Source organism: Brienomyrus brachyistius, chromosome 3 (genome assembly GCF_023856365.1).
Source record: "Brienomyrus brachyistius isolate T26 chromosome 3, BBRACH_0.4, whole genome shotgun sequence".
NCBI lineage: Eukaryota > Metazoa > Chordata > Actinopteri > Osteoglossiformes > Mormyridae > Brienomyrus > Brienomyrus brachyistius.
In genome coordinates, this window is record NC_064535.1 from 16,360,443 (window position 1) to 16,600,006 (window position 239,564).

Here is a 239,564-nt window from a genome sequence, read left to right on the forward strand (position 1 = left end):
ATAAGTGCAATGTGCGAGTGGCCTGAGGTATGTGCCAACAATTTGGACAATGTGAAGCAGTACCTAAGCACTGGGTATTGTCCTTATTTAGGAACCTTATGACCTGGGGGAAGAAGCTCCACCTTGACCTTTCCGTTCTGGTCATAAGGCTGGGGAAGAGTTTGCCTGAATTCAGCAGGCAAAACAGAGAGTTTTAGTGGTGGGAGGGGTCCTTGAAGAGTTTTGTTGCTCTGGTCCTACAGCAGCTGTTGTAGATGTCTTGTAGGGAGGGTAAGGCAGATCTGGTGCAGGAATCAGCTGCTCTAACCACTCTCTGCAGGGCTTTCCGGTCCTGGGCAGAGCAGTTCCCGATCCACGAAATGATACTCATGGTCTGGATGCTCTCTATGGCAGCCGAGTAGAAGGCCTTAAGGACAGCAGGAGAAACCTTAAAGCTCCTCAGCTGCCTCAGATGGTAGAGCCGCTGACCAGAGTGCGTGTGTATGTGGATCATGTGAGGTCCTCCTGTAGGTGGACGCCGAGGTATTTGAAGGTGCTCACCCTCTCCACTGTACTGTAGCACCATTAATGTGGACCAGTGTGTAAGAGCCCCACTGCCTACTGTAGTCCACAGTCAGCTCCTTTGTTATGCTGATGTTCAGCTGGAGACTGTTATGCTGTTATCCAGGTTCTCCACTTCCTTCAAGTCAGCATTCTCACATAATTCCCCCTCTTTCCATCCACATGAGTGAGGGTAGTGTGCAGGATATGAGAGATGGCGTCCTCCGTGGATTTGTTGGTAATTTATTGGGAAACCTCTTTTTGCATGGTTTGAGGCTGCACAGATTAACAGGCTGTTCCTTTGGGAGCTCTGGCTGTCTCACAGCTTTTATAGGCTTTTATAGGGTAAAGAACCAGAACATGCTCCTGAAACCCTCCCCCCAGTCTTCTGCTCTGACAGGTTGCCGTTCCTGGCAATGGAGGCCCAGGAGAACCCCTAAGCTTCAGCTTGGAAAATTTCAGTCTCTGGGGATATATACAGTATATGGGCAAAAGTATGGGGATACCAGCTTGTCAAAAATTTCATACTAAAACTAAGGGTATTGAAATAAAAAAATATATATGTTGGTCCAGGGGGCGGCATGGTGGTGCAGTGGTTAGCACTGTTGCCTCACACCTCTGGGACCCGGGTTCGAATCTCCGCCTGGGTCACATGTGTGTGGAGTTTGCATGTTCTCCCCATGTCGTTGTGGGGTTTCCTCCGGGTAAAAAAACCGGTTTCCCCCCATAGTCCAAAAACATGCTGAGGCTAATTAGACTTGCTAAATTGCCCATAGGAATGCATGTGAGAGTGCATGGTGTGTGAGTGTGCCCTGCAATGGGCTGGCCCCCCCTCCTGGGTTGTTCCCAGCCTCGTGCCCATTGCTTCTGGGACAGGCTCCGGACCCCCCGCGACCCAATAGGATACGCAGTTTGGAAAATGGATGGATGGACAGAATGCATACTAACATAACCAAACAAATAATCTGTTAGAAGTAGACTATCAAAATACATTCGATAAAAATCACACATAAACTGTTAATACAAAATACAAACCCTAATACAAATTGTCTGTTTTTCATGGTTTGAGTCTAAAGAATATCCTACCCTAACACAGTGAGGCACCTATGGCATTGAGGACTGAAAGAAATTCTTCTCATTTTACATTTGTTTACAAAAGATTGAATCAGCTAGGTGTTTATCTGTTTTACGCTGATATCCGTCCAGAAGAGGCTTGAAGCACTTTGATGGGTGATATCCCTCATCGTCTCTCTTGAAATAGCATGCGTTGTTCTGTGTTATGTTTAGGTTCTGTCCCAGATAAGCCCAAAGCCTGGAACACGGTAGCAAAGCTACTGCAAAGTATAGGGGTTCATATCCCTGCATCACCTCATGGTAAGTGTTCACATACAAGACGATTGCCGGCCGAGGATGGATGACTGTCTGGTTCTGCACAGAGGAAATTGGATGATGTTAGAATTAATCACAAATAATCAAGAATCAATAAAGTGTAAGTTCCTTAATGCAATTCAATGAACAGCCAATGATGATAAATGATCAGACCAAAGACAGAAGTGTCTTACCTCTAATGCATACATGTTAGATATAGAATTCGTGGTTGCCTGGTAACTCTTAAATCCATCTGCAAAGAATAGTCGGAGGTCCTGTGGCATTCCCTCCTTCATGCTCATCTTTTGCAGCATGTCTGTGACATTCCTCAGGTAGTACAGATCCTACACAATGAACGTCAAGCAGAGCCCTGCTGGAAGGCTTCCATCCTGCATCCTCTGTAAAACTCAGTCTGCAGTGTGTCGGTAACAATATCGAAGTTCATTTTCCACAAATCCTCATAAAAAGGCTGGAGCCCTTTTCAGTGTCTAAGAAAGAGCATGGTTGTAAAGATTAGCACACCTTGCCTTTAGGGTTCACGAAAAATCATTACACATCAATCAAATGAAACATCATAATATACTCGTTTATCAGTACAAAAAAAACATGACTGGTAAAGAATTCAAGAAAAAAAATATTTGGAAAATAGGAAGCTTACTCACATTGTTCTGATGTCCTCTTGGCATGAGGGGATGCAATAATGCAATATATATAGTAATTTTTAAGTAATTAAAGGTATACATAAGATTTAAAATGCATTTATATAAGCGTGGAAATGTTATGGCATACATAATTACAATAATAAGTTACAAATCAAGTTTAATTTTGATTGCAGAAATTCAGCAGTAAATAAAAGGGTCATTATGAAAGGCTTGCAGGTAACGTTAACAGTATAGATTTATAGTTTGATGAAATAAGTTGTTTCAGAATTTAACAACTTCTTTGACATAGATAATTCAGACACCAAATAAATTAATTGCATGTTTTGTACAATGAGAGGAAATTGGATGCTATAGAGAAAACCCACAAAAACACAAAGGGAACATACAAGGAGACCCGGGGTAGGTAGGACTTGAACCCACAACCTAGCTACTTAGTCACCCTGTCAAAATGAAGAAGCTGCTAAGGTAGGGCTCACCAACCTTTTTGAAACTGAGAGCTACTTCATGGGTACTGAGCCATACGAAGGGCTACTAGTTTGAAACGCCCTCCTAAACTTATCTAAACTTCATGTATAATAAACCATGTTGGTGATCCCTGTGCTAAAGGTATTCATCCTTCAGTAAGGGCCTGTCTATTCCTCTGACAGCAGTAGCAGCAACGCTGTAATAATACAGAAACGTCAGTCTTATGCAGAAAAAGCTGAAGACTTCATGCTGATATCAGGTTTGTGATGTGTTAATGTGCTTTAAGTGTCTGTGATTTCATTGTCTTTCTCTCTGACTCCGGCTTTGTATTTATGCTGTGTAACAGTCACATATCCTTCATTACAAAATAACATCCTGGGACATGCAGCAACTGTTTTCCCCACATATTACAACTTCCACTTGCAATTCATTGCTACACATAAATGTCTAAATATTTCTACATTTATTATGCAAAAATAATCGTATTAAGTAGCATATAGCCATTATTTTAACCTTTTAGTGTCTATATTAGTGTAGTGTAGGGGAGTGGGTGTTGTGGAGCAGGATGGATAAGTGAACCTGGTTTCTAGTTATTAAAATGCATGTGTGAGTGTTTGCCCTGTGATGACAAGTGCATCAGTCCATTGCAGGGCACCCACTCACGAACACTGTGAGGTATATATTCATTTATTTTTTAATCAAACTTACATTTATGTACATATAGGCCTAGACTGGACATCTGGCATAACAGGCATTTTTTTATTGGGCCAATGGGTTTGTGGGCTAGAAAATTAATTGTGGAACACCCTTCCATTCCCTCCCCCTCCCCCAGCTTGGCTCAATTTATTGTAATCAAATTTATCCGGGATCCCAAAGTCTGGGGCAGATTTGTTATTCCAGTCCAGCCCTGTAAACATATATTCACTCAGCCATCCAAGATTGGAAAGCTTGACTCTGCCAAACATTAACAAATACATTTTTAGTATAGAATAAGAACAAAAACGTATTATTTATTTAAAGAATGTATAGTCAGGCCGAAACCTCCAACTTCCTCTTCTATCAGCAACATATGTGTGTCACGATCGCCGGGCGAGCAGGGAATAGGAATCAGGATGCAGGAAAGGAGAGTTGGGAATGAGGGGTTTATTCTGTATAACAAGGAGAACGAGGGACAAACAGGGCGAACGGTGTCAATGGCAGAACTAGGGATACATACTCTGACGTGGATTTAAATACACAGGACTTAATGAAACAATAAGAAACAGCTGATAACATCGGGATTTCACATGAGGTTAATGAGGGGGGCATGTACACGAGAGGATCGGACGGGCAGGGCATGACAGAACCCCCCCCCCCAAATGCGTGCACTCCGGGCGTGCCTAAGGGGAGCGAGGAACGAGACCAGGGACGATAAAGAAACCTGGGGAAACAAAAACATCAAGGAAGCACAGGTAACAGCACGGACACACAGAACAGACACAAGGAGACCAACTCAGATAAGAGATGACAAACCACAGGGAACGCAGACAGACTAAGGGGCACTAGAAATGGAAACACAGAACCCAAGGAGGGGGCCAAGGATGGGAGAACACCAGGGGAAAGACCAGCAGGAAGAACAAAGGGACCAGCAGGGAACAAAGGCACAGAAGGGCGGGGAGCAAACACAGGGGGTGCAAAGGGACTAAAAGGCACAGAGCAACGGGGAGCAAGCACAGGGGGCAAGGAGGAAAACGGTGGGGGGAAACAGGGAGCTGGAGGGAACCCTGGCTGGTGAGGGCCGGAAGCTGCAGGGGCAGCAGGCGACCGCGAGGCCGTAGTTGAAGGGACCCTCGGTGAGTGCGAGGGAGGAGCAGGAGGGAACGTCGAAGGGGGCGAGGAGGAAGGCGGAGGGACCAACAGAGGAGGCGAGGAGGAAGATGAAGGGGACACTGGTGGAGTGGAACAGGGAACAGCAGCTGTGGCAGGCGAAGGCGCAGCTGCCACCGGCCAAGGCGTAGATGACCGATGAGTCGGAGACGGGGGACCCGCAGGCAACCGATAAGGCGTCGGAGGTGGGACCACAGCATTTACATAGGCTAGTATAAAATGTCTCATATGTTAATGTGAAATCCTAATCATACAATGTGTAATCTCATCTTATTCCACAGGTACCAATAAATGTTATTCCTGAATAAAAATTCTTGACCTTTCTCTTCCAGTATAGTTTGCCTTATAATACCCACACTGCCCTCTGTTAACACAAGCACTGTTCTCAGTTCTGCATTCAGTTTGCAGTAGCAGCATGAACACCTCTCTGCCAATTTTCACATCCCTGTGCCCAGTCACGTACATTCATGCTCCAAACTATCCAGTAACAACTGTCTGTCACAATTGCTATACAAGATCATATCAGACACATACTAGTGCTAGTGCACAGAATTAGGGGATCATAAGTGCGGCTGGAAGGTGTGGCTTTGAAACTGCAATGACAAGGAAACGCTGGGTTGTTTTCTGCATTTACATTTGCTCCTACATAACATTTTAAATAAAAACTATATTTATTATCCCCAGTCCTATCCACTAAACACAGAAAGTGGTGACAGTTCATGTTTTGTATTGCTTATGTTGTAATGGGTGCAAGGAGGTAGCAGCATTCGTCAGGGCAAAGGGTTTATTCTAAATCAGTAGGAAGGAAAACAAAGGGATCGCAGGGGAGCACAGGACTGGGAAGCACTAACATGGACTAACAAGGAAGCTCAACGAGAGGCAGCTGGAGTGATTCACAGGAGACGCAGGAATGAGAGGTAAGACTAATACACATGCTGGGGAAGGAAACAGAAGGATCAGCTCAGCAAGGCATGACAGCTTAATTGTATTGCAAAACTTAAATATTGTTTTTTAGTAACAAAGCTGAAAGACTCAAACTAAATGCTCTTTTGGGAACTAGGGCTCTAACGACAACGCCCTAAGTTAAAAATCTTGGTGTAATAGAGGACCTTAACTTCAGCATCCCCATCAAATCTGCAATTAAGGTGTCATTTTATCATCTTTAAAATATGTCCATTTAACTGTATGCATTTTATTTCTTATTTTGTTTTCTGTAAAGTACTTTGAATGACTTTTGTGTTTGAACATGTGCTATACAAATTATCTTGATTGTTCTTTTGCCACAGAGTGGCATGAAGTAAAGACAATCCATGATTTTCAGGGGGAAAAAAAACAAGCAAGACACCAGAAACAATGGACCCAGGGGCAGGTCAAAAACAGAGCAGGTAGACAAACACTGGGAAACAGAGTAAAGGTAGATACTTAAAAAACATGAGGGCTTGAACAAGGGACAGATGCAGACTGACTAGTCAACCATAAAACAAGAGACTAGAGGTAACAATGAAAAGGTGAAGGTAATCAAAATAAAACATTAGGAACTAGGCTGGGATACATTGGAGACAAAGGAAACACACGTGAAACAGGACATAATTATAAAACTACATACAAACAGAGACAACTGACCCAGGAACAAAACAGGGACCCATACAAAAACACAAGAAACCATAATTAACAAGATACACAACAGAACCAAGGGCATACAACATAAAATGTCTAACAAGTTGAAGCTAGCCACCCAGGTAGAGCAGACGCATAGTTCACAGTTGCCCATTTATCCACAAGGCAGCCTATGGAGAAAGTGAACACAATAAGAATCAAGCAATGCCAAAAACACCACCTGCTAGCCAAATAAGGTTACAACATACATGTGACGTTTAGGGAGGAAGCAGCGAGGGATACAGAAATGGACAACCCGACTCCGCCACTCTGGCAATTTCACCCAGAGAATTAAGTACAGGAGTTTGCAACCCACTCCAATATAAAAGGACAGAGATTCGTAATCACCACCTGGGAGGCGTAAAGACCATGAACACTCCCTTTATTCTGCGGTCAGTTCACACTCCAAAAGGAAAAACCAAACAGGAAACAAATTACTTTAAAAATTAATCACAAATGGTGCAAATCAAATCATGTTAAAATACTCCAATCACACGAAAAAGAAACCCAAACCCAGCAGCTATAACCATGGGGGGGGGAAATGGGGGCGAACTGTCGGAAGGTACTCCAAGGGGTCACCACATCACATGGCGTAGGTGCACACACCCGGGAGGCAAAGCGACGATGCAGCGCTATATCGCCACGACCTATCCCCCAAAACAGATCCTCACCACCCAACACCAAGCCTCTCCAACAGTGCCCCACGGTTTACATACAACAAACTAAAACACATAAATACTTAATACTAATTAAACAGGAAACCCAAAAATGGAACAAAACATAAAACACCGCAGGACAAAACAGCAGCAATTGTAGAGGCTTAGTATCCCGCCAGTTGCCTGGCTCACGTCGGTCCGGGAACACTCCAAGTCGCGATCCACTACAAACACAAACACATTATTAGACATGCCCCTACTACCCAAACATTTTTATTAAAAAAGAGGAGACATACCTGACAGATTACAAGCGGTATTAAAAGGGAACCTTAAAACGGGAGCAACCGCAAGCGGCTAGATATACCGAGTCCTCGTAAACTGTAAAAAGATAAACCGAAAAGCACATTACAACCACCCATACAATCAGCAAACGACACCATCCACTGGTACCCTACCTGCAGCGTTGGAAACCCGCAACTTTAAAAAAGGAGATACTGGCGCACGGAGAGTCACGTTACCGGTTTCAGGGCCTTCCCGCACACAACCACAACCGGATCTTATATACGCACACTGGCCACAACAATTAATCAATCAATTTGATGAAATTACACCACCCAGAAAGATCGCACCCTCCAGCTCCACCTCACTACATACAGAATGGGGCAAGATGGGTAGTGATCCTGACAGTACCCTGCTCTCTATGTACGAACCCCGGTTGTGCAAGATACAGCCAAGACCACAGCAGAGACAGGGAACAGAGCTAGACCCAGAAACCAATGAAACTTGGGGACAAGACAGACTGAACTAGGACATTTAACCAGAGGGGCACCAAAACAGACAGGTGGAGCACAAGGAGCTGGGTCAGGAAACTAGATTGGGATACACTATATGGAACTGGACTCAGGGACTGGGGCCACATGGAATAATGACAGGATGCACAACAGGAGGATATCCAACGGACACGACCAGAGGGCTGAAACAGGGAATGTGACTAATTTTTTTAACGAACGGGGCATGACTAGGGACCAAAGAGCAGGACCATGGCTGATGAGACACTGGGGTTCTGGTAAACAAAGGAGGCTGGGCAGAGTGGACCGCCACGGGCTTGATCCAAGGATGACTGACTGGGCTGAGCGGTGGCATGATGGGAGCTGAATGAGGATGGAAAAGGAACGTCCAGAGTAGATACCACAGGCCCATGGGGAATCTGAGGAGGGTCTGTAGATGCTGGGGCAGTTGCCAGCAGTGGGTCTGTGGGGAGCCAATGGCATCTATGCCCTCGGTGACCTCTCTGGACACATAAAGACGAAAATATGGTAGAAGGCTGTTGACTGGCGACCATAGACGCTGGGTTGGACCCAGAGTAATGGCCATTGGATCCCACTCCAGATCTTGGAGGGGCATCCTCTAAGCCTGACTACATAGTGTTACCAGGTATGAATCTGGTGAGGCAGCTCAGGAGACAGGCGCTGGCGAGGCAGCTGGGAAATAGGTGACGGCAAACCTGGATCTGGTGAACCAGGGTCAAGTGAGACAGGCTTTGGAGGTACCATAGAAGTAAAGATAGGCGGAGCGGCTCTGGAGACCTGGTGGCCTCCCCTGGGCAGGGCTCTGGAGACATAGACTCTTCTGTGGCGAAAGCTGGAGGCTCTGGCGAGGTGTTCATCTTACTCCTCTTCTTTAAATGGGAGCTGTATGTGGCACTCATTTGAGTTGGGGACTAAGGACTCTGGTGAGGCAGTAGCATCCTCTGGGCCGGGGTTGGAAAAGTTGGGGGATCTCACCAAGTCCTGGAGATAAAGGAGACATGTCTGTAATCTATCCACCTCCTTCATGTGGTTTAATATAAAATGGAGACTGAGGACTGTCTGGGTTTCTCAATTTGTCCAAGATGATTCCTTGGAGGCTAACCTAAACACCTGGAACAGGTGACTTGAATGGAGTGGGTTCCTTTGCTGGGCCAGAAACTGGTGACGCAGGGTCCTCTACTGGACCAAGAACCGAAGCTCTCTTTCCCTTCTTCAGGAGTCCAGTGTTTAATAACATTTATTAACAAACATTATACAATCATAATGTTAGTTATCATCAACAAGTAATGTTTGTTATTATTGTGTATTAAAGCTGTTGTTGGGATGTTAAGGTATTCTTCCATTCTGCTTATGAAAGCTCTTTGTATGCATTATGAAGGTGCACTGAATGTTCTATGAGTGTATAATGAAAGCATTATGAAAGTGCAGTTATGGTAATTGTTTTAACTTATAGGTATTATTTTATAGCACCATAGTCTATAATTTTATGTGATATGTATAAATTGTAATACAATGTAATCTTACAAATTTTCTCCAGTTATGAAATAGCTTTTGTTGTATACCAAATTATCTGTGTTTGTTCATACATATGCATCACAATACTGTGTTCAGACATAATGATTAACTAAATGTCTACAGATTTTGTTTTGGAAATCTTTCTCTGTTGCATTTGCCTATTAATAAAATACTTAAAAAAAACTTAAAAACCAAAAATCTAAAATAAAACTCACAGAGTATGGGAACAAACTAGGAATTAAACAATGCCAAAACTGGGAACTGTCAGGAAAATGGGATGGCCAGCAACACCTACTGGTCAAACAGGAAAATGACATACAGAATGGGGCAAGATGGACCGCTTCTGACATCTTTATTTTATGCTTGTAATTTCCTATTATATAGCTTTTGACCAACAGATGTCCTCAGTGTTCACTTGAAGCTTTGAGTATGAACCTATTTCTGACACAGCTGGCTTGAGAACTTCGGTGCTCCAACAAGGCTTTGCCTTGCCATCACTACCTGACAATATTTGCAGCACGGCAAGCAGGGAATCGGGACATACATTCACTGGGCTGGGGATCACAAGAAAAACACACACAAAACCATGAAGGAGGTACCTCAAGCACTCAGGAAAAGGTAGTGTAGGGCAATGCTCAGTAACTAGATATCTGTCAACAATTCTCTCCACTAAGGAAACCAGTCAGGCTGGTTAAATAAGAGTGGAAATTAGACAAAAATTAAACTAAAATAGAACACAGCTGTCAGTACTTAGGTGAGAGCGACCGGGTAGGGGAGCCTGGATGATAAGAGCAATTGGGAACCATACTCACAAGAGTAAGCACTATGTAAGCATCATTTATACTGTTATTTATACTGCCCACAGCTCATGACCATAAGTGAGGGTAAGAATGCAGATGGACCAATAGATCGAGAGATTTACTTTCAGGCTCAGTTCTTTTTTGGCCACGACGAACCAGTTAAGCGCCTGCAAAACTGCAGATGTGACTCCAATCCATTTATCCAGCACTTGATCTCTTCGACCATCACCCTGAGATATTTGAACTCCTCCACTTGAGGAAGTACCTCCTCCCTGATCTGAAGAAGGCAATCCACCCGTTTCCGGCTGAGAACCATGGTCTTGGACTTAGAGGTGCTAATCCACATCCCTGCCACTTCACACTTGCCTGCAAACTGCCCCAGAGCTCGCTGGAGGTCCCCAGCAGATGAAGCAAACAGGACCACGTCATCCGCAAAAGCAGCAATGCAATCCTGAGATCACCAAACTGGACACCCTCAACACCCTGGCTATGCCTAGAAATCCTTCCATAAATATTACAAACAGGACCGGTGACAAAGGGCAGCCCTGGCGGAGCCCAACATGCACTGGGAACATATCCAACTTATTACCGGCAATGTGGACCAAGCTTCTGCTCCGTTCATACAGGGACCGAATCGCCCACAGTAGTGGGCCCCGAACCCCATACTTCCCAAGCACCCCCCTACAGAGCACCTCAGGGAACCTGGTCGTAAGTCTTCTCCAAGTCCACAAAACACATGTAGACTGGATGGACAAACTCTCAGGCTCCCTCCAGTAACCTCGCTAGGGTATAAAGTTGGTCCAGTGTTCCACAGCCAAGACGAAAAGCGAATTGTTTCTCCTGAATCTGAGATTTGACTATTGATCTCACCCTCCCCTCCAGTACTCTGGAATAGACTTTCCCAGGAAGGCTGAGAAGTGTGATCCCCCTGTAGTCGGAACACACTCTCCAGTCCCATTTCTTAAATAAGGGGACCACCACCCTCGTTACCCTCTCCCAGACTAGGGTCACCGTATGTAAGAACCCTGTAGACATATGTACAATACCAGTGAAAAATCTGCCACACCTATTGAAAATCATTGATTTTTTTATCAAGGACCATAAGCACACCTCGAGATTATGTAGTAAGCATTACCTTGTGAACAAAGAAAGAAAGGGAATGCTGTGACAGATGACTTGACCCCCCCAATCCCCCCGACCTAAACTCAATAGAGCTGGTTTGGGACGAGTTGGATCAAAGACTAAAAAAAAGGTAGCTAACTTCTGCCCAGAACTTATGGATCCTCCTGTTTTAAGAAAAAACGCCCATGGATTAAATTAGACTGTGACACAAATTTAAGGCCATACTGCCTGGCACCACGATGGTACCTATGCTCCACATTTTATAGTGTGTTGTGTTAAGAAGTCTGTTTTTGATTTTGACTTAGTCTAGCCCTGCCTTGGTCTTATCTCGGTCTCGATACACTCTGGTCCTGGCAGTGACTTGGATCTCAGATCAGGTGGTCTTGACTACATCACTGGTCTGCAATAATCTCATTTAAGCAATAGGGGATATTATAACGAGTCTAAGATTTGAGAACAGTTTGAGATGTTAAACACTTCTCTTAGTCATTGCAAAATTTGGTATGTATCAATTAATTGCCCCGAGGCCTTTTCTATAAATATATCTAAAACAGAGACAAATGCATTAAAGGATTGTGTATCCAGAGCTTTGATTGACACTTTAAACTTGAATATTGATCCATCTTCTAACTGCTTATGCAGGTTAGGGTTGCAGGGGGGTTATGGAGACTTGTCTAATGCAGTATAGAACTTAAAGATGGAATACACCCTGCACAGGATGTAAATATCAGTGCACAGACACACATGTATTAGAAGTCAATTCACAGTATTGCTGCACTAGGGGAACATGGTGGTGCAAAGGGTAGTACTGATGCCTTCCATGTCCAGGGGTTAGTATTCAAATCTTGCCTCTGACCTATGTGGACACTGTATGTCCCATAGGTTTATCCTGTAGTCTAAATATGCCTGGTGTTTCTGGAATCTCATAATTGTCCATAGTGTATGGTTGAGTATACGTGCCTGCATGTGGGTTGGAATCTCAGCCTTGAACCCTGCACTGCCTGGGATAGGCTCCAGGCTCCCTATGACCTACTCCAGATAAGCATTTGGAATACAGGTGAAAGTCAAAAGTTACATCACTAGCAGGGTGATTCATAACAAATGTATATGATAGTTTCTGAAACAAGCCAATATATTGAGACTTAAAGGTAATAATCAAAATTAATATTTATTTAATAATGAAGACCTGATCATGGTATATTTGTTGTGAAGCACTGGTGGTTTTAGACGGTTATATTTGTCTCAGCCACCCTGAAAAATAATTATTCTAAAGATATAAACAATGCGATTAACAGGAGGCCAAAAATACCATGCATACCTCAAATAATTCGCACAAATCTTAGACCCAATTGCTTAACTGCAAAATAATTAAAATCAAAGAGCACAATATAAGCCAACCAATATTTACTATGCATCTAGAATTTGTAATCCTCGGGTATTTGGATAAATACCCACTTAAAGGTTGAACCGATGCAAAATTTCCTGTGACGCGCATTCTTCGCATAACAGCAAAATACTTATAAGCCAAATGAAAAGTATAGGTATATAATTTAGCTATTCCGGCACATTCTTCATACAGAAAACATATAATTCCGGTCCTTTGTCGATTTATATTTTGAAACTTTTATCTCCAAAGTCAAACCGGAAACGAAAAACAGTACGTCAGACAAAGAATTGTGGGGCCTCCTCCGGAAATCCATATTTGGAAAGACCGCGTTAGGAATTAAAGTTGTCCCAAGAACTCCTGATTGAAAACTTCTCTTTTATGCAACAGAATATAATATTTATTGCTCAGTATGAAACGGAATTACTATATACGCATTTTTATGATAAAAATATTTCGAGGATATCTTCGTATATTAAGATTTTAAAGCTAAATACAATCAGGCGCTAGTTTGGATGCCTTGCGCGAGGCTAGTGTGCTACATTCATGCATTGCTTTGTTTTGAGAAGTTTGGACATGCTCGCATTTTGTTGATTTGAGAAGTGAAAGTGACCGGTAAGATTTTATCTGTTTATATCCTTCAAACAAGCCCATTATTTAATTACGTGATTCGTTGTTTAGTCAAATACAGGATATTCACTTAAGCGTTCGTTTAAGTAACTACCCAGGTCATTCATTCAAATGGTGTAGCGAGTTATCTTTTAGATGGAGGCAGCCGTTTGGAGGGGCTAGTCCATGAGTCCATTTTGTTTAACTGGTGTTGTTAATAGGTGCATCCAAAAACTCAGATCACTGTTAAGAAAATATAATGCATTAATTACAAATCGTGTGCATAGCTAGTCAACGAGTAAAATCAAGATCAAGGTCGTTTACTTAGTAGCAACACATTGCAAGGTATATGCTTGACTGTTAAAAATTAAAATGAAACATAACAAAGGTCTCTGTGTCGGCAAGGGTAGTCAGGATTCGACCGCTTATCTGTAGCTTAAAACTGGGTTTTCGAAGGTCGTCCCCATGTTCCTTACAAAATATTTCTATAAATAAACTGACCCTTAAGTTATTCTCTGCGTGTTCGTTTTAGTTTCATTGCACCGTAAACTGCAAGAGATGTAATTTTAAGGTCAGGTAGCGCAATATCCCCTGCCCGTGTTAGAGATGACATTGTGTGATATTCTGATGCTGTGCAATTTGTGCCGCGCTGTTGCAGCAGTGCGTGTACTTCTGTGTGTGCGTGTCGTGTGTCTGGAGGGTCTGTGCGTGAGTAGGGGATTGGCAAGGATGTCAAAGAGAGGTAAGAAGAAGGAGGAAGCAGCAGCTGCAGCAGATGGCGACAAGGACAACGGTGCCGGTAAAAATTAAAAATTTTAACCTTCAGGCTTTAACATGAAGCAGGGAAAACATAAGCGTTCTCTTTAATGATTTAGTCAGTTTGTAGCAGTGTTTGTTATTGCTGGTGATCTCAGAAACCACCATTGTGATCAAGATAAATAATTACACCATTTTGATTGTGCCAGTCATGCATGTTGTTTTATTTGGATGCAAATTTATTTATTCCAATGTGACTAATCCCACCAGCCCCACCTGCCAAGAAAGGTAAGAAGGAGAAGGAACCGGAAGCCCCTATACTGTATGAAGACCCCCCAGACAAGCTGAGCACTAAAGATGGCCGTGCAGCCAACATGAAGATCACTTCATGGAACGTGGATGGTTTGCGGGCCTGGGTCAAGAAGAAGGGTCTGGATGTGAGTTTGGGCGTGGGTTGTTCCTAGCAAGGAACTTAACATTTAAAAATATTAAAGCAAACTTCACAGGTACAATAAAATTGTTGTTTTAGAGAAAACAGTTCCATATAGTTTGATGTAGTTGTAATATAGAGTAATATAAATAGTGGGGTGCTGAGAGGCTGTGGGTTAGGACTGATCAGAAGATGAGCTGTTCTGAGCTGGTCATTCAGCAGAGTAATTTCCCTATAAACAAGGCCCTTAATCCCAGCTGCCACAGGGACTGACTTTCTCAGTTGTACAGTACCAGTCAAAAGTTTGGACACCTCTAACCATAGAAAGGTTTATTTGAACTATTTTCAACATGTTAGAATTGTTATAAAGGCATCAAAACTATAAAATAACATGTATGGAATTCTGCATGAGAACTCACAAAGTTGCTGGTTTAATCCCTGGGAAGGCAGCGTGATCCCACCATAGGGGCCTTGAGCAAGGCCATTAACCCTTCTCCTTTGCATCAGTTTCTTGAGGTGGGATACCTCCTGGGATGCCTTTCTAGCTGTCCTGAACGTTTTCCCACATATGTGAGCACTCATTGGCTGCTTTTCCTTCAAAAGCTCCTCCAAAAGCCTTTCTACTGGTGCCAGGTCACATGATGCAACACTCTCTCCTTTGTAGGCAGCTTGGCGTTTCTAAACTTGACTGGTAATGTACATTGCTTTGGATGAAAGTCTCTGCTGAATAAAAATAAATGTAAATATAATTCTCATTTGCTGCCAGTAGGTGCTTACTCATTCAATAATTCAGTTTTCATTTAGAGTTGTGTTTCATTTAGATAGTTCTTCTAAAAAACAAAACCTCATCTTGCAATTGTTTTTACATTTAACCACTTATGCAGCTAATCCAGCTAAGGTTTGACTGAACACTTAGTGGTTGTTGGTTTTCCTCTCTGGGCAGTGGGTCCGCGAGGAGTCCCCCGACGTGCTGTGCTTGCAGGAGACCAAGTGTTCAGAGAAGGCTCTTCCTCAGGATATCACCTCCATGCCTGAGTTCCCCCATAAGTACTGGGCTGGTTCTGAGGATAAGGAGGGCTACAGTGGGGTGGCCATGCTTTGCAAAACCAAGCCCCTAAACGTCACCTTTGGCATTGGTGAATACTTGACACCATTTTTCTTGCTTTTGTACCATTTCTGCTCCTGTACATCATCATGTCAAAGTTCTCTTTGCCAAGTCCTCACTTCCCTCACTGTCCTCCTCCAGGCAAAGAAGAGCATGACAAGGAAGGGAGAGTGATTACTGCGGAGTTCCCCACCTTCTATCTGGTCACAGCCTACGTGCCGAACGCTGGCAGGGGCCTTGTGCGACTTGACTACCGCAAGACCTGGGATGTGGACTTCCAGGCCTACCTGAGCGGGCTGGATGAGAAGAAACCCCTGGTGCTCTGTGGTGACCTGAACGTGGCTCACCAGGAGATCGACCTGAAGAACCCCAAGGGTAACCGCAAGAATGCTGGGTTCACAGCTGAGGAGCGTGAGGGGTTCACTCAGCTGCTGTCCGCCGGCTTTGTCGACAGCTTCCGGGAGCTGTACCCAGAGCAGGCCAATGCCTACACCTTCTGGACCTACATGATGAATTCCCGCTCCAAGAATGTGGGCTGGCGGCTGGACTACTTCGTGCTCTCCAGCAAGCTGGTGTCGGCACTGTGTGACAGCAAGATTCGTAATTCGGCGATGGGCAGTGACCACTGCCCCATCACCCTCCATCTTGCAGTGTAGCTCGCCTGCCTCTTTGGCTGGTTCGTCCCATGTTAAGGTTTGACTGAACCTTCATCTTTCATAAGCTGGAAAAGATAGGCAAACCATTTTGGCCTTATCCTGTGTAGCTTACTAGAACCTCACGCCCTTCGATGTTCTCTTTTTCCCCCTTATCCATGCTAACGGCAACCATGCTGTTTTTTGTTTCGAAAACAAATAAAACAAATGAAATTTTGTTCTGTGTTTCTGAATAAAGTTTACGTTTTTAACAAAAGCAATGTTTTGGTGCATTCTGTGTGCATGTATTTGTGCATATTCCTAGGTAGATATGAGGGGAAATCACTGTGAAGCCATAAGTAATATCCTCCTAAGACCCGAGGAAAAAGATTAATTTATTTTTTTAACATAAATTGAATGTTGGGTTGGTAGAATGCTCATTGCCATCCATGATGTCATCCTCTTAAAGCCCTAAAGGTCCTCTCTTACAAACAGGACTTAATATAGTGTTATGCATAGTATTAAAGATACGAGTAAAAACATAATGTTCTCTAAAAAGAACAAAATTGAATTGCTGGATCTCAAGAAAATATACTTTAACTAAACAGATGACATCATGTAAAAATGATACATGATCAAATAAATGATATCACTACATAAGTGTTTAATTAATGTAAGCGTGTGTATGTACCTTTGTAGCAAGTGACCCGAAAGGATATCTTGAAGCAAGTTAAGTGTGTTAGTAATTCACTTGGTATCAATCATTATAAACAAACTCTCCTATCAGTTGTATTTGTTCACATTCAATGTGCATGTGGACTTTCATGCTTCCCATCTTTACATGTACTGCTGTGGCATATTCTGCTTTTAGTCTGCCTTCCATAAATGTGGGGTTTAGTGAGTCTAAATGCACGAGAGTATGCCCTGTGATAGACTGTATAGTATAGTATATAGATAGTATAGGCTCCAAAATCGGCAGGCTATGTGGGAAAGGAAAAGAAAATCAATATTCATATTTCTGTTTCTGTGCCTAGATGAACTAGATGATTATGCTATGTGTTTATGTGTGATGGTGTGTTTTCATGGTATACCCTGAGCACTGCAGTTAGTGTGAACCAGCCCCTGTGGAAGGCTTTTAAGGCTCAAGGCAAAAGCTTTGTTTACTGCCAGGTGTACAATAGTATCATGAAAGTCTTACTTGAGTACTTGAGTGCTTCCTGAAAACCATAGTGCTAAATAAACACATGTCAATAAATACTACAGCCAACAAAAGCAAGTAATTGGAATATGACGCCACGTAGCATTTTTACATGTAATTGCACTTGGGGGGAATATATGCACCAACAAATTGAGGGGGTGGGTTTGCATTCAGTGTTTTGTACTCATGGACCACATTTACTGCATTTAACTAGCATCTTGCTGGTGAATGTGCAGTCCACTGAAAACAAACTGCGTGACTTAACGGGTGGGATGAGGTACCAGCAGGCGATAACGGGCTGCAACATTGTATGCTTGACCAAAATATACCCGACTCAGTTCTCAACTGGACTATCTTACCTGCTGAGTTGCTTTCTGTTTTCCGCAAAGATAGTATGGATGAGTCCAGCTAATCTAAAGGAGGTTGTGTGTGTATCATTGTGAACGATGACTGGTGCGACAGCAAGAATATTACAAGCCTTTCTCAATCCTGCTTGGCTGACTGAGACAGCTAACAATAAAATGCTAACCATCCTATCCTCCATGGGAGTTCTGTTCAGTCCTCTTCATTTCTGTTTATATTCCACCACATGATTAATAGGGATATTGCAGAATTTGATCTGTACAAAATTCTCAACAGTCAATTTATAATCAGTCTGTGTTATATATAGTGCCGATGACAATAATCATTATGAATATTATGAATACTACGTATGAATATTATTTTTTATCATTAGGGTTATTATTAATGCTATTATTACTGTTATCGTTTATGTTGATTTTAAATTATAATTGTGTTATGTATTCTTGATCACTGTTATTGTTATTATTTATAATATTGTTATTATAACTGTTTTTGAGGTGTAATATAGTGGTTCTTAGGATCAATGTGATGTTTTGATGCGTGTTTTATGTTGCATATTTGTAAGTGTGTTTAAAAAAAAGGAAGTACTCAGTAATCAAACTGGAAACTTGGATTTGGCCCTCATTGTGACCGGGGACTTTACCAAGGTTAATCTGAAAAGAGTAATCGCCAGACTTTTACCAGCATGTTGAATGTCCAACGAAAAGGTGAAAGAACACTTGATCACTGCTATTCGCTCCTTCCATTTGGAAGAACGGACCCCGCTTCCATTTTTCAAATATCCAAATATAAACAAAAGATGAAACGGCAAGCTCCAGTAGAGAGGAAGTTCACGCACTGGACGGCCTAATGAGAGGCACACTGGATGATGTCTACTGGAACGTTTTCTGGCGCAGTGACCAATAAATGCTGTTAAAAAAGCGGCCTTCAGGTGTATTGTCAAGCTGGTGGAGTAGATCATGCCTAAAGTTAACATTAAGATCTTTCCTAACCAGAAACCTTGGGAGGACAATACAATTCGCAATGTGTTGAACGCGCCGCTGCCTATGATGTAGGATTTAAAAGCTGCTTCATTTAAGCTACAGTTTGCGGTGAAGGAAGCAAAGATATGGTATGAGGAGAAGGTGGAAAACCAGTTTGAGCAATTGGATTCGAAACGCATGAGGCAGAGTCTTTGGACAATCACAGACTTTAAAGGGCGCCCCCACGCTGCAGCAAACATGACCACAGTGGTAATGAACAAACTGAACACCTACTATGCGCACTTTGAGGCAAACCACAACATTATTGCTAACCAACAGATCAGCGAACGGAAAACAGGGACTACGGTGACATTATTGGAAAGCAAAGCGAGAAGGGCGCTGAAGTTCTTACCAGGAAGACAGCAGGACCAGATGGTATGCCTGGACGGGTCCCGAAAGCTTGCACAGACCAAGCTAGCTGCAGTACTCATGACCATATTTAATTCATCACTTTCCCAAGCCAAAGTACCAACTTGTTTAAAAAAGACCACCATTATCCCCAAGAAATACAGCCCATCTTGTCCCAATGACTATCACCTGGCTGCACTTACTTCACCAATGAAGTAAAGGTGATTAATTGTTGTTGTTGACGCACCACGGCACAACAACGAAATGTGTCCTCTACGTTTAACCCATATGTGACATAGCAGGGGGCAGCTGATTCAGCGCCCAGGGAGCAGTTCTTTGCTCCAAATACCTCAGTAGTACTTTGTCGGTCGTGGATACAAACCAGGCATCTTTCAATTACAAGTATATTTCCCTAACCAGTAGGTCATGAAGTGCTTTATGAGACTGGTGAAAGATCACTTCTCTTTCACACTGCCTATCACACTGCACCCACTGCAATTTCCTTACTGCAAACAGATCCACAGACAATGCAGCAGCTCTTATCCTGCACACTGCTCTCAGCCACTTGGGTAACAGGAAGGGAAACTAATAAGGTCCTTGGCAAGTTCAAAGGCTTGGGACTGAGCATCAGTCTATGCACCTGGGTCTTGGACTTTCTGACAGGAAGACCCCAGGTTGTTCGAGTGGTCGGGCATCAATAGGCATCACCCTCAACACAGGAACTCCCCAGGGTTGTGTGCTGAGCCCCCTGCTGTACTCCCTTTACACATACTTTTTATCACTCCATATAATAATTGCGCATAATTTTACTAACGTTAAACACTACTCTCTGTTTCCATTGTCTGTTTTTTTTCGAGTGTTATTTCTATTGTTCTCATTTAAACGTATTCATATTTATAAAGTAGGTGAAAAACATTTCCCTACATTGTAATACAGTGCATGTGACAAATTAAATTTTAAACTGAAATACGCAAGATGTCTGCCTTTTTTAAGAGATCAGTATATTAAAATATTACAGTCTGCAGTCCAGCAGCAGAGGTTCATGGGATTCATGTCCTGTTTAAAACATAAAAATCGGCAAAAAATCCAAGATGTATTAACCTGGATGTGTGACATGTGGCACCCTTCTGGATGTCACCCGGGCCAGACATAAGCGTATGAGGCCAGCTAGGGCAGCCAAAAACAAGGAACCCCATCAATGCAAAATTTCCAAAAGTTCCCTTTATGGATATAACATAATGTGAACATTTAAATCATAGCAACGTGTCTGATAGTAGTAATTTTAGTGACAGTTCCCCCACCCCCTTCCCCCATCTAGGCTGTAATGAACTTTCCCAACTTTCAGATTTCACACTACCCAGGTTTCTTTCCACATTCAAGCCCAGTGACAGCGGCAGTGACTTTCACTGCCAAGCAAACTGCAAATAGTAGCCTAACAGAAAAATGAAATGGTGCAAAGATACAAAGCTAACATTTCTCCTCCTTTGTCTTTGATACTAATAGTAGAGAAATTGTGAAAAGGCATGGGGAGAACACAATTAAACGAACAAATCAAAAATTCAAGACTAATGTTCAGAGGTGGAATAAGGCACAGGCTATAACAGGCTGCAGCCTAGGGGCCCGGAGGAGAATGGTAGAACTCCGGCCAACTTATGACCCCTCCCCCAGGACCTGATTAGTGGAATATTTATGTTGTATTATTTTTAATTCTCTCTTGTTTCTCTTTCAACTCCAAAAGATGTGTTCAAATGGCCTGCTTTAGGGGTCCCTTAGCCATGTTACCCTAAAACCCCCATTGAACTTAATCCCCACACCTTTCCTAATGTCCTCCACCTGAACTATAGTGCCCGATAAGTGGTATGTTCTGTGATTTGTCCAGGTTCTTGGCAAATGTGCAGTCACAGAAGAATTATTCAGTTGCAAAACTCAAAGCAATACTGACTATGATAAATGGTGACAAGACAGATGTATGTATTTATGGGTTTCCCATGACCACTTATGAGCCTGGTGCCAATCTCAGGATGCCAGTGTGGTTCGGCTGTTATGAGCAGCATTTCTTCTGTATTCGTCCTCGTTTTATCTTGCTTAATGTAAAATTTAGTTTTACTTCTGCGGTTAATAGTTTTGTCTTTTAAAGATTATTTTTTTTGGTTATCCATCCATCCATTTGCCAAACCGCTTATCCTACTGGGTCGCGGGGGGTCTGGAGCCTATCCCGGAAGCAATGGGCACGAGGCAGGGAACAACCCAGGACGGGGGGCCGGCCCATCGCAGGGCACACTCACACACCATTCACTCCTATGGGCAATTTAAGAAGTCCAATTAGCCTTAGGATGTTTTTGGACTGTGGGGGGGAAACCGGAGTACCCGGAGGAAACCCCATGATGACATGGGGAGAACATGCAAACTCCACACACATGTAACCCAGGCGGAAACTCAAACCCGGGTCCCAGAGGTGTGAGGCAACAGTGCTAACCACTGCACCACCATGCCGCCCCATTTTAGCGTCATATGAAACAAAAAATTGATTATACCATAGAAGATCCTTCTGACTGTGTTGATGCTAGCATTACCTGGCCACATGATATTCAGACTGAGTACAGTAGTACAGTGCTAACCATGTGGTACAAATAGAAAAAGGACATTACTGTAGAACGCTGTAATGCAGAAATTCAGATACTCTTCTATTTGCAGAAATGTTTGGTCGCTAGATGCTATTTCCAATCCATATCAGAGAAATGAACCGTGCAGCAATGGAGACTGAGAAGACGTTTGTGAAGGTGGTTGTCACCTTCTGAAGGAGGGATTTTGCTCCGTCAATGAACTGTCCTCCATGCTTCTTGGAATGGACAAAGACCTTATAGGGAAAGCAGATGACAAATACAATGAAAACAGGCATATGGTTTCAAAGGCAAAGGTGAGCCTTGAGCAGTCAGAGTCAGCAACGAGTATTCAACTCGGAGCTATGGGTGAATATTTAACGGTTAAGAGAGGGCAGCTAGGAAATCAAAAGAAGGATCGTGAGACATGTTTTGGGAAGCTGGAAACCGAGCGCAAGGATACGAGAGATATGATGCATAAAGTTGAGCAACAGTCCTGGAATCTTCCAAAGAATCTCTCACTGGCCAACAAAGAAAAATGCAGGAAGTTGAAAATGTAATAAACACAGGAGGTGGGCTCATGGCTATCCCTGTTATTGGATGGGTGGCTGGTAAGTGCTTATAATGGTGATTAAAGCCAGAACAATGCATTTCCACATTATAGCTATGCTGCTTATCGCTCACGGTGCTATTGTCTAATAATACAAGTGAGGCAGAATCTAATTTATATAAAATAATCCAATTCAGGGAATATTTTTGCAAACAATAACAACAAGTAACCTATGTAGGGGTGTAAAACGTTGGCTGCAAAGTGATTCAATTCAATTACGATTATTGAGGGAATGATTCAATGCATCAGAAATCTTTCATTTCTATCTCAGTTTGATTAATTGATAATACTGATATCCTGAATAAAACCCAATTTTATGAAAAAAAAATTCACAAATATCACCATGGGAACTTAATTACACACTATTAATGAAATACAAAGAAAAAAGTATCTTGGAGAATTATTTTTATGGTAATGCGGAGGGAGAACAAGGAAGTGTACTTTGCGAACTCTTCTAAATCGTGAATAAATCAATGAAATCATCTCCATCACTTCAGTAGTTTTAACTTTATCTGTTGTGCTGCTAACGTTGAATATATATAAAGTTTAAATATAGGCCAGCAATATCAGCCAAGACTGACACATCGGATGAATGCTGATATCTAAAGTTTTAATATTGGTAAATATCGGCCAATACCAATATTAGGCAATATATCATGCATCTCCCATTAATATTACTGTTTAATTAGGTAACTAGTTAGCCATCTCAGAGTCTTGACCATTGCTACCTTGTACCTTAGCTTGTAAAAAGAACTACTTTTGCACTAGAAAATCCAGAAGGCTGAACCTATTGGAAGAGCATAGAGGCTGTCGAGATGTATTGGAATGGAACGGAAGACCAGCCTTCATGGAAAAGAAGGGGAAAACATCAACGTTATTTATGCCCTGAGGGAAGTGGAAAATGACCTCCAGTAGGTCTCCAGGCAGCGTACTGCCATAGCAGAGGTCTAGAGCAGCCTGACACGGGCCATGAATGTGCTGGGCAAGCTGGCAGGGAGGGCCGAAGGAGTACAGCTGCCGACCCGGCGTTCCGTCCCGCTGAATCCAGTGGTGAAAATCCTGCTGTAACTCCTGAAGGTCACAGGTGACATGGCGGCAGTCAAGCCCCTCCATGATAAGGACATGAAGGCCTTCACCAACCGGCTGCATGACAATCACACCAGACTCAAAGCTTCGCTGATGGAAATGTCTATAGGTATCTTTAGAGAAAAAATGTTATTGCTAGTTGAAAACAATGTGCCTCAGTGTATGAATTGTAACTATATTTTAAGGAATGGTATATTCATATGATTTACTTTTCATTGATACAATTACGACTATAATCTTTCTCTATATCATCCTATACCTTCAGTTTTTACCCTTAATATGCCATTTTCCTTACATTTATGTCCTTTTTGTAATTATTTTTCTGTCAGCAGCAATTTCTACAGTCCAGAGTGCTGACACAAGACATGTACTTGATAATGTAAGCAGCTTGACTTCATTAATCATTTTTTTTTTTTAAACTCCTTTTAACCTGCCTTGTAAACTCCTTTTCTGTAGTCCAAATGAGAGAGCATTGAAGTCACAGTGAGGAGGAACTGTTGCAACGCTAAACTCAAATGAAGGCCTGTCTGTACTGGCAGAAGATGCCTGTCTGTGCATGTATACAGTACTGTGCAAAAGTCTTAGGCAGTCAAAAGAAATGTTTAAATCTGGGTAGCAAGTGTACTTTGGCTTAGAACAAAAACACAATTCAACATTAGAACTGTCATGCCCGGCATGTCCGCTCCTCCTGTGTGCCACGCCCCCTGCTTACCCACGTGTGTTTCCCGGATCGTACCCAGCTGTGTCCGTTTGCTTTCAATCAGTCTTGTGTATTTAAGTCCTGGTCTCCCCAGTTTTCCTTGTCTGTTATTGATGTTTGTATGCGTGAGATGTTTCCCCGTCCGCACTTCCGAATAAACCCCCAGTTTACCCCGTTATCTGCCTGCCTGCTTGTTCCTGTTTGCTCGCCTATCCGCTTACCCGCACGATCGCCGTTCTCCCTGCATCCGATCGTAACAGAATGACAGACCATGGACTCAGGTAAGACACGGACTTAAATACACAAGACTGATTGAAAGCAAACGGACACTGCTGGGTACGATCCGGGAAACACACGTGGGTTAGCAGGGGGCGTGGCACACAGGAGGAGCGGACGAGCCGGGCATGACAAGAACATGTGTAAGAATAACACAATAAAAACTAGTTATAATTTCTTATCTTTTCTAAAAAGTTACTGATATCTAGTTGGATGGCTAGATGAACACCGCTTCAGTTCCCGAACTTCTCCTCAGGGGCACCTCAGCCATTCCATGATTTTGTTAAATTTCACGAACACCTCAAATAATTAAATGTATTGATTTAATAAGTCAGTGACAGATTGACTGGCTGGATGAGGTGTGCTAGTGGCCAAGTCAAATAATACATGGCTGCACTGGACGGTCGCTGCAAATACTAGGATGATTTTAGCAGAGGTTCTGAAACAGCTAAGCTGACACACTTTGACAGGCATAATATCATAATTTTACACCAACAGGAGGATAATCTAACCATCATTTTCTCTGTCTGCTCAAGACTTTTGCACAGTCCTGTATATTTGTACCACAAATACACAAATGTCAACATCTGCTGCAGCTCCTATACATGCTTATTCATTCTCTTCACAGTGCATTCAAAAATTAATCGCATGTAATAATGACAATGACATGACAACAATAATAACACTAGTAATAACAGCAATAACAATAGGAGTGAGACAACAGTATTATGCACGGGGGTCACCTCATGCAACAAGCATGCCTTGTTTTCTATGCTGAACCAGACTGACTTTCTTCAGTTAGTACTACATTATCAAACCAGAGACCCAGAGAAATTAGAAATTGCCTTTTACGCTTATGTTCATAAAAGTTATACTTTAGAGGTTCAAGCTCAATGATATACTTGACAGTAAAGTTGGCTAACACTACACAACTGTAGTGTCCCAATGTGTGAAACCTGATATAAGATTGGGTGTAGAATGAACACCATCGGTGCGATATAGGTACAGCGTAGCTACGTACCCTATGGCATAGCCTGACGTGTACCTCCCTAAGAATATAACTAAAAGATTTGTTAACACAGACAAGTATAAATGCTCACAATGACGTAGTCTGTATGCTTTAGCCTCGGAAAAATATCATGGATACTCCCAATCCAAATCTCAAACCTATTCAGTTACAAGAACAAAAAAATCCAAAGTGAAAGTTTTGGCTACAAAGAAGGATGGCGTCAGCTTTAACAGAGGACAACTGGTCCAAACATGACATTTATTAAATGTTTCATGGTTTTAATGTTGCTGAGTTAAAATAAATGCTTGCTTTCTCCTTGCTGTTACTGGGGGTCTGTCCTAGGTGTCTGTGTGACCGAGTTAACAAGAAAGTCACTTCTGCTTCTCTTGTCACCCCTATGCAGGAGTATTCCACATCCTCCTTTGCTGTGAGTGGGTCTCGGCTTTGACTCTCCGTAGCTTCCTCCTTTATTTATGTCGAGGGAAGTGTTAAGCAGCGATGGTAACTGTCAGATAGCACTTCCATGCAAACATGTGTTTCATGTTAGTCAGGATGCTGAAACTCACTCCAACTTCTCTGCGTCACTCTGGGGCCACTTCCTTTATTGCAGTTTTGTTTTTCTTTCATTATTCTGCAGCAATCTTTTGACAGAAGGAACTGAATACAATCTGTATGTCGAAACAAAAAATGATCGTTTGACTTTCATTGCTCCAAGGATCCAAAGCCTCACATTCAGTAATTGAGGAAAAAGCCTTTGTTTTGTACATATACACTTTCTCTCATTACATCAGCTCGTTGGCATACACTCAGGGTTGAACAAGACTGTCTTCACTGTGGTAGTATTCAAGTCTGGTCTAGTCTTGGAATTGAAAGCATTTCTATTCAACAATTTAGTCTTGAATTCTTCTTGTAATCTTGGACTTCTCTTGGACTATGGTTCATATAGGAAGAAGCAATACTGATTTATTTTTTTCACAGTGATAATATTATATATTTCTCCTCCTCTCAAAATAACAAGACACATTAATAAAAGTTCAAAGTTCTATTTTTTTTATTTGTCTCATGCAGTTGAAGTTCTACAATATGCAGTGAAACGCTTCATCTGCAGGTTCCTGAGCTCTACAACATAAAATGAGAAATTCTCAAAAAATATGCGGAACATAATATAACATATTAAATATATAACTATAGACATATCCAAAAAGAATGACAAAAGCACAAATGGCATAAAACTCTGTGTGATAGTGGGTGCAAATTTGCAAGTGGAGATGAAAAGGAGTGGGATAGATTAGAGGAGGCGAGTGTGTATATGTCCGTGCTGTGCTGGTTATCCATTTTATGTGCTGTTGTTGAGAAGTCTTATTGTTTGTGCATAAAAGCTTCTCCTGAATCGTTTAGTCCAGGCTCTGAGGCAGCAAAGGTGTCTGTCTGACCTCAGCAGTCTGAGGAGTCTGAGTAGTTTATGTATTGGGATGGGTGGAGTCTCTTATAATCCCGAGGGCCCAGATTCTGCAACTTCAGCAGTAAATGCCTATGACACAACCAATGAAAATAAAACTAAATTTATTCTTTAACTTGATTGTATTGGCCGTATACTGATGTTATTTTAATGAAATTAAACTTTATTTGCCAAGTACACAAGTGCACTGGAATGCTTGTTTTCTCATATCCCACCCTGTTCACACACATACAGTTGAGAGCAAAACTGCAGGGCCAGACCATTTATCCAGCACCCCTGGAACATTTTGGAGGGGAGTTAAGGGTCATGCTCATGGGCTCAACTGAGGTGTGACTGTTCTGCCAATATCAGATCACAGGTGCAGAGTCTTAACCCAGTGAGACACACAAAAGATGGTCCTAGAGTGAACTGCTACCTTGGAAATCCTTTCAGAACAGACAAGATGTCAGTTCGTTCAGCCATTTGTTTAGATTTTGCTACTTTAATCACCAACAGAGTTGCTTATTTTATGCTATTGCACCATATAAAATATTGTGCCCTGTTTTGAACTAATACAGAACGTCAGTTGTCCTATATTTTAATATCTGGACTGAGGGATTGTCCCTCCCCCAGCTCAGCAATGTCATTGTCAGGGGGTGGCATTCCAGTTTTTTTTTTTTTTACATTAAAAGTGGCATCCCTAATCACAAAAGCTTTATCTGCCAAACAAATTTATAGAAAAACATAGAAATCAAGTACTGCTAAATACTTATCATTGAATGGCTCATACTACATCCAATGTCTAGCGGCACAAAGAAATAAGATGTATCCCTTGACAATGTTTACGACCATGCTTAAATAATACAATTTAATTTTTAGATATTATCAGGGGTGTTCATGATAGTAAATAAGTATAAGTAAAGCCATGGTATTGAAAATGGGCTTGGTTTTTTCTGGTCTCAGTCTCAGCTCAGTCTTACCTCCCTCAAAGTCTCAGTTTTGACTCAACCCTGTCAAAGTCTTGGTCATGACTCGGACTCTAACCTTCAAAGTTTTATTCTTGGGTGGAACTTAATATCGGTGGTCTCATCCCCGTCACTAACTGTAATTACCTCAAATGCTCAGTGAGAACATCAAAGATTTGTTCAGCCAAGGGAGACAGTAAGGGGAGTCATGACTGCTTAGAAACCTTCCCATAGTAAAGAAGGCCTCTCTCTCTTGAAATGAAGAAAGCCTTTTTCTAACAATGAAGATGGCCTCTGTCCAGCAATGAAGAAGGCCTCTCTTTAGCAATGAAGATGACCATGCAAGAACAACTACATTAACATCAAGTCCAGTCATGCTTCAATGGCATAAGATTTGTGGTATTGTACATATGCAACAGAGGGGAGGGAATGTTGGTAGGAAGAGGAGTGGGAGACCTTTACACGTGATGACTGATACATCTGCCTTTCAACGACTCACCTCAGGGACTGAGATGGAGATTAGCCCACATTATAGCAGGTTGAAGATTAGGAATACAGCTCATTTATCAAGGGGGTTAAGGAAAGTGTCTATACGTAGGTAATGTACATGCATGAAATAGATCCTCTCACTCTTACTGGCTATTTACAACTGGGGGTGGGTGGAACTTGAGAATAAGGGAATCGTGTTGAAGCATTATACCCATCTTATTTCTCTTATGCTTATAATTTTGCATTCATAGAGCTCAGTGGGGGTCTCTGTGGGTAGGACTGTAGCCTCACAATATTAGGATTGTGATTTCAATTCCTGCCCCATTCTGCATGTAGTTTCCAGTTTCTATGTGGAGTTCATTTCATGTTCCCCAGCTGTGTGTGTGGATTATGCTTTTATTAGATTGCAGGGACCAAATGTTCCCCACAATGTAATAAAAACCTGTTTTTTTTAATGTTGTGGGGACCATTTTTCAGGTCCTCACAAAGATTTGTGAATACTAAAAAATGCCAAAAGTCTTGTATTTTGTTTGATTACTTATGATTAAGGTTGGGGTTGGGTAGGGGTTAATATAAGAACATAGGAACATAAGAAATTTACGAACGAGAGAAGGCTATTCAGCCCATCAAGCTCGTTTGGGGAGAACTTAACTAATAGCTCAGAGTTAAAGTCTTATCAAGCATTTGAACCCAGGGTTTTAGCTGGGCTACACTAACAGGGAGACTATTCTATACTCTAACTACACGCTGTGTAAAGAAGTGCTTCCTCAAATTCATTTAAAAATGTTCTCCCGCTAATTTCCACTTATAGCCACAAGTTCTAGTATTTACACTAATATTAAAATAGCCATTTGGCTGAACAGCATCCAGACCTGTTAGAATCTTATATACCTGGATCATGTCCCCTCAGTCTCCTTTGCTCGAGGCTAAACATTCATCTCAGCTAACCTCTCCTCATAAGACATTCCTCTAAGACCAGGAATCATTCTCGTAGCTTTATGTTGCACCCTTTCCAAGGCAGCAATGTCCTTCTTAAGGTATGGTGACCAAACCTGCACACAATATTCTAGGTGGGGTCTTACCAAGGAATTATTTAATCGTAACATCACCTCCCTTGACTTAAACTCCACACACCTAAAGATGTAACCCAACAACCTATTGGCCTTTTTTATTGCTTCCCCACACTGACGAGAGTGGGCCATGGAAGCATCAACATACACACCAAGGTCTTTCTCGTAATCAGCTACATTTATTTCAGTGGAACCCATAACATATCTGTACTTTATATTTCTGCTGCCTGCATGGATTACCATACATTTATCTATGTTAAATTTAATTTGCCAGGTATCAGCCCAGTCGCTAATTAAATCCAGATCCCGTTGTAGCTTCTCCGCTGCTAGATCAGTATCTGCTACACCACCCACCTTGGTGTCGTCTGCAAATTTAACCAGTTTACTTTAAGTATTGGTTAAGGTTGTTGTGTTAGGATTAACGTTTTCCCCATAGAAATGAGAAATGGAGAGTCCCCACAAAGATATAATTACTAACGTGTGTCTTTGTGGTAGACTGGTGAACTTATTTTGCACAAACTCAGAAATCGTATAAAACATATTGGCACCCAAGACTTAATATTTGGTAGCAGGCTTCCTGTTGCCCTAAATGTACTGGAATTTTAAACTGGTCTTCTTTTGAATACTGTTCCAGGTACATTTAGATCAGGACTCTTCACTGGCCACTTCAAAATAGTCCAACGTGTGGTTTGAAACCATTTCTGGGTGCTTTCTGAAGTGTGCTTTGGCTCTTTGTCCTGCTCGAAGACCTATGACAGAAAGCAAGCTTTTTGATGATGGGCCCTACAACGTACTCCAAGGTGCCTTGGCAATCTTTGTATTTAATGATGCAAGACAGCCAGTGCCAAACGCAGCTAAGCAACCTCCAAACATCTGCGAACCTTTTCCACGTTTGGCTGTAGGGATACTACTCTTTTCTTCCTTTTGTTTTCTGTCAACATAAAGATGATGTGCTCTAGAAAAAGGCTCGGTAACACTTAAAACACTCATGTATAATTCATTACACATACCTTCATAATGCATAATAATGAATTCTTGAAGTATTATAAACACAGCTATAATTCTTTTTAGAAAGGCAGAATATTATAGCCATATTCATTATGCATTATGAATACTCTATGAAACTTTCCAATAAGGCTCCCCTTTGCCACTTGGTAGTAATTCATTAATAAAATGAAAACTCTGTTATAATTTATATAAAATTGTCTATTAATAATTTACAAAGTGTTACCACCTAATTAATAACCAGATTATAAACCATTTATAAACCCTTTATATGGGTAGCTTTATTGTAAAGTGGCACCAAACTTTCCTCTATTATGCACTATAAAAGCTCTCATAATGCATTATATTGCTTATTCTGACCATTATATTTTTGTTTCTCACTTCCTCAGACAAGTCTCTACTTCTCCATCTTTTGCCCATGATCATGGTGTTATACTCAGACACAAAAACATAGATTTAATACGTTTCTCTCTCTGTAAACTGGTTGAATGTGTGACATTTATATCCTCAGCACCTGTAACCTGTCAGAGGTGAGTTTAAATAAAATTAAACTATGATCACCTTGAAATGCAATTATTCCTTACAACTTGCAAAACGTGGCAATAAATTTGTTAAAGACTGTGTTTTTGACTGTGTAAGTTTTTTTTGTCTTGTTACAGTGCAAATAAAGGAACTACATGTGTTAACAAAATGCTTGTTACATCAACACTTTTGTGGGATAAATGCTTCATTGAAAAAAGAAACAAATGAGATGTCAGTATTTTTGGCCACAGCTTTATATTAGTAAGGTGCAGGATGTACATGAATAGTAGAGACACAGTAGAGACTTAGTGCTTTAAACTGCAGGGAAAATTGTCTGTGTCCCATAAGCAATGGATCCAGAACGTAGTTATGAAGCGCTTTGCACGCCAAACTAATCCAGTAAGTATCGGCCAGGGTCACTCTGAGTTGTTGCATTATGAATGAAATTCATAATACATTTCATTTTAGCAGACATTAGAACTACATGTTTGAAGGTATTTTGACTTGTTTCTGAGTTGACTGCAGAGAAAACCTCATCCTGCAGCCTTGGCCACAGGCCCATAAAGAAGCCAGAGCTGGACCAGAGAAGGCTGCAGGTAAAACCTTATTGAAGGTATATTAGCAACTAATCAGCAAATACAGAGTGAATGGAGGGGTGCTTTGCTTTGAGACGGTACCTTTAAGCTGAAGATTATCCATCATTGCACCTGAGGACTTCTCAGACAAAACATGTCCATTCTGGCTGAGTGCATTCTTGCTGTGGAATTTCTAACCTTATTGCACCTGAATGCTTCCTGTAAAGGACATTCCCATTCATGATTCCTGGGGGAGCTCTGCTCCTGCCCCATTTTTACACTGAAGCATCTCCAGTTGCTTCGCCGTGGCAAAAACACGTTTTGCTTGTTTAAAATAGAACTTAAAAGGGCGATTTTGAGTTTGCTCTTTGTACATTCAAATACATTAAAAGGCACATTTCATTTTGCCCATAATAAAACTTGGCTAATAAATGATAGTTTCAAACATTATTTCAGTAGGATAATCCTATTCATATTAATGTTTCCAATTTGTAGCAGCATAACCTACTGAATGTATGGAGTGACACAGATATTCATAACCATGACCTCTGCGACATTTATGACTGTTCAGATCATAAATTAGACATGTCCCTGCATAAATACTGGCGATACAGATGAGTGGCTACCATGAGGACCCTCTTTTTATTTAGGTGTTTTCATGAAAGGGTTTTGTGGAAATGCTATTAGGAAATACAGTTATGCAGGCATGCTTGTTTTTTGGTGGATTGTGGGCTCTATGTTTGAATTTGGCCTCCATTCTGCAAGTGTGAATTTACATGTGGGTTTTCTTCAGTTACTCAGCAGGGTCTGTCAAGAACAGCAGAAAAGTAGAGCTAGGGAATGTTTTTTTCTGGCTAAAAATACTAAGCCCACTCCCTCACTTTTGCCTCAGGCTCATACACACATCGATTCCAGCTAAAACTAGAATCCCAGCTCCCCCTGAGTCTTTATACCAATGGTTTATGAGAAAAGAAAGTATAGTACAGTAATTGCCTGGGATTCCTTGTTCTCTTTTGTAGGTCAGTAGGTTAGGACATTGTGACCTTATCTGAAAATCAAAAGTTCAAATCCAGGGCTCCAAGTGAGCTAGCAACTAAATAAGTAAATGTGACCTTGAGGAAAAATATTGTTTGCTTGTGATCTAAAAAGGCTTGTGTAAAAGGTGTCCTGCGTTTTTTTTCCTAAAGTTTTTACAGTGTACGGCTAATAGTTTACAATAGATGCGTGGTACAAGGGCTACATCTGCAGCTAGGTTCAGGTCGCAATGCGCCTGTAGCTGATGTGAATAAGAAAACTCAACATTGGTGCCTTCAAAAGAATTCATCCATCCACACATATAGCACAGCGTCATGGAAGGGCATGTAGCACGGACTACAGGGACAGAGGAACACCCTGGACAGAATTCCAGGCCATCACAGGACCCACACGTAATGAGTAAGTGAGAGAGACTAGATTCCCTAAGTGCATGCCATTGAACTGCAGGGGAAAAAAAACATGCAAACATGAGTTAAAAAAAGTAAACTCCACATGTAAAAGGTAGGACTGGAATTCAAATTCCAAATCGTGGAGGTATGAGGCAATACTGTGACTGTGCCTTTAGAAGTAATCTCCCTTTTAAATTTCTAAGAGCAGTCAGTGCTTCTTTGGAGCGAGGAAGAGCAGAATGGTAGCCAAGTCTTCTCTAATTGCTTTTTGTCCCATCTGGAAAGCCCATTTGGCCAAGTCCATACATCCACATTTTGAAGCGTTGCTACAAAAGAAAACTACACAAGTGTGCAGATACAGACACTAGAGCCAGGGAAGTGATCCATAATGTAGGTGATATGAGGCCATCATACTACCTGCTTAGCCATTACGCGTATCATCTCATGTAATTTTAGACATTCTTAGTGTGTTGGAAATGCAGTGTGTATCCAGTTAAATATACAAGTTTTTGAGTGTTTGGGGCCTCATAATTGTCCTGCTACCTGGATATATTTTATCCATCCATCCATATTCCAATTGCTTATACAGAACAGGGTTGCTATACCATGTCCTCATTCATCTAGGCTGTCAGTTTGATTTCTGCCTCACTTTTGTGAAGCAGTTCTTCACCCCCTCGAGTGCCTCTGGAAATTTGGTGGAAGGATTATCTCAGATTTATAGTTAGGCCTAATGTATAATTTGCATTACAATGAGGCTGAATGATTAATCTGGTTTACACAATTTGTTTTCTCTGGGAGTGTGTTAATATTTCATGAGTATATTAAATATTCTAAATGGTGACATAGACTGCATTTTAATGGGTCCTTCATCCCTTATTTAAATTCATTCTTGATATTCTCTTGAGGCAGTTCTGAGATCTGGAATTAGACTTTTTCATATACTTTATTTTTTTGTCCTTTTAGACAAATAAAGTATTTGAAAAATCTAGAGTTATGTAATATCCAGAGTTATGTCGAAATTGTACTGTTCTACCTATCAAAACTGTGTAAAAAGACTAAGCGCTTGCGTGAGTTTACTGATCAATATCTCTATGATAAAAGTGTATGGTTGTATTCTGGATGCAATGAGCAGTAATATAGATAAGTGGAAGTAGAGGAGATGTTTCTGAACTCTTCAAAGATTGTGGAAAAAATGTATATTAAACAATATTTAACCATTAGCAATTATTACCAAGGAATACAATCCTGCACTGTGCACTGCAATTTGCTTATAGCACAAGCTGAACTTTCATCGATACAGATGTATGATGTGTGGCAGCGGCATGGTGGTGCAGTGGTTAGCACTGTTACCTCACACCTCTGGGACCCGGGTTGGAGTCTCTGCCTGGGTCACATGTGTGTGGAGTTTGCATGTTCTCCCCATGTCGTCGTGGGGTTTCCTCCGGGTACTCCGGTTTCCCCCCACAGTCCAAAAACATGCTGACGCTAATTGGAGTTGCTAAATTGTCCATAGGTGTGCATGTGAGAGTGAATGGTGTGTGAGTGTACCCTGCGATGGGCTGGCCCACCATCCTGGGTTGTTCCCTGCCTCGTGCCCATTGCTTCCGGGATAGGCTCCGGACCCCCAGCGACCCAGTAGGATAAGTGGTTTGGAAAATGGATGGATGGATGGATATATGATGTGCATGAATTTGCATATTTAAATATTTTACTTGTACATTTAGTATTTTCTTTCCATGTTTAGTTCCACGACATTTTTGAAGTAACTGTTCAAATCTATTCATTACTTTACTGTGGTGATGTTCGATTTTGGCAGCAGAAGACCCCCCAATCCCACCTTTTTACTCTTTGTGAGAATTTGCCCCTGGGGATCACTATCACTATCACTATTCTAGTTGAGTAATCTTTTACAGTGGAGTGCATGTGTTTGCATTCACATCAAGCCCGTGTACATGTGTTGCGTGAATTTCACAGCAAGAAGTATTGCCATGGAGTGGCATGGTGGTGCAGTGGTTCGCAGTGTCACCTTATGCATCAGGGACCCGGGTTCGAGTCTCTGCCAGGGTTCCGTGCGTGTGGAGTTTGCATGTTCTCCCCGTGTCCTTGTGGTGTTTCTTCTGGGTACTCTGGTTCCTCCCCCACAATCTAAAAACATGCTGAGGCTAGTTGTAGTTGGCAAACTGCCTGTAGGGGCACCCCTGTGATGAGTTGTTCCCTGCCTTGTGCCTATAGGCTCCGCGATAGGCTCTGGATCCCCTGTGACCCAGAACAGAATAAGTGGTCTCAGAAAATGGATGGATGAAAGTTCTACTACCACCTGGTCAGAAAATGAATAGCAGAACAACAGACTTTCAGGACATTGCACATCATTCACAGGTGTCAGAGACTGTTGTCTGCTGTTGTCTGCTGTCAATTTGCAAGAGATTCCTGGAGAGGTGGGATGCTGCGTAACAAATACGCATTTACGTGATAATGTAGCTCTAAGTTTTTTATTTTGAATGTTTATACAGATACTAGCCTCATTTGCTTTGCTACATTTCCCATTACGCAACTACGCATGTTATTTTGAAAGAAGTGTAGCGTGCTGGATTATATGCACAGCTGATGTTCATCAAGTCACCAGATCAATGTGTCACATCCACATCAAAGTCACATTGTGCTGGTTCTACGATGTAGTGATGTTAGTGCAGACATCGAGTGAGAGAATGATTTCAATCACTTTCATAATTAGGAGGACAATTCCAAGGAATGGGGAAGTAATCATAGTAATCATACTTTCGTAATACAAAAAACTCTTTTCTACAAATCACATGTCATATAACTGATCACAGAAAAAATAGTAGTAGAGAAACAGTCATATATCTGTCAACCATTGTAAGCATTGTAAGTACAGTCCATGACATGTCATCAAAAATGCTACATGGATATTTTAATCTAATTAGCTTGTTATCACAGATCAGTTTAGTAACATCAGTGAACGTTCCATCAAAGCCAAATCTCCAGCAAAAAGTAAATTGAAGGATAGCTTGAGTGAAATTGTGACTGATTTATTTTCTTGTACACAAATGCATTTAGTTGAACATTAGTACTAGAACACGACCACGTCCTGTATTTACACATTCTTTTTTTTTGTACAATGTATGCGGTCTTAAATAAAATAGTAAAATACACTTTAGGATAATTAAATGCATCTCATCCAATAGAAGCAAGAGGTTTATGTAACAGCAGAACCCAGGACCTGCACTGAACACTGTTGACAGGTCTAACGCTCAAGATAAAATAAATATGATCAAGCATGTAACTTCTATCAGGAGAAACTAGCACACACCACACTTAATAAAGTCTACTGGATAAGAGCTCCATACTGACAGTTTAATCATTTGTATTTGATGTTTTTATTTTGAATAACATGGGTAAGGTCACTACACTCTGCAATACCATGGCAATGTCCAGCAATAACCTCTGACTTGCATCTTGCTTTCAAGTGGGTACGCTATCATGAACATTTTTAGCTGAAATTGTGATTTATTTTATGCTATTTGCTTGTATGATTCACCTATTTTAAAGCAAATTTTCTTTGTTATATGTAAACTCAGTATCTAGTTTTCCAGCCCATGGTGATAATTGTAATATAATATACTGAGCAGAAAAGTTGCCCCATTTGTGAGTAAGTATGCTGCTGGTCTTCTGATAGGAGGATAAATAATTTAAATATCTTATTTTAATATTGTCATCTGCACTTTTAACAGGCAATATAGTATAACTTATTGTTATACTACATCCATTGCGACATGTAACTACATGTATAAAGCATTGAGTTCTGTCTGGAAAATTGTACATTTTTTCCCTCTGATCACTCTGTTACACATCAGCAGCACTATCAGGTCAATTGTGCTGCTAACTCCTGGCCACCAGGTGGCAGCAACCCATGAGGAGGAAGCTGTGAGGCTCAAAGATGTCGTTCTATGCTGTACAATAAACAAATCACTGAGAAGGTAATGATTGAGGGAACTTTAACAATATTTGTTATAAATTCCATGTTAATATGCATAATCCTAAATGTATTATTGGGAACAATCTGTGGCATGAAGTGCTCAGAAAACCATAAGAAATAATAATAATAAAAAAAAAAATAATAATAAAAGAAAACTTCAATGATTGTTCAAGCTATTACAATTTAGTATCATTTTGATGTCATTTGTACGTCATTGTCATTGTATTTCATAGAAACAACACTGGTAGTAGTGTTTGTGCATGATGTACGATTATTTTTGTTAATACTCATCAGTAAAAACAACGCAGGATGTGTGGTACTTCATCACCTTAACCAGGATCACTGATATAGATAACACTCTGAAATGTTTATTCAGTACTCATCTTCTCTTTGCATTAATTTCCTGCCATGGTTGCCTGGTTACTGTTCTTTGCACTTTAGGGCGGCAAACAGCAGCTTCACCCCAGTAGGTGGTGTGTGGTTCATTATATTTCAGAAATTATCATGTAGTGTATCTTGCAGTTCTGTATAAACTAAATTTGGGAAACAGACAGTCACAGAAATCAATTCTATATTGCATTTTGCCTTTGGACCCGTAACATGAATATCTTCAATAAATAGCAAATTGCATAAATAAGTCGAGTTTAAAAATAAGGTAATTTTCTCATAACAAGGCCATCCTATAATAAAGTAACATGAAATAAGTTTAGCATAATCTTGTCTAATCATCTATAACTATAGTACACAAATAGCTGCTGTCATCTAGACAAGATGATGGCCACAGATAATAATAACAATTAAGCCACAGAAACCAGGGGGGCTCAATTTAAAATCTATCCCACTGTTCCTTAGTGGCTATTGTTGTGTACTGCACAGGGGGGGGGGCCTCTACAGGTCAGGTGAGAGAAAGGACATACCAAAGGAAGACACTTCTAAACATGAACAAAATGTTTTTTTTTAGCTTCTTGTGAAGGTCACTTGAGTTTTAATGTATGAAAAAAGTGGTGGCAACAAGGTATCTGTTGTCTACAGATTCTCATAGTTGATGCATTTCCTCTAGAAGATTTTTACTTTGCGTTTTATTCCTGTTTGGTGCGTAATGCAACTTGTATAGGTTAAGCTCCATTTTCTGTTACAAAAAAATTGAATTGTCAATCCAATTTAATGATGTCTGCACATAATATATTTTAATTTAATACTTAATACAATGAGTTATGATCAAAATGACGTGATGGTGTCAAATGCGAAAAGACATGCAAATAAAAAAATATTGCATTGTTAGTAACATTATTTCCACTTAGGTACATTTTTAGGCTCTCATTCAGCTTGCGGTCATGTGACCACCCATGTGCTACTTCTTGCTTATAGTAACCAGGTACATAGTTACAGGACAATTACATAAAACTATGCCGTGTGTAGCGCTGACACAGAACAGGCTACCTGCTTCAAAAGTCTTAATTTGGAATTTTTAATTACATTTTTTTTAAATCTAAATCCGATACCCAGGCACGTCTAAACCACTCCACGAAGTTAATAGTACATAGTAAAGGGTATTCTGTAATATGTCATAGTTTCATAAAGCTTTTTTTTAATGTGTTTATTCCAGAACAAGAAGTATGATTAGCCTCAAAGTATCATGACAAAACCAAAGATAAATTGTTGCAAAGGAGAAGTTCTAACTTTGTGAATAGAAACATAAAAAAATAATAATTGTGCATACCAGTAGGAGATGAAATTTCTGAGTGAAAAAATTTGTAGCACACTTCATTAAAGGGGCCCAGAGCAACAGGTGAAGTTAAGGGGAGTGACATCAGCGCATACATTAATGCCTGTTTTCATACAGTACATCTGATCCATTCACAAAACTCCTTTGCCTGGCAGGGACCATATTTTGTTGGCTTAAAACAGCAAGTTCACAATAACACAGGTAAGCCGTTCTTTGGGTTTGGCTGATTCAACTTTCGAAGACTCAGAGATAAGGGCCCTACTCACAAGGCAGTAGTACAAAATGAAATCGCACTAGCACAGAATGGTGCGTGTGTGTATATATATATCATTCTCAAATGTAGTTCAGATATATAACCTTTACTCTTACTCTAGGATTGCCCTGGTAATATAAATATCTATCTTTATAGTGGAGATACATTTTATTTTCAGTCATACATAATATACATGTATCTACATGTGTTTTTACAATGTGGGGACGTGATGACCACTTGTTGTGTGATCATTTGGATGAGCCGCCTTGGAGACCTATCTTCCTAAACTGCAGGTCAAATACACAAACAACAGACTGAAGACCCTATGATGGCAGAACAATTATCTTGTTACAGAAAACACCACACACACCATGTACCTATAATCCTTAGGGCTGCATAACACAGATCAACAAACAAACATGAAACAAAATTAAATAAAAAACCTTAATACATGCAACTCTGCATTAAAGTAGTTATACACTTAGAACAGTAACATTTGTACAGTAACACTCAGTGAAATCAATACAGTTCAGAAGAATTAAACAAAATAAAGTATGCGTGCTGGTGTGTACACACACACACACACACACACACACACACACACACACACACACACACACACACACACATACCCACGCAAAATCTACAGGAAAAACCACCGTTTTGTCTCAGATTTACAGAAAATATTTACATGTAGGTTTCCTTATAAATTCCTCTCATAAGACATCTAAGTAAGGATGGACCTGGAACGTACAAAAGTCGAACGTGGAAAAAGCTGAACTGTATAATTCCATGTGTACCGAAAGATCACAATAATCAATTTAAGAAATTTAACGAGAGATTCTGGACCTTGAAGGAGGATGCAGACCAGTAGCGGCAACCCAAGTGGACTCTGAAATATGAACCAGCCTACCAATATTCCAGTCGATAATATTGAAGAATTATTTGGTCGTCAGAATTAAACTGAAGTATTTACTTAACAGGCAATGCTGATGTTGTTTATAAACATCATGACTAGAGCTAAGCATGTGGAGTTCTTCCATTTTCATTATTTTTTGTATGGAAAAGTTCTACCATCTACAGTATCAGATCCTCAAGAAAAAGGTCATGTTGAGGTCTTGGCAGTCATCTTCAACAGTAGTGATGTCTACATGCAGCTGTCGCACCCACCCACCCGCAGTTCCCCCACCCACCACCCTCCCCATTCTATTACCATAGAAAACGTGAGCAGTGCCTCAGCAAATCCTATTGGGCAAAGCCGGCCGCACAAATGTCCACATGCATTAGCGACACAATGAGAGAGCATGCACCTAATGCTACTGCTTAACTTCTCCGTCTCAGCTAGATGCTGCATCGCGTCATGTGCTCGGCTAATCGGTGGGCTACCAGGAGCAGGGCTTTGTTGTCCGGGTGCTACCAGCTCACTGGGGAACAACCGTTAGCCAAGTGGGAAATCTGAATGACACTTGCCAGGTTGACAACTTTTCATCCGTGACTGTGGGTCCTCAACAAGATCGACTCTCCCATTTTGAGATTTTTGTTTTTAAGGCAGGCAATATAAAAAGCACACATCTACACAGTCTGACAAAATATGAAGGAAAATCTCATTATGGTTGTTCCAGAGCTTTGCCATGGGTGTTAAAGTATATACATAGTATCACTGCTTTAGAATGCATGACCTTCATTATTGTGAACCAGTGCTTGTTATGCTAATTATTAGTCTGTTCTAAACCCAAGTAGTACAATTACAAGTAGCCTAAAAAAGACAAAAAACAAAACAAAAAGTCAACTAAGGAAACCCCCACATTTGTTGTCAGTGGTTCTGTCCAACAGTGGTGCAGTCCAAAGAACACTCCGTGACAACAAGACAGATCCCGGTCCAGGAAGCAAGTGGATAACAGTTGATATTGTACGTGGGTCACCCACGGTCGGGGAGAATCCGAGGCATTTCGAATAAGCTAGGTGGGAGCCGAAACAATCACACAATGTTGCTAGAACATTGCAGCAATGCTACCCTACTCTTACAGGTTTAGGACAGTCAGTTCCTTTGTGTGGCTGATGGCCTTGTGTGTTCCAGAAGCTTCCTCTTAGCAGAAGCCTATGAATGGGACGTCTGGCAGCACGTTGAGACGGCAACATTGTGGCAACATCGTGAAGACTATGAACTAACCAGGCTGCTAGCTATGGATGAGCGGAAATTCCCATATGATGCAGCCCTTTGAAAAAGACAGGTGGGTGACATGGATGTTTAAGTGATGTCACCGCAATGTTGGGGGGGGTTATGTCACACTAGTCGGCTCATAGACGCTGCCTCTGGTTGATGGGGGGGGTGGGGGCGGGGGGCGAGTCGTACAGCAATATTACGATGACGTTCAGATAACGTTCCAGTTAGGGTTGGTGAGAGGCTTCACACAACAGAGCCCTTGGAGGAGGACAGGTGGATGGAATGGATGCGTGTAGCCAGCGTCTTCTCCAGGTCCACAAGCACATTCATGTTGGTGTTTTCAGCCGGCTTTTCATACAGCAGCTGCTTGAAGGCATCTGTCTCAATCAGGACCACCATGTTCTTCATGAAGTAGCCTTCAATATAGGCAGAAAGCTCCGTGGTACTCAGGAACTGTGGAGCAGTGAGTGACACCAGAGTTTCACGACACTATGAAACAACGTGAACAAACAGCACTGCCTAAGACAGCTTAGAGTGTCATTGGCTAATGGAGTGGACATCTCACTGACTGACTCCCTAACTAAAAACAGCATCTACAGAAATGTACATTTTTTAGTACAGAGTTTCTCAGGCCTAAAGTGGCAAGTACAACATCGCCTGACAATTCCTTCAATTGCTAGTCCAGCCGCTGTACAGGCAGCCGATCTTCTTATGGATACTGGGTGGGCGGAGCTTAGCCTCACCTTGGCGTGGTTGTAAATGTCCACACAGGTTTCCGTGTTGATGTTCTTGGAACAGATGATCTCACAGTGTCGTTGCAAGGACTCCAGTTGGAAGAATTTCGCAGCGGACAGCAGCTGGGTGACAGACCATGATATGTATGAATGAAACAGGCCGATCACATTATAATCTTCAAATACTATAGAGTATTCTTCCTTTTTATTTTCTGTCAAACCATTTATATATATATATATATATATATATATATATATATATATATATGATATGTACACGATATAACCCTCTGTTAAAATGAATGTACTTTGTAATTCTTACAAAGTCATAAGCTGTACAACAATTGCCAAAACCAACCCACTAAAGCAAGACAATGCAATTAATTTGTTTAGTAATTGATTTCCCGTGAGTGATGGGCCAGTTGTCCCTCTTCGCTGGCATTACCTCAATAACCTCTGTATTTCGAATGTGGAGAGACTCTGTTCCTCCACAGTACAGGTATTGCATCACCAACTGCAAAAGAAGGAAGACATGAAGATGGATGAGGGGTGCACTTCATCATCTTCAAACGACATTACACAGGATCACCTGCTGGGGTGGTTGACCTATGTACATTGTATTCTATAATTGCAATATCTTAATGACTGCATTCAGAGGTCCATAACGTCATGAAATCACGTTGTCAAAGGACCAAGTCACTGCCTTCCCTCCACAGAGCCAAAGAGATCTCACAGACAGATATCCTAAGAACGGATGTCCTTTAACTCTTGTTTTACCTGGAATATGTTGTATTTGACATGGCTGATTTCAATGCATGTGTTCTCAGCTGCGGGTCTGTTGGAGAGGAGTGATTTAAACCTGGAAAACAGGAAAAAGTTATGATGCTTATTTACTTGGACAACACCTTCATCTGCAGTTTTGCAGATTTGTCTCATTTATTAAATCCTGATATGTACTGGAACAATCTAAAATCTTTCTAAAAGGTACAACCTCTGGACCAGATATAGGATGCAACACTATTTTATAAAATACTTAGATTTTATTTTGCTTATGGCAGTTACAATGAAATAGAGGCAATTTCTTGTTACATGTTTTATAGTAGGATAAACACAACTATATGCTCACGTGTTGAGGATGCTACCAGTTAGCCTATTAAAGATCAGACCTTTAGTGTAGACCTACCAGAAAGACTGGAGTGGCATTTTTGAAAAGGGCTGTTTTAAAATGTACTTTGCAAATATTGTAGTTTTAATTATCACATTCTGAATTTAAATGACACTTGTACCAGAGGGCATTAAGTATCTGGAAGTAGCTTTTGTGCCGCACAAAAATTCCCTTTAAATTGAGTTGCTGTGAAAATTCACCCAGGCTGGCGACTGTACCAAGGCCTGCAGTGAGGTGAGATCGTTTCGCATTAGAGTGTAATTGATTTGAGGTCCGTCCCTTTTCTGGCAAACCTCCACGCCATTTCCTAGGCATTGTACTGATTTTGTAGCATTTCATTTCTCACGAGACGCCTTGGGACGGTACCATTAATCCATCACCTTATGATGGTCAGGAGACCCTGGAAACTATGCCAAGCAGCTTAGGGCACAAGGCAGGAGTATATGCCGGAAGGGGTGCCAGTCCATAGCAGGAAACGCACATGATGGGCAATTCAGAGATGCCAGTTAGCCTCACTGCATGTCTCTGGATTGCAGGAGGGAAGTCGAGTGCCGAGTTAAAATCTGCATGATGACATTCACTCACACATGCACTCCTATGGGCAATTTAGCAACTCCAATTAGCCTCAGCATGTTTTTGGACTGTGGGGGGAAACCGGAGTACCTGGAGGAAACCCCACGATGACGTGGGGAGAACATGCAAACTCCCACGTAACCCAAGCGGAGACTCGAACCCTGGTCCCAGAGGTGTGAGGCAACAGTGCTAACCACTGCACCACCATGCCACCCCCTGTGACCAACTAAACCACCATAATACTCTGAGATTGTGCCATTATTCATGCGTCATCCACTGAATGACTTAAACTAAACTGAATGCTGAATACTTACTGTATTATGAAAACAAACTATGTTTTGCTAAGCAAATCCTGAAAAACGCGGTTCTGGAGAGTGTCACCCAATCTCAGTTTATTACCCTGACATACATCAAAGAGTCTGCAATCACACGTTTCCTTCACTCTTCCTTCTGGGGTTTACGCTCTGGTGCAGTCAGAATGAGCCTCGAACCATGAGAAATTTCCGGAAATCCCGGCCGGCACTTCGCATACTTCTTCACGTAATCAAACACAAGGCTACCCAATCACATTCCAGAAACTGCAAACTGTCCTCTGCATTCCTAAGCTTTCTCTCTACATCTCAATCCCCACAATCCTCTTATGCAGTTGCGTTTGTTTTGCAGTGCAAAAGTTATTCGCAGGCTTTTGCTCCAAAAGCTTCAGATTTCTATCCAAGTTCCATCCTGCATTACTAATCCTTATAAATTAATTTTTCAAACTTCCTTTACACAACCGTGACATTTCTGCAAACCCCTCAGGTTGAAATGCTGACCAGCACCTCAAACTCAACCACTGTAAATCTGACCAGATGATTTGCTAAATCATTGCCAGTCCGAGACCTTTTTAATGTTGCACAAACACGACTCCTCTTAGACAGCCTCGATCTAATACTAAACCATCCCAACTTGCACCTTTTATTGGCAACTTATTTCTGAGCACCATAGGGGTGAACTAGTTTGTAGTTCTTATGAAATTTTACCCACTAGTGGTTGGACGCTCTGTGGGCAGGGCTCTCATATATGAACCAAAATGATCGCAATGTATAGCGGTTATGTCACATATCAGTTGAGGCTCACGCATTTCTGTGTGCCTCCTTTCTTTTCATGAGTTCTGGAACCAGTGTCTAGAGATGCCACTGACTCACCTTGGGGAGGCGGTGAAGAGAAGGACTTTGTGGGCATAAAAGGGCTTTCCCTCGACCAGGAAAGTGACGTCAGACATCTCTTTGTTATTGAGGAAGTGGGGATCTGAAAGCAGAGATCAACTTTACAATCGCAGATGAGAAGGATGGTGAAGAGGAACGCCTCTCAAACCTCTGCCATCACATTTCATTGTTTAACCTGAAGGGTTTAAACTTCCATCCATCCAATCCATCCATCCATCCATCCATCCATAAATGCTCATCTGTTACAGGATTGCAGTCCAGTGAACCATCACAGAAGAAAATCCCATTTTAACAGTCTCAAATACACAGAAGAAAATCTCATTTTAACAGTCTCAAACACTTACGGATGATCATAAGGCAGGAAAAGTACTTTCATGTCTATCAGGCATATCAATTCTCAATGAAATTTGACTAATACATTTTATTTTCAGTTAATTCTGTTTCCACTAATATAAAAATGATGAAATACTGCAGAAACTAGACAGCCGCAGCTATTATTTTAGGCAATATCTTCAATCCATGAGACCGAAAATTATGGAATTATTGGGTAAAAGAGAAATGAAGGCCATGATTGACGTGCTTCACCCTCGGTGACATAGTTGTACCGAATCTATTCTGATCAGTGTATTTTGTACTGCCCTTGTTTTGAGGAAATACTGCAGTCCTGCAACGAGCAGTTTACCTTAGCCGTGGGTCTGAAAGGTACTCTCTCTATGCAAGCGAAGCAAGGACAAGGTTTCTTTAAATATGCATGTGCGGGAGGGCAGAGCAGGGAACTGCAGGTGACTGCAATTAAACTGGAGGAAGCTGTTCCAGCCACCCGTCGCTGCCGGTAGGTTCCTCATACCGGCACATTCCCTTTTGGTCTGCTGAGACCTGTCGGCTCCCATGACAACAAAGTCCGAGTGGTGATGTGCTTGCATTTTATTTTCCTCTAAACTGTCTTGTCACCCCTATTGCAGCTGTATAGGAACCTTACTTAAGTCTAGGGTGACATGATCCTGTTTACTGGCCCTCCAGGATTGCTCTACAGCATGTGGAGAACATTATGTGGAACTGCATCCATATGTGCCTTGGATACGTGATGTTGCAATGTATAACCATGTAAGAACACTGGGCTTAACTGTCCACTTTAACTGTGTTCCCCTCCCATCCCCAAAAAAAAAAAAAAAACCCAGTGCTCACCCAGGCGGGAGGTCTGCTTCCTCTTGATCTCTGTCAGCTTGGGGATGGGGTAAGGTCCATAGCACTGCGTGAAGATTACTGCAATCTGCTGGCTGATTACCTCATTCTGACAATGTACACACATGCACACACACAGAGACATGTTCAGGGAGACACACACAAACACGGACACAATAAAGAGACCAGTGAGAATGTGCAATGAGACACAGGCGCATGCCCGTCTCGCAGGAGAATCTCACACACCGCTAGAGGTAATCCCCAGCAAACCCACACACAGGCTGCCTCCGTCTCCCAGTAGGGTGGAGTCTCACGGCGTGATGGACGCCCGCGCTCTCGAGCCCCCGATTTACCGCCAGTCATTTCCAATCCCATCAGTCACCACCCCCGTGCTCAGGCTCCTACCGCAGTGCACAATGGCTCTGTGAGCCCCCGCGATTCCATTACAGGTAAGACACCACACAGGACATTCCCCACACTTCTTCCCGTGGATTCTGTGCATTCCACAAATCAGTCATGGAGCTGATCACTCATCTGTAGCCCCCATGTATATAAAAACTGGCTTATTTTTTGCTAATTTTTCATCTCTCGCTGTGTATAACCCCTATATACAAACATGTTTTATTTTATATAGGGCAATTAACAAAAAATCCGCCTCCTCCTAGGGTCCAACTGCTGCTCTAGGCCGAGATTCAAGCTTCCTGACGTCAAGTCGATGGCTCAGGACACTGAGCCACCTGGTGCAGACGCAGGTTTTCAGAGGTCGTCCTGCAGCCAGGCACGCAGGCGGGTGCAACCAAGCCCCGAGACCGCACTGTGATGCATGCGGAGCCGCGCGACACTGCAGGCGGACCACCCAAAACCTCCAGAACCCCAGTCCCGCCCCCCACCCGATGGCTCCATGGCAACCGTCTGAGATGCATATGGAGCCTTCACCACAGCCAGCAAGTGAACTAAAAAAAGATCCGTATCCCCACATCGAAGTCGCATATCGTTACTGATGGCAACTCACTGGGGGGGGGGGGGGGGCACCTCACGGGGCCCCACTGTGTCACGATTACTAAAGGAGGTATGAGCTGGGAGGGGCCTTTGGCACGCTGGGAGTGCTAGGAAGTGGCGATGTACACAAGGTTGCCCAGTGGAGAGGTGGAGGAGGTGTGGCCAAGTCAGGAAGAAACAAGCAGGGAAGGGAGGAGGCGATAAATGTGACAGGGGGAGGTCAGGAAGGACATCAGGGGGATTAGGGGAGTATGGAAATAATCAAAAGGAATCCTTTTGTGATGAATTTCCCAGAAACTGAGGGGGGGGAGAGACAAGGCATTTTTGTGCTCAATGGAGAAGACACCGGTCATTATTATACCGGGGGAAGACTAATGGGGACACGGGCGTGGGGGGAGAGGCTGCAGTGGAGAATATTCACCTTGCTCGCCCGCAGGATCTCGAACATCAGTGGCAGCCCGTGGGTGATGAGCTCCTCGGTGTATTCCTCCTCCTCAATGCAGGCAAACTCCTTCAGCAGGCCTTGTATCAGCGGCCGGCGGTGCTGCATGAAGCAGGTGCGCAGGGACTCCAACCAGGTGTGCAGGGTCCAGGGCACGCCTGCATGCACACGGCACACACACCGCTCAAGCTCACGCCCTGCCAGAACATCCTACTGCACGACCATGGCTTTCCCAAGTTCTAAAACACTTAAAAAAGGAATTAAATCAGTACATTTAAATTCTGCATGAGTCAGTGGGGCACAAAAATGTGGTCAAATTGAATATGGTCACATGACTGCCCTAAGTCCCAAGCTTGTTATATATAGACATGCAGCTGCTGGATGACCATAGTCCGGGTCCAAGTCAAACAAACAAAGCAGAAATAGGCATCTTCTCCAAATATTTTTGCCTTAGCATTCATTTAATAAAAGAGGATTAATTTTTTGAAATGCTGTTTCACCAATCAGCTGCAAGTGGTTTAATCCAGCCTTCTGCATTCTTAAGGGGTAATTAATCTGAGTTAATATACGTGCCATCGGCGTACAGCAAAGCGTAAAACAGATTAATTACACACTTTAGTTATATCCAGATGCGATCAGTAAAACAGCGCTGTAAATGCAGGCACGCTATAAACACCTTGTGCATGCAATGCTTGCCCAGGTGGGTTTATGCTAAGCTCAGTGAGAGACCCACACGGAGGGAGAGCTCTGCTGGCTGCAGAGGTGCGGATTTCCACAAGCCTTTCCGATGAATCCGCAGATATCAGTCATCGTATTACCGCTGACCCCTATGAGGGCCGAATCGAATCTCGTCTAGGAAAGTTGACACAGTTCCTCCGCAGAGCCTTGCCGAGCTCCACCATAATAGAGACGGATCGTTCCGCTCTGAGACCCAAGAGCGCTGAGGGTCTGGTTTTGGGAACAGGGCATGCGGCCGTCTCTCTTGAGATTACGTTCATTTTAATGGCTGTTACGAATGGCTGTCATTTTCCCTGCTTTCATCCATAAAGGTCGGCATTCCAGGCACTTTTTGGAACGAGCGACTTATCAGCCATCGCAATTCGCCGTCCCCTATTCCTGGAGTGAGCAATGGCGGCACACAGGCAACTTTGGCATTCCCTCAGGAAACACATTCCCAGCTCTGTCACGCAGCCGTAGGCGGCTGCAGGCTGAGCAGCAGGGGGCAGCAAAGAGTGCGGCAGCTTGAGGACATGGCGCCCCGATGGTTGCCAGGTGACGTCCTAGAAGAGGACATCACTCCGGCGTAACCCATCACTGAGGTGTTTAATCATACCTGCTCCAGTAAAAAAATAAGTCATGTTGGCTAAAAACATCAGAAAATCAATTTTCTTCCGTTATACTTTTTCTTTCTTTCTTTCTTTCTTTCTTTCTTTCTTTCTTTCTTTCTTTCTTTCTTTCTCTCTCTCTCTCTCTCCAGCGCCTCCACGTCACTTCAGTTCCTATATTGCACTGGATTTCGTCTTACACTGTGTTACTTTTTACTACACTGCACCTTTGCCCTATATTCGCACTGCTCTTGGCCCTATTGCCTCCCATGCACCTCTCCCCTACCCTGCAACCGTGGCACAAGGATTTCACTGTGCTCCTCCGAACACATGTGACAACCGAACTTAAAACTTGAACTTGCAACACAGTCTTGACGCAGCCTTTAGGAAAGCCTCCAGTGATGTCCTGCAGATATCTAAGATAATGTTTCATGCGTCAGGTCACCGTCACCTCATGGTTCTTCCATTTTTTTGCCCAGCATCCGATTTTTTTCAATAAGGTACGTATGATACCTTCACCCCATTACTCTGCTGAAGGTGCCGACATGCAGAAAAGTCAATGCTATTGATAAATATGGAGAGTGCTGGACAGAGAGAGACCAGCGTTTGTATTTGATGAAGCCTGAACCTTTCCCAAGGATAAAGGCACAGTGTGCGGAAGGACTGAGGCTCACCGAGGCTGCGGATGTCGATGGTGATGTCGACATGGCCGTGCTCGGCGCTGTGGTACATGGCCTCTTTTAGGGCCTTCAGCCTGGCCTTGCCGGTGCGGGCCGAGTCCAGCTGGGGCGGCTTCTTCTCACCCAGCTCTGAGCCCTCGGCCAGGATTTCCTCCAGGGACAGCACGTCGCCCTTTCCCTTGTCTGTGTATGACAGCAGCTTGCGGAAGACATTTCTGCGGGGGAAATGGGGATTGGGGACGATGAGTGATTAAAGTTAACGCATGGGATGCTGTGAGTTTAGAAGTTCTGTGAAGGGATCATTCGGCCTGGATTAGCCCTCACAGGACTAGAAAGAAAGAAAGAAAGAAAGAAAGAAAGAAAGAACGAAAGAAAGAACGAAAGAAAGAAAGAAAGAAAAACAAACCATGTACATGCCGTATGGGGGCACTATAGATGGTTTTTAATCTCCAGGCTGCAGAAAAATTGATTTACAAGAAGGAAAAACACAAGTATTATAATAATATTTTCTTTTAAAAATAAGCAATAAGTCCCATGTAAATGTAAAAACACAAGGTGAACTTGTTGACACAATAAAGTAATTGACAAAAAAGAACAGTTTAGATGCTTTTAAATAATTTCACATGGGCAGCGATTACTTCAAGATCATTCTTAGTTCATTTGCATGAGTACTAAGAACTGGTAGCTGTCTGTGTGCTGAGACTCAATATTGGGTTCCTTGTACAAGCTGGCAGTGTTGGGGGGGTCTGGGGGCTTGGTGTATGCAGCTAATGAGGAGGTTTACTTCTGACTCTCTGTTTCATATGTGTGTCTGTGCCGGTGTGTCTTTGAATGCATGAGTGTGTGTGTGAGTGTGTGTGCGCAGTTACCTGTGTCCATGTGAGGCGGCCAGACTGTAGGAGTTCATGTCCCCCTGGGGGGTTGAGGAGATGCCGTTGCGCGACATGGTGCCAATCATGGGGTCTGCGCCTCGCTCTAGCAGTAAGCTCACCAGCTCAAAGTTCCCTGCAAGGACCCCCCCCATCAGCAGTGTCAACTTCTGCTTTCCAAAACCTCACAAGACTCCGCATTCACCGTTTCCTATATGCACACTTCAGAGGTAAAACTGACTCAGGGTCAGTGCTAAAGGCTGTCGTTCTACATTATGCACCCAGGCTTTGCATTGACTGCAGGCTCTTCTTCATGAATACTATCAATCTTAAGCAGTCATAGTCACATTAAATGGCTTTACTCAATATCAACAATTAAAGCTGTATACATGCACTTCAGAGCAACAAACAGCCATTATGCTGAAAAAGAAACAGATAAAATTAGTTTACACATTCTACATTAGTAACATATTAATACATATAGCATATTGCTCATGTGTTGATATCCATGCTCTGGTAATAATTAATTTAGGGTGGCAGCATGACTTATAAGGAGTGGTTAGCACTGTTGCCACCCCCTTGAGACTGTGGGTTTGGATCCTTCTGAGACTGGAGTTTGCATGTTCTTCTGTCACACGAGTTTCCTCCCACTGATGACGAGTCCGGTGCCCGCATAGGTCCGCGTAAAGTGTGTGTGCATGTGCCCTGTGACGACATGGCACCCCATTTAGCGGATTCTCAGGCCCTGTGCATGCTGGGACATGCTCCAACCCCCCACCATGATCCTCTACTGACTAAACAGTAATAAAAGAAGGAGGGGTGTGGAGGTAGTCTGTCCCAGGCCATTCCTTGCCAAGCCCCTCCTCTCAGCGCTGCCATACCTGCTGCAGAGGCCAGCTGCAGTGGGGTTTCGGTGTAGTTCTCTGCTCCATCTTGGACAGCGCCCTCTACGTTGGCTCGGGCATCCAACAGCAGCTATCAGGGCACAAAGACATATTAGACTCATTAGGGAATTTGGAGATGTGGGGGGGGGGGGTGAGGGGTACAAGGCCCCACCCACCCCAAAGGCCTAGCTCTTAGCCATTACGACTATGACATTAATGCAGCGATGTCAGGAACATTAACCTCTACACAGCGAGTGAATGCTGAATTCATGAGGATGATTACTAAGGTCATACTGTGGCACCTGAAACCAACTTCCTGCCTCCATAGGTATCTCTGCCAGGAATGAATATGTGCTACTTTCCAAAGGTTGTTTTAATAGAGGGTGGGGCTTGAATATATCTCGCGATTGCTTGGGGTTCTGGAGTTGATCCTGGGGCCCTATCCAGACCTGCGCACTAAGCCAGATCTGGACAGAGATCCACCTTGGACCACTATGGATCTTCACAGATATGCCCAAGACCTCAGCTTTGAATTTTGTGTACCACCGAGGCAATGTCTAACTGGTTATGTGTCAAATGCCTTGTAAACCTTGTAGCAGGTGTAACTGAAATGGGATCACTATTGGGCTTTCTGCAGCCACCCAATAGTGTGTGTGCCTTCCTGAACCTATGTATGTATATGAATCCTCACCATTTTGTCTGCTATGCTTTTTTTTGGAAAAAGCAATTCATTTTAGATATCCGTCACCAATCCACTGGGACTTCAGTAGAGTCCAGAGTCTATCGACATGAATAAATGAGATAAACTGTGTCGGGGGCCACCTCAGTGAGCACTGTGAATGCAGCCCTCTGCTCTTGCTACTCAAGCGTGCGTCTCTGGTTCCAGACTTACAGTTCATGAGCTTACAATAGGGAAAGGAAGCATATTATCAGGGGATATAGTGCTCCACACACTACCATGGAAAGCTGAAGAGGTCTAGTGCAGAACACCCCTCCGCAATCATCGATTGCATTCAGTTTCCACTGGCTTATACAGTGCGAGCTTATATATATTATATATAATATAAACGTATATAAACGTATATATATATTATTTATATACTAATATATATCCAACAAGAACAATCATATCTAAACAATACTATTAAGGAGAAAATTGACATATAGTTACCATTATTATTATGATGTTACATAATAATAATAATCATTCAATGTACAGAAGTTAGTATAATTACAGGTCAAAACGTCACTACCTGAACGACAGGGACGTGTCCGTGTAACACAGCGAATGTGAGAGGAGTCCCCTGGCGCATTTCAGGATAAACTGAGGGGTACTTGTGTACTGTGTTTGGCACCTGGGAAGTCACAGGTAAGGTTCAGGAGAGAAATACAGCAATTAAAACCGCAGAAGCACGTGGAGGGAGGTGCTGGATTAGCCAGCAGGACATTTGGATGTTGAGAAATTGGGCAATGAGCTGTTTTTTTTCCCCCTCCGGACACCCCCATCTCTCTTTCTCTCTCCATTTCCCTCGTTTCCCCGGACTGCCCACAGGCGTTCGCCACGGCCGCCCCGATCGCGACACATCCTGGCTGAAGTCTCGTCATGAGGTTCTCAATGGTCACAGATACAGAAGACAAACAGACGAGAGAGCTATGATTATTAGCCGGGGGGGTGACAGATGCATGACTGTGTGCTGATTCATGAACATAGCACCATAACCTGGGGTGGGAGTGGGGGGGCACACCATCTAGAGTCAGCATGGAGACTGATTCCTTAGAAACAGTCTGATTTCCTGAGCTTTCTGATCCTGTTATACGTAAAATGCACATAAAGAACGTGTAGCATTTGTGCAATGAGATGCCTCATTTCAAATGCATTAAACGTGCAATTATGTCACATATTCACCAGGGTTATATAAGGGTTACTAATCATCTACTTGGACGTTTGCCAAGTGTGCCAAGACTTTAATACTGACACAAGTTGCAGTAGCGATGGGAGAAAGAGCCTCAAAACCCACGTGTGGGACTATGGTATGCTGCCAGATACTGCCCAGTATGATCCATTTTCCAGTTGTTAGTTAACTGGTGTTTGTTGAGCTACACCAGGCAGTGACTGATAGCTCAAGAAAGCCCCAAACGCCGTGGCTTTTGCGGCCCTGTCCACCACCCCCCCCCCACAGGCACAGAGATACTGGAAGCCAGTAGGCCGAGGGACAGACCCTTGAAGCGTGACATCACAGCTCAGGCATGCAAACCGTGGCCTGCCAGTGGGCCGGGAGGGGCCACTGGCACACCATTCACGGAGCGTGTGGTGCTACGTTCAAGAATCACCCCTCAAAACTCAACACACATTATACTTCAACACTGATGAATGGGACAGTCACAGCCAATCAATACTGTGGTTATTATTTTGCACCCTATCTGTGAGGCATTATCCACCACAGTGACTCGGTAATCCCTTTGGTATCAAGGGGGCACTTTAATTAAATAAAGTTCCGTCTATGCCTTTGAATCTATGTAAAACCAATTGTCAATGTTATTTAGTTGTATCTGTGCCAACTCCAAGTATAAACGGTTGTACATCCCATTTAAACGGTTGCCCAGAACTAATGAAATGCTGGGTACCTTGTTCAATGGCAATGTTTACATTTATCTAAGTTGGCAGGAATAGAATGCTAAACCTTGCTCTACAGAATAGAACAGAACAAGGAAAAAACCTGAATATTGATCAGTGTTCTGATGATTCATAGGAACCCATCAGCTGGTTGACTCACATGGACTGAAAGCCAAAGCCAAACACTGAACTGCGTGCCTCAGACCGCACGTGGTGACCAGCGCTTCACGTGCACAGCCTACACAGAACATGCCAACGAGGAGTGAGATGGGAGAGATGAGGGACAGTACGGGGTCTCCTTCTGTCTTACAACACGACCAGCTCAGACAAACTAGTTCCACCATGACAACAAAGCCTCAAGCCCCCCCCCCCCCAATTTCCTGGCTCCCCTGCAACACATTGCCCCAGGAGCAACTGACCTCACTGTTGATGTCGGCCCCTGCGTCCAACAGCATTTGCACCATGGCCTCATCCCCACGTACACAGGCATACATGAGCGGGGTCATGCCCTGCATGTGGAAAGGGGGCAGTAAGAGTGACAGAGAAGGGACAACAACACATCAAAATAATGTACCGTAATAAGGAAGTCTTCATTTCCGCATTTCCAAGAGCTCAAAATCTATCTATCTATCTATCTATCTATCTATCTATCTATCTATCTATCTATCTATCTATCTATCTATCTATCTATCTATCTATCCATCCATCCATCCATCCATCCATCCATCCATCCATCCATCCATCCATCCATCCATCCATCCATCCATCCATCAATGTAAATGAAGGATGCCAGGACCAGAAGTTGTTTGCTTTCATTACACGCCCACATATTAAAAAGCACCAGCTTCCTCCTATATTCAGCAAACACCAAAGCATACAAGTCCAATGTGGCAGGGACCCATAGGATGCAGGCCTTGTCTTATCTGCCCATTTCAAGTCTCAAGAACCCTTCAGGTTGTCATATGACCTGCATACACATTCTAAAATCCGCCTCTCCATGTCATACAGGCAGAAGTTGCAGAAGGTCAAACAGTAATCCCTTTATGTCTTATCTAATATGAAATGGATCTAGAAAATAAGAAGCTTGGAGAAGGAGAAGCATGAAATGAAGGAACAGCATCAGAGTGGGTCCGAGCAGAATAATCCTGACGTGCTTGGATGGAGATCATTTCCCTCCTGTCTCATGTCTGAATCCGAAACCCTTGTCTGCCTTTCTGCAGGGCGAACTTCTGGGTGGTCATAACAACAAATATGACACATGAAACAAGGAAAAAAAATACCATGTCCTTCTGGGAAAACAAAAGTTAACAAAATAAAGCCAAGCCGAGATTACAGCCAACGCTCTCACTATATTGCTTCCATATTTCCTGATTAATGTTCAAAGTATTTTAATCTTTCTAAAACTGAAACGTGTTTAGATCAGTGTTGCCAGTGGCACTCTCTAAAAGCCTTGATTTGTTTACAGACAAATCTGTGTTTAATTAAGGCAGAACTTTAGACGAAATATTTTTTAACACCATAGTGGATGGCACATTGCCTAAACTGCCAAACATCTCTGCCAACTGTGAAAAGTGGGTTTAAAAGAAAAAAAAATCAGTGAACTAACCTGTTGACAAAGACTACAAAGCTAGAAAGACAAAAGGACAATTGTCTGACCACGGCTGCTAGGAGCCAGTGATCTGATTAATCCAGTAAAGGAAGTATAGCTCAACTGAAAAAACGTGTGAATATGGGCAGTGAGAAGGACATTTTCAATCCCCAGAAGTCCCATTAAACTTCAAGTGGTGTGTGGAATCAGGAGTGGGTTGGGATGCTGTTCCCATGATCGGCCGCTGGTCCAAATCACCCGGCTGCCAGAGTGCTTTCACCACTGGGTCTGTGATCAAGGCACTTAATTTCCAGTTGCTCTGGGGATTGGCTGCTCTCGCTTTCTCAAGTGCACATTACGTTGGATAAAATCTTACGATAAATAAATGCGCATGAAGCTAGCCTCAGAGTTTTGGCCCACTATTCAGGCTGGGCTGTACCATAGATGCGCAAGCTTTTGGGTTAACATGGCCTGTAAATTCAGCATTGACAGCAATGATCTGGAACGTGCACAAGTGCTAACGGCGGGTGAATGGAGGCCCCGCCCCCTCCCGACCTGCTCGCTCATGCTGTTGATTCCGTCTGGGCCCAGCAGATTCACCGCCTGCTTGACCAGGTCTGTCCGGCCGCAGTTGAGCATACGAAAGCCCAAGTCCTGCAGGAATTTCGCCTCAGTGGAGGCAGCATCCAGTTTCCTTGAGGCACAGAAACAGTCGTCCGTCCTGCATGGAAATAAGGGCAGTTAAAATTCCAGACCTGTTCTCTTAAAAGGGGTCCAGTCTCTACCTTAAAACTGCAGAACTGTATAACACATTCTGGGAAGCAGCGTAACAGTGAACAGAATCTATTACCTGGAGGTGTCTCTGATCTGCCCTAATTGGGTCATTAATTCAGGACTGCGGAAACTGTTGTTTTATCTAAACTGACTAGCTGGACTGGGAACAGCAGAATGCCAATTTTTTAAATTATTTAAACTAACTTAATTTAATATGTAAACCCATTTTTCCTGCTTTTCCTGTTTACAAAGATAACACAAATATAATACATTATATTTCTATATACGCTACAAAGTAACCTAGAAATTGTACATGGGAAAGAAATCAGCTGATGTGGGCTTTTATTAATGTAAGTTGAGATCACTGTATCATAAGCCTATTGATGTCCTTAAATTTTCACAAACTTCACATACTGCTTTAAACAGGGCTCTGAGCATGGGATTGAAGGAATCTGTACTGCTTGCTGCATGTGCTTTTCTAAACAGGGCCGATCATGTGACTGATCACGTGACTGAGCACGGTCAAGTTGGATAGTCGTACTTCAGCTGTCGTGGCTCACAGTCAACCCCAGGGAGAAGCAGCCGTGCTGCCTGCCGTACATCGTCGCTGTCCACTGAGAAGGAGCGCCTGTGCTCCGCATGTGCCACCGCCACCCGGATCCACTCCATCAGTGGAGGCAGTACCAAGAACGGCCTGTAGGGGGAGACAGCACAACTCATCAGCCCACTGTTACTTAACTCCAGCCGCAATGGTGGTCTCAATCCTTTTTCTCTCGTTGGGTTTGCCTGCCTATTTCTTCATCTGCCTGGGAGCGAATATTTCATTTGAAAACTCAAGAGTATTTTGTTTTGAAAATTTCTGAGAATGAAGTTAAGAGGCATCAGTATAGAAACAGCAAACCAGTAAACACAACCCTGTAACCAGTGAGTTAAGTGAAGAGATTTATGCATTTCCTATTGACACGGAACTAGGAAAACGTTTAATTACTACTAATTGAACTGTTTTTAGGTTAATCTCTTACCTGTATTATTAATACTCAACGGATAGCTATAACTGTCTGTCAAGGTCAAAGGCGCCTAAAGCCAGTCTCAGGCAAGACAGGGTTACACTCTGGACAGAATGTCAGTCCAGCACAGCACACACATATAAACAAATAGGCAATTTGGAAACACTGATTAGGAAACTGCAAGAAAAAAAACATGCGGAACATACAAGCTCCCCATACAGAGAGAGGTGGCAGGTTTCGAACACCCAACCCAGGAGACGTGAGGCAACAGTGCTACCCACTGAGCCACAGTGCCAAAAGTAGCTACATCAAGCTTATGTTATATTTACTTGTTTCTGATATGCTTTGTTTCACTACCATTTGCACAGCCAGGAGTGACTCATCTCCACGCCTACGTACTCATCTTCACCATTGACAGTGACTCCATCTGCTGTTTTCAAGGTATGTTCACTATGTAGAACCACTTTCCTTGTTGTACCAATCTACAGGATACCATAGTCAGCTTATATTATATATATATATATATATATATATATATATATATATATATATATATATATATATATATATATATTTTTTTTTTAAGGAGAAATGACAGTCCCTCATCTGTTAGTGAAGGATCCAGTTGGATGCCATGTCATCCTCAGCCACAAGGAGACGCTGAGATGCAACTGGTACAGAAGTGTTTGTCCAGGGCCTCCCCTGTGACCTTGTTGCTGGCCGCCAAGTGGTAATGTCTGCCACAAGCCATTTCTGTTTTCCAAGCAAACACTCCAATGCACCACAGCCAAGCCATTGATTATAACGCAACTTTAGTTTCACCTGACTCTTGGTTTGGTCTCCATCCAATGATACACCACAAACAAAATAATATTACTATCCTGGAGCATCCTGGCAACTCCAAATTAATAGCATTTTAAAATGCAAATATTTCCCGCAGACCCGAAATTGGGTTGCTGGGCTAAACGCAATTTACTGCAGAGGAAACAAGTATTTGTAAAATAATGCTGTGGCTTTGATAGTTTGTCCAGCATCCAAACATCACCAGAAGAGGCTATGTTTCACTGGCCATTTTATATGGGTATTCTTATTCCACATTCATCAACGGTACATTATCAGTGGCCACATTCAGCTTTTCATTTCATTAAACAAGATTTTACTTATGAAAAGCATCTTAGAATTCTTAGAACTGATATATGTCCAAATATCAGAAACATTTTCACGTATAATTTTACATGCTGTATATATATTTCATTTGGTTTATGCTACAAGGTGAAAACAATGGGAAATAAATGCTTACTTTGTGAAGCTTGTAGCTAGCAGTTAAAGAGTAACAATTCACTAGTGTCTTCGGCTAATTGCGATTTTCTCATTCGCTGCTCCTCAGAAGGCAGCTGTGCCAGTACGGTGCAATGATGGACATACCTCTTTACCCAGTGCACCCAGTTAGCACCCTAGTGACTATTAGCACCTTGATAACTGAACTGAAATATCAATGTAGACCATAACTGGATAATTATCAATGCTAAATGTCTTGTAAGGCGCATATATGAAGGCTCCCCCTGTGAATGCTTAATGAATTGCACCCACCAGTTACACATCACCACTCCTAAGTTCAACAGGGAGCTTGTACTCAATAGTTCAAACCCCCATTCCAGATCCAGTGGAACCACTGCCAGAGAAACCCAACACAAAAACTGAACAAACTGCAGGGCTTTCACAGCTCCGCCTCCACTTTTAATCACCAGCCTCGGGGGTGAATGGGATACACCAGAAATTTCCAGTTCCTTTGGCATTAAGGGCCTGTCTGGAAAGGAAAATAGGTCTGCTGAGTGTCACTTCTCGACATCCTCTGCGATATGCCGCAGAATCACAGTGCTGGAGCTCCTTTCACATGTGGAAGTGTTGTTCCAGAGTAAAACTGTGAAAAAATGACCAGTCTTATGTCAGTTAGAGTTTAAAACTGAGCCTTGTTAGATGGTGCTTATAAAAACCAGCTCATTGTAGGTCAGGAAACTATATTTTGTAAATCCAACTGACTAATTTATTTCTGAGTGATTCACTGCATATGACAAAGTGGGTGTATTACTGTGTACTACAAAGATGACAATAATGCTAATGTATGAAATAATCGCATCTGTCGACAAGTTTCAGATATCACATAAATTACCTGTGTTATGACAAACTTATGGGGCGGCATGGTGATGCAGTGTTTAGCACTGTTGCCTCACACCTCTGGGACCCGGGTTTGAGTCTCCGCCTGGGTCACATGTGTGCGGAGTTTGCATGTTCTCCCCATGTCGTCGTGGGGTTTCCTCCGGGTACTCTGGTTTCCCCCCACAGTCCAAAAACATGCTGAGGCTAATTGGAGTTGCTAAATTGCCCTTAGGTGTGCATGTGTAAGTGAATGGTGCATGAGTGTGCCCTGCGATGGGCTGGCCCCCCATCCTGGGTTGTTCCCTGCCTCGTGCCCATTGCTTCCAGGATAGGCTCCGGACCCCCCGCGACCCAGTAGGATAAGCGGTTTGGAAAATGTATGGATGGAAAACAAAAGTACTCATATATATTCCAGGAAAACATTATTTGTCTTTACAGAACTTTCGGTATTTTGGCCTGTAACATAATGGTTAGCTTGATGATGATTATGGTAATTAAGCTTTATTTGATTGCTTAATCCTAATGACTAATAACAAAACTGAATGACCTTGTTTGCACTATGAACAGCAGTGAAGGGCCCAATGTTAGACGTGAGATGAGCTTGTCACGGGACACTTGTAACCACAGAATGTCACCTCCAGCCCAAAAGCGCCATGCCGTCATGCACACAACATCACAATGTCATAAGGGCCCTTGTGTTGAAACGGGTAGCGGGAGAAAGACAGTGAGACATCACTGAACACAAAGTGCTGACTGTGGAGATAGGGGAATAGAGGAGGTCTGTTTGACTTCCTAGAAAGGATCGGCCTTCCATTCCATCCGCGACAGATCAGCAAAAAGAGCATTGAACACTTCCTGGATCGCAGCTAGAAGTGAACATGGCATCAACCATGCAACAGGAGCCATTCAAGTGTCCATTCAAGCATGCCTTTAAAGAGCCAGTGGTTATTACGCACTTAGCGAGACTCCCTACTTGCCAGTCAACATCTTATTGTCTTTCTTGCTTTAGTCCAGTGTTTCTAAAAAACAGCAGAGCCGGTCTTCGAAGAGAAGCCCCACCTTACTGCTTCAGGATGGCGTAAAAGCTGCAGGGTCCCTTTTCATGCTCGAATAATAATCTCAAATAACAGCATCTTTATGGCTATATTCTTTCTACCTGAGCTCTCATCACCATGACTCCTGTCATGCTAACGACGCACATTGTGATCTCTCCTTTGAATACGTGAGACCCTTTCTGTAGATGAATCTTAACAAAAAAATCTCTGAAACTGACTGACTATTTGCTTATGGCATTGGATTGAAATACCTGCATAACATTTCACAGACTTGGCAGCTTCTGGGCATGGATGTTAAACTTTCATCGCTAATCAGGCCCTGGTTCTGAGGCCATCTGCCCATATCTGAGCAAAGATATTTGCAGTGATTCATTAATATTGGCCAAACTGAGTCACCCCTCTGATTTATGTTTTTGCATCTGGCATGATGTCCTACAGCATGGGAGACATGAGAGACTATTCTTCTTGACAGTTTACAGACTTGACAGAATGCAACAGGAGAAGAGCTTAGGTATGACGTTCCTAGCAACTACGAAAGAGGCTTTGTGGGGATTTTTTTAAAGAACAGACGCGCCCCCATTAAGGGTGGTTATTATGTCATGCGATACTCTTGTTTTAATGTTGCGAACTCTCTCTCACATACATACACATAGACAGACACACATAAAACGTACTCTATTCAAAATTACTTTGAAACTGAGAGCAGCTGTCCTTTTTGACTAATGAACAGATAAAATACCTATTTATGTGGAAGTTAAGGGAATTACAAGCCCCCCCCACACAAATCACTCACTTCAAGAAACTACGGTATTTGTTAATTACCTCCTTCCATATATCGGTGTATGAGAAATCAATGTAAAACAACAGGAAGGACAATAACTAGAGCGGCGACAGCCATGGCTTATGATTAAGACAATACATATTTTTAAATAAATTAATTACTACTGATCCATATATATGCTATATGTGTAGCATTCAGATGTCCCAGATGTCCTCTATGTGCATATGTCTATGGACTGATTCCTTTTCGACATATTATTTTTATGAATATCGATAAACATTGAAAGCGCCATCGGTAACTGAAGCTGCACATGAATACTGCTAACCACAAACCTAAACCTTAGCTTGGCAGAAGCTGGATGGACATGAGGCCGGATAACCATTACGTTGGTTGATTGACAGATGAGAAATTTCTTGCCCGCTCGACATTGAAGAAAAGGCTATTTCAGGTCAAGGCAATGCAACGTTTTCCTGTAAGTCATACTGCATGAGAGGATGTGAGAGTAGGACCGTTAGTAACTGGGGGAGACGTTCCCACCTCTCTGTTTGCAGGGTGACCTTGGAGGGCTCCACGTTGGGGTTCTCCCACTCCATCTGTGGACAGTGCATGAAGTAGCATAGGGAGTAGAGCGCTTCAGGCTCCCAGTGTACGCAGGTGGCCTTCTGGTGCAAGGGAGTCCCATTGTTGTGGGTCCGGACATGCAGGGGCTGGAGGTAGTGCATGGCCCGGGACACCAGGTCACCTGCGGGTTCGGCACAAAAGTGGATGAGGCTGTTAGGCGTCGCTCAGTCGTTAGCACATTAGCAGGCTTAGAGGCGAGACATGCTTGATTAGCTCTATACTTTAGCGGTGACTCAGTAATATTACACCACAAGCGTTTAGTCACCTGTCATGTCAATCAATAAAATCCACAGTTGCTTTGCGAATCAGTCAGCTCTGAGTGCTCTCACCCATTAGGGTAAAACACACAATCATGTGTCACTCAGCCAGATGAGGCTAAATGCTGCAGCTGTATTCAAACTCTGTCCTATTATTAAGGGCCTGATTAGTGAACAGTGAATCACACTGTTGAACTTCTGAACCTTTATAGGCAATGTCTACGTCTTCAGTGAGACCTACACAAACAATAAAAAGTATAAAAACTGAGCAACTAGCATCTTCCAACATGTACTGCAGCTTGCATGAACAAAGTTGGAGAGTCACCACAAAGACACCCTTTGACCCAGAAGTACAAGATTTCATTTTAAAACCTATTTTAAAACAACGCCGCATGTAAAAGAAAAGAATGGCATCACTTAGGTCTGGCATAATTTTAATTTATATACCTTATAGTTCACCTATATTTTAAAAAATATTTTTTTTGCCAAAATTACTGCTGATATTAAAATTATTACCAATAGTTTTAAAATGTCTTCAAGCTGTCCAAGCTGGGGAACATCGCCATAATTAATCTTCAGTCGTCATACATATAGTTTTCCATGTCACAGAGTATTGTTAGATGTGATACTCCATCGCTGACTATGACTTATGATTAAAATTCCTAATAAAGTCACTATACTCATATATACTCATTTTAATCCACCCTGAAAAGTTTCATTGTCATTTGCATTTAAATCACAGTTGAACAGCACTTAGTCGTATGCAGGTCACACAGCAGGAGTAAAATTACTGATTAAGGACGCCAACTGTTTTTTGACAGAGCTGTTGTTTGGGTACACATAATGGGTTTATAAATGTTTGTGTTTTGTATACCTGTATGTGTAATGAGTATGTAATTATTCTTTAAGGTTATTTAAGGTATAGTCTCCAGACCCCCCACAACCATTAATAGGACAAATAGTTTCAGAAAATAGATGGATGGAGGGTTATCTAAGGCAGAGGGCTAAACCTGCAAGTAGAGCTGGTGCATGTTGTTTGATAGCTATTAGATCAGCAGTGATAAAAAATAAGAAGAAAATATTGCTTTTGTTTATAAGAAAAAAATTGGTAATCGGGGCGGCACTGTTGCCTCACACCTCTGGGACCCGGGTTCGAGACAGAGTGATAATGCATGTTCTCCCCATGTTCTCCCCTTGTCGTTGTGGGGTTTCCTCCGGGTGCTCCGGTTTCCCCCCACAGTCCAAAAACGTGCTGAGGCTAATTGGAGTTGCTAAATTGCCCGTAGGTGTGCGTGTGAGAGTGAATGGTGTGTGAGTATGCCCAGCGATGGGCTGGCCCACCATCCTGGGTTGTTCCCTGCCTCGTGCCCATTGCTTCCGGGATAAGCTCCGGATCCCCCGCGACCCAGTAGGATAAGCGGTTTGGAAAATGGATGGATGGATGGATATATTACGGATGACATAACGAATTAAAAATTGTATGCATTTAATGCAGTTAATAGACTCCTCCAATAAACATCCGGGAAGCAAATCTTGCAGTTTGAGATGTTTACTAAAAGAGGCACTGTGAAACTGAACACATAATACATATATGACAACTCAAACAATACACAATAAATACTTTGCACTTACAAGCAGTTAAATTAACTAGTGACTAGCGGGATGCTAATATAACATTGTAAATCCCATTGGCTGGCATGATTCAGTGTTAATGGGTGCGTGCTTACGTGCTTTTCGGGAGATAACGCATCGGAACTTCCTTGGATACAAACGTCATACAACTTAACTCTTCAGCCAATAAGGGCAAAGTTGTGTCGTCACGGAGGCGGTTCCAGTTTGTGCAGCCGGCTGAGAGGCGCTGCACGATCTGTCTTAAGTCGTCTTGCTCTCGCAAGATTTTTGTACCATGTGACATGGTGACGTTTTGCAACATCATCTAACCATCTAACCTTGATGCATTGCATCAGGACCAGAATGCATTGCTTTAAGCCAGTGCTGTAAGCGGCTGCATGAAGTTGAATGCACCCTATGCTACCTTTTTCACAGATCGCGAACCACTTAGCTTATCAGGTAAGTATTTAAGGTAAGTAATCATACCATTTTAGATGGTGGATTATTTTTGGCCAGGGATACTTGAGGGAGTTTTTGATACATATATAAAGACAGATTTATATAGCCTTTATATAATTTAACATTTATAAGCTTTATATGGAGGCCCCAGAGTGACAAATTACAACCCCAGGAATGTGTTTTTGCTCATTCAAACCATAATTCAAATTTTATTCTGCTAATCAAGTTTTTTAAATTTCAAATCGACATTAAGAAGAGCTGCATTCTGGAGTTAATTACCAATTTTATCCAGCAAAATATTGTTAATATTTCAGTGTATAATGAGTTTTTTAAGCAATGATAATAAAGCTAATGAAAATTGTCTCTTTAAGCTCTTAAAGTGGTGTTTTCCCATCAAGGCAGATTCTTCTGAACCCTGGAGATAAATCAACAGACTAAAAATATATTTCTGTGGGAGAGTATGTGGGAAACAATGATCTTTTGGAAGAAACCACAGATAAACAGAATTGGGGAGATCTTCCCAAATCTAAGGCTGTAAACAGCACCACTTCACTTCCTGCAACACCTGCACTCACATTAACGGATCTGAAATGCTTGCATGAAAAAGAAACAGTCATTCAATTAAATTTTACATACCATATGTTTACATATTTGTTTATGTTGGCAGTAGAACTGGGAAAGCCAGCAGACAGTTTCACCCAACACCCCTCAACACACAAGCTCCACAGCTTAACAACATCTTGTTGAGATGCAGACTAAACACTAATCACAGTTACCCCCAAATTAGGATATACCCATTTGTTGTTATCCAGTCTAGCACCAATTAGTAACATTCCACCATAATTAACTGAAATACGGTGTCACAGATGGTGATGCAAAAAATATATAAAATTTTTTAATATAAAAAAAATACCATGTTGAGGTTTGGGGCATCTGCTTTGCGGATAAAATAGAATATAATAAGCAGTGATACTCCTGACCTATTCCTGTGAATATCGGCATCGTGTGTCATGCAGAAAAGGGGTATTAAAAGCTACTTAAGGTGAGTTCTCTCAAATCGTTCCCTAAGAGCTATTTCTAGGTCCCACTGGGACAAAGCAAATTAATAATCATTCCACATATGTATGCTTTGGGAGGGAGTCATTTTAGGGGAGATATCGATGCCAGAGTTCCTTTAATTCCTTTCATTATGTTAGATATCTCAAAAGATCCTCATGAAAAATGGAAAATATGGGCCTTCGTCCCAGGATATGGACGTGAAACTAAACTGACAAAAACATCCCCCTTGTTGGCAAGCTGAGATGTTTTTTTAAGCAAACATGGCTGCCTTGTTTAGACAGCTACTCACGGCCCTTGATGTAACACCTAATGGCTAATTTCTGATTTAAAATGACTACTGGAGACTAGATTCTGGGTGAATGAACAAACGAATCCAGTAGGACTGCCCTCACAGTTTCATGACCACTGACCAATTCTGTAAAGGATGGGGGCAGGCTGGCTTCTTACCTCACTACAGATACATCAAAGGGCATGTTGAGTTTGTGCTCTGGGTACTTTTCTGTTTTCACATATAATGGCTGCCCCAACAAGGAAAAAGGTGTCTCATTCAATCTGAAATCATTGCACTGCAAAAAACATAAGACCTGAACTCATTTCATATTTTAAACAAAACAAACAGGCTAATTAGAGAATAAATAATACAAATTCCAAAAAAGCTCTGAAAATTTCTGGAAAATATATAATATTAGATATGAAATTAGGTATTTTGCATTTGATGTTCAGTAAGAGCAGGCTGTGCAACTTGTGCATGTCAGGAAACAGGATCAGCTCTATGTCTGCGAGCTTCAGCTGTAACTACATCTTGAAAGTATTTTTAAACTTTTGGTTCTCAGATGTACTGCAAAAAACATGTCTCTTTCAAAAAAGAACTTCTGTTCAAGTCATAAGTTTTTAATTTCTTGACAGTGCTCAGTAAAACAAATCAAAGCAGTAAGTTTCATTGCACAACATCATGATGAAACTGAATGGTTCCTTTCAGACACACATCAAGGCATCCAGGGAAAGCATAAAGAATAATAATAGCTATAAAAATAACATCCATTTCAAGACCCCAGAGGTCAGTTTGTTAGACATTTATTATGCTGTCGCATTCCTTGACAAGCATATGGTAATACACAAATGTGAGATTTATAATACTGGATTGGCTCTTCTCTCATGAAGGATCTGCTTAGTGTACATAATTTTCTTGATCTACAGAACTGAAGGCAGACATAAATCCAGTTCAATCTCAAAAGAAATAAAATGCTATTATGACATCTGCCTTTTCTGTTCTGGTTCTCCAAGATAAAACTCATAACACTAGATCACGACCCACCCCAGAATGAAACTCCCCAAACGTCTTGAAACTTTCATCGGAGTCGGACTTAGACGACAAAACTTTGCAGTATCGATTATCTGATTTTACTCCTAGTAAATAAACTTCAATGCAGTTTCCTGCAAGACGTTTCTTAAGACATGGCTTCTTATTAATCAATGCACATTCTGAGTAGTGTACTTCCACAGAATCTGCATTTTCCCCTTCGCTGTTATTATTATGTTAAATCATACCCAACTCTTAAAATGTACATTTTATATTTCCTTCACTGGTAGAGACCAAACACTAATGTTCTGTATAGTCAACCTTTGGAAACATCCATCCATTTGCTGTAACTGCTTATCCTATTCAGGGTCGTGGGTGGTCCGGAGCTAAACTCGGAGGCTACGGGCACAAAGCAAGGAACATCCCAGAAGGGGGGTGCAATCCCATCACAGGGCACACTCAGACATCAGGTACTCTTAGTGGCAACTAGGTAACTCCACTTAACCTTAGCATGTTAGCATGCTGTTGGGCTTAGGAGAAACCAGAGTACATGGGGGATATCCTAAGACAACACATGGAGCCATGGTTGCAAACCCTAGTCCCAGAAGTGTGAGGAAACAGCGCTAACCACTGTGCCACTGTACTGCCTCCTCTTTGAAAACACTTAAAGAAAAAATACAAGCATAGCAATTCTGTCAGACCTAGTCAATATGGACCAGGGAATCATGTGAACTGTATTTATTGCCAAAGGCACTACAATGTCAACTCAAAGTCTTCTGGATTCAACCATTTAACCACATGGTTTAAAATGTGCATGAACCTGTAAGCAGCTCAGGTACCCGTGGCATTACTGCAATGCTATGGCAACAAGAGTACAGCACTGCAGTAACTGGGAGGCGTTTGTCCAACCATCTTGCAGTGCATGATCAGCCCTGCGCTCACTGGCACAGCCAATGTGGTTTAATTAAAAGCCCTAATTACACATTAATTAAATCCTCCGCATACAGACACCTCCCCTATAATTTGCCAGTTAGGAACGAATGGCAAGATAACAAAATATCCTTGAGGAGTGAGAGAAATGCAACTGCACTGGGAATTGAAGTGGCAGCCATCTTCATACTTTATTTATATCTCGCTTGTAATAACAAAAAAGGCTGGCAAGATTAACAAAGTAGATAACTGGCTCACAAGTAATCGAGCTCCTACATAAGCAAAGAGAGGATCCCTGGCCCTAGTGTCACCCATTAAAACAGAAAAAAGATTAATTTACGATATTTCATTGCATTCAACCTGCACAAACAGTAACTTACGGTAGAATGATGGCTGAGAAGGTGGACCATGTGGAGAAATAAGTATGTTTATGGAGCTATTGATTAAGCCAGTTATGTTGAGTTTCAAACCAACCTATTGCAAACACATGCATGATATGGGAGATTTTTATTGTTTCATTTTCAAAGAGCCTAATTAAGATTATCAATTTATCTCTGCATCAGGGAAGAAAATCACGTAGCTAGCAAGTTAGCAATACTCCACAGCTGTCCATACTAGTTTGCTTGTTTAAATGGAGAAACCCTGAGTGTCTGTGAGCGACTTCATCGTCTAAGAGCCAGGCCACACGAACTTCAATCTTTAACGTCAGCATCACCTGTCCCTACTAGCTACTGTCAGTGTGACCCATTTTTTATTTTTATGGCCCATGTCTGGATCACCATAAATATTCTGTTCAGTATGTCTTCTCCAGCCAATGTTTGGTTTTTAACAAGGTTTACAGCACAGTCGGTTTGGTGGGCAAGTCCAGGACACTGTGAGGTATTTTTGTACCCTTTGATGGCATCGGGTAGGGGCCTCAGGTAACTCGGGGCAGATCCCAGACATGAGGCAGGCAGTCAGAGGTTCTGGTGTAACATGAATCACCTGTCGGAGCCCTCTAGGTGTTTGAATGTGAATGTTTCACACATTTTTTTTCTACAAATGAGTGTAGTCCTTCTACAAGATGGTTACCTCTAGATATTATTCCATGCAATGATTCATATGAGTCAACACCACCTCAGCTCCATGTGTTCAAAGTACCTGAAACTCATATTCATTCTGATTCATTCTTAACCGTATGCTGCTGACACATACGTCATGAAAAATAAAACGACAACAAAACGCTGACAACACATGCCATCGACTCAATACCCCGTTAAGTGCTGAATATTTAGCCAATGACACAAATTCAGACCATTTCATGAGGGTTAAGACATGAAGAATGTGATGCGACACCAAGAACAAGAGAAGTTAAAGAAGTAATTTTAGACAGAGTATCCAGTGACGACCAAAACATAACATCAGAATGGCCACAGAAAAATCTTTATTCAGGAAGCAGGAACCTTACACAGGTTATCTAATGATACACAAGAGATATCAAAATATCCACAGAGAAGAGATTCTCATTTTTCTGACCTTTCCTATTTGTCTGTTTTTTAATATATTTCTAACCTAATTTTTTATATATATATATAATAGTCTTGTTTGTTTTTCCTAAATCCCCACAGTGGAAAATGGCAGACAAACCCAGAAATGCATACCCTTAGGAGAAGAATTCCTGTTGTGCTCTGGGGATTGCAGAATGGACCTTCAACCAGGAATCTGGCCATTCCCTGGCTGCAGATGGACCATGCGATTTCCACATGCTTCAGGTATACACTAGAGATGACCTCACAACAAGTGAATTGGTTTTCTTCTCAGATCTCATAGATCTGCCCAAGATACTTGGGTTGTAAACTGATTATTGCCAGTATGGAGAGCAACGCTATACAGAGGATAAAACATAGGTAACCTAGCAAGTCACCTTATGGCATGCTTGTCTACAGGAGGCTGAGGTTAATGGATGCTGCCAGGCAGCCCTCTGCAACTCAATGAATTAATTTCCATTAAATAATGTAAGTATCCATGCAATGAATGCAAATGATGCTTACAAGCGCGACCACTTAAGAGAGGTTTCATTTCAATATAAACTATAAAAAGTTCACCTGGCCTAAGATCTTCAAGGGCCAGAGAGCAATGCCACTATGACTCTAACTGCAGAAACCAGGAGCCTCATCTATTAAAGTGTGCGTAGAATAATTCCTAAAAGTGTGTCTCTGGTACACACAGGCAAATTGGTATTTATCACTCATGCGTATGAACAGCTGCATGAAGTGAACGTTGGTGTCACACATTCTAAATGTGACTGTGCATACGCAGCAATACTAATTTAAAGAAACCCCCTCAATGAACATCATATAGGCATATTACTTCAGCATACAGTAACACAAACGTATTGCAGAAATGAAAACCTTGAAGAGACATATATCCTCATATCCAGAGGTGGATATTTCAGGTCCAAAAAGTAAGATTGATAACTTAGTGAAAGTCTGTGAGTGTGCCGTGCGATGGGCTGGCCCCCCATCCTGGGTTGTTCCCTGCCTCGTGCCCATTGCTTCCGGGATAGGCTCCGGACCCCCCGCGACCCAGTAGGATAAGCGGTTTGGAAAATGAATGGATTTCGAAACAAACTGAATTATTTACACCTTTTTAAGACTCCTCCCTTGGGTTTCACCTCACCTCGTGTCTTGCGCTTTCATTGGGCTCACTTACTGCCAGTCACAACACTTTTCATACTACAGGATTTGGAATTGTCATCAAGTCCAAATATTTAGCCTGCTAGATATCTGATGGGTGTCTGAGATGCATTTGTGGCTTCGCTGTTCGCGTCTATAAACCAAAAGTGATCTAGTGCCGATTTGCCAGCAAATGAACACCACTCTGATATGGGGCTTTTGTTGGAGATTGCAATCAATTACTCTCTCTCCAGCACTGACATGAATTTTGGGAAGCCAATATGTTCCCAAACTATTTAAGTGATGTGGGAGGGCCTTCAGGCTCTCTAGCACTAGCTGTAACCAACTCAAAGTAACAACAATTAGCAATGTTGAAAATCTACTTGTGAATTTATGTTTCACCCATGTCAAGAAATGTATTGATTTGTTTCATAATGCATTTCAAACTGAAAATGCAGTAACTGAAAGGCACACAATGAATATGTGTGCCACTATAGCTGTTGTCCTTACTTTAAATGTAGGCCTGAAATGCTATTCAGCAAAATCTCTTTGAAAATTGCAATACATATGTAATTGGAAAAGGTATATCGATATAATATTGATTCGAGCGGTTACTGCTGATTCCCACCCATATTATTTACGATGGACCTCGGACGTAAATGCAATCGGACGTGATTCGATCAGGCATATTTCAAAGTAAGACTATATGTAATGACAGTAATATACGATTACCTTGGCCAAGGGCATTACAGTCGTCCCTCGCCACTTCGTGCTTCGACTTTCGCGGCTTCATTCTATCGCGGTTTTTTTTGTATATTCATTAAAAAATTGATCGATACAGTGAAAATGGAATCATTGGAAGCATCTTTGCTCATCGTAATTAAATGTGAAATAATAATAATGTGATATTCGTAGCGTCTAATATGTCTTATTTTCTCTTATTTTGTCTAATATATTGGGTAATAGGAGTGTAATTTTCATGACCTGCCTGTAGAATCCTCTTGTGTGCCACGCCCCCTTATTAACCACGCGTGCAGCCCCAATTCCAGCTGTTTCCTGTCAGTTTGATTCCTCCGGTGTATTTAAGTCCACGTCAGAGTCTGTAACCTAAGATTTGTCAGTGGCGTTTTGATGTTATATGTTCCTGTGTCCTGCATTTGGAGCGATTCCAAATAAACCCTTCGATCCTGATTCCTCGTCTCCCCGTTCCTGCTTCCGTGCCCAACAATCATAAGAGTAATGGTGACTAAAGGGTGTTATTTAATGTCTAATAATGTTAAAAACCGTATTTAGAAGGTCGTAAACAGGTTTTCTATGCTCCAACTACGAAAATATTAGATTTATAAATAAAGAATCCTACTTCGCGGAAATTCACTTTCGTGGTAGAATCTGGAACTGATTAACCGCGATAAATGAGGGCCGCCTGTATATGACTCTGGAATAATTCCTTGTCATGACCATTACTTACCTGTGCATACTTTGCGTGAACTTATGTAGATCATTCTATTTGTAAGTCTATAAAGGTTGATAACTTAGTGGGAGTCTGTGCGTATTCTATGTACTGATCAGTGTGCTTCAGTTACACTTCTGTGCCACTAGGGAGCTGTGCGTAAGCATGGTTGGTGTCCGGAAATATACACACATTTCGACGCACAGCAGACATTCATAAATGCAATTCTATGCATGATTTACGCGCAAAACAGTTTGCATGCACGGTTGATAAATAAGACCCCAGCTGTGGGTAGACAATACTCTGAAGGATTCAGGACTTGTTAATCGACAATTACACTGACAGAGATAATCAAAAGAGGGCAAGTGTTCTACAAAGGTGAACTTCAGTCCAAACAGCTACAGTTCTCCGGGGCTAGTCTAGAATCAGTTTAAGCTAATGCTTGGTAATCCCTTCTGTATCTCACACAGTAGGCTTACTTCTCTACCTGATTACATCCTTTTCCAATGCTGCTTATCCAGTGCAGGGTCTTGGCAAACTTGGCATCTATCCCAGGAAGCACAGAGCACAAGTTATAGGACACCCTGGATGGGAGGGCAGTCCATCACAAGGCACACATTCACACACACAATCAAGCACATTTTTTGAAGGAAAATGCAGCAGAATGATGAACCATGTGAACATGCAAACACCACAGTGGCTGAAATCAACAGGTATGTGTAAGGCCAAAGTGATGTCCTGCGTGCTAAAGAGACAGAGATGCAAAGTGGTCATAATAATGAAAATTCCCATATTGATACTGATCTATACACCTTTAACAACATCCTTTTTTATTCTGTAGATACAATTTTGGCAACAAGAATCAAGTCAATGCTTCCAACATTTGGAACCATGAAGAAAATCAGGGGTTGGATGACTATACAGGAAATTGCTCGTCCCAATAGTCTAATTACTAAATAGTCTTGCTGCTGTAGTGATTTGTATTATTCCAACTATATTTTGTTTTAAAGCCTTGCCATTGTTTGCGAACTCAGACAAGAATTTAACGAGCTCAGGGAGTTTTCATTCGATGGGACTGAATCCAAAGCGAAATGCATTAGCATTTACATGCACCTGACACACCGCAGTTGCGTGTCGATCACTCCTGCTACAGTACGCACACGTACACTTCGGGCAGCGACTAAGTGTGCTTGTAAAACACCCACAGCAAGAGTGCCGACTGTATAAACACCTAACGTTGAACAAAAACATGGAGATGAAGGCTAGGACCCTGTTTACTAAGTATCTGTGGTTCCAGTGGATTTCTAGGAACTTTCTGTTTGACGCTAGTACCCATAAAATCCAGGCCTGGAATGGGGCTGGCGACACAAAAAGGACTGTCGATACAAAAAGGACTGTCGATACAAAAAGGACTGTCGATAGCATGCAAAGGAGAATGTGAGATAGCCAGCGTGCAGCAAATCCGGGGAGACGCCGGAAAATGTGACAGCGATGCCTCTCCATGGTGTCTACTGCTCGACAGGGAGCGTGGAAACTGCAAAGCAGAGAACCTGAGATAGGCTTACAAGCAGCATATTTAAAAGGGCATTTTGAAAAATGTCTGGACCTCTATTCTGCTCTTTGAAAGAGCACAAAGGGCTATGAAAATGTACTGGTACGCCTTGCATCGATTCCCATAATGCCTTGCTGTCCCAGAGGCAATATGGGGTCAGTTAAGGAGTCTATATTCATCTTCCAACCTCTTATCCAGTAGAGAATCATGGAGAGTCTTGAGTCTATCAAGGCAGCACAGGGCACCTGGAAAGGCTCACCCAGATGGGTAACTAGCTCCAAACATTCACACACAAAGTCACACATTATTTTTGAGATGCCAGTTAGCTGTACCGGATGTATTTGGACTAGGGGAGGAAACCCATGTGAAACACGGAGAAAGTACAAACCCCAAAAAAGTTAGGATTTGAACCAGTAAACCTGGAGTAACATTTTGTGCTGTAGCATGAGACATATATGTATAGGGTGCTACTCAGAACATTGTTAGCAAAGGCGCAGACAGGAGAAGCGGCACTCACTGCTACTCCAGGCACCGTCTGCCTCCTCAGGGAACATCTCAGATGTCTTACAGTGGTCTCAGGTGTGCGCTGTGACTGGCTGTACTCTATGAATAGCACTGGGACTAGGCTGCTATCTTAAACCACAAGCTAAGGCAAAGAGGCTAAGGAGGAACAGACTGACAGCGGTCCTGCGGGTGATCGTCAGTCGTAGCCTCTCCGCGAGGAAGGAGATGAGATTGCTACGTGAGGCGTTCGCAGATGGCCAGGCTGATCTTTCATTTCTTTTTAATATTGGCTGTTATAGAGGTGTTGGTGGCTCAGTAGGTAGCATTGCTGCTTGACACGTTCATGGTCAGGTGTTTGAATCCTGCCCCTTGGTCTAAGTGTGCAGAGATTGTATGTTTGCACAGGTTATCTCCTGCAGGCGAAATGCTAGGCATGTGCATGGCTATGGGTTGGGGGAAATGGTCCACAGCCATGTGACCTAGGCTTCCTGGGACAAGGCTTCAGGCTCACCATGATCCTGTTCTGTATATAAAGAAGGTGGAAGGTGTATGAATGATTACCTAGCTGCTCATTCTCATCCATAACGACACAGAGCTAAAATTACACAGCTGATCATCTTGCTGTAGCCGTTGAGTACCATACCTAATCAAGGGTACAAAACAAAATCTCTGCTAGGTTACTCTTGACAGACACCTGACACATGTTAAATTAATAACAAAGTACATCCCAAAAATGATTTCATTTTAGGCGATGCAGCCGCTCCATGCATGGCTGTAAAAAACAAGAGCAGAAGGTAGGCGCGGAGCCCAGCTGGACAGATCAAAACTCGACACACGGGTTAAAACAAGGCAAAAGACTTAGATAGCAAAAAAAACAAACAAACATTGGAGCCTATGTGGCAAACTGCGCCCATACGTCTGAAAGACTGTCATGCCTGTCGCTTTCAAAAATAAAACTGCATTTTGATAAAAGCGATGTTAAGAAGGCTGTTTTGTTTGAGGGCTCTGTCAAAGGTTCACCAGGATCACACAGCGGCTGCCGCAGTCCCGTTTGTTCTAAGATGTCCAGGCCATGCTACACACACCACATCGGCACAGTTAGATCATGCAAAGCCGCTTATGCTGTTTACCCATTCACACAGCTGGATACACAACAGCAGCGGCTCGGATTTAAGCACAACGGAATACAGAAAAACACTGCAGAGACGTGAGCAAACAACCTATAGATGACAAACCCAAGATCTTAACCACTGTCTGCCCAGAATGTGAAAATGTGAGTCAGTTGGAGCAGAATTTGCTTAATATTCTTTAGACAAACATTAATATTAAGCACCTTATTATTCTTAATAATGTGCTTAAAATTCTTAAGCCAAACATCACAGAGAGCATGCATGAAAATGTAGTGCAATGAGCCCTATACTGACTTTGCACTAAAGGACGAAAAAGGAGATGAGATAATATGTGCTGGGGGTGGAGGAGCGATAGACTATCCAGAAAGTGGATATGTGAAGTGGAAAATGGGAAGGGACTGGAGAAGGGTCGTAAGGGGCGATGTCCTCTGACCTACCACATGGTCCCGCTCTGTGAGTGGGCGGGACATGTGCAATTTGTTCCAATCAACCCCATGCTTCCCACAGAGAAGCAGGTGTGGGAAGGAGAGAGAGGAGATGGCCTGCATTTCATTAAGCCTGGTCCCTTCACAGGGGACACTCCAGCCCTAGTGCATAGCAACACGCCCTGCCTGGAAGCCAATAGCACATATTCTAATGGTTCCATGCAGCCAATAGGAACTTGCCAGGGTCTTCTAGGCCCCACCAAGAAGGTCCCCTATGTTCAAAATGCACAGCATCCTAGACTCAAGTGTGACCCCTAAAACTTTAACTGAATTGCTGCGCGAAAAATTAAAAAATGAGACCATTCCCTGGGAACAGAATTCTTTGATGCTAGAAATCCAGCAAATGGTATAGTAGGCTTTTCTTTAAAAAAACGATTCTTCTCTAAAAATAGATCAATTATTGTCCTCAAGAAAATTTATCCGCGTCAGGAAGGCCTGGAGCCTGTCATAGACAGCACAGGGTAAAAAACCGGGATACACCCAGGATGGGATGACAAGCCATCAAAAGGGACCTACATGCAGAGACGCAGAGACCCCGATTAGCCACCAGCTAAGCACTTTAAACTGACGGAGGAAATTCCACGTATACCAAGGTGAGGCCATATTCAACCTCCCAATCAGGCAGGTGCAAGGAAACAGTGTTACCCTGCCATCACCAACATCCTTTAAGCGAATATGCTTCAAAATGTGTCTATTTCCTCAAATCCCAAAAGGCATGGCAGGATGAGACTGCGACCCCAAGACAAGAATGAATGGGGAGCCTGGCGATGTGCATATCTCAGCCGTGAAAGTTCTGTTCCTTATTTAAGACTCGCAGATAGCTGAGAGATGTTTGAATTTAGGTACCCTGTGAAGCTTCTGTGGAGATCCCTGCTGGCTAATGGTCAGCTTTTGTTGGGGAAGCTCAAGAAGAAGGTGAACACGTCTCAAAGCTTCATTCTCATGACTTATATCACCCTCCACACCTGCATGGCTGGGAAAGCCTTGAGGGAACTGAGCTCATCAGCATCACATCTAGAAGGTCAGGTGGTTCAGAACCTCTCAGGCATGGCGTCACAATAATGAAGGGGTTAGCACCGTGGGGTAACTGTATATGGGATATAGCCCTGGTATGCCCTGGACGTCTCTGCACCACTAATGAACGTGTCACGCTAACAACAAGTATCAAAGCGCAATGGATACCTGGTGCTTGAGACGTCGGCGTATGATAAACCCTGGAGCAGGAGTCTGTGCCACAAAGGGCCCCCTTTTTCATCAGATGGGAGGTGCTGGAATAAGGCCCTGCATTGTGAAAAGCCTAATTTGACTTTCATGTCTTGCTTTGTTTTGCTGAATGAGATTATATCTTTTACCATGCGTATCACATGTCTCGCCTGAAGTACACCGCACTGAATATGCCAGACATGTCTGATGCCGTGTACAAGTGTGTGGATATAATTACAAAATACCTCCACCCTGCTATACAGCAGATACACCAGTCTGTCTGATTTATGTCAGCAAGTATGCTTTTATGCATAAATATCGGAAATCCAAAGAAGAATGTTTTGTTGTTTCCAGAGTGTGGCATGGAGTTGCTGTTACCCATAAGCTTGGTTTAAGGGTATAAACATTACATTTCTGGTCATCTATGTAGCAATTCTTTCATCACAAGGGTCGACTGCATTAAAACTGTTAGAGCTTAACCACTGGTGTTCATCATAACAGCGAATCAGCTCTGTGAAACACCTCTTAGCCCCAGCTGGCATATATACCCATAAAACTCTTTTTATTCTACTTCTTTTCTTATTTCTCTTTTTAAATAGTGGGACTGTTATTTCTTGTATTTCTCCCCATTTATCTCACAGTCATGCATGCAGGAGACACAAGCTTTCACACTGTGAAACTGTCGCCAAGTCAACACAAGGCCTCAAAAGATATATATATATATCTCAAATCAATTCCCAGAGCAGGTTTCAGCTGTTCCAACACAACCAACTTTCAGCTTAACTAGTTGTTCCAATTTGTGCTGAATCCATGTTCCTAAAACGCTCTGATAGTGACACTGATAAAATTAAGGGCCACTGTTGCTTAAGTGACGGAAAACGGAAAAAAAAAACATACTGGCACATTTTCACGACGTTACAAACAAGGCTTAGTTGTATAAGGAAATCCCAGTGCTGATGTTGGGGGGGGGGGGGCATCATCTCCAAATGCCTAACTTGATAACAGATTACAAAATGTTTGGGATTATAGTGATTATAAAAATGTTGAATGAGCCACTTGCTACTTTTGAGACTGAGAAATAGGATCAGTACAGAGCTCTTCTTAAAGCTACAACCCCCACCCCACCAAGATAAACTTCTCACATATCCTAAACATTGTAATCATCCACTGGATTTAGTGATTTCATCATAGAATAGGCAATAATAACACGACCGCAAACACAAACGGCTAAATGTAATTAGCCAGAACTGCGGAGGTCTGAAAGAAAGCTCACGTTTCCTCCTCCCCACAGCCTGCCTTATTCTGGGGGATCGTTTACGTAATTATACAGTCAGGGGAGGAATTAGGCCAGTCTGCACCCATTTATACAGCCCAAATCCAAAAGTAAGGCTGAACGCTGGAGAGTTTATTTGAGAGCCTGAGAGGAAGCCGCCGACCAAACCAGATGGATCTCTTAGCTCTTTATGAAACCAAAATGGCTGCGATTCCAGCTCTCCTCCCACATACAGCAGGCGGACGGCTTTCAGCAGCGTAGTAGAGGAGGACCCAGAACCAAAAGCCTGCTGGAAAAGATAACGGCTGGGGTTCTGCTGCAGTACCCTTGAGAAGCCTCTGAAGCTAAAATTCAGCCATTCTGGAAGCGCTCAGGCTGGTCAGGGTTACAGGGGGTCTGGAGCCTGTCCCAGGCAGCAGAGGGTAGAAAGCTCCAGCAAACACCACGATCACAGAACGGAGGTGGGCTCAAACCACCACCCCTGGTGGGGTGAGACAATAGTACTACCTACTGAGCCACCAGGCCGCCCTGTAGTACATATAAACCCCAGTGCAATCTTTTTGAGTATGATATGAATATGAATAAGGATGTCATTGGCCCGGTGACCGACCAGGTAACACAATGGACAGTACAAGGGGGAACACTCTCCGGCTTGCAGTACCAGGCGACAACTGGTCACAAGTGCTAATGCTAATGGTTCATCTTATACCTTGATATACAGTAGAAGGTTTTTTTCCGAGGGGGACAGGCATGCACATTTTGGACTTTTCAGAACTCTGACCTGAATATATGCTTAAGTATAATGGATTTTTGCCAGATAATCATAAGTACATTTAAATATCTCACTGCTTCTGACCATTCATTCACCGATAGAGAAATATAGATTGGAGGCACAGACCATTTTTTCCAGTTTAGATGTCATGAATTGTGATGGGAAAATGAAAAAAGGAATGTGGAGGTCGTGCACTATTTTTAAGCGCAGCGGCAGTAATGGAAAGTGGTATGGAAGCCGACCTCAATCAGGCAGAGGGGCCAATTACCCAGAGTGCAATAGAATACAGATACCCAATCAAAACATTCCAGTGTGCCTACCTTTTTCCCTGGTCCAGGCGATATGAAAATGTTTTACATGAAATTACTATAGTTTTTTGCTGGAGAGCTGATATAATTCATATAATGCAGATATCTGGCTAAGACTCCTTAGAATTTTGTTGTTGAAAAAAATTGAAAAATAATCTCAGCCTTACTTGAGAGGAACTACAGTGAAGAATGAATTTTGTTGTAAACAGTAAGACACAACCCATTAAAGCATAACCAAGATGCTAATACGAAATGCAATACAGAAAAACAGATACAATATGATTTGTGCTTCAGATTTTAACCACAGGTATTTTGATTGGCTGCTTGATGACTGTTTCTGCACCTATAATACTCTCTGTCCGTCTGTCAAAATGCTGTCACGCCCGGTTTCACTGTCCTGCCTGCTGATCTGAGGACATGGATTAAATACGGTGTCACCTGATACTGTATTAGCTGCCTTAATATATAGGCAGGTGAGGCAAATCAGGATAGACATGACAGCACTGGGGTTAACAATGTAAAATTAGCCTAAATCAATGGCTGCACAGTCCACTCTGAAACCTCTGTGTCTCGTGGTTTGCACCCCATGGGGGGAAATACACTTTCACCCACCACCAGTAGATCCTGTTCCAATTCGTTTTTCTTATATTTATTTTCCCCTCCCTCCACCCTCCATTTTGTCCCAATTTATAAATGCTAATTCCCCATTTGTCAAATGTCCCCTTCTTCATGTGTGATACGCAGCTCGGGAGGAGTTAGCGCTATGAACCCCCTACCCCACACACACACACACACACACACACACATACACACACACACACACACACACACACACACACAGGTTTGTAATTATATCTTTGTGGGAGCTCTCCATTAATTTCTACAGGGAAAACTTTAATCACAACATGACAACCTTAGCCCCTACCCAGTGGTTAACTTAACCATAAGTAACCAAACAAAATACGTTTATTAGACATTTTCACTTTTTGACTGTGTTCATAGATCTTTGTGGGGACCTGAAAAATGGTCCCCACAGCGTCAGAAAAACAGGCTTTTATGTAATATGAACCTAATCCACAAACACACACACACACACACACACACACATACATCATCACCCCTACCCCCCCCCCCCCCCCCCCCAAAAATCACTTCAGTCTAAGGTAACGACAGGCTCAGTGGAGTATATATCACCCCACAGGCCTACTGGGCATGCAGCTGACAGTGGGAGGTACCAATGCAGGGTTATGGCAGGGGGGACTCATCCCAGCATAGCGAAAACAATCCTTGGTTCTTCGTTGCTTTATCACACAGGCGGTGAGCATATGCCTGTGGGGTGCTGCGGGGTGGCCAGGACCTGGTCTTTGTTTGTGGGGGGTGTCCCCAAAGTGTCGGCCATACTCACTGAGCTCGGCAATGCTCCCCACGCGTGTGGCCAGCAGGCACTGCTCCATGGTGCGCAGCTCCGATTGGCCGAACACGTGCGCGTCGCTGGCCTTGCCGCCCCGCTGCTGGTCCCGGTGCAGGTTGAGGCTGTCTGGCAGACTGAGGACCCCTGCAGAGGAGCAAGACACTAATCAGCGCCGTCACTTACAGCCTATGTCCATCAGTCAGGCAGTTTGCGCAGATGCTATTAATCACCGCAAAACCACACTGCTAAGAAAAATGAAATCATGCTTTATTTGCCATTTGTACAAGCTACAATCCAGGTGCATTAGAGTGTTGCTTTTCAGTTTTCACATATCCTATCATGCTCTCCTTTGAGACATGCACACATAGACATACAGTTAAGAGAGAAGCTTTGGGTCTGAGGGCAAGGTCAGGCCATTTAACCAGCTCCCCTGGAGTATTTTGTGGGGGATAAGGGCCTTGCTCAAGGGTCTAACTGACATGTCACTATTCTGCCGAGGCACAAATTGGCGACCTTTTGATCATAGATACAGAGGCTTAACCTGCTTAGCCACACATGAATAAAATATATTACGCCTAGCAATACTCTAGCGTTTATACAAATGGAATCTCTGGTCACTGACACTGGAACACTCATTACTCTGTTAGTCGGTTTAGTCAGTGCAAGTTGTTTATCAGTCTTAACTTTATTTAGAAAATCCTTTTGCCGAAACGATGGAAAGTTGTGTTATTGACTCAGCATAGCTGAAACACCTCCGCATCTCATACTGAAAGCCTAAGATCTGATGATAGACCTCCTTTGTTGTGAAAGACAGGAAGAGAGGAGAAACAGACGAGACCCCTGAGGACGGCAAGGCCGAAGCCACCTGTTACCTCTAATGAGCTCCCACCACTGAAGGACGGCACTCCCTAACTGCGTCCCCATTTGTGGAATGAAGGGGAGGGTCAAAATCAATGGGTTCCATACAGTTCTGATGACCCATGCCCCCTCACCCTCATACATTCCAGATCAGGGCTACCAGTATTTGGACTAAACATCCGCACCTCCGCCCCCAGCTTTGGAACCATCACTGCCCTCCCACACACCTCCTAACAGAACTAATTTAATCTGCCCGCCGGTGAAATACATCCCTCGATAATCAGGAGACTGACGGCCGTGGACCCGTTTCCATTTTTGCATGATTTGGTCATGTGATGCCACTGCCCCCCCGAGGTGTGAGACTTGCCGTGAAGGCTGGCCCCGCACGCAGCCCGGGAGTGAGGCGTAAACACGCAGGCTGACTCACCACGCCCCACTTCCTTACGCGCCGGGGAATGTAACACAGACACCCAGAAAAGGTCCACTTCGAGCTTTTAAGAGCTTACATGTATTTCTGTTTAGGCTTATAAACACATTTACGAAAAGACACATCAGTGAAGAGTGAAGCTTATTTTTAGATGGGGGTGGTGAAAGGTCATAACAATGTCATTCAGCCAGTAACTGGCTTGATGGGTAAAACCAGGTCCTCACACCTTCAGTGCTTGGGGTAGAAATCCTCCCCCAAGCTTATAAGATGATAACATGTCATATTTGTATTAGCTTAGCTAAACAGGAGATTTAAAATAAATGAAAACAAACTGGTTGGTACATTACTTCAGATACTGTTTTAGAGCAGCATAACCAGATTTTGGTAAATATCGTCAACTTTGCAGAATTTCAAGCAGCTGGTCATCTCTCAAACATGACTCTGTCAAAAATAATTCCTTTTTATGCCCTGAAGTCTGTTTATGCGTAATCACAGCAAATCATGCGAGGTATTCTCAGTCCTGGGTGGGATGCACCACAGCCTCAGATCTCTAGGACTGTAGGTTTTATCCCCCCCCCCCCCCCCCCACCCCCCCATCTCCGTGCAGGTAGGCTGCTTTTCCGAAAACATGTGGCAAGGCACACTGGCGTCTGTGTGCTGCCTGCGGCGTGCGTGATTGAGTGCGTGCCCAGCGATGGACTGACAGCCGCTCGGGGGTGCCCCCCCCAGCTTCACACCCCATGCTTTCTGGCCCTCTGCGTGATGAGCATCTATGAAAAATGGCTGTGTGTAACAGCACTGCTGCCATAACGTTCACTGATTGCTAACGGCCTGCTCTACAGACAGTATCTGCACACGTGGTTTTTCCCTCATTATACGGCATTGAAAGATGCTCCACTGTACTAAACTGCAGAAGACAGATTTAAATATTAACACCTCCTACGTGACCCTATGCTGCTTCTGACTATGACGCCATGGTAATGGCGAGTCTCTTGCTCCGATGCTGACGGCTGGGATGCCTGTGGTCCCCACGGCTCCGTCATGGGACCCCTGACACACAGGATAGCCACTCTGGCTCTTTCTGATCCCGCAGGATGACGATACCGGTAAAGGCAAAAGCAGCACAGTTATTTCCTCAGAACACAAGCTACAAGAAAAATGAGGATTCTTCTCAAGGTCACAGGTCCATCTCGGCTGATTCCTTCCAGCTATCAGTCCTCGGTTTGAATATGAATATGAAAAGACGGGGCACAGAGTGAAACAGGCTTACACCCCTAACACCTGGGTCATTTTGTGGTTCACTGCAGCGGATTTCTATATTCAATGCTGCCCTTTTCAAGAAAATGGCAGAAGAAAATTTAATAATTTCCTATATTTGGCTTTTTTCTCGGGGGGGGGGGGGGGGGGGCAAATTAATTAAAGAGTTCATTTTTGATTTGCCTGGACAATAAAACCCATTAAGTAAATTGGATTTTGTTTTTTTTAAACCATTGTAAGCCCCCTTAATCATTCGCTCTGCATTATTCATGATTGCCTAATCATACAATAAAAAATGAAGGGCAGATCCCCTTCAAGGCCTCCTTCTGCACCCCAATGTTCTGACTCCATCCTTCTAGGTATCAGACGGCCCATGGAATTCCACTTTATAACCACGTGAACCTTGTTCCACATCCGTCACATGTCGCACATGAGCATGAACAAGCTTCCAGAAACACATGTGGTCAACCCTGAAAGGGGGGGGGGGGGTAAACCAACTGGTAGCCAAAACCACCCTACCAGATACTTGTATGTATAAATAATGCATGCGGCATATTGACAGTTTCGGATTTGAAAGAGATGATGAGATGTATTGTACCGAATGTGGGCAGAAACGGTCTCCTGGTAGCATTTCTCCGATGCTCACCAATAACAATCGTCCTTTCGTAACCTTCTCCTGATAGCAACATTCAGGACCTGGAAGCTTCAGGGTTCAGGAAGGGCACAGAGTTGCTCTACAGTATTATGGTTAAACATCTGTAACACACCATTTTCTTCCAAGAATAACAGCTTCTCTATCTTACAACTAGCTAAGCACTGCTATAAATTATAGCGTAGCGGGCTACTACATTGAATCTCAACTTCAAGTCAGACACACAATTAAATTATCACCACGGAGTCAGTTCTTAGTTATGCCAATCTGAAATACTTCATTCAAAACAGCTCATTTTATTTAAAAGCATTGTAAATAACATATTAATACAACACACCATACCCAACAACTGAATATTAAAAACATGAAGCTTTGCTGAGGGTTAATACCAAACAGTAACAGGGTTAATCGTCAATAACGTTTATAATGCTTATTCAGTAATCACAAGATTTCCGTCTGCCTCTAGCTAAGATCGTACATCATTTTCATACACAACTCAAAGCAGCTTGCAAATTGTGAAAGATGTTATCTGGGGGAGCCTCTGAAAACAAATGAAAACTGTGAAGTTAAGCTTTCAGACAGACTGCTCAAATTTGCTTGGGGAGACGCACGCAAAGCATGATGCCTGACACGGCCACAGGGGCACGCGCATCTTCCCAATGCCTTCTGTGGAGCAATAATCCAGCAGGACGTCGACAAAATGAAAGTCCGTCCTGCAGTCTCACTCAAGACACTTAAGAAGGTAAATGCCTGCTGAAGCTGGTCATTTCACTGGGCTACACCGGGCTCTGAACAATATGAAATACAAATTGGCGTTACCCCATATTTCAGAACTATCTGCTCTTATTTGTGAGGACAGTACTTCGCAGAGGGCAGGATTCGTAATAGAGCGCACGACTAAGGATGAGCCTAACGAGAAGATCGGCCTCACTGGGGGGTGAGGATAGGCTCTAAGGACACGACTGAGGCATTTTGTAAGACATGCAGACCAACACGCTGATGGCCGAGTGATTATTAGCTCAGGAATACCAGGTGAACATTTCAGTACAACAAAGACTACTGAGGTCTATCAGCTCATATGGTACCTACCAACATGTCATGTAACTCTAATATGCAAAGATAAAAAATGTATAAAATACCTGATAGATTTGTTTGAACCTCTGTGTTAATAAAAAGAGGCTTTTATAAAATATTCTGAAATATGCAGTGATGGCAAACAAAGCTCCATTTCTTCTAGTTTTCTATTAGTATTTATGTCAAGATTCACTGATGCTTTAAGTGGATTGCCGGTTTGCTCCGTTAACTTTGAAAAGATTCTGGTCTTGGCGGATAAGGGCAATTATACCTTAAAGTCATGCACTGTTGGTCCAGACGGTGACGTTCTAAAGCACAGCTGTCAAACTCCAGTCCTGGAGGGCCGGAGCCGTGCACATTTTTTGGTTTACCCTCATTTAACACACCTGATTCCACCCCTTGTGCTAATTACCACACAGCTCTTGAGCCGAATCATTTGAGGTGGAAAAGGGAAAGAACTAAACTACAAAGGGCTCCGGCCCTCCAGAGCTGGAGTTTGACACTCCTGTTCTAAAAGCTACATTGACAAGCAAGTACTTGAAACTTTTGCTGATGTTTTTTATGAGTCTTGCGAATTTCCATAATGAATATAGAGCAGAATGCCTCAGGGAGATCACACCGCTGCTCCATACCTCCAGGGTTGTGGCTTTGAACCCTGCAAAGACATTTAGTTAATTTCACTGGCAACTGTAAACAGGGGTGTGGCTACAGGTAGGAAGTGTGGGAGGGGGGACAGTGTTCATCCAGAATCACACATTTTGTACTGTCACTACCCCCTCTTCCCTCTCAGTCGACAACACCCCCTCGCTTCGGCACAGGTGCCAACCAAACATATCCAGGTATCCAAGTGCCAACCACAGGATGGTATCCTGCTAACGCTGCTGCTCCTGAATCGCCAGCTGTGTTTATTTGCTTTGTGACCACCCAGTGTGTCCCTGCTACCTTGCACCATTGTCGCCTGAGAAAGGACCACCCCCCCCCCCCCCAACCAATCAGGAATAGCAAACTAGAAGATGGATGGATGGATGAACTGAAAATCAAACCCTTGGGACAAAATCCTTCTTAACCTGAGAATATTTGAAACAGAAAAAAAACATCACTGGCTAGACTAATTATAATCATAAAATGTTATATGTGAAATAACTTCTTCAGCTACATGTATATTTATTGCAGCCTGGCTCATCCTGTGCTAAATCACAGCCCATTGCAAAGGCTGCTCGAAGCTCCACGCAGGATGGACGCCACGGAGGAGGCAGCGCCTGCCCAGGGCCTGGAGCCCATCCCAGGAAGGTGGAGGACACGCTGGTGTTACTGGGAACTTACATAAAAATGACACTGAAGCGCAGTGTCCATAGTGTGATCGGCGTTTACCAGCAAACACGCATACACACACACGTTTGTATTCACATCTTTATGGAGAGTCTTCAATCATAACCCTGATCCCACCATGAAGACCTTAACCTCTACCCAACCCGAACCTCACCCATACTGTAAGTAATCAAACAAAATATAAGACTTTTGCCATCTTCAGTTTTTTGAATGCAGTTACAGATTTTTACCAGATTTTCTTTGTGGGAACCGGAAAAATGTCAAGCAAGGTCAAAATAACATGTTTTTATCACATTGTGGGCACGTGACCGCACACACACTCACACACACACATACAAAATGTTCCAATAGCCTCTTCCTGTGGACTTCAGGACTATAACATCTGCCAGCACTTTAACCTAAACAACTCTGATCCAGTAGATGAGGAGGAGACACATTGGAAACCGGTTAAGGTCCAGTTGATGTTTTTTTTTTTTTTCTCCTTAACATTCTGAGGTCTTTTTTTCAATAGAGAGACTCGCTTGGAATTTTAAAATCAAGTCACCATGACAACAGCAGCAAGTTGCACCACGGCTCTACTACTGCTGCAGGAGAGAGGCAGGTGCACCGTGGTTTGGATCCACCCCACACAGGACTCCAGAGCAGCCTCGTTTCACACCACAATGGGCCAAGCCCCCACCCCCGCAAATGTGAAATCACAGAATTACGACCGCGAGTCTCCCACAAAGTGTATTTTTCAAACATTTGAAAAAGGTGATTAGGGGTCAGTGCACTGCAGAATTCTGGGATAAATGCCAGACTGAGACATTTGGTCCCAGAGATCAGAAGGCCTAACGGCATAATCTAGTTTACCGTGAAATCGTTAGCAAAAAAAGAGGCAAATTAATGAACGGGTGAGAATCTGGAAATAATTGCGAGACACTAGCAATGGCATTTCAGCTGGTAGAAAATGTGAAGGCTGCGGTTTTGGCTGCACAGGCAGACGGCAGCATGTTGGCACCCCTGGGCGTGGCTGGGTCACTGTCCTGACCACTGCTCTGCTGGGGGACAGAGGCAGAGGCATGCAGGAGGCTGGATGTGCAAACAGCTGACGGACTGCTGGAATCCGTGGTGTTTTTGGGGCTTTTTGTCTCTAGGGAACTGCCCCGATGGCTTGCGTGGGAGAAAAAAAGTCTAGTCTAAAATCCTAAACTTAGAACCTTGATGTTACACAAACACTGCTGTCCCAGCTGTGGTAGTAGCAAGCAGTGATTTGAGAGCCTGCTAGTCTTATACAACCTTTGAACTATCTGCTCTTAAGAGGAGCTTGCTGTTGAAGGCAAGGACCAAGCTTCACCCCCTACAATTGTGAAACATAACATCTAACCACCTTTTCATTGGTATATCTGCTGGGAGGCAGTTTCTTACAAAGCCTTAAAATCTGATACTTTACCCAATTTCCCCTGATAGCTATAAAATTACAGCGTCCATCTCGGTTTAGGAGCCTTCCCAGGGGGACAAAAGGGGTTATTCTTAGGCTAAAAAACCCAGTTCCTGAGCAAAATGCCAGCCGCGGTCAAGTTTATTGTCATTCGATTGCACTTCCCAGAGGACCTCATCGACATGCAGCTGCAGCGACTTTCCGGGTTGGAAATTCCGGTGAAAAACGAGTGAAACCCATAACCTGAGGGGAGATCATTCTCCATTCTCTATAGCCCCAGAAGCCTGTACGCAGTTCTTGCCAGGTTCCATTAAATACTGAACTGGTTTAAAAGCCATATTTATTAATTGTTTTATGTACATTCATGTTGGAAATTCCTATTAAATCTTGGTAACATCAGGTGGCAATCAGATATTTTGGTTGGACAGCAAGACTTTTCAACAGTACTCATGCATAGGAAACATCCGTTATTTATTTATATTTTTGTCTATCATTTTTATAGTAGAGAGTTTTATACAAACAAACTGGCCAGTAAGAGTTGAAATAAAAGAATGGAAAAAGTATTTTGGCTGGTAAGGAAAGGAATGAGGAAAAGAAAATCTCAGCTGCCCCTTAGACCCAGCAATGGCATCATCATTAGCTTCATTTGTGTTTGGACACCAAGCCAGATGTGTTTATGGGTCTCTGACCTCATATTAACAACCTGCAACAACCTAAGCTGTCAAACCTAAGCTTTTAAGAATCTGGGCCATTAAAAGTCTCAGCTGAAGATCAGGTACGAAGGCCTGACCTCTTCAGTGCATGTCACGAGGATGCAGTCACAGTGCAAGATGAGTGGACAGTGAGGTGAAGACCTCCATAGTATTTGCAAGAACAGGAAGCTAATAACAATAATAATAATAATAATAATAATAATAATAGAATGGTGTGTGAGTGTGCCTTGCGATGGGCTGGCCCCCCATCCAGGATCCTGGGTTGTTCCCTGCCTCGTGCCCATTGCTTCTGGGATAGGCTCCGGACCCCCCGCGACCCAGTAGGATAAGCGGTTTGGAAAATGGATGGATAATAATAATAATAATAATAATAATAATAATAATAATAATAATAAAACTCTGCTATTTTGGGGTTCTCTAGGACTGGCATCTCATCCAGAGTGCACTACTGCCTTGTGTTGGGTGTTTTGAAGTTAGCTTCTAGCCCCCCACCCTAACCAAAATGGATGGAAAACGGATGGATGGATGGATGGATGGATGGATGGATGGATGGATGCACGGATCCATCTCCTGGCAGCTCAAAGGCTTCAGACGTGGCCCCTCTGCTGGGCCCCTCAGAGACAAAGGGGCGTTCCAAAAATAGACAGGAAGGTCACATTCTGGACTTCGTGTGGATTAAGGGGGTACCATTTTCAAAGGACTTCAGCTTATGTGTTCATGTGATTTATATACATTTCATGTGTTTAGACCAAAGCCCAGAATCTCATTTGGCAGCCTCACTGACTAGAAAATCAACATTAAGACCGAATCAAAAAGAAAATCCTTGTTTTGGAGTCACCAGACACCCAGCTGAAACGTATTTTGGGATATCTTATCTTTAAATTTGGCACATGCACTGGTGTGACAATCAGCAATGCAGTTACATACATTTGTATGTGCAGCCTGTAGCCGCTACAGTAAAATGTACATATATTTCGTCTGTCCCAAAGCTTTTTCTGGAATATCAGCAGTAATCTCCATGGCAACAGATATAACAGCATATTAATTTATACGTGGACATATATTACATATATTAAACAATTTAACTAAAAGGCCATATTCCAACAGCCAATGCACAGATGTAGGAGTGCGCATCGAAATCATTATTTGTTTGTATATCTGTAATATATTATATTTATATAATCTTTTTCATATAAGTTTTGCAGATGGAAATAACATATTTATCCAAAGATTTTTTTGGGTTCTTTCCTTGTTTGACAAGCTAAGTTGCGTCTCCAGTTGAACAGTAAAACTATACACTGTTACTTAGACATACATCTAAGTCTTAGACAAGCACAGCACATAAATGAACAGAAAAATCCTTTCATTATTTATCTCCTCACAGAGAAAAACGACTTCATAACGAGTGTCATTAATATTCCCCAGAAGTGCGTCGGACGTCGGTATCAGAGTGGTGGGGAATGTGGCCTCAAACTGAACTCTTTCTTTCCTGCCGATGGCAGAAAATCTGCATACCCCCCCCCCCCCGTCACTTTCATGGCGGATTGTGTGTCAGTGTCCCGGAGCTGCGCCGTGCGCCGTCACGGGCGTGTATAATCCCCCTTCTACAGCGACGCAGCCCCACAGGCCCAGCCTGCAGCATGCACGGCCCATTCGAGGGCGCCTGGAACTCATTTAGGATGATCACTGAGGTACGCTGATTAATAAAACTACCCCCCCCCCCCCCCCCACTAACACCCCCCGCGCTCGCTGGTGTGTGGCGCGGTACCTCGCTCCATAAAGAGATTGAGCTGTGAAGGACTGAATAACTGAATAAAATACCCTTATTTATGGAACATGATAATAAGACTCCGTATTTACAAGGGTGCCACGTTAACTGGGTTTAATTAAATTTACTATTTAAATTGTATTAAAATTGAAAGTGTAATTAAACTAGAAATTAATTTGTCGTTCCTGATATAATGCCAAGGGGTGTGTTTCGTATGCATGACTTGCACCCTGAAGACCAGATGTAAAAATCAGGATCTCTGCAGTGCGTCTGGACGTCCTTTGCTCCTACGTGTGCCTCTGTGGCCATCCCCCGTGCAGTTGCATGCTAACGGCTTTTAGCCCCGCATGCTTAGCGGCATCCTTATATGCTAAGATAATTAAAACGCCTTTCCCTTGAACATACCTGTCTTCCCACACTCTCCTTGCCCCAGTTAGACAACAGCTCACGCTGCTATCGCAGGTCAGTATTGAGCTGTAACTGATAAATCCATCCCATACTTTATTCAATAACTTCATGTTATCGGATGTCTGTTGTCACTGAAGGACAGACTGTAACCTTGTGGAGCATACCAAAAAACCCACACCTGCAGGGAGGTCAAAGAATTAAGAAGGATGAATTGGCTTTTATATGAATATGTAATAACCTAAATATATAAAGCAGCAAAAACTGTGATATGGATTAAGTGCAATCCATGGTAAATCTCCATTAAACAAGAATGACTCATCTATTTCAAAACCTGAGTGATTCATTCACTAACTCATTTAATGAGACTGTCTGATTTAATTAAACTGGCAGCCTCAGGAAACAGGTATGTCACACTTCCGCCTTCCCGATTTATCCAATCAAATCAATAAGGTAGTGATGCACCTACCGCCCTAGAATCCATGTGTTTGACCTTCCAACCCACTCATCTCTCCCAATTTTGTATCTCACCATCGCAAGAGTAACAGAAAGAAAAGTAGATGATTGGTGGGTTTAGGGGCCAGTTACACAGCATGATTTTGATCTTGAAAAAACATTACAAGAAGCAAAAAAATAAAAAATAAACAGAAAAAGCGCCGTTAGCTTAGATGTCCGGCCACACCAAGGTTCACTCCACTGAAAGCGGGAACTTGTCTCTGGGGCAAGACAGCTGAAATTTTGGGCCTGACGATGAACCGCTGCAAAGACATGGATCCGAATTAGTCCGCTAACATGGGGGGCAGCAGGTGAGGTCGTGCCCAAGAACGAGGACCCAAATCCAGCAGGCTTTAAGAAGAGTACCTGAGCTAGAGTTTACAAGTTCACTGCTGTGTAAACGGGCGGCGTGAAAAGCAGCAAGCCATGTTCGGTAAAAATATAATAAAATAAAAATAATACAAAAACTAAAATAAACCCATCCATATTTATCTAGAATAGGAACAAAATAATCCTGTGGCACAAGACAGGGGACACCCTGGGGTCACAAGGCACAAACACGCACATGCTGTGGGTAACTTCAAACATCTAAGGGTAGAGCAATCCAACACAAACACAGGGAGAACATGCAAGCGTCACACTCACAACACAGGGGGTGAGAACTGAGACCTCGGAGGTCGAGTTCAAGGGGCGCTGAGCGGGATCTAAACCAATATAAATACACGAATGAGAATTTGCAGAGAGCTGGTATGATACCCCATCGTTCCAGGTTTTTCTCCATGTGTCGACTTTTACTACAGAACATAATTATAATTACACACAGATAATTTCACGTTGACAATTGCTTCTGTTATAATTAGCCACATAAGATGATTTTTGCAGTTTCACAAAGGCATAGTTGGGCAAATGTAACCAGTTCATTCACCTTCCATATCAATGCAGGGTCTATACTTTGACAGGCATTTTTAAGATCCGCTTCCGTTTCATGGTCAATATTAAACCTATACATTACAAATAAGATGATGCATGATACGTTTGGGCCGTAAGGCTGACGACAGCACTAGGACAGCCATCTAAAAGAAAAGAAAATAAAAAAAGACAAAAACACAATACCACACGCCAGATAGACTTTGAGAAGGTTGTGATTTATGTATAAGTGCAGAGATCTGAGTTTACCATCCAGGAGTCCCGGAATAATAAATGTAGCGCTGAGTCTGTGTGCGCTGTGTGTGTTGGGATGCACACGCATGTATCGCATGCATGCACGGATGCACCCTCCAGTGTAAGCCATGATTTCTGCTGCAGCACCTGGAGCCACTGCTGTGAAAGGCGTCATCGCAGCTCCTCGTCCTCCTGCAAGCTTCAGGGGAACTGACTAGAGAAACGTTCTTAACACCATCTAATCCAGTTATGGTGCCTTTTATCCTTTTAGAAAAGGCATTCTAACGCGACGGCGTGCGGCGATGCCGGGGGCCGGAACCCAGCGTGAACCTTCCACCGCGCATCGCCCCCCCCTCCCACCGAAGCAGGACCCCGTGAGTCAGCTGTCTCTCAGGGACGAGGCAGTGTGGCAGGGGTCTCCTGGTAGGGAGGCCACAAGCTGTGGCTGGTATGAGGAGAGGCCTGCTACCTGGTCCGAGGCCGCCCCCCCCCACACTCTAATCCCCCGTGCCCCTGCTGTCAGACCATGAGCTGGCAGCTTGCGATGTGAGCAACTCTAGCACTGAACGAGTGGCTTGCTACCTTCTTTTCTGTTTTCCTTCTGAGAGAAATGCATGACTAAGACTAGGTGAAACAACCATTGTGCTCTTTGTGCAAGCGAATGTTCCCGAATACAGAATCCTTACATCTTTATGACGTCGATACTGTGGTTCAACCTTGCACTGATGCAGGTCAGTTTGACCTTGATCCTTCCGATCTGCGTAACAGTACATGTAATTGTCAGCAGGGTTACTGGTAGATAACCTTGCTTATAAAATGTTTATTTATACTGCATGCAAATTGCATTATTAGCTGTGAATACTGCTTGACAATTGCTTGAATCTGACCTTTTGATAAGTAATAACGGCTTCTGGTTACTCAAGTCACTATTTTAGCCTTGCAAAACCAATACACGAGCACTAGCTAAATAAAATTTGATAGAGGCAAAACAAGGGTTCCCTCTAAGATGGTAGCAATAGCAGTGTGAAGTTCTGTTCTGAACCCTTAAGCTCTGTTCTGAACTGCACAGTGCCCCCTTGTGGTAGGGAAGGATTCCCACACTGGGGCCTCGTCATAGGGCTCAGCTGAAACCGCAGTCTGGAAGGCCGGAATATTCCCAGGCCTACCCTGCATTTAAATCTATTTTAGAGGGTGGCTCCTTTCCCTCTCCTGACCTGTGCCAAGGCACATTTCTTATGAGTCCCTCCATCTATATCTGCAATTTCAAATGACTCAGTCAGATCTGCTCACCCTAACCACTCACCTCTGAGGTGCCTAAAGGGGGATTTCTGAAACCACTTTGACCTGAGTGTACAGAGTGCATCTGCTGGTTATATTATTTATTGAGCGGCCCATCCAGCAACACCTACCTGACAACCCTAAGGTATCTGGCAACCCAAGCAGAAAATGCATCTGGTATACCTGCCACAGCTAAAAATGCTGGCTGTGGGGTTAAAGGAACCTTGCAGACAACAATTCTGTGTGGCTCAACTGAGAGCATATTGCATTAAAAAACACAAATGGGGTGAAGACCTGCTGTCCCCATGAAGGAGTTTCCTTCTGCTTTTCCATAGAGCCAACTATTTATGTCGCAAGACGGGTGATAAGCACAGTCACACACACACACATACACACACACACTCAAGCTGACATCTCCGGAGTGACGAGCTGGGTGACAGGCAGGTGACAGACGTCCGCCTAGCTGGCTACGGTCAGTCTGAGGATTATCTGCCAGGCTGGAAGATTCTTCCGGAAATTTCTTAAATTCGCCCAGTGGGCTCAGCTTACCCTAGCTAAAGTTCTGGAGGGCGACCGGCCGGGCCCTAGCTGGCAGGAAGGCCTGCTAACGAGCCAGCGCGGCGCCCCTAAGGAGTTAACTGGACAGGTACGCCAAAGGCTCCATCGACAGCCGGCCCCAGACCCTGGCATCGCAGGTCCCTGAGCAGATGGCGGCCATATGTCCCAGGAAGACGTCCACCGAGCAGGGGAAGCGGGAAAGGCAGGAGCAGGGGCGTAAGCACAAAACACGTGTAAAACACGCTGGAGAGACGCGGCAGCGTTTCACCGAAACGCAATTATTTTCTCTGACATATTGTTCACACCCCCCACCCCCCCCCCCGCCCCCCCTCTTGGGGGCAGAAGTTCAGGAGAACCGTGTCAGTGTGTCTGTGTGTGTGAAGGTCTACCTGCTAAAGCCTCCCAAGCACTACAGCGGCTGTAATTCTCTTTATTTTGTAAATGTAAACCGCACTGGCAGCAACCCCCTGTAAGGCAAACGGCCGATGAAGAAGGAGGAGACGAAGGAGCGTGGACCCGTCCGAGGGGTCGGGGGTCACAGGCGCCTCTAATGAGGCCGTTCCAGTCACGGGGACTTTCTCACCGCTATGCAACGGCCCAAGGCAATGCATGCGAAAAAGAAACGGATCGGGCTCAACGTGAGGAGACCGATGCAAACGCCATGATCTGTGTCAGACTGATTTATTACACGTCCCAATATTTTATTAATAATGGGAGAAAAAAAATGCACAATTTGGCAGCACTGCGGCTGTAGGTTGATGGGCTACATGTCTGGTTTAGGAGAGAGCAGCAACACAGAGGTGGGGGCCACTGTATAACATATACCCCCCCCCCGCCCGCCCCTCCAACACAGTACTGTATGTCTTCTCCTCCCTGGGACAGCCAACTCTAAGGGGGAGATATGTTTTACAGCTACTGTTTAAAACGGCCAGACATTTTGGTGATGAGGTGGGGGATACGACAGACCCCCTACGACATTGTTTTTCTGAAATGGGACACGGGATCCTGCTGCAGCTTCATATGGAATCACCGGAACTGGCTGAAGTTTCAAACGAAGCAGAATCGCGTAAACATCAGCTCCTTCTCCTCCACCTGCCCCCGGACCCCGGGGGATGATGTTAACCCACTTTGACACGCCTGTGTCCCAGTTGTGGTCCGACCTGCGACAGGAAAACCTGCTAAGCTCCCGCTTAAAGGTTCCCCCGAGGGAACACTGCGCTGACACAGACACCCAAATGCTCCTCACCTGGCTTTCGGGAGGTGTTAGCCGTAGCCTGTGTGTATTCCTGCTTGAATGCCGTGCCGTGAAGATTAAAGTAGAAGCCTAAGGTCATAAGCAGCTTTCTATGCTTTTTAGGTATTCTGTGATAACATGTAAAGCAGGGCTCCTAGATACGAAATATACACATCACCTCAGGACTGAGCAATTTTAATATTGTAATAGTAATATTACTCAGTAGTATTCTGTCAGTAGTATTGCCTGTAGAGATATAAATTAGGGGAAGGCAAGAGGTGAACTGACTGTGTCTGTCACATGACTTATTCCCTCCCCCAGACACCACTGTTATTTCCAGCATTTAGCACAGAACACAGTATTTTCATTCGCCTTCCCTGTTTGTTCGAAGGCTTTAGGTCCTCAACCTGCCGCTCTGGTCTTAGGCGGAGGGCTGTGTAAACACGGTCCCGCGTATTCTCTGGCTTTCAGTCCGCTAGAGGCGTTCATACCTGACTGCCAGGGTGAAGCTGTCTGTCCCTTATCAGGGCCTCATTAACTGGAGGCAGAGCTGGGCATGGAATAGAGGAGGGATGCCATGAATGGCTGAACCCTAATGGCCTTCCGGGTCATTCTGTGCTCACTGGATAGGATGCGGAAGTCTTAAAACTCTCCTGAAAGTCACGGAAAGTTTCATTACACTCCAACTCCTGTCGGAACTCTGAAAACTACCATGTGTAAAACTACATTGAGTGACACACCTGATATATGATATGGATCATACCCTGACTTGGGGCCTCCTGGGAGACCCTTGAAGCAGTGCGGGCCCATAATGCATTTGACGACACTATTAGGCAGCCACATAAAGCTCTCGTACCCCTCCCCCCCCATCCCCCCTCCCGGCGTCATTGCACCCAACAATCCCAGGAATGCCTCAGATCATTGTTTCATTCGCCTTCTGAGAAAAGGCCTAAGTTTCACGGATCACTCTCTAGAAGCAAAAAGGGCGAACAGGAGAAATTCCCAATTGAGGGAAAGTTCGCCCATGAGGTGCAAGATCACCTCAATCCGCTGCCTGACAAACAGGAGACAGAAAGCTAAGAGCTATGTTGCCAGGTCCCATGGTGCATTTGGGGTGGCTATTTTGCTCAGACCGGCCCATGCTGAACTCTGCCCCCCCCCCCAGAATTGATTATGATTGATCTGTGCATCTGACACATAATTTTGGCATGTCCTGCAGTCTATCACTGTTATTTTATTGGTTTTTATGGTTTAGGTTCCATGTCTGACCACATCATCCTCAGGAGCCCTGACGGCATGTACCGCTGTGCTGTTTCCCAGCGTGTAACGTGGGGGTGGGGTCGCATGAATGGGTTATATGTGGAGGAGACGCTCCTCGCCGCTTCCTTACACCTGTGGATTCTGGAACGGAAATGGCAGGTTTCCGTGGGCTGGCTTGGCCGCGTCATGCTGGGGCCCCCTTCCCACACTTCCAGAGGGGGCAAAACGGAAAGAGACGAGCGTTGATGTTGGCAGTGGTCCTTCATGCCGGACATGGACATTAGCCGAGACTGATTCACCCAGGGACTGTTACATTTCTCTTTGGGGGATTGACTACTTCTCATCGAAATGGAGGCTGATTAAGCAAACTGACATCTTAAGGTTTAGACTCGCACCCACCTGAATTACCCAGTAGAGGGAAATGCGAGCAGACGCTGACAGAAATCGACAGCTGCGTAAATAGATGAAAAGTACAGAAGAATAATCACTAAGGAAGCGAAGAATAAAACATCCAGTCCTTCTTACATTCACTTACCCTGGTCGGTGCCATGGAGGGCACTGGAGCCTATCCCAGGCAGCAAAGGGCACAAGGTAGGTACACACGCATAGGAAGGAATGCCAGTCCGTCAGAGGGCACACCCACGCACATTCACACGACAGGCAATTTAGGGAGGATAATTAACAGAACTTCACATCTTTGGACTGCAGAAGGGTATCTACTCAGCGTGCAACCTCCACACACACAGAGCAGAGGCGGAAGTCATGCCCCAACCCTGGAGGTGTGATGCCCAATGAGCTCAGAAAAGAAACTAGAGTTTCATTAATTCATATAAAGAAATGAATAATTTATCCACAGTGAGATGATAAAGCACTATGACGTTCTTGTGATGGGAAATGCACACGGTATTAAATGCACACTGCGTGCACCGCACTGTATGGGGCAACATCACACGTCACAGGCTAGAGGAAAACCCTCTGGGCTGGTTCTGGTTCCTAAACACCAGAAACGAAGCTGCTCATACAGGCCGGGCAAGCCGCTGAACAGGCTTGCAATCTCTGAAGGAGGCTGGTGTCTGGGTGAGTAGAAAGACTGGTAGTGTATACAGGGGCAGGGCTACAGAAGCAACTGAAAGCTGACTGGGCCCCCAAGTTCCTCGTCCCCTGTCACTCACCGATTCAAAATATGTTATTGGCTAATGATAAGGTTGGCCCCTCTGTATGAATCATGTCCACTCTTCTGTCCCCTTAAATCCTAAATAGCCCCTGAGAAGAACTTATTCTTGTGGCTGAAAAACATCTCGCATACCACACGTCGCACAGACAACTCGGACTCCATGGGGGCTCCATCTCATCAGTATAAAGCAAAGCCGCCATCAACAAGGAAGGAGCTCAAGCAATAACTGTCATGCGTGTCAAACTCTGCGTAAAAGATTCATCACAAGAGATCAAAGATGGAGTTTTGTTTTCCCCCATGTGTGATGGAATGGAAAGGATTACATAAAGGGTCACATCAAGAATATGCAGCTCCCAGGAGGCAAGTGAATTGTCTTTTCTAAGTAGACGTTACAGTTAAAGATGTGGTTTTCACCAAGCAGGATGGCTGCTGTGTAATGAGAGAGGAACCCACGGCCAAAACCCAGCAGGTTTCAACCACCTGCTTTCAGATTTTGTTTTTTTTTTTAATTTTTCTATGAAACTGTGATGATAAACACATCACGCAGTATAAAAAGTACAAATGTCAAAAGTCATTTGGCAAAGCCACTCTAGATAAAAGCAACTAATACTCAAGTGATATTGCGGTGGTACCAGTGATGTACGTTAACAACTGTAGAGAATTCTGGGTGACAAGCAGGGCTGGTCAATCCTATAAGTAACATGGGCGGCTGCCTAGGGTACCAACTTACAGTAGCCAGGCGATTTAATGAAGTAAAATTGCCTTGATCTTGCCCCTAGAAGTACTCACACACTGTTATGCCAGCAGAGAAGTGCCGCGCAATTTGGGGCGCCAACTTCCGAAGAGGTACCGACTTGCCAGCCAATTTCACTTTGCTTTGTCCCTTTGACTTGGGGGGGGGGTGTTGGCAATGATGTTCACCTAGGTCACCACATGGGCTTAGATAGGCGTTGGTGACAAGACCAGAGAGACGGTGGCTATATTCCTCATAATGGGTATAATTTTGATAATGCTATACAGAAGACCACTCTAACACTGCTAATAATGACTAGGATCCCGAGAACCATTTTAGTCGTGCTATACAGATGGGAACAGTTATACTCGTGACAATGGGTATAGTCCTGGTATCAGCTATACAACTGATGATACCTAGATCTCTTAAAATGGCTATAAAGCTATCATCAGAAGAATGGGAAATTTCTGTGATATATCCATAATTAAGGATATAGCTATAGTCAGGAGCATAGCCAACATCAGGAATATAGCTATCATCGGAAGTATGGCCAATATTATGAATACAGCTATCGTCAGAAGTATAGCCATTATCAGGGATATAGTTATTACTGGGATATGCCTGTTTATAGCTGTACTCTCAGTAATGACTATACCCCTGAAAATGGCTATACTCTTAACGATAACTATATTTCTGATAATGGCTTTCCTCCTGACAATGGCTTGCTCACAAAGTGACACCTCAGAATTCTCTGGAAGGCCCGCAGAACGCTGCCAGAATCTGTCAGCCGGCAGACTGCTGATTCGCAAAGTCAACCCATCTGGAATCTATGTGCTTTACAGGCTAAAATGCTGGGGGAAAATATTTATGCTTCATTACTGTTACTATCAAAACACGCACCATTAACCCAAAAGTGATAATCGACTTTCTGAAGAAGACTAAATGATACTAAATAATACATATTGACAAGGTAAATGGGAGACTATTATGCAAATGTATGTATAAATATTAAACAAGTCATTTAACATTAATATAGCAACAGAAAATGTTTTTTAGTAGGCATTGTGTCATAAACTGGAATTAGCTAATTTGTTTAGATATCTCATTTATCAAGTGCTGTTTTTACATCAACGCCAGTCCTTTGATTTTCATTCGTTTCATATACTGGCATAAAGGAATTGTGATATCCTACTGCTGTCATGACATTAGACCTGAACCAATCACACAAATCAGAACAGTCAGCTGACCTGGAGTGTTTTAGCAGCACTGTTGATGACGGCATCTCATAGAATAGCAGCCATCTGAGTGGCCCCTCCATTCGCTGTCACCCTGGGTCATGCCCAGGCAATGCGGTGTCACCGAGGCTATATACCCTGAGAGCAGTCACCTCCCCACTTGCTCAAGACCCACCCTTCACTTGTCTCTGAGACTAATATTAGTGTCATTTCCCAAGGAGCACAAGCTACATATAACCCTCAATCTCTCTTAAATTAAATGTCATTTATTGAACCCTGTTACAGTGAATATAACACACAGCACAGTATGTGTATCTTCTGCAGTTGGTGGTATTATGAGTCATTAGTTCAGTGCTCAGCGGTATGACCTGGTTTCCTATGCCAGTTCTGTGTCGTGTTCAGTCTGTGTTTGTTTTATGTACTTATCTAGGATAGGTGGCATATTACAGGGTAGTATTTGTATCACGCAAACAACAAACTTTTATTACGATGTTACTCCTCTTGCTATTACTTTGTGGCATTAATCTTAATGATCGATTATACGTGTTCTAGTTATTTACACCAGGAATTCCCAAAGTGGGGGTCGCGACGCACAGAGAAATCACAAGAAACCAGTGGGGGGGGGGGGGGGATTCCTATGGTATGCCCGTTTTAATTTAAAAATGCAAAAAAAATGCCATTGTTACTATGACTGGTACACTGCAAAAAGTCTATTGCCCCCCAGACAGCGAAATGTACTGGTTGGGGACAGCGGGCAAAATGGGAGCTGCGAATTTATGGGAATTTAGGGGTCATGGGCTGAAAAGTTTGGGAACCCATGATTTACATCGATGGCCTCAGCATTTAAGATGAAGATCAGGTGGGCTGGTCACTGCAATTCCACTTTACATTTGCTTGATGTTGCTGTATATTACATAAATTATCAGCCCTGTAAATAACTTAAATAATGTTACTATAACTTTTCAACTTTCCAACCGAACATCCTGGTTAGAACCATTAGCCCACCTGCTGGACTAAACTGTTTACTAGTCATTTTATGAATCTGCCTATTGCCTTGGTACCCCCCTGGGTTATTCCCTGCCTTGCTCCATAACGTCAAGGACAGGCTCCGGACCTCTGTGACCCTGAATAGGACAAGTGAGTATGGAAAGTGATGGATGAATGCAATCTAGCTATTTGCCAATACATAGCACATATTCTAGCATCTGTCACTCCTGCAACCATTTGTGCTTCAGAGTTCACTTAGATTCAGCCTGCCCTGTAGATCTAGGAGGTGATTTCCAGATGAAGAATGAATTCTGTTTTGACAATCGATAGATCCCATACGATCCATGAAGCATCAGAAATGAAAAACTAAATAACAATAATGAAAGGGAAATCCCCCAGAACTGCCCACATCATTACCTGTTAGGGAGACCTGCTCCATCAGATTGCTAAACTCTTTTGAAATATCAGACATCAGCTTTGGGACCAGGCTGCGCATAAATGAAATGCTGACTAAAATCCAAAAATGAATGTGATTCTCAGGTTACATGCAAATGACAGTAAAAATAACATAAATACATTCACACCTACATAAATGCCTTTTTTTTCATACACCGCATCCTCATATCCTCCCATATTCTGTTGAGAATTTAGAAGAAGGAAGTTACCAATCAGAGCACAGTGTTCAGTGGTGTGTAGAATCCTCGTGCTCCCCGGACACTCGATTACTCCATAAACACTGCTAAGACTATGGTATTGTTGAAAGCATCGGGGATGCTGAGCTCCCCACCGAAATGACAGGTAGGTAATGAGGTTTGTCTGGGTCGTGCTGGCCCACCCGCGAGTCAGCGGGACATGCTTATGGATCTGACCAGTGTGGGGCGCTCTGCACTGGGCATGTGAGGTGGGGGCTGGGTAATTCCATTCATGCATCAGTTGTGCTGTCACCTGTTCCATGAGGGGCCCATCTCCACACATACACTGCAGTACTACTGGGCCCCGTCACCTTCCACTCTCCCCTCATCATTCCTCTCTTCTCTCCCCTTTATTCTCCTGCAATTCTGTCCCTCACTCCTCTTCTCATCCCCCTCATCCTCCTGTTCCTCTCTCCTCCTCACTCCTCTTCTCTCTCCCCTCATTCTCCCACTGCTCTCTCCCCAACTCCTCTCCTCTGCCCCCCTCACCCTGCCCCTCCTCTCCCCCTAACTTCCTTCCTTTCATCCCCTCATCCTCCCATTCCTCTCTCCCCCTCATTCTCCCGCTCCTCTCTCCACCGACTCCTCTTCTCCCTCTCCCTCAATCCTCTCCTCTCTCCATCTCTGCACGACACCCTGCCCACAATTTCAATCTACAGCAAATCTGTCTCTCTCCCACACATACTAATGTACCCAGAACACCCACACACATTTACGCACATCCCCCCGCCCCCAATGCATACCGAAGCCCTGTTTAGTAAGACCCACTCCTTCACAGCCTTGCATCAGCCCTGCAGAGCACTCAATGATATATCTGCAGAGTATTGAACCATATGACCACTGATCGATATGTGGATCGGATATGGATCATATGTACATCCTGTTGTTTGCCGATACACCAAAACTGGTCACTCCCCGATCTCTATAACTTGAAGTCATTTATCAATCCATCTATATGCATTGATCCACATATTCATAAAATGCCATTTAAGGCACTGATGGATATATATCTCCTTAGTCTCTTGGCTGAATGCCTTTGAGTATCCATGTCGCCTCTTATAGCTCTGATGAGTTTTAGTTATGCCTGTACCTACCACTGAGGACACTGAGGTCAAGACCATTTGTTTTATAACTCAAATAACCATGATCCATAACAGGGTACATCTAGGAAGGGCTAATACTTTTCACCTTACTATTTTAAAAATCCTAGCTATGGCTCTGGTTTTAGTATTGACAGTGAAATGTCTGAGAGGTTTTCTCTAAAAGGCACATCTACCAAAATCTCATCAAATCCTAGAGACGGTATTTTTTATATATATTTTTTTCAGGGACAGTAGTCATTACTCTTCCAGTCGCTTTAGGAAGCGGGCGGTAATTTGCCAGTTAGCTCCAAATTGCCTAGTAATTGTTTAACTCGGCTGCTGCAATTCATCATTCTGAGTGCGTAAGCTGATTATTTATTTATTTATTTATATTTATTTATTTATTTTATTTTTCCACCCAAGAAGGCTGCTTTGCGATAAACGGAGAGCGATCACCTGCTGCCCAGTGCAGGGTCCGCTTCCCGTGAAGCGCAGCCAACCGCGGCCCAAAACCCGAGCACCCAGTCGCCACCATCCGGTTCCGGTGATTCTGCAGCCGTCCGCCTCACTTCGCCCAAGGATCCTGGCACAAATAGCTCCGATCCCTGAGCTTTCTCTTCCCCCCTTTAGGCTGGAATGTTTGTCCAGGAGATTCCAGGGGAAGTGCCAAGGCTTTTGAAAGGACGCTCGCTGCGGGTGGAAAATTCAGGACTTTGGTATAAGATGGACTGCAGATGTTGTTTTTTTCCCCCAGTCTTACTTTTATTTCTCTGCCCTTTTTCTGAAAGTGAAGCGCAATGCAGCACCAATCTGCCCCTAATTGGATCGCTTCTTGTGATCAATCGCGCTTGGCAGCTCTGAATGTAGTTTTTTTTTTCCTGCTGCAAGGAAAACAGCAGAAAGACACAAGTTGCCAGGATTCGTCTCCACTGCCCATCTGACTCTCCAAATGTTGCTGTAACGTTCGGGTAGCATTACCAGACTGTTAAAGGCAGGAAAATGTTACTGTTGCCGAATAAAACATAAGAACAAATATAAACAGTATTAAAAATAAGAATGAGTGAGTTTCTCGCCTGTCAGGTACATGAACGGGCAAATGAATAATGGAAATTTAATTGGATATGATAAATCAAGAAACCAGAGACGTATTCAGTTTGTCTTAAGAATTGAATTTTCATAATCTAGGCTAATATTGGATCTTATTTTGTCATCTACTGCAAAAAAAAAAAAAAAAACAGCCCACTGTCAATCTACTACGAAGCTCTTTGAGACGTACCACCTGGAGTAGTTTAAAAAGATGATAGTCACCATGCAAGAGTTCTACTGTATGTGGTATAAAAACCACATTATAAAAAAAGCATTTATTTTAAAGTCGATTCATTTGTGGCATGGATGTAATGACTATAACTGTCGTCAGTACACATCAGTTTCAGGGTGTCCCTGGAAACCTTCATATTGCACGGGTAAGCCGTGTTACTCCTCCTTAGTCTGGATAGAAAGGACATCAGAGGCTGGCGAGTTCTGAGAAATGGCCGTATTTATGCAGTGGCATCCCAGGGTGCTTCTGCAGGCACTGTGTCTTTCACAGGTACACGTACCGACAGAGCAATTACTGTGCATGGAAGACTAGGGGTCTCCACTCTCTCTTTCTCTCTCTCTCTCTCTCTCTCTCTCTCACCATTACTTTTGCTCAATCTCTCCATCTCTCTCTTTCCAATTTCTCTCTCGCTCACTGTCTCCATCTCTCCTGCTCGACCTTTCCATCTCTGTTATACACATAAATGTACACACGCGCAAAGCGGCGTTGCATTATAGAAATGCAGATGCAAATTGGTGCATATAGCACACCTGCAGACCTCAGATGCCAATAGAAAATCCTTAGTGCACCTACTGAAAGTGGACACAGAGCAGACCACAGACATACTGACTGATACCGTGAATTTTTGAAGAAACCCAAGCACGTGACCGAAGGTCTGCACCAAAGCGCGGCATTCACTGTGCAAAAGGGAGGGCATGGCTTATCAGCACACATACTCACCTGCAACCACACACCTCTTTTGCAGTGCGTGACGATCACACACTACAGACATGCACCGGGACTCACGCCAGCTCACAAACAAGCAAAGATTAACCTGAGCATATCGAGCTTTTGAAGATTCTAAAGAGAACAGTTTGGGGGGGGGGGGGGGGGGGGGGCGGGGGGCACTGGAATGGGAGTCAAATCCAGGATTGCTTTAGCGTGGTTAAAATTACCTCCTCAACACTGCACCCAGACCTCATTCCCGCCAAGAAAAACTCAGAATATATCAGGTTCCCCCAAAAGCCGCCCTAGAGCAAGGCAGGTGGATGCAGGGGGGGGGGGGAGGGTCTTCAAAGTCCTGGGATCCAGGCAGCGAAAGAGCAGCAAAAAGAGCTTCAGACATCTGACTAACTACATATAAATCACAGAAAAACAAGATTTCTGTTGCACTCAGATCACAAACTCAGTTTCCTGGAAATAATAATTGTTTAAATCGCCCATCAGGATGTATTGGCTGTAAATAGTTAAGTGCTTAAAATGAATCATTTAATGACTTCCATTTCAGAGACACGAATTATAATGATCTATTGCTGCCGTCTTTCAATAGACCCACAAAAAGCATCAGCCTAAGTGAAGTTCAGAGACATAAGCTTAAGTCCCCTATAATTCCATGTTTGCATTTAAACACACAGCTAAACACACCCATAAAATCAGACCCCGGGAGATGAGCTGGTTTGATGTTCATGTCTATTTCCTCAGGAAACAAAACATAGTCTGTTACTTCATGCCTTTTTAATGGATCCAAAAAAAACCCCACTGCCTTACATCTACTAGGTATGCTGGTAGAAAGTTCTGGCCCATTTGCATAATAGTAACTGACTCCAGCAGTTCTGGACATTTTTTTACACTTACAAGGATGGCACACGCAATCATGAATTTGCAACAGACGCACCTAAAGGGGAGAGTCTGGCGTCTTGGTTACCAAAAAGACTCAAGTCAGTAAGCTGTTGCAGAAGTAAACAACACGCAACTACTCCGTTGCATTGGGTCTGTTAAATTGCAGCAAGGGATTTAAATAACTGGACAGCTAGCAATAAATTTCTGCAAGAAAACGGCAGTAACGTGGCTGCCTGATAAAATATCTGCCACACATGAATTCTGGGTATCAGTGCCCTGATCCGCTCTCATTACTGGGTACTGCCAGAAATGTCAGTGGTTCACATTACAAGGATATGATAGAAAGAGTGAAGGAGCCACTTCTGGTTTCATTTGTGACTGTTACGTTCCACCACATGAAGCAAATTTATTAGTGGCAAAACTATGCTGGAGATGGCTTGATATCAGTGAGGGGGTGACTTTATATTTCTCATCTCAACCTGTGTGCACATGCAGAGAATGGGTCCAAAAGATGTCACACGTCAGCTAAGCCCCAGGCTGAAGCAGAGCCCTCACTGAGCCTCAAGATGGAGCGACTCACCGCATCTCACATTTGGATTATGATGATTATTTTTGCTTCACACCTGTCCTTCTCACCAATGGAATTCTGGGATAGCATACGTTTTTTTACACAAACATCTGAAAAACACAAACATTTGAAAAACCTGACACTTCCCTGACCATATTACCAAGAAACACAATGTTGCGAGCTCAGTGAGTTTGGAGATCTTAAAAACCAAAGCCTTATGGAAGATGTGCCTTTTCAGCAGTCTCATTTTGTCTGGTGGTCGACTCTGACTTAACTGTACACAAACAACTAGGCACCTCTGGGCATATTTTCCCAGAAAACTAATGGACAATGCATAATTATTACAGCAGAACCTTCAAGAAAGAAACAAAGCATCGCAACTACCTGTTGAGATCATTGCATCCTTTGAGAGACTAGCTGAAATCAGTGTTCATTTGAATAAAACTAAGGGATCCTTAACACTACCTTTAAACCTAAACAAAACCTAAATAAAACATTACCACTGAACAGCAGTTCCAGCTAACCCAGTTGAGGGATTCTGAGAAATGTTTATAATATTTCATGGTTTTCATAGCATTTTGATTTGTTCAGAAAGAATTTTCCCCTTTCTCTATAAAGAACGGTATGTTAAATCAAATCAGTAAATGAATGCTGATGAGTGCCTCTTTCCTCCTTCTCTGAGCTCCTTGTGTGTGCTTTTCCTCTGAAACCCCTCAGTGATTCCCGAGGCATCTAAGCAAATAGGCTCCAGTAGAGAGGACATCCATCCATCCATTTTCCAAACCGCTTATCCTACTGGGTCGCGGGGGATCCAGAGCATATCCCGGAAGCAATGTGCACGAGGCAGGGAACAACCCCGGATGGGGCAGTCCTATGGGCAATTTAGCAAGTCCAATCAGCCTCAGCATGTGGGGGGAAACTGGAATACCTGAGGGAAATCCCACGACGACATGGGGAGAACATGCAAACTCCGCACACATGTAACCCAGGTGAGACTCGAACCTGGGTCCCACAGATGTGAGGCAACAGTGCTAACCACTGCACCCTACAGGGGGATGGGGGAGAATTTACAACAGGTCGGATGTAAAGAGAAGTTACATAATAAAGGCTAGGAAATCAAAGGAAAGGTTAGGAACGAAACCCTCGAAGAAAGAATCTCACTGCTAAAAATATAGGTATGCAGATTAATATGTGGCGTCTAAATCTAAAGATATGTTTAAATCATTTTTTGGATTTTTACTATCTTTTGCATTTTGTTTGGTCAATACATTTATAAAGCAGGTTCATTTGTGTGAACAAATGAAAGGCAACGTTGGTTAAGGGGACACCCAGAATCCACTGTGAGGTAACAGAAAACATAGAAATCCAGTGCAGACTGTGAGGCGAGGTGCACACGTCAGCGAGGGCAGGTGAGCTTTCCGGGAAATGATGCTGTCAAACATGACTCAGCTACTACAGAGTCGGCATTCTCTGCAAGAAGCACAAAGTGCTGCTTTTTGTAGTTATGATTCTGGCCCAGAGAGAAATGCTTAGTGCCAAGATCTTTAAATGTTTTATGACAAAATTCCAGCCTGCAAAAGAAACGTATTGTGTGTGTGTGTGTGTGTGTGTGTGTGTGTGTATAAATATATACAGATATTCCAAAATATACATTCCAAAACCCTTTAAGGTTGATCATTATCAAAATAAGAATAAAATAAATAAAGTGCTGACGTCAAGCTTTGCAAGGAGCAAGATTCCGGACAATGGTATAGTGCAGCGTTTATCAAACTATGGGCTGTGGACCGGTGCTGGCCCGTGAGACTGAGACAGTTCCTGCCGGTCCGTCAGATCAAATCAGGTATAATAATAATCACAATAATAATAATAACCCTATCTATCTATAGTAATAATATTTATCTACAGTAATAATATCTATCGATCTATCTATGTGGATACACATCCGCAGGGGGTAGGAGGCGGTCGTTTATGCAGGGTCCTGCAGCCCCAAAGCCAGACATGACTGGTCCCCAGGACAAAGTTAGAGAAACGCTGGTATAGTGTACGCAGAGGATACTGCAAGGACAATGTGAAGGAGAGAGCAAGACAGACCGAAGGAGGTGAGCATCACTATCCTCCGGCATGCTGGGCCGTGCCTATTGGTAGCTTAGGGCTTCCAGACATGGGTTTGTAATCTGAAGACTATTGGCTTGATTCCCAAGCACAGCCCCGCTGCTCTATCCTTGAGAGGAAACAAAGAAGTTACCTCAAATCCTAATGCACTATATCTGCACCTATAAGTGGGTATTATTCCATGTAAGGTTGGATTAAAATGTTAACTATGTCAATGTAAACAACAAACACTGTACAGAACAGGTATTATTTCCGTGGCAAGATATTCTGTGCAGCTAGACATGCTTTAAACATCGATAATCCAAATCAGCTTTTCGGGGCCAGTTCAATTGTGTGGCCGCCCTTTAAATAAAATGCAGAAACCAAAGCAGGTTATCTTAAGCGCGTCATCTTTATAGATTATGGATGAAAGAGGCGAATTTAAGACATTAGATGTAAGACGAAAGGACCACGACCTTACCAAGCAAACCAAATCCTCAAACTAAGAAACTCCTGTGCTGTTTAGTTACCTAGCGAGACATTAGAGGAAAAAGTGTAAAAGTGAGCAAGTGTAAATTGCGTAGCTTCCTCCTGAATTCCTGAATGGTAATTTCTAAGAAACTAATCAACAACAACAAAAACAACAACTACAACAATAATAATAATAATAATAATAATAATAACCATTCAGCTGTATGTGCTGTATTCAAGTATACTATCCCTTTGCAGTCTGTCAAAGAGTATTTATTTAATTAACTTTCCAGCACAAATCATTCTCACCGTGGACTGAACAATGTTGGTGAAAGAAAAAAGGCAGAAAAAGTAGATTCTAAATATATCTGTTATGTCCTGTACATGGACCAAGTGGTTCAACCCTGCTGATACATCTCTACATCTGAGGATTTTTATTTATTTTGATTCAGGTTACGGGCTGACTTATGAAGAACCATGGACATTGTTAGGTCCAATCATTCATGGCTACAGCCCTAAGTATTTAAGCCTAGCCCAGAGTATTTTAGCCCCAATGCCAATCTTCTTTCAAAAAAAGTTCAAGCCCCAGGTAAACTTGACTTAACCCCGGATCCTTTTAATAGCTAGAAACTCCCTTGTGAAGAACATACCAAGCAACTCACCGAGACCCGTCTTTAGACTGCAGCATGTTCAAACCATGTTCACAGATATACTTATATCACGCAACCAGAACCACGTCAGCAAAAAAAAACAAAAAAAACAAAAAAACAATTGTCTGCTAAATATACGTAACTGGTGGCTGAAGTCAAGAAGTTTACTTTAATTCTGAGGAATGTGCAATAAGCACTTTGGAAATTAAACTCAGGGAATATCCTTGATTGTCCATTTACAAGCCGGTCGCTGCTACAACTGCATGGTGTTGGGGTATTTCGAGCGCATCCTGTATTTCCCCCCTTTTCAGTCTTATGAAAACAACCCGTAGCACCTTCAAAGGGCTATTGACCATTGCACAGACTTCAAACCACCCAGATCACCATTCTTTCATCTTCATATCAAAAGCAGTTTTAAATAAACTCAGCTCACAGGGCCCAAATAAAACATTTTCTCTTAAAAAAAAATCAGCCACATCTTCAAAAGCAACGTAGACCCAGAGTGAATCTCGGAGTCACCAAGTGCAGAGATTATCAGTGATTTCCATGGGAATGTTTTAAAATAGTAGCTGGCAACTTTCTGAGGAAATTCATTAGATAGACTCAAACAGCTCTGATAAAATGAGTCCGATTTTGCATCAAAAGAATATTCAGATGATAAAAGGTGAATATTTTCTGGAACATATACTGGAACTTATCATCACGTAAAGGGCACAAAAAAATAATGAAATAAAGTAGAAGCAAATATTTGGAAAAAGATTTGAATATAACATATGTCTTACAACAGCAGAGCCCAGTACACTCATTCAGATGGAAGCATGTGCAGTTAACCTTAAGTTTATTACTCATGTATTTACAGGGGGGTAGCTACAAATTCTGAGCCTCCTTCTGGGCCAACCTGCCCAATTTCACATAAAGTTTGACATCTTCATGGGCCCCTGTATATTGCTGAGCCACTTGAATTTGCCAGGGTATCCAAACCCAAATCTATGTCCCTAAGTATCTATAACTATTTGAGTTACATTCCATTCAATGGGCAGTTCAGGCAGGGATGGATTACGGACCGGGCCAGCGGGGCCGCTGCCCAGGGGCCCTTGGGGTGCAGGGGGCCCGTGGGGCCCCTAGCCCAAAACAATTTGCAACGCTTATCAACAATGTATTTTCGTTTGTCTATTTTAGAGGGCCTACATTCTTTGATCCTCTGCCTACAAGGGCCCTTGAATTGTGATGGTTGTGGTGGTGGTGCTGGTGGAGGGCCCTCGCGAATGTTTTGCCCAGGGGCCCACACAACCCATAATCCGTCCCTGAGTTCAGGTCAGGTATATCCATCATCATCAACAGCAGCAGCATCATCAGCATCATCATTATGTAAACCTGTATAGATCATGCAAGTCTTTGAACACACAGGAGGCAAGAAGTTCAAGCTTAACAATGACAGCCAATCAAATGAGGCCCTAGACCAGATCAATTGCAGCTCCTGCACTTAGAAACATAGCTGTTTGTTCTGCCTGGCTGGCACACATTTCGGTGGCTAAATGGCACCAGCTAGAACTGATGGGATTGCAGCGTGACCCCCATGACACCATGGACAGCCAAAAGATCAGTGCAATGTCGTTTTCATATCGAGATCGAACTGTTGTGAAACTTGGCGACATGGACATCCATAAAAGAGATCCTACAAGATCTGGAATTCTTATAAAACACACTCATTAACTCTTCTTTCAAAAAATATTACTTCAGCTGAAGGCAATTAGAACATTTCGCTATGTCTGTCCATGTCATGACTGTAAAGATTATTAAATTGTTGCTAAGCAGAAATCCAAGATATTTGACTGTTTTGATTCTAAACTGTGTGTTAGGGTGACAGGACCAGTCTTTCCTAAGATTATCTCCCCATAGTACTATGTAGAGGCCAAACCCAGGTTAAATAACCCAGGGTCATCCAGGAGAGAACAAAAAATAAATCAAGTGAACTTAAATACAAGTGTATAAACAGTTAAGGTGTAAACTGTCCCAAATATTGAGGTTTCCCAGAATCCTCTAACCACAAGTTTAACAATACTGTGTGTTACTCAGCAGCTTAGGATGTTATGTTTGTTACTGGAAGGTCGCTAGTTCAAGTCCTATAGTCAGCAGTATAATTTCACCAGAGCCTAAAACCCCCATTTGCTCCAGGGACTAGCTGACCATGCGTTTACATTGTGCTGAATAAAGGCATCTGTTAAATGAGTAAACATGAACAATAACACAAATAAGTGGAGCTATGGTATTCGTTCTGAATGATATAAAGACACAGTATGATAGCATATAATTTTATTTTCTGGGCCAGATTTAAGAGTATACATCATTCATTCATTCATTCATTTTCCATGCCTAATTGAGCTATGCAGGGTTGTGGGGGTCCAGCGCAGAGCGCATTTCCGAAAAGAATTTTTGCTAACAATGGCAGCAACTTCCATAGCTGGAACCATGCAGTTGAATGGGTCTGAATATATAAGGTGCTAACAGGAGCTTTTGGGAAACACACCGCAGGACAGGGTGCCAACCCACTGCAGACTTAAACGTTTTATCTGCGTGTGAATTCTTAGGTTCTGCTAGATATTACAGCATTCCAGACTAAAACTAATCCCCTCTCGCTTGTAGTAATGGATTAAGAACAAAAAAAACTATGAAAAATGTACTGCATGTAGGTGCACATGCTGTTTATTACGGACTGCAAATGCCGATTTGCTAAGTGGAACTGTGTAATCATAACATTTCATAGGTGTATTTTTAAAGCTGTTATATCTGCACTATTTACCATTTATAACTTCCGCTGATGCTCTGCATTACAGTCAGTCCCCCCCCCCCCCCCGGCCCCCACATCAGACTGTGCTACATTTAATCACTTTTAGTTGGAGCCTTTCATATAACACTGTTCTATCATTCACTCTAAAATACTTCCTAAGTACCTCTTTGCTGTAATTTAGGGTGCGTTTTGCATCAAGGGGGTAGACAATATGAGCAGTATAGACGAGTCTTCTGTCGGCCTATGAATGAGGCCCCCCCTCTTTCCTGCATGTGACGCGGTCATATGGCACATCAAAGACAGCGCCTTGTTTCATTAAGTTCAGGTCAGTAACGAGCTGGCAAGCTGTGAAGGCGCCGCAGATGGATGGAGGACGGCAGCCTGTGAAGGCCAGCAATGACTTAGGGTCCAGGCGAGTGTCAGTGACCTGATTATGCGTTCAGTCGATAAGAACATGCTGGAAGTCCTCTGTGAAGGTTTCCTGTAGTTGCTCATGCAGTCATGTTCCTTCTGTGATCCACATGATGGACTGGGCTCTAATTTCCGTTTTGGTTCAATTCATCTAGGGGGGGGTGGGCATATAAAAGGTAGAAGGCTGTTTTACAAAATTTAGAAAACTGTATCATAGCTTTAAGCCGATGGTCTCTCCCGACCCCCCAAAACCACCCGAGCAGTCAAACTTCCCCATTTGGTTGTGTTCAACAGGAGGGACTCAGGAGAACAATGTGAATGAGAGATGTTCTTATGTAAAGACATCGAGCCTCCAAAACACAATGACAGCGCACTGGCTGAATAAGCACTGCATCAGCTGACTGGCCACGGGGCATTTTTCAGAAGTCAGCTCTGAATCAGCTTCATACAGATGAAAGAGACCTTTGGATCGCTTTTGAGTACATCCTGTGCTAATGGATAAAACGTGATTTCATCGAACAAGGCAATTAATTTGCATTTTTCACACGGGTTTTACCGCTTTGGTTAGTCATGCTCCTCTTGGAACCCAGTATGTGGAAACTGCCAAGATCCTAGGATGATTCACTGTTATTTCACCAGACATTCTCCCATTGTTTGCTAAGCATTAAACAGAATCCTATAAGAAGGTTAGAAACAATAGACCTGTCCTCACCTTATAAAATCTTACTCACGTGAGGCCAAAAGGTCTAGAAGCAACTTCAGTATGATAGACATTTGGATTATTTTCATGATCAGCAGTGAAGAAAACTAGTTTTTCAGCTCTAGGCCACAGGTGTGAACCCATGTCTCTGACGTGTGGGAGGAAATTCACATGAACACAGGAAGAACAAGGGAATACACCCCAAGCTGAGGGCAAAAAGCAGAGCCACGACACAGGAGGCCTCACTGATTCGCCTGCCACCCAGGACTGAAAACGCTTTGCATAATTTTTTGTCACAGAAATGGAACGGAGTTTTTGACTTTAAGTCATTACAAAGAACATTTGAGAGATTAGAAACAGCTTGAAAATCCAGAAAAGTGAATCCAACCATACCACTCTAACACAGCACCTGCAGTGACGTACTAATCAGCTTCTTGTATTTACTCATTCATATCAAGATATTTGCTATATTTATCATTAAGCACCATCGATTCAAATTAAGACACTATAACTTAACCTACTGCCCTACGAGTCTTGTTAAGGCCAAGCGTGACTGAAATAATAAGCTTTTATCGAGAATGAGCAAGGGAAACAGCATTTATTAAGCACAACGGCATTTTTTTTCCGAGTATGACTGGCTTTGAAAATAGTTGAGAGGAGCAGAAATAGAGGAGTGATTCCTGACAGCCAACCTGTGGTGGCTCTGCTGACCCAATGTGAAGATCGCTGATCACAGGGCCTTCCAGGTTCCTTCTTTCTGCCCAAAAACTAGTTGTTCTTGCCTTGGACAAACCGCCAGCTGGCCAGGCCTGTCTTCAGCCGTGCCGCTGTTTCTCCAACATATGGTGTCCACTTCATCCAAGCTCCAGCCCCCCACCACCACCCTCAGCCACCCCTACTGGCCGCTGGCCGAGACACAGACCGGCCATCTCCCGCTTTGGCGGTCTCGATCTGGGCCTCGAGGTGCTAAACTAACATGGGTGTCTGCATGTGTCGTCATGAGGGGGAGCATGACCAGGCCTGCAAGATGGCTACAGTTGGCATTGACCGGAGAAGGCCCATTCACTTACAAACGATAGGCGAGAAGCAAATGGTAACCAATACTCTCTGAATTACTAGCAATCATTATCAATTATTTTGATGCAATATTAATTGTTTTGGTAATGCTGCATGAATGTCTGATGCAATCATATCTGAACAAATCATTTGCACATGCAAATACTCCTTGGTTATATAATGATAATTGTACAGAGCCACACCTCTCCCTGTTCTTTTTCTGGCACCCAAAACTCACCAGCTAGCTGTTGCCTATAAGTGGAAGCTCATCCTACTTGCACTTGTGCCTAATGTTGCTCTTTGACAGCTGTATGCTTGTAGTGTAGTATCTGCAACATAAGAATCTGATAAACGTAAAAAAAAAAAAAAAAAACTAAAATAATTCCAAAACTTTAATTGTATATTAAAATCTGTATCAAGCAGTATTTGGTTTTAAATGTGATTTTGCTTCTGGTTTTGTTAATAATGCTTTTCAGAATTCCTTCTGTATGTTATTCATTACGCCTAAGCATTTTTATTGGACATTTGCTATACTGTAGAATGCTGGGATATATTGCATAGCCCCTAGGCCACATACCCAGCCAAAAACACGGAGATGCTCAATGGAGGGTACGGTTATGAAGAGGAAAACTGCCTTTAACTAAAACTCAGCAGCCAGCCAGATGGGGACCGTCCATTGCCCTTAAAAAATAATCTTTCTTGTTTCGCTTTATGAATCTGGGGTCTGATGTACTTTCCCACAATCCTCTTCTTCCATCAATAGAAAAACTGTCTCTGCTGCTACTCAGGTGTCCCTTTATATATATTATCTGTGGTTGCTTGTGCTGGTGGATTAATGACGATAGCTGATGATCGCATGCTGTAAACAAGAAAAGATCTGGTCCTGCGACTTTACACAGAGATTGATGCAAATTACTGGGTAAAACTTCATGCTATCGGGGCAGCATTTAGTCTGAGCCCCCATTCCTCCAAGCTAATGGCCTCGCCATTTACATATAGCTGGCTCGCTAACGTATTGGATCAGCCGCGTGGAACATCTGGACTCCAGATGTGGACTCTACATCGACACGTCGGGAACACGCTGAGGTCAAGGTGAACTGAGTCAGATGGGTGGCTCTGAATTGTTAATTTTTCTTTATTTTTTTTTATAAACTGCACCATGCATTTCTGTTGACGAATAACAGCTGACGACAGAAGGGCTCAAGGGCTCCATTTAGCTGATTTGCATTTAGGTAACCGAACAGTAAAAAGCTAAACCTGTGTAACAATTCAACTGTATATTATTGCTACTTATGAATCACTGCAATCACTTGAAGAGGTAAAGAATGCTGGGAAAGGAAGACCGAGGTCATGTATTTCTTACCACTAAGCTTATAAAAAATCTTAGCAATAATGTTGAATATAGTACATGCAAGCTTGGATGACTTGAACGGCTCTGTACTGTATTCAGTGTCCTGCAATAGACTGGTGTGCATGGCTCATGGGGCAGATTCCACCTTCACTGCAACCAGGAGATGGATTGATGCATGGGCAGAGGAACCAGGGGGGACGTATTTACCCCCCAATTTTAACTTGGCTTTGTCCAGCCCCCCCCCCCCCCCCCAAAAGTAGACCTTTACATTTTAATTATTGTGTCCCCCCAATATCAAACTGTCCTACATTCTTGGATGGATGGATGGATGGATGAATGGATGGATGGATATCAGGGTGGGCACCCATCTGACCCTGCACCTTTGTGTTCCTTCCGTGTTCTGACCAGCACGTGGCTGGTCATTCTGCTCTCTCTCCCGTCATGTAGCCCCTTAGCCCTATTGTGTTCCCCCTGCCCCCAGACAACTGCAAAGCTCACTGGGTTGAGTGTGCGGCTCAGACTTTTCATGGTGCCAGTTGTGGGTTTGAAACTGACCAGGAACCAACCTCACCTGTTTTGTTTATTGGTTGTCAGACTTCCCTAGTGTTTCTCATCGGTTCTTTGCTTCCCTGGTTTGGTTGATCCTGCTTGTGTCTGTTTGATTTTTCTTTCCTCTTAGTTTTTCCTAGTATAGTCAGCTCTGTTATGTTCCCTAGTCTCTAGTGCTTCCCAGTCTTGGTGATTGTTATAGTTCCCTAGTCCATGTGCTCATTTAGTGTTTCTGGTTCTACCCATTTCTCATTGTTCCTGTTCCTCTCTTGATTAATTAATTGATTATTAGTTGCACCTGTTAATTGTTTGCCCTGGTGTTCCTGTGTATTCAAGTGCTTGCCTTTGTTTTACTCCATGCGCGCATGGTCATGGTCACTGTTTGTTGTGAGCTCTGCTTGGTTCTCTAGTTCCTTAGTTGTGCTACTTAGTGGTTTCTTCAGTTTATTCTTATTTCAGTTTGTTTTGACGCCTCGTGGTCATTTTGTTTAATATTTTATCCCCTTTTGTCTTGGAGCCCCTAGTGGATCGTCACTTTTTCCTACCTGTGCAATGCCGTGCCATAACGATGGATGGATGGACTGTATATAATCATACAGATTTGCTGATATTTTAACAGCAGTATGAAAAATCAAATATTTGATAACTGTTCTCAAGTAAACATCCATCCATCCATCCATTTTCCAAACTGCTTATCCTACTGGGTCGCGGGGGGTCCGGAGCCTATCCCGGAAGCAATGGGCACGAGGCAGGGAACAACCCAGGATAGGGGGCCAGCCCATCGCAGGGCACACTCACACACCATTCACTCACACATGCACACCTACGGTCAATTTAGCAAGTCCAATTAGCCTCAGCATGTTTTTGGACTGTGGGGGGAAATCGGAGTACCTGGAGGAAACCCCACGACGACATGGGGAGAACATGCAAACTCCACACACATGTGACCCAGGCGGAGACTCGAACCTATTCTTAGGAGGCAACGATGCTAACCACTGCACCACCATGCCACCCCCTTAAATAAACATATTTCAAGAATTCTAGTTCCACTATTACTCTGCTCTTTTAGGGTGCATTAAGGTACAGGGTCCAAGAGCAGTTTTGTTCATTCTTAAAAGAGCTACTTCTGAAGCCCAAATTAAGGAGATGCCAGTTTAGTCATCGCTGAGCTCCTCCCCAAATGGTGGGGCTCATCTCCTGACATGTGACAACAGGACATCAGGTAGGCATTCAAACAGGTCCAGGGGCCATTGCAGTGAACAAAATGGGGGCTGGCAGTTATCCTGAAGATCACTATTGTGCAAGCAATAACAGAAACGAACATCATTAAAATTCATTCTGTGGATCAAAGGAATTTCCAACTGCTGCAAAAACAAGCAAATATTGAGCCCAGAGCTGGGCATTGCCAAAAATCTAGCTTATAAAGCATGCGTAAATCATATGATTCAATCCATGACGTGTACTGTTTTCCCCTAAAAATCTGATTTACTACGATAAAACTGAAAACAATATTGAAAAGAGAATTCAAAGTGTGTTACAATGTTTTTTTTCCGCTGAGAAAAACCTGTACTTTTCACACTGCTGGAAAAGATAAATCTGTCTTTATGACGTAGCCTATATATAAAAACATTTTATTGCTTGCCTGGCAATACCCTCTCACACCTGGAGGATACATGTTTTCGACTGTTTTTGGGGGAGGGTTTAATCTACACGAAGCAGGGAACTTCACCAAATGAAAGACACAATGGAAATTTCGCAGCGTTTTAATAAAACATTGTACGCGGGAAACGAACGGCAAAATGCAAGTGAATGCAGGGAAGCCATTAAAGCGCCGTGCTTAGCGCATGGCTGGACGCCCGCAATAAGTTTGCGGCAGTTTTATTTTTCGGTTCACAGACGTTTGAATGAAACCCCATCTGTTCCCCCACCCACCCCTTCTCTCGGATTCTGAGTGTAATCTATGGTGTTCTACTCTGGCTTATACAGCTCTGTAGCCTCCCTGCGACTATTCTGCAAAAGCACATTTTTGGCGTATTTGGTTTAATCATCTAAATTGGTTTAATCGTCTCCATTCGGGCTCCGGAATTCGTGGAACCAAGCTTGGACAGTATTAAACACCGGTGTAGCGATTCACACTGGAGCGAGATTGATTTTTATTACAGGCAGGTGGTTTCGTTTCCCCAGGGAGAGTAACTATCTCCAAAAACTCCAGAGGCGTGGTGCCGTTACTCTTCGACAGTACTTAAACAAGTTTAACAAGTATGAACTGCTGCCGTCAATAATACCAACGAAGGCAGCTGCAACAAGCTGAACTGTTTTTGCTCGAAGAAGATTTCTGTAGCCTATATTCATGGGAATGTTACATAATTCATAATGCATTACCAACATAACCAATAGAGTTTTCTACCTTTTTACTTAGTCTGTTTAATATTCTGGCATTTTATCAGCGTAATGTTCAGTATAGGCCTGCCACTTCTATATTACTACAGGGCTAAGTATAAAGGCTGACTGAATTAAACGGACCCATATTCAAAAACATATTTCAAATGCAGCTGATATGCCTTTCCTAAATTCTCAACATATGACAATGCCCCATTAATATTTAAAGATGCTTTCCATTGAAATATAATGGTACAGAAATTCCAAGAATTGCCCAAATCTATCCTCACAAAAACCCAATATTACCTGGATATTTTAGTAAATGTGAAAAAACAATTTGATTGGTACAATCAACACTATTACATTTAAATATCTAACTGGAGCCTCGACGTGAATTCTTTGCTGCAGGATTCTGAGTGCGTAATTACTGTGCGTTATTCTCCTGATGTGAATGGGAGTAACTTCAATAGGGGACGCTGATGATTAGCCCATTAGAAGCAGATTATTTGCAGGGGAGACTAGTAGCACTTGGCAGTTCATACACATATGGGAAGCACGCTGAGTAAGTGTCTCCATCAACTACTTTCCACTTGTCTACTTAATTAAACTTAAAAAACAACAGACATTTAGCAATCATTTACTTTATCCAGGTTGGCAGTACTGCTAATATGGGGGTCCCTGCACAAAGCTGGGTATTCGAACTAGCTCCCAATCAAGATGTTTATATGAAGACCCACCTCAGGAAACACTTCAAGTCTGTCTCTTCAACCTTTGACCGGCCTGGCATATACTGAATGCTTTTTAATCACAAACACCCTTTGCGTGTTAATGCTAACAGCATGCTACAATATTATTTATCTCATTCTTTTAGTCAGCAGACCTCTCTCTGCGGGGAAATGTAGACTCTTTGCATCCAAACACATTCTGCATTAAATCTGACATTTCACATGGGAACTCAAGTTTCAGGTCAACGTTGAAGACTCTACAGGTGGCTTTCTTCCAATAAACCTCGAAATAGCCCCAATATTCAGAATCCAGCGTTATGACAGCCAGAAATTCTGCTACACTGAGAATGGGCATATTATTCCAGTACTCAAATACTGCATGAATCCATATTTCATGCAACTGACAATCCTTGCTCCTCTGTTAAGACGTCTCCAGTCTGAATTAGGTTCTTTTCACAGGGGATTTATGCAAGCTGCCTGTTTAAAGTAAATAGATGGCTTGTGTGTAGAAAGATATCAACACACTGAAACAAAGAGGTCTAAATTTATAAATAAAATGTTGCTAAATGATTTTACTGAGATACTCAAGCCAGAGAGACACAAACAGACCAACTGGTCAGATTAATTAAGATCAACTCTGCACACAAGTATGTAATGCAAAATTGCTTTCTCCAGTTGTTCATAACATAATTATACAACTCAATTATGTAACAAAATTCAATAAGGCTGCACTTGCAGACAAAAATCCAATAATGATGGCTTCTTAGAGCAAAACCCCAAACCCACTTTGAACTGGAGGAGGACCAGAAGCCTTGTCAGGAGGTTAGACCTGTGCTTCTCTGACTACTTTACACGGAGTATACACAAACGTATCCAGAGTGGGCTAGTTAGCAGAGAACCCAAATCCAGACTTACAGATCAAACATACCAGCTTCTAGAGGAGTGAATACATTAAAGTAGCACTAGTGACCAGTCGATAACAGTGTACTGTCATCTATACTTGTTTTATCTTGCAGTGTTAACTGAAGAGCAAATTTGACCTAGAAAAATGGCCTAAAATCAGGCTTCTTCACAATATGTTAATCAAATTCACGCAGTCCTCGTGTAATCCAACAAAGAACGTTTCTCAAAAGCATATCCTGTGGACTGAATGAGCTTTGTAAATTTTCCCTTCAATTACTCTGGTGAAAAAGTGAAATTTAACTATACGATAAATGTAATGAATGCATTGTATGATTAAAAATTGTGTGTTATTATCTGGGGGAATAAAAATGCATAAAGTGTCATAGAGTGAAAGCAGGCCACTAGATACAGAAATACACTTGTGTTTGCCCTGGAGAGGGTCTTTGCTTAGCCTTTGAAAGAAAAGATCTCTAAAAAAAGATACATCAGCCTGTCTAGAAAGTTCTAAGAGTACCGTCTTCGTTGAATACTAATAACTCAAGACAGTTACCTGAAATGGGTGATATGCCTGCGTACACAGAGTCCAATAAAGATTTAATAGGAAAGTGACAACGCTGGGCAGGTTTTTTGTTGTCATGTCACAGCTCCGTACCTGCATTGTCTGTCTTGTATTCAAACAATCAATCAGACCAGCAAGTCTTAGTATAACAGGGAATATCCTCTGAGTTTTGCCTTGTTCAGTTGCAGGGAACTTGTCACCTGATTCTATGGGGAGTCTGTTCTACAAGGGCTTAGTGGATTCTCATTATTTCTTTCTTGGAACAGTACAGAATGACCCAAAAGGTCCTTGCTCTCCAACAGTTACACAGCCATCCAGCAATGAAACACTGGCCTATTCATTACCATGTAAAATGAGATTGCATCCTTGTTAGATACACCCACGTTCATCTGTGTTTGCCCCTTCGGACGGCGATGCCATCAAGCGTTCCCTTTCACATCAAAGTATGTGGAGGAAGGTCTTGCATCTACACAGTAGCTACTCTCAGATCAGATACCAAAACTACAGAATGTCTTCTGGTCTGTAGTCCATCCTTGCATCAGCTGTGGCCCAAATGGATGTCCTGTGTCTGGACTGGTGTGGGTCTGGACTGATCTGATGTAGATCTATTAATGGAGGTGGGTTGACCAGCACATCCGAGCCTTTCCTTTCTACGATGAAAATTTTAACTGCATGCATATTAATTTAAATGAAACTTTCACTGATGATAAAAGTGATGATAATTTACTATATAATCTATTATTCATGCATACATGTTTTGCATACAGCGATTGCTCAGAAACCTGGCTAAACCCCAAAGTCAGCTGAACCGTCCCCCCGACCCCCCCGACACCCCCCCCCCCCCCCCCCGCCACTCCCCACTTGTGCAATGCCTGAGCTTGCATGGTCGCTACGTAACTTATCATTCAAAATTTCCTGAGATCCTGGATTTTTGATGAAACATCAAAAAATAATAAAATAAAACCCGACCCTGCCGCAGACTTAGCCGTTTTAACGCGAGTGGATCTCGGTGCCTTAGGTTATAAAAGACAGAGCCCAGTCGAGATAGGAACCGCCTGACAGAGAAAGACCAAAGCAGCCCCATAGCAATGAGTCTTACTTCGTCAGGGAACGATCCTTTCATCTGACATTTATTACTTTCTTTAAGTTCCCCATTGGCTGTCATCATCAACTTTTAATAAAACAAGGGATTTGGTCGTTATGTGTCCAGACTGGTAAACGCTTTGTAATAAAATACAAAAAAGTGGATAAAGCAATGATGCACCATCCAGGGGGGGACTTCATTTTAAGCGCTAATTCAGCCCGACAGGCCAATGATCTTTGGCCTGGTGGGCCCAAAAACTAAAGGTGGTGCGGAGCTGCCTGCCTAACATACTAATAACTCTGAAATGGATTTACCTTTGGTGTGTGACTCAAAGATTTCTCCAGTGTCCACTATTCAGCCTGGACATGCCTCATTTACTTTTTGGGCAAATCTGATTGATGTTCAGATCCCTGAGAGCGACTAATGGGTTGGTGCAGATTAAATACTATACATAAAAAGTAAGCATAATAAAGTAAGTATAATACACTTTACATGACAGACTGTTGTTAAAATTTACAAGGAAAGAAAATCCATCCATCCGTCTCTCCACCTATTTATCCATCCATCCATCTGCCAACCACCCATCCAATACAGGGTCATGGGGAGCTCAAGGCAGGAACACACACTGGAAGGGATGCAGTTCACTGCAGAGTACATACACAGGACATACGCACATACACTACAGGCAGTTCAGACACACCACATTGCCTTACTGCATTTATAGATTTTACATTTTCTTATCTGAAATCGGCTCCATTACCCAAATAGAGTTTCATAGATACCATATGTATTTGTTTGCATTAATTTTAATCGCACAGGGAGATTTTAGCACCAGAGATTGCTAGAGGACAGTAAAGTCTTAATGTTCTGGGTTAAAGAAAAACTTTATAAGGGTCATTAAAGTTTATTCCACTCTGATTACAATTCCAAGGGTGAGCTCTTGCATTAGTGCTGGGCGTGCATTTCAGTGAGGTTAGTGCACCAATAAACGGACAGTTTACTTCAGAAAGGAACTTATATCTATATGTACAATGAGGGAGAAGGTTCATTTATTCATAGACACAGGAATAAAGAAGCCAGACATCATTCCCTTTTATTCCATTTGATCTGTCAAACCAGCTGTGCCGTCTGCAGAGTTCTAGAATGCAAACCGAAGCAATTTACAGTAAGAAACAAATAAAAGGAATTATTTTACTGACACTGAGTAGGGATTAATTCTCTGTGTGCCACCAAATAAAGGAAGGGGGTATTTTGCTTGGGAGACTTTGTTAAGAGGCTTCACAAATATCTCGCCTCACTCAAATAAGGCAATCAATAAGGTTCATTTATAAGCATCCTCTGAGCATCTCCTGTTTTTCCTCCCGAAGCAACAAGCCTTTTCCGTCACTGATAGTACTGCTTGTCACACGGCCACTGTGTAGAAAGACTCCAGCGGATTCTAAACAGGCCTGGGTGGGATGTACGGGAACTAAGAAGCAGTGAGAAGAGCAAGGAGATCATCTACTGTGTCTCATGAACGATGACACCTTGTGCGATAATCCATGATCTGAGCAGGTGAGATATACATGGGTGGCACAGTGATGCAGTGGTGAGCAGTGATGCCTCACACCTCTGGGACCAGGGTTCGAGTCTCCCCCGTGGCTCCATGTGTGTGGAGTTTGCATGTCCTCCCCATGTCATTATGGGGTTTCCTCTGGGTACTCTGCTTTACCCCTCACAGTCCCAAAACATGTCAAAGTAAACTGGAGTTACCAAATTGCCCATAGGTGTGTATGCATGTAGCCTGCAATGGGTTGGCACCCCATCCTGGGTTGTTACCTGCTTTGCACCTTTAGGCTCCAGACCCCTGCCCACCAATGACCCTGAACAGGATAAATGGTTTCAGAAGATAAATGAAGGATGTATATTATTATTATTACATAGTCAGTCTGGCAGGAATATTGTGAGGATATTCCCAATATCTCATGGATTCTCACTGCATTCATTCAGTTCACAGAGATTTGAGGGTACAGTCTTAATCTATGCATGTATCAAAGCCCCCCATCCTGCAAGGTCACCAGCCCCACGGTTGGCGGGAAGAGTCTCTGTAGACCAGCCGGCCCAGAATAATCTCTCAGGAGTCGGCACTTTGTGCTCGCTGACATGGAACGTAAAAAGAGAGCATGTCTCCAGCCTGAGGCTCTGGAAGGGCAGTGAGGCGGGATCTCTGGGGTGCAGTGAGACGCGTGATGCCACACAAGGGTGGCAGTTGGTGTTGCATCCCTTAGCCTCGGTTGCTCCAAACATAGATATGCAATGAAGTTGTGCAAGTCAGTTACTTACATGTTGAGGACATCCTATGTGTATGACAGGACATTACACCACCTGTTACCTATCCTGAAAGCCAGGGGAAGCTAGAAAATACACTTGTGACTGTTGTTATTCTTCCAGAATGGGGGTTTCAATATTCCAGGTAAAAGGGGCAGGTGCTCATGCAGCCCCCCCCCCCCACCCCCACACATCTCTAATTATCATCTCTAAACATGTTCAAAAACACCAGCCATCAAGCTAATATGCTCCAGTAATATAAACAATATGCTTTTTTTCACACCAGCTTGACTAATTAATCCAAAGACATGGCTCGTTAATATCTTTCTGTCCACATGGATTTTTTGACTGGAATTTGTCAGAGCAAAGTTGCTGTCAGACTAATGACCAGGGATTCTCACAGATCCATGTCTTTGCGACTCCACTGTCTCACGAGCAATGGGGTTAGCCACCAGAATGTGGCATTTGCTGGCACTGAAAAGCATTAGAGATTCACTGGGTTTATTAGCATTACTGAATTTAGACACAATTACTGTCAGTTGCAGAGAGGCCTCTGTTACACCATAATGTGTGGATGGGCTTCTATTGCACCAGACAAAGCAGTCCTGCTTTTCATAAAAAAGAAAAAAAAGACATTTGAATGTTGTGCAGCAGTGGTTGGCAAGCAAGACATTTATAGTAGATTACGACGCAACATCCACCCCCCTCCCCCCATTGGCAAAATATACTGCTGCAATTCACTTGACAGAGTATTTTCTTTGTAAAAGTAGCTTTCAATACAAAACTGGTTAGAGACCACTGAGTTTTGTAAATTATTCTATCACATTCTGGATCCTTCTAATGTTGCTTGAATGAGAAACTTAAAATGGCCTGTGCTCTTCAAGACTATGTTAAAGTCCTGGATTTTTAAAAGCCACAAGTTGGGGCAAGACCCAACATGCCTCCTCAACTTAGGCTTCCTCAAATAGGGAACAGGCTGTAACGTGACTCTGATTATGGGAGTGGAGAAACTGGTTTAGGACCAGCAATGGAATTTTGGACCAAGACAAAAACTCGTGAAGACAACACTGTATCAGAGTACTGAGCACAGGATCCACCACTGGGAAATAACTAGTAGATTTTTTTCAGTTTTGCCAGAGAATTCCTCAGACAGATACTGCTAGAAATTAATCAGATCATGTGCAAGATTTGGGTAGGCCTACCCAGGCAATTTACCTATGGATAAAAACTAATGGATGAAATCTTCACAAGTCACAGTGACATAATCTATTTCTTCTGTCCATATCTGTCTCAAATTATGTTTTCTAAAAGAAATGATTTCATTAACTTCAGCAGGTTATATAATTTTCAATGTTTCTAGGACAAACTCTATCCTAATCTAAAATAAATAAATGTCTAATTCACCTAGAAGTTCCTTTCAATCAGTGTTGGGAGTTGTGTAGGTTAAAGAGTTTGTAACCATTAAGAACAGTACAGGTTCATTTTTACATCCATATAAAATTAAACTCCATTAGGTCACTTGCCGTTATAAGTAGTGATAAAGTCAGAGTGATGCGGCCTCTGAGCTCACTGGATACCGGACATGTGATACGTCTGCACACAACGTAGTTTGCAACACTGGCATCCTTGTTGCACCACCCATTAACTAATGAGCTAATAGCTTTTAATGGTTAACAAAAGATACTTCGAATACCAACCATTTCCATTTAGGATGCCTCAGACCGGAAAGCAAGTTCATAGCAAATGACATTTTATGCGGGAAGAGTGGGGGGAAGGCAGGGCGGAGGGTCATAAATTAATCTAAATCTCCATTTACTGCAAGGTTTATGCAAGAGATAATAAAAACAAATTCTGAATGTTGCATTTGGCAGAATTCTTTTTAACGACTAGCTTAGCTGGGCGTTAAACCAGAGCACTATTAAATTCATTACATAACCATTAACATTTCCATCCATCTAATCACCGGTGTAAACGGACACATCAGGTGAATCAGGGATATTACCCTGTGCTCTTAATTGTACATTTTTCCTGAATCTGCTCAATCACTGAGTACTGGCTATTGAAATTTCTGTTCATGTATTTTTAATATCCTAATGTTCTTCCAAATGGAACCAAACCTGCACCAATTAGCGAGAATCTTCTAAAGCCAGAATAAGGTGTTTTGATTTTAATTATCTGTATATTTCAGAGTCTTCATCTAGTTTTCTACATATATCAGTATTTACCCAAAAGCCCATTTACCGTTTAATGTCTACAGCTTCATTTAAAATCAACACTGTATTAACCCTAAATATGGTTTCTTCCATAAAACATAACTTGATGCATCCTTCTTTCATATGGAAATGGTGATCATTGCAGCAAATCCATTATGTAGCACAATCGAAGTGCAAGTTTCCAAAATCAAAAATGAGTCTTCCTTTGTCAGGGAACAATTTATCCATCCATCCAATTGTTCAGAAAGAATTTTCCCCTTTATGTATAAAGAACGGTATATTAAATCGAATCAGTGAACGAATGCTGATGAGTGCCTCTTTCCTCCTTCTCTGAGCTCCTTCTGTGTGTTTTTCCTTTGAAACCTCTCAGGCATCGAAACAAATAGGTTCCAATACAGAGGATGTCCATCCATCCATCCATTTTCTAAACCACTTATCCTACTGGGTCACGGGGGGTCTGGAGCCTATCTCGGAAGCAATGGGCATGAGGCAGGGAACAACGCAACATGGGGGGCCAGCCCATCGCAGGGCACACTCACACACCATTCACTCACACATGCACTCCTACGGGCAATTTAGCAAGTCCAATTAGCCTCAGCATGTCTTTGGACTGTGGGGCAAACCAGAGTACCCAGAGAAAACCCCACGACAACATGGGGAGAACATGCAAACTCTACACACGTTACCCAGGTGGAGACTTGAACCTGGGTCCCAGAGGTGTGAGGCAACAGTGCTAACCACTGCACCACCATGTCATCCCACAATCCATTCATCTGACATTTAAAACTTTTGTCACATTCCCCATTGGCTTTCATTATCAACTTTTAAGCAAAATCCACACTGTTTCTCAAGCTCTGACAGATAAGTGACTCTTACTGCTGGGCTCCAGCAGACACGTCTGGCATGATCCCACCTCAATGTGTCGGGCCAATGTCATGACCTGAGTGACGTCCTTGAAATAATCACCTTCATAAAGCCTGGCCCAGGAAAAGTCTTTGTATAATGTTGTAAATAAGCTATCTCTGAAGGATCCAATTTGCACCCATGGTATTCCTTAGGTGCATAACTACCACATTATCAACACCCAGCAGAGTCCAATCCTCCAAGAGACACTAAATTAAAGGCATTATACAAAAGCACTGTACCCATCGAGAGGTATTTACCACAGTCTAATCTTAATTGCTTCTTCATTATCTCTGTGCCGTGTACATGTATAATATGGCTTCCCACAATTCTATTGGCGTGAGCTGTCTGAATTTCAAACTCTAACCTCACTTGCAAATTTATTCCAGCCATTTATATTACTCTTAACCGTTTGAAGGTTACACAATACACGTTTAAAAGAAACCGCATCACAATTACAAATGATAATGATGCTTTCATATTTATGTAAATGATGTTTTCGGACCATGGTCACTGATTTATTGCCATACGTTACCTGGCTAAGAGTTTGTAAGCATGACGCCCAGTTATGTGGTCTTATTCAAAATGATCACCTTTATCAGTTTTTTCACCTATATCCCATATCTTATAATCCACATAATCTCTCCCGTAAAAAAAAAAACTGCATTTCCTGAGCTGTATTCACTGAGGTGGCCTTTGGTTAATAGTCATTTCAGCCCAGCGTGAAACTGTCAGTAATTAATGCCCCAGTTCCTCAGCTCCCTCCACAGTCCGGTAGTATGAGGATCCCAAAATAATCCGCTAGCTGTGAGGCCCATTTCCACCCCCCCACACCCCCCGCCATGAATGGTGGGGCCCCTAATTTAGCTCCCTCTGGCTGTTCCTCTTGACCACACCGTTCAATATATGTCAATAACCTCTACTGAATATGATCAAGGCAAAATTACTAATGTAGTATTCCCATAGTAATTAGCAGGGTGTGCGTAGCATTTGTCTAGTAAATTATGTAAAATAAATACATCTATTGAAATCAATTATAATAAATTATTTGGCGTACAAATGTGAGCACAAGATCCTTACAAACAAAAAAAAAAAAACTATTATACATTTACAGGTAATGTGACACCCCCAGGAACACAGCAAAAATGTACAGTGATGTGCAGAGTGCAATGCATGATCAGGCTCCCATAATGTGCGATATTATTAAAAATCCAGATTATTATTTTAACACTGCAGGCACGGTATGGATCCCCCAACCTTGGCAGGTAGGAGCACTGTGTGAAAATGATTCCATATTCGCTACATGGAAATGTTATGGACGGCTACACCAATAACAGAGGCGGGACACAGATAGAAAGGTCAAAATCGGACTTACCTGTAGAGCCATGAGCAAGAAAGAGTAAAGGTCCGCAAGAGACATGCAAGAGAGAGAAAAAAGGCATTGTTATTGTATGATAACCGTGAGTTATTATGGGCTCCAAACACACCGTATATCAGACATACACTTGGCTAAAAACAAGCCTACGATAAGAGCACAGAATAAATGCTTCATTAAAAATAAAAAAATAAACAAACAATAAACAAATAGGAAAAACACAAAAATGTCTAAGTTCATTTCTAAGTGACATGAAAATAAAATTTTAAATTAGGTGGAAACCCCTGCTGGCCTTCACTGTCTGGAGCTTCTTCCATTAGCCAGTGTTAATTAGCGATAGAACGGTGCAGTTGTCATTACATTTACTGTGTGTGCAGATATGTTGTGTATTCGATATGTCTGGATTTGTCACAGGTAACGCTCATTTGTGTCAAAATAGGAGATGTGAAATCACATTAAAATGCTTGTTTAACAGCATATTGAGTTTTTTCACATGGCATGTTATGTGAGGCTGAGATGTGTTCTCCAAAAATATATATGTATTTAAATTTAGATTAAAGATTAAATTTTTTAAAAAATGCAAAAAAACAGGCTCAGTCACGCCTGCGAAGCTTCAGGGTAACTGTCCTTTAGATAACAGCAAAATTAACTTCATTTTTCGGCATTTTTTTCCCCTTGCATTTCTTATGATGCTGGCAGTCCGTAAGTTGTATAATTAGTCCTGATCACACATTGATCTTTCCATGGGGACAAATAAAATGTCAGTTAATTTTACTAAGACCGATTAAATTATATTTAACTGAAAATGGAAGCTCTCTCACTGCCCTCCCAGTGGGACATCTAAATAAGAAAACTGTCATCATGCCATGTTTACTCTTACTCATTAAAGAACTTACCATAGATTCCCATACTGAAAAAATAGCTTTTCTCGACATTTCTTTTTAAAGATGTCACTTATTTGTGTTTAACATCTCTAAGCAGTCAGTAATATGTGAGGACTACAGAACACAATTATACATGCACATACACACACACACACACACACACACACACAGGTTTGTAATTATATCTTTGTGGGGACTCTCCATTCATTTCTATGGGGAAAAATCTCATCCCAACATGACGCCCTTAACCCCTACCCAGCCCTAACCTTAACAACAAGTAGCCAAACAAAATATGAGACTTTTGGCATTTTTAGTTTTTTTGATTGCATTCACAGATCTTTGTGGGGACCTGAAGAATGATCCGCACAACATCAAAATAACAGGTCTTTATTATATTCTGGGAGACATTTGGTCCCCACAATGTAATATAAACATAATCCCCCCCCCCCCCACACACACACACATATACATATTTTATATGTTACACATCTACCTGTATATCTCTGTTATACATTTTTGCACACAGAGGTTATAAATAAAAGAGGAAGTCATTGTGACAAACTATCTCAATCTTGCTCTTTAACTGAGATATCGATTAATTGATTAACTGGTTGAATATTGGACTGGCAAGGTAAGAATGACTGGGCAGCGGGTCTGACCACCACCGGCCTAATCTAGCACAACAGCATGCGGCTCTCGCAGCTCCCGGTGAGGGTTTCCGACTCCTCCTGCTCGCCCAGCATCTTAATGCAAAGCCCAGAGAGTAAGAAGTACATGCCCAGACAGTATGGGCATATCTGCCGGGCCCCAGTGATATGGTGCATTCTTCAGGCCCCTAGACGCCTGTCAATGCGGCAAAGGATGATGCAGCCCATTGGTGGCTTTCACAGAAAGAAGGCCTTCAAATGTCGACCCAGAATCTGCTGCAGGAAAAATATGGCTCATCGCAAAGGGAAGATCTCTGAATCTGTCATCATGTGATCCATACCCTTGTTAAAAATCGTTGTGTTTCAGTATTTATTAAAATACAAAAAATGTACAGAAGTGCATAAATATTGTCACTGAGATTTACATCGAAATGCGCAACATCACAACTCGCAGTCACTTTGACAATATTTATACTTAGTTGCTTATCTGATGATTTTTTTTTATACAAAGCAATAGACATTTTACTGGAACAACTTGGGTAAATACTGGCATCCCACCCAGGGTGTCCCCTGCCTCATGCTCTGTGTCTCCTGGGATAAACCTAGGCTGCATGAAGTACTGCACTAGTAGTATAAATGGTTGCAGAAAATGAAAATGAACGGAAGGATTAATTCGGGTGAGGTACCTTTTCATAGGTACACTAATGGGGCCCTTCCTTTGGGATTCGAGATTATATTCTTTACAGCACAAGATATTTATTCCTGCCATCCAGACTCACAAGCATCTGCACAGTGAGCCTGATGCTGCAAATGGATTCCTGTGAAAATAAGATTGCTGTGGGTCTCGCCTGCCTGTCACGCTAAACGCGGCACTCCAAGCAATCGCCCGCATCCCACAGCTCAAGCCCTTAAGAGACGCTAGAAGCATGAGAACGAATTCCCCATTCCTCGATGCCCAGCCCCCCCTCCCACCACCCAGCATCAGACGTCAGTCCCAAGGACCTATCCTTAGCCTGTCTGGTGCATCTATCAACTCTGAATCGGTGAAACCAACTTGAGATAGAGAAACCCAGCAAGGACACTGGATCAAGAATGCTCAGTTAGATGCCTGGGAGTGAACGGAGAACTAACAGTCCATTGAATGACATCTTAACTCATTTAGCTATCTCCATAGTTGGTGGGCTTTAACATCTTTCAATGGTACAGCAGCCAGACCAGAACTGGCACCTAACTGTCCACCAAGAAACTCATTCAGGTTCACTGCATTGACATGAACATTTTATTATAATCAGATTTAAAGGTCAACTTGTTTGAGAAAATGTATTTGTGACCAAGGTGCCCCAGAAATGCTTCAATGAGACAAATCCTGCCATATTTTCCAGAGACCTTGGGTCCCACAGCAGACCTCCAGATCTGTAGGTCTCTGAGCTGCAGACATCCAAGATGTACACTGGTCAGTCAACTGAGATAAGATCTTTAGCTGAGGTAAAAAGTTGAGGCTTATAGTTATCACTCCACAATCCTTTAATTACTTATGCCGGTCAGTAGTCACTTGGAGTCTGGGCCTATCTCAAACAGCTCAGGGTACAGAGCAGAGCGACACACACTGGATTCATCCATGAGTTATTTAGAGACACTACTCAGCTTAAACGTTTGTGGACTGCAAGAAGAAACCAGCATACCTAGAGGAAATCTGTGCAACAGGGAGAGAATATGCACGGAAACTCCATACATACACCAAGCGGAGGAGGGACTGAAATCATCAGCCCTGGAGGTACGAGCCAACATTGCTGCCCAGTGAACTGTCATGCCGCCACAACAAGCAGGCCTTAATATCATAAAATCAGGAAGTGTAGCGGCTGTAAAAGCTAGGAGATAAGGCAAAAACAAAAAAGTGGCTACATCAAAAAAATTAATGCAGGCGTAAGAACAACTGGCAGTCAGAGGAACAACTGGGTATTCAGATGTAACAATGTGTGGACCTCTGCAAAGAACAAGTTCGTGGGACAACAATGGTGCTTCCAGATATCAAAGGAGCTACTAATTTGTACCGGAAATGTACAAGAAAGCCTCAAAGTGCACTAAAACATGGGGTGGATGTTTGGTGCCAGGGGTGAGGCCACCTGCAATTAAATAAGGGTATAAAGTGAGTACACAGTGTGATAGAAAGGCGGAGACTAATGGCCCAATACTCAAGGTTTCCTCAAAGACACTCATTGCACCTTCCTGCCACATTAAAGATGCAAATGAACTTGCACCATTCCATCCTTCAGCCCTTGATTCCCATTGGTCCGTCACCATCCGAAACAGTCAAGTTTTTTTCACAGCATATTAGCTAATCAGGTGCCCACACAAGTGGACGCCCAGCGACACGGCAGGAAGCTGCCCGCCGGCTCACACTCTGTACCTTCCTCCCTTCCCACCTCCTCCTCCAACCCAGCTCCGTGCTGACGTTCCATTTGGTAACAGAGCTGCCATCCGGTGTCCTTGAGGCGAGTGCCTCTGTCTCCCCCTCCCCCACCCTGGCTTGACTCGTCACCCTGGCCTGACCGAGGATACTAAAGCACCATGAGCCAGAGACTCAGGGTATAACCACACAGAGCAAACCCCTGTACACAGACAACGTGTGTGTGCCCTGCCATGGAACGGCATCCCGCCCAGGACATCCCCCGCCTCGTGTCTTGTACGTCTTGTGATTTTCACGACCCAGGAGTGCATATGTGGTTATTGCAGCAGGGTGGGTGGGTGTAACATACGAATATATGCTGAAAACATTTATTCATGTTCACATCGGTGGTAGCGAGCTCAGCAGATGCGTTCTGAAGTATAGTGTCTCAAAAGCATAGAATACAAAATAAACTATTTGTCACCATTCCACTGCTTGGAAATACTATGGCCACCACTTGACATATGTTTCAGTGAAAAGCAGAACACGTGCTGTGTCCTTTACAGTCTGTATGACAGCTGACATCACTTTATGGCACGAAGACAGGCTCGAACAGAATGCTGTATCCTGGTGCATTCAGGGCTCTGCGGAGGTTAATAATAAATGTATATAAAAATCACAGTAATGAGCCTGGAGTTGGGCGTTCTGAGGGCTGGGGTCACACTGGGTTCACGGTTTAAAAGGAGCAGAGGAGGCAGACTTATGCTGTAGAACTGAGTAAACCGAGCACAGACGGGTGTTCGGACACAAGAAACTGGCAGAGAGACCAAAAAACAAACATAAAAACCCAACTTTTGTTGTCTGGCATCTATCTTCCCAAGTCTGGAAAGAAACAACATCGGTGTGGATGTTCTGAGCGACATTGACGTTGGACCCAAACCGTTTTCCTCACTCTTTCCAGCACATGTGTGGCACCATCATCAACATAGACGAGCCTTGCATGCATCTCTTAGCCACAACAAAAGGAAGGATGCCACACAGTGCCATTCTCTTGGCCAGCCTTCACATCCTCCCCTCCATCCATGAGTCCCACACATGCCCAGGTTCACTGCGTGCGATAGGGATGACTTACTGTGCCCGGGAAAGCTGTGGATAAGAGCTTTAGGAAGTTAATTCCCCAAATGTCACAAATTAAAGCAGGCCTTCTGGCTCGCTGCATTTCCTGCATCTCCCGCATCATCTGTCAGCCTGATCCCCAAAGCAACGCCAAGGACGAAAACACCCCCCCTGCCTCCCCCCACTTTGAAACTCTGTGACTCTACCATCTATAAAGCACTGTTCTCAATGACAACAACTTAGATGCGCTGTGGTGACGATTGAGAGGTCACTGGTCGCAGACACTAGAGAGCGGCCATCCAGTATGGCTAATTGGTTATCATTATTGAGCTTTTAAGGCTTTTTAAACACATATAATAAAATCTCAATAATATTTTATGTAGCTATTTATGACCTGGGGATACAGCTGGATTGAGCACATGTGCTTGGTTAACAGTGTGTCACGCACCATCAGTCCCTCGAGCTCAACAGACTTTGACTTTATCAGGTGTGAAAGAACTTTATGTTACATTGTATTTGGAAGACATCCCAGCAGGCTGTGGGGGTGACATCAGACATGTGTCTGGGGCCAGCTGGGAGGGGCCAGGTAGGCCACACGCCGTCGTGTGAGGCTTACTCATATATAAGCCAAACCTCAGGGTCAACGGGCCCACCCCCCAACCACACTACCGCTGAGTTTTGCCAGGTTAATGCGTTGTGTGTATTTTCTTCTACAAGGTAACCCTGCGATTCACCGTGTCAGAGCGAGCCTCAGCAGGAATAAGGTAGCTGTGCTTGGGTAAACTGCATGTAGACAGGCTGAGTGTGAGGGAACATAGAAAAAGGGGGTCAAAGGTCAAGGGTGCCAGCTGTAGCTCTGCAACTTATGGCAATTTCAATTTATAATTGAGGTGAATGACTTCATAAATGCACCCAAAAGTTCTAATTCCATGCCAAAGTAAACGGCAGTTAATGAAATGCCTGAAAATGATGTGATAAAGTAACATTTGAGATTACACTATAGCAGTGTTTCCCAACCTAGTCCTCAAGGAACCCCGGACAGTCCATGTTTTTGCTCCGTCCAGCTTCCAGCCAATCAGGAACACCGAATATCTGGTACAGGCACGCTGAGAGGAAGCAAAAACGTGGACTGTCCGGGATTCCCCAAGGACTGGGTTGGGAAACACTGCACTATAGGACAAATGTTTGGAATTCTTTTCAAATTATGTTCTGCACTTCCATGAAAAATCACTAAATAATTTGACACATTTTCTGCTACGGTAATAGCATGGCCCTCATCTTTTCCTCAGGATCTGCCGTCCTCATCAGAGCCTACAAACACGTGTACAGTCTCTTGAGCACCCAGAACATATGCCAACATCATTTTTAACTGCTCCTCTGATTCCTTACATATAAGATCAGGCCTATCGCTGGACTTTGGCTTATCAGCGTCTGAATCCCTTTTCAGCCACATGGAGGACACTTCTCTGTTGCCTCCGGCATTGACGTTCCTTGGCCTCTGGTAGTGATGTTACCCCTGCCCCCCCAGGTCCTGGATGTAATAATCCTCACAAGCCCATCATGGTAACCACAACCATTCCACTAGCAGATTAACCTGCGAAATGTCCTAAGTGAGGCTGAAATGAAATATAGGTCCCAATTTGTCATGCGGGTCCCCGCCATGATAAAATAAGGCAAACACACACAGACACACACAGCCACTCACGTTTATGTTTATATCTTTGTGGGGACGGTCCTTTCATTTCTATGGGAAAAACCATAATCACAAAAACGAAAACCTCTGCCCTGCTCAGCTCTAGCCTTAACTATAGGTAAGCAAATGAGGCTTCTGGTATTTTTAGTTCTTTTAACCAAATGTCCCCACAATGTACTCTATTCATGACCCACACACACGCACACATGTATACCATATATAACGGTCCTGCTTTACACGCAGCCTTTTGAACACTGTAAGAGTGTTATCATATCAGGATAGATAACCCTAACCCAATACTTCACTGGTGTCTGTGTTAAAAGACTCAATCGTTCACTGTGTCAGTGTCAAAGGACCCCATCCTTCACTCTAAATGATAAAATGTTTCCCTTCCAGCTCGTGGAAAGTTTAAAACATCAATGCAGCCCCCAGTTCAGGTTGTCTTGTGCCAGAGCCCCATTTGTGTTAATAGGACAAACAAGGCTTTGAGAGGCCCCGGGTGAGGTCACCACATGCTGTTAATCACGATCACGTTGAAACCCACACACTGACAGCTTCTACACTCCTAGCCATCACTTTAAACCGGGCAGGAACTGATAGTGAAAAATAATCCTTCCACTGCGGGTTTCGAAGCCAACGACTGGTATATTAATAATTATATGCCAGTAGTAATTAAATGTCTTTTTTAGCTGAAACTCTTCCAGGTTTTGAAAAAAAAAGTCCCAAAGCATTGTCACCTAGGCAACAAAATAAACTCCTCCATATTTAATCTAAAAAGTTTGGCATAGGCCACATTCTATGTGTGGTATTTTATTCTTATACTCAAATGAGCGTATTTTGACTACATTCATCATTAAACTGGTTTTCCCAGTTGGGAGGGGGCTGGAGCCAGACCCACCCTTGACAGGATGGCCAGAGCATCTCAGGGCACAGACGTGCGCACACAATCAAACACTATAGGAAATTCAGAGGTGCTAATCAGTCTAACTGCTAATGACTAATTGCTAGACCATGGGAGGAAACCCACATGAGATGGGGAGAAGATGCAAACTCCACATACAGTATACAAAAGAGAGGCAGGATTGGAGCCCTCTAATTCTGGAGGTGTGAAGCTGCCCCCATAGCTACAATGACAATGATTAAAGGCAGCTCAATACCTGTTGAAAATAGACAATAACCGTATGACCTGCATGAACCCCTCAGACATTTTCCCCTCACCTCTCACCTCTCAACCACTGCATGATTTCAGCGTGACGACACTTAAATGATGTTTAATCATTAGGAGGAGATGAACTTCATTTACACTTCACTGCATCTACACCAGATTACAGAGGCACACATAGTTATTGCATAAAAAAAAACCGACACAGACCTATGGCTGGAAATAAACGACATGCCTTTTTAAACTGAGCCAACCTGACAGCACCGAACCCAAATAAAAATCTATGAAGGTGAGAAAAACAACAAGCAATGCTGTTCAGTGCAGCCATCACACATGCAGTAACCTAACAATGGGGGTGATTATCAAATGTGTCGGGGCCCTATCAATGGGCAGTAGAATATATGATGGTTTTCTGGTAAATCTTTGGCACCCATTTCGTGTGAACACTGGGCCTGTGTGGTCCCCCCCTTACCCAGTGACTCATGCATACCTACAGATGGGCGATGATCCCACATCCAACACCATTCAGCCAATACACATGAGTCACACACCAAGCTTAAGCTCTCCGCCAATGAGCAGTCTGGCTTCTGGGAGGCCTGCAGGCTCATGGTGGTGCAGTCAGGCTGCCGCTGGGGACAACCCAACCCCCAGGAAAAACAGGATAACCCACTGCCCGCGAACCTGGCAACTCAGATTTAACTGGAACATTCTCGCCTGAGATAATTCAGGGTTGGATTGGGTTAGGTTTAGGGTTAAGGCTAGGTTCCAGGCCACCTGACCAGGAGTGGAGGTTAGAAGTTATATGATGAGCTGAAGATAATTCAGGCTGCAGCTTTTGATGGGATGAACAAATAAAGCACATTAGCACTTGAAATTATTCTGTCACACCTGTATCTTGCAGCACAATAAGTGGAACACAGCTGGCTAAACGCATGCTTCCAAAATAGCTGGAAGACTAAGGAAGACTAATGGAGGTAGGTACCTGCAATTACTGGCAAATTACATGCTGTGAGGCGGGGGGGGGGGGGGGGGGGGGGGGGGGGGCACAGCGGACAGAGGCTTCCGCAGGATACGGCTTCCACCAGGGAGATGCCTTTTATTCCACGTAGCAGAAGCAACATCAAGGACTAAAAAGTGCTCAATCTTTTGCATCATCTTTCCAATGAAGCCCCACCCCCCATGGGGAAAGCTGGTCCAAACTGTCTCCCAAAATTACACTCCTCTGTGGATCTGTCAGCCCCCCTTTAGGGCTCGACTTTGAGCAATGATTTCGGAAGATAAACTGGCTGTGGGCTGCAGAGGGAGGGAGCAGGGAAGGTCATCATTCCATGCATTCCAATGGAAAACTGGTACTGAGGGAATCCCTCCCTAAATCCAGGTCTCCTGCAGTCCCATGTGACCTCAGAAATGAATTTCTATAACCAATCCTCAAGTTCAGGTTCACAGCAAGCCTGAAGCCTACCCCAGGAAGTACAAAGCACGAGACAGGCGACTTTGGGGGTGAAATGCTCTTGAAGAAAATAACTCTGTTGTCTTTAATTGTATAAGATTCTTTTCCATATATTGCTGATCCCCACTGTGAGCTATGCCTCAAGGAGAGAAGCAGAGTAAGGCCAGGGCCCTGCTGAGCTGGGCTGCCGACTGGGATTGTCATCTTAGGCGCTGCCGTTTCTTCTAAACGGAGCCAGCTGAATAAATCAGCCGCAGGTTTGGTGTATCACTTTGCATGGGAGCCTCATTCAGCTGAGCATATAAATAACACAACATTTCAAGCAAGCAAACAAATAAATTAATAAGAAGAAAAAACGCTGCTATGTCCTAAGTGTAGGGGTGTGGGGGTAAAACTGGCTTCCCTGGCTCATTAAGAGTAAGTTGCTCAGTGGCAAAAGTGCTAGATACAGGACTCAACAGCGGCCCGTCATCTGCCTATGTGTAGAAAAACACAGCAAGGGCCCACTGGCTCTGTCAACAAGCTTGGACCAGGACTGACATCCTGAAACACACAGGGCTCTTTGCCTGCATTCATGCATCAAAACAGACTGAGAGGGAGCACAGGGTGGACTGTTAAACAAACCAAGAAAGAGGCCGATTTTTGTTAAGCAATCTCCAACACATAATAGTCAGTTGAAAAAGTCATTTGTTGCTCTGTTATAAGGATTTTTAACCAGTTTCCCCACATAAGCAGCCAAAATATCATTACTGTAACAGTTTTAAGGCTAAACAACACAAAACTACATGAAACGCTTATAAATCTTTCAACTTTGTTGCATTTGACCCACAACATTTTCCCTGCATAGTGTACTTGTATGAACTGAGAGATCTCACTGTGATGGTACGGAGGATACCCCAATGTTGAGAGGGGTTCCACATAAGGTTAAAGATAAAGAGTGGTTTGTAAAGTGGCCAGTAAACCCCGTTGTGACCACGTGCTAGAGCTCAATGGAGCTACAAGTGACACAAATCCAATCTGTGACCTTATTTGTCTAATTTCCCCCCAAACAACATATGTTGCTTAGGGGGAAATTACATGTGACAAAATTACATGTGACAAGCCCTATGAGGGTCTCTGAGGGGTCCTCGGCTTTTACTGTACACAGTCCACTCCATTTTTTGGGATCCTTCCAATAAATCTTCAGCGCCCGAAGCAGCAACATTAAATACCTCAGTGCGGCAATGATATGGAGGAGCAACAAGTCAATGAGAAGGAAAGTGGCCTCTTGAACAGACACCATGTTTACATGTTTGCTTGTTTAGGATCCTATTTCCCTCCCTGCAGCCAAACCAAATGAAAAAATCTAAATATCACACTGCATTTCTCCTCTGTTCCAAGGTGGGGTATCTAGGTATACCTAGACATCTGTTTCCATTAATTATTTAGAGGTAGGTTCCGAGGCCTTTAGCTTAGTTCAGTTTCCTATATCCAACTCAATTCTAGTTCAATGTGTCCTCTGAGTCAATTGGATCATCCAAACTTCCTCATTGTTCCTGGTAGTGTAGATAATTACGCACCGGTCTGTGTCCTGTATATATGTACCAGAATAATTTCCCAGTAATTTTAATTACCTTCCTCATAAGAGTTCATGGTTTTCGGTTTTTGATAAATGACCTGTTTGTTCTAGTTCTCAGTTTGTGACAAATACCTACAAATCATTTTTGTCTTTTTTTAACCTCTCTAACATTAACTGCAGAGCACAGTTAATAAAGTTTGATTAAAGTTTATTAAACATAAAAAAATATTTATTTCATAAACTACAACAATACAGAAAATGAAAGTTTTAGATGATGTTTTGGAGATTCAGTTGAAATACACATTAAAGTAATTGATTTAGCTGTAAATATCAAGTCAAGATAGGTTTTATGAATTGATTGTGCCATTTAAGTCTCCATGAGTTTGTCATTAAAAGCATTGTTATGTGTCACTATAATAGAATAACTTTTGCTCATTAAAATGAAAGAGATTTTAGAACTATGGAAGATTTTCTGCCACCATCAAGCCGTGGAACCCATGACAATGTATAATTATTCATTTTTGCGGAAATCCTTAGAAAGAGATAACAATAATCAGGACGTGGACTTTACAGAAGCTGTCAAGTGAGCTAATCTACACAATAATCCCTGCGTGTAAGAACCAGCTCATTCATCCTTTCATTGTGAAGGAGGTTGCATAAGAGGTTCAGTGTGACGGCAAAGGCAGACCACCAAGATCAGCAGTACAAGTGCCTTCGACGACTCAGAGACCTTCCCAGTAAAAATCCCACATTTCCCTATTTTTCACAAAAGAGCAGAGTAATACAGCACTTTGAGTTGAATGTTTGAGACGAAAAGGGCCATCAGTAGGTTTCCCCGCAGAACAGTTGAAGCTGTGCTGTTTTGCAATGCAGCGAAACTGATGGAGGAGCTATTCCCACATCATAAATTGCTGTTTCAATTCTCCTTCTAATGCATCTAGTAGGGGAACCTCAAGCTGTAACAGAGAACTGCAAATGGAAGCGGGCCAGAGCGATTTAAAGGAAGACACTCTGGTAACCATTTACAAGAACACCTGGTCAGTCTGGAGAATCAGAAATTGGCAGTCAGAGAGAGAAGGCGGCATTCAAACAAGCGAGACAGACCACAGGCTTTCTCTGCAACTTTATCACATGCCCTGATCTTGCCGGTAACATTTTATTGCTTTTCAGCACACAGTAAACAAAGAGACAAACCAACTGAAAAAAAAACAATAAAAGAAGGATAAAAGATTAAGAACAGGTTTAGCCAAAGCCTGGTTTTTAGAGATCGTGGTACATTCTCTGTGTTTCCTGCTGTATACCAGCTTATTATTGTTTATGCTTTGTTTCAAATGTCATTCGGAATTTTTTAAATGAATTTTTGTTCTCTAAAAGCTACAGGACTCAATTCTTTAATGACCATAGGTATGGGGTACCCCATGTCACAAAAAGTATAGGGGAAAATGCAAATCATATTCCAGCTCACACAGTAGTAATCTTAAACCCAATCAATCACTCATCAAGACCAATTGGATAACCTCCTGTCAGGGTAGCTAGTATTCAGTTTTGACTGGAATGGTGCTCTATAGGTAAAAATGAATAATAGTTTATAAATGGGTGTGTATTTATTTCATTGGCTTGTGTCATTTACAGATACTTGGCAACCAAAACCTAGGGAAATACATCCTAATGAGCCATATTCATCCAGCCACTTTCGTTAAACATTTCCCATTTGCATGATAGTTAAAGTGATGACCATCCTAAATATTCATCGAAACCCCAACGCTATACTACCAATCTTATGTGATCTGGAATCAGCATTTTCTACACATTTGCTGCACATTTAAGTACTAATGTCTAGAAACAAGTCTGCCATCTTGGTAGCATAAGTAAATATGTGGGATGTAGTAAGTCATAGTCTTGATTTTGTATGATTCTTTCAGGATTCAAGTGCACAGCAGCAGTTTTCCTGAGCTCCCGAGAGACGACCCAGTGAGGTGCAAGGCTTTGGGAAAGGGCACGGCAGGGGTGCTAATGATCAATATGGACAACCGGCGGGCTAATTTTAGTATCACAGACAGAACTTATCAAGACACCTATATTTGATTGAATTTTGCAAAGAATATTGCTGTAAAGATGGCCATTAGCAGCATGATGGAACACCCCCTAAGACGAGGAGAACAAGTCAAAATCAATTCATTACTCTTAATAAACGAATCTAAAGCATTGTGAATGGCTTTGACACAGCAAAAGAACACAGGACAAAAAAGGAAGGAATAGATATGTATATAAAGCATTTGGAAACAGGTGTCCCAATTCAAAATCCTTCTCTTATGTCTAATGAAGCTGCAAGTGCAGGTTAATATGGTAAATTACGCCTCGAAATGGTCTAGAATCCATTACAGTTGGGAGAGATTTTTGGGGCAAATGCATGGCTTTGTGGAGCATTTTGTACACACTGGGCCAGGGGGAGGGGACATTGATTCAGACTCATTTATCTTACCGCTGACTGGAGTCACACTGTTCTGAAAGCATTTGTGAAATTGAACACCAAAGTCATGGTCATCAGGGGGTTTTGCCCGTTAGTTTCCGCTTTTCCAGCTGAAATTTTTTTGACCTACAGTCTCCAAGCCCATCCCCCAGAGAGGGGGATTTCTGATGAGCATTTTGCAGGTCAAAGAAGCCTGCCAGCTTTCGACTCACAGAGACAGAAAGAAATGTTTTGAAAGAGGAATGGGCAGAGGTTGTGAAATGTCAGAAGCTGGAGTCCTGGCCTGGAAGCACCATCTGTTCATACACAGGAGACCCCACCCTGAGAGGTGGACCTTCTTGCCAGTACTGGGCTGCTCAAGCACTAGCCAATGAGGTGTAACTACATCTTCAGCCAGCCTCGGGAACTGATGATCCACCATTAAGGAGAGTTCAGAAGAAAAATAAAAGCCAAGCAGCATACTTGACAATCCAGCATCCAACAAAGCTGCCTCATCACGTCCCAGGAGGGATCAGATACATTACCCATGAAAAGTACTTCAGCTCTTTCAGGAGCTTCATACCTCAGATGGGCAAATTGCTTTAAAAACCCCTCAACTATATTATAATACTGACAATTTAATCTGATAATTAAACTTTAATGCATAAATTAGATGGAGAGTGCCATAATTATTAACCAGGCAAAAACAAAGGATTTCTTACTTAAATCAAGGGTATGTTAACCATATCCAGTAGTTTGTAAAGCCTGAATCGAATAGATATAATGCTCTCTTCCAGAACATTTACTTTCAATTTGATTCAGGTAACTACTATCCTATAACCAAATTTAGCAAGTCAACTGAATGCTCCCCAATATCCATTGTGGGGCAAGTTTCCACCTTTTTATGTCCTTCTAATGAATGTCACCCTATATGCAATTGGTTCTTTAAAGACTCACTTCAGTATCTAAGGCCTTAGTTTGATGGACAAAGTTAGTTTGGCATCATGCACAGCAGCTCCAAGAAAGTCCGGCTCCATGTCTAATGTCACGTTTTCAGTGTACTTGCAGCTTCCCCAGTACAAAAACAATTCTTGTATGATGCTGTTGAATAATCTAGCATGACTCTGATATGTATGCAGAGAGAAGGGGAGGAGTCAGAGGGTAGTGAAGGCAAATTACAGTATGTGGGAGTGCCTGAGATTCAAAAGGGAATTGACACTGTATATACAAAACATCCTTTAAAGTGTTCAAGATGGGAAGTGCAGAGGAACCTGACGCTCGGCAGCTATAGAGGCTTGGAGGTGTGTCTGTGCCTCTGCCACTTAAAGTGGGATTGTGGGTAGTCAGTTTGGTTCCCTCACCAGCTGACAGTAACCCCGCCGAGGTGTCTAATTATCTGCCTAATGAAATATTCAAAGCCTCAACTGCCACCTGTAATTACTTTCTGTACCTCTCCCTGACTTTTGGCTCAATACAGGCAATTGTCACAACTCTGTGTATGTGATAAGTCCTGCTGTGGTCACGTAACAGCTAAACAGACAAGAACCTCGGGGAATCATATGGTTCATCCCCTCTTTTCACAGAATTGGGCATCACTGCAGACCGTAAAGACACAGCAAGCCAGTGGTGACTCATCAAAAATAAAACTGGACCAAATATTTAGGCTCTGAGATACTGCAAATGGCTGAAAATGAAGGCACCACATGGCTGTTTTTTCCACATGGACTTCTTGTGGGATAATTAACATTTTAATTACAATACAGCCTGATTTCTTTTTGCCAAGGAGCCCCAGATTAAGTACCGCACTCAAAAATGCAGCATTGTCATCCATCACAGATCACAAATCCAAATTTGTAACTAGGCTACCTGCAACCCCACACACTCAAGCAAACTGTCACCCAGATGACTTTGTTCCATGGTTCCAGCTTGATTTTGGATCTACAGTCAAGCTGGCCTGGCCTCACATTCTACCCTCTGCTGACCATTAACCTTTCATATGACTAAACATACTCAGCATGGCCATGCAGGAAACCCCTTTACGTCTCTTTTTATGCATGACGCCCCCCACCTGCACCTAACTGCCCCCCCACGCACAGCAAAGATCGTCCGGCCATGATTGGGAAATATCACACAAAAGCTCGACCCTGTTCTCTGTGACTCCAAAGACTCCCAGCATCCAACAGTCTGATCAGAGCAGTGGCAGTTAGAGCCAAACCAGTGCATGTTGAAATTTGAGGCCACTCACTGAGCCACATGGGCATCTTCACGCTGACACACAGGGCCGGTGCTGTCCACACACCCTGTGATTAATGAGTTCAGATCAGGAATTCTGGATTAAAAATCTCCCAGCATACATGGCAGACCAAGGCATAGGAATGGCGTGGGAAAGCATAACAGCAGCAGCCCACGATGCTCACAACCTGTTACCTTAATGGGCAGGGGCCCCATCTGATCGGTGACAGTATCCCTGGACCCAGAGCCCCAAATTGGCTCCCTCTGGCCCCACAACCTGCCACATACGCCTGGACATCATGGCACCACCAAAAAGAGTAGATAAAAGACTTTTCATTTCATTGAGCGTGTAGACAGCAAAATAAGAATAGCTGAGTAATATGACTGTAAGCAAAGAAACTTGCAAAATCGCACTGCATAAAGACCAAGGCTTTAATGAGGGACTCTCACACCTTCACACTGCATAACGACGAGGCTTTATAGAGGGACTCTCAGAGATTCACACTTCATAAAGCCTAGGCTTTAAGAGGGACTCTCACAACTTCACACTCCGAAAAGACCAGGCTTTTTAGAGGGACTCTCAGGGCTTCACACTGCACAAAGCCTAGACTTTAAAGACGGACTCTCACAGCATCACCCTCCATTAAGACTAGGTTTTAAAGAGGGACTCTCACAAGTTCACACTGCATTAAGATCAGGCTTAGAGATGGACTCTCACAGCTTCACACTGCATAAAAACTAGGCTTTAAAGAAGGACTTTCCCAGCTTCACATATGAAGACCAGGCTTTAAAGAGAGACTCTCAGAACTTCACACTGCATAAAAACCAGGCCTTAAAGAAGGACTCTCATAACTTCACACCATATTAAAAACCAGGCTTAAAGAAGGACTCTCACAGCTTCACAATGCACTTTAAATTTGAGCTAAGACTTGAAATTTCATTTGGTTAAAAGACAACTTAAATCCAACTGCATACAGGCCAGCCTATAAGTGCCTATATTAAGCTTATATAACCTTATAATAATTAAAGTTAAATGAATTAATTACATGCTTAGCAGATGCTTTTATAAGGGGATTTAGTCCTGCAAGCAGTAACCTAACAATTTCACAATTATTATATAGCTAGATAAAAATAAATGAAGCAGGGTTATCCCGTCAAGGGCACAGCAGTAGCATTCCTCAGGATATATACCGGCAGTTTTTGGGTCAAATGTCCAAGTGCTTTATCATCATGCACTTCTTTGGAAATCACCACCACTGCAAAGTAGCCTGCCTAAAATTCAGTCCACGGCTCTCTGTGAATACATGACACTCTCCACTGAAGAAGTGATAACAGGCATAAATCCAGCCTTGGGCATCAGACACCCAGGCCCACACGCACACACACACACACACACACACACACACAAGCACACATACTCTCTCTCTCTCTCTCTCTCTCTCTCTCTCTCTCTCTCTCTCTCTCTCTCTCTCCAAGTCTTTACCTTCACCGACAGGTTCAATCCAACACAGTCCACAAAAAATAACTTTATGCCGGTCTTATTTCCCAGAATGTAGGTTGACTCAGTGGACCACGTTGATAATTTACTGTCTTTTGGGAATTCAGCATGCGATTGTAATGATTTATTCTGCACATTTCCTGTCATGATTATCTATATATGAGTAAACAGAGTTTTACTGCACTGAGACTTACTGGATAAGAATATATACTAAATCAAGGAAATGAACAATGCACTAGCAAGGAAGTCTGACTCAAGCATTGACAGTAAATATTCAACAACACTCATTTTCACATGCTTAGATTACACAGCTTTGGCATTTTTATTATGTAGTAGATAAATAAATGTGATAAATGTGTAAAAAATATTAGCAATTTTACATATAACTTGTTTGACTTTGTAGGACAGACCTGCACCATAATAAACACCTGTAACACTTGTGCTACTTTAAATACCAGCATGCGATCCTTGACTGCTGGTGCTCACTGTCCCTTGTTCAACACCTAAACCCAAGGGAGACCCAACACCTGTGGTAAACAAACACTCATAAGATCAAAGCGAACAGCTGTAGGCAACGGGGCGGCTAATTGTCCCTCCGGAGAAAAGAAGCCCTCCTCTCCTCGCCTCTCCCACAAGCCCCCCTGCTGTGAACAGGCTTCCCCACTCTCTCCCACTGGCTCAGCTGGTTGGGCACAGACCCAGAAACATCCCAAGCATCAACATTAGGCATACAGAGAGACTCGGCCTCAAGACATGAACTCAGTTGTGGGGTCACATAGACCCCATACTAATGAATATTACTGTTATTCATCCATCCATTTTCCATACCCACTTCCTAATCGCAGTATAATAATAATAATAATATTTAGTTCAATGTTTTGAAATTTTATCCAAAGCATCTTTTATAAAGCACAATTTATAAATCAAATAAACAGGCTATAAATAAAATAGTATAAAGAGCTGCATATTTATATAACTGTATATAACTGCCTATTTGTACGGCATGAGCAGAATACAGGTTAATTGTCCTTCACAATGATATATCTATCTAGGTTTGGCACAGAGGTCACATGGTGCACATGAGAGGCTCTGGGTGCTAATTTCATTATGGTTCATTATTGCATATTTAATGCCCATCCGGGCTATGATGGCCCTATTTAACCCCAGTGTCATCGCCCACAAAAGTGGGTCGGTGTGGATGGCAGCTTGGGGGATTAATGGGCTGGCCGTGGCTCCCCGAGAGCCATACCTGTCACACCAGCCTGTGCCGACTGTTCAGATCTGTCGCTTTGTACTCCGCACTCTTCAACGCCCAGCCACTGCATCCCTTATGTCCCACACTATTTGCTCACTCTCATCAAGTGATACCGTCTCACCAGAATCACCAAGAGTATCCTAATGCATCTCTATGCCCTGCACGTGCAAATATGCACAACACATGCATGGACTATCGCTTCTTCCCATTCTCTGCCACATGATGTGTTAGAGCCCCCCTGGTGCATTGTTTCGATAGAAACGAAACCTTACATTTTGTGGGCAACTTGTGATCCAAAGCCACACCTTGGAAACCAGGTGTGGGAGTAAATCTGCAAGCCTGATGCCGGCGTCCAACTGCAGTTGCCCTGGAACTAGAGGCAAGTGGGTGTAGCTGCAAACATGCGAACTCTTTGCCATCCAGAGGCAGCCGAACACATATAGGGCAGGGGTAGGGAACCTGATCCATGGAGAGCCGGTGTGGGTGCGGGTTTTTGGGATGACCTCTCAATCAGCCAATAATAAAGCAGCAATTCTCAACTCCAGTCCTTGGAATCCACTGTTATTGGCTGATTGAGAGGCCACCCCAAAAACCCGCACCCACGCCGGCTCTCCATGGATCAGGTTCCCTACCCCTGCTATAGGGAAATAAAAACAAAACCAGTGTGGGAAGCTTTGGGTAGAATATGCAGTTACTGGTGTGCTACTCGCCCCTCTTCTTGGGGTGCAGGATCTCACAAGGCACACTGGTTCCTTGGGACCTACATGACAGAGGCAGGAATGGGGACGGTGAAAGCCAGCAAACGGGGGGTAATGATGTCATATTTCCCCAACATTTAAACCTGCAATTTTTGGGTCAAATGCCCAAACCCTTTATCATCATTGCAGGTTCTTTGGGGATCACCATCACAAGAAAGAAGCCGAACATCTCAGCTATATGAAATATGTGAAAATGTACCACTGACCAAAATGGCTGATTCCCCCGCTTCACGTGGTAGCCAGCGCCTGCAGAGGCGTGTGTTCTCCCAGTCCCACCCTCCCATACTGGGTGAGATCGTCAGGGGGGGGGGGGGGGCTGCGAGCCAGCTGCTGAGCTGTGAAATGCATGCTGCTGTCCTGCCTCAACATCCCCCAATCCTCCCCCTCCACTGCCGCAGCTTACCAGAGTGTAAGGCACGCAGCAAGATGAGGTTACCACGCCAACAAGATCGGGGAGGGCGACCGCAGCATGGAGAGCTGAGTCACCGGATGGCCGCTGTCCGGCCCTTTGTTAGCCTGTTAGCACTTGACATTTAGCTCATGCTAATTCAGCGTGCGCTACAGCACTTATGTGGAGACAAGCAAAAAAGGGCCAGCTGAACCTTTACACCTTTCCCTCTTCAATGTCAAGTTGCTTTAGAGAGGAACATGTAGGTTTTCATCCCATCCAGGCCTGGAATGCATTCCTGCCATGACGCTGACCAGAATAAGCATTTGGAAGATGGATGGACTTAGTCTTTTAGTCATTACTTAATAATGATTCATTGATTACAGCTCCAGGTGCTTGGTGGCTTTCAAACTTTTGTTTTCACATTAAACTTTCAAAAACTGCTGGATTTGCTCCTGACATTATTCTCCAGAGACGCTTCCAAAGGCTGGCCACTTTTATTCACGAACTTAACTGGAACCGCGTAAGATCTGGCGTTCTTCAGCCCGTTGGCAGCAGTACTTAATTCGAGCGGTTCCTCCCGGTACCCACAGCCTCCCAGACGGACCCCCTCCCCATCACACACCGGCTTCTGCAGTCATGTGGTGCCTCTGTACTCAGGCAATCTGCTGGCCTACTTTTCAAGGCTCCTAATATTGAAACAAACGAGCTCAACTGGACAGCCCCGACTGCCACCTCCTCCGGTCCTCCACAGGGACATGCTTAGGAAGATGCTGGGGGGGGGGGGGGGCCAGGGGCGCATCACCAACCCCACAGTGGCTCCTGGTGGCGGCTCCACAGGCCGGATCTGTTGCTCATGTCCAAAGCCACGCCCTTGTACATGCTAGCCCAGCGTTTCCACAGCTGCTCGCTTCCTTCACAGCTCTTCACACAGCCGGCCGTGTGCAAATCTGTCAGGATCACGCCGTGTTCCCGGCAGCTCGCCCTCCGCCCACCTCTCCACTGGGCTCCCGGATGCTTCAGCTCTACTGTTCCCTGTTTGCTCCCAGCCCAAACATGCCACATGTTCCTTCAGCTCGTCCACAGGCAAGAAGCCTGTTAATAACGCAAGCAGCCTTACTCCGACCCTGCACACATGTGTGTCATAATTAACACACCTTCCGCACCAGGTGGCATATTAATCAAGTGTTTCGATGGTAGCACATCACCCATTCATGGACCTTCTCCATTCACTCCAAAAATAGCCTCTCCTCTCTCAGAGGCAGTTAAGCGAGTCCCCTCCACGCAGCGGGGTTAAAAGTAAAGTAAATGAGCTACTTGGAAATACATGACTGGGGCTGACAGGTCTGAATGATGTCTTACCCTTACATTTTAAATGTTGTTTTAAACTTTGAAAAATTTCTGAAGTGATTATTCAGAGTGACTGAGCCAGAGTTTTCCAGAAACGTCATATGTGTCGACTCCGGGGGCTGTAATTAATACAAAAACATGCTTGTCTTCATGCTTAAGTTATACTCCCTTCAGAAGCAGTGAAGAAGAACCCATAAAACAACTGGTCATGACCTCATAATGACAAGGCCCTGGTTTCCCACGAACCCCACCCAAGTGCACAGCTACCAAGAGCTTCTTCAGATTGATTATAGCTGCAGATTATTTGCAGATTATGCCAAGACGACTCCGCCCACCTCTGCTTTTAGGTCAAATGAAATTTAAGATCCAAGATGTTTCACTGACCCTATGCAACAAGTGCATCCCATGCCTAGTGCTCTGAAATGCCAGGTACAGGCTCCAGGCTCACCACAGCCACGACCAGGATATGGGATTGGAAGATGGAGGGATTATTTCTTACTCTCCTTAAGGACAGAAGGTCTTCAATGCAGCCTTTTAAAACAAATCATACTTTCAATCTCAATCTGCTCAGCAAATGGAAAGGTGGTCCCATGTTCACGCACAGATGTTTAGTACAACATCTGTGAATTACATTATATTTCATATTGCAATCTAAACCAGTGTAGCACAAAGCAGTAAACAGTGATCAGTTTGCAAAAGCCATAACGCTCAACGCAGATTAAAACAATTTATTTTAGCTTTTGAGACCTATCGTCATAGAATTTTGAAACCACCCAGAATCCAAAGCAGTGTTTTTGTGTGTGCACACAATTAACCACAACAATAAAATCATTTGCGTAATGTTGTGTAGGTCCCCCTCGAGCCACCAAAACAGCTCTGGCCTGTCAAGGCATTGACTCCAAAACACCTCTGAATCTGGCACCAAGACGTTTGCAGCAGATCCTTTAAGTCCTCCAGGTTGCAAGGTGGGGCCTGCATGAATCAGACTTGTTTGTCCAACACATCCCACAGATGCTTCATCAGATTGAGATTTGGGAAATTTGGAGGTCAAGTCAACATCTTTAACTCTTGTTCATGTTCTCCAAACCACTCCAGAACATTTTTTTCTGTATGGGAAGAAAAACATTATACTGCTGAAAGAAGCCTCTGCCAATGGGAATACCGTTGCCATGAAGTTTTGTACTTTGTCTACAACAATGTTTAGGTATGTGGTTCAAAATAACTTCCACATGAATGCCAGGACACTAGGATTCCCAGCAGAACATTACCCAGAGCATCACACTGTACTTGCTGGCTGGTCTTCTTCCCAAAATGCATCCAGGTGCCATCTCTTACCCTGGTAAATAACGCACATGCACCCAGTTGTCCACACTCATCAGATAAGGCCAGCTTCTTCCATTACCCTATGGCCCAGTTCTGACGCTCTCATACACACTTATAGGCACTTTTGGCAGTGGACAGAGGTCAGCATTGGCACTCTGACTGATCTTTAACTACGCAGCCCTGTGTTCTGACACCCTTCTGTCATAGGCAGCATTAACTTTTTCAGCATCCTGTGCTACAGTAGCTTTCCTGTGTGGTCAGACCAGACCGGCTAGCCCCATGCTCATCAGTGAGTTTTGGTCACCCAAGACTCCATCACCGGTTCACTGGTTGGCTTTCCTTAGACTGCTTTTGGTAGGTATTGACCACTGTATATGGGGAACACGCCACAAGATGTGCTGTTTTAGAGATGCTCTGATGCAGTTGTCTGGCCCTCATACTTTGGCCTCGTCGGAGTCGCTCAGATCCTTCCGCTTGCCCATTTTTTCCTGCTTCCAACACGTCAACTTCAAGAACTGACTGTTCACTTGCCTAATATATAACGACACCCATGAATGGTGCCATTATGACAAGATAATCAAGATGTTGTTCAATTCACCTGTTAGTGATTTTAATGTTATGCCTGATCAGGTTATATGAATAGACTGTGCTTAGCTATTATTAACATAAATCACTGAAAAGAAAACTGTACAAACAAGTAAGGTACAGTACTCCAAAATATTCATTAAATTATTCACAAAAGCTTGACATTAAGTAATTTCACTTCAGGCATTTCCTTAAATGAATAAACTATGCAAATTATATAGCAGCCTTGTGATATTTGGCACTTAATATACTCCTTACCATTTTACCTTTTTTAAAATAAAGTACAGACACTACTTACTTAACGACCTACCTGTTTACTGACCACCCGAACTTAACGTTGAAAGACAGTTAATGCAATGGAAATTTTTTACAATTAAAATGTGATTAAACGCATGCAGCACATGCTAATGAACTGTCAGTAATCTACTAACCTTTTAAGTAATCATTACAAGTCCTTACTGTTTCGCAGTAATAATCCCTGATTGTCATTCTATAAACATTTTTCTTGGAAGACAATACTCTACATGTAGGTTTTTTTCCAGAACATTCCTTAGGCATTAATTCTCTTCCACACCCTTGTTCTCAGAAAAGGGCAGTTATAAAACCAGACGGATTGAAGGAAGTCTTGTTTTAGCGCTGCACTCAGAAGGAAATGGAAGGAGGAGTTTGTCCATCTGCATCTGACCTTTATGACATTTAAAGGTAATTCTCTAAAAATGACATTTTTTAAGGAAAAGTACAGCTGAAGTATTCCATGTTCAGCTGTTTCCGATGAACAGGAAAGAAAAAATTAATTCAAATAGCAGACTTTTCTCTTTTTAAAAACCTGAAATAGCTTTTACCCATATCAGCCAGGGGCAGCCGTCCTGAGGACAAAAGTAAATCTTACTATGTATGAAATTCAAAATTATGCAGATGCATGCAAAGAAGCAGTAAACTGGTGTTCTGGGCTTTACACACCTGTACTTTTTTTTTTTTGTACAGCGCCTTTCAAGGTGCGACAGATATCAGGGCGCTATGTAAGAGGGATCCTGACGGCCCAGCGCTTACTGCAGTGAGATCACCTGGTCTGTAGGTGGCATCATCACAATGTGGGACTGTCTAATAATGGCACACTCAAGTTACCAATCTGCCATCCATAGCCACAGTACAGCAAGCCTGGAGCCCGTCCAAGGGAGAACAGGGCATGGCACACTCTGGACTGAGTTCCATTCCATCGCAGGGTACATGGACAATTTAGAGATACCAATTACCCTAACCACGGGTTTTGGACTGCAGACGAAAACCCACACAACCAGCCCAGAGATGTAACCAAACCCACAATCCCAGGAGTGTGAATCCATACGCTGCCCACCAAGCTATTGTGTATAGAGATACGCGGAAATAAAATACCTGTTACGTAAGTAAAGCCACCACTGTGGAAAACGCTTCCATGAATGAAATTAAAAAATGATACTTTATACCTGCAAGAAGGGTCATTAACTTGTTCTTGTCAGTTACAGACTCAAATAATCCTTCACTATGATCCACATGCAAGACATTTTTCAGACCGTCTCAAAATTATAGGAATTTCAATGGCGAGGCTACGCCCAGCACGCAGACAAAGGCAGTAACTGTGTTGTGCACCTCAGGTTTGCGCAGATACCTCGGATTAGATTAATACCACAAAGTGCAATTATGCCAGAGATTCCATACGCAGTGACAATAAAACTACGGGCAGAGGGAACATGTGTTTGTAATAAAAAGTTCTGAAAAGAAACAAAAACACTTTGTAGTAATGCATGCCATATGGGGAAAAGTACCTGGCTTAGCAAGAGCAGTCAATCATAGAGGGTTTCTGGTTTTCTTTACAAGGTCATAAAGCGGAGAGGGTGTGTGCTTGGGCGTGCCCGTACGAGGGTGTGTGTGGGTGTGTGGGGGTGTGAGTTGGTGCGGTTTCAGTTTCTGCACCCTCTACAGGAGACTGGAAGGCTGAGCTGACTTATGACGTATGTGTGCCTTAAGTGTACAGTGTGTATCGAATCCCCTGATTCAAGAAAAAAAAACGCCCCCACAAAGATATTTTCATGTCCTTTTAACCCAATAAAAAAAAACTTATTTTTTACCAGACTTCATCTGGCTTTTACTTGTTGGTTTGAGGTTAAACATTAATAAACACACTAAAATGAGAGTCAAAGGAAAAGTAAATAATGCCTAGTCCATAAATACTGTCCAGCGTGCGTGAGTGTGAGAAAGGGCGGCTCGGCTTCACGACACTCACTGACTCTGAGGCCCAAGCAGGACCTCTTCTGCACATTTGGTCATTGCTATTCAAAAAGAACCTGTTTTCGACTCTGACGTCCTTCCCTGCACATGTGTTTTATATCGATGTGCACGGACAAACACAAGCATTTCACACACGCATCTTTGATGTGCCGTGTCTGCACGTTCCTCCGAAATCTGCCAGCGCACATCAATGTGACAGCACAATTACTACTCTGAAAGACAAAGGGCAGCCTTGGGTCAGGAAACACTCATCCGTATCCTTCGTCTACTGGTATGAATGCGAATCTGAAGCAGCAACACAAACCCAACGCCGACAGTGTGATCCAGGCCTTCCCCGCTATGAGCTGTCCAGCCAGCGTGCTGACCCAGGACGCACACAGCAGTAGAGGAGCTTCCCCAGCCCCAGCCACAACCCCCCATCGGCCCCACCCCCACCCGACCGGCTGACAGCTGACGGATACTGTTTTGGCAACAGCACAGGCTCAGTTCACGGCTCTAGGCTCTGTAGGAGCAATGCGATTGGCTGATAACAGCTAGACGGTAACCCCGCCTTAAAATCCACATAAATGTCTGCGGGGGCTTGAGAGGGGATCTTTGATGTTTAACTTGGGCCAGCTCACCTTTGATAAATCCTTGCAAACAATAGCAGAAGGGCCTGCATTCTGAAATCCCACAATACACTGGGGCAACTAAAAGCATGTTTACAGTAAACTCATCACCTCATTAGGGAAGAGAGGAATCTTTCTCTTATGACCAATATAGCCTTTTGTTAACACAACCTTTGTATACATAACTCAAATCCTCCTGGAATTTACTTCAAGCGGTTTAGCTGACACTTGAGGTTTCCCCCAGATAGACACATTGACAAGAATACTCCAGGTTAAGCACCTCCCTCAGCAGAACCAGAGCAAGGGCCCGGAGACCCAAAGCAGCAACCTTCAGCCCGAAAGTCCACGTTTTAAGCAACGCCTGTCAACCCAGTATTCAACCCCCATGCACCATCACTGCCTCATATACAAACCACCTTCATCAGCTGTTGCGGAAGTAAGACCCTGGAACAAAATGGTGGTGTATCAGAGAATCACGGAAGTGCTGAAAGCAGGTAGGTGTCAGTTTAAGCATCTCTGACTTACCAGTGCTGGCTGAGAAGAGAGGGGCTCAGCACATCGCAGACCAACACACATCATCATTCGCAGCTCATGGCATGAGTGAGGTGATGGAGCAGCAGGGGACGCTGATTATAGCCAAAACATGACCAAAGCGATTTAACGAAGGCCTCCAGCAGCCCCATAGCCATATACAACCATGGGCCTATAATCCCACAACAGTTCTTAACATCAGAAAATAGTTCCACAGGCCCAGTGCCAATAACAAAGTGATCGCCCCAAAAAAATCTGATAAAAAGTAGCAACAGGGGAGGGGCAGCAAGTGGCTCAGTAGTTTGGGGGACTAAATCTGTAATCGGAAGGTTTACACTGCAATGCAGTGCGATTTCACCATTAGGCCTCTGAGCAAGACCATTAATCCCCAATTACTCCAGGGCCCGGCTGACACTACTTTTTCAAAAATGCATGTCGCTTTGGATAAAAGCAACTGCTGTATATATATGTAATGTGAAAACAGAACAACACCTCATCAGTGTCAAACAACATACAAAAGTATTACTATCCTGCAGCAGGCTATGACTTTCTCGCTATAAGATGAATTTTGTACAACTTAATAGTGACACACAAAGTTTACAGTTAATTACCATTTCACTATGCCTCACCTACAGTACATAAAGCACAAAAAGATGGATACACCTTATCCACCTTTGCTAACAGCCATTCCAGGACAGGATGTCAGAGATCCTGGAGCCTATCCCAGGAAGCACAGGGCACGAGGTGGGGGGGGGGGGGGGGGCGCACGCTCACATTCACACACACTATGGGCAATTTAGAGGCGCCAGTTCAACAAACCGAGGGAGGAAACGGGGGCACTGAAGGAAACCCGCAGAGACAAAGGGGAACATGCAAACCCCACACATTCACAGAGCAGAGAACCGAAACCGCAGTCTGGGAGGTGGTGAGACTGCATTGCTGCCCACTGAGCCACCACACCACCACGTTAAACTAACTCACACCGCAGCCCAATCAAGTATCGAGTCTGCTGTCTGGATGGGCAGCATTACATTAGCCCAGTACCACCATCCTATGCACGACATAAACAATGATTTGATTGGTCGGGGGGCAGCGGGGGGGCACCTTTCCTGTGTTTTTGGCCACGGGCTGACTAATGTTTAGTGCTTGCACGGAGTGTGAGGCCTTTGGTCGCAAGAAACCACAACAAAGGAACAGGCCAACCTGAATGGGGGCTTCAGACCAGCTCTTCAGATAAAGTGGCACAGTGTCTTACTGTAAACTGATCCCAGGCCAGTCTAGCCAACACATTATCTGTCTGCATCAGCTTAAGTGAGAGAGCATAAACGGTGAACACAATGCTCCCCGGTGACGCCCCATAAAGCCCCCTTGGGAAGAGGCAAGCCCCCGCTAGCCTTGGCTCGCGTCTAGAGGGTGACCCCCCCCCACCCTCGCTCGCTTGCAGTAAGTTGACGCCTCTTTGGGGTGGGGTGGGGTGGGGTGGGCTGGGTGGGGGAAGTCGTATTCAAAACAATACAAACAATACCCCATACATGAGCTGTATAGGAAAAGTAAACCACACATGACTGCAGATATTTACAATTGGAGGTAGGGGGTGTATTTCCTTGGGTTAAAAAAATAAAGAACACGTCTAATTTACTCCATGTTACGATAAAAGAAGCCTTCTGGGCGGCGGCGGAGGGGAAGGGTCGAACTCCAGTCAGGTCCCGACCTGTCAGCGAGCACGCTGTGTTTCACACCTGCCCTGGGAGCGGAGAGACTCCACGAGCTCCCTACGCAACCGCAAGACAGACACGGGCCTGGGCCGCCCGCTCACTCATCAAGGTGCCTGACTTCGAGGAAAACAGCTGGAGATCCCAGAATCCAGCTGGGAATATACCTCAGTGACATGCCAGCCACATTGAATGACCAGTAAACAAGTCTAATCTTAGAAACCATCGAGCAAACAAACCAGCCGACATGGAATATTAGTCACGGGTTTGTCAACCGCCCCATCTGTGTCATCGTCACCTGCTGCACAAACCCAGCCCACAAGTCCGGGCTCGCTGGCATTTCACCCCTGTCAAGAAGAAAAAACGCACATAACTGAATCAGTCAGAAGGCAAACTGCTGGTTAACTGTTCTAGAGGAACCTGCTTTGCGGCTCTGCCACAGATCCTTCCTGATCCCTAACTGGCGCTTCTTCCTCACTGGCCGATCCCATCTCCATAGACTGTAATTAATTGCTTGCAGCTTGATTGTTGCTCAAAGCGTGCGGTTAATTTTGCCCCCTCTTCTCTCTCTCTCTCTCTCCCTCTCCAGGCTGGCAAAACAATAATTAGTGGAAATCTAAAGATAGGATAAAAACGAGTGAAAACAGGGAGGAGGTGGTTCTTAGCACTGACAAGAGGGGAACGATCCCATCTGCTTTCAGTCGATTGTGCTCTGCTGTTTGCTCATGGTTCAGGCCTCAAAATAACTTCTGACCACACTGGAGAGCACGAGGGAGCTGTCTGATGTGATATTTGAATCTAATCGCGACCCACAGCCAGAAAACAAACAGGAACGTATTTCTGTAGCAAGAAAAGGTTGGTCATTCACAGCTATAGCCCGAGTCAAAGGGGTTGGCTGTCGATCCATACGAATCCTGCACCATGAGGCCGCACCAGGTGACCGCCTAGGATATGTGCCAACTGTCACACGGCCGGTTACGGTCCGGCCAGGCCCAGTTCCCATCACCACCCGCCAGATGGCCCCAGCGACAAAAATGCATCACGGTGCAGCGACAGAAACAACCTCTTCCGGGACAAGCAGTGGCTATGCAGCATCAAAGTCGAGCCACACCACAGGCACTGCCCAGGCGGTCCGACCCAATCGAGTAAAGCAGCCTATTAGAACAGATGCATGGGGACATGGTCAGCGGGGGGGGGGGGTGGATTAGTTAAAATGACCAGCGAGGTTCGACATCGACGTGACTGAAGCCGACGAGGTAATGCTTAATTATGAGGGATGGGAGCCACGAAGAACAAAGTTTGGAAACTTGTCTTAATTTTATCTGTGTTACTTTAATGTTTCTCGTTGAAAGCCAGCCAGCTTTAGAGTTATTTGTAAAGATTTATTTAACTCATACTTTGGCCTGAAGATTCATTGTCCTTGGCTTCATACAGCAAAAGGTTAACATGCACACTTGACAGCATGTGTCTCAGTTAACAGAGAGAGGAGTGGCGGGTACGTTCTTCTGCTCTGAACATCATTAAACGTGACTCTCATGTCATTCAGTCATCTGCTCGGCTCGCCTCTGATATGTGATATTTCCTCATTGTGATAAACCACAGTATAAATGTGCATTATGTAAAGTGGTGGCATTCATCATTAGCCTCATTAGTTGGATGGAAAACCATCTACAAAGCATATGGCTTTGAAAAACAGCCTCAGGTTTACACTGGGGCGGGGGGTGCACCCACTATTAATCAAACTGCTGTCCATTTGTCAAACATATTCTGGCATTTATTTTTATTTGACGTGTTAAAACATACAGATGTTCTTGAATTAATTTGTATTGCTATAATATAATTTTGTTATATTTCTAGAGGAAATATATAGTTGAGCAGACAATAATACAAAATTATTGCATATAATTTTTTTTTAATTACAATTCAAACATCGAGGCAGCTGGAGAGTGGGGATTGGCTATAGCAGATGGCCACACCCTTTAAGGTAGCCAATCACCATCAGGAATCATAGTCATCTTCAAGCAGGCTGTACAGAACAGGGCCCCCTCTCACACTGACTTGCACCGCGGATCGTGGCTGCCGTTTGAACAGGCCCCTGCCCTCAGAAAGAAAGCAAAACACAGGAGAGAACAGAAATCTGACGGAGGATCTCATGCTCTTCAGGCATTCAGGTTCCCTCCTTTTCGACACAACGCTCCCAAGTTGACTCATCAGTTGTCTGGAACCACATCAGCCTGCGTCTGCTCCCTGAGAGCTGAGCTGCCCCTCACGGCAACAACTTCCTGTTATCCTCCTCACCACGCATCTCAATGTCCTTGCCGCTCTGACTAAAGCTTCACAACAACAGAGCCGCACACAGAAGTCTAGTGCTGGGCCCTTTTCCCACAGCGCAAAATCCTGTACTGACTCTGTGCACGTGACTGTTATTTATAAACACATTATAGCAATTTCTCAAGGGAACTCGCCATTCTGAAGGTAATCTGCTAACGGGTATCGACGGAGCCGGACAACCACTGTGGGGAGCTCACACTTGCCGGGAGCAAACAGAAATCCTTTATTTTGACTTAAATTGCTGACCAGAACATATCAGCAGGCAGGCCGCTGTGGTTCAGCCAGGATGTGCGTGAGACCAGACATTTCACTGAGCTGGAATGCAGCATCGAAGGTTTGATATGGAGACACCGCTGGTGCCAATGTGAGAGCACCCTGGGGACCAACCCCCCTCCCCAACCTCAAATGCTTGTGCCCTCTCAAAAATAATCACCATAAATAATCACCTTAAGGAAGATTAGCCTTCACCACTAGTCCTACAACTTTTTTCGCTCCTCCCACCCCCACCAAGGGTCTAGGACTGTCACTGGTCATTTCCTAGAATTATCACTGCTATTAACCCAACAATGCTACAGCCCAATGATGTTAAGCAGCTACATTTCATCCGATGCCAATGACACATGATTTCATCTGTTGACGTTACATAAAAACACAATGCCGGTAATTCTCTTGCATAACGGGCCCACGTTCCCCCACAACTCATAACACAACAGCGGGCTGTGGTGAAACACCATTGCGCAGTAGAGATCGAGACACCGCATGTAATACTGTGTATTCCACAACGGAAATGTAACAGACAGACATGACACCATTACATCAGAAATGAAATCATGGAGGGGTGAGCTGTTTTGAAAGATAAAATGCCACAACCCTTTTTCCAGCTGCTTACTCAAGCCAGGGTTGAGGAGGGGGCCGCGGAACCTATCCCAGGCAGCACAAGACACGAGGTTGGGGTACACCGTGGGTGGGATGCCAGTCCATGGCAGGGCACACACACTATGTGCAATTTAAAGATGCCAGTTAGCCTCACAGTCTGTCTTTTTACTGTGGGAGTAAACATAGGATACCTACAGAATTTGGGCAGAACAAGCAAACTCTATACAAAAGGGATGAGACTCAAACCTCAACCTTGCGACAGTATTGTGGATTAAGCCACCGCGGCACATAAGTTTTACTTAAAAAAAGGCTAAATTTATTCACTTTCTAGTTTAACAAAAGGGAAAAATGAACGCATGTAAGACTCTTTGATGAATTATAATAATGTGAATATAATAATACTAATAAGAGCCAATGTTACAATACAGGAAAGACATAATGGGATTTCCTCCATCAGTTAGCGCAGTAACCTGAAATGTCCTTGTGCAATGCTTTCATTTAGTGTGACGATCGGCGGTTCAGGAAAAGGCCGTCCTGTGCTCAGAGAAATCGCGAACCGCTGTGATGCCTGCCGCCTTCCAGAGGTTGCTCTCGAGCGAGATACACGGAGATCGACGTCGGGTGGATCCAGGCCGGGAACGCTAACGGCATGTCTGTGAGGTCACTGCTGTCTGCCCAAGTCCATGTGACAGTAAAGTGTGGAAGACAGACACAGAATTATGCTGGAAAATATACGATATTAGTATATCGTAGAACATCAGAATTTAATATTTATTTGCAGTACTGAATGGAACCAATATGGCCCATCCATTTATCAATCTCCTATGGCGGTTAATCCAGTATAAGATCACAGTGAGCCCGGAACATATCTCGGGAAGCTCAGGGAATGGGGGATACCCTAGCCAGGGTGTCAGTCAATCGCAGGGTACACTGTAAGCCGGTTTACCCAGCCGCACTGCGAGAGCAGGCCCACGCAATCACAGGGAGAACATACGAACTCAACACACACACAGCTACCCACTGAGCCACCATGCTGCCCACACAGACTAATCTCTGTTCAAACTGCAGAAATGACTACAGTGACTACAGGCTACAGGCCAGATCTTGGCGTATGGCACAGACAGCAGCGAGAGGCAGGAATACAGATGGTAGGCACCCAATCTCCTTTACCGCGGTAACATCTAAGCAGCCAAAGGCAAACCAGCTGGTCATGTAGGATATCCTTCATCCCCACACTGGACCGCACCTGATGAGACATCCGACTTCCTCCAGAGAGCCGCACAGTGGGCTGACGGGCTCACGAGCTGTCTCAAGGGAACGTTCCGGACTTGAGGCTGTGAGTGTGAAGCAGAATCCAACCATCATGCAAAGTGTTAAACCAGTGACTGATCCTGGGCACCAATTCCAACCCTTTTGTTTTTTGCCCTTGTTCACGTTTTCAGTTCTGAGAAGCCAGACGACTACCAGGTACTTCAGGGCTCTGGTCGTTTCCTTCACATCTATCACCCGAAACTTATAACTGGAACAAAGAGAAGCATTTGAAGCCCAAATCCACACACACACACACACCTACACCTTCAAGCTGGGGAAGAGGCTACATCTGTAAAAAACTCAATTTAACTTAATAAAAACAAGGTCAGGAACTTCCAGACCCATTTCATAACTTGGACATTTCGGTTCTAATGTAACGCTGGAATTAATCAATTCATTAATTTTTAAATTCCAACTGCGACCTGCTCTTTACAAAGAAATGTTTTGGCTAGAAAAACTGTTGCCAGCCGTTTACTGTGGAGCAGTTAGCATTTCTGCTAATAGAACTAAAGCATGTGCATAAGACTTGGGGGGGGGGGGGGGGTTAGTGAAACCGCTACACCACACACAGGCCATAATAAGAGGGAACACACCTCACACAGGAAATACGTGGAGTGCATGAGACCCAACAAGAAACCACAGCATAGCAGACAGAACATAGCAAAGCAGGCAGGGGAGCATGCCTAATATCAGACACAACTAAAATACATACAATACAAAAAACTGTGTTTAAATATCTTAGAGCTGGGATTAACTGTAACCCTGATGTATTACTGCTTGGCATTTAGTGCTCCGGTTTTAATAACAGAATGAACTTCAAATGTAATACTTTAAAATAGCCTAAAGTAACCTATACTAACCAGTTTTCTGTTTAGTATCAGGATTCAAAGAACTGAGGAATTGTTTCTTGCAACGTTTACTTCCCCTATGTTAAGCTTTGTGAATTCATGGAACATTCTTTTTTTTTACATAATGCACATTTAAAAATAAACCACAAATATGTTTCATTAATTTATTAAAATGCACTTTCTTGTCATTTTATTCTTTTTTAAATGTACCTATCATAGCAGGATTGGCACGGACCTCGTTCTGAAAGAATTTCCCAGAAAGTGACTGCAGTATACCATAGTAATACGGTTATTGAAGTCAGGGTAGGAGATACACATGCTGACCTGCCCAGCCTCATATTTTTTGCATACTTGTTTGAGGAGAGAATAGACACACAGACGAAAACAGAGAAACGTCGTTATCTGGAACAAAAAATATTTTCGGCTGTACAAGTATTTTTTTTTTTTTGCTGAAAATGCTGTGAAATAATTTTCAAACCTGAAAAGCACTATATACCATAAAACCATAACCAGCTTTTTGGTGGGTGGCTTAGTGAGGTAGGACACTGTGCTCAGAAGGTTGCCAGTTCATTTGCATTTCATTTCTTTAGCAGAGACTTTTATCCAAAAATCACAAAGCAGGTTCAGTCAGCCCCGGAGCCATGGGGAGTGCAGGACCTTGCTCAGGAGTCTTATGGCGATATCACTTTACTGGCCACAGGTTTTGAACCACCATTAATGTTAAGTCACGCACCACCATCTCAAACCCTGTGTTCTGCAGAGTGGTTTGACCATTGTGCTCTTGAAGAAAGCCCTACACTCCATTTGGTTCAGCGACTGACTAACCATGTGTTCTCACTTGTGGCTTTGGCTAAAAGCATCTGCTAAATTAGTGTTTTTTCGCCTTTTTTTACTCTTTGCAGTGAATGCCTATGTATTTGCTGAAAGGGTTCTGTTAACCTTGGCCATGCTCCTTGCAGTGTTCACTACATGTGGCATAATCCAGGGCCCAAAATCAGGAGTTTTCTGTAGAAGATAGAATGGTGCAGACTGACATCAGTAGGACAAATCAAAGCAATGCTTACCGATTGCAAGTATTGATTTGTCCTTGAAAAAAGGACAAACTCGGCAATGTGTGTGTGTGTGTGTGTGTGAGCGGGTATATCTATCCTTATGGGGACACAATGTCCCCATAACATAATAAATATCCGTTTTTGTTTCCCTTATGGGAACCGGTTTCCTGGTGTGTACATTTTTTCATCCATCCATTTTCCAAACCGCTTATCCTACTGGGTAACGGGGGGTCCGGAGCCTATCCTGGAAACAATGGGCAAGAGGCAGGAAACAACCCAGGATGGGGGGCCAGCCCATCACAGGGCACATCATTCACTCACACATGCACACCTACGGGCAATTTAGCAAGTCCAATTAGCCTCAGCATGCTTTTGGACTGTGAGGGGAAACCAGAGTACCCGGAGGAAACCCCACGATGACATGGGGAGAACATGCAAACTCCACACACGTGACCCAGGCGGAGACTCGAACCCGGGTCCCAGAGGTGTGAGGCAACAGTGCTAACCACTGCACCACCATGCCAGCCCTGTACATTTTTTTTCTGGTGAAAATTTCCCTTAATATGTTGTGTTTAGGTCAAAGCATCCTACATGTTATTATAAGCATGACACACAGCAAAAGACCTTATTTCAAAATTGGACCAAAATACATCCATCCATCCCCAACATGATCATACTGGACAGGGTCTCAGGGGCCCAAGGGCATATCTCAGGCAGCATCGGGCACAAAACCAGGGTACACCCTGACTGGGATGCAACTAGAAGACACATTTTAAAACACACTATTACTTTTTCTATAAAAAAGTCATATTTCCTCTAGAAATATAACAAAATTATATTATAGTCTACATACAAAAGAAGTTCTCCTTTCAATGCCAAATATAAGCTTGCAGCAGCTGAAGAAACAGCAAGACAGATTGACATATTTTTTTATAATAATACAGTAGCATATGATTTCTCTCTATCTAGTAAACAGGATTTGTTTGTTCTCTGAACTGATTACTGTTTCTGCTTATTTCCAATGCTTTGAAAAGCTTGTCTAAATGTCAAGCACAAAACACACTTGACCGGACGTCAAATCTGTTATGAACAAACCCCAGCTGAAGTGTTACATTTCATATCCAGGAGGTTACATTTTAAAAAAATAAAGAGTCTGCCAAGCCAAATGAAAATATTGTACAGATAATTAAATTTGCCATTATCTCCTTGCTATGACCCTTTTTGTTCTGTCTCAGCCAATAAAAGTGGGCTGCATGTTATTAGTACCAAATATCAACAAGAAGCATATATTTACAAAAGCATGTATCTGTCCAGAATATGTATGTTTGGTGTATATGACCTTAAAGCTGAAGGAACAGTGTTATGGAAAATACTACACTGAACACTCTGGTGTGACCAATAACAAGAATTACTGTATGTTGTTTCAAAAGGGCAGCACAGTGATGCGATGGTTGCCTCACACCCCTGGGATCAGGGTTTGAGTCTTCACCATGGCTTCATGTTCTTCCCGTGTTGTCATGGAGGCACTCCAGTACCCCCCCCCCTTTCCCCAGGGGTCCAGAGCCTATCCCATGGGCTGCGGGTGTAAGTCAGGTAATAACCCAGGATGGGACGCCAACCCATCGCATGGCACACTCACACACCATTCATTCAACCACACATACCTACAGGCAATTTATGGGGTGAGTGTGTGGGGGGGGGTGGGGGTGGAATCGGAGTACCCAGAGAAAACCCCACAATGACAGACTGCCTGTAGGGGTGTAAGTGTGTGTTATTCTGGTCATGGTTACAAGGTGGCCCAGAGTGAACAGCCCAAATATCCATTTTCTGAAACTGCTTGTCCTATTCAGGGTCGCCTACGGGCAAAAGGCAGGGAGGGACCCAGGACGGGGCACCAAGCCATCACAGGGCACACGCACACACCATGCGCTCACACTCACAGTTATGGGCAACTTGGTAACTCCAATTAAGATTTTGGACTGTGGGGGAAACCTGTGGACCACAATGGGAGAACTCCACACACAGAGCCATGGCAAAGACTTGACCCCAGGTGCCAGAGATGTGAGACATTAGTGCTAACTACCATACCACCATGCCGCCAGCCCATATATAACAAGGTTAACAGTCCCCTACCAGTGTGTCCTAGCTAATCGTAAAACTAATGAAAACTAAAGGATCTAATGGAAAAAAATATAAATTCTAACACTCCTCCTTTCCTTGTCCAGTGCCTAGTGAGCTCTGTAAATCTATTCTTATCTGCTGAGGTTCCCATAAACCTGCCTGCTCCAGTGATGAGCCCATGTGGCCACCATGGGTCAAAGTTCAAGTTCCAAGTACCACTGTCAGCCCCCCCTGGACCACCATGAGTACCCCCCCGCCACCTCCCAAGCAGAACCGACCAGCTTGTGGACCCAAATCCATCGTGACGATGTGCTGCTCCCACTGGCCAACGATGGTCTGAAATCACAGAAGTGGCTCTATAGATATTGCCAAGGAAACATGGCTGGGGGAGGGAACAGCACTTAGACTGACCTTCCTATTAATCTCAACTCCTGTTTTTAATCTGTCTCAACCTCTGGTTCCGCCATGCACACACAAGTAGGCGCCCGGCGCGCATTTTAATGAGATTTAATGAATAGCAATACTCAGGACGATTAGAAACATTCCCAGCTCATTGTCACAGAGTCCTTCATTTATCAAATTTAGCTATTATTTTACAGGACAATATTATTTTACTTTCAGCCCCAGTAGCCAAGTGATTAATGCGTGCAGACACGCACAGACTCACTGGAGGTATTCTCTCATGTGTGAATGTGCTTAACCACGCAGTTCTTAACGGCAAGGGAAGGTATAGACGTGACATGACAGTGTTCCAGAGAGTGATTGGGTGTTGTGGTTCACACCCAATGCTTTCAGAAACAGGCGAACTGGCGAACGTGGAATTGTTAATTTAGAAAATCAGTGAAGTGCCTTGCATAGGAAAAGGGGCATGTAAAGTTACAGAAACAGAGCTTTCGCCATACTGGCTACAGGGCTGTAATTGAACTTTGACAATATTGAGACATTCCTTACAGGGAAGACCAGTGCAAACAGCTCTGCTTTTATTCTTTTAATAATAATAAAAAATGCTCACAGCCATAGCAATCCTACACACCGCTCTACACTGGCCTAGAAATAGATACAACTTTGGACCAAAACTGCTGGATGAATTACTGTCTTTCTCCAAATTTCTCAGTCAGGCCAGAACTGTCGCCTCACATTTCCAGGACCAGGGACGGTCAGATCAACCCCCGCTCTGGGTGTGTGCGGAGTTCGCATGTTCTCACCATCTCGCTCCAGTTTCCTCCCACAGCCCAAAGACATGCAGTTAGGCTAACTGGCATCACTAAGTCACCCATAGTGTGTAGAATTATGTATGGTTGTGTTGGGTTGTGCCCTATGGTTCCTGTAATAAGCTCCAGTCTGTTGGAAGATCACTGAATATCCCCAAGTAAAATCAAGACCCCTGAAACATCCATGCCAGTGCAGTTACCAAGGAGAGAGCCAATGAAAGAGGCAGTGGGTACAAACATAGCCACACCCACAAAGACTTCGATGCATCCAAAACAAGTTGACCACGCAGTGCTCTGGAAGACTCCTCTCGTGTGGGTAGTCCATGGTAACAGCACAGGATTCTCAATACACTTTAAAAGGGTGCGACTGCAGCGTAATTAGCGCCCATGTCCCACGCATGGTAAGGTTTAATAATTAGAGTTGCATCCCGCTAAACCCCACATGCTCACTCCTAGGGACACGCTGTTTATTTTCATCGGGGGTTTTAGCTCACATGCAAAAAGGACGAGGCTGCCCCGACATAGGGCTCCTCTTCCTTTCCCGACACGATGCCATGTACACGATGTCAAGGCTAAACCTGCCGTTACGTGGGAATGCTGAGGCAAAGATCCCAATCTTTACCAAGGTCTCCAAGAAAATACACCCACACTCCTTCAATTTCTTATGGTTAAAAAAGGTTTATTTCATTACTATTTCATTCTTATTAAAGCCACACAGTGTTTACACATTCATAAAGATAAAATTAATGTAAAGAAAGAAACTTCCTGTTTTTCTAAGCAGCAAGGTTCTGGGAATAAACTCTGGATACCTACCTACTACCCATATCGAATCATCGTTCCATTTTCCAGTACAGCCCTTGAACTGTCCTTCCTATTATTCAGTACAGGGTTGCACTATGGCTAGAGCTGTACACGAGAAGCCACAGAGCTCAGCCTCTGCTTTACTGTATATGTGGTGTAGAATCCTAGCCTGGGCCATCGGACTTCCACTAAGATCTCATCCAATTAAGACACCTGAGGATCCATCATATCACTTTTTAACAGCCGGCAACACTCCGCGTTCCCCATTTGTGCAGCATGGAAGAGAAAAATAAAACAAAAACCCAAATCGTGGTAAATCGGTGTTACACATTCTGTCCCTAAAGATTACTTTCAAATGTGCTTAACAAATCACACCAAAGCCAACAGAAAATAATAACAATAATGGTAATAATTGAAGACACAGGAGTTTGAACGCTGGGTATTTTACTGGGATCCAGACAATGTCCACCCGCGCCCCCCTACCAAAAGCCCCGTGGTGCACCGATAATAGGCTAACAATACATGCGTGACAAAATCACTTTATCGTGTCGATCTGAATTGAGTTTATAATTACAGTTGTGTTTATCACCAGGCGTTAACAAACAGCTCTCCAGGTATGTTTGTCTTTGCACTGATTGCCTTATAACGCACTCGGATGGGGAGGGGGGACAAATTCAAATTTGATGCCCAAAATCTACTTATGGCTGTACTGCGGATCAAGGGCGAAGGGGTAACACTCTAGAAATCAGCACATTTTGATGAACAGATTAAGCATGCAGAGAGGCACGTTTGCCTATGATTGTAGGGTGATACGGACAACACTGAAGATCGCCTTGTGCTGTGACTACATTTATTTGCCTCATTAATTTAGTGTCCCATTTCAGTCCGGTTAATATTTACAGAATAATGGGGAAATAGAAAGCAGCCAGAATATGTCTACAATACTCTTACCACATAAAAAAAAATCATGTTTGCTTTAAAATTAAATTATAAATCTGTTGCACCATTCATATGACTGCAACAGCTGGAGTCTGGAAATGGGTAATAAAAACCAGTGGGGGGGAAATGCCAATAGATTAGCAGGGCGGGAAATGACCTTGAAACATTTTCAGTTTGAAACATTAAGCAAGGTATCAGTGATTAAGTTTCCTGTTAGGCGTAGCGGAGATTTAATTAGGACAAAAATTGTTTAAGGAACACAGGTAACGTAAACTAAACAGGCCTGCAGAAGTGTTAATGTTAACGCCTATCCTGTTCTCTAAAAATACTGGACAGTTTCTTTAGCAGATTCAGAAAACGTGGTCGACAAAGGGATCAGTTAGTTTAAAAAAATACCATAAAATGATAACAAAATGTATAATTGAGCGTGGAATCATTAATGTGGGTAAGAATTTATGATCCCATGCATCTGAGTGGGTTATTGTGCTTTTTATCGTTTGCCTCCCGGGAAACAGGAGTTGCGCTGCTGTTTGGGCGCAGCACTGCTCACTGCCAAATCCTGACAGATGAGACAGATTTGCTTTCATCATCAAAACATGAGAATGAGGCTGCTTTCGGGTAAAATCCGCACACCCGGACAACAGATCACTGATGAAGAAGGAACATGAGGATTTTCACGGATTTGTCAAAAAGGCCATGATATGGATCAGTCCGTTCCCATAATCATAGTAACACATCAGGAGATGTCTTGGCCTGACCTGGCCTAAGTGGCTTATAAGCACAGTTCATTGCCGATTCAATCTTACACTCTCCATTGCTGGATGATATTTTAGATGTGAATTTATAGAAACATGGAAAATGTCACGGAAGTGTGACCGAGACTTATTCCAGACACTGGTGCTGCGATTTGGCAGCACAGATGTGCAGTCTCCCTAACACAACATGCAAAAAAAGATTCAGCATTATGAAACAGGCAAGATGTCGCTAAGTGCGCCAGTTTTTAACTATTCTAATTTACATATCTCTGGGACTTGTTGAAATTAGTATGACAAAATGTAGTGACATATGTAAAAAGCCCCAATAGTTATATTGGCATCATCCCCCCCCCCAAAAAAAATTACCTTTGCATTTAAAATATTAAGTTGTGCCACCCCCTCCCCCCACTCCAATATCAGACTCTCTGTCATTGATTCTTCATGAAGTTAGATTGTAATGTTTAAATGGAGAAGCTCTTTTGTGATTTCTGGATGAATATCTTGAAGCATACTCAAGAGTGATGAAAATTATAAATAGAGAAAGCAAACCGCCCTACAGTCCTTTGTTACTTAAACAAAGGGCTGTTTATTTAGGATATAAAAAATGTTTTATTATACCAAAAACAAACAGTTTGCTCCTCATTTACTTAACCTTGTTTCATTTTTCATACAATTTTCATAGTATGCTGTCCAATCTAAGAATGCCAGTCATGTAAATATAATTGCAAATTTAACAATGAAATATTCTTAGTTTATTCATGGCCCAGTTGGATCATTTTATCACATTTTTCCATTCATAGTTTTTTAATATAGTTTTGAATTGAATATGAATGAATGAATGAATGAATGAATGAATGAATGAATGAATGAATGAATGAATGAGAATTTTATTAATAGTGCTCTTGAAGGCCTCCAGTGGTATTTAAGTTTAATTAATCATGCTCTAATGAGACTCCACATCTCAGAAAACAATATCACTGTATATGAATTAATTAACAACTGAAGCCTGTAAAAGGACTATAATGACAGGGGAGCATTTCTGGGACAGTGGAGAGACAGATGACATTCTCCCATTAACTGCACACTGAAACACACACTCAGGCCACTGCCTGGGGGGGCGCTGTGGTTCGCCGGATCATCACAATGTGGAAGCACTTATGGACCACCTCACCAAAAATGAATATAAACATTGTCCGGAGAAACAGACACCAATGCTGGAGCCGGGAGGCTGCGACATTGCCGGCATGTTATCTGATAGCTGTGCCAAGGCCAGAGAAGAGTGGGGGAGGAGGGTTCTCCCTCTAGCTTTGTCGCTTCCTTCCCTGGTCACTGTGCTCCTGTCCATTGTCACAGCACAAGCCTGAATTGGGCCACCACTATTCCCCCCGAAACACCCCCATTTGATTCAGTTTGGAGTTCGTGGAAGGTAACATCTCCACCCTTCCCCGTAGTTATCAAGTCAGGGCAACCTATGACCACGACAGTCTGAGACGGTGTGATCACCAGCCGGCCTCTATAAGGGCGACGTGGACACAGGTATGAGAGCAGGCCAGCTTTATGGCACAAGACGCCATTACCCTGTTTTCTGAAACCTGAAGTGATACCTCATTGGTCTGTGGTGGGAGGGGGGTTCTGGCACTGTGCCAAATATGGAAACTGGGCTGCATCTTTCCCAAGAATGAGGAATCATGACAAGCTGATCAGCAGCGTCTCACTAATAAGCTATAAAGTCAGCTATGGGTCACATGCCATGCAATCCAAATGCCTTAAATCAGTAAATGGTTCATCTGTTTCATACAAACAGCCATCACTAACAGAATATACAGCGATTATCTGACAGTATTTTGGGGAACTATCTCCAGTAATCAATAAGGTGAATTTTATTGCCTTAAGAGCATCAGTAGTCAAATTACTGGTTATTTACTACATTAATGACCTGGGTGTTGTTCCTTTCTTGACCCTGTTACCCTGCTATTTAATGTGTGAGGTTAGGGCCAGTGCACCCCTCCCCTCAATGAGTCTAAAAGGGCTGGGGTCACATATTTCACCACAGTCCTGCAGCAATGAAGAGTCAACAGTCAGTCCCCAGTCTAGTCAATTTCATCCGTTTGCATTATATTGACAAAAGACGATACATAATTTACTTATAAATATCTTCCATAATATTCATTTAAAAAAAACTGAAAAGCAAAGAGTCCTTGTATTACCTTCACATTTTGTGATAAATCTAAGATGCTAAATCATTACGCTAAAAGACTTACATGCTGACATTATTTATATATTTAAGTACAGAGGAGCAATAACAACATTTTGAAGTGAATGTGAAACAGATGGAGAATAGACAGAATATGTGAGCAAGGTTAAGCTAAGAAGTTGTGAGTAACATTTCACACGCTCGGCGTGATAATTCATCCCCGCACTTTTCTTTTAAGGGGTTTTCATCCTGCGCAATCACACCCACACAGTCAGTGTTACGACATCACAATAAACTGTGATCTACACTGGGATTTGGAATTTTCACAATTACAAAAACAAAGTACTTAATAACCCGTAGCTGCCAAACGCTTACGTTATTCTTAGGTTTTTATTTTTAGCCTCATACTGCTGCCGTGATTGCTGTCATCTCATGGGCTTGTTACAAGTTCAGCATTGCCTCTAAACGCCCACCGGGAAGGTCCGATCTACTGGGAGTCTGCAGTTTGGGATGTCAACAGTTAAATCATGCAGAGTCTTTACTTCACCAGTCAAGTTTTCCCTAGTATTTCGTCATAAAATTATTCGTTTGGGGGTTTCCGAGGGTCAGACTTCCTTCTAAACATTTCAAGAAAATTCAACCCACACTTTATTTCTTTTTTGCAGTTTGAATGTGAATCTTTGCTGCATATAAAACATACATTATATGCGACGTGTTACTAACCGCTGCTGAGATTTTTATTTTTCGTTGCAAAGCGTTTCACCAATCAATTATGCAAAATTAATCGGAAGAAAATACAAGGACACCTTTTTCACGCATATAATTTGATAATCTTGTATTTTTCCTGCTTTTTAATATCAGTTACAAATATGCAAGCCAATGATAAAATAACAGACAAAAATACTAGCCGCGTTCCCTGTCAGATTACTGCAACCACCCAAACCTCCTCACTGAATATATCGGTGCGTTAAAATATACTGCGTTTAAACTATAACCTGGTATATGTTGGCTGCGCGGAACGTATTGATGGAATTTGAACAGGGAAGAAAAAAACACTGTTGAGGCCATGGATGAGTGCCTGATTTAATAACATAATCGAAGCGATCTCAGGGGGATCCAGTGATCCAGGAATACAACCCATAGTAGAGAATGTGCATGAATCTTCAACGCAGCGATTAAAAAAAAAACAGTAGAAATAAAATGGATCGATTGAGGCAACAACAGAAGGGACTAAATAATTAAGATTTAATTTTGTGAACTTACCGCTGGCATTCTTGCCACAGATGAGGTGCTGATAGGGCTGCAGCAACCCCCAAAGCTCCGAGTCGTTGTTGATCGCCTGCTCCAAGGACTCCACAGTTAACTTCGGGATCCCGTTGTCTTTCTCCACCGCGGCGCTGTGCAAGACCCGGCGGAACACCTCACGGAAGAGGCTCTCCATGCAGGCTGAGAGGTAAATGGCTGCGTACTCGTGGATCCTCACCGCCACCCGGCTGTCAACCATCCACCTGAAGAACTTCCCCACCGAGAAGATGAGACCACACCGGGCCGACTTGCCGCGGCTGTAGCGGTCCCCTGTGCTCATGTTGTAGAGCGACAGGGCGCTGAGTGCCGCCGTGATGCAGTTGACGGAGATGGTCCAGGACAGAACCACCTTAATGGAGCTCTGGACCTCATATTTCGTGCATCTTGCGTAGCGCAAGCTCAGGCGCTGCGCTTCCCGGGCGATCCTCACCAGCGCTCGGCTGACCAGCGCGGAGAGCTTGGCTAGGACCTCCTTAGAAATATTCCCCACGCGTAACTCTTCATCCTTCTTGATCGCATTCTCCATCTCCCCGAGACTCCAGGGTACATCTTCAAGCTCGGGTAGCTTAGCGCACTGGCCGGAGCACTCCAGGATCTCGGTGTCTTCTGCCAGGACGGTGTTGACTGTGTCCAAGCTGTTGTGTCGACTGTGCATGGAGTCAGTTAAATGCCAGCAATTCCCTCCATGTGCGTAGGGAAGATGCGTCTCTGAGCAGCACAATGACAAGCTGGACGACCTGAAGGAGTCTGCAGCACCACCATAACCCGAATCAAGCGTTAAATCCTCCAGGGTCCTCACTACTGTCTTACCCCTTCTTGCCATAGCTGCACCTCATACTGTATGAGTGCTTGGAAATAAATGCAACAAACCGTTCCTTTCTCACACACCAGCGCTTCCTTCCCAGCTTCCCCTGCCAAGGCAGAGATATTTTTAATCACAAAAGGTATATTCCGAACTCCACTGCAGATAAAAACAGATGCAATATAACACTCTCCTTATTATTCTTGCATATCTTCTTGTTTCTTTTCTTTAAAAAAAATCAGTTTGTCACGTCTCTTAACTTGACGCGGTGAACCTCCGGAGCGCACTGCAAAAACTAGACTGCATCATACGCTGCAGAGCAATTTGCAGAAGGAGGCGGGGATATGCAAATCAAGCATGTTGCGTAACCAATAAGCTGTAGCGACAGCTCTTGAATGACACACCGAAACCGTCAACTGGGGAATTTCAATTTATCTTCCGCTTGCCTATAAAGGCTCTGTTAATATGCATATGTCACTATACCAAAATGGTGAGGGAAAAGCGTCACTTCTCGTATGCTGTGAGTTAGGATAAGGGGATCACCCGACTATTTTAAATATCAAACATCATGTCGAACACAGGGACTAAAATGAAGAAATTCGGTTCATGGGACCTTAATTGGTATATAATACAGTCCCTCTCAACACATTTGAAAGAATAAAACGATATAAACGTAAATAAAAACGAAAGTCGGAGCAGGGAAAATGTCTAAAATGTGACGAGCTGGGCAGAACGACAGTCTATGACTTCCTATAGTCATACACTGCATTTTTAAAATCATACCGCTTGCAATGTTACAATCTCACAATAAACCAAAAACAAGATTTAAAAGTAAAAAATGCATATGTAAGTGAATAAGAACAGATTGCTGCAATAACTAAATAGCAAAAAAAAAAACTGTACAGTGAATATTGCAATCATTTGTCAGTTTGCTCTTATTAGTCCCCTTGGATAGCTGTGTTAATACATATGCATCAGCATATTAAACCACATACGTTCAGTTTATTTACAGATTATTTTAGTACAGCTGTCAGCTTTAATACCATAGACACATGACGGTTTTAACTGCAGTGACAAAAAAATCCATCACGATGATTTACAAACCCTGTTCTTTCTGGCTATCGTGCTAATGTTCTGACAAATCGTTTACTTTGAATCGCATTTCCAATATTCACATTTTAAATTTTACAGAAAAGCAGGGACTTGTGAAACAGAGAGAGCACCAGTGTTTATAAATAAAGCCTCGGCTGCCAGATTGTAGAGAGCAGATACCAAAGACGTTTTTTTTCTCATTCGCAAATTTTTCAAGTTTTAAAGTCACAGGCTTCAATATTCGCGAAAATCTGCAACTGTCTTTAAAATCCAATTGATGTACAAAAGAAAACACACGTGAGAGCTCCTTCTAGCTGTAACAGCACCCGAGTTCATCAATAATGGACTGCATGCATAATGCATCACTTTAGACCTAAGACAGGGTGTTCACAGAAACTCTAAAACGTTTCATTTCCATCAAGGTCAGCCCTCAGTTCAGATGCACTGTAAATCCAAACGGGCTGAAGTCTCCTGGGCAACTGCTGTTTTGTAGAATACAGCGTGTGTATCATAGTCACTGGCGGATTAATTAGCCATGTTAAATATTAATGGATGCAGGAATACGTCTGTCTCGCAATTATAATAGCAACTTTAATGTAGAAACATAGAAGATAATATCATTAAAATGACAATTCTTTGTTCTGGCATTGTATGGTGGCTCAGTAGGTTAGCAGGCTGTTACTTCTCAGCTCTAATGGTGGGGTTTGATTCTCATCCCTGCTCCCCAGATTGTGGTTACTTTACATCCGGTATAAGTAACAAGAATAGTCTGGCATGCTTGATTACTCAAAGTTCTCTCAAAAGTCATTTGCACCTTTCACTTCTTAAACAGAAAAATGTCACCAAAACTTCCACGCCTGGTCACAGTGTCTACACCTGCAAACGGGGATGTCTCTCTAAAAGGTCACTGTTATTCTCACGGGCAGCTGACACTGAGAGACTTACTGTTTCTGGAGACGTCTATGGATACAAAGAAGCAGTTTGGTGAGACTGAAGAAAATCACTTTGCTATATACAGTCAGACAATGGAATATGCTTTATTAGTGTCATGACATGTAAACTGTGGTAGCAAATATCACATATTTCTATATTTAAACAGCCTGAATTTTTGTCTTGCAAAAGGTCTGCCTGAGGGCAGCTGCCATCAAGAGAGTCCCCCTCCAAAGCAGAAGAACATATCACATGGGTAATAATAAGAGTAAAAACTAGTCAAAAGATTTGTGCCATCAGCTTCTTTCTCTTGACCTGCTTCTGAGTGCCAGCGGACATGGGCATACGAAATGCAGATGATGTTCTGGGTTCTGTGTACAAGGATATATGAAATGCAGATGAGGTTCTGGTTTCTGTGCAGAAGGATATATGAAATGTAAATGAAACTCTGGTTTCTGTGTATGTGGATATATGAAATGCAGGCAATGTTCTGGGTTCTGTGGACATGAGCATATAAAATACAGTTGATGTTCTGGGTTCCACATACATGGGAATATGACATGCAAATGACATTTTGCATACATGGGGATACAAAATGTGGATGAGATTGCGGGTTTTGCCTATATTGGGATGTAAAAAGTGGATGGGATTCTGGGTTCTGTCGAAATAGAAATGTGGATAAAAGTGTAGTTTCTGCTTATATAGATATGTGAAATGCAGACACGGTTCTGAGTTTTGCATACATGAGTGTTTAAAATGCAAATGATGCTTTGAGTTGCGCATACATGGATGTATGAAATGTTGAAGAATGTCTGGGTCCTGCATACTCGTGATGTGAAATGCAGGTCAGGTTCTTGGTTCTGCCTGTATGGACATATGAAATGCAGATGAGGTTCTGCATACATTGGAATATGAAATGCAGATGGGGTTCTAGGTTCTCTGTACATTGGCATATGAAATGCAAACAAGGTTCTGGGTTCTGAGTACCTGGCTATATGAAATGCACACCAGGTTCAGGGTTTTTCATACTAACATTATAAACTGTGTAAATGGTGTATTTTAAGTTCAGGTACGGGTTTTCCCACTTCATCTTAGAATCTAGACAAAGTTAAGAACATAAGAAATTTACAAATGAGAGGAAGCCATTCCGCCCATCAAGCTCATTCGAGGAGAACTTATTTAATAGCTCAGAGTTGTTTAAATCTTATCTAGTTCTGATTTAAAGGAACCCAGGGTTTTAGCTGGGCTACACTAGCAGGAAGACTATTCCATACTCTAACTACACGTTGTGTAAAGAAGTGCTTCCTCAAATTCATTTTTAAATGTTTTCCAGCTAATTTCCACTTATGGCCACATGTTCTAGTATTTAAACTAATATTAAAATAGCCATTTGGCTAAACAGCATCCAGACCTGTTAGAATCTTATATACCTGGATCATGTCCCCCCTTAGTCTCCTTTACTCGAGGCTAAACAGATTCAGCTCAGCTAACCTCTACTCATAAGACATTCCTCTAAGACCAGGAATCATTCTCGTAGCCCTACGTTGCACCCTATCCAAGGCAGCAATGTCCTTCTTAAGGTATAGTGACCAAACCTGCACACAATATTCTAAAACTCCACACACCTAGAGATGTAACCCAACATCCTATTGGCCTTTTTCATTGCTTCCCCACAATGGCAAGAGCGGGACATCGAAGCATCAACATACACACCGAGGTCTTTCTCATAATCAGCTACCTTTATTGGATGGGTTGCTGCTTAATGTCCCAGAGGTAATCCTGATGATGGTCATATGAACAGGTACTTGAGTTTCTTGTACAGCCTGTGAATTATTTTGAGTAAAAGTGTAAATTAAGCAATTTAAATAATTGAACAAAAACAGCGACTTGCTAGCAGACATATTGTACATCCCTCTAGGGAAATTGACCGTAAGATAAATATTTTTGTTCTATAAAGAGTTTTCCATCATTTCCAAAAACATTCATAAAGCTCTTACAGGGAGAATAACAGGTCTGTCAAATCATTTATGGCACAATGCCATGCCAGTAGCTTGTAGTTCTTCTCCGAACATGTTCTGTTGGGCCTGGAGAGGGCCAATCCAGTTTCTGTTAAACATCACTGTTAATGATCTGCTTCTGGGGGGTCCACTCACCCTCCTAACTGATGGTAATTAAGAAAGACACTTAACCCTGGTGCAGAATTTTGTCTATGAGTCAGAGAATCATCGGGATAACTTTAAAATGTGGGAAGATGGTGGCGCAGGAGGTAGTGCTATCGTTCGGCAACCGAAGGGTTCGATCCCATCGAAGTGTCCTTGAGCAAGACACTGAACCCCAAATTGCTCCCGGTGAGCAGGTTGGCGCCTTGCATGGCAGCCTCTGCCACCGGTGTATGAATGAGTGTGTGAATGTGAGGCATAAAATGTAAAGAGTTTTGAGTACTCGTAAGAGTAGAAAAGCACTATATAAATGTAATCCATGTACAATTACATCTTACAATTACAATTCATCTGTGAGGGGTGGTAGGGGGATAAAAACTGACAAGATGCTGATGACTGGGTCCTGGAGATTTCATTAGCGATATCGCCAATTAACTGGCAAAGGTGCTTGTGCAGAAAGAGGTCATTCAAGGTGGCATATGGACCTGCACATGACTGATAATTTAGCAAGAGTCTTCCAGAACCCCCCTGAACTTTGTACAGTAATAATCCTAGCTGAACTACACTTGAGCTCGAGTTGTAATGGGATGCACATGGATGCCAACCCCCCCGTGGAAAACTGTCAAAACACCTCCTTTGAAAATATACCATACCCCCTCAACACCACCCCCCTTAATTGTTCTGTATAAATTCACAAAGGTAAATCTACAGCTATTAGAATTTAGAGATTAACTGTCATTGTCGACACACCACAGCATACAACAACAAAATGTGTCCTCTGAATTTAACTCATGTGACAATGTAACATAGCAGGGGGCAACTAATTCAGCGCCCGGGGAACAGTTTTTGGGGGCGATACCTAGTTCAGGATACCTCAGTAGTGTCTTGATGGTTGGGGATTCGAACCTGCAATCTTTCAAGTAGTGCACTTCCCTAACCATTAAGCCACCACTGCCCCTATTTCAGTGGTATTCAACTGGTGAACTCTGCTCTGAAATGCAATTTAATCCAGACAGCATAATCACCCCATTCACTTGTCCGGTTTTATTGTGGGAGACCCCCTCCCTGAAAAATATTTGACCCCCCACCAACCACCTTAGAATATTCTCACAATTTGACCATTGACTACCTGTGTAACACACTGCAAAATTTACAATAGCTGTAACTGGGACGTTCTGTGATTCCAGTTGTCACTGTACCAGGATACAGAACTACCAAGTAACTGTGATTAGGACATGATCTGTCATTGTGAAACTTCAATTGTCATATTTATAAGTCAGTGACATACTTTCAATGTAATTGTTACACTATGACATTCTTACCCTCTGGATGACACACTGTGGCTCTGACTTACGCACTGTTTCTTTGACACATTAACTGTGTGACACTATATCTGACACTTGCTCTGACTATATACAGTCATGGAAAAAAATTAAGAGACCACAGCACATTTTTTTATTTCACTCATTTGTCAATTTATGGGTATGCATCTGTGAATATTTTTTTTTGCAAACTACAGCTTGGTTCGTCTCTGTTTCTCATTAATGAAGGACTTCTTCCTTGTCTTAGTCCTGCTTCTAGGAGCCTGATACGAACTATCCCAGCAGTGCACTTCATACCTGCACTTAATGTTTCCCATTCGTTTCGAAGGTCACTTGATGTCATCCTACAGTTCATGAGGAACTGTCATCTCTGGCCATGGGTGTCATTAGATCCAATCACTTGGGGCTATACCCCTGAGTATTTTACCTATTCCAGTCTTCCTTGAAAAAAAAGTTAAGCCCTGAGTAAACTTGACTTAGTTCCTTGATTTATTTCAATGCTAGAAATGCCCCTGTGTATGGCATTAGAATGTCGCTTCTGCCATTTATTTGGCTGGTTTCTGGTCATTCTCAGTCTCTTCCGCTTCACCTAATTCTTGTGTACTGCTGTCTTAGCAATTTTGAGCCTTGAAGCAACCTGCTGCTCAGTGTAGCCTTCTGCCAGCAGAACTACAATTAAACCAGGATTTAAAAATGCAGATTTGTTTAAAAATACAGAGTGGTCTCTTAATTTTTTCAGCTGCTGTATAATATGACACACTGTGATGGCATGGTGCATTCATACATTATTGCAATGGGTCTGCAGAAATGTTTCATGAATTGTAATTCATAAAATTACCATCCATTAGTTAGAGTTAAAAAATATTTAAGGGAGGTTTAACCCTTATCCACCCAACCAAACAAACAAACTGGATCACAGGAAGACTTGACTGACAACTCAAATAATGTATTAATTTTATAAGCATAAATGACTAGGAATTTTCAACCAAAGACATACTATTTTGCCTTTATACTCTGTTTCCATCTCCAGTAACCACTTATATTATTCAGAGTCTTGGGGGGTCCATAGCCTATCCTGAAGGCTACAGGCGCAAGGCAGAGAACAACCCAGGATGGGGTACCAACCCATTGCAGGGCACACTCACACCATTCACTCACACAAGCACACCTACGGACAATTTGGTAACTCCAGTTAATATCAGCTTGTTTTTGGAGTGTGGTGGGAAACCAGAGTACCCAGAGGCAGAGCACCATGGCAGAGACTCGAACCCGGATCCCAAAGGAGCGAGGCAACAGTGCTAACCACTGCGGCACTGTGCCGCCCTACCTTGTTTCCAAATATCATAAAATCATTATCAGTTATTCCTTTAGTACAACTGCATTTATATTAATTCAATTCCAAAACAACCAAAAAGCTATTTTCATTTGTTTACACTTTAACACTTTCATAAGATACATTGAGATTTTCTAACCTGAATCTCTGTGGTGCAAGCTTTCACTGGAGCAGGAAATATTTCTGTTTCAGTCAGTTGACTGCAATATTTGACCTGATGCATTGCTATCTGGCACAAGAGGTTTGTTTTTTTGCAGAATAAGCGATACTTAGAAACAGGGTCTCCACACATTTCACCTGTCACAAGGCATACCTCCAAAAACATGCTCGGGGGATCCGGTTTCAGACTGGTGCAGTACGCAGTCAGTGGCATGCAAAGCTGGGGAGTGGGGAGCAGGGAAAACCATCTCCAAGGAGACAGAAGTGGCTCTCAGTCAAACAGGTGGCGAATTATCCGATTCCCCACAGGTATCATCTGTCCTCAATCGAGCGTTTTACTATCGTGACCGGAGATAAATGACTGGTATAATTTTATGGTGGAAAATGTCAGTGCTAAAGTGATTATTCAGGATTCAATATACACATTAAAATATATTCGAGATTAAAAGTAAGGAGGTGTTTTAATATGCAAGCTTTTAATACGCTGGTTGTTTGTGATGCTGAGTAAAAATAGGGACTGCTCTTATGTTTTATGGTAAGAATGCCACCCTATTCTACCCAGCAACACTATTCTCATCCATATTTACATCTGTCTATCCATTCATCCATCCATCCATCCTGCCATCCATCTAGCACAGGGTCACAGAGAGTTTGAAGCTGATCCCAGAAAGCACTGGGAACAAGGCAAGGATGGGATGCCAGTCTGTCAGTAAATATTTACAAACATTCTGCTATTTATACATTACATTATTAAGATAGCACCTTTCCTGCCAAATTGACTTAAACAGCTTACATTCTTGATTTTCCACATTTTTTCCGCCCGGTCTTTAGCACTTATTTTCGACACGTTTTACTCAATTGTGCAACAGTTTACAAGGTCACAAAACTATAGAGCAGCTTACTCATGACATAGTTAATCCAGGTACACTTTAACCCAGCTAACTGAGGCGGCTACCTTAACAATCATTATAACCTCACAGGAAATTCCTTTCATCTGACTGCAGAGGGTGACATCAGCACCAGCTATAACCTTATGGGCTTGAGGCTCTGCCGCCAGAATCCGATTCCTGCCCTCAGCCATTCGTGTCAGTTAATTTACCGATTGAACCAATCAGGGACAGTCAAATACTGTACCTCACCGGTTTGTTTTACAACATGGCTGTTTGGCAGCCTATTTTATGAGACGTCTGTTGAATGAAATGAGGTTGTGTAAAACTGTTCATCATCAGCAAGGTCATCTGTATTGAAGGCTCAGAAATATGAAATTACAATCTTGTGGAAATTCCCCATTTATTTAGGAGGCCTCTGCACTCTTCTGCAGGTTTTTCTTAACACAAACTGAGCTGCAGAACTTATCCAGCTGCTGACGTGAATGTTTAAAGATTAGGAGGTGCTATCATGCCTTGAGAAGCCAGACTCAGAATGTTTACCTTCTGTGACACATTAGACCATGGCTTTAGGCTCTCTTTACGACACGTGCTGTACGAAATGCAGTCAGAGCTATTCGTGGGATCGTGGTTCATGCGCCCATAAATGTAATCACTGGTCTACGCATACATTTGACACATCTGGTTTCAGTTATGAGAGCCGCAATCCAGAGCACATCCAGGAGAGGGCAAGCTGCAGAGCTGAGTACAGCCCTCGTGTCCACTGCAGAGCAGTGACATATGTATGCACAGTTAAACACAAAAGGAAATTTCCACTCTTGAATTTACCTGAGCAGCTTCCAAGGATAAAATAAAACACCTCAGGTTTTAGCCATCGATGACAGCATAGCTCCAACAGCATTATACTATTTCCAGCGCTTTTTTGAGTTTCTCCCCTGTACAATTCAAACTGCTGTCATGGAGATTTGGCTAAACACATCATTTGAATCGTCAGTTTACATATACATTCATACCTTCATTACAGCCTAGTTATTACTGATTACCACCTCAACCATGTATTGAAATCCAAGATAAATATTATGATCAAAATCCCTTTATTTAAAAAAAATTGTCTATCCAAATAGAAAATGGAGAAACATTTTTGGGCCAAGTTCTTGATCATTTTGTGAGCAACTTTGAACACTGCAATTATATTCTAATATAGCATTTAATACAATTTAGGTCTAGGTTAAAATTAGTTGACTAACTGCTTTCATTGCCAAATAATCTACATATTAGGAACAGTTAATTTTTCAAACAAACTCAGAAGTAACTATTCTACAGGTAACTGTATAACCACACATGACCAGTTAAACAGTTTGGGGCTGTATGAAACAAAGGATCAAGCTACAGGTAGTCAAGCATCAGGCTAGCTAGATTATATGAATAAACAGTTGTTGGACAATGAAAATGAAACAATGGCCAAAATAGTGTTTTATACTAAATAGTGCGGCCTGGTGGCCAATCTTCATTGACTGCACGTTCCATCAGTAAGAGCAAAGTGTGAAGGTTGATTTATTAGAGAAATAGCACAGCTGTGCATAAAATATTGCAATTCAATCAACATAAAGTCCAGACCAGGATTTTGTTTCAACCGAGTTGAGGACTCTGTAACTGTGACTCTTTTTGCTCAACTGGTTGGTTGAAACAAAATCTTAGTCTGGACTTTCACTCTCTGGACCAGAATTACCCAACTCTGCACAGTATTCAGGATAATGTCAGCGTACCACCATGAAGGATGGACCACATCTAACAGGAGCAGCTGTGGACGCAGGAGGAAGCTGCCTGAAAGAGATGTCCTGGTTCTAACCTAGATTGTATCCAAAAAACATACTTACTGCAGAATAAATGCACACCTCAACTCTGTTCCCACCAAAGCTGTTTGTTGGGAGCTCCACATGGTCAATATTCATGGCTGGGCTGCTATAGCCAAACCTTTGGTTACTTGTGCTAAAACCAAATGTCAGTTTCAATGGTGCCAGCAGTGCAAATCTTGGGCTGTGGACAATGTAAAATGTGTTTTGTTCTCTGTTGAGTCTACCTTCACTATCTTTCCCACATCCAGGACAGTTACAATGTGGAGAAGCCTGAAAGAGGCTTACCATCCAGACGTTTGTGTACCCAGAATGGATCAGATAGTTTGAGGTGCAATTTCATGGCATTCGCTAGACCCACTACTTGTTCTAGATGGGCTCATCACTGCCAAGGTCTACTGAACCATTCTCTAGAACCATGTTCACCGAGTGGTTCAAACTTTGTACCCTGAAGGTGGTTCCATTGATCAGAATGATAATGCACCAATACACACAGCAAGACAGAGTGGTTTTATGAACATGAAAGTGAAGTTGAACATCTCCCATGGCCTGCACAGCCACCAGATCTGAATGTTACTGAGCCACTTTGGGGTGCTTTGGAGAAGCGAGTCAGGAAACGTTTCCCTCCACCAGCATCACGTAGTGACCTGACCACTGTTCAGCAAAAGGAATGTCTCAAAGTCCCCTTGACCACTGTGCAAGACTTGTATCTGTCTCATTCAAGATGAATTGATGCCGTACACCATACAAATAAATTATTACAGTCTAAAAACTGGTTTCAGTTTCATTGTCACACCCCTGTATAGTAATATGAATCCATCAGTGATGGACAAAATCACACTTCATGAACCATTTGCTGTATTTTCTGACTGAATTAGATGGCGCTCTCTGTCCAAAAAAGGGCACAAAGCATGCCCCAAAGCAAACCAAGAGAACCATCTGACGGAGTCATGTTTCATGAAACATCATTTTGTCCTTCATTAGAATCCATTTAAAATGATGGTGCTCATAATGATGTGGAGTTATATTTGTAGAGTTTGCATGTTCTCCCCATGTTGTATGGCATTCCTCTGAGTACTCTAGTTTCCTCCCATGGTTCAAAGACACACTGTCAGAAAAAAGTACAAATTTGTACCTTTAAGGGTACAATTACTTGTCACTAGGGGAAAACCCTCAAGGGTCTACCAATTGTACCGTAATTGTAGGTAAATTTATGTTATACTGTAGTCTAATTTATGGTACAGAAATTAACATTTTTGTACCATTGGGCATACATTATTATTCTTTGTACCTTGGGGAATAAAGCTGTACCAAGACTCTACCATTTTTCCTGACAATGCATGCAATAAACTGGTGTCTCTAATTTGTCCTTAATTTATCATCCTGTGCAAGAGAACATGTGTCCTGTGATAGACTGGCATCCCATCTGCATTACATTCCCTGCCTGGTGCCCGGTGCATTGTTGTATGCATATATATTGTTGAATGCATATGCAATGTAATAATATACAGGCTTGCACATGTATATATACTATTTGCATAGAGACATTGATAATAAATTACAAATGTGCTCAGCTGTATTCTAACATTAATTGGTACAGCTAGTGCTTTATAAGACCCCTCCATCTAAATCACTTTCTGCAGCACCATATTCCATCCCTTGGAGATGCATTTTCCAGCAATGCCCATGGGACCAGGCTGTACCTGGGCGGCTGATGCCCCCAAGAAGTCCTCCCAGTTACCTGAGTGTTCCCAGTTGGACGCATTTCCAAGTTAAAACAAAAAGCCCAGCCTACTTGAAACCATGCTGAGGACATCAGTTGCTTCATCTTCTCAGCTTGCACCAAGCTGGGCATCTCTCCACACCTGAGTAATTTCTTCAAGGTGGAGGGAGAAAGGATGCACAAAGCCTAACGCCAGCCTTGTCTCATAGTGCCTCATGATCAATGAGAAGGACATTTTCATAACTGCTCCATGATTCACCACACTTATACTTCATCAGGCTTCAAAGTTGTGTCCCCAGCTTCAAGAAACCATCAGGACACAGCTCAATAGAGAATGTTCAGCTGATCGTACTATCATTAATGGCCGTCATCATTGGCCCACAATATCATTTCTAAACTGGTTTTTGATGGCCTCAATAATAATGGGGATCTTCAGTATGGAGCACATGAGCACCGTACTCCTCCTGACCACCATATGTTTTATAGAAGCCCATCTAAACCCCAGGAGAATGTGTGAATCTGGGTTTACAGCTCTGGAGTCTGGTCTGAAGTCCCAGAATTCAACTTTGGGGCTGCCTGCTGAGCCACTGCAACAGTGACCACAACACCAAAATACGTAAAAGCAGGCGAACAAGTCCATGGTAGAAATGTCCATGCGTCACAACCACAAACCACCGTCCAAATAAAAACTGAATGACTAAGGCCTGGATCCCATTAGGGAATCTGGTGAGTGTTCCTCAAAACTCAGCACCTGTGCCACACCCAGATGCTGACTTCCTTTACTGTAAAAACACATCGCAAACCAGCACTATCTGGCAGTATTGAGTCTCTGTCATCACCATAGAGACTCCTCCTCCAGCTAGTATGGGAAAACCGTGGGAAGCTCCCATTCTGTCTTGGGGGCTTTGACTGCCCTCTACAGGTAATGTATGGTAGAGCAAGTTACATCTATCATCCATCCACTAGTTTTCCTATTCAGGCTTAGTGTACAGGGCACAAGAAGATACAGAATAAGATGTCATTCCATCACAGGGTACTCACACCCTCATATTCATGCACTTTGAACAATTTAATGATGCTGATTTGTCTAACTGCATGTGCTTGGACTGTGTGAGGATGCCAGTGCAACCCCCAGCCCTGTCACTGTGAGATAACAGTACTAATCACTAAACTTCTATAATAATGAAAAAGACAATTAAAAATACCAACGGCAAAAAATAGCTCAGCAACTTCAGAGAACTGTCTACAACTTTGGATCAGGGCTTCAAAAAGAAATAAATAAATTTTCTTGCAAAGATCTTTACTTTGAACCACTTTCTGAAGAGGGGAAGAGAAAAAAATTTGAAATGCTGGGGATAGTTAAGTGGGTGCTGGAAATGGTAGTGTGGTGGAGAAGTGGTTCAGGGGCACGAAAAACCCCAAGGGGGGAGTAAAAATCCAGGGACGAATAACCCCCCAGGATGTGTAACCCCTTGCATAAGGACTCGTGGTCTCCACAGCCCTACGAAACACCTGGATGCAGAACCTCATCTCCTGGCTGAGGCGGGGCCTCCCAGACGTCTTTCTGACCCCCCCCCGGGATGAGGCAGTTGCACGTGTGTGAAAAACCTTCCTCAGCTGTGTGGGTGGATCATCACGGCTCCTCCAACTGGTAAGTGTTCAGAAGCCTGTTACTCCAGCAGACACAGCAATGGGCAGTGGGAATAATTAACGCCCCTGTGATGTAAGCCGCCCACCATCTCCCGAGGAGCTGGGAAGAGAATTTATATTAAGGCCATTTATGAATTATTATATCTGCCTCCTTATATGGCTACACGCCAGCCAGATTTTAAGAAATGATGGTAATGCATGACAATGAGACTGTTCTTGGTCACACAGGGTGTTCGGCATACGCAGCTCTGTCACACAGTGCCCCAGAACTGTGTGAATGGTCCAGCTGCAGAAAATTAGGGGACTGATTGGGTAGGAGGGCCAGCTGGGCTGCAAAAAAAAAAATAAAAATACAAAGACCAGCTGGGATGCCGAGGGATGAACACAAGCATAACTGTTAATCATCCCTTCCGAGGCACATGGGGTTAGGGCTAAGTGATGAATTGTTTATCTAAAGGAGGAGAACTGTGTGTAAAAGCTAAACAGCTGGTTTTGTTCCGGCAGAGATCTGCTTGTACAAAAAAAAAAAAACAATAAAATTATATGTCAAAAATGCAAGATTTGGGAAGAAGGCTGACTGTCCTGCTTTTTAATGACCATGAGGTGGCGCTTAATTTTTTTCTGTAAGTAAACCAACCTTGGATCCTTATTCAGAAACATCCGGGTCTTCGGATAAGGAAACTATTCTAGTGAGTTCATTAAAGGTGAACCTCAAGCCCACAGATGTCAATTTGGATGTGTGTGTGTGTGGGGGGGGGGGGGGGGGGGGTGTAATGGAGTGGGAGACATTGAAACCTCCTAGAGCAGTGGTTCTCAAACTCGGTCCTTGGGACCCACTGCCCTGCTTGTTTTCCAGCTATCCCTGCCCCACACACTGCTGGAAAACAGCTGGAAAACAAGCAGGACAGTGGGTCTCCAGGACCGAATTTGAGAACCACTGTCCTAGAGTAAGACGAGTCACATTGTTGTCATAAACCCATTAGTGAGTGAACACAGGATGGGGTTTCCTGGTCCCAGCGATATGCTACCTTCCATCTAGAATCTTGTGCAAAAAAGGTTCTGTGCAGTTTCTGGCAGGACATTTGTGTGACGGAAAGTGCATCCCTCTTCCATAACGACTTATCTAGTACAGGGTCACAGTGAGTGTGGAGCCTATTCAGGCTCAGGAGATGAGTATGGGGTGCAAGTTTATCACTGATCTCACACACTATCTGCAATTTAGAGATATAAACCTACCTAATATGTTGGTTTCCACTGAAGAAGGAAACCAACACCAATAGAGATAACAGGTAAATACCAGGATTTGAGCCTCCGAGCCAGTAGGTGTATGGCTACTGAGCCACCATGCTACCCTGGTACCTGCCACTGACTCCAAAAGAAATCGGCCTTAATCTTGCAACAGAAGAATCCCTCGCTAAATTGGTAGTTTTTTCACTACTATCTTCCAAACCACAAAAATGCTAAAATGTTTCAAATACTCTATATACCAAAAACACTGAATAAATGACCTTTCGCATGACACAAAATTGGAATCTTAATTAGTTTAATAGTTTTTGAGGCAAGACGTTGAATGTCATGTTGAATTTTGATGAAAGTATACAAAAATATAAAACCCGTTTAGTCAATACGGAAGAAGATGTCTCACCTGGAAATGAATGTCTAGATACTGACAAATCACACATCAGAGCCATAGCTAACAGTGACAGCTTGATAGTGGCTATAACCCAATGATGCGGTTGTTAAATTGTTTGCAAGACATTTCATTTTCCTTTTCCGCTTCATGCAGGGTCCAGTGTACCGTAGCAGACAAATCAGCAACACATTAATTTTAGTCTGTTACCTCAGCAACTCAAATTCTTCCCATTCTCTTTATCCCTGCATGTGCATGGTGCATGATATATTTACAGGTCTCTTTTAATTACCAATGATGGACGAAAACTTCAGATTGTATTTTTACTTGGTGGAAAAAATAGTTTGCGGGAACAAATTACAGTTCATTACTATATAATGATTTACTTCGGTAAAATGACACAGGTGTGAATAACTGATGGGCTGGCTACAAAGCCGTCATTTTAATTGAGTTTCTTCGCCACCACGCTCATTCCTTAGCTCCCCTGCTGGTTGCCTGGAAACAAGCCATGGAGGAGGCCTGAAGTCTGCTCCAGTTATGAGAAGTGTCTTTGAAACTCGGATAACACTTAGCCAGCCAAAGAGCATGGAAAACTCTGCCTATGATGTTTATGCGCTGGCCATTTGAGTCGACTCATTTTTCCCCAAAAAGATCATGGGGGTGGGGGGAGGGTACTAACCCTAAACTCTCTTCCTCTTTTCACCCTGAAAAGCTTCTTCCTACAAGCCCAGTGTTACAGGCTCTTTGAATTTCACAATAGGCCCTCTGTCTAACCCAGCAGAATAAGGTCAATACCATTAACAAGCTCAAGGCTCTTGTGCTCTCCATTTCAGTTGAAGTTAAAAGTCATTTCAAATATTAAATGTGTGAAGCGTTTTAGCTCCTTTTGAAATTAAGGCAGGTTAAAGATATATTCACGTGTGATTCATGTGTCATTTACCAACTGCTGTGACCAACTTCCTACTGGGTATTTTAGTGGTTCCTACTGGGTTAAACTAGTCTAAGATTGGGAGCACACAACAATCCCACCATCCATGGGTCCCAAAGCCACATTTCCCATCATTATGACAATATATCTCTCAGTTCCTGACTGAACACTGTCCAGGTACAGCATCTGCAAAGGACTGAAACTTTTAGAGGCTCTGAGACTAGTTAGCTGGTAAAAATGTTGCAAATGTCAAATGTGGGAATGGGGGGCACACATGGGTGGGGGGGGGGCACATCAGACAAGATCTGAAGAAATGTGACCGGTGATGATGGTGCAATAGTCACAACTAACCACTAATATGTTTTGACTCATTTGCATGTAACTGGTTATGAAATCTTAATAATTATTTAATGATAATAACTCCCTGTATAAACAAGCTTATTATACATTCCCTCCTTGATGCTCCAGATGCTGCAGTTAGTGCTAGAGCCACATATTTCTGCTTTCGGATAATGATAAAGACCAGATAAAGGTGTTATTTATAATCCCCATGAATAAACATTGCTACAAGTTCAATGCTAATTCCAAGAAAACATAACTAAAGCAATGCAATCACATTAAAATTAAATGTTTCCAGCAGCTAAATAAAATAAGTTTTCGTCGATTGTACAGTTAAGAAAAAAATAAACAGCACTTTAATGAATAATGTATAAAAATATATCAATGCATTACAGAAAGTGCTGTGAAACTAGTACAAATCTATTCATCTATCTTCCAACCACGTATGCAGTAGAGGAACATAGTTTGCCTGGCACCTATCCTAGGATGCACAGGGCACAATGCAGTAGACCGCCCTGAACAGTATGCCAATCCATCATATGGGATCATCACAGAATGTCTGGGACAGTTGTAGGGGTGGGAGAACAAAGAGGATTTTTTTTAAGAAAACCAATAATGGCTCTATAACAGAGCACCTTCTCATATCACAAAAGCACTGGAGACAAAACCAACTGACACCACGTAAGAGCATCTTCTCTCTTTCACAGCAGCACAATTAGCATCTTTTTGATGATGATGGACGAAATAATTACCCTGAACTGCCAATCACAGCGATAACCAGATAGGAGAAACAGCAATCAATGGGAAGTAGGTTAATCCACTCAGTGATTGACACGATGGCAAGTATTTACAGTCTGAACAAGTGGATTTAATATAAAATGTGCTCTCATACATCTGAATTAGACGTCGTCCTACTTTCAGCACTTTTAGAGGAATTAATAGCACAGTCCAAAAATGAATACTACTTCTTTGTAATGAGTACCATTAAAGTATAGTTTAGGGCTACTAGAATGGGTCTTGTGGTTTAGAATAACCCTCAACTCAAATTCATCAGTCTAAACATGTTTCAAATAATACTATAACATACCTCTGCTCGTGAAAAAAATTAAAAGAAATACTATTGTATTTAAATTGTATAAAAAGATAAACATATTACAAATAATGCTGTGAACCCAACACAAATAAAAAATGTATAACCTTTTTAAAATATACTTCATTGAAACGGCATTTAAGATTTACTTTTTCTTGTCTCCATCTAGTGGTCAGAAACCTGCATATCTAAATAATTTAATTCCCATTCCTAATGTGGGGCTTCCGATAAATTTTCATATAAATTACATATGCAATAGGTGTCATACTTGCTTAGGACTTTAATTAGTTTATATTACCCTAATTAAACACATACTGTACAAGTCTTGGTAAGCTTCTGTCCATCCCTGCTGCTGAATTTGTACTTGCTGTTACTGTTTCTCTTTGCCAATGTCCACATTGGGCACATGCTATGCGTAGCTTGGTTCTTAAGACTGTTTCACTTCAGACGTTGGGTGGGGAATCCACAAAGGGCCAGTGTCTATGCAGGCTTTTGACACAACCTATGGGTCAACTGTTCAAACCCAGGAGTGAGGACTCTGCAGCCAATCAGTCCTCCAATTAATAATCTAAGGAGTTTCAGCAAAAACTAGCATACCCATTGGCCCTTTCTGGATAAGCATGCCCACTCCTGCTTTACACGTTTATTTTTATCAGTCATGTTGCAGTTCTTTGTAATGCTGTTAGTTAGCACATGTTTTGAAAACTCACATAACAAAGTGCTGACTGTCAGACCTCTGATGCATTCTGCTTATTGACATTTAACCTAATATGACTCACCTTTGTAACTGCAATACTTGTTGTGACATGTCAAAGGTCAAAGTACATTTCACATGTGGTGTTTCTATCCCCTTTTAAGTCAACCTTATTGTTACGATCCTCAGTCTCGGGTTGAGGACCGTCAGAAAGGTAAAGGAGAGGGGAAAACGAGACAACCAGGGGATGGGAAAAGGGAACACGGGACACAAAGGGATCTTTTTTGTATTTTTTATATTTATTCACAACACTTTCACAAACAGTAGGGTAACAGACTTCGGGAGAGACACGGTCAAAACAATAAACAAACAGCACTAACGAACACGTCTCAATTAAGCTAATTCTAAACGAAAAGAAAACGGGAAAACAAAATGGCAAAACTAACTCTGACTCCCTCACCAAAAAATACAGTAAACCACAAAACAAATGGGCAGTCACTCCTTACACACCTAACAGACACGAACATACAGGAAACACCAAAGCCGAAACACAGTATCCGAGGGGCAAGACAAAGAGATGGGTCAGTACGAAGGCAAAAGATCAAAACCAGAAGGCAGTCAAAACCGAAGGCAAAGGTACAGTAGGGCAAAGCAAAAGTCGAAAACCAGGAAACAAAAACTGTCATACACCAATAATCAACACACAAGCAACCCCAACAACAAACCAACCAAGAGCAGAGCTGCCGCTAATCTCCCGCCACGGGTTTTTCAATACTAGATCCGGAAGCAGCGTCGAAGATCGGGGGCGTGGCCAGGTCCAGGAGGCGTAGTCGAAGGGAGCAACGGGCGACGATCAGGACCTGCAGAGCAACCCCTCCCCTGAACCTTACGTGACACTTATTAAAACATTTTCTTAACTATAAAAAGGAATTGGTTCTAAAAGCTAATTACATTTGTGCAAATATTAGGGTATCTGGAGAAATGTAACTGCGAATGACTTTAAAGATTAGTGAAGGGGGCATGGTTGAGTGATGTCACTGCTTCTCATTATTGATAACCTTAACAAGATGCTGCTACCTTCTGCTGATTCTACACTACATGCTCCATGTCCTCAGTGACCATATTGTGGTGAACAGGCTTCATGAGGGAGGTCTAAGGGTCTGACGTCCTCTAGTGGGCCCTGTGCTCACTGCCCAACACTGTGGAGGCTGGTTGACATTTGCTATAGAATACCAGAATTGGCAGGTCTGCCACTGGCACCCGGTGCTTTTCACAGATGAGAGCAATTTCTCCCTGAGCACATATGACAGACGTGAAAGGGTCTGGAGAAGCCGTGGAGAACGTTATGCTGCCTGTAACTTTGTTCAGCATGACTGGTTTGGTGGTGGGTCAGTGATGGCCTGGGGAGGCATATCCATGGAGGGACGCACAGTCCTCTATTGGTTAGACAACTGCACCTTGACTGCCATTAGGGTTTGGGATGAAATCCTTGAACCCATTTTCAGACTCTACGCTGGTGCAGTGAGTACTGGGTTCCTCCTGGTGCACGACAATGCCCAGCCTCATGTGGGGAAAGTATGCAGGTAGTTCCTGGAGGATGAAGGAATTCATACCATTGACTGGCCCCCACATTCGCCTGACCTAAATTCATTAGAATACCTCTGGGACATTATGTTTCGGTCCATCCGACACCGCCAGGTTGCACCACAGACTGTCCAGGAGCTCAGTGATACCCTGGTCCAGATCTGGGAGGAGATCCCCAAAGGACACCATCTGTCATCTCATTAGGAGGATGCCCCGTCATTTTCAGGCATGCACGTGGGGGCCATACAAACTACTGAGTACGATTTCGAAGTGGCTGCAATGAAATTTCGGCATAATGGACTAGCCTGCTGCATCATGTTTTTACTTTGATTACTTTGAATTCAACCCTCTGTTGGGTGATAATTTTCATTTCCATCAAACGATGTGGCATCCTATCGTTTGTAACACATTACCCAGTCCATATCAGTATAGATATTCAGCTTGACTTTTTCCCATTGACTCAATCTCCCATTGAGATCTGATGTGTTTTCAAAGTGTTCCTTTAACTTTTCTGAGCAGTGTACTTGCGCCTAAGCTATACTGTAACAACAGTGCCAAGGCTACCACTGCTTTAAAAGCAAAAGGCTATTTTAATGTATTTGACTGCTTTACATGGGTAACATTAAGTCACAATTAATACGGTAAATTGAAGATTAGTATAAAACACCATACAGCTGCAGTCCCCATCATGCTTGTGTAGGATGATATAGTACAGACAAATATGTTTCAAGTAAAGTTACATGTGCAATGATTTGCGTTATAATGATTTGTTTTATTTTTATTTCATTGTTGTGTCCTGTGAATGATGTTAAACTGCATTTGCCCCTGCAAGCAGTCCACCAACTTGTAGAGAGAAATCTGGGGCTTGGTGGTGGGATTGGCACTCCAACTACCATAGAAAAAAACTTTACACAGCTACGAGACAGCGTGCAGAACTCTTTTCTACTCTCTTTGGGAGTAGCTCTGTTACACCTGCTCACGTTAATCCTGAACATACTATGAAGAGGATGTGGGAAAGTCCTCAGGAGCTTCATTCCCAGAAGAGTTGAAACTGCAGAACTGCAACATCTACAGAAGTGCATTCGTGAATTTGTGAATTCTGACCACAGACCTGTTCCACTTAGGTTCAGTAGGCTACCCCCTACTAGGAAAATGAGGCTGGACCTGGCCAGACTCCAAGATCAGACTATTTCTAATGTTTGTAGGCAGTTTGCAGGAAGAACTTGCAGATTTCTGAGACTGCTGATCCTAATATGATGTTGGACACATTCCGTGATAAAACCGTGAAGGTTGCTGAGGGTTGTGTTGATTTTCCGGTGTGTCCAGAAGGAAATGTTTCATCTCACAGGACATTCTGTATATTACTGAGAAAAGTCACAGCACACAGCTTGATGGTAATTCTGATCTATAGCAAGAATAAAAGGATGGCTATGAGGGTACTGAGGAGATAAGGGTAGATAAGGAGGTGCTTGTTATAGAAATCTTTGAGCAAGTGACATACTATTTGTGGTCTAGTGACCCACATCCTGCTTATAGAGGAACTGAAACATTATGCACCGAACCTGTTTCTCGGAGAGAACAGTCCGCATGGATGACACCGCAGTTTTTTAAGGCTTATCCTCTGACTAGGAAATTGGATATCTCTGGGTCCTTGGTTCTTGAGGCTGATCTTCTGATTGGCTGTGAAGCATCCAACCTCACTGAGATTGCACAGGTGGTGAACCAGGTGGGGGTAGGGATGAACACAGGGATTGGTGGTATCCAATGCGAACTTCTTTTGTCTGGTCGTAAGGCTGTCCTCCCTGTGCTGCAAGTAATCTTTGCTTCATTTTGGAGACAGGTGTCATACCAAATGACTGGACTTTGTATTTGTTGTCCCTATCTGGAAAGAGAAGGGCGATCACATAGATTGCAGCAACTACAGACCTGCTGGGTAAGGTCTTCGCTAGGGTTATCATTAACAGGGCTCGTGATCACTTGATCACCTACCAGCAAACAGAGCAGTCTGGCTTTACACCTAAGAGGTCTATCATGGACTCCATCCTGGCACTGATATGTCTTATCGGACACAAACATGAATATCAGCAATGTATCTTTGCAGCCATTGTCTATTTCACAAGGTGACTCAGTTAATTGAGTTGACTTGTGGGATCCCTCAAAGTTGCTGGACATGATGACCAGCCTGTACACAACTACTGTCAGTGCTGTGCAGAGTGAAGGCAGAACCTCTGCTTCTCGGATTCTGGGGCTTGTCAGGGGTGTGTTCTTGCTCCTACTCTGTTCATTGCATGCATGGAATGGGTGCTGGGGAAAGTCGTGGGGTCCAGTGGCTATGGGACATCTGTTGGTGAGGAAAGATTTACTGATCTTGACTTTGCTGACAATGCGATGATCATTGCTGAATCAATGAATGCTCTGATTGGGGCTCTCAAGAGATTGAGGGAAGTGTGAGTGTTTGCATTTGTGAGTGTCCCAGATGAAAAGCGAGATCCTGGCATTTGATGACCTCTTGAGCACAGCCTTCAACAATGTGTCTGTCTGCAGAGATGGTGTTGAACACATCAAGAGGTATACTTACCTTGGCAGTGGCAATCCTGTTTCTGGTGATTCTTTCTATGAAGGCAGTAGATGGACTGGAAGAACATGGGGGGGTCCTAAGGTTGCTGGAAAGGGGTGTGTGCCACTCTGAACTTTATAAGAGGATGACGGTCTAAGTCTTTAGAGTCCTGGTGCTCCCTGTCTTGCTGTATGGCTGCAAGACATGGACACTGTCCAGTAACCTGAGATGAAGACTGCACTACATTGTTACTTTGAGTCTTTGGAGAATCTCTGGATACCATTGGTTTGACTTTGTGTCGAACCAGTCATAACCCAAACAGTTTCAAATGAGGTACATATGAGGTACATATGAGGAAAATGCCCGGTGGGCCGACGCACTTGGGGGCTGGTTTAATTGACACTGGGCTGGCCTAATCATCTCTTAACAGGCTCCACCCCTCCCCCTCTGTTTCTTGTGTCAGATGCAGTCAGTGGCTCAGAGCCAGAAATCAGTGGATTTAGGATGGAGAAGCAAAAGCGCAAGGGAGGTGCAGAGAAGTTGCGGGCCAAAAAAAAAAAAAAAAAATCTAGAGGTTGATGCCTCAACATGTGCAAAAATAACCGACATGTTTAGTGCTGTAGCTTCGGTTTCCAAGCCAACAGTGACGTTACCTGACGACACTAAACAGGTGAACATAGGACATGGAGGAGAGGTGACTAGTCATGGCGGCACCCAGGCAGAGGAGCAGGTGTCTGACAGTGAAGTCAAGGAGGGACAGAGAGTGAGCAGGAGGAGAGTGTAGTTGAAACGGTAATCATGGTAGCTACGTGATTTAACAGGGAGGGAGTGTTAAACAGGGCGGATGCAGCAGGATAGCGTGTGTGGGCCTGGCTGGGCCACGAGGAAGATGATGATTTACCTAAATTAATGAATATTATAATTAATGGTGGGCCGTTATCGGCGTTAACGTGCTGTGTTAATGCGAGACTCTTATTGCGCGATAAAAAAAATATTGCCGTTAATCTATTCACAAAGTTGGGAGCTGGGTCTTATACTATGCAAGCTATGATGAAAGAATGAAAAAGTATATCAAAGACATCGCATTCGGAAATTATCACAGAGGTTGTGAGAGAAAAACACAGACATAGCATTTCATTTTACTGCCATTTGACTCAGAAAATGATCAGACTTCATTCATATTCAGGCAGTGCACAAAGCAGTATTTTGAAAGTTTTAATAAATTGGCCAGCAGGTGGAGTCAGTGCTCCATTTCAGAAATGCCATTCAATACTTTCAGGCCTTCTCCTGTCTAAATGAACACCCTACAAAAGGACGAAACATGATTGTGCTCCTGTTATATGGAGCAGTCCCCCAACAGGGCGATGTTGTTCAGAATATACAAGACAAAGTTCACACAGCCAGTACAAACACACCTTAACTGGTAAGATTAAGACTTACCACATTAGGTAGCAGTGTGCCTATTTCTACATAATACTCAAACCATCTAATCCAAACCAGACATTCAATCGGGCTCAGACAATCCACCAGAAGGTTCTACATTCTATCCTACATCTGGTGACCTGTTAGGCCTAGACTAAAAAATCTCCATCCTGTTACAAGATTATTTAATTCTGTCAGCCTTTTTAATACACTGGCGACCAGACACAGTCAGTACTCCAATTCTCCAACATTACCCCTCTACTGTTTGTACAACCTGGATGATCTTCTTACACTTTGGACCCTTCAGTCACTGCCTGCAGTTACTAGTTATTATTATGAATCTGATTAAACTTTATACCTTAGACATCGTTGGTGAGTCCTCAACCTGTGAAGATGTTTCAGAGACGGTTCCATTTCTGTTACTCGAAAAGAATTTATTTGGAATTTGCAGTTATGGGCCTATGCATATATACTTGTATTTAGTTTACAAAAGGCTGACATTTTTGCCAATGCAAAATTGTCTACTTGAATGAGTCTTTAGAACATACCTCCACTTGATCAGCTGATAGGCAGTGATCAAAGTCATCACAGGCAGAAGGCAATCCAGATACAGATTCAAGCTTATGTAGGGAGAAAAGAAATTAACCTACAGTACCTAAAATTCATGTGAAAAAAATGAAACATGTTCCTGTTACCTTTTCATTACAGTGACAGGATGCTTCTCCTCAAATCCAGGACTAACAGACTTAAAAATTCCTTTGTCCCACACGCCATCAAACTGTTCAATTCCTCACTGGGGAACAGGAGGGGGGACATAAGGACACATTTTACTAACTGTCTCGTGCAATAATTGTTTATTATTACTATCATCCCACAGCTATTTATTACTCTTTATTACTTATTGTCATGCCCCGGCTCGTCCGCTCCTCGTGTGTACCACGCCCCCTGATTATCCACGTGTGCTTCCCTGATCTTGCCCAACTGTGTCTGATTATTTTTGCTCTGTCTTGTCTATTTCAGTCCATGTCTTGCCTTAGTTTTTATCCGTCATTGATGTTGGTGATTTCTCCGTCCTGCCTTGTCCGCACCTTTATTAAATCCCCAGTTTCCCCCGACTTGCACTTCCTTGCCTGCTTCCTGCCCGCTTGCCAATCCGATTTACCCGCAAACTTGAAACATATTACTTTATTATTGTGTAACTGTACTATTACGCCGGTGTATTGTTGCTGCTAGAAACTGAATTTCCCGGAGGAACCTTCCCCAGGGATTAATAAAACTCATCTGTCTGTCTGTATGTCTATCTATCTTTTGTAAGTCTCCTTCGTTCATTCTCTTCCATCATGCAATGTTCATGCGTTATGGTGAGTTTTCAGTTTATGTTTATTTTTCCAGTAGGCTGATTCGATCTTCCATTTTCAAAACTTCTCATTCATAACATTTTTCACAACAGTAATACCTGACAATAGCTTTTCCCCTTCTTTGACTAAAATGTGCAAACAAGTAAAGATGCTAAGAATTAGAAGCCATTTATTGTCATTACGTACAATGATAATAGGTTCGTTAAACCATGATTAACAAAACTGCAGAGCAGCTGCCATACTCAGAAACAACGAAGAACAAATACCCAGTCATTTCCACAGTTACTATGGAAAGTATTACATTTAAAAACTACTACATAAAAAGTTTTTTTTAAAAGTACTAATGTTTAACAAGGTAAGGTAATACAATTAATGCGGTAACAACACAGTATTGCTAAGCAACAATTGCCAATAATATGAATATTGCACAGAGAATTACAAATAAGGTAAAATACTGCACATAGAGCAAATATTTGCACTTGGTTGTAATTATTACACAGAGCGAATTATTGCACACCCAGAGAAGAGGTGTGGGGGGTGTGGCATGTATTATTTGAAACCTAATACGTCAAAAGAAAGCTAATATTAATCCATATCATCAGCATAGTACTAGGCAAGCAACTAACCAAGCAGAACTAGTTAGCAAATCTTTGCTCTGCTTATACTGTAAACAGTACAAGACTAATTCTGAGAAGACAGACACTGCAAACAGTGCATTAAAGAAACTATACATTCTGCAAAAATCAAACTGGGATCCAAGAAATAAAACTGTTCACAGAATTTGCACATTCAATCCCGTCACACTAATCTCAACTCAGTCTATATAACTGTACAGTGTAGCCTTACATGTCCTTCACAGATATCCAGAGTAAACTGCAACCTTTATTGTGTTTCCTGTTTGTACCTTTTTGCCCTGTTGTATGTGATGTTCAGTGTTACTAGATGTTGCACCGTGGCCATGGGGAAATGTTGTCTCATCACACTTTCTACATGTATAAAGCTGTTGATGACAATAAAAGAAACCTTAACCTTAAAACACATATATTACCATAGAAGACTTGTTTTGTCTCCTCAGTCAAAACTTCACCAAAACAGTCGCTACTCTGGGTCATTTGTTTGTCCATTAGTGACTTGTTTTTTGTGGAGTGAGAGTCATTCATTGCATATAAAGGAAAAAAAACAGAAAAGGGATGATTATATCAAAAAGAAAGCTACAACATTCAATTCTTAGCAATTCAATATCACAATCAATGACTACATGTTGCCTATATTCTTTAAGGGAATTAAGCCATTTAGAATTTAACACAATTTCACACGGAGGTGACAAAAAGGGATTAATTGCCCACAAATGATAAAAATATTCTTTGAGACAAGGAACAGAAACACACATGGGTCACGGACATATTGAGGAAAAAAAATAGGATAAGGATACGCTAAATTAGGATTAAAGTGTGCACCTTATTAAACATGATGGAACAGATCACTAATATTATTCATGCAGGACGAACTGTGTTAAGTGTTTGTGTTAATCATTAATCATTAAGTAATTTTACCAAATAATGAACATTCAAAATTTCTAACTGTACAAAATCTTATATTCACCTCTATGTAGCCAGACTCCCACTGGGGTATCTTGTTGTCATTCTGGACACTTTTCTCTTTTGCTGGGGATGATACAGCAACCTTTAAAACAGCATACTATATTTTATAGCTAGTTAGAAGAAAACAGTAAAATTTATTTGTTCCTATGCAACCTATTATCACTGTGTGAGTAAATCTTGCAAGCAGTAAATTATGAAATGCTGTAAAACAGGCCTAAGTAAGCAAAAAAGAGAACACTTAAGTACCTGTCATCTCCAAGGCCAATCTGAATCTCTATCCATCCATTTTCCAAACTGCTTATCCTACTGGGTCACAGGGGGTCCGGAGCCTATCCCGGAAGCAATGGGCATGAGGCAGGGAACAACCCAGGATGGGGGGCCAGCCCATCACAGGGCACTGCAACTCCCATTAGCCTCAGCATGTTTTGGGACTGGGGTGGGAAACCAGAGTACCCGGAGGAAACCCCACGATGACATGGGGAGAACATGCAAACTCCACACACATGTAACCCAGGAGGAGATTTGAACCTGGGTCTCAGAGATGTGTGGCAACAGTGCTAACCACTGCACCACCATGCCACCCCCCCAAATGCTAATCAATTTATAACTAATCTAATGTGTTTTTTTCTGGATTTTGCTTGATATTCTGTCTCTCTCCATTCAAATAAATCTACCAAAAAAATTCAGCAGGGGGTATAATTATTTCCCCTTGTACATAACACAATAAAACTTTGAACCTCTTGAATCTTTAATAAACTATTTTTTTGTCTTCTTGTGTATTTGTGCACTGTGTAGTCTGTAATCTCAATTTCTATCCATCATCTGCCATTTATCCAGGGTTGGGTTGACATGTCAGCAGTCTAAGCAGGGATGCCCAGCCCCTCTCACAAGACAGGCCAGGCCAGTTCCCAGGTCAGCCGAGAAATGTAATCTTTCCCACATGGGTCTGCCACAGGGTGTCTTCCCAGTTGGACATGCCCAAAGTCCAGGAGGCACCCAAGATACATGCCCAAAACTCATGTCTGCCATTTGTATCCATGATGTCATTCTTTCAGTCATTACCCATAGCTTGTGACCATAGGTGAGGGTAAGTACTGTAGATCAACTGGTAAATATTGAAAAGCTTTACCTTCTGGCCCAGCTCTCATTTTACCACAGCAGAACAGTACAGTACTCAGATTATAGCCGACGCTGCACCAGTCAGCTTGTTGCTCCCACTCCCTTCTTCTCTCACATGTGAACAAGACCCTGAGATACTTAAACTCCTCTGCTAAAAGCAGTGTCACACCCTGCCTCTGCCCCTCCTGTTTCCTCCTCAGTGCGATCTTAACATGCCATACTTCTTCATCGCTCATCCTATCTCTCGTTTCAGCTGCCTCTCATTTTCCCCCTTATTCTTAGTATCAAGGTGTTTCACAGTCCTGTGCTTCCCCAGTCCTGTCATTAATGTCGCTATTTCATTTCCTTGGTTGTTTTCCAATCCTTGCCCCATGCCAGCCTTCCCATTTCACTCCCCATGGCTTGCTGTATTTTGTCCTGTTTTGGTTTGCTTAATGAAGTCCCTTCTCATTTAATCCCAACTCCTGCCCTTACCTTCTTACAAGGCTTCATTGTGACAGGCAGTAACTCATCACCTACCAAGGAAGGGCAATCCATTCTTTTCCTCTCAAGAACCATGGCTTCATCCTCATCCTGTCTGCCTCACAATCAGCTGCAAACCACCCCAGTGCATGCTGCAGATCACAGCCAGATGATGCTGATAGAACCACATTATCTGCAAAAAGCAAAGATCCTGAGCTCATCGAATTGGATCCCCTCTGCCCCTTGGCTATGCCTAGAAATTCTGTCCATAAAAGTAATGAACGGAATCGTTGACAAAGGGCAGCCCTGGCAGAGTCCCAGAGCCACCAGGAACGAGTCTGACTTACTACTGGTGACGCAAACCAAACTGTTTATACAGGGACTAGATGGCTAGCATTAGTCCTGAGGGACTACCCAAAGCACCCCCCAAGGGACACGATCAGATTTTGTGCAAGTCCACAAAACATATGTATACTGGTTCGGCAAACTCCCATGAACCCTCTAATATCCTTGTGAGGGTGAAGAGATGATCCAGAGTTCCATGTCCAGGATGGACTCTACAATGTTCCTCCTGGATCCAAGTTTCGACCAACGGGTGGACCCTCCTCCAATACCCCTCTTCTCAGGGAGGCTGAAGGCTGTGATCCACCTGAAGATTTACCTGTGAGAAGTAAATCCTCCTCTGGTTCTTCCAGCTCTATTTCCTCCAAGGAAGGCATATCAGTGGGACTAGGGAGCTCCACAAAATACTGCTTCCACTGCTCGATTATATATATGATGTCAACTGTTCTATAGAGTATTGGTAAAACCTTGTTTCCCCCTCCTGAGTCGCCTGACACTAAACTCCTCCCACACTAAAGTTTTTGTTTCAGTAATTGCTACTTGACCTGCCGATACCTATCAGCTGCTTCAGGAATCCCAAAAGCTAACCAAGCTTAGAATGCTTCTTTCTTCAGCCTGACAGCTCTTTTTACCACTGGTGTCCACTACCAGGTTCGGGGATTTACACTGTGGCAGGCACCAACATCGGATCCAACTTACTGCCAGGTGGTGATCAGTTGACAGCTCAACTCCTCGCTTCACCTGAGCATCCAAAACATCTGAATGCAGATCCAGCAATACAGTCACAAAATTAGTGAGCACACTGTAGCCTAGGGTGCTTTGGTTAGCACAGAAGCCCAATAACAGAGCACCACCCAGGTTCAGATCAGGCAGGCCATTCCTCCTAATCACACCCATTCAGGTTTCTCTGTCACTACCCACATGAATGTTAAAGACCCCCAAGACAACAATGGAGTCTCTAAACAAGAAGGCTGGATACTCCGATATTTGGTGCATAAGCACAGACAACAGTCAGAGCCCAACACAAGTTGAAAGAAAGTAACCCTGACATTGCATAATCTCCAATGGTGTCTAACTGGGGTTCTATAGGTAGACCCACAACTGGCCAATGCCTTTCACCAAGGGCAACTCCAGAGTGGAACAGAGCTTAGCCCCTCTCCAGGAGTTTTATTCCAGAGCCTGAGCTGTGCATTGAGGTGAGCCCAACTACGTCTAGTTGGAATCTCTTTACACCTCTCACACTAGCCCATGCTCCTTTCCCATCAGAGAGGTTACATTCCATGTGCCTAAAGCCAGATTTGGTCAATCAATGCACCGAGACCCCTGCTTTCTACAGCCACCCAATCTACATCGCACCCAAACCCCATGGCATAGAATAAAAGAAAATTGTTGAATGTCCTCCTGTTACTGTAAGCCTGGCCAGCTTGCCCCCTGCCCGTATGCATACCACTCCCAATTTAGTATAAAGGAATGGGGGGACCAGAGCTCAGCCGTGGGATAGAGCACGCATCGCCTGGCACGTCTCAGGACTCACATGTTGGTTTCCTTCCAGGACTGAAAGGGGCTCCCCGTTCCGTGTGTGAAGGTGGGTCATGAAGGCACGTACGAGTGTGAATAGCTTTGTAACTGCTCATGCATTTTAATCATTAGAGGGACTACTTACCAATGCTTGTGACATTTCCTAATTTTGTATTGCTTTGGACTAGAAGTTAATCAATGTTTGTGGCATTTCATAATTTTGCCTTATTATATTCCACAATTTTGTAATCATCTGGACTACTTACTATTGCTTATTATATTTTATGATTTCGTCTCACTTTATACTTCATATCTTATGAAGAGTAGTGCAGATGGTAGAAAAAGAACCAAGGAAACCATCCAAAACCATTCAAGCTGTTCTCCAAGGTCAACATAAGTCACTTTCTGATCGCACCATCCATTGCATTTTAAACAATAATGGGCTCCATGGAAGAAGACCCAGGAGGGCTCCACTGTTGGCAATAAACCATAAAAAAGCCAGAGTGGAATTTGCCAAAATGCATATTGACAAGCCCAAAGTTTCTGAGAAGATGTCCTTTGGACTGATGAGACAAAAAGGAGCTTTTTGGCCAGTCACAGCTCTATATTAACAGAAGGAAAAATGAAGCTTTAAAAGAAATGAACACCATACCTACTGTGAAACATGGAGGGGGCTTCCTGGAGCGAAACATACTGCCCAGTGTCAGAAAGCTCAGCCTCAGACGCAAATCATGGGTTCTCCAACAGGATAATGACCCAAAACCTCCAGCTAAAAGCACTGAGGTGCTCTTGCCCTGGGCTGAGTCATGAAACATAGGTAAAGGGGGAACGCTGCTTTGTCCCTGAGGACGCAATTTCATTTCAGAACACCACTACTGGGAATATTTCTCATGATGATATGGTCATCGGGGCAGCATGGTGCTGCAGTGGTTAGCGCTGTTGCCTCACACCTCTGGGACCCGGGTTCGAGTCTCCGCCTGGGTCACATGTGTGTGGAGTTTGCATGTTCTCCCCATGTCGTCGTGGGGTTTCCTCCGGGTACTCCGGTTTCCCCCCACAGTCCAAAAACATGCTGAGGCTGATTGGAGTTGCTAAATTGCCCCTAGGAATGTATGTGTGAGTGAATGGTGTGTGCGTGAATGGTGTGTGAGTGTGCCCTGTGATGGGCTGGCCCCCCATCCTAGGTTGTTCCCTGCCTTGTGCCCACTGATTCCGGGATAGGCTCTGGACCCCCCGCGACCCAGTAGGATAAACGGTTTGGAAAATGGATGGATGGATGGATGGATGGATATGGTCATATTTCTGATGATGAAGACAAACAGAGACTTCTCCATGACCTGCATTTTGTGCCTCACAGAATTGTGGCTGTGTGGATCCATACGGGACTTGGCGCTATAGCTGCAAGGCTTCCAACTTTTCCATACTGATCACAATACAAAACAAGGTGGGGTCCATCCATCCATTTTCTGCCACTTATCTGCAGTTGGGTCGTGGAGCAGCAGTGTAAGTAGGGATGACCAGACCTCCCTCTTACCAGCCACCATCTCCAGCTCCACCGGTGGAATACCCAGGCCAGCCGAGAGACATAATCTCTCTAGCGTGTCCTGGGTCTGTACCGGGGCATCCTCCCAGTTGGGCATGCCCAAACCACCTTCCCAGGTGGGCTATGTTTTTTTTTTTTATTTCAGTTAGCATAGTTTGTGCAATGATGTGACAGTAATTCAGCATTATAGTTCTGCTGACATAATTTTTTACTCCCATTGCATCCTTTATTTTAGTTGGTTTTTACATTGCACCACAAGTTAACGTGCATGGCGCACAGTGGGCACTTGCAGTGCAGATACTGGATGTTCAGTGGACAAACACAGATTCCCTGGTTATCATCCTTCATGACTTTAACAAAGGCAAGGATCTCCCAAGATACAAGCAATTTATATAATGTCCCATCAGAGAGGAGAACATTCTGTACCATTGTAACATAACTATCAGCAATGCTTATCACGCCATTCCCCGTGCTGCACTGGGCCATTCTGGTCATGTGATGGTCCATCTGATTCCTGCAGACATTAAAACTTTCTAAACCGGTCGCTAGGAGGTTGAAATGTAGAGTATTGCAGCAATGGAGTTCCATGCATGCTGGGATTGTGTTAATTAGCTAATTTTCAGGAAGGCAAACAATAGCCTGAATGAGTACACTGATGGTGTGACTTCAGGCTTCATAAATATTGTATCCCAACATGTTCTCCATGAACAATCTGACCTTTTCCAACAAAATGAATAAATTCTACGGCCAATTTGAAAAACAAAGGGATAGTCCTGACACCACCACCAGCATGCACAGCCATCAGCTCCAGACCACTTGAACCACCACCCAACTACCCATTGCAACAACGGAGACTGGGGCAGTACACATCCAATTATATATTGGAGAGAGAAGTTAACAAGATATTTAAGCGTCAGCACCCCCACAAAACAGTTGGCTCAGACATGGCCTCCGCTTCCACCCTGAAGCACTGTGCTGACCATTTGTCTTCAGTACTCATAGACATTTACAACACTTCACTGCAGACATGTCATGTGCCAGCCTGCTTCCAAACCTCCACCATCATTTCCATTCCCAAGAATGTCAGTAATTCCTGTCTGTGTTTCGTAAAGCAGGAGAAGCATATCTCCTATCCCCTGATCATAAGTGCTGGATCCCATCAGGGTTGTGTTCTGGCATCCCTGCTGTTCTCCCAAGTACACCAAGAGCTGCACCTCCAGTCATCATTTTTAAGCTCCTGTAGTTTGCAGACCACACCACCTGCATTGGACTCATCTGTGGTGGGGATGAGTCCATGTACAGAAGGGAAATTCCTCATCTGGTGACCTGGTACAGCCAAAACATTCCAGAGCTCAATACTCTAAAGATAGTGGAGATGCTTCCTGGGCATCATAATCTCCCAGGATCTTAAGTGGGAGTTGAACATCAGTTCCCTCATCACAAAGCCCAACAGAGGATGTACTTCCTACAGTAGTTGAAGAAGTAAAACCTGCCAAGGACAATGATGGTACACTTCTACACAGCAATACAGTAAATAAGTCCATCCTCACCTGCTCCATCACCATCAGGTACGCTGCTTCCAGTGCCAAGGACAAGGGCAGACTGCAGCGTATCATCTGCTCTGCAAGGTGAAGGTGATTGAGCGCAATCTGCCATCCCTCCAGGACCTACACACCTCCATGATCCTGATTTGAGCAGGAAAGATTGTGGTCAACCCCTCTTTTTTGCACATCTATTTCATCTGTCTGTTCTACTGGGTATCATATATATTTTTATATTTCACTAGTCAGTATATCTCCTTTCCCATTGATTTTATATTTATTGATAGTATTGTACAGCTCTGCACTGTTTACACAATTTTATTATATCATTTCTATATCATTTGTTGTATGTGAATATATGCATGCATCAATACTGCCAAGACAAATTCCTAGTACATGAGGTTGTACCTGGCTAATAAAGTAAATTCTGATTCTGATTTAGTGAAATGACCTTCACCAACCCATTTTAGTTTTACCTGTTTCTGTGGTTTCAAACTTCAGTCTTACGAAATAAACCTCACACCTTAGAATATAAAACCTCAGCCTGTTCTTTCCCTAAAACAACGTGAAGCCATAATCACACTTGAAGGACATCCACTTTCTTGTGCATTTGAGCCTATAATGGACTGACGGGACAGTAAGGTGTGTTTCGTGTTTATATTTTAAAAATCATGTCTGAGCCTCCATCTGTGCAATCAAGAGCTTATACCTGCTGTCTCAGGATTTATTTTTGATATTTTTAATCTGTAAGCCGTTAAAACGTAAAGTGTATCTGTCAGGAGACATCAGCACTTTCAGGGTGGGGATTATCCAGTTGATGTGTAGAGGACAGGCTCTTTCTGAGCCTATAAAAGTACCAAAATACAGCGCTGACATCAGACACAGGCATTGCTTACACAGTATGTGACCTCTGCTCATTTGCCTTTTTTTCTAATGAAGCATATTATTATTACACAGTGTTTTTTCCCTTCTGGCAGAGAGGCCTCTGGTAAACATGACTGAATGATGTTTAGATGACATCTGACTAAACGCTCTTCTAAATCCCTGTTCCTCTAGCTTCCATGGAAATCTTCAGGGGGGGTTTGGTTCAACTGCTGACGCTGGCATGGATCCTGCATCTCGGCATGGCCCAGCACTGGTCATACGGCTGGCTGCCAGGAGGCAGGCGGAGTGTGGGTGATGCTGAAGCATCATTAAAGGTATGTCTTCTCATAGGAGATCACATGCTCATAATTTTTCTCAGTGCTGTGCCCAGCTTATTAAATGCATCTCTCATAAAAAAACAGCAATCTAAAATGGTACCGTTACAATATCTGTACCGTGAATATTCCCCATGTGCCGGGCCCACTGTCTCTTCTTACGCAAGTTGTTTTCTGCAGATGGATAGTGATGACTTAGTAAACACCTTTGAAGTAACCAGTCCTCTGGAAGCAGAGCAGCTGACTCCGTATCAGTTAGTACGTAACTTTCCACGTGATGCTACCTTGTTTATTGTCATTCTATGTACTGCACTGTTCGTCCTGAATTAGGCATCCTTGTTTCCTCAGGTGAGTGAAGACTCAAGTGATTTTGCCAAAAAACGAAAATGGATGCCACTAAAAAGAAAAATTTAAACAAATGTAAGTGTTTTAAAGGGAACATGGTGTAGTCGTGAATAATGAAGTGGACTCTATGGTGACCTCTGGCATGATTGTAACAGATAAGATGACTAGGCAGTTATTTGCCTCACCTCACCATTATTGCACTTTGCTTGTAAAATTATAATAAAAATTAAGTTGGCAATTGCTTAAAGAGTATGACTAATTTCTAAAACATGTAAATATTGTAGCAAAAATGCTGTTTCTGACATGACTTCTGTAAGTGGTGGACAGTTTGTCAGCATACCTAAATGTGTCATGCTCTTTGGGGAGTTTCAGACTTACAGATTAGTTGAATTCTCCTAATGTTACTGCTGCTTTGGTTATTAAGTACCTGTTGCATGTTTACCGCATAAGACATAACATTTCAATTCTATTAATTTGTAAGCAAATTGGTGAATGTCCCCCTACATTTACTATAACAATCTGACTTGGTCATGGTCCCCAACAACAGGACCAGCTCACAAGAGAGAGATAGACTAGGGGAAGGGTTGGAAAAACCAGGGAAAATAAAAAAGTGAGAGGGAGAACCAGAGAGTGAGAAGAAAGTAGACTGGGAGAGGGGAAAGCAGAGAGAGAAATACAGAAAAAAATGAATTCCTGACAGAACTGGAAGTTGGCTATTTGTATAGCAGCTCCCAATATTGTTGGTGCTAATCTGTGTGATTTTAAAACCCAGCAGTAGGTACTTTGTGGAGCATGTGACACCGTATTGAAGACAGAAATTAAAGCATGTGACTTAATTTTCAATTAATTCCTTCATGAAAACCTTTAAGGAGAGGCTTAATATGCATAACTGTAAAGCTGTACTCATAAATGTGCTGTAACATTTTGCAGATAAAAAATAATATACAGTATATAAATTACTGAATGGCGCTGTTAGGTTTGTCATATAAGCAGACAGTTAATATTGTTCTTATTTGTGTGAATTCATGGTTAACGTGCATCGTTCCTGATCGCTCTGATGCTTTTTTTTAGTATTTTACCTAGTTTTTATCGCTTTTCACGCAAGCAAAATAACTGGTTTAGTTATTTACAATAGTGCAACGCTTCTCAACATTGGAAATCATTGGCTTGTACTACGAAGCGGTTTTACTGGCTTATCGGGGTAACTTTGCGAGTGACTTGATGACGTGTGGTGTAACTTCGCGATTAACCCGTACAACGAAAGGTGGGTAGGTTTTAGTTGAGGCATGCTGCTATGGCAATTTATGATAAGTCTCAAACCTGTTTCAAAGCAGTTTTTGTTCTTGGTTAAGTCGAGATTTCTGCGTAAGGCAGTCCAATATGAGCACCACCCCTCCAACTACAATTTCTCCGAAGACAAAGCCAGCGTACCTGGATGATCTGTACGACATTGGCACGTGAATCGTGAGGGGCGCTCTCCACAGGGCGAGGGTTATGAGAGACTGCCTGAATCTGCTGGTATACCCGAACGATGATCTCCACGAAAGGTACAAATTTTCAATCGAGGGAATTCATTATCTTTGCCAGTTGCTTGGTCCAGAGATCTCTAATTCCACTCGCCGTAGCAATGATAAATGAGTTAAATATATAATTTTCTTAATCTATGAATACATTTTTCTTTTATCTATTATAAAATTTAGCCATGTCAGTGTAATATATCACAGCACTTTTTTATTGTTTGGCGCCATTTGAATTTATATCAGCAAATATTTAAGAGCCAATGACTGGATCATTACTACAGCTTATCAACGTTATGCAGCAATAACGTAAAGTCAGCGGGGTACCTGAATCTACTGAATGGCCAGGTTACACCTCAATCCATCAAAGAATTTTTTCTTCCCTGTTGTCAATACAGGATCTCCTTGACAAATTAACGCAAATCTGGATGAAAATAAAGGGTGAGATGTTGCATAAGCTTGTGGAAACAATGCCATGACAAATGTGCGCTATGATCAAAGTTAAAAGCGGTCCAACGAAAAATTCAAAAGGCGACTTTTTTTTAGGCCAGGCAGTGTGATTTACAATTAAATGCATTAATCGCGTATGAGAACCGAACTTTTATTTTGACACAATAAGCGGATGTAGCGAGCGGAAGTCCCCCCTTATCCTTGCTAGCTTCACACCGCTGTTACGCTAGGTAGCTTCACGGTACTCTGCTCCAGACCCAGATGAGTGACCGTAACCAGGTAGTGTAACGAGTGGCGGAGTCCGCGAGTAGGCGATGCGTCCCCGCCGTTTCTCCATGGTTGCATCAGAAATCGCATACTTCCACACTAAATAGTGTAGTAAAATATTCCATGATACATAATACTATATCCGAAACCATAGTACGCATCGTTTGGTACACAAAAAGTTCCCGGATGCCATTCTACAGCCGGTCAAAATATGAAGTGTGCGAAAACTGTAGTCTGTTCAATACCACAATCCTAGACTCTAAGGTTCATTGCGCGAACTTTTGAAGGAGGCAGCCTACAAAGGCTGCATAGACTGCGTAGCCTTTATAAATTGCATCCTTCGAATGATGTATTCCTTGAGTTCAAACACTGCCACGGAACGCTGGATTCTCACCAAAAACGCATTTCTAGGGTGTCAAATGGGACTGGTCTTATCGCGCTGCAGTCACACATTCGGTCTTCAAATGCAGCCGTTTTTATGCAGGATATCCATCATTAAAGGTGAAAGTCCAGCAATTCAAATTGAATATATTGCGTCTGGAAAGCGTATTAAGTTTTGTACCCGCGCACTAAGGAATAGCACAGTGATCATTGCCGTAGTGTGTGCCTTTTCTTCATTTGAGTGCGTAGTGTGTAATTTCTAAATGCAGCTCTTGTCTTTAGCCTTTGGAGCCGGTTTTAAAAGCACACTTTAGTTTACACATTGAGTGTAAGCGTTTTAAATGGACCGTACTCATTTCCTAAATACGCAGTGGTTAGAGAAAGGTCTGTTCCGCTTAAACTATGCCGTGTTTTCCGCTTGGTTTTATGTAATTGTCAAGCAGGGTATTGTGTTCCTTACTTCGCAGTAAAATATTAAGTACGGTTACACTAAGCTCTTGGTTTGTGCGTTTACCACTGCCTGAACCGATCGGAGCGTCTTTACCTCCGTGGATTTTGTTGGCTGGGGGCCTTCAGCCTTGTTATTGTACTACCCGGTTACGTGCCTGATAGGTAATAAAAGTTAGGGGCTAGGGGTTAAACCCGTAATTGTGCTAGAATTTTATATTATCAAAATGAATAATACAAGTATACAAAAAAAGACGAAGCTGTATTAGGTTTAAATTAGTAGATAGTATGGGCACAAGCATTTTAAACTGACAAAACACCACTGATATTTACACATTCCTATGCTTTTTGTTTGTTTTTTTTTGTTGTCCTTCCCTCAACTGTGCAATTCACACAGCCTGAAAGAGTTTAACCAAAAATTGATTTTCATAATGTTACACATCAAATGAGTCCACATATGCAGCACCTTAGTGCTTTCTGGATGTGTCTTGGTATTTTGGAGGGAGGATGAAAAGATTGATGTTATGTTGTGTTGCAGATCTTCCATCACCTACCTATCCATCTCTCTAGAATGTTGATAAATGCCATGTAGGTCTATTCTTGGATTTCCTGGGGCAGTTGCTTCTCAACCTTTTGTAAATTATTAGATCCCCTTTAGGATTTCCATACAGCATCCCAGGAATAATTGTGAATCCTCTCTCCGTGTACCTCTTCAGCTGAGCTGGGACTAATGTAGCATTCTCATTTGTATATTTTTACTCTAGTATTTATTTTAGAGCAGCATCTTTGTACTATTAGCTTTAAAAAGGTAGTCAAACTGAAAACCACAGTTTTTTTGAATGTCAGATGGCATTTATTAAAGTTATAAAATATTGCAAAGGGGGACTTCTCACTGGGTGTTTTCTGTGTGTTGGGAAAAATGTTTTCTCTTACTGCTGACATCTTTTCATAGTGGGCTCTGTTACGACTGCTAGGAGGTACTCTAATATTAGAATCTCCTCGGGTTAGTCCTAGCACTCAGCATCAATGATTTAATGCTACAAAAACATTCTGACCATTGTCTAGAAATGCCATATTGAGAAGCCGTTGGGGAATATTATTGCCCATGCGTGTGATTGTTTTCTGTCTTTTTTTGCTATACGACAGAATATTGTTCGTACACACCACAGTGTCATGCTGTAGTATGTGGTTGTTGCATCCATAGAGATTTAGGAGTATTTCTCGTATTGTGTCATGTATCAAGTGCTGAGCAGCTGTGTTGGCATACTTTTTATTTTGCTGTTTACTGTTAACTGTGGTTATTCATATGTGAAGGTCCTGGATAACTCCGACACGTGCATTTTATGTTTTTACTGCATCTGCTTTAGTACATTTTCCATCCAGTTTTAAGAGTAAGCTCTGTATTCTCAAAGCACAAACCTTATAATTCAGGTAAATATTACCCTTGTCATTGTGGATAATGGGAGTGTACTGGATAACAGGTGTCATTCCCAGGCCATGAAGTTTAGGATGTTATTAATGATCCTTAGAAAGCGGAGGGTGGATTTTAGAGTGAATACTAGGGCTGCGCGATTTGGGGAAAATATCTAATCGCGATTTTACTGACAGACATTGCGATTACGATTTGCGATTTAAATTTTTTTATGTCAAGCTTAAGTTCAATATTCAGTGTGTAGTCATTTTAAAACATATGACACAGCATGAGATACCATCAATATTAACTGGTCTATATTCTAATGCAAGGATGAGAATTTAAATAAAGTGTCAGGTTAAATAAAGTAATAATGAAAACAATTGCAGCAAAAAGGAAAATAGCAACCTTGCAGGTACCGCTGATTACCCCCTAATAACACTAGAACCGCCTTTTCCCACGCCAATGAACAAGCAAGAACTACTTCGGTGTATGCAGCCGTTTTGTTTGCGCTAATGTGTTATTAGTGTTAATAACAGCAGCTAACACTCAAAAAGCCCTAATGTTCATTAGAGTGGCTGTTCTGTCCGTAAAGCTGGAAATTTTTAAACGTAGTATGCATTTTATAAATTGTTGAATAAATAGAAGTCGTTTATTGGTGATTTCATGTTGGTCGAAGTTTCTGCTTTTTAACAACTGCATACTGTTATTTTTCTATACAAATCAATTCAGGTGAAACAAAAAAATGTACGTGTTCAGGATTGCAAACTTAGACTTTCACGCAGGAAATCTTACGGCAAATCTATATTCCATTCTGAACTTAAAATTAGCTGCATCAAAAACGTTACTGCAGTTTGCAAACTGTTTTCAAGGTAATAAAACTTACATACATGTAAATGTATGTGCAGAAGATAACAGAAAATCTCACTCCATACAGCTGACCAAAGTTGCCAACCCTGCATTTAAGTAAAATGCCGTTTTCGACTGAAGCAGCTTATCATTCCTTTGCTTTGTTACTTGGACAAATACAAAATGAATGAATAAACATTATATGTGTCTCTTTGTGTCTTTTTGGACTGCATTTTTTACATAAGACCCTGTGCCCATACCCAACTGTAATAGCGATTAAAGCGATCTATTCTTTTAGTATTTATGTTAAAGCAAGGCTTTTATTTTATCACTGTTGTGGGATTAAGATTAATCTTTGGAAATACTTAAATTAATAAGCACAAAAACATGTGACATAAACACGACTGTAATATGGGGTGTTATGGCTGTTTTGGGGGTCACTGACTCCACTGCTGTGAGAATGACTGACTGTCTCGTTGTTTTGATGGGTTAGCGGTATCCTAATGCTATTGCCTATTAACAAACACAAAAGGTATGATACGCTGAAGTATATCAACGCTGGTGTTTAAAAGGAGCTCGCCGGTTCTGTTCATCAATAGGACCTTTCTGAAACAATCTCGGACCATGAAATAGGAAGACAATTCACTTATAGCTCAGTAGCGGAATCAGTATTTTTCCGCACCTGGAATGTAACATTTTCCTTGGGTTTCACGTGTTTGCTGTTTGTGGGCCTATACGCCTACTTGGGCCACTTCTGATTGGTGAGCATGACTGGCTCGCGAGAACCACGGCGCTGGTGATTGGTGAGAATAAGTGTCACACAGGGAGCACGGCATGAATTTGTAAAACTATTCTCACAGCAGTTTTAAACCCTTTCAACGTTGAAATCAATAAATCGTCCAGCCCTAGTGAACACTGAAGCTGTTCTTACCCTGTTGCAGTATGTTTATGCATCCTAGATAGTGTAGCTCTGTGTGTTAGTAAAACTAGTTGGGTCAGTTTCATCATACATTCTTCTCCAGATGAAGAGGCCGAATCCCTGCACGCTAAAGATGGTAGCGTTGCTGACTCCCCTGGGGAGGATTGAAGTTAGTGGCTGTGAAGCTGGAGTCCACAATATCAGCATCCAGTCAGATGGGACCCTTGATGAGCGGTGAGTGGGAAAATCTTTACAGTCTAGTTAAATGGTAAATGGGCTGCATTTATATAGTGCTTTTCTACTCCTACGAGTACTCAAAGCGCTTTACATTTCATGCCTCACATTCACCCATCCACACACTCATTCACACACCGGTGGCAGAGGCTGCCATGCAAGGTGCCAATGTTTGATGTCAGCTCAGCTGACTGGGCCTGTCTAAACAACACAAATAAATCATTGGCAGCCTCATCTACCTTCCTGTTGCACCTTTCATTCAGTTGTCTCCCTGACATGGTATCTCGGTGGTGCCTGCTTTGATGCACCCTGTTTTTCGTCTTTTTAGCTGCTGCTTGTTGCTCTGATGCCACCAGAACTTACCATATGCTCAGCGTGAGACAGATGGGAAGCAAATGCCACCCTGTGCAGCTGTCGCGCTGAACCTGCTCGGCTAGTGGTGCTCTGCTATCATAATTAGCTTAGGCTTTGGCTTAATTAACTCTCTACCTGGGTATGCATAACAATGGCAAAGCACAAATGGCTCATTCACACCACTCTCCCCTTGTGCCTTGGCTGTCTTTAGCCGTAACTTCTTGGTGCTCAATCCGGCAAGATTGTCGTATACCGTAAGATTTTACCCACAAGCCAGATAAGGCTGCAACAATTGGCACAAATGATTCTGGCAGTGAACAAGTCTTAAGAATATTAGTTTTGAGTTTAAAGTGTAAACAATGAAACTAAAATAGTATTTGCGTAGTTCATGCTGTTGCTGAAAGGGAAGCCTATGAGCAGTTCTTTTATGGCTTTTTTTTTAAATCTGATGGTATATGGCTATCCCATTCCAGACTGCTTGTGCTGCCATGAGTAATTCACACAGCTTTCATAACCCTTTTTCGAAAGGCGCTGTTAATGAGATTTTGGAAGCTATGCCAGTCGGCCATACAGTCAGGCATCATGCCTCTAGCCGTGCAGTGTTGCATTTCAGACTGGGAGCTTCTGCAGGGGAGGCAGCCACGTCCTGTCTGTCTGATGGTAGTATGGCGAGAACCTTTTCTTAGGAGAACCCCGACTGATACTTGGCTTCCTTTGGGCCGACACAAAGCACGTTTATGCAGTTTTACTGTTAATTTATGGAAACGGACCAGCTATTGGAGATACTTTTATTGAATGTAACTTAAAGATTTATTTCTGGACAAGTATTATAAATGCATATTAACATTGTGTCAATGGAATTTAATATTAGTGAAAATATTACAAACAACAACAAATTTATTTTTGTATAGCGCATTATCACAGCATTACATCGTCTCAAAGCGCTTTACAGCATCCGCACCCAAAGCCCCCAGTGAACAAGCCAAATGCGACAGTGGCAAGGAAAAACTCCCAAGAAGGAAGAAACCTTGGGAGGGACCAGACTCAAAGGGGGAGCCCCTCCTCCAGGGGCCAGCAGGGATAGTCAAATAGGAGAGATGGTTAAGTGCCAGAGATGGTTAAGTGCCAAGTCATGCTGTCCAAGTCATGAGATTTGAGAAATAACTGGACAGCAGAGAGGTGATGACAAGCCAGTGCCAAGTCTTCTTCCAATCGCCAGGCAACTAAAGATAAGGCAGCAGATCATATATGAAAGATGACACAGGCAGAACGGTGAGCTGGATGCAGGGACGTCACTGGTGGTGGCGACGTCACATGTAGTAGGGTATGCCGGACATCTTGATCAATTGAGGTCTCCAGGCATCACCCCCCAGGAGGAGTAGGGGAAATAAAATGTACAATTAGGCAAAGTAGGGGAGGCTATTGGCAGTGCTAAAAGCTAGGTGAGTGCAATGTGCAAGCTCCGGCAGATATGGCTATGGCAGCATCAGTAGGAGGGAGAGGCAAGTGGGAATGCAGGCATGGGGAGTCCCTGAAATGTCAGCACTCCAATTCCACAAGGGGGCGTGAAGCTAGAGTGACAGCACTGACAGTCCAGTTTATCCAAAGCCAATGGCACCGATCCCCACCCAGCTCTACACCTCACACTACAGGTCTGACTGGGAGTGAGGAGTTAGCTAGAGCTAGAACTAGTGTTCCTATACTCTAAACTAAACAGGTGTGTTTTTAGTCTAGACTTGAATATTGAGAGTGAGCCTGAAACCCGCACATCCGGTGGAAGACCATTCCACAGCTGAGGAGCTCTGTAGGAGAAAGCTCTGCAGCCTGCCGTAGCTCTGTCTACCCTAGGCACTAACAGAACATATTACTGATATAAAGTAGGTATGACAGCGGGAAAAATGGTAATAATTACTAAATGTGTCGTATTTTAATATATTTTAACATTACTGCGCTAATGATGTGTTTACAAAATCCTCCTGTAACTGTTATATTTTATTAAGAAATTCCCTTTAGCAGAATGTTTTGCACCTTCCTCACAGGCTCCCAGATGAAACATATTTAAGCCTGTGTCCCATCTGTGAATTCTTTTCTTTTAATTTCCTCCAGTCTCTGGGGGATGTGGCATAATCACGATGGCTCCCTTATCAGCCATATAAGCAGAGAGGGGGTTCTGCACTTCAGATCTGGCAGCTTTTCCCCCCTTCTCCTCTGTGTTTTGATGTAGGCTTTGTGTAAAGAGCTCTAAGGATGGGTGTCACCCTCTGCATTAAGATCTTTTCATTGGTGCAGGTTCTCCAATCATCTGTTTGGTTGGTTTTTCGCCAGCTGGTAATCTTACCCTATATTAAACACAACAGAATGCCTGCTAATGCTTGGCATCTCTTATACATGGCCAGTACCTCACCAAGAAGTAACGTGTTTGACCCTGCTGAGAATCTCCTGGAGAGAAGGGACACAAAGACACAACTTGTCCTTTTTATAAAAGCATTGAATAAATGTGAATCTCACAGGCTTTGAGAAAAGTTCTTGCACTAACCAGGCTGAAGTTTCCTATCACTAATTGAAAAGCTGTGACACTTTGCTTATTTCAGCTTTTTGTTCAGCTGGATAAAGTTAGCAAAATTAACACTTTTAGAATGCATTGAAAAATACATATTCATTTGAAATGCAGAATACATCTACATTTAAACAGGATATACTGGGGAAAAGGAGACTTATTTTAGTGAGGGGAATTTAAATCATTGGCTAAAATGCACAGGCACATATGGCTAAATAGCATTATCCATTGCCAATAAATCAAATTTCCAGAGTGTTTGCAGTAAATAAGCATTTGTTCTATTTCTGTTAATTATATAGGACTGTAGTTAGGGGTATGGAGCAAGAGTGATGGCGGTGTTGGGGAGCCACTGGGGTCGGGGTTAGTGGGAGATGTGGGGTTGGGGTTAAAGGGGCAAGCGCAATGGTGGGATTATCATGTAACTCTCAGAAAATCTTAGGATTCAGTATTGTGGTCTGGTCTGAGAGCATGCATCGTTAAAAGCTCATTGAAGGAAAGCCAGCTCCCGAGAAGCTCTGTGATGTAGGTTGTGTTCACTATATCGGCATTTTAGTAGTGCTACAGACAGAGATTTGATTTAAACGTAAAGTAAGTTCATCGCTCACTGTTGTGTGTGAGTGCCGTTTCTTAAACCTGATGTGCAGGAATCTGATGAGGCTGCCCCAGTGTCCATTATATTAAATTTTAGTAGAGCAATGTTTGCAAGATGCATTTCTAATGACATTAAAGTAATGCCAGACACCAGACATTTTTCTAATATTTAGTATGCGGGTGTGTGAAACAATATCGGTCACCATTATTATGTACACTGAACAAAAATATAAACGCAACACTTTTGTTTTTGCTCCCATTTTTCATGAGATGGACTTAAAGATCTACAATTCATTCCAGATACACAATATTACCATTTCTCTCAAACATTTCTCACAAATCAGTCTAAATGTGTGATAGTGGCACTTCTGCTTTGCTGAGATAATCCATCCCACCTCACAGGTGTGCCACATCAAGATGCTGATCTGACATCATGGGTAGTGCACAGGTGTACCTTATACTGCCCACAATAAAAGGCCACCCTGGAATGTGCAGTTTTGTCTCACAGCAAAATGCCACAGATGCCACAAGCATTGAGGGAGCGTGCAATTGGCATGCGGACAGCAGGAATGTCAACCAGATCTGTTGCTCGTGCATTGAATGTTCATTTCTCAACCATAAGCCGTCTCCAAAGGCGTTTCAGAGAATATGGCAGTACATCCAACCGGCCTCACAACCGCAGACCACGTGTAACCACACCAGCCCAGGACCTCCACATCCAGCAGGTTCACCTCCAAGATCGTCTGAGACCAGCCACTCAGACAGATAATGCACGGCCCCATGTTGCAAGGATCTGTACACAGTTCTTGGAAGCTGAAAATGTCCCAGTTCTTGCATGGCCAGCATACTCACCGGACATGTCACCCGTTGAGCATGTTTGGGATGTGCTTGACCGGCGTATACGACAGCGTGTACCAGTTCCCACTAATATCCAACAACTTCGCACAGCCATTGAAGAGGAGTGGACCAACATTCCACAGGCCACAATTGACAATCTGATAAACTCTATGCGAAGAAGATGTGTTGCATTGCATGAGGCAAATGGTGGTCACACCAGATACTGACCGGTTCTGAGTCCCCAGACCCCCAATAAAGCAAAAAACTGCACATTCCAGGGTGGCCTTTTATTGTGGGCAGTATAAGGTACACCTGTGCACTACCCATGATGTCAGATCAGCATCTTGATGTGGCACACCTGTGAGGTGGGATGGATTATCTCAGCAAAGCAGAAGTGCTCACTATCACACATTTAGACTGATTTGTGAGAAATGTTTGAGAGAAATGGTAATATTGTGTATCTGGAATGAATTGTAGGTCTTTAAGTCCATCTCATGAAAAATGGGAGCAGAAACAAGAGTGTTGCGTTTATATTTTTGTTCAGTATATAACCAGGGAATTATCGGCAGTAACTGTCAATTAATCTTTAACCAATACAATTGGTACATCTTTACCAATGATTAAAATTGTGTCTGAAATAGCACAGAGGTCCTGTGAGTGCAAAAAACCCCACAGGTTTTTATTGTCTGTGTGCTTCCTCAGGCCTTCTGGCTGCATGCTGGTGGACACCCTGGAGAATGTGCCCTCAGAGCTGCAGGTTTGTGTAGACTGGCTGCTATCCTACTTCCAGAATCCACGGTCCCTACAAAAAGGGGACATGCCAGCCCTGCACCATGCCATCCTGCTGGAAGGTGGGTAACAGCACTGACTGCTTATCAGCACTGAAATGGGAGGCTTCACCTGGAGCCTTATCCTGGGCCTTCTGGCAGGGAGAACCAAAGGGGGGGCAGCTTAGGGTCCTTATGTCATTTAATTTTTTTAGTGTTTTTAAAGTTACTGCATAGTTAGTTCATATTTATTGTTCAGCAAAATATATTCAGACTAGAACATGAGCAAGTTTCTTGCAGTGCTGTACCTCTTTTCACTGTAGTGATTAAATCATTAGTGAGTTAATGGTTTATGTGAAAAATGATATGGGAGAAGCTGTCTGTAATGTATGTGAGACGAGGTGAAGTAAGGTTGCTCAAAAACCAGGATTACAGTGCCTTAGTAGAGGGCACAGCCACCTGAAAAAGGTGCTCTGCTACAGCATGGCTATGCAGAAACACACCAGGAGCAATTAGGATGGTAGCCCTCGCTCTGATACAGCTGCTCCCAGCACTGTAGGTTATGACTGAAAACTTTATGGTTTTAATGAAGTCGTCAGAATTTGTGCAGTTCTTTATTAGGTCCTGCTCACAATGGGATTCTCCCTTTCTTTAGCCAGGAGTTATAAATACTCGTTGGGCTGTCATAGTAGGGTGACTGTTATAAAAATGTGATTCATGATTTCATCCATTTCTTTTATTGATTTGCAGATAGTTGTCTTATAAGATGAGTTATGTTTTCTTTCTTCCAGTTTCAGCCAGATAACTAGGTTCAGAGTCTGCCACGCATGTGTGCCGCACGTTAACCCTCTGGAGTCAACGATGCCGCGTATCTTTCTCGTGTAATTCATAACACGCTGAAATCCATCCATCCATCCATTTTCCAAACCGCTTATCCTACTGGGTTGTGGGGGGTCCGGAGCCTATCCCGGAAGCAATGGGCACGAGGCTGGGAACAACCCAGGATGGGGGGCCAGCCCATCGCAGGGCACAGTCACACACCATTCACTCACACATGCACGCCTATGGGCAATTTAGCAACTCCAATTAGCCTCAGCATGTTTTTTGGACTGTGGGGGGAAACCGGAGTACCTGGAGGAAACCCCTTGACGACATGGGGAGAACATGCAAACTCCACACACATGTGACCCAGGCGGAGACTCGAATCCGGGTCCCAGAGGTGTGAGGCAACAGTACTCACCACTGGACCACCATACCGCCCCTATGTTATTTAGTAATTAATTTTATTTTTATTATATGTAGACTATGCATATAAGCCCAATATTAGCACACTCATCTGATATTGTGCATCCCCCTGCCCTCAGACACCTTCACCAGCCGAGTGCTCCACACACTTCTGAGATATGTGAAGATTGGGGAGACCGTTTCTTACAAGCGTCTCGCAGAAATGGCTGGAAACATCCGGGCGGCCAGGGCGGTCGGCGGAGCCATGCGCCGAAACCCAGTGAGTAAGCTACAAGAATAAGTGACACGAGTGAACAGCCATTCCGGTTCACAGTCCTTAGAGATTGAAGGAAATACGTTCCTTACACCTGCAGCGGCTGTTTAGAAAAATTTAAAGGAGAACAAGGAAAACTTGTGGTTAAATGAAAGCATTTTTCATAAAGCTTTATAAGAGGTGTGGAAACATTAAAGGGTGATGAGATTATTATGAACAATAACATTTACAAACCTTTGTGATGCATTCCACTTTAGCAGTCAGATTATGACAAGGATAAAGATGCTGAATCTTTGGGTCGTCTTTGCTATGTACTAGCTCTGCACAGAGCACCAGATTCCTGGGTCCCTCTGTTAAATTGCAGCACATAATTTCATGCTCCATGTTGATCTTGGGGAACAAGGTATCACTACTCATTTGATGAAAGTTGGACTGCAATTCAAAGTAAAGGAATGCATGCTGTCTTTATAAAAATCTGTAAAATGCGAGACACTGACTGTTGGCCAGCGAGCCAACACCATTTATCACAAAGTGCTTAGGTCCCATGGTAAACTCAAATTTTGTTGTAAAAAATGTTGTAAAGTCATTGCAGCCTGTGGCCTATGGGTGAAACAATACAATGCTAGACATTAAATATATGCAGCAGCCCTGTGTCTATAATTTTGAAATGTCTGGTATGTTACCTTTACTTGCTGTTTGCTGTTTTACACTCACCAGTGATAATCACACCCGTTTTCATACAAAGTCCCCCGGCTCACCAACATCAACATATGTGTCTCCCATTCCAGGTTCCCCTGCTCATCCCATGTCATCGTGTGATCTCCAGTGACAGGCAGCCGGGAAATTACATGGGCGGAAAGGGCAACCACATGAAATGCTGGCTACTGGCTCATGAGAGAGCTGGCGGCTGGGACAGTCCACCTCCCCAGGGTGGGACGGGGGTGAGGCGCAGTTGTGATTCTGCTAATAGACCAGGCCTGAAAGATTGCTCAGAGCTGCTGGGGGGCAGTCGTAGGAGTGATGTGAACACAGAGGAAATGAATCAGAAGTGAAGTATGTCACTGCCTCTATATTAAAGAAGCTGTTTATGTCCTGCAGGATGGAGCTTATGCTCACTCTCCCACTTTGCGTTTTATGAGGGATTGAATCCCACACAACGGGCCTGTCCCTATGCTTAGTCAGGTGTTGTTCTGTTTGAAAGTGTGAAGAGTTAACTGCAGTAATGGATGGGACTGTCTCTGCAAAATCTGTAATGCATTAGAGCATTAGAATCTGGATTTCCTGATCTTTGTCAAAATACCAGCTTGGGACAAAGGGTCACACACAAGACCAGTAGATCGTATGTTAGTACTGATGGTAACATACAGTAAGGTTACCATGGTATTTTAAAACTAATATTTTACTAAGCAGCAACAGATTCTCCTCATGATAAACAAAGAACCAACACAATTGAGCCAAAATTTGTTTGAAAATAAAATTTTCTCCACTGGAATGTTCTGGAAGTTTTCTTTGACTTGGGAAAGACATTTGAGCCTAAATAAATTTTGATGCAGAATACACAGAGTGCCTGTGATTGCTGACTGCATCCAGGAGATCAATGGATTGAGTCTCTTTATTTTCATTTGTACATTTTTTCCCATTTCTCATGTTATTTGCTTCTGTTGTCTCCATTTATTTTTTATTTAGTGTATCGAAAATGTGTAAATGGAAACATAGATTCCTTTAAGCATAAAAATATAATCTGCGGTTCTGTTCAGTGACCACCACAATTTTTGGCATCCTTCGTAAAGATTTGTAAAAGGGGTTAGAAATAAATCAGCCTTTCAGTGAAGTAAGCTTTATCTCACACTGAAAAAAATTCATCCAACCTTTCATTGAAATACATTTTGTTCCAAAAAAAAAAAAACAATCCTTCATCAAGAAATAACAATTTTCTAATAAAAACACATTTGCCATGATTGTTGGCACCCCTGGAAATGATAGTGTACACAATATAACTGAAACATATTTCCCCTGTAAATTGTATGTCTTTGAGTTGAGTGATTAGGAACCTTCAAGCTGTAATCCATGACTTCGTGACTAACTCGGGTACAATTATGAGGTGACAGAGCCCAAATTCCCTTAGTCACCCAACAACATAGGAAACATAAGAGAAAATACAGACCAAATGAGGGAGAAGTGTGTTGACAAACATAAGTCAGGGAATGGGTATTAAAAAATAGCTACTCCCCTGAAAATGGCCATTTCTACGGTTATGGCAATAAAAAAAAAGTGGACAACAACTTAATACTTTAAGATGCCCCTTTGGGTCATACGTCTATGTCATACGTCTGTGAATAGCTTTCCAAATAACTACTGAATGTAACAAGGAGCAATATATATTTCTAATTGTGAACTGCCTGTTACGGCAGCAGTTGCCATAGGTTGAGCAAGGACAGGAATTGGGGTATAATGATTGTGTTTCAGAAAGTGTTTCTGGGGTGTGTCACCAGCTTCAACGATGGGCATGTAACACATTGGAGTTTCAGGAGTATCCATGTGCTGGGTGGTCTGCATAAGGCTGCTGTTTGTCTTTGCAGCCTTTTCTAATTACTAGACCCCGCACCGGAGCAATCGCCTCCACCGACAGAGACTGCGCCCAAGCAACCGCCCTCCTGCTCTGACACGCCCGGAGACGCGCGCCCTAGGAGGGGGGTTTCAAAGGGCAAACGGCCGCCTCTACCGGCGATTCCAGCATCCCCGCAGTCACCTCAGCGGCAACCGCCTCCGCTGCCGGCGCAGCCGCTTCCACTGCGGGCACAGCCGCCTCCTCTGCCGCCTGCTGCACCTGAGCAGGCACTTCCTCTGCCAGTGGCCCAGGCTCCCGAGCAGGCGCACCTATGACCGCCTGCGCAGCCGCTTCCGCTGCCGGCGCAGCCGCCTCCGCTGCCGGCGCAACCTTCCACACCACCGCCTGCTGCTCCTGAGCAGGCGCTTGCCTTGCCCGAGGACCAGATTCCTGAACAGACACATCCCCGGTCTGCAGCGCCCACGCCTGAGGCGCTCCCTCTGCCGGCAGCCCCCTCGCCCACACCCGAGGCGCGTTCTGTGTATTCCCTGCCTGTGGCTCCTGAGATTCCTGATCCTGACCCCACTCCTATCCCTTTGGCCCCAGTTCCCGAGGAGGTCCCAAAGGACTCCATCGAAGCTCCTCCCTCTTCGGAGGTGGAGGAGCTTGAATGGCACCCCTCGGGGACCTTGCTGGCAACCCCGTCACCTTCACCCCGACAAGCCCGACCCCGGTCGTGGGTCCTTATGTCTGTGTCCCATAAGGGGAGAGGACACAGACGCTGGGCTAGGGTCCCTCCCGCCCTGCCCCCTGGCTCGCCCTCGCTCGCCTGCGCTGGGCCTCAGGGGGCGCCTGCGGGTCCTGGTCCTCCAGGTCGGCAATCGCCTGCAAGTTCCCCTCCGCAACCTCTTCGCCCTGCCTCGCTCCCTCCGCCGGGCCCTCAGCGGTTGCCTGCGGGTTCCCCAACGACGGCTCCCCAGTCGCCTGCGGGTCCCCCTGCTCGGGCGTGTATTTATGGAAAGAAAGAATTTATGGAAATCTTGGTAAACACAGATCAAAGAATAAGTAGCCTATAGAATTAGGATAATAAAAGCCTATCGATTCTTAAAAATGCATTTATTTTCATAATACCAAAGTCACAATGTAATAAGGGGGTCTGTGTGTAAATATAGGTTTGAATTATAAAAGTCGTTCGATTCACTCAAACGAACGTTACTAGACCTCTACTTAAAGTAGTAATTTTAACACTTCAACGGTGTGATATCAAATATGATGTGTGTTCTCAACATAAAAAATTTATTATTGAGGGAAATTGTGTCATGATATGCTTATACAAATCATTTTAGACATTGGCTATAATTAAATATTCGTTTTGCATAATTCCTACGTTTTAAGAACGGTCCGGACGAGTTTCGATTTTGGTTTTGTTATTGTGGGTTTCAAAATAAAGTTTAGTTTAGAATAGGACCAGCGTTGTAAACTCGGTATGTCATATTTACCGTAAAGCCGTGAACACAATTTTACGTTTGATGTTAACTGTTTTATCTGCATTATCACACTGTGATTCCCGTATAAATTTACAAAAACATGACTCTGTTTAATATTTTAATTTTCATCAGTGGGTTTGCTCCTAATTAAACAATAATGCTAATAACAATTTTATTGTATTTCGTTCAACACCGCATGTCAGTTTTGAAAAAATTATTTAATCAGGAAAAAACAGCAACAGAGGGGTATATATAGTGTGACGACGAAGTGATATTGTTCGATTGGGATTTTCGATTTATGTATTTATTCATGTAGACCTCAGACACGTAGATATGTTGCGAATCAGGTGAGTAGGTGAGCTGTGTTGGGTACATACAGTGACTGCAAACACTACGTCCAGCACCTCATCCAGTGCTTGGACGTCCAGCACCTCATACTTGTAACTTATTACAGATTGAGGTTTGTTGTTGTATATAATTGAGAATGTGGATTCCCAGTCATTTCCATGAGGTTAGGCTTTGCACAGAGTATGTTCTCATTTCTCAGTTGGGTGTGAACTATATTAAGAAATGACAGCAGCGATTATACCAATGAAATCCTGACATCCATCTCTGTCGATGTGTGACAGAATTAAACTGTTCAACTGTGTGACAGTTTTCAGTTGGTCACAGAGCATGGGAGAGCTTCAGCATTTCATTCCCTCTCCTGTTCCTGTGCTGTGGCCCCTGCTGAGGGTTCATGTTATTGTCATGTTCGTGTCTGTTCCACTTTTAATTGTGGAGGGCTATTCTGCTATGGTGTATGTCGTAATAATTGAATAAAAATTAAACCAAATTCATAATTAGATCATAGGTGTGATGAAATGTGACACAGGATGGAAGCAGCCGAATGAAAGCTGAGGTGTTCAGAGGCATCATGTCTGCTCAAATCCAGCGAAACTGATTGGGCGGCGTTTCATAATACAGATGGACAATGACCCAAAACACACAGCAAAAGCAACCCAGGACTTTATTAAAGCAAAGAAGTGGAATATTGTCGAATGGCCAAGTCAGTTACCTGATCTCAACCCCACTGAGCATGCATTTGGCTTAGTAAAGACTAAACTACAGACAGAAAGACCCTCAAATAAACAGCAGCTGAAAGCTGCTGCAGTAACGGCCTGGTAGAGCATTAAAAAGGAGGAAACCCAGCATCTGGTCATGTCCAAGAGTTCAAGACTTCAGGCAGACTTTGCCTGCAGAGGGTTTTCAACTAAGTATTAGAATTGAATATTTTATTTACAGTTATATTAATTTGTCCAATTACTTATGAGCCTCTGAAAGGAGGAGATTGTGTAGAAAAATTACACATTTTTATGCAGTGTTTTTGTTCTACCCACTGAATTAAAGCTGAAAGTCTGCACTTCAACTGCATCTCACTTGTTTCTTCTAAAATTTATTGTGGTAAGGTATAGAATTTAAAAATTGAAAAACGTTGTCTCTGTCCAAATATTTATGGTCTTGACTGTAGCAGATGCTACTACTGTGTCATAGAGTGTCCTTAACAGTGTCCTGCACACGTTGAAAAACCTCAGTCTTCCCAGCAGGTGGAGATGACTTTGTTGTACAGGGCATCTGTATTGTGTGACCAGAAGGAGTCACAGTGCGGTGGAAGTCAATCACCATCTCCTTTGTCTTATTAGAATTATCTGGAAGTGGTTCTTTCCATACCATTAAACAAAGTTGGTGATGACCTCCCTGCATTCCAATTTGTTCCCTTTTCATATGCATCCAACAATGGCTGTATAATCAGAGACCTTCTGGAGGTGACAGTTGTCCGTCATGTATCTGAAGTCCGATGTGTGAAAAGGAGAGAGCGCTGTACCTTGCAGAGTTCTCGTGCTGTAGCCTTTCACATCAGACATGCAATCATGAAGTTTCACATACTGTGGTCTGTTAGTGCAGTAGTTGGTGATCGAAGCAGCCAGATGACAATCCACTCCCATATCTTCCAGCTTCTCCCTCAACAGTGTTTCTGTATTGCATTGAAAGCACTGGAAAAGTCAAAAACATGACTCTCACAGTGTCCTCAGTTCATTTGTTCAGATGAACTCAAAAAATGCAGGGCCTGATTGCTGCAGAATCATCCTAGAAACTGATAAGAATTGATTTGTCCAGTATTACATACATTATGTACAGTATTATGTACTGTATATGTATAGGATATTCAACATTTAACCCAATTCTACAACTGTGGTACTCAAGTCTAGTACTGAGTCCACAAACGAATGCACTTGCATTCATATTTATTTTCACTTTGACTTGACTCGAACTTGAACACTAGTGACTTGAAAATTTCCCAGAGTCCATCTGAATCAGTGGTGTACAGTATGTCTGCAGCTTTAGCATTCCCCCCCCCCCCCCCCCCCCCCCCATGATTTCTTATATAACCTTCAGTTATTGTGCCCATGCAGGTAACTCACATCTTCATCACATCTACCAACACTTGGAAAGGAAACATAAAGACAAGTACATAACACTAGCTAAAACAGTTTATCAAGAGACAACGACTGACCAAGTGTCCAGCCAAAATTTGTTTTACAGAGTAATCTATTGATAGCTATTCAGCTAGGTAGCCATCATCTTATAATAATAATTCTCTTGCCCACCTATGACAGGCAACAGTGAAGTCTGGAATCAGATCACAGGGTCAGTCAGTATTCTGCACTCCTGGAGTAGCTGTGTCTAAAAGTCTTATTTAAGGGCCTAATGTCGATGTGATCAATCTTCCAGGAGCACGAATCAAAACAACTTTTTCAGATACAGTTGTCCTTACCTCCATCACACACATTTAAGCCATAGAATGCTCTTTAAACTGCTCATTGCATGTTTGTTTCCCAAAAGCAATACAGTATTTGGTCAATGGATATCATAGGTATAAAACATACTAGGTCTTCCACTGAACATTGTGTGTGTGGTTTATCAATATTTGCATTGTGTGTACTTTTAAGAAAATCACACAAATAAAAACCTCGTATTGTTTTTTTATGGATATTTTTGGTTCCTAAACCAATTTTTAAATGTGTTTAGCAGGATACAGTCATGTTACAATGAAATTAGTAATTACTGCAGGAGGCAGTGTAGGTTTTTCTGCTAGCGTTACCTTTGTGTATGACAAATTATTAATTTCTTAATTGAAAATAATCATTTATTTGTTTCGGATTGATAGACTCGGATTCAGCTACCCATCACCAGCAATGGTCTCACCTCGGACTTGACCTCCTGTTGGACTCTTTTCTCGTTATTTAAAATATATAATTTTGACTCGGACTCATCTAAGGTGGACTCGAACAGAACACTTCAGTCAATATCCAGGCTGGACGATAGAAGAGGTGACGAAGTCCAGGCTTACTAGAGTTTGCTCTACCAGCAATGTCTCTCTGACTGTGGAGCCTTTCCACACTTTCTACAATCGGCCACAACATAGTTAAAAGAAGGGATGGAAAGCAGGGACACTAGCTTCTTTTAGTTCTTCCCATAGATTTTGAACCCACAGATTATTACGTCTGTACAATTACAAAATTTATACAACGGTGACACCTAGTGTCACCTACTGAAATAACATTTTATTATTCTGCATAACGCAGCTCGACTGACATAAAATCTAAACCAGGGATGCCCACACTTTTTCTGCTTGCTAGCTACTTATAAATGACCAAGTCAAAATGATCTACCTACTATAAACATGCAAAACATATATTTATGTATAAAAATATTGAGTATTCTTTATTATTAAAGTATTTTTGAATTGAACTGGGATTTTAGTTCCTTCACCTTTCTCTTTCTCAGCTCGCCTTTCGGAGGGAAGTTAATGTCGTAGTTTTTATGAACAGTACGAAAATGTCGCTCCACATTTGCCACATTTCAGCTGGCCACATTTTTTTATGCCATACAATATAAGCAAACTACCTTTACGATCGACCAGTAGATCGCGATCGACTTACGACGTATACGCGTAAGACCGAGAGAGCTCCGTTTTTCTTCGTAAAGTATGTTGAAGAATAGGCGGATAAGTCGAAGTGCGCGCATGAACGGGGCTCGCGGTGTTTCAGCGTTTGTGGCGCTATGGATTGTGTAGCAGTGAGTTGACGTATCGCGCGTATTTCAGCGCATCTATCGTTGAAGAATAAGCGCAAGAATGAGAGGGACGTAACGCTCCGTGTTTTGGTGTAACTGGCTTTGAGGAATGACCGTAGCATCCGGCAGCGAAAAGACGTGAAGCGGAGACTGACACGTAGATCCAAGGAAACACTGTCAGCTTCGCCGGTGAGTCTGTACCTGTGTGCATTGGATCCCCATCTGGCTCTTTTGCTGTTTTTATTACGTATATATTTTCACAGCGTTTACGGGTGTTTTAGCGGCTATGGAGATTTTCTAAGATAATCACAAGCCGTCGAAGTGTTTGTGTGATACTTATATTTTCTCGTTTGAAACACAGCAAACAACGTGTCCATATTGCGCAGGCGGCTCTGTTAATTTACTCGTAACTCTTGGAGTAACCTAATTATATTGATTTCTTGGTTTCTACGTGAGCAGCCACGTTTCCTTCATGAAGCTGGCATATCGTGCTTCCTGTGCTGTCTTGATTAGCGGGACATTTCAGTGCGGAAACAGCGGTCATTCATTACATTTTCCTCAGTGTTTGTCCTTTAGGTGAGAACCCAGTAACCATGCTTCAGCGACTATTCCTGTGTTCCCCCCTGAGGGGCCTGACACGGAGATCACGGACAGATGTCTGCCCATGGATCTGCAGAGCCGTTTCACAAGCCAAGTGTGAGTCCTAACCCTAACCCTAATACTGACTCCTAAACCATAGATCACTAGAGCAGTGTCACAAGCCAAGTGTGAGTCCCATGGTGGAAGGAAAGCCAGTCTCCTCTCTCTCCACACTTACTGTAAAAAAAAAAGTCATTTTTTCATGGAGACAATGTGTTCCTTATGTGTTTATTGAGCAGAAACTGACACCGTAGGATTGCCTCTGTCGGGTTTGTGGATCTGTACAGATCTTGAGCACAGTGGTGGTCACATGCCGTGTCAAGCTGGAGCTTAGCTCAGAGTTCGGAGTCAAGTGTACAGTAATCACATGCCAGTCTGTTTCTCCTCATCTTAGTTCCTCTCCCGCGCCTGCAGGGGCGCTCTCTGCCCCACCGCAGCGAGCTGAAGCATGCCAAGCGCATTGTGGTGAAGCTTGGCAGTGCCGTGGTCACACGTGGGGATGAGTGCGGCCTGGCTCTGGGAAGGTTGGCGTCCATTGTCGAGCAGGTGACACCATACTGTTTCTTCATGATCTGGTGCAGGCTGAATCAGTCCCTCCATTAATATGCTGGTCTTCATATATCTTCTGCTTGTTCTGTGCCACCTGGAAACGAGTCACAGCTAGAGAACGGTACATACAGTGGGTTTCTTGGGGCTTTGCTCTGATGTTGGCTTCGTTCACTGTATAAGGTGGCCATGCTGCAGAATCAAGGCAGGGAGATGCTCATTGTAACCAGTGGTGCTGTGGCCTTCGGAAAGCAAAGGCTCAGACACGAGATCCTGCTCTCTCAGAGCGTCCGGCAGGCCCTGCATTCGGGTCAGAATCAGCTCAAAGACATGGTGAGAACACAGACTGAGCCAGTGAGAACAGAAGGTGGTGGGCTCTCTGCGGCTCTGGTGTCTGTTTAGTCCAGCAGGTTGATCATATGCTTCCTTTCCAGTCAGTTCCAGTGCTGGAGGCGCGGGCGTGTGCAGCTGCAGGCCAGAGCGGCCTGATGGCTCTGTATGAAGCCATGTTCACCCAGTACAGCATCTGCACAGCCCAGGTACGGTGTCCTAATACACACAGCCTGCTCTTCAGGCTCTGCTTTGCCTGACCCGTCTGTTTTTGGCAGATCTTGGTAACCAACCTGGACTTCCATGACGAGCAGAAGCGGCGGAACCTGAACAGCACTTTGCATGAGCTGCTAAGGATGAACATCGTACCCATCATCAACACCAACGATGCCGTGGTGCCCCCCCCAGTGCCCAACAGTGACCTGCAGGGCGTAAATGTGCGTACTGCTTGGGGCATGCTAGGAAGGCTGGGAGCAGCCCGATGCATGCTGGGAGCTGCCCGATGCATGCTGGGAGCTGAGGTCCATTTTATGATGTGTGATGCACTTGGTGTTTCAGGTGATCAGCATTAAGGACAACGACAGCCTGGCGGCTCGGCTGGCCGTGGAGATGAAGGCCGACCTTCTCATCGCGCTGTCTGATGTGGAAGGTAATGTGTGTGCTGGGTTCACCATTTACAGTGAGGAGTGACACTAGAGGCAATAATAATGCTGCTGCTTTTTAATGAGGGCAGCCTTTGTCTAATGGTCACCTTCTCAATCGGCCAGGTTTATACGACAGCCCCCCAGGAACAGATGACGCCAAGCTAATTGATATTTTCTACCCTGGAGATCAGCAGTCCATCACCTATGGAACCAAGTCAAGAGTGGGGAGTGGGGGCATGGAAGCCAAGGTCAGGGAGGCAGGAGACATAAATGTTATAGTCAGCTGTGGTGGGGGGGGCATGGAAGGCAGGCGGTCTAGCTGGGTAGTCTACCTGGCACTGGTGTTTGTACAGATTGTCACAGACGCAACAAGTGGCTTTATGGTGCATCACTGGGAAAATTAGTGTGACCATATTGACCGAATGAAATTAAACAGTCGTGTCGATCTTATTGGGGGTTGTAGGTGAAGGCCGCCCTATGGGCACTGCAGGGAGGCACCGCAGTAGTGATTGCCAATGGGACACACCCCAAGGTCACAGGGCATGTCATCGCTGACATCATGGAGGGGAAGAAGGTGGGGACCTTCTTCTCAGAGGTGAAGCCGGCAGGTGAGTAGCTGTCAGATCCTTCTTCATGGATGACACCCGGAGGGGTGTACTGTTTCAGGGCATTCAGTAACGTTTAGTAGTAGTTCAGAACATGCTGATACCTTCCAGGGCCCACTGTGGAGCAGCAGACTGATATGGCGCGTCAGGGGTGCAGAGTCCTGGCAGCCCTCCTCCCAGAACAGGTAAGCTTCACTTCTCATGCTCCTGGGAAGTCATTTGTAAAAAAAAAAAAAAAAAGTTGCAGAGAAACCATCCTACATTTCATCTAGGATCATTTCTGAAATGTGATTCAGAGAAAAAGAATGCACACACAAAAAAACGTGAGTACACCACTCTTCTACATGTGCAATAAATAAATCGCAAAACGCGAGCAGCTGAATGGTTTTAGGTCACCGCTTTGGATAATACCATTAACATATTAATGAGCTCAAATCACAGTCTTTATCTGCTGAATAATGGCAAGCTGCAAAAAGAAGAATGTTAGCAAGGCTGAAATAAAGGTCCTGTTGGCAGAGGTGCAGATGCCTGCAGCGATGCTGTTTGGGGGCTTTTCCAGTCATGTTACTACAAGGGACGTCACAATACCAGAGTGTTAGCAGTCAGTGCCGGTGCCTCTGGATATTGTAGTACCCAACTCAATATCATGATAAAAATGAAAACAATAAATCCCACGTACTTCAGCATATACCCCTTTATCAAAAACATTTCAACATTACAAAAACAGCAGTGACATGTAGACTTCACGTATTTAGACTTGTAGCTATCATTCCCAAGACAAATTGATGCTGTATTTGCTACAGAAGGAGGCCCTACATCATATTAATAAATTATTCTGGTCTAAAGTCAGGTGTTTCAGTTTTATTGTCTAACCCCATGTATTTTAAGTAAATTTCCTTGAAGGATATGTTACTTACGCTAATAGGGTTTTGGAAAACCAATGTATGTGTTTGTATTCTTTACCACAATTAGCTTAGCCAGTGTTGCTTTAATGTAATTACTTTATTTACTTTATTGTGCAAATTATCTAGCAATTATTTACTAGTGTTAAATCTAGCAATAAAACAGCATCTACTACAACAGTCATAATTTATTGTTATAATAATTTATTATTATTTATTTATTTATTTATTATTATGCGGAATCAATTAAGCAGCAGACGATCATGCTGGTGCTCTTAGATTTCTAACTACCTGCAGTACCCCAACACTGCCACAAGGAAAAGTGTGTATGTCAAGTCTAAACTTAATGTAAGTATAAGTACTTTTACCACATCAAAGACTTTTTTTTATAAACTGATCTTTGGCATAGATTTGACCGTATGATCAGATTTTTGCGTAAGAATGTTTTATAAACAGACCCCAGGCACACATTTATCTGTAACGTTCCATGGCTCTAATGGAGCTAGTGATTACTTGCAGAGGGGAGAGATCATCTGCCACCTGGCTGACCTGCTGACTGAAAAGAAGGATGAGATTCTCACTGCCAATAAGAAGGACATGGATCTGGCAGTGAGTTCAGGTGACAACCACCCCTCCTCCCCCCAAGCCCTTGCATGTGAGGGTGTCTCCTGAGTGTTTGTGTTTGAGGCAGGTTCCGTTTCTCCCAGGCCGGCTCTCACAGCCCCTGCTGAAGCGGCTAAGCCTCTCGCCGGCGAAGCTGAACAGTCTGGCCATTGGGCTGAGACAGATTGCCGTCGCATCGCAGGGCAGCGTGGGCCGCGTGGTGCGGCGCACACGCGTAGCCAGCGGTCTGGAGCTAGAGCAGATCACAGTGCCCATTGGCGTGCTGCTCGTCATCTTCGAGTCACGACCAGACTGCCTGCCGCAGGTGGGTCTGATGAGTCGATGGGTTGTTGATGCGTCCTGCATTCACATGCTGATGCCGGGCTCTTGCTGGGTCTGATGGGTTGGCAGGTCATTGATGTGTCCTTTCTCCGCATACCACCAACATTCTGAACACAGGTATCTGCTCTTGCCATCGCCAGTGGCAACGCCCTGCTCCTCAAGGGAGGGAGGGAGGCAGCCAACACCAACTACATCCTGCACCAGCTAACGCAGGAGGCACTCTCCATCCATGGGGTCCGGGACGCGGTGCAGCTGGTAAGAGGCAAGGGTGAGGTTTGGCTGGAGGTCACATGGCCTCTCTGGCATTCCTGTATCATCTGTGTTGCCTGTCACAGGTGAGCACGCGTGAGGAAGTGGAGGACCTGTGCCGCCTGGACAAGATGATCGACCTGATCATTCCACGAGGCTCCTCCCAACTGGTGCGGGATATCCAGCGGGCAGCCAAAGGCATCCCCGTACTGGGCCACAGTGAGGGCATTTGCCACGTCTATGTGGATGCGGAGGCCAGCATTGACAAGGCTGTCAGCATCAGTGGGTGACGTTCGCTCTCCTGTGACACACACACACGCACAACCACACACACTTGCCTGCTCATACTCAGCGCTCTGAGGTTGACGGCTTGTGATCTAGTCAGAGACTCCAAATGCGACTACCCTGCGGCATGCAATGCCATGGAGACGCTGTTGGTGCACAGGGATCTGCTGAGGACACCACTCTTTGACCAGATTATTGACATGCTGAGGGTGGAGCAGGTAAGTAATTGTACAAATGCAGAGGAGTTCTTAACTGTAAGGTCCCGAGAGGCTCCCTGTTCCCTGTATCCCACCCATGTTTCAGGTGAAGATCCATGCGGGGCCTCGATTCGCTTCCTACCTGACCTTCAGCCCCTCAGAGGTCAAGTCCTTGCGCACGGAGTATGGTGACCTGGAGTGCTGCATGGAGGTAGTAGATAGTATGCAGGATGCCGTGGAGCACATCCACAAATATGGCAGCTCACACACCGACGTCATAGTCACAGAGAACGGTCAGTGTCTTGGGAAGAGTCGGCTTCCTCTAGCCCTCCTTTCTACATACCGTACCAACCGCCCCTTCCCTCTGCCCAGAGGAGACAGCTGAACGCTTCCTGCAGCAGCTGGACAGTGCCTGCGTCTTCTGGAATGCCAGCTCCCGCTTTTCCGATGGATACCGCTTCGGTCTGGGTAGGACCACCTTTTCATTGTCCTCGCCCCCAGCGTCAAGGTTTTCTGCTGCCAATGGTCAAAGCTCATGATTTACTCTGTTGCTCCACTACTATTGGTTAGAGTCAGGGTTGCTCCGTGGTGCAGTATGGACTTGTCTCCTCCAGGTGCCGAGGTGGGCATCAGCACAGCTCGGATTCACGCTCGGGGGCCCGTGGGTTTGGACGGGCTCCTCACTACCAAGTGGGTGCTGCGGGGGAATGGCCACACAGTGGCCGACTTCTCCGAACAGGGCTCCATGAAGTACCTTCATGAAGACATTCCTGTGCCCAGCAGGAGCTTTGGCATTCCTGGATTTAGTGTCTCCTGATCTGGACCAGCAACCTCTGCCTGAATCTGCTGGCTCTCCCAGTGTTCTTATGAACAGCTAATTGCAGCACCTGTTGAGGAAAATCGGACTATTATAAAAAAACCTGCAAGCTGGAAGCCCCAGAATTACCAAAGTTTACACTTATAACTTGATCCCGCCCTGGCCACCTGACCTGTGCCATGTTGATGGTTAAATTGAACTGTCGATCTGTACAAGCTTGAAGCACACTGTAAGAACCTGGTGTAATTAAGGTGGAATCTCTGTCCCTGTCTGCTGGCAGTCTGTGTTCCACTATTTAATCTGTAGTTCCACAAATTGGATACAGAAGGACTTTCTCAGCAGAGCGTTTAGTTTATCAGTGAGGACCAGGTGGTCCTTGACTGAAACTGCCTCACTGTAGAATTAGCATTAGTATTAGTCAGAGCTCTGTGTCCCAGTGTTACATTCCAAAAGAAATTGGCCAGTTTTGTTATTTTACACACATGCAATTAAAGTTTTGAAAAATAATTTTCTGTCATTTTTCAAGTTTCTCTTATAATGTATCTTTGTGGAAAATCTTGACATTTCCGTAGTTAAAACGTTAAGTTCTTCATCCTCTTAGTCATAGAATAGAGTTGATGCGAAACAGCTTGATTTTGGTCTCATGTGACCACATCACATTCTTTCAAGCCTCATCAGAATTATTCAGGTGTTCACTGGCATACTTCAGTCAGGCCTGAACATGGGCCCTCTTGAGCAGGGGTACATAGCGAGCACTGCAAGATTTCAAACTGTAACAGCATGACGTGTTGCCGATGGTTTTCTTGTTGACTGTGGTCCCTGATGCTTTGAGATCATTAACGAGTTTCTCCCATGTAGTTCTGGGGTTAACCCTCACCATTCTTAAGATCATTGATGCCACATGAGATGAGATCTTCCTTGGGGCCCCAGACCGAGGGTAATTGACAATTATTTTGTCTTTTTTCCATTTGTGAATAATTGCAACAATAGTTGTCACTTTCTCACCAAGCTGCTTGCTGGTGGTCATGTAGCTTATTCCATATTTGTGAAGGTCTTGTCTCAGCTCTTTGTTATTTCCGATGGTGATAAGATTGAAGATGTAGACAGGTTAGTGACCCAAGAATGCTGTTTGACAAAGTAATGCCATTAAATGACAATGATGGCTTGGTATCGTAATACTTAATTAAGTTCTACTTGTGTTGTGTTAGTGCACATGTACTTGACCTAATTTCTTTCTGGCTTGTAGGGGATCAAATAATTTCCCTAGATAAATGACTAATTGACTTCTCATTTTTTTTTATAAATGGATCTAGTTAGTAATTCAACAGGGGGTTAAATAATTATCTCCCTCACTGTATGTGAATAAAAGAAACAAAACTATGTAGTTAAACATGGCCTGTTTCCTCATCAGCTCTCTATATGCCTTTGCTGGATAGTGTAGGCAAACACCCACGGCACCAGTCTGTCCAGTGATCTGAGCAATGTCATTCATGGCAATCTGTGAGGCATGGTGATTGGTTCTCCTGCCTTGTGAGACAGGACCTGGCATCCCTGATCCCTGTGAGTGGTGGCGATATGTTCACTTGGGGCAGAACTTGGCAACCTTTACGATAATTAAATTAGTATTAAATTTTATATATATATATCTGAGGGGGTGGCATGGTGGTGCAGTGGTTAGCACTGTTGCCTCACACCTCTGGGACCTGGGTTCGAGTCTCCGCCTGGGTCACATGTGTGTGGAGTTTGCATGTTCTCCCCATGTCGTCGTAGGGTTTCCTCCGGGTACTCCGGTTTCCCCCCACAGTCCAAAAACATGCTGAGGCTAATTGGAGTCACTAAATTGCCCATAGGTGTGAATGGTGTGTGTGAGTGTGCCCTGCAATGGGCTGGCCCCCCATCCTGGGTTGTTCCCTGCCTCGTGCCCATTGCTTCCGGGATAGGCTCCGGACCCCCCACGACCCAATAGGATAAGCGGTTTGGAAAATGGATTGATGGATGGATATATATTTTTTTTTCCTACTAGATATTCCATGGTCAACTGTAAGTGGTACTTTTGCAAAGTATAAGCATTTAGGAACGAAAAAAATGCAGCCATGAAGCGGCAGACCATTTGAAGTGCAGGATCGCTGAATACTGCAGAAAAGTTGCCAACACTTTGTTGACTCAACTGCTGAGTTCCAAACTTCCTCTGACATTGACTCCAGCACAAAAACTGTGCTGGGAATTTCATGGAATAGGCTTCCATGACCAAGCAGCTACATGCAAGCTTCACATTACAAAGTACAATGCCAAGCATCAGATGGAGTGGTGTGAACCTCGCCGCCACTAGACTCTGGAGCAGTAGAAATGTGTTCTGTCTGGCAGTATGAGGGACAATGCACAAAGCAAGGTCTATAAAGACATGGTTGGGTAAGTTTGATGTGGAAGAACTTGACTGGCCTGCAGAGAATCCTGACCTCAACCCCATAAAACACCATTGGCATGAACTAGGGTAGAAATTGTGAGCTAGACCTTCACATCCAACATGAGTGTCTGACCTCACAAATGCTCTTCTGGATGAATGGGCAAAACAGATACACTCCAAATCTTGTGGAAATCCTTCTGTGGAAACCTGTTATAGCTGCAAAGGAGGGACCAATTCCATAATGATACCTTTAGAATGGGATATCATAAAAGTTCCTGTACTGTAGATGTAATGGCCAGGTGTCCCAATACTTTTGTCCATATAGTGCAAGTTACAGCTGAGGTATTAAACATCACTTCTATTTCCGAAATACAAGCTGAACTATAATAAAAATGAAATACTGTATCATCTGTCTATTTGTGAAAGGTGAGTGTTACCCAGAAAGCATCATATTATTGTTTCAACGCTGAAGTATAGTTAAATGCGTTGAATACAAGAAACGTTAAATTATCATCGTTGAAACTGAATTGATTTTTGGTCAGATTTCCAATATTGAAAAATTGATGGTGGCAAACGACCAAAAATGAATTCAATGCTGATATATGTCACTCCCAGCTCGTACGATCCTCGTGTGTGCCACGCCCCCTGATTATCCACGTGGGCTTCCCTGATTGTACCCAGCTGTACCCTGTTGTCTTGCCTATTTCAGCCCATGTCTTGCCTTAGTTCTTTGTCCGTCATTGATGTTGGTCGATGTCAGTACCGGTAGTCTGTTCTGCTCGATCATGTTCCCTATTAAATCCCAGTTTTCCCTTATTTTGCCTGCTTCCTGCCCGAGTGCATTACCCGCTCACCCGGCAATCGTGACAATATAAAGCGATTTTTTCAACATTGAATATAAGATGCTGTGTCAACATCGACATTTCTGAAAATACTTATCATTGAATTAATTCACATTGTGTGGTCGGGATGGTCAATCAACAATAATTTTTAAGTTTTTTAACATTGAATGAATTTATGCTCGGGGATGATCAATCAACATTGATTCATGGTGGGTTCTTCAACATTGAATCAATTTATGCTCAGTGGTGATATCAATATTGATATACGTGCATTTGTTTTCACCGTATTTCTATTAAGAATAATATTTTAATGTAGACAACACGCGTTGTTTAATTCAGAAAAACCGCAGTAGAATATATAGGCGTGAGTGGACGTGTTCTCACACATGCGCAGTTCATCTGACGGGCTTCTGGTATTAAACTGTGCCGCGAAAAGAAGCAGCACGTGAAAAAGCTCGTCGGATGTCGCCAGATACATGAGTATATTCTACTTTTTAAAGGGATAAACGTATCATGAATGTTTTATGTCGTAAATGGAAATTTGTAGGTTTATCGTAGCCATATTACAAAACTTGTTCTTTTCAAAAAATGCTGTTTTTTTAACGACGAATTGAGCTGAGGGCTTAGCAGTGGTAGTAGATGTAGTCTTCGGTCAACATTAGGGCTAAACAATTAAATATAAAAAATTTATCTCAGTGTTTTAAGTATAGATCATGTATTTGCTTATGTTCTTTTATTTCTCGGTAAGTATTGTCCACACTGTTTCCATAAGGTTAGCTCACAGTCAACCTGCAAATATGATGGCTTTCTGTCGCATTTCGTAGCAAGGGTGGTAATGCTGCCTTCACGTGCCATCACCGATAAGTTCCCGAGTTGAAATATCATTTGATAGCGCAGACTCCATCACGAATGATGTGTAATTATTTTTTATCGGTTCGACTCCTGTAAGCTGTTGCTTGTGTGCAGCATTTTTATTTATAGTCTTCCTACACCTAATATTTAGAACAATTTTACTCAGAGCAGCTATGGTCTGCTAGCGTGGTGTTATGCTAACTGGCGCGAATTGTCATTGGCAATGAAAATTGCAATTTTTCATTAAGCTCCACAGCTAAATTACTTGAACCGAAGACACTCGTTCCGATTTGGCAAGTGTTATCTTCGGGGAAGCATGGCAAGACAGCATGAAACGAGGGTAATACTATTTCGATACTATATAGATATTGTATATAGTGTATAGTACTTGTGCTATACAATACAGCTGTATAGATTGACTGTACTCATATTTAAACTCTGCTGATAAATGCACATATATAATGCACACAATTACATTCCACTATTCAAATTGTTTTCTATTTGACTGTTTTTGCAACATTCTTGTTTCACACAAATTCTTGATGTCTAAAATACCTATTGTATTGAGTTGATATTTGTAATTTATTAATAAAAATTTTTGTACTCTGTAATAACTGGAAACGTGTTCTGGTGTCATAGCTGAGATGACTAAAGTTTATTTTTACGTTGACAGACTTAGTTTAAACTTAAAAAATACTTTTTACAGTTGCTTAACTTGCATGTTTAAAAGGTTTGCATAATTATATATATATATTTTTTCTGTTTGCAGGGGCCAGAGAATTATTGCACTTCCACTGTAAGATTTCACATCTCTTTTAAAATGTCAGTGTTTTTATTTACATTTTACATGCCATTCCAACGGTTTTGGAAATGGGGTTTGTGTTAAATTCCTTGTAAAATCAGTTGCTTAATTTATAATAATTTTAATTTGTATTTACAGTAATTTTGTCCTCAATACAAATTGAAAGGAAGATGCTGATCCATTTTAGTAACTGTAGATCAAACGATTCAGCTATGTACTGTTGATCAATTAACTGAAAATATTTAGCTTTGCTAAATCTTTACTGACAACTTATTTTCTCTTCAATATCAGAAGCCGTATGGCACCACTCCAAGAAAGTGACCCATCTTATCTTCAGTGATGCTGTGACAAAATGGCTTTGATATTCATTGAATAACTTGAATAACTCGATTACAAAAAATCCTCGATGCAAATTCTTTGCTTCAATGTTTCACGTAATCTGCATGACTATGTTCTGTTTAATAATCACCGTGTTTCAATCG

The 239,564-nt window shown here is 43.1% G+C and overlaps 4 protein-coding genes across 10 annotated transcripts; 3 read left to right on the forward strand and 1 right to left on the reverse strand.

Moving 5' to 3' along the window:
• Positions 1–13,308: 13,308 nt before the first annotated feature.
• Positions 13,309–16,652, forward strand: apex1 (APEX nuclease (multifunctional DNA repair enzyme) 1). 3 transcript variants are annotated; one of them, XM_049009072.1, is made up of 5 exons: positions 13,309–13,458; positions 14,152–14,251; positions 14,479–14,645; positions 15,582–15,774; positions 15,885–16,652. In XM_049009072.1, exons 2-5 carry the CDS (start codon positions 14,182–14,184, stop codon positions 16,397–16,399), a joined length of 945 nt encoding a protein of 314 aa, XP_048865029.1. In that variant the 5' UTR covers positions 13,309–13,458; positions 14,152–14,181; the 3' UTR covers positions 16,400–16,652. The 3 variants fall into 3 exon arrangements, with proteins under 3 accessions (XP_048865029.1, XP_048865027.1, XP_048865028.1); XM_049009070.1 differs by having other exon boundaries at positions 13,313–13,458; positions 14,111–14,251; XM_049009071.1 differs by having other exon boundaries at positions 13,314–13,458; positions 14,114–14,251.
• A 23,575-nt stretch (positions 16,653–40,227) lies between these two features.
• LOC125739180 (ankyrin repeat and BTB/POZ domain-containing protein BTBD11-A) lies at positions 40,228–172,718 on the reverse strand. The gene is made up of 17 exons (XM_049009032.1): positions 171,570–172,718; positions 80,220–80,369; positions 61,784–61,988; positions 56,788–56,940; positions 56,028–56,193; positions 54,304–54,393; positions 52,524–52,625; positions 51,268–51,361; positions 50,387–50,522; positions 49,512–49,732; positions 47,492–47,670; positions 46,075–46,180; positions 44,869–44,971; positions 42,724–42,805; positions 42,392–42,460; positions 41,956–42,069; positions 40,228–41,665 (listed from the first exon to the last, which is right to left on the reverse strand). The coding sequence occupies exons 1-17, from the start codon at positions 172,432–172,434 to the stop codon at positions 41,456–41,458; spliced, it is 3,045 nt and encodes a 1,014-aa protein (XP_048864989.1). The 5' UTR covers positions 172,435–172,718; the 3' UTR covers positions 40,228–41,455.
• Positions 172,719–208,135: 35,417 nt separating this feature from the next.
• Positions 208,136–224,749, forward strand: mgmt (O-6-methylguanine-DNA methyltransferase). Of its 4 annotated transcripts, XM_049009090.1 has the most exons (6): positions 208,951–209,039; positions 213,138–213,268; positions 218,310–218,458; positions 219,739–219,878; positions 220,661–220,813; positions 222,452–224,749. In XM_049009090.1, the coding sequence occupies exons 1-6, from the start codon at positions 209,022–209,024 to the stop codon at positions 222,533–222,535; spliced, it is 675 nt and encodes a 224-aa protein (XP_048865047.1). In that variant the 5' UTR covers positions 208,951–209,021; the 3' UTR covers positions 222,536–224,749. The 4 variants fall into 4 exon arrangements, with proteins under 4 accessions (XP_048865045.1, XP_048865047.1, XP_048865043.1 ...); XM_049009088.1 differs by lacking the exons at positions 208,951–209,039; positions 222,452–224,749 and adding an exon at positions 208,136–208,340 and having other exon boundaries at positions 220,661–221,464; XM_049009086.1 differs by lacking the exon at positions 222,452–224,749 and having other exon boundaries at positions 220,661–221,464.
• Positions 224,750–228,049: 3,300 nt separating this feature from the next.
• Positions 228,050–234,689, forward strand: LOC125739185 (delta-1-pyrroline-5-carboxylate synthase-like). Of its 2 annotated transcripts, none has more exons than XM_049009039.1 (18): positions 228,050–228,212; positions 228,586–228,719; positions 229,057–229,208; positions 229,392–229,541; positions 229,643–229,747; positions 229,817–229,975; positions 230,097–230,187; positions 230,306–230,430; positions 230,646–230,790; positions 230,899–230,972; positions 232,209–232,308; positions 232,397–232,617; positions 232,752–232,889; positions 232,970–233,165; positions 233,265–233,386; positions 233,472–233,658; positions 233,738–233,833; positions 233,980–234,689. In XM_049009039.1, exons 2-18 carry the CDS (start codon positions 228,617–228,619, stop codon positions 234,180–234,182), a joined length of 2,367 nt encoding a protein of 788 aa, XP_048864996.1. In that variant the 5' UTR covers positions 228,050–228,212; positions 228,586–228,616; the 3' UTR covers positions 234,183–234,689. The 2 variants fall into 2 exon arrangements, with proteins under 2 accessions (XP_048864996.1, XP_048864997.1); XM_049009040.1 differs by having other exon boundaries at positions 228,600–228,719.
• The last annotated feature ends 4,875 nt before the right edge of the window (positions 234,690–239,564 follow it).

Coding starts and splice junctions, on each gene's coding strand:
- LOC125739180 (XM_049009032.1), bottom strand. CDS start 172,434: ATGGCAAGAAGGGGTAAGACAGTAGTGAGGACCCTGGAGGATTTAACG. Junction 61,989..80,219: donor GGGGAGCATTGCCGAGCTCA/GTGAGTATGGCC, acceptor CCGAACCCGCAG/GTGACCTGGTGTCCCGGGCC. Junction 41,666..41,955: donor ACATTTACAACCACGCCAAG/GTGAGGCTAAGC, acceptor ACTGCTCCACAG/TTCCTGAGTACCACGGAGCT.
- mgmt (XM_049009086.1), top strand. Junction 213,269..218,309: donor GATGGGACCCTTGATGAGCG/GTGAGTGGGAAA, acceptor GTGCTTCCTCAG/GCCTTCTGGCTGCATGCTGG. Junction 218,459..219,738: donor CCATGCCATCCTGCTGGAAG/GTGGGTAACAGC, acceptor CCCTGCCCTCAG/ACACCTTCACCAGCCGAGTG.
- apex1 (XM_049009072.1), top strand. CDS start 14,182: ATGTCAAAGAGAGGTAAGAAGAAGGAGGAAGCAGCAGCTGCAGCAGAT. Junction 14,252..14,478: donor CGACAAGGACAACGGTGCCG/GTAAAAATTAAA, acceptor TAATCCCACCAG/CCCCACCTGCCAAGAAAGGT. Junction 15,775..15,884: donor AAACGTCACCTTTGGCATTG/GTGAATACTTGA, acceptor GTCCTCCTCCAG/GCAAAGAAGAGCATGACAAG.
- LOC125739185 (XM_049009039.1), top strand. CDS start 228,617: ATGCTTCAGCGACTATTCCTGTGTTCCCCCCTGAGGGGCCTGACACGG. Junction 228,720..229,056: donor AGCCGTTTCACAAGCCAAGT/GTGAGTCCTAAC, acceptor TCCTCATCTTAG/TTCCTCTCCCGCGCCTGCAG. Junction 229,748..229,816: donor ACAGCATCTGCACAGCCCAG/GTACGGTGTCCT, acceptor TGTTTTTGGCAG/ATCTTGGTAACCAACCTGGA.